The sequence below is a fragment of the Sciurus carolinensis genome, chromosome 4, assembly GCF_902686445.1.
Source record: "Sciurus carolinensis chromosome 4, mSciCar1.2, whole genome shotgun sequence".
NCBI classification, from domain to species: Eukaryota; Metazoa; Chordata; class Mammalia; order Rodentia; family Sciuridae; genus Sciurus; species Sciurus carolinensis.
In genome coordinates, this window is record NC_062216.1 from 20579285 (window position 1) to 20782260 (window position 202976).

At 37.4% G+C, this 202976-nt stretch overlaps 2 protein-coding genes and 1 long non-coding RNA gene across 7 annotated transcripts; 2 read left to right on the plus strand and 1 right to left on the minus strand.

Annotated features, from left to right (window-relative positions):
• Positions 1-24367: 24367 nt before the first annotated feature.
• On the minus strand, positions 24368-59757 carry LOC124982198 (uncharacterized). Of its 2 annotated transcripts, XR_007108213.1 has the most exons (5): positions 58808-59757; positions 57916-58068; positions 33016-33051; positions 32060-32135; positions 24368-25058 (listed from the first exon to the last, which is right to left on the minus strand). It is a non-coding gene; the product is annotated as an uncharacterized LOC124982198 (long non-coding RNA). The 2 variants fall into 2 exon arrangements; XR_007108214.1 differs by lacking the exon at positions 32060-32135.
• Positions 59601-156149, plus strand: Klhl2 (kelch like family member 2). Of its 3 annotated transcripts, none has more exons than XM_047548441.1 (15): positions 59601-59760; positions 71263-71388; positions 82319-82425; positions 95721-95842; positions 118147-118309; positions 134443-134552; positions 137848-137964; positions 139132-139293; positions 144330-144447; positions 145547-145744; positions 146181-146282; positions 147635-147763; positions 148588-148728; positions 153558-153701; positions 155027-156149. In XM_047548441.1, exons 1-15 carry the CDS (start codon positions 59735-59737, stop codon positions 155053-155055), a joined length of 1794 nt encoding a protein of 597 aa, XP_047404397.1. In that variant the 5' UTR covers positions 59601-59734; the 3' UTR covers positions 155056-156149. The 3 variants fall into 3 exon arrangements, with proteins under 3 accessions (XP_047404397.1, XP_047404398.1, XP_047404399.1); XM_047548442.1 differs by having other exon boundaries at positions 139132-139281; XM_047548443.1 differs by lacking the exons at positions 59601-59760; positions 71263-71388; positions 95721-95842 and having other exon boundaries at positions 82336-82425; positions 139132-139281.
• Positions 156150-161432: 5283 nt separating this feature from the next.
• On the plus strand, positions 161433-175633 carry Msmo1 (methylsterol monooxygenase 1). Of its 2 annotated transcripts, none has more exons than XM_047551491.1 (6): positions 161433-161505; positions 165873-166158; positions 169853-170001; positions 171425-171551; positions 173447-173601; positions 174615-175633. In XM_047551491.1, the coding sequence occupies exons 2-6, from the start codon at positions 165904-165906 to the stop codon at positions 174805-174807; spliced, it is 879 nt and encodes a 292-aa protein (XP_047407447.1). In that variant the 5' UTR covers positions 161433-161505; positions 165873-165903; the 3' UTR covers positions 174808-175633. The 2 variants fall into 2 exon arrangements, with proteins under 2 accessions (XP_047407447.1, XP_047407446.1); XM_047551490.1 differs by lacking the exon at positions 161433-161505 and adding an exon at positions 164241-164323.
• The last annotated feature ends 27343 nt before the right edge of the window (positions 175634-202976 follow it).

Sequence of the window (202976 nt, forward strand, 5' to 3'; positions counted from 1 at the left end):
ATGTTTTCTCTGATCAGCAAATGCTGATTCATAATGGGTGGAAAGGGTAGGGAAGAATGAAGGAACTTTGTATTGTACAGAGGGGAATGAGGGGAGGGAAGAGGGTGTGGGGATGAGAAGGACAGTGGAATGAGACGGACATTATGACCCTACATACATGTATGATTACACTACTGGTGTGACCCTGCACCATGTACAGGCAGAAGAAAGAGAAGTTGTGCTTCGTTGGTGTACAATGGGTCAAAGTGCACTCTATTGTCCTGTGTAACTAATTGGAACAAATTAAAAAATAAAAAAGTTTTCACGACAGTGACTTTGAGTTCTAATCCAAGTAAGACTCTTTTGTTTATTTATTTTCTAAATAAGATTCTTACTGTTTGAAATTATAGTTCCCTGCTGTTACTACCACCAGCCAGGAAGAAAGAAATGTACCAGTTGCCTTGTTTGAAAATTAGTGCCATTTGACACTTCTCATGTCCAATGTATTCTTTTAAATTTGACGAAAGTGATCGAGCTTACTTACTGCTGGGAGAAAAATATATAATACATGGTCCGGCCACCCTAGCCTTTGGATGAATCTTGATGAAGAATGACTAGGTGATAGCACTCTGGAGAAGATAGCAAAGTCTCTGTTACAGCACCTTAGATATCTACTCAGGGTTTCCATCCCACCATTTAAATAATGAAGAACTATCCAGAGTTGTAGCCAAATGCTTCCATCACCCAGATATAAGCCTCAAAGGAAACAGAACCAAGCATTCTCTTGTAGAAAGCATTATTTCTCGGGTTCTGGTAATGGTACTCAAAAATAGGCTTCTATGTTTTTCATATTTTGTCCTAAGATTTCTATGAAAAACAAATGGCAAGAAATTAAAAGTGTATATCCTCATTAATAATCAAATAAATAAAAAATAAAGCAAAATCCATTGGCATAATCAGCAATTTGGCAACAGTTGAAGAAATTGATCATTATTCATTAAAGATGCAGAAGTGTTGAAATGGGCACTTGGGCTGTGCTGATGGGGGTGAAAATTGGCACAAACTTTCTAGAGATAAGAGGCAAATCAGATGGCTATTCATGTGAAGTGGCATTTTTTAAAAGGAATTTATCCCAGTAAAGCACATACATACAAATATATATGAGGATGTTTATTACAACATTGTTTTAACAAGAGTCAAAGAGAAAGAAAAAAAACATAAAAATGTGAAACATGAGATGATTAAATGGCTGAGTAAAAAAGTCTTAGCAACACAATAGAATGCTATCAAATGTTTTAAATCATGCAAATATTAATATCACTCCAGTATTTGTATTAGGGAAAATTGAAAACACTCAAATATTTAACAGTAAAGGATTTGATATGTAAAGCATGGTGTATCCATGTGATGAAATATGGAGAAAAACTATGATGTAATGTGAAATGATTTTTTTTTTTTTTTTTTTGCAGTGCTGGGGATCGAACCCAGGGCCTTGTGCTTACAAGGCAAGCACTCTACCAACTGAGCTATCTTCCCAGTCCAACTATGATGTAATGTTGAAAGAAAAAAAAAAAAAAAAAACCCACGAAAGTGGTCAAGTACACCCCTGTAATCCCAGCTACTCAGGAGGCTGAGGCAAGAGAATTGCAAGTTCAAGGCCAGTCTCAGTAACTTAAGACCCTATTTTAAAAGGGGACTAGGGATATAACTGGGTGGTCAAGTGCTTGCCTAGCATTTGTGAAGCACTGGATTCCATCCCTTGTATTGAAAAAACAAAACAAAACAAAAAAGTAGGATTCATTTTGTTACTCCCATACACAGATGTATGTACAAAATAAAACTAGGGAATCACCCCTCAATTTTAACAGTGGTTCTCTCTCCCATCTGGAACTGCATAAATGTTTTAGTTCATTCTTTATATTTTCTGTGTTAGTCAGCTTTTTATCTCTGTGACCAAAATACTGACAAGAACAACTTAGAGGAGGAAATATTTATTTTGGCTCCTAGTTTCAGAGGAGTCAGCCCATGGTCTGCTGACTCCAAGGTAGAAACATCATGGCGGAAGGGCAAGGTGGAGGAAACCTGTTAGTCCATGACAGTCAGGAAGTGGAGAGGTAGACAGGAAGCGGGCTGGAGAAGAATAAATCCTTCCAGGACCCCCAGTGACCCATGTCCTCCAACTCGGTCCCACTGCCAAATAGTCCATTCAGTTTTGGATGGATAATTCCTTAAATGGATTTATCTACTGATGAGGTCAGAGCCCTCATGACGCAATCATTACCTAAAAACCCCAACTCTGAACCTTGATGCATTGGGGACCATGCTTTCAACACATGAGTTTTTGGGGGACGTTCCAGATCCAAACCATAATGTGGATCACATATATTCATTTTGTAATAAACATGGTATAAAATTGAAATGATATTCAGTAGCTAAGGACAGAATTATCCTCATTGATAGGACTGTTGATTGTGTCTTCTAGAAGTATGGAAGTTTATTTCTTCAACCCTCTTCTGACTGAATGTTGAGTTCTGAGGTTTCTGCATTCTTGCTAACCATATCCTATTCCATCAGCACTATGGTGTCTTGGTGGCATGAAGTGATCCATGACCCCACATCAAGGTCCTGCCCTTATAAATTTTATTTTAACAATATTGGCAGCAATGTTCTGAGGTAGTATTCTTGAGATGAGATTGGATTATGACATCACTGATCTTTTCAATGGGTTGATCCATGGATGAGTTTATAAGTGAATGGACTATTGGGAAGTGTTGGAAACTGTAGGAGGTGGGCACAGCTGGGTCCTTAGGGATCTGACTAAACAATGGAGCCAGCTGATCATGGACTGAAAACCTCTGAAACCATGAGTCCCAGTCAATCATTCTCCTCTTAGTTGAACTTCTCAGGCATTTTGTTACAGCACTGGAAAGCTGACTAACACAGAAAGATACTATGAGATGACTATCTGTAGAAGGTGAAACTGAGCTCCAAAATGTTAAGTACCTTTTCCAACATTACGCAACTAGAGAATGTCAGGACCAAATTTCAAATCCATATCTGTATTTGAAATGGAAAAGAACCAAAGTAACACTATTTTTTTTTTGACCTGACTCCACTGTATGCTTGCTTAGCATATTTTTTTTTCAGTCTCCTGACAGTTGTATCTTGGTTGACATTACAGTGGGATCTTCCCACATTCTTGGCTATGGCCCTAAAGTATAACAAAATGACTTTGACATGTATAATCAAAACAATTGTCTTAGGCTGGGGCTATAGCCCAATTGGTAGAGTGCTCGCCTCGCATGCACAAGGCCCTGGGTTCAATCCCAGCACCACACACAACAAACAAACAACAAACAAAACAATTCTCTCATGTAATCAAAATAGCTGGCTGGGCATGGTGGTGCACACCCACAATCCCAGCAGCTCGGGAGGCTGAGACAGGAGGATCATGAGTTCAAAGCCAGTCTCAGCAAGAGTGAGGTGCTAAGCAACTCAGTGAGACCTTGTCTCTAAATAAAATACAAATTAGGGCTGGGGATGTGGCTCAGTGGTCAAGTGCCCCTGAGTTCAACCCCCTGTAAACTGCCCCCCCCCCCACACACAAAAATGTGTCTCAACGGGGTCTTTCTGACCTACATGTGCCTTAATTGTTCTTTTGGTTTTTGTGGCTTTTGCCTTTATCAACTCTGCACTTCCAAAATTCAGGTGCTGGGAGTTCTTTGAGGCCTTAGCCTGCTCCCACCCACAGCTTTCCTGACTTGCTCATTAAAGGACCTTTTTTCCCTTTCAATTTGGCTCAGTATGTGTGGTGGTTTGTGATTCTCGCACACTCGGTAACATATTGTCTTCAAAACCTGCGTGCCACTCTAATTGACCTGATGCTCCTAACATTGGACCACTTCTATTCTGCAGACCCCAAATGATCCCTCTTCCTCTTCACACTGCGTTTACCTTTAATTTGACCAGAGTTGCGAATTTTATACCTGACTAGTAATTAGCAGCCCTTTCAGGAATACACTTCTACCCTGAACTTCTGTCTGCTCCCACTCCTCATTTACACCCCAGCTTGCCCTCACCTTGCCTCTAGCATACCTAAGCAGCTAGCTGACAGTTTTTTCACCACTTCTGGGCTCATTCTATCAGATTGGTGGGGCTCACCTTGTTTATGCCATCTTCTCTACCCTTTCCCACTTTCTTTTATTTCTTTTTTCTTCCATTTTTTTTTTTTTTTTCCTTTGCTTCCAGTACCGAGGATTGAACCCAGGGCCTCACACAGGCTGGGCAGAGTGCTCTACCACTGAACTACATCCCCAGTCCTCTTTATTTATTTATTTTAATTTTGAGACAGAGTCTGGTTAAGTTGCCCAGGCTGACCTTGAACTTGTGATCCTCCTGACTCGGCCTCCTGAGGAGCTGGGATTACAGACATGTTCCAGGATGCTCAGCGACCACCATTTTCTTACCAGGGTTTCACTTGATTATTGATGCCTGAAATTTTACATATTAGTAATTGGTTCCGTCATCTTTTTTTTTTTTTTTTTTTTTTTTTTTTACAGTTTAAAATACATAATCTTAAGAAGATTATGTACTTTTGGTGGGGGTACAATTTTTCATTTCTATGGTTGTACACAATGTAGATTCATACCACTCATGTAATCATACATATATATAGGGTAATACCATCTGTTTCATTCTACTATCTTTCTGTCCCCTACCTCTCCCACCCCATCTCCTTCTACATCATCCAAATTTCCTTCATTCTTCTCTTCTCCACACCATCCCCCACTGTTATATATTGTCATGCACTTATCAGAGAAAACATTCGACTTTGGTTTTTTGGGCTTGGCCTATTTCACTTGGCATGATATTTTCCAGCTTCATCCATCTACCAGCAAATGCCATAATTTTATTCTTCTTTATGGCTGAGTAATATTCCATTGTGTATATATACCACAGTTTCTTTATCCATTTGTCAATTGAAGGGTATCTAGGTTTGTTCCACAATCTAGCTATTGTGAATTGAGCAGCTATGAACATTGATGTGGCTGCATCTCTGTAGTATGCTGATTTTAAGTCCTTTGGATATAAACTGAGGAGTGGGATAGCTGGGTCAAATGGTGGGTTCACTCCAAGTTTTCTGAGGAATCTCCATACTGCTTTCCAGAGTGGCTGCACCAATTTGCAACTCCACCAGTAATGTATGAGTGTGCCTTTTCCCCCCAACATTCACATCAACATTTTATTGTTCGTGTTCTCGATAATAGCCATTCTAATTGGAGTTAGATGAAATCTTAGGGTGGTTTTAATTTGCATTTCTCTAATTACTAGGGATGATGAGCACTTTTTCATGTATTTGTTGATCACCTGTATATCTTCTGTGAAGTGTCTGCCCATTTCCTTAACCCATTTATTGATTGGGTTCTTTGTATTTTGGGTGTAAAGTTTTGTAAGTTCTTTATAAACTTTGGAGATGAGTGCTCTGTCTGAAGTGTGTGTGGAAAAGATTTTCTCCCACTCTGTAGACTCTTTCACATTATTGATTGTTTCCTGTGCTGAGAAAAAACTTTTTAGTTTGAATCAATACCATTAATTGATTCTTGCTTTTATTTCTTGCGCTATGGGGGTCTTGTTAAGGAAGTCTGGTCCAAAGCCAACATGATGGAGATTTGGGCCTACTTTTTCTTCTATTTGGTGAAGGGTGTCAGGTCTAATTCCTAGATCCTTGATCCATTTTGAGTTGAGTTTTGTGCAGGGTGAGAGATAGGGGTTTAGTTTCATTTTACTGCATATGGATTTCCAGTTTTTCCAGCACAATTTGTTGAAGGGGCTATCTTTTCTCCATTGTGAGTTTTTGGCACCTTCGTCTAGTATGAGGTTACTGTACTTATGTAGTATGTCTCCATGTCTTCAATCCTGTACCATTGGTCTACCTATTGTGGTGCCAATACAATGCCATTTGTGTTACTATTGCCTTATAGTAAAGTTTAAAGTCTGCTATAGTGATACCTCCTGCATCACTCTCCTTGCCCAGGATTGCATTGGCTATTCTGGGTCTTTTGTTCTTCCAGATGAATTTCATGATTGCTTTTTCTATTTCTATGAGAAATGTTGTAGGGATTTTAATTGGAATTGCATTAAATCTATATAGCACCTTTGGAATTATGGCCATTTTGATAATATTAATTCTGCCTATCGAAGAATATGGGAGATCTTTCCATCTTTTAAGGTCTTCTTCATTTTCTTTCTTTAATGTTCTGTAGTTTTCATTGTAGAGATCTTTCACCTCTAGATTGATTCCCAAGTTTTTTTTTTTTTTCTTTTGAGGCTATTGTGAATGAAGTTGTTTTCCTCATTTCCCTTTCAGATGTTTCATCGCTTATATATAAAAATGCTTTAGATTTATGCATGTTGATTTTATAGCCTGCTATTTTGCTGAATTCATTGATGAGGTCTAGAAGTTTTCTGGTGGAGTTTTTGGCTCCTCTAAATATAGAATCATGTCATCAGCAAATAGTGACAGCTTGAGTTCCTCTTTTCCTGTTCTTATCCCTTTAATTTCTTTGGTCTGTCTAATTGCTCTGGGTAGAGTTTCAAGGACAATGTTGAATAGAAGTGGTGAAAGAGGGCATCCCTGTCTTGTTCCATTTTTTAAAGGGAATGCTTTCAGTTTTTCACCATTAAGAATGATATTGACTGTGGGCTTAGCCTTTACAATGTTGAGGTATGTTCCTACTATCCCTATTTTTTCTAGTGTTTTGAGCATGAAGGGGTGTTGTATCTTGTCAAACACTTTTTCTGCATCAATTGAAATAACCATATGATTCTTAACCTTAAGTCTGTTGATGTGATGAATTACTTTATTGATTCATGGTTGAACCAACCTTGCATTCCCAGGATGAACCCCACTTGATCGTAGTACACTATCTTGTTAATATGTTTTCGGATGCAGTTTGCCAGGATTTTGTTATAGATTTTTGCATCTATATTCATCAAGGATATTGGTCTAAAATTTTCTTTCCTTCATGTGTCTTTGCCTGGTTTGGGTATAAGGGTGATATTAGCTTCATAGAATGAGTTTGGTGGGGTTCCCTCCTTTTCTATTTCCTGGAATACTTTGAGAAGTATTGGAATGAGTTCTAATTTGAAGGTCTTGTAGAACTCGGCTGAGAATCTGTCTGGTCCTGGGCTTTTCTTGGATGGTAGGCTTTTGATGGCTTCTTCTATTTCATTGCTTGATATTGATCTGTTTAAATTGTGTATGTCCTCCTGGTTTAATATGGGAGGATCATATGTCTCTAGAAATTTGTCAATGTCTTCGGTATTTGCTATTTTGTTGGAATATAGATTTTTAAAGTAGCTTCTCCTTATATTATGATTTCAGTGGTGTCTGTCGTGATATTTCCTTTTTCATTACAAAATTTCGTAATTTGAGTTTTCTCTTTCCTTCTCTTTGTTAGTGTGGCTAAGGGTTTGTCTATTTTGTTTACTTTTTCAAAGAACCAACTATTTGTTTTGTCAATTTTTTGAATTGTTTCTTTTGTTTCAATTTCATTGATTTCAGCACTATTTTTAATTATTTCCTATCTTCTACTACTTTTGGTGTTGTTCTATTCTTCTATTTGTGTAGGGCTTTGAGCTGTAATGTTAAGTCACGTAGTTGTTGACTCTTTATTCTTTTCTTGAATGTGCTCCATGCAATGAGTTTTCCTCTTACTACTGCTTTTATAGTGTCCCAGAGGTTTTGATATGCTGTATTGTTATTCTCACTTACCTCTAAGAATTTTTCTATCTCCTCCCTGATGTTTTCTGTTATCCACGCTTCTTTCAATAGTATATATTATTTAGTCTCCAGGTGTTGGAGTGATTTCTGTTTTTTATTTTGTCATCGATTTCTAATTTCATTCCATTATGATCTGATAGAACACAAGGTAGTATCTCTATTTTTTTGCATTTCCTAAGGGTTGATTTGTGGCATAACATATAGTCTATTTTTGAGAGGTTCCATGTGCTGAGAAGAAACTGTATTCACTCCTTGATGGATGGAATATTCTATATATGTCTGTTAAATCTAGGTTATTGATTGTGTTATTGAGTTCTATGTTTTCTTTGTTTAGTTTTTGTTTGGAAGATCTATCCACTGGTGACAGTGGTGTGTTAAAGTCACCCAGAATTAATGTGTTGTGGTCTATTTGATTCCTGGAATTGAGAAGGATTTGTTTGATGTACATGGATGCACTGTTGTTTGGGGCATAAATATTTATGATCGTTATGTCTTCCCAATTTATGGCTCCCTTAAGCAATATGAAATGTCCTCCTTTATCCCTTCTGACTAACTTTGACTTGAAGTCCATTTTATCTGAAATAACAATGGAAACCCCTGCTTTTTAACTGAGTCCGTGTGTGTGGTAGGTTTTTTCCCATCTTTTCACCTTTAGTCTGTGGATGTCCTTATCTATGATATGAGCCTCTTGAAGGCAGCATATTGTTGGGTCTTTCTTTTCAATCCATTCTGCCAGTCTATGTCTTTTGATTGATGAGTTTAGGCCATTAACATTCAGGGTTATTATTGAGATATGATTTGTATTCCCAGTCATTTGGGCTTATTTTTGGTTTTTAACTTGGCTTGGTTTCTCTTTTGAATGGATTTTTCTTTAAGGTAGTTCCTTCCTTTGCTGACCTAAATTATTATTTTTCATTTCCTCCTCGTGGAATATTTTGTTGAGAATATTCTGTAGTGCAGGTTTTCTATTTGTAAATTCTTTTAACTTTTGTTTATCATGGAAGGATTTTATTTCATCTTCAAATCTGAAGATTAGTTTTGCTAGGTATAGGATTCTTGGTTGGCAACCATGTTCTTTCAGAGCTTGAAATACGTTGTTCCAGGCCCTTCTAGCTTTTAGAGTCTGGGTTGAGAAGTCGGCTGCTATCCATATTGGTCTCCCCCTATATGTAATCTGATGCTTGTCTTTCGCGGCCTTCAAAATCCTATCTTTATTTTGATTGTTAGGCATTTTCATTATAATGTGCCTTGGTGTGGAACTGTTGTGATTTTGTGCATTTGGTGTTCTGTAAGCCTCTTGTATTTGAGTTTCCATTTCACTCTTCAGGTTTGGGAAATTTTCTGATATTATTTCATTGAATAGGTTGTTCATTCCTTTGGTTTGTATCTCTGTGCCTTCCTCAATCCCAATAATTCTTAAATTTGGTCTTTTCATGATGTTCCCTAGTTCCTGGAGGTTCTGTTCATGATTTCTTACCATCTTCTCTGTTTGGGGAACTTTATTTTCAAGATTAAATATTTTGTCTTCATTGTCTGAGGTTCTGTCTTCCAAGTGGTCTAATCTGTTGGTGATGCTTTCCATTGAGTTTTTTGTTTGGTTTATTGTTTCCTTCATTTCAAGGATTTCCATTTGGGTTTTTTTTTTTTTTTTTTTTTTTTTTTTTTTTTTTTTGAGAATCTCTATTTCTTTGTTGAAATGATCTTTTGCTTCCTGCAGTTGTTCTTTCAACTGCTTATTGGTATGATCATTCATTGCCTGCATGTGCTCTCTTAACTCATCCTTTGCTTCACGAATCATCTTAATCATGTAAAATCTGAATTCCTTTTCTGACATTTCTTCTAACATACTGTCACTGGATTCTATTAATATAGAATCTAGATTTGTTTGGATCATTTTCTTCCCTCATTTTTTCATGTTGTTTGTGTATGTTCCCCTTTAGCAGTGCAGATCTGGGGTATTGCAGTTTCTCCCCTATAGGCTTATTTTGACCCTATAGATTTCCAATACTTTTTCTTTTAGGGGGAGATCAATATTAGCAGTGCCCAGTACAGACAATATGCAACCCTAAACCAAATAGCCCCTATTTTGAAGACATTAAAATATTGTCATAATAAACAGTATAACAAATAGATTTGCAATAAGGTCTACAGTTTCTAATGGAGGACAAAGAGGATGGGGAGGGGTGTAGGATGTAGCCATTAATGGGATAAGAAAAGAGTATATAGAAGTTCTAGATCACAGAAAGAGTGAAAGTGTAATAAAAAGAAGTTGGTTATTAGCATGAGAAAAGGGAGAGAGACAGTCTGAGGAAATAGGTAAACTAAAGGAAAATAGAGCAAAAAAGTAAAGACATAAAAACTTAAAAATTTGCAAAAAAGAGGGGGGAAAAAAGAAAAGAAAAAAAATCTGCACTACAATCGTCTTATACTATTCAAACCTCCCAGTCTTCAGTAGCCTGATGTATGAAAGGTACCCGGAAATGAGCCTCCAGTCTCCAGCAGGAGTCTCAGGATATGATTTGTCCTACCTAAAGATGGGAGCTCTTTCTTCCAGAATAATCTAAGATGGCCCGTCTGGCTTCCAAATGTGTTGGCAAATGGTGAGCTGCAGCTTGGGGTGTGGGCGTGGTGGGGTGGAAGTCCTGGGGTGGGGTGTGTTTGGTGAGGCCGGGGTTCTGGAGGTGGCGTGTATTTGGTCTGGTTGAGGGATCCTGGAGATGGGTCTCGGTCAGTCTGGCCAGGGGTCCTACAGGTCCTGGTTGTTGTCTCAAAATGGCGGCAACCACGTGTAACCAAACCTGCAAGTACTGTGACAGTGAACTTCCAGGCACCAGCAGAGAGCTGGTGATCCACTGGTGGTTTGTGGTCGGTCTGCTGGCTGCCGTCAACAATTGGCAAGTGAACCTCAGGCGGTGGGTGATGGGTAGATTAAAGGCAGGCGATGGACAGGCAAGAGGTAGGCAAATGGTGGATGATAGGCGCCTGACAGTGAGCAATCTGCACTCAAAAAATGCATCGATATGCTGGCAGATTGCAGGTGATTGCAGTAGACAAATGGGGTAAACAGCAGGGGATCGATAAGTTGCAAAAACTTCCTCACCAAAAAACAGATATCCTCTGCTTGAAACCTGAGTTATGGAGCGACAGGAATGCAGTCTCCCTCTAGTCCGCCATCTTGGATCTCCTGGTTGGGTCATCTTTACCGACCCTGTCATTATTTCCATTAGTTACCAGCCTCTCTCAGTTTGTTGTGTTTGATATAAAGCCTTGCCTATATCCCTTGCTTCATTCTTCATTGACATTGTTTATTCTGAATGGTTCTTCTCCCTCTGCTTTATAGATCCAATCTCATCATTGGATGTATGGCTCTAGTCTCCTTGTTTGTAATACACCATTTTTGTATTTCTTCTTATGCCGAATTCTTCAAATAATTTCCCAGTTTTCATCATGGCATTTCCCTTTTCAGAGTTCTACAGTGGCATTTGGTATGCCTAATCATAACAGATACAAAACCCTCTGATTAAATCAAGACTGCTCATTCACTTTCTCCTTTACTTGCTTCCCCAAGCTTATTTTTACATTACTTTCTATCCCAGGTCTTCTGCTGCATCCCAAACTACTTGCTTTCTCTTGCACTAATACACACATACTGTTCAGGGAAAGATCAAATACATTACCTGTCACTGCCTGGGCAATCATTATAGCAGAGAACACAGGAGTCAGCAGACATACCACCCACCGTCGAGTCTTGTGGTACTACTCATCTGGCTCAGTCTCTTCTCTCATAAAAGAAGATCAATAGCACCGGGCTTAGGTTTGTTGTGAGAACCACCTGAGGTAATGTGTGAGAGAGTGTTTTATAAACTGCTAAGCAACATACAAGAATAAGAGAGCTCAGTGAAATGGACAGTTAGACATCCAGAACGCTGCTGAGTATGATCTGGTTTTGTCTAGAAGAGCATGTATTCCCCACAACCCCCTCCAAATTTTTTTTAAATTTAAAACTATAATTTTTTTTTTAAAGTAGACTCAAATAAAAACATCTGACTTGCAGATATCACTCTGCTAGGTCCCTGCCTTTCTCTTGAGAATTGGTTCTCTGCTCAGGATCTTGGTTCATCATGACAAGTAAATCCTGGCTCCTTAAAAGTTGGCAAGCAAAACTCTCGTCTCTGAGGATATTTAAATCTTTCTTGGCTCATGATTGTTTCCTCTTGGGTGTTAAAATGAAAACGATGCCTTCCAGCCTTTCTGAAATAGAGCTGGAAGAAAGATTCGTGACGCTCCGATTTTGACAAAATGATCTTCATAAATCACAGATGTAATGGACTGTGCTCACAGTTACAGCTCCTCAAGGTCTCTGCGATCTCCTACTTTTGTTTTAGATTCTAATTATTTAAATGGTTTTTCTACCTCGCTCTTGCTTTTCTTTCTTAGTTTTAATTAACCGAGGAGATTGACCTGATATATTTTTTTTCCTCTGTTATTTTCCCAGTGCTTGCATTTTCTCCCCCCTGGTAGTTCTGACAGACCATCTGTCAAAATTTTGCTGGTTTCACAGCAATTCCATGCTATTTTTTTCCCCTTGCTCTGTTTTTAAAAACGACACAAATGATACACAAATAAATGATCATTGCAAATGGTTGAAACGATACAAAAATGTATGGTGGGGTGGGTTCACCTCACTCCCATTCCTAATTCCCTCCCCAGAGGGGACCACCACGGGGACAGTTTGATTCATACCTTTCATTTCTTTTTCCACGTGCTTCTGTCATGGGCTTGTACATCTGTCACCCAATGGCTCTGTGATATGTGTGTGTGTGTGTGTGTGTGTGTGTGTGTGTGTGTTTAAATTAATTCATCTTAAGCAACTTATGTCAAAACAACACATGGGCTGCCCTCATTCCTTCAGGGGCTGCACAGTCTTCTACATACAAATATGGCAACGTTCTTTCCTCACTCACCTGTTGTTGGAAGGTCTTCAGCACATGAAACAGCTCTATTAATACTTCTGTGCCTGCGTGCATTTAAGCATGTCCCTGTAGAGCAAATCCCTTGAAGCAGAAGTGCTGAGTTGGATGCATTAGAATGAAGACAGGATTTTAACAAAATGTTATGCTTACCCAAGACCTTGTCTAAATTAGGGCCTGGCACATGAGAAACACTCAAAAAATATTTGTTGAATTGCATAAAATAGCACTGACCTTTTAAATATAATAATATCCGTAATATTAAGAGATTAAGAAATAAATGATGAAAAGCATTTGGTAAAGTATAACACTTTCTTTCTTTCTTTCTTTCTCTCTTTCTTTTTTTTTTCTTTTTTGTTTGGTACTGGGAATTAAACCCAGGGGTGCTTTACCACTGGCTACATCCACAGTCCTTTTTATGTCTTAATTTTGAGACAGGGTCTTGCTGAGGTTCTTAGGGCCTCAATAAGTTGCTGACACTGGCCTCAAATTTATGACTCTCCTGTCTCAGACTCCTGAGTTGCTGATATTACAGGCACGTGCCACAATGCCTGGCCACATTTCTGATTTCAAAACCAAAATTAAAACAAAACCTTAATATCCTGAAAATCGAAGAAAGCTTCTCTGTTTAATAAAAATAACATAGCAGAAGACCATAGCTAATGGGATATTTAATGGTGAAATGGTAAAGCGTTCTAGGTCCAAAATGAACCTGAGAAATCACTATTTCTGTTCAATATTTTACTGGATGTTCTAGACAAGAAGAATAAGTGAAGCTGAATTATCAGAAAAGGAAACACCTCATCACCAATTCCCAGGTAATATGATTATTTCCCTGGACAATCCAAAATAAATCAACTTTAAAATAATCAGCACCAATTAGATGCAATAAAGTCATCAGATACAAGATATAAAAATAAATGTTGTTCCTACATGTCATTAATAACATTGAAAATATAAGGCTAAAAAGGATCTGAGGCAGGTTTAACGAGTTTTCCCCTCTACTAGATCTCTGGCAACCACTTCTCAGGGTCACAACCAGGATATCAAAATATCCAAAAATATTTCCACTTCTGAAATTTTGTTTTCAATATTCATTTTTCTAATCACTGCTTTGTATTCTTTTAGCTTAGTCCTGCCTGAGTAACCCTGCCTCCTCAGCCTCCTGGGGCATCCAATCTCTTGACCATGCCACAGTCTCAGATTCTCTCTCTCTCTCTCTCTCTCTCTCTCTCTCTCTCTCTCTCTCTCTCTCTCTCTCTCCAGTGCTGGGCATTGAATCCAGGTCCTCAAGCCTGTGAGGCAAATGCTCTACTACTGGGCATCCCCGACCCTGGTCCCTCTTGTCTTACTTCCCTCCTTGCTGATTTGGATTCCATGAGCTAGCATTTTAACAGCTCCCTTGTGGATAATCTCACCTCCTTTCTTTCCCTCTTCCTCTCCCTATATACTCATAAAAAGGGGTGAGGAAAGGGATGCCGAGGGAACAATAGTGATTTTCTTTTACCATCTGAGCAGCTGGACATTTTCTGGACCAGACATCTCCGGTAAACACTTTCACTTTAAATTCATGGCCACAGACTTCTTGCATTTTGTGCTGCCTCTCAGGCCTGCTGTGTTTCCGGTCGGCCAGTTTTAGTCCATACCTCCCACTCTCCCTGCAAAGTCCCGTCCCTCTCCTATGCTCTCATTTTCTAGATGAGGCTCTAACCTCATAATTCATTGAGAAAACAGAAACCATCAGACTGCACCTTCCTACACAAAACTCCACACCTGCCTCTAGAAACCCTCACTTTTTCTTTCTTCCATCTGGTGACGATAGAGCAAACCTCCCTCCATCATTTCAAAAAGATGACTGACATCCATGATAACAATAAAACTGGAGAAGTTAAGATTTCTTAACTGAGAGAGTTCCCTACTTGAGCTTCTAATTGAAATGGAAACCATCCTTTTCTTTCTTCGTTTGTTCTTTTTCCTTAAAAAAGTATTTTAGAATAATTGGCTCTTATTTTGTGGGGAAGTCTGCGTTTTTATATCTGTGGTGACTGGACAATTATCATAGACTTCAGCATTGGGGTATAGTGATGGGGTGTTTCAATCCATCAAGAATCTTGATATGACCCAGGTGTGGTGGCTCAAGCCTGTAGTCTTAGCCTCTCAGGAGGCTGAGGCAGGAGGATTGCTTGAGGCCCAGAAGACTGGGAAACAATGGGGGTGGGGGAATCTGGATATGCCTCACTAAAATCTTCTGTAGCTATAATTTGTTGAGTTTAAAAAAAAAAAAACCTTGGATGAAAAAAAAAAAACCCAATTAATAAATGGGCAAAGGAACTGAACAGACATTTCACAGAAGAAAAAAATTTGATCAACAAATATATGAAAAATTGTTCAACATCTCTAGCAATTAGAGAAATGTGAATTAAAATTACAAAACTATACTGGTATTTCATCTCATTGCAGTCAAAATGGAAATTATCAAGAATACAAGTAACAATAAATGTTGTTGAGGATGTGAGGAAAAAGGCACACTCATACATTGCTGGTGGGACTGCAAATTGGTGCAACCATTATGGAAAGCAGTATGGAGATTTCTCAGAAAACTTGGAATGGAACCACAATTCAACCCAGTTATCCCACTCCTCAGTTTATACCCAAAGAACTTAAAATCAGTGTACTATAGTGATGTGGCCACATCAATGTTTATAGTAGCTCAATTCACAATAGCTAAACTACGGAACTAACCTAGGTGCCCTTCAACAGATGAATGGATAAAGAAAATGTGGTACATATACACAATGGAATATTACTCAGCCTTAAAGAAGAATGAAATTATGGCATTTGCAGGTAAATGGATGGAACTGGAGACCATCATGCTGAGTGAAATAAGCCAGTTCCAAAAAATCAAAGGCTGAATGTTCCCTATGATATGCAGATACTAACCTACAATAAGGCGAAGTGGAGGAAAGAACAGAAGTTCATTGGATCAGACAAAGGGGAATGAAGAGAAGGGAGGGAGGATAGGAATAGGAAAGACTGTAGAAGGAATCAGACATAATTTTCCTACTTTCATATGTAGATACATGGCTAATGTAACTCCACATCATGCATAACCAAAAGAATGGGAAGTTATACTCCATGTATGTATGAAATGTCAAAATACATTCTACTGTCACGTATAATTAAAAAGAACAAATTTTGAAAATTGAAAAAAGTATCAAATTGTATTTTTTTTTTTGTAAATTGTGCCCCAATAAAATTGTTGCTAAACATTAAAAACAAACAAACAAAAAGCCCTTGGATGAGAAGTCTCTGTAGAGGGGGCCATCGTGTCTAAGAATCACATGTGCTGTTGTTAGGGAATCTCTAAAAGTAATTTGAATATGGAAATAAGATAATTCACTTGAGCTTTTTATTTTATACAATGGTTCTAGGGAATACAGCAGAAGCAATAAATAACAGAGGTTGTTCAAAATTGGCTTTCTAAGAAAAGAATCCTCTAGCTATTCTATTTAATATAGTTTTCTAATGATTCTGGTTATAACTTAGTTTTTTTTTTTTTTTTTTACAAGTATAATTTAGTTTTATTTTCAGATTATGTTTGTCTTGTTTGGGTAATTGGGGTTGTGCAACACTGAGATAATAATTCTGTATCCAAGGACTTCTGAAATTAGAATTCAGTTCCAGGACAGTCTCAAAATAAATGAATATGCAAACAAGCACACATATTGATTGTTTGGCACAAACAAGGAGAAATACATGAAGCAAAAATCAGCTCAGAAGAAGGCTTGAGAAGAAGGATTTTAAGTGCTTTGGGTATTATAAACACTAACTAGGAGAACCAATAATTTGCCCATTGGATATCACTCTTGTCCATGAAGAATTCAGCCATGCTCTTGACCAGGCTGGGTTGCCTTTGTGGTTGTATTCCTGAAAGGGGATGGGCTTTGTCTTTTTAAGATAGTTGGAGTTACTGGTGGTGCTGACGAGGGGGCAGGGAGAACTCTCCGGACTTGGATATGTTGGAGGCCATTGCAGAATACCTAGACCGAGGACAAGAAGGAGAAGAAGAAAAAGAAATTCTAAGAATTTGAAGTTTTAGGCAACAACACAAAAATCGAGAGACATAGTTGACATTGACAAATGAATGGAAAGTAGAAGAATTCCTTGAACCAGAATGGAAAAATAACAGAACTCTTAGCAGAACGAGAGGGAAAGAACTTAAGGAAAGGTAAACTGAAAACATTGACATGGATTCCTTGTTCTTTTCGGGGACTATTGCCGTGGTCACAGTCATTTGTGATGTCGTTTTGCCTCTTTCTAAACAGTCAAGTGAAACAATCTCATCATCTCCAGTGCCTAGTTTTGTTTTGTTTTGTTTTGTTTTCTCTGGTATTATTCTCAAGTTAAAAAGTATGAGGGCTTTTCAAAATATGGGATCCTAAATCTTGGGGCAGGAAGATTCAGATGAGCCTGGAACCCCACTACCTGGCCCCCTTGAGCCAAGATACTTTCAGAGCCACCTGGTTTGGATTGGGTAAAGAGGCCAGCCCGAAGACAGGACTCCTAACGAGGACTTGAGGAAAGATGAGGGAAGCAATTGCTACCATCAGTCAGTACACTCTTAATCCCCATGGTTTCCCTTAAGATTTCGAATTCTTATAATTCCTTTAATTTATTATTAGTAGCATTGTTTTTTGATCTTCAGCCAAGGCATTCTGGAATATCTTCCAACATATGCAGGTCCAGATGATGCCCCCTAAGGAACAAAACTACAAATCCAACATGGGTAGCCAGCATAAGTGGTATTAATATATAATTAAAGATGCTAATATCAGATAAGCAAATTCTCAATTTCTTTTTTGAAAACTGATTTTTTTCTTTATACTTTTCTTTATATTTGTACCATCGATTTTGTGTGTGTGCATTTATTTTATTTTACAGAAGTTTTGGAGCTGAATTTCAGTTGTGTTCCATAAACCGAATTTGGTAGAACCTTAGTCTGTTAGTAGTTAAAAAAATTAAGGTAACACAAACTACACTAAAAGATCATTGTAATACAGTCTTATTGCCTACAAAAAATTTCAGGGTTGAGCTAACCAAATTATGTCAATTATTTTTTTTAAAAAACCTCTATGTTAAAACTTCAAATGTGAGTTTCTTCTCCCAAGAGCATACCAATGTATAAAACATACATGAAAAGTGAGAATATTGTATTTATTGTATTATTTTTTGACAGGTGATATAATTTTTATATACTTTCATTTTATTTATCTATTTGTATGTGGTGCTGAGGATCAAACCCAGTGCCCCACACATGATAGGTAAGTGTGATACTGGGGATTGGACTTTGTGCATGGTAGGCATGCGCTCTGCCACTGAATTATAGTCCAAGAACATTCTGTATAGGATGAAGGATGATGTTGAATGAATGAATGAACTGAAAACTGTAGCTAGGATGCTTCTGAACTGAGAAAAATATATTGGTGAACAGGAAAGCCACAGATGGACCCCAGTACTGAGAACTCTAAGGAAAGCTAACATTGTAACTGTTAGAGTTAAAAACTGAAGAAAGAGAGATAATTTCTAGTCTTGTCAAGGACGTGGGGGAAATTATCTCCATTCTAGTTTAACCCACCAAGGCTGCATCTGTGTGAATAGGACAGAAATCAGAAACACAGAAAGGTTTACTTTTCAAGTTTGTTTGATTGACATCTCCGTACTACTTAGTAGCGATATGAAACAGTGATCGAACCTGCTGCTAAATACCTCTGCAATGATCGCACAAATAGTAAGACCCAGTTTGATTGGATTCAGACTTCTATGTGGTTATAGTCATTGTTTTCATTTCTATAACCAGTAGCACACACACATTAACCCATGATAATACCTAAGAGAAGTGCTGAACAATTGTTCACCTATTAAATAAAATGCATGTTTAAAATCAACCAGTGTAAATCAGTCATCATAATGTATTTTAGAAAATGTGCTTTCCCCTCCGCATTATTTTGGAGGCTTGGTTTACCAGAACAATGCCCAAATGCCTCCATTCTGCCTATATAGAGGGCCTGAGGCAGGTTATTGAAAGCACAGGTGCGGATAAGGCATCAAGTGAGGGGCAAACTTCACTGCAATCAGGAGGATCTGTTCCATGCGAAAGAATGGAAGCCAAGTGCAATTGCTTTGATTCATTGGTCTCTGGCTGGATTTCTTGCTTAAAAAATAATAACAGAAGGCAATTAACCACATGAACAGACTGAGTAAAAACTATAGTGCATTAACCCTGAAAGAGAACACACACCTAAATTGCCTTTTTAAAATGTTTACAATATTTTAAAAAAAAAGTTCACAATATTTCATGACCTCTCTGCTTTCAAAAGGTGTTGCAGATGTGTCCACAGGAAAAATGGTTTAATTTCATAAATATATTTAGATAATATATATGCAAATGTACATATATATGATATACCTATATATTTATAAATACATCATAATATATATGTATAGCAACAAGGCATTAAGCCATTGAAGTGCCATTTCACCCTTCTCCTCCTGATTAGGATAGTTTTCCTTTTGGATTATTCTTCGTTGCTCCATTGAGTAGACTCAATGGAGATCTTATTGTTTTTAATTGTTGTTACATAAACAATTCTTGTGACTTTTAAAAACTGGGGAATCAGGGGTTATGGATCTGAGTCACATGGTTATGCATGTTGTAATGATGAAATACCTGAATTCTAGTTTGTCGTAAGTTAAGAGACTCTGGAGGGACAGAAACCCTAAGTTTCAGTATGGTTGGATAACTGGGTAGAAGCCAGCCAGGACTATGCTTGCCAAATGTATCCACAAGCCTACTTCGGGGTACCTCACCCTTGTTAGCTCTATGCACATGGATTTTGAGACCCACCTAGACTCTCTTTAAACTTATCTCTCTTAAAGTATATGCTTGGTGACTAAATTTCTTACTTTTCCTCTATATCTCTAAAATGGAGCTAAAGGTAAATGTAATGAAAGCAATCTATTTCCAATCTTCCAACTCTTATAATGAAGGTTGACAAATAACTGTATAATGTACACTTCAATTTAAAACAATATACACAGGACCAGGTTGTGGCTCAGTGGTAGAATGCTTGCCTAGCACACATGAGGCATTGGGTTCGGTCCCCAGCACCACATTGAAAAAAAAAAAAAAAGAACTAAATAAACAAAACAAAGGTATTATGTCCATCTACAACTAAAAGTACTTAAAAATGTTATACACAGTCAAATCTATTATTTCAATCTTTAAATTTTTAACTTTTGTATTAATGGGGATTGAATGCAGGGTCTCTCTCAAACATGAAAGGCAAATGCTCTACCACTGAGCTACAGCCTTGGCTTTTTTTTTTTGAAATTTTATTTTAAGACAGGATCTCACAAAGTTGCTCAGGCTGGCCTTGAACTTGTGATCCTTCTGCCTCAGCCTCCCAAGTAGCTGGGATTACAGGCATGCACCACAGTTCCTGGTTTATTGTTTAAATTTTAATACAAACTAAAATGTACTTGCCCACTACTGGTATACTTTATTTAGGCTTCTTTTTATAAATCTTTTTGGTGAACTGGTAAATAGTGTCAACATACCAGTGAAGATCATAAAACATGTTTTACTGGGATCATTTGCAGAGTAGCCGTGTGCTTCAATGTGACTAAGAAGACCGAAGTAAATCTAGCCTTAAGAGACAAGAGTATCATCAGTATGTTTTTGTTTCTTTTTACAGTATATTCTACTTCTAGACAACATATAGAGAAACCAAGAGGCAATGATAATAAGCGGATAACGAGGTATTCACCATTTGGAAATTTTTTTCCCCCTTTTAAAATAGGAATGTTTTGTCCCAGTGGCTTGGGAGGCTGAGGCAGAGGATCATGAGTTAGAAGCCAGCCTCAGGAGCTTAGCAAATCCCTAAGCACCTCAGCGAGACTCTGTCTCTAAATAAAATATAAAACAGGACTGGGGATGTGGCTCAGTGGTTAAGTGCCCCTGGGTTCAATCCCTGATACCAAAAAAATTTTAAAAATAAAATAGTACTTTCTGGAAGTGTGTACTGTCTCAGAGAGACACAAAAATCACCTGATATTTCAACAGTTGCTATGAATAGATTATCCAGAGATACTTCATTTGCCAAGCTGGTGTGATTTGATTTCATTTTTTCCTGTGAGCTAGTTTCATCCCAGTTCTTTACTGTTTCTTATTTTCTTTTTGTGACTGGATCTCACTATGTTGTCCTGGCTGATCTTGGACTCCTGGGCTCAAGTGATCCTCCCACCTGTGCCTCCCAAGTACCTGGGTTGCCCTCCCTACCTCCACTTTATGGTTCCTTTATGGATAACAACAGATTTTCTTTAGGCACCAAACCACTCGGATTGTTATGTTGAATTATCAAAGATTTTGTTTATAGGAAATAATGCAGATTTTCTTTTTAAAAATTTATGCTGGGGAAATGTTTTGGGTTTTTTTGTTCGTTTGTTTTGAGGTACTAGGGATTGAATCCAGGGATGCTCTACCACTAGGCCACATCTCTAGCCCTTTTCATTTTTTGATAGGTTCTCCATAAATTGCTGAGACTGGTCTTGAACTTGAATTTGGGATCCTCCTGCTCCAGCCTCTCAAACCTCTGGGATTACAGGGATTATAGGCATGTACCACTAACCCCAGCAAATGGGGATCGTTTTGATGCAAGATTATTGCCCAAACATATAATAAAAAAACAGATATATTTTCTTTTCTTTTTTTTAAAATTAATCACATTTTTATTAGCTTTTTAAATTTGTTCTAATTGGTTATACATGACAGTAGAATACATTTTGACACATTGTGTGCAGAGCACAACTTCTCATTCCTCTGGCTGTACCTGGTGCTGAGTCACACCAGTGAGAGTAATCATACATGTATACAGGGTAATAATGTCTGTCTCATTCTACCGTCCTTCCCATCTGCACTGCTCCACCCCTCCCCTCACTCCCCTCTGCACAATCTAAAGTTCTTCCCTACCCCGACCCCCATTATGGTCTGCTTATCAAAGGAAACATTTGGCCTTTGGTTTTTTGGGATTGTCTTATTTCACTTAGCATAATATTTTCTAGTTCCATCCATTTACCTGCAGATGTCATAATTTCATTCTTCTTTAAGTCTGAGTAATATTCCATTGTGTATATGTACCACATTTTCTTTATCCATTCATCTGTTGAAGAACACCTACATTGGTTCCACAGTTTGACACATATTCTTTTTTTTATTTAAATTTATTTTTATTGTAAACAAATGAGATACATGTTGTTTCTGTTTGTACATGGAGTAACAGCATACCATTTGCATAATCATACATTTACATAGGGTAATGATGTTTGATTCATTCTGTTATTTTTTCCTTCCCCCTCCCCTCCCACCCCTCTTTCCCCTCTATACAGTTCTTCCTTCCTCCATTCTTACCCACCTCTCACCCCCATTATGTGTTATCATCCACTTATCAGTGAGATCATTCGTCCTTTGGTTTTTTGAGATTGGTTTATCTCACTTAGCATGATATTCTCCAATTTCATCCATTTGCCTGAAAATGCCATAATTTTATTATTCTTTACAGCTGAGTAATATTCCATTGTATATATATATATATATATATATATATATATATATATATATATATACCACAGTTTCTTTATCCATTCATCAATTGAAGGACATCTAGGTTGGTTCCATAGTCTGGCTATTGTGAATTGAGCAGCTATGAACATTGATGTGGCTGTATCTCTGTAGTATGCTGATTTTAAGTCCTTTGGATATAGGCAGAGGAGTGGGATAGCTGGGTCAAATGGTGGTTCCATTCCAACTTTCTAAGGAATCTCCACACTGCTTTCCAGAGTGGCTACACTAATTTGCAACCCCACCAGCAATGTATGAGTGTACCTTTTTCCCCACATCCTCTCCAACACCTATTGTTGCTTGTATTCTTGATAATCGCCATTCTAATTGGGGTGAGATGGAATCTTAGTGTGGTTTTGATTTGTATTTCTCTTACTACTAAAGATGGTGAACATTTTTTCATATGTTTGTTGATTGCTTGTAGATCTTCTTCTGTGAAGCGTCTGTTCATATCCTTAGCCCATTTGTTGATTGGGTTATTTATATTCTTGGTGTAGAGTTTTTTGAGTTCTTTATATATTCTGGAAATTAGTGCTCTATCTGAAGTATGATTGGCAAAGATATTCTCCCACTCTATAGGCTCTCTCTTCTCATTGCTGATAGTTTCCTTTGCTGAGAGAAAGCTATTTAGTTTGAATCTATCCCAGTTATTGATTCTTGCTTTTATTTCTTGTGCTATGGGAGTCCTGTTAATGAAGTCTGATCCTAAGCCAACAAGTTGAAGATTTGAACCTACTTTTTCTTCTATAAGATGCAGGATCTCTGGTCTAATTTCAAGGTCCTTGATCCATTGTGAGTTGATTTTTGTGCAGGGTGAGAGATAGGGGTTTAGTTTCATTCTATTGCATATGGATTTCCAGTTTTCGCAGCACCATTTGTTGAACAGGTTGTCTTTTCTCCATTGCATATTTTTGGCACCTTTGACTAGTATGAGAAAATTGTATTTATTTGGGTTTGTGTCCATGTCCTCTATTCTGTACCATTGATCTACCTGTCTATTTTGGTGCCAATACCATGCCATTTTTGTTACTATTGCTTTGTAGTATAGTTGAAGTTCTGGTATTGTGATACCCACTGTTTCCTGCTAAGGATTGCTTTAGCTATTCTGGGTTTCTTATTCTTCCAGATGAATTTCATGATTGCTTGCTCTATTCTGTAAGGTACATCATTGGGATTTTAATGCATTGAATCTGTATAGCACTTTTGGTAGTATGGCCATTTTGACAATATTAATTCTGCCTATCCAAGAACATGGGAGATCTTCCTCAATTTCTTTCTTCAATGTTTTGTAGTTTTCATTGTAGAGATCTTTTACCTCTTTGGTTAGATTGATTCCCAAGTTTTTTTTTTGTTTTTTTTTTTTTTTTGAGACTATTGCAAATGGAGTTGCTTCCCTCATTTCCCTTTCAGCTGTTTCATTGGCACATATTTTCAATGTGCAAATATATATATTTTTTTAATGATGAGAAAACGACATTTTCACTCCCTGAATTCTGAACAAGTAAAAGCATTCAGAGAGTACCTAAATTTAAACATTTGTAGCTAGTAATGTTAACACATTAATGGTAACCTTCACTCCATTTACAAAGATCAGGATTTACCAATGATTTACATCACAATGCAAACCGATGAGCTTTAGTTATCAGATCAAGACAGACTTGGAACCAATGGAACATCTAATTTGATGAATCTAAGATTCTTAAAAAAGTAGTAGATTCCATTTTTCTAAGAAGTCTAAACCAGGTGTTTTGGTTTTCTTAATGACTTTTTTTTTGTAGAGTATTACAGTTACACACGGTATTTGAGTTCATCCTGAAAAAAATCATACATGCATGGAATTTGATTTTAGTTCATGCTCCCCCTGCTTTTTCCCTTCCCTCCCTCCCTCCCTCCCTCCCTGCTCCTTCCTTCACTGTACTAATCTTCCTGTCACTCATTTATTTATTTTTGATTGGTTCTTTCTACTCATACATAAAATTCCTTGTGGTATATTTACATATGCATATAAGCACATACGCACATTTCCTCTCCTCTTAATGACCTTTATTAAAAAAGTTTTTTCATTAGTTGTTGATGAACCTTTATGTATTTATTTATTTATTTGTGGTGCTGAGAATCAAACCCAGTGCCTCCCACATGCTAGGCAAGCGCTCTGCCACTGAGCCACAACCCCAGCCCTCTCCTAATGAACTTTTGATCATTAAACACATACTTTTTTGTTTTTTAACTATGACATATTTTAGAGCTATTTTTAAATGTGGATGTAATTTTTTTGAGGATTTAAAATTAGATAAACTACCTCCGACTCCTTTAACACCACTACTTTCTCCCTTTTTCCCCAAGATCACCACCAATGTCACATTTCATATTTACTGAACATTTACTATATGCCAAGAGCAATAGCAAAGACAAAATTTCTTCACTTAACATAGCAATTTAAAGTATCCTATTGTTTTTATTTCATTGTGGGTGGTTGGGGAGCATTTTCCTCTCCCATATGTATGTCTGTGTATTATCAGTTAACGCAGGAGTGAGTATCTTTCTGAGAATGGGATATTCTCACATCCTCGACGGGTCAGTTGTGAGAGGAGTGGTGAGCAGGTCTGTTCTTCCCAGTGTCTGCATTGCTGGACTTGCAGTTGTTCAGATGCTGGCAAAAATGGGATCAGGAGAGGTGGCAGAACCACGGAAGAAAGAGGAAAAGGACAGTGAGAAAGAGTAAAGCAATCCTGCACAGATGGGAGCTGACCTGTACCAACAACTGGGCCTCAGGGTCGATGGCATTAAGGGTAGTTCATAACATTCTCCTGCTGAACATAAATAATCTTAGAGCACCAGTGTTGAATAAGGTCACTCTGTGTCCATGATGAAGTGAGACAGAACCAAAACCACTCTATAACTGTGTCTGAGCTCAACGAAAAGCTTTATGGCCACTGGAAAACCATAAAAATGATCAAATGTTCTCTCTCCCAGCAGAGTAACTGCTGGTTCTTTACCAACTGCATGCAACTTTGATTTCTCCCACCTTCTAGATAAAAATTATTAAAGATACTCAATCATAGAATGGTCTGCTTCTTACAGTACTCAATCAGTGCCAAACGCCTCTTTTCTGGAAGCCTCCCCCAAAATGCCTAAAACAAGCTAAATTCCTTGAGAATTTTTCTTCCATCTCTTATAAATGAGATTTCCCCATAGTGCTCCATGGTGTGTGGTCTCCCTAGTTGCAATGAACTGAGTCAATAAACCCAGATCTGTTTGACTATTGATGTGTCTTCAACTGGAGTGTATTAACCAAACAGCAGAATTTCCATATATTTCTAAATTTCTATTTCTTTTCAAATTTGCATCAGAATTACCTGAGTTTGCTTTTTTAAAATGAAGATTACTTAGCTCAACCCTAGATCACCTGAACCTGAACTTCCACTGAGGCACAGGACCTGCATTGTAGCAAGGTCCCCAAGGAATTTTTATACCCATAGAATGTGAAATACTGTTTAATATATTTTTCCATATACATCCAAGCAAAGCCAGAATAATACTACACACCTTACCCAAATGTGTGACCGTCTTGTTGGAAAATCACTTCCAAACCCTGCCAAGTTTAAAGTATAATGTAGTAAGTATAGAGTAGATTTTCATTAGTCACAGTTTCCATATTTGTGAATTTACCTACTTGTTAAAATTTATTTGTAACCCCAAAATTAACCTCTCTAGGTCTCAGTTTTCTTATCTGTAAAGGAAAATGCATTAGGTTGAGTCCTCTAAAAACCAGGCACTAAGATGATTTTAAACACACAAAGGTTTGTTGGGAGAGCACCTGTAAGGGGAAAAGTGAATCACTTGCATTACCTATTGCGGCATAATAAATTATCCTGGAATTTAGTGACAGCACAATATACATTCATTATCTCAGAATCCTGTGTTATGAAAATGGGATTGACTTAGCTGGGTTCCTCTCTTCGAGTTTTCTCAGAAGGCTGCAATTAGTATGTCACCCAGGGCTGTGGTCTCATCTGAAGGCTTGACTTTGGGATCCAATTTTGCTTACAATATTGCTGTCAGAACTCAGTACCACATGGACTGTTGACTGAGGAGGGCCTTGGCCATTACTGGCTGTTGTCCTTCCTCAGTTCCTTTCCACATGGTTCTCTTCAAAGAGCAATTTGCAACATGGCAGCTGCCTTTCTTCACAGCAAAGGAGAAAGGTGAAGTGTTCAAGATGGAAGTTGTAGTTTTTTGCAATTTATTCACAGAAGTAAAATCCCACCTCTTTGTCACTTTGTTGTATTCTATTCAATAGAAGCAGGTCCCTAGACATACACAAGGATATGGGCACACAAGGATATGGGTACCAGGAAATGAGGGATCCTTAGAGGTCATCTTAGAGGCTGTCAACCACAGAGCTAGAAGACTGGGGAAGAGATGAGTGTGGAGTTGTTCTGACTCTCTGAAGCAAGAGAGGAGGAGGAAGAGTTGGAGAGTCATGGTCTCAGACTGCAGCAGTTTTAAGGATGTTTTAGCTAGGCAAAATCACCCACATGGGTCATCCCCATATCATAGGAGAGTCTGCCTTAGGTCCCTGTCACATTCATACACAGGCTGAGAACAGCATGTGGGAAGTGTGACTTCAGAGTAAATGAGATGCTGGATTCTGAGCACAGCAGCTGGGGTGATCAGTCAACCTCATACCCAGCAGCAGATATGAGTGGTATATTCTCATATTTGCTACAGGGAATAAAAATAGTGCCTTCCTCAGAGAGTGGGCGAATTAATGAATGACCTTATGAAGGGCATGCAGAATAATTCCTTCTACATAATGAGCCCCAGACAAACTCTAATTATTATTATTACCTCAAAAATACAGCATTCCTTTACTTCTAAAATTTACACATTTATGATATATTATTATTAGTAATGTCCTGCAACTCACTTTTATAATTCAGCATTATGTTTCACAGATCTAAGATTGACTTCTCTTCATATTGTTTTTTTGGAGAACAGAAGTTCTTAATTTTAACAAAGTCCAGCTTATGGATGATTTCTTTCATGTACTGTGCCTTTGGTTTTTTATCTAAAGCACTAATGCCATCATCTGTTTTCTCCTAGACATCTTCTAAGAGTTTTATAATTTTGCATTTTGCATTTGGATCTGTGGCCCATTTCGAATTAACTTTTGTGAAGGGTGTCAGGTCTGTGTCTAGATTCCTTTTTCTGCATGTAGATGTCCAGTTGCTGAAGTGCCATCTGTAGAAAAGACTTACCCTAACTCCATCATATCGCCTCTGCTCCCTTATGAAGGATCAGTTGACTATATTTATATGGGTCTATTTTTGAGCTTTCTATTCTGTTTCTGTTCCAATTCATTTATTAAGCTGCTAAAGCATATTGCATAATATGAATAGGCAAGTCTACTTTCCTCCATACCAATCGGATATCCAGTGATTTAATTCCATTCTGACTTCACCTGGAATTCTCATCAGGGTTCACAATTTCAAGGTCTCAGTAATACAAGGCTCCCTCATTTTAGATACCACTAGCAAGATCTGGCTCACTTATATTTCTGACTAACCAGAATGAGGGAGTCCCACAACACCCTCATCAGGTTTGATGATGTGCTAGAATAGCTCACAGAGCTCAGAGCAGCACTTCACTGAGGTCTACTGGCTTGTCATAAAGAATACAGCCAGGATCAACCAAATGGAAGGGATGCACAGGGTAATGTATGTGAAGGAGGGGTGAGGAGTGTCATCTCAGGACCCACTACACTCCCAGCACTTTAATATGTCCACGAACCTGGAAACTCTCCAAATCTCCTTATTAAAGAATCTTTATAGAATTTATTCTCTAGCATCCCCTCCCCTCCCAGGAAAAATCAGTGGGTGGGACTGAAAGAAAGTTCCAGGTTTCTAATCAATTGTTCTTTCTGGTGAGCAGCCTACCTAGGGTTCCCACTCTCCTCTCATCATTAGCATGAACTCAAGTGCAATATAAAGGGATTTGTTATTAACAAATTCAAATGGCGCTTTAAATATTTGTTAGTCTCTTGGGTTTCCTTTTTTTTTTGGATGGTGTTGGGGATTGAACCCAGGGCCTTGTGCTTGCAAGGCACTACCAACTGAGCTATATCCCCAGGCCTCAAGTTTTTGTCCATGATTCTACTAGGATTTCTTGCTCCCCTCTGTTGTTAGAGTCAGGGTCTGGCTATGCTGCCCATGCTGACCTTGAACTCCTGGGTTCAAGCCATCATCAGTTTCCCAAGTGGCTGGGGCTATGCAGGTGCACCATGCCTCCGGGGATTTCTTCATCCACCTGTTCATTTGCAGGTGCTCCTTGAAGACTCTAGCCTAATTCCTTGTTGGATTTAGCACTGCAGTTGTCTTCTCATCTGTTATGTGTCTGTTAATGGTCTCCACTGTGTTCTTTTTAAAGTAGAAATTCTTATTTTGTAATCAAATTTATCAATACTTTGCCTCATTAGTGCTTTTAAAGTCTGAATACGTCTTTTCCCACTTTTATACAGGTTTTCTTCTACTAACCTTATGGTTCTTATCCTTCCCATTCAGGTCTCCTGTCCACCTGGGGTCCACATTTGCCTGTGATGCTAGCATCAGTTTTATATTTCTCCATCTGGGGTAGCATTTCTCCACTATTTTTAAGCAGTCTCTCTCCTCCCTTAATTTTAAAAACTACCATAGCTCTGTGTGATGCCTTGTCCGCTGGTATGGAAAAATGGCTTTTTTTATTCTCTTTTATCAAAATTAAAACATAACTTAAAAAATGGATTTATTAGAAAATTGCAAAAAAATAACATTGTGTTTTAAGATATACAATGCAGAACAAAAATACAGTTTCAAAAATTGTGATAAAGAAAACAATTGTATATATTATTGGTACTCCTGCATTCTTTTCCAAATATAACCTCCTCTCAGCCCCGCAAAGGGCCAAGGTCATTAGTTTTCTTTGGTTTGGTTTGGTAGCGGAAATTGAACCTGTCCACTGTACCACTGAGCTATAACCCAGGTCCTTTTCATTTTTTATTTTGAGACGGGATCTTGCTAAGTTATTGAGTTTGGCTTCAAACTTGCAATTGTTCTGCCTCATACTCCCAAATGGCTGGGACTACAGGTATGTGCCACCATGCTTAGCTTCAGTGTCATAGCTTAAGGGTGATAATATCTTTGCTTTTCTTTGTAATTTTTTTACTTGTGTATGGATTTCTAATTCATAAACTTCATATAGACAGAATTATACCATCATATGAATGTACTCAACTTTACTTATTTATTGGTTTGTTTATTCATTTTTGTGGTGCTAGGGATCAAACCCAGGATCTCACACATGCCAGGTAGGAGCTTTACCACTGAGCTACGGCCCCAGCTCAACATTTTATTTTTGAAGTGATCCATTTTGTTTTAGTATCTGTAATTTTTCATTGCCGGGTTAGTCAGTTTTTCCTCTCTGTGACGAAAATACTTGACAAGAATAACTAAGTGGAGGAGAGTTTAATTTTGGGCTCGGAGTTTCAGAGGTTCAGTTCATAGTCCGGGGATTGCACTGCTCTGGGTTGGTAGTGAGGCAGAATATCGTGGCAGAGGAGAACCAGGGAGGAAAGCTGCCCGGCCCACGGCTGCAAGTGAGGAGCCAGGGATAAAATATAATCCTCAAGGGCATGGCCCTACAGCCATGCCTTGCCTGCCTAGAGTGAACACCCAGTAATACACTCAAACCATTAATCCATCCGTGGCATCATCAGATTCTCTCTCTTAGTCTAATCTTTTAACTCTGAACATTCCTGCATTGTCTATTGCATGAGAGTTTTTGGAGGACATCTCATATCCAAACCATAATAACTATAGTACGGTATTCCATTGTTTATTGGATATTTATGCTTTCATGTGAACATTAGCATAAACTTACTAAATTTCTTAAAAAATTCAACTGTTACTTTAGTTGAAGTTGTCTTAAACATAGGCTTATTTAGGGGAATTTTTCATTTATTTAAAAAACTACATTGTCCCATGGGGCTGTAGTTATAGCTCAGTGGTAGAGCACTTGCCTAGCATGTATGAGGCATTGGATTCAATCCTCAGCATCACATAAAAATAAATAAATACAATAAAGATATTGTGTCCATCTACAACAAAAAAAATTTTATCCAAGCACATAGAATTTATCTTCTTTTATTCCAATTATCCTCTGTCCCCAATATTAGAGTCTAAAAGTATGCTACATGGAAGACTTGTGTGTTCTTTGTTAAATTAATTCTCAAACACCTTATGTATTTGTTGTAGTTGCAAATAATATCTGAGATTTTGTAGTATTTTCCGATTATTTTTTGATGTGGAGAAATAATTTTGATTTTTAAAATTAATCACACAACCAGTAACCATGCTAAATCAATTTTACTCATTCTAATAATTTTTCTATTGATTTTATTATTTTTTTCTAAGTAGAAATTCACACTATCTGCAATAATGACAGTTTTGTTTCTTCCAATTCTTATACATCTTTCTCTCTTTTGTTTCTGTTTGCTTTGTCAAGGCCTGCCAGGATGATGTTAAATGGAAACAGGTATTCTTTTCTAGTACTTGAGCTTACAGGAAATGCATCCTTCAGATGTTGCTGGAGGCAGGTATATGACCTTTAAGGCAGTTGTCAGTTCTTTTCTTCCTTTTTTTTTTTTTTTCTTTAATGGTACTGCGGACTGAACCCAACGCCTCACACATGTTAGGCAAATACTCTACCACTAAGCTACATCCCCAGCCTGTCAACCATTCTTAGTTACTAATTATTTAAATCATAAATGGATGTCAAACATTATCAAATGCATTTTTGTGCATTGATTTGGATAATTGTATAATTTTTCTCCTTCAATCTACTAATGTGGCAAATTGCTCTATTTTTTTTTCTGATGTTAAATTATTCCTGCAGAGACAAGATAACTCCAACTTGATCATGACATATTAATTATTAAGTACACACTTGGATTTAGATAGCTTATATTTTATTTAGGTTCATAAGTAAAATGGTCTATAATTTTTCCCCCCTTGACTCAGCATTATCTGGTTTTGGAATCAAGACTAACTTAGCTCCATAAAATGAGCCCATGTATCTTCCTCTCTTCATGGCAGTCAATTGCCTGTTCACTTTCAGCTTTATTTCTTCTGTTCTGTGTGCATTGTGTGCTTGGTCATAGAAAGGACCTCATAACTATTTTGTGTTTAAACAGGAATACCACCAAGGCATCAAAATAGGTCAGACTTGAGGTGGTCTAGACAGTTGGCCCTCATTTCACTGACACCTCTTTTCACCCTTGTCTATCACCTGTCATGGTGTCTTCAGGTCACCATCAAGAAAGGAAATGCAGAGTTTCTGGGTCTTCCCTTTTTGTTTCCTCAAAGATCAAAAGTTTTAAGTCTAATTTAAATTTGTTTCTTTAATCGTTAGTTGTTTGCATGTACTCTAAGAAACCCTTACCTAATCCAAGATCACAAAGGTATTCGCCTCTATTTTTTTTTTCCAAAAGTTTTAGTTTTTATATTAAGCTAAAATTTGTTTATGAGGTATATGGTTGTGTTAGTCAGTTTTTGTTCACTATAAAAGTGCCCCAGATAATCAACTTATAAAAATAAAGGATTTATTTTGGCTTACAGTTTTAGAGGTTTCCATCGTGATCGGTTGGCCCTGTTGCCTTGGGCCTTTGGTGGGAGTCTGTGGGAGGAACATGCTGTGGAACAAAACCATTCACCTCATAATCAGGATGTGGAAAGAGGGAGGGAAAGGGGCTGGGGTTCCACTGTTCTCTTCAAGTCCATGCCCCTCAGTGTTTGCAAGTTTCCACTGCCTCTTAGTAATGCCTTGCTTGGGACAAGCCTTCAATACGTGGGACTTTGGGGGACTTTTAAGATCCAAACCACAGCAATAGTTCATTTTTTCCCCTATGGAAATCCAACTACTCTAGTACCATTTGTTTAAAAAGATCATCATTCTTCAATTAAATGATCTTGGTATCTTGATAATTATTCAATCCTACATATGTATATATATGAATCGATTTTTATGCTTTCTATTATTTCATTAGTCTATTCCTCATTAATATCACTACTTTTTATTACTCTAGCATTTTACTGAGTCTTAAAATCAAGTAATGTGAAATATTTCACTTTGTTTTTCAAACTATCAAGATTTCATAAATACAATCTGATATCAGGACATTCATGAAATAAGCTCCTTTACTTTCATATATGCCTCAAAACATCTCTATTCTCCCTATCACTGAACTTCACGGAGTTTGAGGCTAGGAAAGCGTGAGAGAAGGGATGGTGGAGCCAATCTTGCTGGGTGGCTGACCCAACCCAAAACATAACCCTGACCTTCGTAGTCAATATCCTCCATGTACAGGAGCCCGGGTGACCCACTTCTGGTTAATGAGAGATAAATTTCAGATATCTCATCTGTCACACAAGTATTTCCCTGATGAGAAAATCTTGGCAAGACAGTGATATAGGTCAGCACAAATTTATCACCAATATAGGAAAGCATCTTAAAATTTATGTCTATTAATAGTGAATAGGGCTGGAGGTGTAGTTTGGTGGTACAGCGCTTACCTAGCATGAGTGAAACTCTGGGTTGGATCTCCAGTCCTGCACAACAAAATATAAATATATCAATAAAAATATAAATAAAAACAAATAAGGGAATAAATAATGACATCTTTATTCTTGAAAACACATTTCATAACATTTTTCCCCTCTCTGATACTTGTCATCATAATAAAGGATCCAGCTATCTTTATTTGATGGATGACTAGAAACCCCAAGCCTCTTTTATGTGTTAATAATAGAGTTCAAAAATACTGTACAAGAATGTTTCTAACCCTATGTAATTATGATTCTAACTACCACTCTAAAGAGTTGTAGTGGAAGTAGTGATCGTCCTATGCTGTACTATTTATAAAACAATTATATGTGTTAATTGTTTATTAAAGAAGACCTCTAAAGCAGATACCCTGCCATAACAACTCTCAGACAAGAAATCCCCTTAAAATGATATTTCAAAAATCCAGGTTTCTCAAAGACACATAACTGCCTACCCAGTGATTGCAGGTGAGGATAATTGCAGTGGTAGAATTTTTCCTGTGTGAGAATTGAAATCAGTGCTACTGCACCCTACAGTACTGTAATTTCCAAATTAGTCAGTGTTCGTTAACATACCCTACTGAATTGGGAATTAAGTATTAAACTCAGACTTGATTACTTTTTCCTAAAAGATCCCTAGACTAGACTCTGACTGCCCTGAGCAACTTGATCTTTTGACAATAACAGCAGCCATATGATCACTTGGGTTTTGATTGATGACTTACATGAGTTGACGTGGTCTTTTAGAGATTGTGGTGAAGACTGACTATCTCAGGATGGTGCTAGGGTCTGACAAGAGAAGTTGTAGCCTTCCCAAAAAGAGTATAAAACCTGGAGAGAATTTCATGTATTAGAGTATACTTCTCTGACGCACGTCACTGTCCCTTTTGCCCTTTATGGGTCTTTCCCACCCATCCGTCCCTTAACTTTTAGGGCAAGAACCAAAGTCACATAATCAACTGGATTTGAGAAAATGTGTTTTAAGTTTATGTTTTATAAAATGTAAAGCCTTTCGTTGGTAAAGCTTTACAGACAAGAATTACCCTCTTTCTCTGCTGCTGATCCATGCATAGTATTGGAGAAATACATACATTTCTCTGTCTGCATTAGTCAAGAGATTTAGACTTTTAAAAATTCTTCTTGCAGCAAAACTTTAGTTTTCAACAGAGGGTTTCACAGTTCCTAGGTTAGCCTTTGGAAATTGGGACCAAAAAGAGTAAATAATTATTTCCCATCTGTGACTCAATACGGACATAATTATGTAATTGTTCTAAAATAACAATTTTTTACTGAAATGTAACTTACATATAATAAAATTCATTTTTTTTCAGTGCTGGGGATAGGATCCAGGGTCTTGAACATGCTAGGTAAGCTCTTTACCACCATACTACATCCCCAACCTGAAAATTTTTTTTTAAAGTATGTATTTCAATGACATTAAATATAGCCAGAGTTGTGCAACCATTAGCAGAACATTATCTAACTTCAGAACATTTTTTGTCTTTATACCCATTAGTAGTCACTTCTCACTACCCACTGCCCCTTTGACCCCAGCAACCACTAATTACTTTTTGTCTCTATGGATTTGCCTATTGTGGACTGTTATGGCTTGGGTCTGGAGTGACCCCCCAAAACCTCTTTTGTTGAGGACTTGTTTCCAATGCAGCAATGTCCAGAGGTGGGCCTTCTGGGAAGTGATCATATCATGAGTGCTCTAACCTCATCAGTGGATTAATCCCTTTGATGGATTAATCCATTTGATGGATTAATAATTCGAATGGACTACTGGAAGGAGGTTTGTAAACTGTAGGAAGGTGGGGCATGGTTGAAAGAAGTAGGTCACTGGGAACATACTCTTGGGGAATATATCTTATCCCTGGCCTCTTTCTTTCTCGCGCTGTCCTTCCCAGCTGTCATGAGCTAAGCAGCTTTTCTCTGCTACCCTTCCACTATGATGTTCTGTTTCAGCTCATTGGAGCTGACAATGGATGGAAACCTCTGAAACTGTGAGCCAAAATAAAGCTTTCTTCCTTTAAGTTGTTCATGTCAGGTATTTTGATCACAGCAATGAAAACCTGACTAATGCATGAACATTTCATATAAATGAAATCATACAATATATTCCCCTTTGTTGCTGTCTTCACTCATTTAGTAGAATGTTTTCAATATTTTTATGCATGTTGTAGCGTGTACCAGGACTTCATTCCTTTTTATTTCTGAATAATATTATGTTGTATGGCTATACCATATTTTGTTTACCTAATTATCAACTGATGAATATTTGGGTTGTTTCTAGTTTGGGGTTATTATGGGCAATGCTATTAACATTTGTGTATACATTTTCACATGAACATGTGTTTTCAATTCTCTATGGTATATACATAAAACTTCAAAGTTTTAAGATGACTAAATTATTGTTTAAGCAAATTTATGTAGACAGTTTCACTATCTAGGGTTGAATTTACATGTGATAGTAGTTCCATTTTATAACACATATAATATTTGCATATATATACATATACATATATATAACCCCCACTATATATATATAATTTATTTTCTGGTGGTGCTGGGGATTGAATCCAGGGCCTCAAGTATACTAGGAAAGTATTCTACCATTCAACTATACCCTTAACACCCATACATTTTTTAAGTGATTCTGAATTTATTACTTGAAGTAAAAAAAATGATAGGACTAAAAAATTTAATGTTAAGATATACATTGTTTACAATCAAATTATAAGTGCAAAGTAGTATTTAATGTCTTGAACAAAATCCAGAAGCACATTAAAAGACAAATACTGTATGACCAAGTGGGATTTATTCCAGAAATACAAATGTGGCTTACAGTTTTATAAACTATTAACAAAATTCACTATATAAATAAGTCAAAGAGAATAGCCAGATGATCATCTTGATAAATGCCATAAATGCATTTAATAAAATTTATCATCCATTTCTAATGAAAACACTCAGGAAAGTAGAATTAGATGAATGTTTTCTTAACCCATTAAAATCAGAAATAAAATAAAGGTGCCCCTAATATATTAATCTAAGGAATCAAGAGAGCTGGAGGGGAGGTTAAAAAATGATCATTTTTGGGCTGGGGATATAACTCAGTTGTAGAGTGCTTACCTCACAAGCACAAGGCCTGGGGTTCAGAAAAAAGATTTGCAGGTTATTTTAAACTATATACTCAAAAATAAATATTCTGATTATATGTTTCTAAAAGTACTTACCTAGTTAGAGAACAGATCAAAAGAAAACATTGATTTCAGTAGTAAAAACTTAACAAGAAGGGCCATAGGAAGAGAATAATAGAATTTTATTGAGGTTTGCCTGACTCCAAATAAAATGCTTTGATCACTATGCTGGATATATTCATGTGATCATTTATATGATAGAGGTTGCATTAAAATAAGTAGTAAACAACTATGATCATTCAGTAAGGATTCCGGACAAAAGGTGTTGTCTGAAAAAAAAAAAAATTAAGATTTCAACTTCTAAGCATGATGGGAGTTGGAAGCAGGACCTGGGAATTGGAGAAATGTTAAATCAAAGGATCCAGAATTTCAACTAGACAGGAGAAAGAAGTTCAAGAGTTCTATTGTTGAGATGGTTGTGATGGCTGACACCTGTAATACCAGTGGCTTGGGAGGTTGAGGCAGGAAGATCTCAAGTTCAAAGCCAGACTCAGCAACTTAGCAAGATCCTGTCTCAACATATAAAAATTAAAAGGGAAGAGGATGTGACTCAGTGGTTAAGCGCCCCAGGATTCAATCCCTGGTACCTTAAAAAGAGAGAGAGAGAGAGAGAGAGAGAGAGAGAGAGAGAGAGAGAGAGAGAGAGAGAGAGAGAGAAAGAGCTCTCTTATGCCATGTGGTGACTATGGATATTAACAAAGTATTATATACTTCAAAATTGCCAAATTTTAAATGTTATTACCACAAAAATGGTAAGTATGTGAGATAATGCATATTAATCAGCTTGATTTAGCCATTATACAATGTATACATATTTCAAAACATGTTGTGCACCATAAATATATAAAATTTTTTTGTCAACTTAAGAAAAAGACATCAACTCTTACACAAAAAGCACACCTATAATCCCAGCAGTTTGGGAAGCTGAGGCAGGAGAATTGTGAGTTCAAAACCAACCTCAGCAAAATCAATGTGCTAAGCAACTTGGTGAGACCCTGTCTCTAAATAAAATACAAAAAAGGGCTGGAGATGTGGGCTCAGTGGTTAAGTGCCCTTGAGTTCAATCCCCAGTACAAAGAAAAAAAAAATTCTAGATGGATAACAGATGTGTGACAGATAAAAGATGGATGTGCTATAAGATGGATGTGCCTTCAGAGTATGGCAGGCCTTTTAAAACTGTGTCACAAAAATTTGGAAATCAAAAGGATAAGATCAATAACTTTGACTCTTTAAACTTCAGTGCTATAAACAAAAAAGAAGCAAACCCCAACTCACACTATGAAAAAGAAGGACATGGAAAATTGAGAAAATGTTTTGCAACGTGTTACAAAACAAAGGGCTAAAATATTTTACACATGGGGTAAAAACAAAATAAAGATGACAAAAGAGAATAAATAGGAAGTTTACAAAAAGATGTTATCCAAATGATGCATAAGCATATGAGATATTCAACCTAATTAGTAATTAAAGACTAGTCAAATAGTATTAAAAATATCATTGAAATGTTATTTTTTTGTCAAATTGACAAATACTAAAAAGGTTAATAACATTCAGAGTTGGAGATGGTTTCAGGAAATGGATACTTTAATACCCTACTGGTGGAAACATAAATTGGTACAATGTTCCTAGAGGATTTGTTGGCAGTACACATAAAAATGATTTTTTAAAAAATTCCACATATAGGAATAATCCAAAGGAAATAACTGAATAAGTGAGGACAGATTGAAACTGTAATAATACTCATTGTGACCTTTTTCTTTTTTCTTTTCTTTTTTTCATTGTGATTTTGAGAACCACTGATAGAAATTCATAAACAGCCTGGATAATTAATTAAAGAGTGATGCATGCTTTCAGTAGGTACTGCAGCCTATAAAACATCAAAGTAGCTCTATATTGATGGGGATGGAAAGGTGTACAAACAAATGGTTGATGGATAAGAAGCACATTTCAGAAGAGTATGAGTTCATTTATGTAAAAAATTTTTTTTTCATATAAGAGAGTTTATTAAGCAAAGAGAGTGTCTCCCTGCAGGGTAAGAGAGAAAATGAGAGGAAAAGAGAAAAGAAAGAGAAAGGGTGCACGCTAGAGAGAGTGGAAAGCAAGGAGGAGAAAGAAAGTGAGTCGGGGGAGAGAAAGGCAAGCTGTAAAATTTTTTTGTTAACAAATGTGTATAGAAATATCTGGAAGAAATTCACCACACTGATATTAGAAGTTTTCCTTATGGTGATGGGATTGTAGTATGTGTTTTTACTTTCTTCTTTGTTTACCCAAGAGCATACACCGGATTTTAAGAACAGTGAGCTAGTTTTAATAAACTGACCCACATGTGTCTCCTTTCAGTGCAGGACAGCACATTTCAGAAGTCTGGCGTGGACACAAGAGCAAAGATCAAATCAAGGGAACATTTCTGCAAAGCACACTCAGTTCTAAATAAATACACAAAAGCTCAGTAGCCAAAGCAGTATTGGGAAGTACTGAGTGCACTTGAAATAAGGTGGTTCAGACAGTCACGTATCTCCGTACCCCAAAGTGCCACCCTAAAGAGTTCACGTATCCTTTAAAACATTCTACCGCCAAAATATCACATTTATATTCAAAAGAGATAGTGTTCAGAAAGGTAAATATTTTGACTTTGCACATATTCTCATGGTGAAAAACAGTTTTGAAGTGACATATCAAAGGGCCAGGAAAACGTTATTGTAAAGCATCATTGACTTCCATGGAGGAGACTTCAATTTGCACTCAGAGGCCAAAAAAATAGCATCATCCAAGGCCTAGTACATTACCCATCATTGCCAGAAATATATTTCTGGCAAAGAAACAAGGATTTGTAATTGAAATATCAAGTATATTTCAAGAGGGTATTATATTCCAGAGGGAATGGAATAGTTTTAGAAACAGATTTAATCTTTCTTTCCCTGACCTAAAGCAATTCTGCACACCAGCAACTATTAGGCAGAATCTCCATAATATTGAAAGCAATGAATATAAGCTTTATAGTTCTTAAATTTTCACATATACTTACTTAGGAGTTATTTTTTTCTGTCTAATAATGCCAACAGGCATTCCCTAAATTAAGTTTTGTCTTAAATTTCCTGGAAATGACATATATTCAGTCAAATTTTATATATTTCTTCAACGTAATTGATAAATGTTAGAACCTGCTATAATTTTATTTACAACTGTGGCAGTATTACATTGTTTGTACAGACTTTTTATTTTTAGATTTGGTCAGCCCAAGTAAGAGAGAGAGAGAGAGAGAGAGAGAGAGAGAGAGAGAGAGAGGTGGTGATAAACATGACCATATTACATGGTGGGGGGGCAGTTAGAGTTCATGAGATAATACTGGTAATCCTATTTTTTAGCAAAAAGGAAAAATGCTATGGATGTGCTTATTGCATATTGATAATGTAAAGGCAAAATATAGTCCCACAAATAAAAACCATGCATAAACCAATATTTTCAATGTTTTACATTCATAGACACATACCTTGCCAAAGAGGTTAAAAAAAAGAAAATCTTCAGTTTTAGAAAGGCCCAAGTTCCCAAGGTCAGAGCAATGCTAGCAGAGGCAAGTTTTCCACATTGTTCCAATTTGTTCAGCCTTATCCATTAGTCAATCACTAACTTCTGGATCTCATTTTTTTTCAGGGATGTGCACAAGCCAATTTTGTATAGAAACTACAATATAGAACTACATGTTTTTGAAAAGGAATTGCAGATAGAAAATTGGTTTAGACAACTCAAACAGCTCTCTAAAGTCTCTTTAGCACAGTTGGAAGCACAAGGGCTATCGTGGGCCACTAGTTTTTATTAGTTGCAAAATCCAAAGTCATTCTTGTAAGTTTCAGTACCAACTATAGAACATTTGAAGCTTGAACATTTTCCCCAGGGACTAGTTAAGTCCCTGTTTACAGCCCAAACTCATAGTTTAGTGTAATTTGGAATATCTGCAACAAAAAATGGCATGCTCTGTAGAATTTTTTTTTTGGGGGGGGTAGATTTACTGACAGGTAGTACAGTTGGACCAGTTAGTGATTCTCGAAGAGGTCTGTGTAGGAGACTGGAAAATCAAACCTTGTCCTTTTTACTCCTCACTGAATCATGGATGAGAATCTCTAAGTATGTGCCAGCAAAAGAATTCAATGTTATAATTGTATATTGGTGGAAACATTTTGATTTTTGTAACAAATCTACAGAAAGTAAAGTTTTTGGAAAAAAAAAAACTAGGTGTATAGGATAAAACAGATTTGAAAGGCACTAAAATATAGTGAAAATTACTCTAAAAGAAGGAGAGTTAAAAAAAAAAAAGAGAGAGAAAAAAAATAAAAAAAAAAAAGGAGAGTTAAAAAGAACTGGTCATTTAACTGAGAGCTTAAGACAGTTTTCTTGGTTAAAGAGGTGACAGAGGGACGAGGAGGATCTTGCAGTACCCAGAGTGTTCCGTTCCAGTTTCCTCCCCCTTCCCATACTTGTCTGGTTCATGAGCAAGCTGTGAATTTGGATGGCTTAATCTGTGACTTGATTAACTTGACTAAAGGCCGAGCTAAGTTGAAATATTTGGCACTGCCTTTCAGAATTGAAACAGATAAACATCATCCTTGCCAAGTGGCAATTGCAAAAGTTTAAGGGTTTTGATGGGGACTAGTGGCAACTGTGAAAGTGACAGAATGAGGATTTGGTAATAATGAACAAAGAGGAGAGAAAGACAGAGAGAGGAGCAGAAGGAGGAGGAAGAAAAAAAGAAGGGAGGGAGGGAGAGAAAAAGAACAAGTAAACACTTGTGGGAGAGAGAGACAATTCAGAAAATTTACTTAATTTTAAAGTTTATAGAGAAACAAAGAACTGGGCATGGTAGCAGCTGCCTGCAATTCCAGCTAGTCACGAGTTTGCAACGGGAGGATCACAGGGTCAAGGACAGCCTGGACAATTTAGTGAGACCCTGACTCAAAATAAAATAAAATTACCAATAATAATAATAATAATAATATGGCTGGGGATATAGCTCAGTGGCAGAGCACTGACCTAGCATCTGTGTGCAATCGCTAGTACCTAAAAAAAAAAAAAAGGAAAAGGAAAAGAAAGAAAGAAACATAGGCTCACAAACAGTAAATCATCATAAAGTTAAATATATGGCAATAAGTAAAGACTGCTGCTCACTACAATGCACAGGGAATCAACACTGCGGGGTAACAAGTCCACGGCTGCCAGAACCTGGAGTTACAAAATGGTGATCAAAGGCACGTACTACTTGGCAGAGCAAGCACACACGTTTTCACAGTCACAAGCATTTGCTTCCCAAGAATTACACTGAACTGTCAGAGAAGAACTATGTTCCAGAATAATGAACAGGAACATTATTCCACCTATATTCCATAGAAGATATGGATATAATTATATATTAAGATATAAGTAAAGCCACTCTGGAAGGCTAATTCTTTTTCTTGTTTTTCTTTTTTGGTATTGGGAACTGAATCTGAAGCCCTCACACATGAGTTACATCCCCAGACCTTTTAAAAAAACTTTATTTATTATTATTATTTTTTGAACAGGGTCTTGCTAAATTACCAAGGCTGACCTTGAATTTGTGATCCTCTTGCCTCAACCTCCTGAGTAGTTGGGATCATGGGGTCCTCCATAATCCTCCTAGCTTTGTGTTTTTCAAAACCCTTCTTTTCAGGCAGGGTGGTTCAGTTGGGTATCATCATATGTAACCAAATTTGTCTGGGTTGACTTATCTGGGTTAAAATATCCAAGTAATTCTCTATTTGTTATCCTTCTTAAAGCGCTTTGTTAAAGGTCGTCAGTAGGTGGGTAAAATTGCTTAACGTGGTGAAAACTTTAATTCAGAATAATTATCTGAGAGACTCCAGTGAATTAAAGTTTGACTTATGAAGTTCTTTTTAAGATCTAGGGGTTTGTATTTTAAAGCTCTCCTGGAATATGAGCTGATTCTCATGAATTTTCCAAGGAGAGTTCCTTTTGAACCTGTTTTAACAAACAGATAAAGATCATTTTTAATTACTTCATCACTCATATGCAAATAAATGCTGTTATGGAATTTCAAGAGTGCTTGAAAGTGCTTCCCAAGGAAGGTAATATTTCCCTCTGGATTTAATTTTTTCATTAACAATTTATTTAGCAAACATTTTCTTCCAGAAAAGTACAGAGGTCGTGATCTTGCCATGCTAGAATTAGCCCAACTTTTTAGATACTAAATTTATTCAATGAGATATTACTAGAATCCTTATCATGACTTTTATCACACAAGAATGGTAACTATGTCATGTATTTAAACCTTGTGGAAAGAAGTCCAGAGGGCAGTTCCTTATGGTTTGATTTTAGCTACTTCTAGGACATTCATTTTAACATTAAACAGAATTTTGGAAAATGTGGGTTTTGTGTTGATTTATATAATGATTATTTATCTGTATCTTCTTCCTCATACGCAACATGTTGGGAGAAGGTGTAGACAAAGGTAAGAATCCACAACATTATGTAAAAGTGATAACAAGAACAAACTGTAGCCAACGAATAAAGATTGGAGGAGGAAGTGAAGCCACCCAGCACAGGCTAGGCTGGATTAGTTACCCAGAAGTCTGTGCATGTGAGAAGGAATGTGGTAAGCCACTAACCCAGAGAGTGGTTGATACACAGCTGAACCTTGGCAGTGGCTGATGCATACATTTAAACAAGCTGTAGTAGCTTCCTTATTAACTTACAGAGGATAAATGAGAGCAAGCAGAGAAAGACAAAAAAGGAGTGGCCTAAAGATAAGAAGGGTGGGAAATATCTTGGTCAAAATCCAGGCAAATATTTGCTAAAGTTCAACTAAAGTCCACATCCCATGTTAGCTAGAAGGGGGATGTGTGTGTGGGTTGGGGGAGGTCAGGCCATGAGAACCTTCTAGATCCTCAAATCCTCCTTTCATAGAAGGAGATATTGAATCTCAGGGAGATGGAGTTCCAAGTCGTGAAGAAGCAGGTCATTGTCCCTCCATCCATCTCTGTGCGGTGGACATCCTAGTCATCCTTTGAGGCTCAAGTCAAAAGCCACCTTCTCTGTTACCCCTGCCTGCCCTGCTTTTCCTAACCTAAAGGGATCTCTTTCACCTCAAATTTCAAGAACTCACACAACTTTCTACTTACGTTTTGGTCATTTGTATATATTTTAGCTCTCAGTCTTCAGTCTAACAGGGTGCAGTGTACGTGACACTAATAATCTTTCGAAAAAAAGAATGATTTCAAGACCACTTTTTAAAAAATGGACATTTTCCTTAACCTTGTCCCAATTTAAAAGAGAAACAACTTTGGTTTGCTTTTCCTGGTTGACCAGCCTTTCCCTGGTCTAAGCAGCTGCTCAGCAAATCCCTGCTAGAGCTGGAGAAGGAGAAGTCCAGCCTGGAGGGCAGAGCTGAGGAACTCAGAGGGGGCAAGGGTGTCCTCCTGCTGGAGGGAAAAGAACAAGAAAGAGGGAGAAATAATGGAAAGAAGGAAGGAAGGTAGGAAGGAAAAAAAGGAGGGAGGGAGGAAGGTAGCCAGACCTCATTCCTTGTTTCTTCCTTTCAATAAATGACTTTTATAAATTCTACCTGTTTTATTTCTCTCTGTTCCTATGAATCCAGGAGATAGTTTATTCAGTCTTCCCTCAGAGCATCCCATTATCCCCAAGCTATGATTGGAAAAGAAAAAAAAATATTTTAGGGACTTTTAGTATACTAGAGGTCAGAGGAACTCAGTTTCTCCTTTGAGTGACAGTTAGTCAGCTAGTAATGGATGCAACTCAAACCTGATTCAAGTTATTACTTGTTGTCACAGAGCCAGACAAATGAGTCATATGTAGAGTACCTATAATCATTTCAAAGTAAAAAATAATGGATTTGAAACTTTTGCGAGTGTTATTACGTTAAAAGAGGCATCATTATGAAGTTATGTTAAAGGAGGGAAGATGGTTTATACCTAGAGAGAAGGACTTTACAACTCACAGGAATAAATATTTTATTTTTCCATACTTTTATTTGTACCTCATAGTTGTACATAATGATGAGATTTGTTGTTACATATTCATATGTGCGCAGGAAAGATGTTTTCTCCTGTCAGTGAGCTCTTGTGAATTTAGAAACCCCGAGGACTGAGTCACTGATAATTTCCCAACAGATAACATATTGCTAATCTGTTGTTTCTTCTCCTGGGAAATCAGGTGTCAGGGGCTAGAAGTGAAAAATAGAGTCTACCACTCATCAGATATCTGCAGAAACTTGTGGCCTAACAATGATGGAACCAAAACAAAATGAAACAAATCAACCGATATAATTCCAAGAAATAGGAGAGTGTGCTTTAATTGCCACAAAGCCCTGGAAAGCAAAGCAGAGGGTCAAAGTGTTTGCCTCCTGAGGGCTGAAGCTGTTTTATTTTCCGTGAATTCTGTGCACCCCTCAGCAGCATGAAGTAGGCACTCAGAAAGTGTTTGCTGTATTAAAATCGAGGCATACGTGTGTGGAAAAGGCAACCATGTGCCTATGTTGTCTTTCAGATTGAGCATTTCTGAGTCTCTGCCAATCTCTTCTGTTCTTTGCACTGCACAAATTGGTGACAGAAAAAGCAGATGCCCTTATTCTTTTGTACTATCTGTTCTAAGCCTGGATTTCACAGTAACTTTCTTCCTTTTTTTCCCTCCAAGTGAAGAACTGATGATGTTTCTGGTAAACAATGCACATGTCTATTGCCTCTAGTGAGGACAAATCAAGTTCTGTGCAGTGGCACACACCTATAATCCCAGCAACTCAGGAGGCTGAGGCAGGAGGACCACAAACCCGAGGCCAGCCTCAACAATTTAGAGAGGGCTCGTCTCAAATAAAAATAAATAAATAAATAAAAAGAGCTGGAGATGTAGCTCAGTGGTAGAGTGCTTGAGTATAATGATTTCATTCTCAAATCTTTGGAATGTGAGGATCTGGGGGAGTCCCCCTCTGAATGAGATACCTGTCCCTCCAATTCTCTAGATCCCCACTTAGTCTTGTTTGTTTCATCTTAAAGCCATACAACTCTGTATAGAGAGCTTATTACTCTTTTATAAAATAAAATTTTCTTGATGGGTGCATGGGCATGCACCTATAATCCTAGTAACTCAGGAGCCTGAAACAGGAGGATCACAAGTTCAAGGCCAGCCTCAGCAGCTTAGCAAGGCCCTAAGCAACTTAGCAAGACTTGGTCTCAAAATAAAAAATAAGAAGGACTGGGAGAGTAGCCAAGTGGTTAAGTGGCCCTAGGTCCAATCTGTGGTTCCAAAAATAAATAAATAAACTTTTTTGAACCGTGCAGTTATATATTTTTGTTTGTTTGCGTTTTTGGTACCAGAATTGAATTCAGGGACATTTATCCACTAAGGCAGATCCTCAGTCCTTTTTTGTATTTTACTTAGAGACAGGGTCTTGCTGGGTTGCTTAGGGCCTCTCAGTAGGTTGCTGAGGCTGGTTCTGAGGCTTGCTATCCTCCTGCCTCAGCCTCCCAAGATGCTGGGATTACAGGCATGCACCATGGCACCTGGCCAACCTATATGTTTTATTGCAACAAGGGTGGTACTGGAGATCTGTATGGGGTGAAAAGGAAGAGTTCCAACCCATTGCTATCCTGTCATCAATTTATTCTCCGGGGGTCCCAGCTCAGCTGATACGATCTTGACCTTGAAAGACTGAGACAGATTACCTCAGAGCCAATGGTTGAAAAAAGAAAAAAAAAAAAAAAGCTTACATTTGAAATAATTCTGCCTATGTGCCTTCCAATAACTCACTTTACAGTTTTTCTACAACACTGGTCAGGTACCAAAAAGGATTTTAAAAGTGATTACACCCAGCACATCCTGTGTGCCGCACAGACTGCCAAACGTACACCTTGTATTATTCTTCATACATCCTGGATTCCTGGGGAGAGGGTGTATGATGTGGGTGTATTTCGTGTACTTGATGTCTATAAATACACTCAGAGGCTGCTCAAAGCTGCTCACTGTTATTTCAGCACATTCACTCTTCCCGGTTTTTACATACACCCGCACCCTCACAAAAAAGGAGTAAAACTGGATTTTATTTCTGCTGTGATGACCACGATTCCAGATAAGCTGTGACAAAACTAGGTATCATTCTTTAGGTGCACCTCTGTCCGGGGATGTGACCTTGCCCTCTGGCCTTTGAGCAGCCGTGGGTAGGAGAGCGGTGGTCGCTCCATTCTGTGGGGCTGGCTTCCAAGATGCCGACTTCTATTTTTGCCTGCATCTGCCTTCTGCAGTTTGATTCAGGGTTCCTTTCCCCTGCCCATGACTCTGATTCCACTTCTTGGCTGAATTGCTTCTCTTTTCTTTTTCTAGGAATCCCTACCCACAAGCCCTCCACTTACTGCTGGCCCACCCTGCGCTTGCAGGGCAGGACCTTGGCCTTGTTGGAGGCCCCTCACATGGAGGGTCGTTCCATGGCCCTCCCATGGCTTTTCCTCAGTATAGTACTTAAGAACACACTCTCTGCAGCCAGGGTCAGGGTCCAAATCTTGACTATGACTCTTATCAGTTATGGGTTCCTTAACATTCTGTTGGGTTTCTATTTCTCATTGAAAAAATGGGGACAATCCCCCCACCTCAACCTGGAGATGGCATCTCACTATGTTGCCCAGGCTGGTCTCAATCTCCTGGACTCAAGTGATGCTCTCACCTCAGCCTCCTGAGTAGCCAGGCCTGCAGGCACGCACCCCCAGGCCTGGTCGAAAGTGGGGATGTTAGTAGAGCCTACCTCACAGGGTTTTCATAAAGATTGTGGTGGATTGCTGCAATAATGGCAGACTTTTGAACGAAGTCTCCCTGAACCCATTCTCTTGTGAAATTCCATTCCATGTTGGTTTGGGGCTCCGCCATGTGTCCTGCTTTGGCCAATGGCACAAACAGAGATTTGATATGAACATTGCACATTGACTTATGTACTCACTGCATTTTGGGACCCAGCTGTCACCTAGAGAAATCTGGGTTAGCCTGCTGGATTTAGAGACACCTGTTCTAGTTGGCCCTATATCGTCAACCAACTGCTAGTTGTGCAAATTAGACATTTGGTACTGGTCAGCCCCAGCTGACTGGCAAGTGATTATAAATATACCGGTGATCCCAGAAAACACTATGTGGAGCAGAGACAGATTGCTCCAGCCCAAATTGCCAACCCACAGAATCTTGAGCAAATAAGTTGTGTTCAAGTTGTTTCATTTGTGTTTGGCTTGTTACGTAGTAATAGTTAACTGATATACAAACAAAATAGATTTTAAGTTGGACATGGTAGTGCACACCTGTAATCCAAGTGACTCTGGAGGGTTGCAGGTTTGAGATCAATCTGATCAACTGTCTCAAAATAAAAAATAAAAAGGGCTGGAGTTATATAGCTCAGCACCCCTGGGTTCAATCCCTAGTACCACAAAATTTAAAGTTTTTACCTGGTGCACGAAAGGTATTTAGAGAAGGGTCTACAGGCTTCCACCTGAATAAGTCTGTCTTCAAAACACCTTCAGCATCACCATCACAGGTCAACTGGATTATGACAATACCTCACAGATTTCCCTGCTTTTGCTTTTACCTCACTCATCTCCACCCTATAGCTTGTTCTCAACAGAGGAGTTCTTTTCAAATGAAAGGAAAACGCAAGTCAGATTACATCACCATTTGAGTAGAAAGCACAGCAGTGGTTTTCCCATTCACTCAAAGTAAAATCTAGAAAGTCCTTACAAAGGTCCACAAATCCTACAAAGACTGAGCCCTCTGCTCCTGACTCTATCTCTGCTGAAATCTCATTTCTCAATGAAGCCTAAGCTGAATATCCTACTTACCACTGCGTCTCTGCTCACACTAACCTCCTATTTTCTATTTATCCCTTTAGCTTTCTTCTACATATTTTCTCTGTTCTGCTGTGACCCCTTGGGAAAAATAAAAGGAAGGATATATTACAATTAAGTTTACATATTTAAAGAACTCTTACAAAAGAGGTAATGATGAGTTAGTTGACATCTTCCTCTCCAGAAATAGTCTTTCAATTTAGCAGTATGCAAACCTTCATTTTACCAGTATTTATTAAGCATCAGGTGTGTTGAGACATTGCATAAAGTACTGAGTCCATAGAGATAGAAGTCAAAATTACTGTCTTCAACTCACTTATAATCTAGTGTAGAATAATCTAGTATAGCCTTTATGCATTATTAGTTCAACTCCCATATTGTTGACCTATGTGGTGCTTAATATTGAATATCAGTTGTTAACACGGAAAATTAGGAAATTTTTCAATAAAAATCAGAATCTCTGTTTCTCTTGAAAGATCAGACCTCGCAGCATAGTCTGTATTTGAACATGGCACAGGTCACTCAGATTGGAGGACTTGTTGCTGCTTTTCACGGGGTGAAAGTTCTCTACCTCCAATTCACTATATTCACTACTACTATGTATTGTCTCTCAAATATTCAGGTTGGATAACTGTTGCTATTTATCATCTTATGTCTAGCCTGATTTAAATCATTTAGGTTACCTCCCCAGCTTCCAGCAGGCATTTGATTGTTGGATCCCTAGTTTAGTGAATTATATTTGATAATATTCTACTCAAACAAAATTCCGCTTCTAGTCTATAATTTGATGTTCACAATAAGTTTAAGATGTAGGTAGGTCAAGTAATATTAGCTCCATTTTTCACAGAAGGTAATGAAAAATTGCAGTGGATAATTTAGTGATCCTAGGGTAGAGGTGGTTCTAGAATTCAAATTTCCTTTTTAAACATCCTAAGTCTGAAATGTATCTGCAGAAGGAACTGGCCACTTTCACCCCTTTCCCCAGTGTTAGATTTTAGACTTAACATGGGTTCAAGATTGGGGGGAGTAAGGAAAAATTAACACAAAATTAAGTTTGCAATTTTGGTTATTACTTAAGACTGAATTGTGGCATTTTAGAACTATAATTAACTGGAGAACTTTTTATTATCTGAGAGTCATGAACTTGTTCAACATTTCGTCTTAGGGTAAGAAAAGATTATACCAATAAGCAAATGGGTAAAGGGAAAATAGACAAAATTGCATTTTCTATGCAATCAAAATGTGCTATCTTTATTCAATTTACCAGTTACACACAGAAATGCATACCAACGCATACATACAATTTTTCTTTTACATACATAGGATCACACTATACAGTATTTTGTAACTTGCTTTTCCCTTTCATCAGTGTTTCATTTTTTCATGATATTAAGTATTCTTACACTAAAACCACTAAGTAGTGGTATTATAATAATATTTGGCCAGTCACCTATTGGTCTATTTGGGTTTCCAATTTGTTATTATATAAATATGCTGCACTAAATATTCTGGTAGCTGACTCATGTGCAACTATAATTACTTCTTTAGGATAAATTCCTAGAAGTGGAATCACTGTCATAGGGAACATCTATTTTTTAAAATGTTTGATGCACATGTAATGACTCGTAAATCAATGTTCTTCCCTTAAAATCTCTCAAATCCCAACTTGGTCTGCCCACTTCAGCCAGATCAATCTTAGTATAGTAATGTTTGAATATCTTACTCCCTTATTAAAATGCCTTAGTGTTTTTAGCTTATTCAATCAATTTCAAACCACCCCTGCTCAACTTTTGGAGGACCCCTGGGAAAATATCTTGCCTTAGCTGCCCAGTCACCTTTTTTTGGTGGTGCTAGGGATTGAACCCAGAGCCTTGTACATGCTAGGCAAGCACTCTACCAACTGAGCTATATCCCCAGGCCCTCTGACCTACTACCTTTAAGTCCAGGTAGAGTAGATGCATCATTTCTGTTTAGTCTGTCATTTGTTTTTTTCTTTTTCTACATAAGAATCCTATCCTCCACTTTTTTTTTTCCTACTAATCTGAATCCTATATATCCCCTGAAGTCCAGATCAAATTATGCCTCCTACAAAAAGTGCTGCTGGGATAATCCCACCCCCAAATTATCTTTTCATACATGAATCATATTCCTCTGTAATTTTAGATGTATACCTAAAATTTCCCTGGGGTGGGCAAGCTGTTCCTGGCAGGTTATTTTTTTAAATATGACTCCTACAGCAAACACAGTGCTAAGTACTGAACCTTGAAAAGGATTGTAAAATTGTGCAATATGTTCCTGGAGAAAGTTCTGGAATATTCCTTGAATGTGTTTAAAATCAGTCATAGTCCCCTTTGAAATTAGGTGAATGGACTAGGTGAGTTTGAAAAGTGGTGTCAGCCTTACTTTTCTAAGAGTATGATCATAATTGTCATGGGTGAAATGTAAGTAATTTTTTGCTGATTCTATGTAAAACACCTCTACTTACATAGTAGGGAATTCCATAAAAGATAAAAATCTCTCAAAGATGACTGAATCACCACAATGACCAAAATATTTAGTGGTGATCATATGATAAGGATTTAGAAAATCACATTGTATAAAGATATTTTTGTTCACGACTTATAAAACAAAACCAATGAAATTTAAAATTATCCTAGACACTGAACATTAAAGAAAATTTAGTTCATATAAAAATAACAAATTATTTTCATCCCACCCCCCTAAAGTATGGTACTTCACTGTTCCCAAAATACCACACATTCAAATAAACTGTAATTAGGAACACACATAACTTCCCACAGTTAGAACTTTAAAAATGGATTTTAAAAAAATGCACGTTGTGCAATATTTAAACACGCTTTAAAGTAAATCATATTGCCAGTGCAGTGGTACATGCCCCTAATCTCAGCTACTCAGGAGGATGAGGCAGGAGGAATGCAAGTTCCAGGACTTAGTGAGCCCTTATCTCAAAACAAAAAATATAAAGGGCTGGAAATATGGCTCAGTGGTAGAGTGCCCTGGGTTCAATCCCCAGCACTGGGAAAAAAAAAAAAAAGTAAATCATTATTTTAGGTAAGCATGTAATTACTATGGCTTTAGGAAGGTTTAAATGGGAATGAAAACATAAAAAGAATAAAATTTTTGCACTTTTTGACCAATATTCATTAAATAGATAGATCACAACTCAGGTCTCCTAACCCTCATTCAATACTGTCTTAGACTAGGTTACTGGTATGAAAAATTATGGAAAGAATAAGTACAGACTACAAGAGAAAATATGAAAAAATAGAGAATCTAGAAATAACTAAGGTTTTTGGCAATGTAGAATCAAATTTCAAAAACAAAAATTATCTTTACTGGGAAAGTGGTGGCTTTGAATCTTATTCCCTATGGTTTAGAGTAAATATTTGATTTCTAAAAGAGTGGGTATGTTTTGGTGAGAGTGGCAGAAGTTGTCTAAAGAATCAAGATGCAATGGAGTATCCACCTGGCAGTGTACTAGTTAACTGAGGCATTCCTCAAACTTCTTATGTTCATAATTTCCCCTGAAATTTGTATTCATTTAAATCCTGGATGCACTGGTACCTGGCAACTGAGCTCTACTTGCCTGGGTTCCCTACAGCTATGGGCAATTGGCAGTAAGGCTTCCTTAGCTGCTGCTAATGGCTGAAGGTACCATCCAGCATGAGCCCACCCACCTGAAACAAACACAAATCCATCTATTCCTTTGTGTACCACTTATATATGCAACTGCATAGAGAAATGTTTGAAAGACCACACATAAAGTGGTTAACATGTTACCTCTGGTGAGAAGATTGGGAGAGAGGTCAATGGAAGTTTTCATGTCATGGTTTGAATGTTTACTATAAGAATGTAAACATGTATCATTTGCTTAATTTTAAAAAAATTAACAATCAAGAAAGCAACAGGGATGCCAACCTATACAGAGAAATGTGAAGAACAGGAAGGAAGGTTTTCATTTAGTAACAAGGTAGCTCACCACAGAAAGTCACATTACCACTTTCTCCAGGGGCCACTGACTTTATGAGGGTGATTACATCTTTGTACTAGATGTCCTTGTCCTGGCTTTTGTACACCTTCCTGTTGGGTATTTCACTGGAATACCTTCCTGCAACTGCAAACCCTCCTGCCCTATTGCCCCCCACACCATCATTGATCCCACAGGACTTTCTGATTTTTATCAATTTTATTAATTTTTCATGCTTAATATGTTGGGATATTTGACCACTTTATCTTCCCTGTCCCATCTTTCAGGTTCTTCCATCGGTCATTAATTTTTTATACCCATGCTAGATTAAGTCTTATGGTAGAATTTATTTTACTACCTGGGCAAACGCACACACATGCACACACAGAAAAACACATATTCCCCACTTTAACTACCTACTGACTTCATATAAAGTCTAAAATCCATCAAGGATCCCTGGGATCTAACCTTAACATTTCAGTTTTATTTGTTAGTATTTATTCTTGGAATAATTTGTTCAAAATCCCTTTACTCTCCACTGAACATATTCTTTTTCCACTACATAACTTTCTTAAGTGCACAATTAGGCATTTATTTTGTGAAGAGTTTGTATTTTTAAAATTATTTTCATTTAATATGTTGGGTTTATTTTGTGTGTGTGTCTGCTGTTGATTACCACATTTTCAAGGAAGAATTCTTGCTTTAAGTTTTCTATAATTCCTAACTCCAAACTTCATCCCACCAACTCAACTATCACAATGTATTCATCAAAGAAGGCATTCAATAAATGTTGGATGATTGACTGAAATAAAACTCCTCTGTGCCTTCCTTATTTCTGGGCAACATTTATAAAGAAGTTTATATGCTTCCAAAAGTTAAAACAAGTAAAAGTTAATATATAGATAATAGTTAAAATGCACATTGTATGACTTTGAGTTGGAATATGTATTATGGGAAGTAGATGTTTGTGCCAGTTCATTCATTCAACAGCATTCGTTGAGTGCATAATGTGCCAGGTACTTTCTTAGGCTATCATAGTGACCAGACAGACTAAAATCCACATTTTCATGGAGCTTATATTCCAAAGGAGACAACAGACAGCAAGTGAAATAAATGAAACATATAGTTTGTCAATTAATAAATCAAAATGGGCATTTAGGGGGCATAGGTAGTGTGTTTGTGTGTGGGGTTAGTAATTGCAATTTAAACTAATGATTGATGGTCAGTATTTTCCCTATTTGGTATAGAAAAGAGTTGATATATCTAAGTATAAAACAATTAAGATTGGCTTGAATCAGTTTGCCTCAGAAAATATGACTAGAAATATTTTTCTCATGATTTAATTTTAGTTGGTTTTTAACAAAGACTTCAAAATGGCAGCTCAGGTTCATTTTTAGTTCAATGAAGAATAGCTCTCATACATATGCAGCCTCGAGTCAATTCTATTTCTTGGGTTGGATTATTACCAAGATCTTAACAAGGAAAAGGAAGAATTATGGATGCCTCAGGAATTGACTAACCACTTACATCCTGCATTAAACACGCTGCTCTGAATCCAGAAGCTCACTAGTACCAGATTAAGAACTAGAAAGGATTTCTTGGCAAAGGATCCTTACTTGCAAAAATAATTCCAAGATTTGGGCTGAGCTCAAATTTTAGGATTTATGTGAAAATTCAAGACTTATCTTTTTATATTACCATGTGAACAATTTGAACAAGTAATATAAACTCCTGGAAGTTTGGGCTCAAAAGGTCTGGAATTTAAGATGAATATTTTTTTCACCTCTTAGTATTGTTCTTTTGCAAAGTAAAGGACACCTTTCACAATGTTATACAGTAATACCATTAGTAAGGAAAATAACATTTGAACATCAAAATTCATCTTTAGCAATTTCATGATTAAAATAGTAGAGAAGGCATTGGAATGCATTCTAGTGGTAAAGAGATTAGGTAATGGAGTATAATATTATTTGGCTAAAATAATATCAATATGAAGTTACCTTATGTCTAAAAGCCATTTATATTGAAGCATAATCTACTAATTGTTTTGTTAACTGATAACAGATAATTTATAAGTTTTAGTAGGGATGGAATGAGGACACTGAGACCTGTAGCCTATGAGCGTTAGAGGTGAGAGATATATTGATGCTAACAGAAAAAAAGGAGAAAATCAGAATGCCAAACAAGCTTACTTCACAATTTTGCTTAGGGTTGGTGCTATTAGCAGTCTGCTGTGATGAACAATTGGAAGCTATGGGTAGAAGTGTGTGTGTGTATGTGTGTGTGTGTGTGTGTGTGTGTGTGTGTGGTGTGTATGCATAATTTGATATGAATGACAAGCTAATAATGCTTCTCATAATTTATTCAGAATTTTTTCTTGCTCTTTGTCTTCTCACCCTCCAAGTATTGTTGACTGGGTAGAAAGATGTTTAGTCCTCAATAATTCTATAATGAGGTATTACATCACCACACTGCATAAACAGATGCCATATAACTATGTAAAAGTAAAAATAGATTAAGTGAATTTCCTTTTCTTAAAAAAGCACAGAGAAACTGTTTACCTGATATACATTAGTGTGAAACCTATTTTTGTATACTTCCTGTACCAATTCAAATTGATTTTTCAATTAAACTTTTCAGCAAACAATTTGCTTTCATTTCTCTGAGGACTTCAGGATAATGGGCAGGTGTGTTGTGCTGGAAATAAAGCTGACATCTTAAAGACTACAAAAACAAGAAGGCAAGCCTCTATAGGGTAACCTGAGCTCATGGATACAAAGGACCCCTTCAGCTAAAGATTTTCTATTGGTCTGGAGCAGGACTCATATTGCCCCATTTAACACCACAAAGCTTGTAATAAATCCCTTAATGTATTGACAAATCCATTTGCAAAGTCTCACAAAAATATTTAGAAATGCTTCATAATACATTATGTAAGTAAGATGCTTTCAAATCAAAAGTATAAAAGCAAAAACCCCTATTTAAAGTTAGTAAGGCAACTGAAGTAACACATTTTAGGCTTACTCAGTAGCATAGAAAATAGTTTTTCTTTACTTTCTATCTCCATAATTTTTTTTTTTCTTTACAGATGGGGTCTTGCTATGTCACCCAAGCTAGCCTTGAGTTCCTGGGCTCAACAAGATCTTCCAACCTCAGCTTCCCAAATAGCTGGGACTATAGGTTATGCCATCTTACCTGGCTTATCTATTTTTTTTTTTTTTTTTTTTTTTTTTTGGTACTGGGGATTGAACTCAGGGGCACTCAACCACTGAGCCACATCCCCAGCCCTATTTTGTATTTTATGTAGAGAAAAGGTATCACTGAGTTGCTTAGTGCCTCGTTTTTTTTGCTGACGCTGGCTTTGAACTCTCGATCCTCCTGCTTCAGCCTCCAAAGCCATTGGGATTATAGGTGTGCACCACTGCAACCTGCTGGTTTATCTATTTTTGAATGAGTAATTTTTTCAAATTTGCCATCTTTACACTGGAAGGATTTTCAAATGCAGAATCTAACAGATATATATTACTTAGTGAGGCAAAATCTTGTCTTTATAGGAGCAATTCTCAGTCCCCAGATTCTTACCACAGGATGTATTTGTGCCTGCTACATCATGTATGAGTTCTGGTATAACATTTGATTTCAACTAAGTCCAGGTAATTTTTGCCAACAGCTACTGTCATGGATTTATTCACTAGTGTGGTCTCATCTTCTTTACAAGTGATATATTCTGTTCATTTAAATTAGCTTTAGATTACAGGTACATAATATGTCTGAGGAATTGTTCTATTTCAACAGTATAACAAATGGATGTACTTTTATAAGATCTCATTCCTTTGCTAGGGGTGAAAGATTCATCTAAAGACAGCCAAGGGCTGAAGGTGTTTTTCAGTGTTAGAGAGCTTGTGCAGCATGCACGAGGTCCTGGGTTCAATCCCCAGCACAACAAAAACACCAAAATAAAAAACAAAACAAAACAGAACAACAAATAAAACTCTAAGAGGTAGGTACATGGAGCTAAAAACTTGAGTAGGGAGAGGTCAAACACCTTTGAATATCCAGTCAGTTCTTACGCCAAAGAAAACAGAAATGAGAATTTCTTAGTGGTCCTGAGTAGCTACTCCTCAGGATATGGTAAAACAAGGCATAAAACAGGATAAGGTAAATCAAGGAAAGGAGAGTTACAGACTCCCCTCCCCCCACATTCTACCCTCAGTACTGCTGGATTTGTTAATCTTGTCAAGTATTTTTTGTTTACTTTTTCTTGTGAATGGTGTGGAGGCTGCAACTGGCCAAGGGCCAGTTTTGTGAAGTTACTTGGCCCACATAAAGATGAAAATGGAAACTTTGGCCTCATAAATTGCTACTGCTCTTAGGTAGGTCTGTTTATGCCTGAAAAGCCAAGGCTTCAGTCACTGTCTTCAGAAAACAACAAAAGTTAACATTTTCAAATTGTTTCAAGATCCTTAGATGAGATATTTGATTAAATCCAATCTGATGGAGATTCCAGGATCTAAATTGAGAGTTCAAGCTCTTCTCTAGTCTGGAGGAAATGGAGTCTGGAGTGGAGATACAGAATAAGAATGTGTATTGTCTTCAAATCTACCTGGTATGACACACTAGAATACTAGAGCTTATAGGCTGACACTTAACCCAAAGTAAGATTGAACTGCATGTGACAGACAAAACCAACCCAGAGGAGGAAGAGGCGAAAGGGGGTATGGTTTGAGGATATGCATTCTTTGTCAGATCGAAGCATCTTTTTAAAAAAAATTTTAGTAGCTATTGTACATATAACATTATTTCAAGTAAAAGATACAAAAGCAGTAGAAGATCCTCCCACCCCCATCCCCATAAAAAAGAGCTCTTGAAATGATCACCCAGCCCTGCCCACTCAGTTTGCATGCTGAAGGAAGTCAGGCCAAAGGCCTGGCATAATTAAGTTAGTGTTATGTTCTGCTCTACCACTTAACTCCAGTTTCTAGTGGAATCAGGTATAACTGATGGCACAGAAATGTGTAGAAATAATAATAGCAACTAACATTTATTAAATGTCTCTACTGTGCACTTAAAATAATAGTAACTAACATTTGTTAAATGTTTCTACTGTGCATGTAAAGCTTTATATGGATTATTTCATTTAATTTTACAACTTTATAAAGTAGGAAGTTTTATTTCTGTCCTGAACAAAGCTATCATTAACACTAGAGAAACTACCCACACACATGGTAGATCAATAATGCCACCAGGATACAGAGGTTAGCTCACACTAAGGCATATCAAAGTAGTGGCCTTTTCCTGGAACATTTCACTAGGCTACCAGGACACTTCCCGAGACCTCTTCCTACCCCTTGGCTGTTCTTCTTTCATTTCCTTTGCTGGATTTTCCTCATTTTCTTAATGTTGGAGTTTTCCCAGGGTTCACTTCTGGTTCCTTTGCTCTGGCTACATTATCCAGTTGATTTCAAACAGTTCTGTGACTTTACATACCAACTACATACCACAACCTCCAAATTTATGTTTACCCCAGACATGCATTTTAACTCTCTACACCTGTCTTCATTTGAATGTTGAACAGATCTCAAGTTTACCATATCTAAATCAGAGTTCAAATACTCCTCCCCACAATTTGTTGTTTCCCAATCTTTCCACCCTCAGTAAACAGCAACTCTATTCTCCCTAGAGCTCAAATCAAAACCCTTAGATCAGGGAAGGTTCAATCCTCAGCACCAAAACCAACCAACCAACCAAACCAAACAAACTAACCCCAAACTCGTAGGATCATGTTTGACTCCATTCTTTCTCTTATGCTCATATGGAATCTTACCAGAGGTTCCTGGTGCTTTATCCAATAAATAGGTCAGAATGTAACGACTTCTTTTAATCTGACTCTAGCCCAGACCCTCCTTGTGTTCCTCCCATCAGGTTAATCTTGCTGGCTCTCTTGCATCCTTTTGCATATTGCCCATACAGCAGTCATCTTTAAAACAAAAACAAAAACTTTTGAACATTTTAAAACATATACATAACTACACATAAATGATGATCATCTCCACACACCCATCACCTAGCCCCCCAAATTAACATTTTGTCAATCTTCTTTCATTTATGCACTTAAAAATTTTTTTTTGGTGGAGTATTTTGAAACAAATCTCAGTAAGGTCATCCTTTTAATGATCTGATCAAGCTGCTGACAACTTTCCAAGTGCTTCTCATCTTAGCAAGCCACATCGTTTCATCATGGCTTACAAAGCCTCTGTGGTCCATGACTACTCTGTCCGACCCCACGCCCACTCCTATCTTGTTTCCTGCCCTCGCTCTGCCTCAGTTGTATACTCAAGGGCCTTATCTAAGCACAGTTTGCTGGACCCCACCTCTAGGAGTCCTGATTCTGCAGACTTTAAGTGGGAATTGAGAATTCCCATTTATAACAGGTTCCCAGGTGTTCTGCTTCCAGCGGGCATATTCGAACAACCAGTCATAACGTTCTCCTTCCCATTTAACAAGGCAGGCAGGATCTTGCTTAGGAGTCTCTGCATTGCTCTTCCCTCGGCCCTGGGGCATTCTTTGCATAACTGAAGATTTATGTTATTCCATCTGTTTAATTGACACCTTTGGAGAGGCCTTCCCTTACCACTCCTTCTAAAACAGCACCTCCTCTCCTCACTCGGATTTATTTTTCTTCATAGTAGGCACAGTTCGTTCATGGTTTCTCTTACCACGTCTAGATGGACAGCTCCACAAGCGCAGAGACTTGGTTTGGCTCTCTACCACGTTCCCAGTACCCGAACCTTGCCTGGTAGGTGCTCACTTCACTCATCCAAGGCATAAATGGTATACTGAGGAGGAAGACCTAGCTTCTTGCTTGGGACCTACTGGACAGGCATATTCATTTCTTCTTGCCTCGGTTTCACCGTTTGGAAAGGCTGGGGATGGTTATGCCTACTCTTTCCATGTTCCTGGGTAGACGCTCAAATTAAAAGAATGAATGTGAACATGCCCGAGAAGCAGAGCAGCAAGTGAATACCAAGCGTCATTAGGCGGTGCTTTCTGTCGCCTTTTTCCTGCACACACACCCCTCCCCCCATTTTTCAGCTCCCCCGTCCGGGTGACCCACAGGCGCGCTGCGGGCGGCAGCCGCCCGCGCTCCGGCCCCGCGTCTGGGCCCGCCCGCCCCGCTCCGGCTCGCGCCCGCCCGCCCGCCTCCAGAAGCAGCACAGCAGAAGCCGCCTGGGCGGCAGCAGCAGCGACAGCAGCACAACAGGAGGAAGGGGAGGCGCCGAGGGAGGGGTCCCCGGCCGCCGCGGGAGGCCGCATCGCCGTCCCGTCACGGCGTCAGCGCCAGCCGGGGCCGAACCCGGAAGTGGCCGAGCCCGCGCGCCCGCCCGTCCCGCCGCCGCCGCCGCTGCCGCCCCGCAGTCGGGCGAGCGCGGGAGCCGCGCAGGCACACGGAGCGCGCCCGGCCGAGCGGGCCATGGCCGCGGGGGCCGCCGCCGCAGGTGGTGGCGCGCGGTGAGGCGAGCGCGGCGCCCCCTCCGGGGCGGATGGAACGCGGCTCGGCGGGCGGGCAGTGCCGGCGTCCGCGGCTGGAATGGTGCTGGCGGCGGCGGTCGGTGCCTGCGTTCTGAAGCCCGAGAGGAGCCACAATGGAGACGCCGCCGCTGCCTCCCGCGTGAGTGAGCGGGCGGGCGGGTGGCGGGCGGGCTGCGCCGCTGCGGATAAGCGCGCCAGCGCTGCGGCGCGTGTCGCCGGCCACGGAGCTGCTCGCGGCGGCCGCCTGGTGCCGGCCGGCGGAGGAGCCCCGAGGCGCCGGGGGCGGCGGGGTGGGAGGTGGGAGATGCGGGGCGTGACGAGGCGCCCTGCCCGCAGTCCCGAGCCCAAGGCGGCGGAACTCAGCCTGGCCGGGCAGCGACTTGTGTCCAGGGTGTCCAGGGCGGTCTTCCCAGTCCCAGGCGAATAGAAGATTCGGGATGGGGCTGGGCATGGGGGACTCTGCCCATTCCGTGTGTTCCTCCCTGGAAGGCAGAGGCGGCCGGTGCCCTGCTTGCCCACCCTTCCTCCTAGGTACGGACAGGATGCCCGGACTCCGGCGAAAAAAGGCAGCTGGAAAGTACCCGACTCCCGGCGTCTAAATGAATTGATCTCAGGTTGCTTGTTTCCCCTAATTTCTAACAAAATTAATATCGGAGGAGCTTTTACATCACTCTAAATGAGCTGCGGCCGTTCAGGGCATGTGACCTCCTACCTGGCACTGCAGACAATTTTATCCAGAAATCAAGAGCATCTTCTGTTTCCTTGTTACCTGGGGCAAATTAATCGTCTATCGACCTGCCAAGGCACAGGTGTCTTTTTCCCGGGTGTCCAAGCACATTCAAAATCACCTGCAACCAAATTACTTTGTAGGAATTTAAAAAAGCTGAGAAATTACGTGGAAGATGTTGAATTATTCAGTACGAGATTTTCTTTTTAATTTTAAAATATGGTCAAAGCGGAAGGTAAATCCCCACGAGTTTTGAAAATTTCAGTTTTGATCTGCTTCCCTTATGTTAAGGCTTTATGAAGGAACAAGAGTCCTTTGAATTTGACTTTTCAAAGCGCAGACAAACCTCCTTGTGAAGAATGGTGTACCTTTTCGTGAGAGCTTATTCGTGGAGTCTTACATTTTTTAGTTAGATTTGGCTAGCCTCACTCCATGGCAGTTGTACCACACCAGCCTCTGGTGGCTATTTGGTAGAATTCCAGCCAAAATATGGATAAATTGTGCTGAAAAAAATTTTTTTTTGATGTTGAGTCCTTTTAGGAGAACGAATGAGATTCTCAAAGTACATTACAGAATTTTTAGCTTGAGTGGAACAGGTCATGGGGATCTAAGGGACAGATGATAAAACTCTTGAATTGACCCTCCTGGGCTGATAGAAAAATGAGGAGCTCAGCTGCTTCTTGATTGCTGTGGCTTTGAGGCTCTGTGGTCTGATCCTGTTCTCCAGCAGGTTGGGGAAAGGCTCCTGAACCCCCAGAAAACATGATGGTGGATTGTTAGATTCAGCAGCAAAAACATAGCAGAAGCATATGAGGTTTCTGCTCAGGTTCAGAAGCACTTATGGTTGACATATATATATATATGTCTCTATATAGACAGTACATCATATATAATATGTAGTATGTAGGATTGTTATCTGTAGTAAACCTGCCCCCTTTTTTTATCAGTCGTCTGCAGTCCCTTTTACTTTTGAAACAGTGAACTAAAGCAAGAACAAGGGAATCTTAAAATGCAGGTAAAAAGAAGGGTGTGGAAAATCAGGCTCTGGAGGGAGGAAGTAGAGGAAGAAAGTGACTTAGATTGAAGTAAAAAATGAGATGTGTGCATGCTAATATTGATAAACTGAATTAGGGCAGATTAGCTAATTGTAATTTTGATATTCAGCACTGAGACTCCATCAGTAGTGCTGAAAATCAGGTGTGGTGGTGGATGTCAGTAATTCCAGGCACTTGGGAGATTGAGGCAGGAGGATTGCAGGTTCAAGGCCAACCTTACTTAATGAGACCCTGTCTCAAAAAAAGATGGGGATGTAGCTCAGTGGTAAATGATCTCTGGGTTCTATTCTCACTACTAGGAAAAAAAAATGCAGAAACAATGTGAGGCTGAGATATAAGGGAGAACCTGGAAGGCCAGCATGGATGAAAGAGTTATTGAACTCCTTTGAATCTTGGGTGGCTAAAGTTGCTGAGACTTTTTTTTAAAATTGTTTCCATCCATTTGATTAAAATACAAATAGGTTTTATTTTCATTTGGCGTATCCAGAATTAAGCCTAATTCCAGAACCTGTTATCATATTACTTACCTTTGTGTACCTCAGAACTAGTTTTTTGTTTTTTTTTTTTTTTTTTTTTTACTTCTCATGCTCTGGCCTGTTGCCTCTACTCCCATTAACTTCTTTCCATCTGGGATGAAGGGTGCCAGATTTTTGAAATGCAGGTAGGGTCTTTGGGAAGGTACTTCACTGCTAGAACTGGGATAGGACAGAGACCTGTGGAAGTTATGGGGATCACTTGGCTTTTCATGGGTTAGATTTTTAGCCTGAGCTTTAAGGCAAAGAAAGATGTTCTCCCTGGACTTAAAAAGTGCTACGGATGATGTGGTTGGAAGCAGAGATTCAGAATTCACTTTGTGTGAGTTTCTGTTTATTATTTCATTCCACCTGCAAATATTTAAATGCCTGTCTCTGCCTGGCACTGTATGTGGTGCTTTTTGCTTGTGCTTTTATAACAGCCAAGTTTACGTTGTTCTCCAGTACACCTTGCTCCCCTTTGGCCTGTTAACACATTGTCTTTGGGTGGCAGGCATCTTTGCCTAGATTCCTGTTCCCTTCTGGATGATCTCTTTGACCTTTTGATCTCTTGTGCTTATTCTTTGCCTCTAAGTTGTCTTAATCCTATTATGATTCTCATATTGTCAGTGGACTTTGTATTTCTGCTTATTATTTTCTGCAGCCTTGTGTATATGTGGCATTTAGATTTTGTTGCATTTTGAGGTCTGGATATACCAAGACCATGTGACATTTGCTTGTGGTCAAACCTGAAAGGTGTGCAGCTATACCCTAAATGTAGATTAATAAGGGAATTTCAGGTAGTAAACTGCCATGTGCAGAAGGAAATGATTATCCCTGTCCTCAGGATTGTTTTATACCTTCTAATTCTTATAGTTATTTGTATAAAGGGTTTTCATAGTTGTTAAGTTGCAGGAATACCGTGAGGTATAGGACTGAGTGCATTCCTTTTATCTCCTCTCTCTCAACAGTTTTCTTGACCTTTGTTTTCTTACTGGCTTCTTTATCTCAAGTCAGGTTACTTTTTATTTTATTTTTTACAGTGCTGGAGAGTGAAGCCAGGGGTGCTGTACTTTGAGTAAAAAGAGCTGAATAGCCCCAGCCCTTTAAAATTTTTTATTTTGAGTCAGTGTCTCACTAAGTTAGTGAGGCTGACTTCTAATTTACAGTCCTCCTGTCTCAGCCTCCCAAGTTGCCACTGCGTCTGGCCCAAGTCAGCTCACTATAGGCTTTGCTTTTTTGCCTTTCCTTAACCAAACCAAGCAGATGTGCCTCGGATAGAATAGTATATTTTTCAGTGGATGATTCTACATCACTTGTGACTCTTATCATCAGAGGTGTTCAAAAAGGCAAACAACTTGTTGACCATGCTCTAAGGAATTTGGGCAGCAAAAGATTGGTTGGATTAGTGCAGAGGTTCTCAGAGTTTTGGATTTCTTTCAGCTGCTTTAAAAAAAGTGAAGTCCAACATATAACTGCTATTTCTTGTTTTGACAAATAAAATAACTATTGACAGAACAATAATTACCAACTATTGCCACTTTTTTTTTTTTTTATGAAAGAAAGGGCATTTTACTATCACTCCTCAAATATAAGGAAGGGTGTAATCTCTGAATAAAAAGATGGTCCTTAAGTTGAATACATTTAGTTTTTTGAAGACTTATTGTATTGTCCTCATTTTGTCATAGATAAGTAAAAAATTTAATTGAAACCTGGCATTTGTAATCCATTGAATCAGATGACTTTAACGTTCTGAGTCAGTTACTGTGCATTGGGAACCTTGTTATGGCTTACCCCAATATTCATTTGTTCGTCTTTTATAAAGTGTTTTAGAGTGTATTCTTGTTTTTTAAAAATTAGTCCTGAGTGTATATTGAGCATTCATAGGTGAATCTCCCCAGTAATAGGCAAAGATATTTCAGATAGTTTGGAACAGTAGTGGCTCACAGGATAATAGTGAAAGACTTATAGATCAACATGGGTTAAAGGAATCATTCTCTGTTGGACATGCATTTGGAGATGTTTGGGAACTTAAAGAGTGAATTCTCTTTTTTTTTTTTTTTTTAAAACTGAGGCTTGAACCAGGGTGGCTGTATCACTGAGTCACATCCCCAGCCCTTTTTATTTTGAGATAGGCCCTCTAAGTTGTCACGACTGACCTTGAACTTCAGATCTTCCCACCTCAGCCTCCCAGGTTGCCAGCAACAGGTGTGTGCCACTGCACCTGGCTGAAATTCTGAGCTTCTGATGGATTATCTACTCTTGGCTCAGACTTAAGACTCAATGTCTCTAAAATTGAGTTCATAACATTGAAACTGGTTCTTAAACCAGTTTCCCTTTGTACCTTTCCACTCACCAGTGGGGCAGCCATTCTTCTGTTTCTTAATATACAAAACATTGGAATAGCCTTGGACTTCCCTCTGTTCATCTTCCACCTTGTATCAGTCCACAGGAACTGTAGAGTCTTGGTTTCAAGTGTCTGTTCTGACTGGCTGCCATTCTCATGAGTGGATTTTATCCCTTGATACCTGCATTTTGTTAGTGGTCTCCTTGTGAACTTTCTGTATTCTCTCTTTTCAGTCCACCTACAGTTTTAACTTCCAACATTCTAGAGTTGTGTAAAATGATTTATCAAAACCAGATAGAGTCATAGCTTTCCATCATTTCTACCTTGTCTTATCCATTATGTACTTTAACCTCCTAGACTAAACTCTGCCTTATCATAAATCAGAACTCTCTATCCTCTTCCTGTTGTTCTCCATTCTCCTGTTCCCAGTAAAAACGACTTGGAGTTCCTTCAAGGCCCATTTGGAGACCACGCTTTCACAAAGTTTTTCCTGTTTACTCCAGCTCTTTCCAGCTCATAGTTGCATTCCTATAACATTTCTAATCAGTAGCCCATAATCTTGAAACTGTATACTGATGGGGGCCGTTCCTTGGTTTTTCGGATATGCCTATCCAGATAGATGGAAACTTGAGAAGGATCCTGATTCAACTTCCCTTAAATCCCTCACCCTGCTTGGTACAAGTTATGTAGCAGGTGCCTACTTAACATTTGATTTATTAATAGTACTGGTCATTTCGAGTATTACTATTGACTTTGATTGAATGTTGCAATTAAATTTGAGGAAGGCCAAAAAACAACAAAAGTATATCTTCATATTCAGTTTAGCTTCTAACTTTAACATTTTTCCCCAGAACTTTATGTTTACATCCATATGGTGTTTAATCCTTATACAGCTTCCTGAGATAAGTAGGTAAGGTATTGGTATCTTTGACTTTCATATTACATTCCACATTAGATATATTTGTGGGGTAAGTTTTTAAAAGTAAACAGTCTTAAGCTCAAAGGGGCTAAGTGACTATCCAGGGTCATTTGTTTAGTATTTGGCATAGGCAAGACTATAATTTAGGTCTTTCACCTGTTTCCAGTCCTCTTCTTCATTCAATTGCTAGAAATTTAGCCCATCAACTAATTGCCAGGTCATCTTGCTGCCCCTTCTTACCAGCCAACTGAAGGCAATACTAGGTAAAGTGGCAAAAGAGAGGTAAAAAATATGAGTGATAAAAGACATGGACATGTTTGAAATAGAGCATCAATCTCCCTTTCCCTATTTTAGCATTTCACAAATATCCTACTCAGCCAGTGCTTTGTTAATTGTTTATAAAATATTCTTTAAAAGATTGACCTTGCATAAGACATGCTTCTCTCCTCGTCTCCTTCCTGGTTAATAGTCACTGTCAGGGACAAAAAGTGCCTGATTGTGCTCCGTTTGTCATATAGGTGGGAGGGAGAGAGGGAGAGAGCTGAGTTGAACTGAAGCAGAGCTTTTTACAGCACTATTGTTCTACTATCAGAGAGCAATTATACTCCAACTTCCATCAACCTCTCCACCTCAAGACATCCCAGCCTCCTCCTCCTGCCAGTGCTTCCCCACACTTAACATGAAGCCATACTGCTAAATCCAAGAGGGAGAAGAGGGAGGGTGCTTCCCCTCTGTCCTCCAGGAGGCTCAGGGCTGTGTTTTTGTTTCTTTTTTTTTTTTTTTTTAACTGCTAATCCATTTTAATAAAATGAGGCATTTCCAGCTTTTCTAGATTTTTTTTTTCTAGCTGTGGAAAATCAGAAATATAACCTTTAACAATATATGTATTACATCTAATGTATTCGGTGACATTGTTATGATATTGATGGAGAATAGGGCGTTTTTCTTATGTTTCGTATTCAGTTCAGAGGGTTAAAATCCAAGTTTTTTTTTTTTTTTTTTTTTTTTTCCCCTCTTTTTGCTGTGCTGGGAATTGAACTCAGGGTCTCATGCATGCATGCTAAGTATGTGCTCTATCTCTAAGCTCTATCCCCAGCCTAATCTAAGTTCTGTGTCTATGGGGCAGACAATAACAATTTTTGGAAACCATATTTATTTGGTAATATTTTCTTTAAGTTTGCAGATTATAGTTTGTCTGCTAACTTTGTGCCTAATAAAAAAAGTTTAAGTTTCATATGCTTCAAAAAGTTTTGCAGAATGTCTCTTTGACTTTAGGTGATTGCAAAAACTGAAGCCACAACCCTAGCATAAACCAAAGCATGGTCTTTCTAATGAAGAAAGCCCTGTACTTTCATAGCCTCCAAATAATGTGTGGTTATTTGGTTGAGGAGAAGGATGTGAGAGCATTTTGTTGGGAAACTGTAGAATGACATAGCAAATACTAGTTATGATATTAGTTGTGGTTGAATCTCTTCAGATAGCCTGAACTTGTGTATGGGAACAGTGCTAATAAGATACCAGTTTCTTAATGCAAGTTGATCTGGGAAGACAACAGAGAAAACAGGGGAAATATTACAAAGTAATTGGGAAACTTCAAAGCAGTACAGCATGCATGGTGACTTTGAAAACAACAGCTGCTGACGTGAGCTTGGCAGAAATTTGTGAGTAATGGTGGGTGACTCATGACAAGCAGGGGAGTCTTGCAGCTTTTGAGGTGAACAGGCAGAGGGGAGAGCAGAGATGGTGGCTACCCAGGGGCCAAGTATTTATGTCCTGACTGTGAAAATGTCTTTGGTCCCTTGTTAAATTTTATAGCTGTGTCATTTTTATGAATCGTAGCATTGTTTCCACCAGAAAACCCTAAACAACATAAACAGCCCATATTTTCTAAAGTGCTGCTTCTCAATCTGGGATGATTGTCCTGGGGTGGGAGGGAAGTGGGTGGTAGAGCATATTACATCACCTAGTTTTTGGGGAGTGTTATTTTAAAAATAATACATAGCTGCCTTTTGCTCCTACCCCTGGAGATGCCATCATTCTGATACTCAGTCCTAAAAAGGACTCACCTGACCCTTTTTGTGAGGGTTGTGTGTAGTTTGAAAAAATTGCTTGGGCTAGTCTCATCTTTCTATTCTCCATTGAAAATCACTGTTCCAAAGCAAATAAGAAATATGTGAAGTCTTTGAAGGTGTCGTCAAAATTGTTTCAGTAGGTTTAAACCTTTGCCTGGTTATGAAATCTTGACTATTTGAGGAAGACAAGCCTGCTAGAGTGTTTTCTTCCTCTCTGAGAATTTAGTTATTGCCAGTAGTGTTCTTAGGCAGTGACCAACTGATCATCTGAGAAGCCATCCTTGCCTGAAGCTGAGAATTTGTGGAAGTTAGTCATTTAAAAAGGGTTTTAGGATTATCTCTTAAGAGCATAGCAGTATGATGAAATCCAAATCCTTGGAAACCTCAACTTTTTAAGAATGTTTTGATAATAACAGGCTGTTAGATAATTGCAAGACTAGCTGTGGAGTGCAGAGTTGTGTGAAAGAAACTTGAAAAAGTATCTTTTGTTGATATTTTTAAAGAGGGTGATTCTCAGAATGAGAAGCTTTTCTGGAAGGTAAAGCTCATTCCTTTTTTTTTTTTTTTTCCCCCAGAAGGGAAGAAAGAGAAGGTGTAACTCTGGGCTTGCGTGGTATCACTTAAAGGGTAAACCTTTATCTCCCACTTAGCTCGTGTTCCCAGTATATGTACATTTTTCACATCTATAGTTTTAGACTTGATGTGTCATTTTCTGTTACTCAGTTTTGCTTCTGAATGAGAGACCATCTAACACACAGCCACATAGGAAATGGAAAATTATGGAAAGGGCATCGATGTTGAAAATAGACCTGTGCGGTAAAGGTGCTGTGTTTGTAAGTGGCTCTTAATACAGAGAACACTTAAAAAAGAAAATTCAGTGTTATTTCTTACTTGTTCTTTTAAGCTTTTGAATAAAGTCTTTTGCAGAGTTTCTTGGAGCACATCAAAAAAAGTGGGAGCTGAGAATAGCTTTTAAGGTAGTACTAATATGGGTATTGATTGTTATATGTCAGCTGCTTTGAAAGTTAATTCTGTAATGCCAGGAGTTTAAATTTCTAATTTCTTAAGCAAATATAAACACTCTTGACTTTTAAATAACAATTTTTTTTTTTTGGTAGGGAAGAATTGTTTTTGCTACTACTCTGAGCATTGAAAACTCCTCTTATAGTTTTTGCTAACTTTCAATATATTTTTCTTCTGTTGCAAGCTTTTGATTATTAAACTAGAAGCAGATATAATTATCTTATTATAAGTGCAGGCATTCAGTGCTAATGGTCAGAAAGTTTGCATGGGTTTCATATATCTACACAAATTTCCCTTTTACCTGGTTTTCTAATGTTTTCTTTATAGTGAGAATGAGAATATGCCTAACATACTATAAAGTATCTCCGCAGTCTCTTCCTTGAAATGTGAATGTTCTTTTACCTTTTGGCTTCTAAAGAAGACTTAACATTGCTTCCCCTTTCTAAGACTTTTCTTTTTTTTTTTTGCGGTGCTGGGGATTGAACCCAGGGCCTGTGCTTATAAGGCAAGCACTCTACCAACTGAGCTATCTCCCCAGCCCTAAGACCTTTTCTTAACCTTCTCCCCGACTCTCAGAGGCCATAGTTGGTAGAGCACACCTCCTCATTCTCCCATTCCAGCTGTGAACATTGCTTCCGAGGTGGTCACCTGTACCAGTTGATTTGTTAAGATTCCTTTAAAAACTCTTAAGTGGTGAGGAAGTAGAATTGATGTCTACTTTTAGTAGGCGAGCCCTCAAAGAATCAAGTGTGCCTCAACTAGTGCTAATTCTGGGGTATGGGGGAATGAGCAAGGATAATTAGTATGCTTAATTTTAGAGGTCACCTTAATGTTGAATGCTTCGTTTTCTTGGTTTCATACACCATCCATGTAATCAGTGATTCCCAAATTGCTATCTCCAGCAAGATTTTTCTCTCCAACTCTAGACTCCAGTCTTTATCTGATGGCTTGTTATCTTCACTTGGATGTTGGATGTCTTAATACCAGCATTGTATAAAAACTGAGCTGTTCTGTCTTCCTACCCCAAACTTGCAGCCCTCCCCATCTCAATTAATGGAAACTCAATTCTTCCACTTGCTCAGGCCAAAAAAATTGGGGTCATTCTTTGGCATACATATCCATTCTGTCAACAAATCTTATTGGCTATATCTTCAAAATATCCAGAACCTAGCTACTTCTCATCACCTATTGCTGTTGCCCTGCTCCGAGCCACTGTTGTCTCTTATGCATCACTGCAGCAAGCTCCTAGATACTTGCCCCCTTTTCATCTTTGACCCATTAGACTATCCTCAACCAGAGGTCAAGTGATTTTGTGAAAGCATAAGTTGAATTGTGTCATTCTTTTGCAGAGCCTCCCTGTTCCACTCAAGGTAAAAGCGGAAGTACTTAAAATGTCCCTCAAGGCCCTACACGGCTGCATCTGCCTTTCTGCAGCCCCAGCCCTTTGCTCCGGCCACCCAGGCATCAGAGTTCCTGGAGTATGCTGGACACATCCTAACCTTTGCTCTAACTATTCCTTCCATCTGGACTTTCTTTCACCTCCTCATCTCTTGTTATGTCAGTTCTCATTTTGGCCTCATCTGATCACTGTATTTCATACTGAAAGTTACACCCTACACTACATCACAGCATGCTTGTTACTCTTTACCTTGCCCTACTTTTCCCCATAGCACTAATTTTCTAACATGCCTTCTGCTTTACTGATTTGCATGTTTGTTGTCTTCCCCATCCCCCCAATTAGTCGGCAGGCACAGCGAGGACAAGGGTCTTTGTGTTATTCATTGATGCATTTCAAGTGCCTTAAAAATAGTGCTTGGTAGATGGTTGGCACTAACAAAATTTGAATGAATTAATGAACAATACGGTATTTAAAAAAAGGAATTGTTCTTTTATAAAAAGGGTTAGGAAAGCAAGCAGAGCACAGCCATAAATGAGAATAGTGCAGCTATTTATGTTTGATTGTTATTCTTTGTGTGATTTATATATAAGTATGGTCTTTTTTTCAGACTTGATTTGGTATCCTGATTTTTATTGAGTAATAATTTATATACCATAAAATCTACCCATTATAATTGTGCAATTCAATGAATTTTAGTAAATTTATAGTTACATAACTATCACTTCAAAACTTTTCCATTAGTTTGTAGTTAATTCTCCACACCACCCTGTCTTCTTATTTTGTCAAATTTTGGCCCCAGCTCTGGAAAGAATAATTCATAAAATGATACTAGCATAGCCTAGTGCCCTTAAAAGTTGTAAGTTTAAATATGAAATTAAATAACCTTTGTTGAATGTTAGAGTGATGTAGATTGGGGGTACTCTTATCCAGGTCTATCATTTACCAAATGAACCCAGCTTTTTTTGCCTCAATCTCTTCATTTGTTAAATGGGCATAATAACAGTAATTAGCTTACAGAGTTGTGAGGATTATAATGAAAGTAAGCACAATGGATGCCATATAGTAAGTACTTGATAAATATTATTTAACATGATTAATCTCTTTTTTGCGTAGCTCCAAAATATATGGGGTAACCATCCTTGTGGGTGGAGAGCAAACTTTAAATTGAATTGTAATTTTTGAAGTTTGTGTAAATCTGCTACTGTCTTGGTTCATAAACAACATGTAACTATAACGGATTCTAAAAGCAAGTCAGTTTCCAAATAAGAAGATGATTTTTCAGCATTTTTATTGGTGATATCTCTAAGCCACTTTTGCTGATTTTTCTGTGTTTATCTTTGACAGAACTTTGACACCAGGGAGGTAATTAGCCAGTTGTTTTTTTTTTTTTTTTTTTTAATGTCAAAAGCATAGTTACTATCAGAGAGAGTTCTTAATTTTGTCTTAATCTTACATTGGGATGTCCTATCAGTGAGACTTCTAAATGAGTAGGGGAGGGAAGCATTCATTTTATTTTTTAATAAGCTACAACCAAATTATCTTTAATAAGATCTTTTTCTGTTTTTTGTTCTTTTCTTTTGTGTACAGATGCACAAAGCAAGGTCATCCGAAGCCTCTCGATTCAAAAGATGATAATACTGAAAAACACTGCCCTGTGACAGTGAATCCTTGGCACATGAAGAAAGCTTTTAAAGTCATGAATGAATTAAGAAGGTATTGCATTAATGTACTTTACTGTCAGTCTTTTCCCTTTACTTTTGAGTTTGTTTCTTTGTTTGATACAGGGAACATCAAAAGGTTTTTTGCAAATTTTCTGAAGGAAAAAAGCTTAAGATTTATTAGAATTATAGCATTTAGGACAACTCTGTCTAAAGTAGCCACTAGTCACTGTGGCTAGTCTGAATTAAGATGTTCTGTAGGTGGAAAATACACAATGACTAAGACTGAGTGCAAAAAAGAGTGCAAAATATTTTTTTAACAATTCTTTAAAATGTCAATTACATAGTAAAATGATAATATTGGATATTTTGGGTTAAATAGAATAAAATGTAATTCTTTTTTTTAGTGATGGTGGTACTAGCAATGTTTTTAGGAGTAGTACATTGTTTTCATCATTCTCAGGTATGTTTCATTGCCACTGCAGTGAAAAGTGTCACTAAGAGCTGATTGAATAATTAAAAGGCTAATGTATTTATTAACAGTCTTGGTTTTTCTTCTTAGCACTTTAGGAAGGATTTATTTTTCCTAATTTTGCTTTTGTGAACGTACTTTGTATCAACCTGAAATGTTGAAAGCTTGTCTAAGAAGGGAGTGGCTTAAATTGTTAGGTTTTCCTAAAGGGCCACTCTTTACACCCATTATTTGATTGTGTCTTCTTTAAGTAAATTATTGATTCAATAAACATATATTTTCCAGATACTAGAGATATAATGATGGGCAAAACCAGATATGATTGCTGTGCCTGTGGGCTTAGGTTTGACTGTAGGAAGTAGACATTAAGAAAAAAATCAAAATTTTTGTATTGTAAATTGTCATGGCAATAAGGAGAGGGCCATTTTGTGCTATAAGGGTGGACGACACTGGTTAGGAAAGGATTCCCTGAGACGACAGGAATGACTGACCCTGAGAAGATGGGATGACTCACTAAACTATAGGATGGTAATACCTTGTGTTCTGAGGCGAGTGACCTGAGTTTGGGACAGGCTTTTTGGCCTTAGACCAATTGTTTCACTTCTTCGAGGCTTGATTGTAAAATGTGGGGAGTAGACTGGATGGTGTGTAAGGTTCCTTGCTGCTCTGACATTCTTTGAACCTAGAAGATCTCTTCTTGCTTACCTTCAGGTCTTGTGGTGTCCTTTCCTTCATACTCCTATTTGCCCTGTTTTGGGTATGAATTATATGGCTGTGAAGTAGTACCTTCTTCTTGTTCATTGTTTTACACCATTTCAAAACAAAGAACAATCTTTGAATAGTCCCAGCTTTTGCTGTCAGGTCTATAACCAGGTTGTTTTGAAGTCACTAATCAACAGTGTTTTAAGAAATGAACTGTCTTTGGGGTTCATCAGAACATTTTTTTTTTCTCCTGATGTCACGTTCTTCTTTTCTTACACTTTATAGCCAATTTGAACAATTCTTAAAAAAAAAAAAAAGGAAGAAAATCTCTGAAGAGGCCTGTTCCTTGTGCAGCTGAAAGTCACTAATATTTCCTGTCCTTACTTTAACTTCCTGTTGCCAGGAAAGGGTAGCTGAGAGTGATTTCCTGACTTCTGGGTAGGGAGAACTTCCTTGTTCTCATCATTCTGCTCTTGGGCCTTCCCCTCAACAGTGGTAGAATAGTAGCTGTGTGCTAGAGAATGCTTTTGGGAACTTTTGGCTTGTGGAAGCACAGTTTGAGGAAGAAAAGTCACTTTCACTTACAGTGGTGTGTATTGTTTGGTTGTGGGAATAGGAGTTTTATAAGATTTAAGTTATAATTAAAATTGTTTTAAAGAAAAAAAAATAACATTTTCTTTATTTCTTTCTCAAATTAATTTTTTTAAAGATAGGAGGTCCAGAGGCCTAGCTTTATAATTCAGTCTATGAACTTGAATAACTTAAAATTATTAGGTTTAAAAGCCCTGCAGTCCCTTTTGAACAATATATCATCAAGCGTCTGAGTTCCTGGTTCTCCTTTGAAATTAGCTCACATGCCCAAAAGGCTATATGGGATCCAAAAACAGTATCAGACTTTCCCCATCCCTTTTGGGTATCTGGCGAGTTGTGGAGACAACAAGAGGGTGGTGGGGTAGTAGAAGACTACAAAATGTGGATGCCAAAAATGATTTTCACAGGAGCATCCACAATGGTCCACAGAAGTAGGCTTCAGCTAGGGCCTGTTGGGCATGCAGTTGGATTCATATAGGAACAAGAAGAACTTTCTCGATGTGATAAGCTGCATGAGCTGGGGAAGGGATAAACCTAACCTGTTGGATCACATGAGTCAAGCATTAGTGCTGGGGAGTCTACAGAAAAGATAGAAAAGCAAGAAGGCAGAATTCAGGCAGGCTTGAATAATGTGGTGAATTTGGATTTAATCCTCTGGACAGTGGATAAAGGTTTTTGTAAAAGAGTAGCATGGTAAGATTAGGGATGTCAAAGGAGAGCTGTTTCCTCTCATGAGGAAACCCATGAGAGCTGTGAAAGAATGTTCAGCAACACATCTCTGGTGGGAATTCAGTTTGTAACTTCACATTTCCCAAGCATGGAAGGAGACAAGTTTTTCAAAAACACCTGTGTTTTCAAAATCAAACCAGTAGACCCTTGAAGATTGCTTATTCTGTGTTCCACAGTGTATTGGCTCTTTGGAGGGGCCAAAGAAGTAGGCTATATTCCATATGTATTTTATTGAGAAAATTAGATGGCCGGCTTTTTATTTTTTATTTTTTATTTTTATCTTTTAATTGGAGGCAGGGTACTGGGGATTCAACTCAGGGACACTTGACCACTGAGCCACATCCCTAGCCCTGTTTGTATTGTATTTAGAGATAAAGCCTCTCTTCTGCTGAGATTGGCTTTGAACTCGAAGTCTTCCTGCCTCAGCCTCCTGAGGTGCTGGAGTTATAGGTGTGTGCCACTGCACCCGGCTTAGATTGCTGGCTTTTCAAGATGACCAAAAGGCAACTGTCAAAAAGTAGTATTTTGTCTATAAAATAAATTTAAAAATTCAAAAACATTTCTAGGGTGTGAAATAAGATTCTGTTTGAGTAGAGGGAAGCTTGTCAATTAGTTTTACTTAGAAGAAATGTAATTTTGACTCTGGGACTTGAAAATGTTCAGTAAGCATAAATCATGTTTTCTTATATGCAAATGTTTACCTGAATGTCCTGCATAATCCCTAAAATTTAATTTTTTTAAAAAAATTATAATAACAGTGCTTACATTTTAGATGATTAAACAGAAGAACCTGAAGCTCTCCTAAAGAGGTGGTTAGACAACCCTATTGGGACCCCTCTTGCCATGGGTGAGCTGTGTCTTTTTTTGTCTCACTTGAATAAATCCTACTGTTTTACAATAAAAAGTAAAAAAAAAAAAAAAAAAAAAAGTGATCATTGTATTTTTCTCCAGGATTTATACATCATGGACCTAGATCATTACTAAGGTTATATTATCTGTTTATCTATGAAAAATTTAAATTGTGACTCTTCTTTGGGATCCTTTTTTTTGTGGTGCTGGGGATTGAACCCATGGCCTTTTGTATGTGAGGCAAGCACTCTACTAGCTGAGCTATATCTCCAGCCCTGTGGCTCTTCTTTGGTCGTTCGTACTTTGCTACTTATATGGCAAAGGAATTGAACAGTGAACTTGAGTCTGCCTTTCTCTGCATGGCTTTATAACCCTTTTTAAAAATTTTATTTTTGTTTTTTATTATTACTACTACTACTACTGCTACTACTACTACTACTGCTACTGGGGATTAAACTCTGGGGTGCTTAACCACTGAACTGCATCTCCAGTACTTTTTATTTTTTTCTTTGAGACAGTATTTTGCTAAATGGCCAAGGCTGGCCTTGAATTTGTGATCCTCCTATGTTAGCCTCCCTAGTCACTGAATTATGTGTGAGGTACCTTGTCCAACTATAACACTGTTTTTAAAAGGAATTTTTGGAAATTACTTAGGATGTGAATTTTTTTATTCAAGTATGTATTTTTTTTTATAGTAGAACATTATCAAATTCTTTTGTTTGCATATTGTTCTAAAGGAATATAAGACATTCTTTGGAGGATAGGGCAGTTGGGAAGATCCTTCAAATCAAGCGTACTCATTTATTTAAGAAAGCGTAAGAGACGTTTTGAAGCCTAGAGTTTCAACTTAACTGGTAATATTCTACAGTGTTTCCTAAGCACTCATGATTGATTTCTTTTTAAATGGTGTTTATTGAGCATGGAGAGGATCATTAAACACTTCGTAGAATATGAAGAATGGACAGTAGTAAATGAATTTACTAAATCAACCTCCTTTCCTTCCTCTCTTTCTGTTTCTGAATATTGACTACACACAAAAGACAGCTGCCTCAGTTTGCCTTCAGTATCCCCTCTTAATCAGAAAGTCAGAAGCTCTTACTATGGCTGTTTCCTTGGAGATTATTATAGTTAAGAGTATCTACTTGTGATTTAGTTCACCAAGTTCATTTTTTTTTTGCACTGAGGATTGAACCCAGGAGTGCTTTACCACTGAACCACATCCCCAGTCCTTTTTATGTTTTATTTTGAGACAAGGCCTTGCTAAGTTGCTTAGGGCCTTGCTAAGTTGCAATCCTCCTGCCTCAACCTTCGGAATCCCTGGGATCATAGTCATGAGCCACTGCACCCGACTTACTTCACCAAGTTTTAAGAACAAACTTTGTTTAGATTCTACCTCTTGTACCCTGTAGCCACACTTTCCACCCACATGCTTGGATGCTCAACCCTTCCTGACCGGTTCCCTTCTGAAAGCCGGTATCTTTTTCATCTCTCTACTCTGCCCTCTCGCTACCATCTTTCTCCTGTCCCTAATATCTCCTTTAATTTTTTTTCTAAATAATCATCTTCTCCCTCTCTCAGCTGTAACCCAGTTCTTGCAAGTCCCTGAATCTTGAGATGTCCCTTCCCTTCAGATAATTCACTGACATGCTTTCCCCAATGTCTTCTTGTGCTCCACTTTGTCATTTTTCAGTCTCATTCTGCTATTTTGATTCTATCTGGAAAGAATGATAGATTCTCTGTTCTGTGATTTTTTACTAATTTAAAGCAGTTTCTGAATCTTTGACTCTGTTTGGTTTTCCTATGACTTTCCAAGTTGACCATCACCTCTTCCTGCTTTGTGTTTGAAAATCTCATCAGGTATAAATCTCTTGCGGGGATGGGGGTAGTACTGGTTTTCAGGACTCTTACTGTGGCAGGAACCTACTACACCTAACACCCAGGTTTTCCCTGTGTTTAACTGCTCCAAGAATTCACAGATGCCACCTACCATCATGGTTTTAAGGCGGGGGGGGGGGGGGGATAAAAAAAGAAGAAGAAAGAGGAGGAGGAGGAAGATAATTGTGATATGTATTATGGAACTTGGTTGCTCGTTGAGGTTATTGACATTTTAGCCAGCATGCATCTGCTTTGCCTATTTAAATGACATTGTCAGCCATAGGAGATTTGGTTAAACATGACTGATTAAATCACCAAGCAGGGATCTTATCGTTTGACCCCACCTCCCTAGTACTCCATAACCAGCACTGGATCTTGAGGCCATGTCCCAAACAGTGGCTCCACATTTGCTCACCCTCTGCTTCCTAACTAGTTTTTAATTTCTTTGGCTTCTAGTCTCATGCCTTTTTTTAAATTTTTTTAAATTTTTTTTATTTTTATTTTTTATTTTTCTGTCTTGTTTCTTTATCCTAGCACCTGATGCTGTTTCTCTGGTGCTGACTCTGGTGTGTGTGTGCTTCGTGGACTCTGCCTGACCACTCAGCTCATCAGGTGCTAGTGGTACCTCAGGTGCCATTCTGATTCTTCTCATGGCAAGAAACGCCTCCAAGTTTTCACTGGCACCTGAGAAAGAAAGGGGGACAGATGCCATGTAATTTCCTCACCGCCCCCACTTCCAGTTGAAAGTAAATTCTTGCTTCATATGACAACTAATTAATTTTGATATCTCAAAGTCTGCTGTCACATTTTAAGAAGATATGCACTGTGTATTTTAAAAGCAGTGATAGGTTTTTCTAGTCTTAGGAATTCATTCCTTTTATATCAGAAAACCAAAGGAAGTCTTGATATATTTTCATTCATTTTCAAATGTTTTTTTTCCCTGAGAAGGACCAATTTTTATGATATTGTTTCATTTAGGAGATGAAGTGCCTTTCTTTTTATAAGTGCCATTTGATAATTTTACATAAGGCTGTTTAATTTCTGTTCTCTTTTAAGATTTGAAAGTGGAAAGTACTTCCATTCTGAAGCTTTCCCTTAAGTTTGGGCTCAGTGTCTCCTGTGTGTTCCCAGACACTCCACACTTAACCATTGTGTCATCATGGGTTCATTTTATAATTACCTGTTTCCTTATGTGTCTCCCCACTTAGTTGTAAACTTGCTGTTACAGACATTATCTTGTTTGTTGTGGTAAGTTGACAACAGTGCCTGGCACCCAGGAAGCACTCTCTGGATATGAACAAATGAAAAAATACAAATTTTGTTAAATAACAATTTAATTTACTTTATTATTTTGAAAGTCTTTTCTTTCTACAGTCCATCCTTTGATTAGATTCGAAGTAATAGGAACAGAAACTTGGAAATTCATCTTGGTAGACTCTGGGTGTGGGCTGCTAAAACAAATCTCTTGTTTTAGTGTCAGAATTTAACATTCATAGTCCACTACTCCTCACGTAAAAGTCATTCAGCTTTTTGTGAGAATGCACATTGGAAAGAGGTATGGGCCAGACTTGTACACATTGGTTTATACTTGCTGTTACACTTAGTGGTGCCCACTGATAAGATCTCTGTCATCTTTGAGTACTGGATCTTGAGGCCATGTCCCAAACAGTGACTCCACATCTGCTCACCCTCTGCTTCCTAACTAGTTTTTAATTTTTTTGCCTTCTAGCCTCGTGCCTCCTTTCTTTTTTATTTTCTGTCTTGTTTCTTTATCCTAGCACCTGACGCTGTTCCTCTGGTACTGACTTTGGGCACACTTCTAGGTTCTGGTGTGTGTGTGCTTCATGGACTCTGCCTGACAACTCATCTCATCAGGTGCTAGAGGGAAACAGGAAGGTGAAGAGAGAACCCACAGAATGGGAGAAAATCTTTGCTAGCTGCTCTTCTGACAAAGGATTAATATCTAGAATATATGAAGAACTCAAAAAACTTTACACCAAAAACTCAACCCAATTAATAAATGAGCAAATTAAACAGGCACTTCTCAAAAGAAGAAATATAAAATATATGAAAAAATGTTCATTATCATTAGCATTAGGGAAATGCAAATCAAAACTATACTATGATTTCATCTTACATCAGTCAGAATGGCAATCATCAGGAATATAAACAATAAATGCTGGAGAGGATGTGGAGAAAAAGGAACATTTACACTGTCAGTGGGATTATAAATTAATACAACCACTATGGAAATCAGTGTGGAGGTTCCTCAAAAGACTAGGCATGAAACCATATGACCTAGCATGCCATTTGGTATTTATGCTGAAGAATTAAAGTCATCATATTTTGGTGATACATTCATACCCATGTTTATAGCAGCGTAATTCACTATAGCCAAACTATGGAATCAGCCTTGGTGTTCATCAGTGGATGAAAGGATAAAGAAAATGTGGTGTGTGTGTGTGTATATATATATATATATATATATATATATATATACATACATACCATGGAGTTTTACTGAACCATAAAGAAAAATGAAATTATGTCATTTGAACAAAATAAGTCAAACTCAGGTCATGGGTCATATGTTTTCTCTCACATGTGGAAATAGGAGAAAAAAAAAGAAAGTTGGGGGTGGATTTTATGAAAATCAAAGGGAAATCAGTAGAGGAAAGATACTAAGGGAAGAAGGGGAGGGAAGGGGGAAGTGCTGGGGAGTGACATTGGCCAAGTTATATTGTGTGCATGTATGCATGTGTAACAACAAATCCCATCATTGTGTATAACCATAATGCACCAATTTAAAAAAAAAAAAGTGGAAAAAAATAAAGTATGGAAAAAAAAGAAATCCGAGGGGGAGAAAATAAAATATGTTATTGCTGGAAATAAAAAGGTGGCAAACTGAACGCTGTATGTCCTTGATTTGTAATGTGACCCTTAAGACTCTTTGGGACCTAAGCCAGGGTGTGGCTGGATATTATTTTCGTGATGTCTTAGCCTTATTAGTTAACTAGTATCAACTAATAAGCCAGTAAGGCCAGGCTAATTATGTAAGTGACAGCCAGCAGGTGTTTTGCTGAAAGGATTAGATCATTGAGTAATGTAATCGAAGCTCAGTAATTAATTGTGTGATTTTTGAGGTATTCAACTATAATTCCACTTTAAGTTCCATCCTGAAAGGAGAGCAGTAAAGGATTATCCGTAAAAGTAATGTATGCATAAAGATGTACTTGACTCATGTTTGAGTTTGTTCAGATCCCCTGGTCACAACAGAAAAACCCGGATGGCCCCATTTTAGAGACACCGTGTGTAGCTCTGCAGACCCTGCCTGCCTTTCCTTCTGTCTTTCTCTCCCACCTTTTCTCTCCCTACTCTTCTTGGTCTACAGTTCCCCTGCTGTCTTTGCTGCTTCTGGTCTTAACAGCACTTAACTGTTCTCTTTTTATATGTTTGGGATCTCTTGCTCCTTGATCCAGCTAACTTGTTTTTAGAACTTAGCTTAAATAGTAGCTATTAGAAGCTTTTCTAACCCCTACTCTGATTTAGTTGCTTTCTTTTTCCCATGGCATCTTTATTGTATTGTTTTCACTTTAGCCAGTATTATCAGTCCTTTTTGTTAGTTTTCTTAGGGGCAGAAATAGTTTGAAGGTGCTTTGTTGATTTAATATATAAATATTTGATTTTTCTAAATATTCTGTAGAGGTAGTGCTAAAAGTCAACTAAATAGAGCCTTTTATCAGCTATATAGAGAACTTAAAAAATAGTTTCTAATATATATAGCATGTAAAAAAACAAATTGTGGTTACTTTTAATTTATTATTTCTGTTCCCCATTTTATTCAAGCTTTAATAAGTCTTAAAACCACCCAACTTCAGGAAGAGACTCTGGAATGGTTTCTCTGGATTTGAATCCTAATATTGATACCTGTAGGGACATTTTAGGCAGGTTATTCATCTTTTGTTTTGTTCTATGGTGTTATGGATTGAACTCAGGGCCTTGTACATGTTAGGCAAGTGCTCTACCATTGAGCTACATCCTTAGCCTTAAGTTATTCTTCTTTAACCTTGGTTTCCCCAGCTACATATTTTGGGGGTCAAAATAATAATATCTACCTCATAGCATTGTGGAGGAAAGAACTGAAAAACACACAAGCAGAGGAAGGTTTTGCATAGTCCCCTCCTGTTAACACTGCTGACATTCTCATTCTCATTATTTGTGAACTTGTGGAATTCATAGAATGTAGAGTGGTTTTTATTCTCTGAGCTGATGGTAGACTTTGTCAGTTCTCCTTTTGATCTGGAGGAATTCCAGGTTAAAGTCATTGTGCCTCCTTTTTTGACTTTGATATGGGAGCTGCTTGATATCTCAGATACCATCGTGAGCCATTAAATCAGTACCACCCGTGAACCATACTTCAGTCCAAATGGCAAAGCAGGCTTATAGATGATGAGGCTCTGGAATGCAGTCGTCACTGGTGCTATGGTACTCCTTTTTTCCCCAGTTTCTCCTGGACTAGAAAGAGAATAGAGTTTAGTTGTCTCTCCAAAAAGTTTCAGCGTGAGCCCGATGGTAACAAATTTGTGAGCAATATGGTCAAGTGAAAAAATCAAGGACTTGGTTCATGTGAAAATGTTGCTGCAAGGTACTGGGGAGTTACTGAAGGAAACTTGCAAGAAATAGGCAGGATTATTGAAGAGGGGGGCCCATTGTGATCTGTATACTGTATACATCTACAGAGAAGTTCAGTGCTCGGATATTTGTGGTGTGGAAAAGATGTTCACATCCACCACTCCTGTTTCATTCATGACATGCTACTAGCAAGGCAGGTTTTAGGCTTTGGAACTTTCTTGTTCTAGAATAAGTGTTAGCAGCATTTTTTGCTAAAAAATGTTCTGTGGCGTTAGTTACTTGGTGAGTCCCTAGCACCACATATTGCATGTACAGAGTGCTCACCGTGAGTTTTTAAGGGAATTAAAGTAGATGTTTTAAAAATTGTAGGTATAATTTAGTGGTAGAATAATGGTTTGTTTCGAGGTAACAAAATACTTTTTAATTTTGTATGTGGTAGTTTATTTTGGTCTTGAGGAATGAGATATTTAGCATTGGTGAAATGTTCTAAGTTAAGCTTCAAATGCCCAAATGCCTTTTAAGCAGCATATGTAATTGAATGTAATTTTACCTTTGTTTGATGGCCCAGGGTCATTTCAAATATCTTTTTTATTTTTTGGAGGCAGAGTTGTTTCAATTTAGTTTTTAACCATTTTATTTAATTTAAAATAATTACATAGCATTTGAATAAGTATTGAACTTGTTTTGGAGAACATTCTAATTATGGAGAATTTTCAAATAAAATAAACAGACAATAGTATAACAAACTCAGAAATCTCATCATCTAGACCAGTGACCATCAATAACAGTTAGCCCTAATGTCAGACTGACATCTCCCACTTAAGCTGGTAGTCTATTTAAACTACCTCTCCTTTTATAGTTCATTGGTGGTTCGCTGCCAGAATTTCCTTTAGTTTAGAAATAGGTAATCAACTCTGGAAAGATTTTGGGTTAAACAAAGGCAAGATTTTGAGTAAGGGCCCAAGGCTTTTTGGGCCTTTATCACACTTATTTTTTGTATCCCTCATGTTTAGGGATCCTGTTCTAAAGGATGGTTAAGTTCCAAAAGTGAGTTTTAGTCTAATAGTTTTTCGTAGGATGTTTAATACATATTATTAGATGCATTTAAATTTTTTTCTCTCTGCTTTGTGTACAGTCAAAATTTGCTGTGTGATGTCACAATCGTGGCAGAAGACATGGAAATCTCTGCTCACAGAGTGGTGCTGGCCGCCTGTAGTCCTTATTTTCATGCCATGTTTACAGGTATGACATTTTCGTTATGGATTTTCTTAATGTATGCAGTCTGAGCTTTTCTTTCTGTTTTGCTAACAGCATTTTACTTTTATGAAGTGAATTGAATTCAGTTGGAAAAAAAATACACTTCATTCCAAATTCCTGCTTATTTTTGTTTTTCATTGTTGTGATCAGTAAACATGTGTATACATATAAGCATGCATTACATATACAGGTCTATGCTCGGCTTTATATTTGCACACATTTGTTCACTTTGCTTTCCTACCACTTGTGATAGCTTTTTGCACTTTGTAATTCGGGCAAAACAAACATTTTTACTGTTTTACATTTTTTCAGATGATTTCATGTTTGCTCCATTCATTAAAATGTTTAATGTCTTTTGTTTGGAAATATAAAAAAATAGAATGGTTTATCTATACGTTTACATTTTAATTTGGCAACTACAAAAATATGTGGCACTAATACTTTTGGAAAAGAAGTGATTTATGCCTCTCATAACTGAACTAGCTACATCCCCAGTCTTTTATTTTTCATTTTGAGACAGGATCTCCTTAAATTGCTAGGGGTCTTGCTAAGTTACTGAGCCTGGCCTCAAACTTGTGATCTTCCTGTGTCAGCTTCCTGATTCACTAGGATTACAGTCATGTGCTATTGTGCCTGGTTCATAAATTCATTTTTTAAAAAACAAATTTAATTATATGGTCTTTTCTTATTCATGTGGGATATCATCCAAGATCCCCAGTGGATCCCTAAAATTGTGGATAATTCCAAACCTTACATATACTTTGTTTTTTTCCTATACATACATGTATACCTATAAAGTTTAACTTATAAATTAGACATGGTGAGAGATTAACAACAGTAATATTGTTAACAGAACAATTGTATTAACATAGAACGGTTATAATAATAGACTATAATGAAATTACCAGCTTCACTACCTTCACAGTTCAGGGCCATTATTATGTAAAATAAGGGTTACTTAAATATAAGCACTGAGATACCATGACAATTAATTTGGTAATCTAGACTACTACTAGTGACTAACTGATGGGTAGCATATACACATGAATATGTTGGATAAAAAGATGATTCATTTCCCAGGTGGGAACAGAGCAGTACAGCCCAGGATTTCAACATGGTACTCAGAATGGTATACAATATAAAACTCATGAATTCTTTATTTCTGAAATTCTTCATTTAATATTTCCAGTTTGTGGTTGACTGTGGATAACTGAAACCACAAAAAGTAAAATCTGAAATGCTGTATAAAGCAGTGAAGTTATCTCTTCCTTCAATGAATTTATAATTTATTGTATTGGTATGACAAACAGAAAATACAAATTTAAATAAAGTGATACCAAAAGGCAAAAATAAAAAGATACTTATACTTTAGAGACTGTTACATATTTCTTGTGCCTAACATATTACTAGGTACTTCAAGGAATACAAAAACAATATGAATGTGCTTCCTGTCCCAGTAGTAGTTGGGGAGATGAGATGTGTGCACTTGAAACAGGTAACAGTGTGCACAGACTTGTGTTCCCACACCAGTGGCCCTTGTGGTAAGGACTGTGTTGGGCAGCATTGAGAGAAGGGTTCTGATGTTTCACTTACACAGATGAAGGTGAGTGCAGAAGATTGTTAGTCAGATTTTTGTTGTTGTGACCAAAACATCTAACAAGAACAATTTAAAGGAGGAATAGTTTATTTTGGCTCATGGTTTCAGAATTCTCAGTCCTTGGACCTGAGGTGAGTCAGAACATGGTGGTGGAAGGGAGTGATGGAGGAAGGCTGCTTAGCTCATGGCAGCTAAGGAAGTAGAGGGGAGAGTGAAAGGGGCCAGGGGCAGCTATAGTTCTTAAGACCACACCCCCAGTTTCCTGCTTCCTCCAGCCCTGCCCTACCTGCCTACAGTTACCATGTAGTAGTCTATTCAAATTGTTAATCCATCAAATGGATTAATCCACCAATGAGGTAACATCCCTCATAATTCAGGCATTTCACTTCAGAACATTTGCTGCACTGCCTTGCACATGAGGTTTTGAGGAGACATTCTAGATCCAAACCGTAAGAAAGGCCATGTGGAGAGAGTGGACTTGGCGAAAACTTTCCAAGTGTCTTGGAAGAAGAGAGGAGGGAGGAGTCCCCCTCACTTTTCAGTCTTATGCAGTTTTGCTGTTCTTGAACAGAATTAAGAAATCAGGAATGGATGAAAGAGCAGAAGGGCTGTGAACCAAGTTAAGGAAGGAATTTGAAAGGACCCCTTCAGCTGAGCCTGATCTGAAAAGTCCCTGCTAATGAATTGAGACTAGGCACTTTTATGTTCCCTGGTTCACTTCAGTCTCTGGGTTTATATCTCATAAACTTTTCTAGAGAGAGTTTTCTAGAGAGAGTTTCTAGGTTTGTAAGAAGAGGATCCAATCTAGAATGTGTTGGCCTAATTTAGGAATTTCCTAGTGAAGTGCCATCCTCTCTGTGTGACCTTCCTTGTGGTTAAACTGCTGTTGCTACTTGCTTGTTGGAAGTGAATCGAGTATCTCAATTGTGTTTTTTTCCCCAACTTTATTGAGGCATAGTTTACATATAATAAAAATTTACCCATTTTGAGTGTATAGTTCAATAATCATTTTTAGAACATTTTTCCCACATAGCATTTTTCTTCTTTTTTTATTAGAGCATCACTATACATAGTAATTGGGTTCATTTTGACAAAATCATATATGTGAGTAACTTTATTTTGAGCCCCATCCCCCCGTTTCCTTTCTTCCTCCCTCCTCTATTCTATTAAACTTTCTTCTACATATACTCAAGAGTGAAATTCCCTTTGGTATCTTTATACAAGAATATAACATGACTGTTAAATTCATTCCATTTATCTTTCCCTTTTCCTTCCTACTTCCCTCTCATTCTCCTACACCTAGTCTACTCCATTGATAGTCCCTGTATCTTTACTATCTGATCCCTTCCCCTACAGCCTTCTTTCTCTTATTTCTAGCTCCCACTTATGAGAGAAAACATTGACCTTTGATTTTGCTTATTTCACTTAGCATGATTTTCTCCAGTGTCATCCATTTACTGGCAAATGTCATTATTTCTTCTTTACTGCTGAGTAAAACCCATTGTGTAGTGTACCACATTTCCCTGATCCATTCATCTGTTGATGGCCATCTGGGTTGATTCCATAATTTGACTATTGTGAATTGTGCTGCTGTATATCTGTTGGGGGCTGTGCCAGCCAGAACAGCGCCTGATCACATCGGCAGTGAGGAGGTTAATTAGCATAAGCACACTCAGGTGATTTATCACTGGCTGTATTCAGTTAAGTCCACCTACACAACATGTGGACAGGTGTGCCTGCTTGGGCCTGCTCGTTTTGACCCTTGCCATGATAGGGCATCTGACTCCTCGCCTGATCGCAACTGGCGTGGCCCTGCCCTCCGCCTCCTGGAGGGAATGGGGCGGGGCAGTAAGAGCAGCAGCTAGCAGAAAGAAGAGAAGAGAAGCCATTAGCAGAAAGAAAGAAGAAGAAGCGGCAAGCAGATAGAAGCAGCGAGTAGGGGCAGCAGCGGAAGGCAGATCGCAGAGCGGAGAACTGAGAACACATTACTAAAGCACCTCAGATAGACGCACCCTTAGTTCACAGGATGCAGGACGCACCTTTAAGAAGAAGCAGTAGAACTAAGAAGATAAGATCTCTTAAAGTGTAGTCTCTCTCTCTTAAGCAAAGTCTCTCTCTCTCTCTCTCTCTCTCTCTCTCTCTCTCTCTCTCTAAGAAAAGCCTTTCTTCCTCAACAGCCCAGGGAACAAGCGAATGAGTGAGAAAGCAGCCCACTAAAAGAAAGATAGAAGTAGCTCAGTTTCCAGTCCACCACCCATAAAGACCCGCGCAAATTGTTGCTGCAGGTAGTGGCGAATACCTGCGGATTTGGTACTGCAAAGAGCCAGTGACATATATCTATGGTATGCTGACTTTAGATCTTTTGGATAAACACTAAGGAATGGGATAGTTGAGTTATAGGGTGATTCCATTACTAGTTTTTTGAGGAATCTTCACAATGCTTTCCAGAGTGGTTGTACTAATTTGCAGTCCACTAACAGTGCAAAAGTGTACCTTTTTTCCCACATCCTCCTCAGCATTTATTATTATTTGTGTTCTTGATAATTGCCATTCTGACTGGAGTGAGATGGAATCTTAGTGTAGTTTTGATTTGCATTTCCCTAATTGCTAGAGATGCTGAACATTTTTTCGTGTATATCTTGGCCATTAGTGTTTCTTCTTTTGAGAAGTTTCTGTTTAGTTCTTTTGCCCATTTGATTTTTTGGCATTGAGTTTTTTGAGTTCTTTATATATTCTGGATAATAATCCCTTGTCAGAGGAAGAGCTAGCAAAGATTTTCTCCTATCTCTCTTCACTCTCTTGTTTCCTTTGCTGTGCAGAAGCTTTTTAATTGATGGCATCTCACTATTGAGTTTTGGCTTTATTTTTTGAGCTGTAGGGGTCTTGTAGCAGAAGTTGGTGCCTATACCTATATGGGCTGTTGATCCTATGTTTTCTTCTAGCACTTGGAAGGTTTCTGGTCTAATTTCTAAGTCTGTGATCTATTTTGATATAACTTTTTTGCAGAGTGAAAGATGAAGGTCTGATTTCATTCTTCTACATAAGAACATCCAATTTTCCTTGCACCATTTATTTAAAAAATCTGTCTTTTCTCCAGTTTATATTTTTGGCACCTTTGTCAAGTATAAGATTGCTGTATAAATTTGGGTTTGTCTCTGTCTTCTATTCTATTACATTGATCTTCATGTCTATGTTGATGCCAGTATCATGCTGGTTTTGCTACTATAGCTCTGTAGTATAATTTGAGATCAGGTATTGTGATGCCTCCTGCATCACTGTTCTTGCTCAGTATCCACATAGCAATTTTGAGGTTCATCCGTGTTTCAAAGGAAAGTTTTTTCCTTTTTATTGGTAAGTAGTATTCCACTTTATGGATGTATCACATTTTGACTGTTCATTCATTAGTTGATAGACTTTTGTGTTATTTCAATCTTTGTCTATTAGGAATAATGCTGCTGTGAACATTTATGTGCAGTTCCTTATGTGGACATAGCTTTTCATACTTCTTGGGAGCACATACCTAGAAGTAGAGTTTCCGATTTATGTGGTAAATTTATATTTAGTGTTTTGAAAAACTGATAAACTGCTGGGCGTGGTATTGTACACCTGTAATCCAAGCAACTGGGGAGGCTGAGGCAGGAGAATTGCAAGTTCAAAGCCAGCCTCAGCAAATTAGTGAAGCCCTAAGCAACTTAGTGAGACCCTGTCTCAAAATAAAAAAATAAAAAAGATCTGGGAATGTGGCTTAGTGGTAAAGTGTCCTGGGTTTAATCCCTTCTATCAAAACAAAGCAAAACCCTGATGAGCTGTTTTTCAAAGTAGCTCTCCCATTTTACATTGTTATCAGCAATGGAAGAAGTTTCCTGTTTGTTTTGCCTTCTTGTCAACACACTTGTTATTGTCTTTTTTATATTTTATTCTAGTGGATCATTCTAGTGGGTATGAAATGGCATCTTATTGTAGTTTTAATTTGCATTTTCCTAATGACGTTGAACATCTTTTTATGTGCATATTATTTAGGCTAAACTTATGGCTCTTTAGTAGTAGGTGCTATTAACCTTTTTGACAATTTTCATACTTTTTTCCTTCTATTTTAGAATTCACTATATAGTCAACCTTTTGCAGAGATTAGGTTAAAACAATACAGAGAGTTGGTCTAGGTAGTTTGGAGTACATATGTTCATTTAAATATTTGCCAGAATATTTAAAGAATATGAATCCATTCTTTTTTTTTTTTTTTCTGTACAGGGGATTGAACCCAGGGACACTTAAACACTGAACCACATCCCCATTCTTTTTATTTTTTATTTTGAGACTGGGTCTCACTTGCTCAAGGCCTTACTAAGTTGCTGACCCTGGTGTTGAACTTGTGATCCTCCTGCCTCAGCCTCCCAAATCACTGGGATTACAGGCGTATAACTCTGTGCCTAACCCATTATTTCTTTATCTGTTGTTCTTGGTTTGAGCCCTGTTAAACTTTATTGTAAAAAATATAGTAAGGCTAACAAGTAGACCTTTGGATGTTTCCAACCTATCAAAGTTCATATATATTTATATTCTCTTCGTGACAGGGTTGTTTTCCAATGACTAGCCTATTTGGAAATGAGGAATGTACAGTTGTTCTTTGTTGACCCCTATTTACCATGCACCATAGGTGAAATTTTCATTCAAATTAAATACCTAAAAAAGTATTCTGTTACTCATTGTAGTTCCAAGTATTTGAGTGGAGAAGGGAAGTGAAAAATAATTCCATGATGTAGTCACAGGGTTTTACCTTGTGAAGTGTGAGCCTTTTTAGAGCAATGCCAGGTTTAACCTTTACTTGAGAAAGAACATATAATATTGGGTTCTTGTGTTTTTAGATTATTTGTCTGTTATAAATGTGGCATTTAAGGCTATTTAGTGCCACAGGGCTAAAATTTCTGAAATATAGTGGGAAATATCAGAAGTTTTATATCTATCATTTTTGTATGTGCTTTTTTTTGGGGGGGGGTTACTGAGGATTGAACTCAGGGGCACTCGACCACTGAGCCACATTCCCAGTCCTGTTTTGTATTTTATTTAGAGACAGTTGCACTGAGTTGCTTAGAGCCTTGCTAAGTTACTTGGGCTGGCTTTGAACTCATGATCCTCCTGCCTCAGCCTCCTGAGCTGCTGGGATTGCAGGCGTGCTCCACAGATCCTGACTTGTATGTGTGTGTGTGTGTATTTGCTTTAATACTTTTATTTGTTCTAATTAGTAATACATGACAGTAGAATGCATTTATGCATTTTGATAAACATATATAAATGGAATATAATTTTTCATTTTTCTAACATGTACATATTGTAGGATCACATCAGTCATGCAGTCATATATGTACATGATATAATAATGTCTGTTTCATTCTACGATCCTTCCTGCCTCCATATCCCTTTCCCTCTCTTCACGCCCCTCTGCCTAATCTAAAGTAACTATTCTTCCCTAGTGCTGCCCGCCTCCTTATTGTGAATTATCATCCGTATATCAGAGAAAACATTCAGCCTTTGGTTTTTTGGATTTGGCTTATTTTTCTTAGCATACTATTCTCCAACCCCATCCATTTACCAGCAAATGCCATAATTTCATTCTTCTTTAAAGCTGAGTAATGTTCCATTGTATACATATACCACATTTTCTTTATCCATTCATCTGTTGAAAGACACGTAGGTTGGTTCCATAGTTTAGCTATTGTGAGTTGAGCTGCTGTAAACATTGATGTGACTGCGTCACTGTAGTATGCTGATTTTAAGTCCTTTGGGTATAAATTGAGGAGTGGGATAACTGGGTCAAATGATGATTCCATTCCAAGTTTTCTGAGGAATCTCCATACTGCTTTCCATAATTGTTGCACCAATATGCAGTCCCACCAACAATGTATAAGTGTACCTTTTCTCCCACATCCTCATCAACATTTATTGTTACTTGTATTCTTGATAATTGCCATTGTGATTCAAGTGAGATGAAATCTTAAGAGTAGTTTTGATTTGCATTTCTCTAATTGCTAGAGATGTTGAACATTTTTTCATATATTTGTTGATCAATTGTGTATCTTCTTCTGTGAAGTGTCTGTTCAGTTTCTTAACCCATTTATTGATTTGGTTATTGTTATTTTTTTGGTGTTAAGTTTTTTGACTTCCTTATATATCTTAGAGATTAGTGCTTTATCTGGGGTGCATGTGGTATTTTCTTTCAACCTGTAGGCTCTCTCTTCACATTATTGTCTGTTTCTTTTTCTGAAAGAAGCTTTTTTGTTTGAATCCATTCTGTTTATTGATTCTTGATTTAACTTCTTGCACTTTAGGGGTCTTGTTAAGGAAGTCAGATCCTAGGTTGACATGGTGAATTTTGATGACTATTGTTGCAGTGAACATGATTCAGTAAGGTAAATTAGAATAGTACATTTGAATAAGTAAGAAATGCAGTTTTTAAAAGTTGTATGTGTAGTTATGTTTATCTAATGTTCCTACTTACATTCATCAAGAAGTATTTATTGAGCCTGTTCCATGTGCTGGACATTTTCCTAGGCTTTGGGGACCGTAGAGATTAACAAAGCAGACAAATCCCTATTCTCATGATTCTAACCAGGAAGAGGAGAAAGGCTAGAAAGCCAGTAAACTTGTACAGAAAAGATAACTTCTGATAGCGATGATTGCTGTGAAAATTATTCAATGGCATTGTGCATAAAGAGCATAGGTCAGAATGCTTCAGGCTGCAATAGAAAATTCCACTCAAACAGGTTTAGTAAGAAGATCGCTAGGCACCAGGCCTGACCTGAACTGCAGCTTGAGAATTTCCTTAGGAACCTGCTTCCTTCTCTCTACCCTCCTGCCCTCAAGAAAAATATTATCCTAAGGTTGATTCTCCTTCTGAGTGTAAGATGCCTACAAAAGTGAAAAACCAGTATCTTGAGGAAAGAGGAGGACTGTTTTTTCCCTCTCTTTTGGGGAGCTAGGAAATCTTTCCAGAAACTGTCCAAACTAAACAGAACTGACTGGGGTACATGGTTATCATGTTGGCCTAAATCATTTGTAGAGCTTAGAGGTTACGTAGCATGACCACCATAGAAAGTGGTGAGGTCTTCTGGGCCTCCTTGCCAGACCGAAATTGCCTGTGTGCCAGTAGCTTCTTTGTAACCCCAGACCTTAAAGAACATCAAGGACAATAATGGTTATATGACAATAGATGACAAATGGAAATTGAAAAATATTGAAAGAAAATTTATTTATGAAGTATAGTTACCAATTTGTCTTTAATTTCTTAGGTATTCAGAATAGTCAAAGCTTCTATATTTGTGGTTTTTTCCCCAGTACTTTTTACTGGTAAACAATAATAAAAATTAGAATCACAGACTTTTTTATTTTTTTATTTTTTTAGTAGAGCTTAGTGTTTGTCCTCTCAAACCTATTCACTTTCCATTTATCCTATTCAGAATGGATAAATGAAATCACCAGTTTGTTCAGGGTTTCAGGAGTCTTGAATAAATATCATATATATTATATAGATTACATATTAATACAATATACATCATCTTTTTATTATATATTATTGCATATCTTTTTATCTTTATAGTAAATATATTACATATAGTATCTTTGTGTTACACAAATATAATGTCTTTAAGCTTTCACAATTCAGACAACTTCATTTCTTTTTTTTTTAATATATTCTTTTTAAATTGTCAGTGGAGCTTTATTTAATTTATTTATTTATATGTGGTGCTAAGAATCGAATCCAGTAACTCTCACATGTGAGGCAAGTGCTCTACCACTGAGCTATAACCTCAACCCTGACAACTTCATTTCTTATGTAGAGATGATATAGTATTTGCTTGTGGAAGTGCTTAGTTCAGCTTGAAATGTAGAGTGAATTTTCAATAAATATTTGTTCACTGAAATCCTTCATAACTGGAGTACCCATGTTCAAGACTATACTAAGGCATTAATAATTATGTTAAGTAACTCTGCTGCCTCCCCTCCCCCACCCACTCAGTGGTACTGGGGACGAAACCCAGGGTTTTACATATGCTCTACCACTGAGTTACATCCCCAGAAAGATGCTGCTTTTCAAATTGGCTTATTTTACTTTTCATTTATCCATTTACTTATTCATTCAACTAATATTTATTTGTTTACTGTATATCAAGCATTGTGGGGGCTTCCTGCTCACAGGAAGCTCAGGAACTGAGGTATGGAGAAGTAGGTAAAGAGTTAATTATGACAGTGGATTTACATGAGAAACCCAACAGTATCTAGGATAAAAGCCTAACCTAGCCTTGGGCCACCAGCAAATAAAGCTGCCTGAAGAGGTTCTAGCTGAATCTTGAAGAATGTGTGGAGTTTAACCTGGGGAAGGGGAGGTGGGAGACCAAGAGGAAAAAGCTCAACAAAGGTGAGAAATTGCTTGGTGTGTGTAGAACACTGTGAACAGTTCCTTATTAGTGTATTTTAAGTCTAAAGGGGGAGAGAGAGAGACGAGATTAGAGGCTGGATAAGGAGGGGATTGTATGCTTGGATTGGGGAAAGTCGCAGGACTTTGAGCACTGTGATCAGATTTGTGGAGTTAGCATGAGAGGTAGAAAAAGAAATGGGAGTGATAATGTTGCAAGAGGTGATAGGACCCCAGTGGCACAGTGGCAGAAGGGATGGAGAGAGGGTGGGAGAATTGGTTTGATACCATCTGAGGCTAATTCTGCAGGTTTTGGTAATGATGGGACTGGTAGGTAAGGAAGAGGGGAAGAGTCAAGGATGACTACTCTCACGCAGGTTTTTAGTATAAGTGTCCCTGTGGATATCCCAGTATAACTTTAGAGTTATCTAATAATGGGTTTGGAGGTATATAACCAAAACATGTAAGCAGACTAATGTGTTGGGAGATTGTGAGAAGCTACAAATGGTACTGGAAAAACTGTACATTAGCTTTTAAAAAATGTGTTATCAAATATAAATCTTACAAAGACATACTGTTTAAAGATTTCCCCCATAAAATTAGCAAAGGGCAGTAATTAACATACTATGTAACAGTGAGAATTAGATATAAGTAGTTTTTACGGTTCTCTTAGTATATGCTTTGATTCATAAATATCGTTAGAATTTTTAATTTATGAATACAGTTGGCAGCAAGCTTTTTGTTTTTGTTACTGTTTTTTTAAATTAATGTGAAATAATAAAGATTAAGAAACTTTAAAAGCACTATGTAATTGAGATTGTATTGGAAGCAGATAAATTTTCAGGGGAACTAATTTTTAAAATGACACATAAGGAAATATGCAAACTAATAAAGTATGTAGTATAACTATACCTTAAAGTTCATAATATTAAACTGTACGTGGTGGTGCCTCCTTGTAATCCCAGTGACTTGGGAAGCTGAGGGTGCAGGATGGCCAGTTCAAGGGCAGCTTCAACAACTTAGTGAGACCTCGTGTCAAAAAATAAAAGTGACTGGGGATGTGGCTCAGTGGTAGAGCCCCTCTGGGTTCAATCTCCAGTACTCGCTTCCCCCCAAATCCATAATATTAAAAACTGCTTGGCAGGAGACTTTCGGTTATATATGTAAATTAAAGTCTGCTTTCGTTCTGTCTAAACTAAGTCATGCCTGAGAACTAGGTACTTGGCTTTATGCTCAGATGGCCCCTGGCCCTGCAGGGCTTTGCAAGTCACAGGGGCCCTGTAGATGAGTTAGTTAGATATGGCCTACTGTGTAAAGTCAAGTGGGGATCACCATAGTGTCCTAACTTCAGATTATGCAAGCCACATCTGTCCACAAAATATGGGATACAGGAAGGTGCCATATATGCAGATGAATCATTTTTACATATTCTTCCATTCTCTTCTTTCTTTAAAGAGAAAAAAAAATTGCTGTAGCAACGTATAACTCGGTTCCTTTTTTCCCTGTTGTGTAGGCCATGTGCTTCCTTCTCATTAACGGTCTCCTTCTCTTGTAGTACTGATGGATGTTTTCCCCCTGGGCAGTAGTGGGGTAGTTTTTGAGATATTTTAGCTCTAAGAAGAACAGTTTCTTTCTGAGATCTTGTCACATCATCTCCAGGGAAGTATGTAGTTAAATGTACATCACTATTATTATTTCTTTCCTCCCAGGGTTTGTGTTTGCAAAGACATGTTGTGTAATCATGGAACCCCATAGGCTTTTCTAATAGTTTGTGGTCACTAATAGCATACCATTTGTGAAAAAGAAATGAACTTTCAAGAAATCTTGAGGTCACTATAATTTTTTAAAAATATTTTTTAGTTGTCATTGTACACAATATTTTTATTTACTTATTTATCTTTATGTGGTGCTGAGGATCGAACCCAGTGCCTCACATGTGCAAGGCAAGCACTCTACCACTGAGCCACAACCCCAGCCCTGAGGTCACTGTAATTTTTTAAGGGGAGAAAATAGATTAAGGTGAAGGTGATGGGTGGTGGCATTATTTTTACGCCTTTTCTTTAACTTTATGTATTTATTCATTCATTCATTCATACATACATACATACATACTAGGGGTTGAATCCAGGGGCACTTAACCACTGAGCCACATCCCCAACCCATTTTATTCTTTGAGATAGGGTCTCACTAAGTTGTCTAGGACCTTGCTAAATTGCTGGGGCTGGCTTTGAACTTGTGATCCTCCTAGTATTATAGGCATGCACCATTACACCTGGATTCTTTAGCTTTAAAACCTAGTGAATTCTAGAAGTAAATCTTTTTGCTGGGAGTGTCTCATGGCACTCAGCATTGTTCTTGGATTGCCCTTTTATTTTGTAATTGAGATTTTCTTCCTCACCCCATTCAGTTTTTTGTGTCTTCTTATATCTTAGGCGATTTTATGTTATACACCTAGGCCCTCACACCTACTTCCTGTTCTCCTCAAGTCCCCTTGGTTTAGGGCTCATCCATTCTCATTTCTGCCTCTTATTCTAATTCCCCATTTCTTTCCACAGTGAGTTTTAGGAGGAGGTCTTGAACCACTTTTTATCAGGCAGTGTTGCAAAAGGGTACCTGACTGTAGTAACAAGTACTGGTATGGAAATGACCTCAGGATGAGGTTCCTGCAAATGACAAACAGGAACTGAATGTGGGCTAGAAGATCTCTGTAATAAGCTTTTGCCATTGACTAATCTCAGCATCTTATGTAATTTGTTTTCTCCTTGTTTCCTGCATGAGGCTTCTGATCTCCCACTGAGGGTTGAGTCTCTGTGTCTGGCACAGGCTTCACAGGCTCCTGGCAGGCATCTATGTGCTGAATGAAAGAACTAACCAAGTGGGTCCTTTTCAGCAAGTGCTTGTAGCCATTAGCCAGAGGTAGTGACGTTCTTCTTCTAGTAGTGACTAGAAATTCATAAATAAAATACACTGTTCAGAAGCATGAGTAGCATCAGTTACTGATCATACAGCAAACAGGTGTTGTAGTTCATGCAGCTGGACACATGGCATGTTTGTTGCTGTGATGTAATTTTTCAGGTACAAGTAGGTAGCAGAAGTACATTTTGTGATTTGCTCAGGTAAGCTTTTGGGAGAGTTAGGGGAGTGTTTTAGGGTAGCAAAATTGACTGATCATATTGCCTCACATATAGTGTGTGGCAAGAAGGTCAGTCTGTCTTGGCACTGATCCATTTCCAGAGTAGAGTCTTGCTAACATCACTTTACTTATTTGTGTTTTAGGTGAGATGAGTGAGAGCCGAGCAAAGAGAGTTCGGATAAAAGAGGTGGACGGCTGGACCCTGAGGATGCTCATTGATTACGTTTACACTGCGGAAATTCAGGTTACAGAAGAAAATGTGCAGGTAAGAGCAAATACTTGAAATCACTTAGTTCTGTATACATGACAATTTTTAATAAAAAAAAAACATAACCCACACAGTATACATTTTATACCAAAGTAATAGAATTCGTTGTTTAAATTATAATTTTCTATGGGACATTTTGAATGATTACATCTTTTTAATAATGTTTGTGATTTCACTATCTTTTGTATTCCTAAAGATCTGAGATACAAATCCTTTAGTTTTTTGAGTGTTGCTTATTCTTTCATGAAACCACTGTCATTCATTTAGAACTACTGATTGATACTGCCCACAATTTTTCTTTATTTCTTTGAAGGGTAAAGTCTAGAAAGGATGTTTTTGACTGCCAGCATGTCTTTTTTACTCTGTTTTGCTATTCTCTTTAAGTAATTCTGGAATTTAGCTAAAAATTGATGTATTTTTCTTTCTTAAAAAAGGTTTTATATATATGTGTGTGTGTGTGTGTATGTATATATATATACATATATATATGTAGTTCAAATAATATAGATGGATGTGGAATAAAAAGTGAAAGTGCCTTCTCAGATTTGCCCTCTTTTTTGACCTATCCCAACCTACACGTTGATCCACTCTTCTTCCCCAGAGTATAACTTCTGTTATCTGTTGCGATGAATCCTTTCAGACCATTTCCCATGCATTCATTCAGAGGTGTGCGTGAGTGTGTGTGTGTACACACACACACACACACACACAAACACACAATTTTCTTTACTTGATAGTCATGTTCTGTACTTGTTCTATGGCTTGCTTTTCTCACTGAACAAAGTATCTTGGTTGTTAACATTACACAACCTGTAGGTTTGGCTTATTCTTTTGTGTGGTAGCCCATATGGTAGTAACATGTATAAATTTGTACCTTTATAAAAATGCTGTAGTGGATGGATTTTTTTATATTTGTATCCAAAAATTTCATAGACTAGATTCCTTAAAATGAAATTAGTTGATCAAAACATGCATGCATATTTTAATTTTAAATAGTGATACCAAATTGCCTTCAAAATATTTATATTCTTTCAATTGGAACGCTGTGTTTTGAAGGCAACAAAAGAACTTAGAAGTAAATTCTTAAATAATTTCTAAATTATTCTGCTTGTACAAATAGGACAGTAGGGTTTAATCTTTATCCCTTCTAGCTAATTCAAATATACTACAAAATATTTTTTGTGCTTATGTGTAATTTGTGTTTGAACTTGCTAAGATATGCTATGGTTTTTTAAATGTGAAATATGGGCAGGGATAAGGCCTCCTAGTGATTGTCTCTAGCTTGTCTCATTAGCCGTTTCTTGGAAATCTTGTTTATGAGGTAAAACATTTGAAGAATCTTGATCAATATTGGGGTGGTATATAAAGGTATATTAATCATATAACATATAACAGACGAATGTTGGTTAGCATGGAAGAAATTGTCGGGATATGTCCTGACATCATAATATTCATGCCAGCACATTCTGGATTTTTCTATAGAGTTAAACTATTTGCTGGATTCTGGGGCATTGTTTTCAACAAGAACTTATCTTGGTTTCTTTTTGCTGCTGCTCTTTTGATTTTAGTGCATGGGTCTCATTGTGTCCTAGATCTACCTTCATCAAAAGAATTATTGAGTTCTTTGATTCACATAATGGGCCACACGGAAGAAAATTGCTCAAGATGATTTAGGCCCAAGAGACTAATCTATGAGTTCAGCCCTGAATGCTATTTGTAGTAGTTATCACAATGGGGACATTGGCCTATTAGGAATTAGAAATTTCTCATGCTTCTTTTAATAACTATCACATTCTAATTCTGAAATATTAGTCATAGCCTTTAAGAAAACCTCTTGCCATGCTAATTTGCCTTTTGTTTACATTGCTCATTTCTTACAGAAATATATTCTAAGAGTTGCATTTGGCAGACTTGTGAAAAATTCTTAACATTTGTATAGTTTATTTTTTTAGAGAGGGAGGAATGTCTCTTAGCATAGGGACATCTGTATGTAAAGCCCTATTTTATAGTCCTTTGAAAAGCACTTGTTTTGGAAAAGTCAGTTTCGAAATAAAATTGCTTAAAAATAAGCTGCCTGTTCCATAACAAGTGTTTTCCAATGAACTAAAAAATGAGACTTTGCATATCAAGATACATCAAACTGTTTTTGCCTCTGTTTTTTTAATCTGTCTATACTTCGTTAAATATTTCTTGTAAAGTGCTGAACACGTTAAGTAAAGGAGCAGCATGGTAGAGGTATCTAATGTTATTAAAATGTTAAGCTGAAGTTTTAAATGACTAAGCCTTACGTTGGTACTGCTCTGAGTGTGTATTTCCTTAGAGTGCTTAGAGTGGGGACAGAACTTTCTGTAATTCAAATATTTATTATTGTTGGTATATTTTCTCATTAGACCTAGAATCAAATCTTTTGCTAGGTGACCTCCCTTTTGTAAGTTTCTATTTTAGTAATGAAGTGCAGTGAATAAGGAAGCAAGTGTCTTTGGGATTGCATGTTTCTGAATAGAACTCATAGCACCACAGAATGCTGAGTTCCAGCTGCCCTGGAGTCTGCACAGCACCATAACCTAGTTTTCCTGATTTCTGGTTTGGTTCCCGTCTGTGGTTCCATACAGTCTCCTTATTACACGGATTGAAAACAACATGATAGCTGTTTGAAGTGAAGGTTTTTGATTTTTGACTCAGAATGAGGGAATGAGTAATTTCAAAAATTAACTCCAAAGAAGGAATGATCATTACTCTGTTATCTAAACAATAAAGCTACTTCAGGTTTCTCTGATTTGTGTGTGTGTGTGTGTGTGTGTGTGTGTGTGCGTGTTACTGATTTTTTTTTTTTTTTTTTTTTTTTTGGCTAGGCTTTTAAAGTTTGGGTATTTGATTTTATTTATGGCAAAATTGGATGATAATTTGAACTCGATGAATTTATAGTAATTTATTTTTTCTAAAGAGAAGAAAAACATTTTTTACCATGACTATGCTTTTAATTCAACTTCCTTGTTGCTGCTGAGTAAAAAAAAAATTAACTTAAGTTTCCAAGCAAACTTTTTAAAATTTATAAATCTGGGGAATAGAGAAAATAAAACTAAAGTCTGCCATAAAATGGGCTTTTAAGCTCTTGGGAGTCATGGATGCTTTGGGACTGATGAAAAACTGTCGACCCTTTCCTAAGGAAAGGGCACATAAGCCTGTGTACACTAAGCTTTGCATATTTTCAGAGAATTCATGTACCTTTGTTGCTCCTTCTTCATTGTTAGAACACCTGACTTTGGCTTGGAGTGATGGTGCACACCTGTAATCCCAACTTTTTGGGAGGCTGAGGGAGGAGGATCACAAGTTCAAGGCCAACCTGGACAACTTAGTGAGACCCTGACTTAAAATAAAAAAATAAAAATAAAAAGGACTGGGGATGCAGTTCAGTGGTTTGTACCCCTGAGTACTACAAGCAAACAAATAAAAAAAGACCAGTACTACAATCCATCAATCCCAGTACCACAAACAAATAAACAAACACAAACCAGAAGCAAAAACTTGCCTTTATATATATATAAAAAAATGTAAATGTATGTGTATATATGAATATGTATTAAACAGATTTTTCAAATGTGTATATCTTTATCTATGTACTTGTCATTATGTGTGTGCAAGTGTATCTCATTTGATGTTTTTACGCCATGTTATTAACCCAGTTTTAAATCGAAGAAATAGGCCTAAAAAAGGTTAAATAATTTTTTTCAACATCATAGCAGCTATTAAGTTGTTAACTAATATTGCTTGCGAATTTAAGAGATTTTGTGAATTGAAAAATATAAATACGTTTGTAACAGAAGAAATTTTGTTCATTATTCAAAATGTTGAGCATTTTTTGGAGTATCTTTAGATCTTGAATTTTTTAAAGCATTTACTTCATTGCTAAATTTGTAGTTTTGTTACATACATTTTCACTTCTCAGCTTTTGCATATTTGTTGTGGCTTGCTAAAAATAGATAAGAGTTTTTCACTTGATGTTAGTGTGAAAAACAAAGATGAGGATTTTAATAAACAGTGGCGATATAAGAAGTGCTCTGATTTCCAAATTAATATTATTAAGTGTTCAGTAGGTATTGTCAGTATTAGAACTTTTATCTTCTCAGAAGAATTTAAGAAACATCAGATAATTTTGAATGGATGGCTTTTAAACAGTTCATGAGGCTTCTGTGTTGCATAAATAAGAATTATTTGAGGCAGAAATATCTCTTTTTCTTAGAAACAGAACAGAATTCAAATGAGTGTTTTAAGAGACATTTAAAATCAGTTTTTGGTAATTCATTCACTGAATGTTTAACAGAATCTCAGTACAGTGGAAAATCCAGCATAGATTGTCCATTCTATTGGTGTAAAACAGGTTGTTTTTGAAGTGCTAGAGGTGATGTTGTATAGTGTTTTATCCATGTAGTGTTCCTAAAAAAAGTGTATCTCGTGGAGGGATTTACCTAATACCAGACCCACTGGTGTAGTTGAAAAAAATTTAATTAAGCTAACTTAATAAATAAAAGACTATTAAAGTGGAAAAATCATTGAAAAAGAATACGTGCATACCCTAGATATTTTATTTTAACCTAGAACCTATAAACATACAACTGTATATCAATTCTTTGTTCTAAAACTAAGCATGGTCAACTGAGTGGAGACATACATGTTCTTTCTTACACAAAACAAACCATAATTTTGCATGAACTATAATTTTCCAGCTTTTGAAAAAAATACAGCAAGAACTGAGACACTTGAAATCTCAGTGCAGTGTCTTCTTTAAATTATATACTTTCTCTTTCATTCCTCCTACACCTAATTTGAAACAAAAATTATTTTTGTGCAGTCACAAGTCACTCTAAGGCAATCAACTTAGTTTTCATAGAAATAACTCTTTCTCCATTCCCATTTTATTGGATTACATAGTACTTATTTAAATAGTGTAATTTTAATAACAAATTCAATTGTCATAAACAGATGTGGGAGCAAATCCAACGTGTGTGTTGGTAAAATGCAGCTTACCTGGTGAAGCAAATGTGTGCAAGTGTATTACAGGGTACACTTTTCTGAGGTCATTGGAAGAGTTGGTTAATCAGGCACATGGGTTAAAGGGAGGTTGGCCAGAGTGCTTTTGCTGTGTGTATTTCTGTATTATGTAGATGAACATTGAAATGAAATTCTTACTAGATTTTGGAGGGGGGATTGAACTTGGGGCACTCAACCACTAAGGCTCATCCCCATCCCTGTCTTGTGTTTTGGTTAAGACACAGGGTCTCACTGAGTTGCTTAGCGCCTTGTTTTTGCTGAGACTGGCTTTGAACTTGTGATCCTCCTGCTTTAACCTCCTGAACCACTAGGATTACAAGCCTGTGCCACCGTGCCTGACCCCCATTAGATTTTTTAAAATCAGGTTTTTAAGATGCCCTATCAGTTAATCAGATGTTGGTGGAGTATCTGCTAAGTAACCAGTCCTGGTGCTACAAAAAAAGAGCAGGGAACAAAGCATAATAAATAAATACTTGACTCAGTTTGGATTTTAGCTCTGGTATTTATATGCCATACCTGCCCAAATTGGTTAACCTCTCTGAGCTTCATTCTTGTCTATAAAAAAAGGATAATGCTGTTTTTCCTTACATAAGAACTTGGGGAACATAATTATGAGATAACTGGTTTATGGAGAAGTGAGATATGAACCTCACCAAAAACATGGTTGAGATTAGAATTGGAGCCAAAAAGGAATACTGACCTGAGGGAACAAGCACTTTCTAACCAGTTTTAAAGCTGAGGGTAATATATAATCCAAATTAAATATTCAAGAGTGAGTGATAAATTCAGATCCAAATGAAGTACTGCAGGGGGCATGCAGTGGGAGCGTTCTGGTGGCGTTGGTGTTGGTGGAACCTGCCGTTAGACTGTTCATGGTGTCTTTGGTCCAGGAAGAGCTGCCCTGGGTAATTACTGACTCAAGCCTACAACTCCTATGTTCTGACTTATCTGCAGTGAGACTTGGTAGGGACTAGACAGTTATCATGACCTGAGTCAACTAAATTTAGGATTGTGGAGAGTCTTCCCATAGGCAAATGGACAGCAAGCCTAGGATCTGGGACTTGTCGTTTGGAGCTTTGGGGCTAATGTTTTGGCTTGGTAAGCATGAATGTACTTAGGGGAGCATATTATGTTTAGGACAGCAAGATTAATGCCAGGCCATAAACACTGATTCGGTGCCAAATAAACTTGGTGGTCTTGGATAGGACTGTTTTAGGACTAAATTGGACTGAACTTGAAGATCTAAGGTTTATTAGATCTGTACCTAGACCAAGCTAGATCAGGTAAGAATTGATAGCTATTTTTCTGCTTTTTATACATGGCTTGCCTTTTTCCTTTCCTGCTTCTAAGCTATTGAGTTTGCATGTTTTCTTCTACTACTGGTATTGATTCTGATGAATTTCAGTTTTTAATCAATAGTTTATTAAACATTTATAGGACATCTGTTATATGCCAGGCAGTGTTTTAGCTACTGACAAATGCAGAGTCAAACAGGGTCGACAAGATCACTGTCTTGAAAACCTTTATACTGTGGGAGAGAGGTAGGGACAAGACAAATAATAAACCCACAGATAAACAGGATAAATTTACATGGTCATTCTCTGGGGAGGAGCCATTTGAGTGGAGCTGAACTAAAGGAAGTAGAGAGTGAGGCAGAGATCAAGGCAGAGAACATTCCACCCAGAAGGAGCATCAAGTACAAAGGACCTGAGAATGAGTTTGACATATTTAAGAGTCAGAAAAAAAGTGTTATTATTTAAGGAAAGTAGATTATGGAGAGAGTTGAAAAAAGATGAAACAGAATCAGATCAGAAAAAGTGGGATTTGTAAACTATGGTAAGGAGGTTGGATTTTATTTTGTTTGGTGGGCTTTAGAAGAGGATTCATGCTTTACACAGATTGCTTGTCTGGTCCAGCTGCTGTGTGGAGGATGAACGTAGGAGGTAGTAATAAAAGTTGGGAGTTCCTGTAGATACCTGTTGGAGTAACCTAAGTGAGAGAATGTGTGGGTTGGGTCTGGGTTTTGGGTATGAGATGGTGAACAATGGTCAGATTTTTTAGATATTTGGAGGTAGAGCCAGTGAAATTTATTCATGGACTCCCTATCCCCACCCCGCCCCCAGGACTGGGTATTGAACCCAGGGGTGTTCAACTACTGAGCTATACACCCAACTGTTTTTATTTTTATTTTGAGACAGGAGCTTGCTAAGTTGCCCAGGGTTGCCTTGAATTTTTGATCCTTATTTACTCAGAAATATTCTAGGGTGGATGGTGAATTATAGTGTCTCACTTGTCTTTAATGACCTTGAAAAAACTATTCAGATGTGATAGTGAAAATGAAAACTGGATTGGACTGTGCTGAGAGGAAGTAGACTGAAGAGAGCACAGAGAATCCCTTCAAAACACTTTGCTATGAACGTGGATAGCAGCGTGCTGGCTGAAGGGGTCACTGGGTCTAAGGGTAGGATTTTGTGTGTGTGTGTGTGTGTGTGTGTGTGTGTGTGTGTGTGTGTGAGTATGTTAAAGCACATTCATATATCAGCTAGAATGACCCAGCAGGAAAGCAGATAATGATGAGAGAAAGGATGTAATTGGGAAGTCCTTACAAAAGTGAGAAAGGTTGAGATCTAAAACAAATAGAGGGTTTGCCTTGGGTAGGAGCTGGAAGATGTGCTGCATCTTTAACCAGAGAAGAGATAGACCTTGTTTACAGGTGTAAGCAGGGTAGTGGCTTGGCTGGTGGAAAGATTAGGTAACTTCAGCTTGCATCTCTTTTTAAAGGCTGTGGCAAGTCATCAGCCAAGAGGAAGATGAAGAAAAGGGATGTTGAAGATTTGAAAGGAGACTAAAGATGTTAAATCATAGTCTTGGAAAGGATGCAAGTGAATTTACTAGTGGAGTGTAGGAGAATTATCAGGCCATATCGAGAGCTCATCTGAGATTCATAAGTCATAAAGATTAGCTAGAGTGGTCATATGATATTCTTAAGCTATATTTAGCCACTTCTACATAGTGTTATGGAGATGACGAATATATTGGTTAGCTATTGCCATAAAAATGCTGTGAAACAAACTACCAAAGTTCCATGGCTTAATAAAAAATCCATTTATTCTTAGGTATTTACACAGTGGCTGAGGATTGACTAGCCAGACTAAGCTTGGCTTGGTGATTGGCTGTGATCCACATTTGCTTCCTCTTTCTGGTATAACAGAGTCTAGAACAAAACTGCATGAGTGGTAGTTGAGAAGGGGTGGAGAAAGAGATAGTTGGAATTCAGAAACTGAGGTGGTCTCTCTGTTGGATGTTTATGTTATCAAGAATTGTCAAATTGTGGTAGAGAAGAGAACGGTGATTTAGGTTTGAAAATGTGATCAGTAAATGAGTGGGAATGACTGAGATATTGCTAGATAATTCCAGTAAGGGGGTGAGAGGACTTCAGAGAAACTGGGTTTCAGGAGAAAGGAGGCAGCTGTGGGGAACAACATTTCTGGCACTGAAGAAGCATGTTTTTTTAGGTGTGGTTGGTAATCAGTGGACCAAGAAATAAATTTAGTAGGTTATTATAAGCAGTTGAAGATATTAGAGTAAGAAATTCTATTCAAGTCTGTTCAAGATTCCAGAGTCTGAGTATATAAATGATGGAATTTGTAATCAGAGAATAATTTGGTGAGCACAGAATCACAGGGAGGGTGTTTTAGTTCAAAAGGGATAAGAGAGAGAGAGAGCCCTTCTGAACTACCATCCCATCCTGGAACCTGTGTTTTAATTGGCGTGTATCATGAAATTCAGTATCTCTCTATCTTGCATAGTAATTGCTCTTCAGCTAATCCCTTTATGACTTTTTTGCAATCTAGTAGTTGACTTGAGGATGCGAGAAATTCTCCCAGCCACAGTGATGACTTTCAACTAGAGAGCAGGGTCCCTAGTATTTTGGATTTTTATGTGTCTCCTTGTGGAGATTTAATAATGCAGACCATTTTAAACCGTATATTAAAATTAATTTCTTCTGACAGAGACTATAACCATACACTTGATTGTGTTTTAAGTTTAGTTACAGCCACATTCCAGATCTGCTCCACATTGCCCTTCAGTCATCTTGATTGGATGACCATTCTTCATTCTCATTTAGAAGTTGCCCAAATACTAAAGGAGTTAAAGAAGTTCAGTACAAGACTCATCTTCAAGGAGAACAAAAACATCTACTGAGCAGTTTCGTAAGTATTTTCAGTGGCCTCCTAGGATAAAATTATTTAAGTTAATGTATGATGCTGCATATTTAGATTAAATTGAACAACTCAGAAAATAATAAAACCGTGGAATGGTTCTGTGCTAGAAAACTTCATGGGCCAGTGGACTCTGGCTAATTATCATATTAGAATTCAGAGCTCAACTCTTAAATTTACCATTTACTACAAGAATGGCCATTAACCTTTCTGTCTGTTTCTCAGCAATTAAATGAGACTAATAATGCTTTGCTGCATCATAGGAATGCTATAAAATGTACTAGTTAAAGCTTGCGAAAATATTAAAATGCCTGGCAAATATTAAGTAGAAATAAAAATGGGCAGCAATAAAAAGACTTGAGGCCATGAAGAAGAAGAACTAGTTAAGATTGTTTGGGATCACTGGGTAGAAAATGGCTCATCTGACCTTTTCCTCACTCTTTAGGTTCTGAATCAGGATGTATAAAAATATTCTTAATTTGCCATGGAGTTCTCTTTACTCGCTGGGTCTTGTTTGTGTGAGTTAGTGTGCAGACAACACTCTGTAGTACCATGTGCTGTCTTTGATTTATTACAACCCATTCCATTGGTTTGATGGATGTTGCCTAAGAAGGAAAGTGGTATTTTTCCCAGCAGAGTCTGTGGAGGAGGGCTTATTGCTTTTCCATTTGTGTTCTTCCCTTCTGAGATTGAGTAAGTCTTTTGTGAGCAAAAGGTTTGGCAGATGGTGTACTTGTAAAACACAGGTTAAAACAAAAATATACATAAAAATTCCTGAGTCAAACCTTCAGGATTAGTGTGGTTTATGGTATATCAATGGGAAATCCTGTCACTGAAGTACATTTATCTGATTGATACTCTAAAACCCAGAAATCTTTTAATACTTCATTAGGATAGTGATAAGTTTCTTATTATTCAGAGGTATAAAATTTTAAATTATTTACAACTAAGTTTTGATGTTGTGTCATGTTTTAAATCTGAATTTGGTAATCATAATTTTGATAAAAATATTTGACCATCTAGAACATCTGTTTTCCAGTCATTCTAATTCAATTATGTTTCATTCCATTTTACTCCATGTAAGTTAAGAGTACAGAACAAATGAAAAGCTTATTATTTAAAATTTAGTATGGAAAGACTTTGGAGTCAGCTAGTTTGAGAAAACTTAGAAACCTTATCATAAGAACATTTCATAAAACAAGTATCATATTTGAAGTATTTAAAGTTCTTGTTTGGGACAAAGGTAGGTACTTAAGCATTAGTAAGTAAGTTACTTGTTGTGGCTTTGTATCATTAAAATATATAGTCTTTGAAGATGTCTATACAGTTGAGTCATTTTGAGATTCATGTTTTATAACTAACTTTGTGTGGTATGTAAAAAGCATTTTTCTTGATAAATCAAAAATGACTTCATCCTGATTGTGACTTTGCACCTTATAATAGCATTGTGGTAATTTGAATAGTAATGAGAAAATACAAGTAAATGTTTTTATTGGGTGGACTTTTTTTATTCATCTTTGATACTTGCTTTATGTTGTTTAGGCATGGAACCATGTGTGCGGGATAGCAAGATTGGATCAGTCTGGTTGCCATTGTTCAGGCAGGGTATGTCTCTAAATCAGTCTAGATGATGAGAGTCTAGATTTACATTGTCTGTGGTTCTGGCATGTTTGGCTGGAGACAGCCAAAAGCATAAACTCTAGGATTTTTTTAAAAATTTGTTTTTATTGTAAACAAATGGGATACATCTTGTTTCTTTGTACATGAAGTAGAGGCATACCATTTGTGTAATCATACATTTAAATAGGGTAATAGTTTTTGATTCATTCTGTTATTTTTTCCTTCCCCCCACCCCTCCCACCCCTCTTTTCCCTCTATACAGTCCCTCCTTCCTCCATTCTTGTCCCCCTCCCACCCAACTCTAGGATTTTTTTTAAATTCATTTTTATTGTAAACAAATGGGATACAACTCTAGGATTTTTGACATATAATTTTTGAAAATGTAATTACCTTTTGAACTTTGATATCCTAACCTCATTGTTAGGTTAGTAAATTCACTGTGCTTTTGATAATCTGGTTTAAGTGTACTTATGCCTTTCCTTAGAATATACAGTTTATTAACACTGTATTTCTTGTGAAAATAGCTTGTAGCTCTATCACTAACTTGTATTTATAAAGTTAGTGAACCCTGTTTTAAGTTTATGAATACTAGTATAGAAATTTGGTCAAGAAATTAATTTCATTATTATTTCTTATTTTTGATTTTATTAGGTAGGATTATTATCTTCCATTGTAAAACTGTTTTGTGGTTTATGAGTGCCATCCATTGATGGTTCATTTCTTAGTGTGGTGTGTGTGTGTGTGTGTGTGTGTGTGTGTGTGTGTGTGAGTGCATTTGTTTCTGGTTGTTGATCCAAGGGTCTCCTGCATGCTAGGCAAGGGCTATACCACTGAACTGCATCTGCAGCCCTTAGCATTGGTTTTAAGTACCTTAGGTGTAATTTACACACCATAAATCATAATTGACAATTTTTTTTATAAAGGTATACCCTCAGAATGATGCAAATCAGTTTAGAAAGATTATGGAAAAGGTGTAGTCATAGAGGAAAGGTAAGAAGGAAAGAGAAAAAAGAGGAAAGAACAGAAATAAAGAAGAGAGTAGTAGGGAGTTGTATGTAATATAGTAATTCAGTGCCTCAGGGAGATGTTTGGATTATTTCCTCTGATCTAGGGCATGACTGCCACAAAAAGAAGGTAATGAAGATAAATTATTTTGACAATTCTATTTGGCATGTAATTTGGCAGTTATCTTCCACAGTTGTTATAAAGATAGCCATGCACCACCTTTGAAAAGCAAGAGATATCTCTTATATTAAGAGTCTCTTGCCAGGCTCGATGGTGCATTCCTGTAATCCCAGCAGCTCGGGAGGCTGAGGCAGGAGGATCATGAGTTCAAAGCTAGCCTCAGCAAAAGCAAGATGCTAAGCAACTCAGTGAGACCCTGTCTCTAAATAAGATACAAAATAGAGCTGGGGATGTGCTCAGTGGTTGAGTGCCCCTGAGTTCAATTCCTGGTAACCCCCCACCCCCAGAAAAAAAAAAGTCTCATATCTTAACTTTAGTTCTTTGAGTTAACTGAAAATTTTGGTCTCCTAAACTTGCTTTCTTATATTTTATAATATATATATATAATATATATATATATATATTTTGGTACCAGGGTTTGAACCCGGGTTAGTCACTGAACCATATCCCCAGTCTTTTTTAAAAAAAATTTGCATCAGAGTCTCACTAAGTTGCTGAGGCTGGCTTTGAACTTGTAACCCTCCTGCCTCAGCCTCTCAAGCTGCTGGAATTGTAGGCATGTACTACCATGCCTGGCTATATTTTAATTTTTTAAAAGCGAGTTTTGAGGCCTACAGAAGGTACTTTTTGGTCTTTTATTTTTTTCTTTAGACAGTGGTTTGGTGCCTTATATTACCATTGTTTTTTTCTTTAGACAGTGGGTTGGTAATTTAAATTACCATTGTAATTTAAATAGTTTAAATTATGGTTTTGGAAGGTAGATGTGAACTCATATTAGTCTGTTCTTTAGTTATTCAAGGAATTCTGAGTGGAAAGAAGGAATTCTGAAGGATCCAGTGGAGATACAGAAGGAGATTTTGATGATTAGGAGCAAAACACATTTGTTGAGAGACTAGAAGTGATTTTAAAAAATTTCTAGTGATTTTAAAGAGAAGGGACTAAAGGAGAGGTGATTGAAGTAGATTAATTATTACAAGTGATAATAGAAATAGTACACATTATTCATTTGGGAGGAAGGGACTGCCCACCATGTGTTTCATTCACTTTGCCAACTACTGACCTCTTAGTTTTTATAACATCCTGGAGAAGGAAGTGTTTTTAGAGAGGATTGTAGCTCAGAGGGGCTGAGTGATTTTCTAGGATCACACAGCTAGTGTGGAACTATCTAGATTCAAGCCCAGAACTCCCTGATTAAAGCCTGTGGTATGGTTTCTGCATTCTTTTCATATTAACTGTTCTGCACCAAGATTTTATAGGAACTCAGTGACAGATTAGGATTAATATCTATAGCTCCTACCTCTTCCAGCTTTTATTCCTACCATACCTGCATCTGGATACAAAGAGCACTTTGAAGGGCAGGAGCGTTGGGATGAGGGAAACTGGATATGCCCCCACTAAATGGAAGCACTGCCTGTTAGAATCCGAGCTCTTAGGTGGTTGGTATATTTGCATGTTTTGTTGACTCCCATGTCTCTGGAACGTAGATAGAAATTGGTACACATTTTGGTGCCTGGTAAATATTTGTTAAATGAATAGTGAGTGTATGAGTGCTCATTAGGATAGACGGGGCCTGTGGTGAGTGAAGGCTGAACCACACAGAGGTCCTGGCTGGAATGAGACAAAAGGAGAATCTGAGAGCAGGCTCTCCATATGCTCTGAACAAGGAACAAGGGATTTCAGGTTCTGGGAGAACCGGTCAGTGCCCAGCAAGGCAGGGCAGGGAACTGATGCCTAATAGAACAAAGGCAGGGAAGGGCAGGTTGGCTGCAGTTGGGACTGGGGAGCAGTGTGTCCTAGTGCCCAAGGTCACGTAAGCATTGACATAAAGCCAACTGGGTTGAGCTGTTTAATTATACTGGGATATTCTCTCTGACTAGAGACAATTGCATCAAGATCTAGTGCTACCAGCTCTAGAACTTCAGGATGTAAGGGCAGGAATTGTCATTTGACTATAGGTCACTTTCTTTACTTAGGTCCACTGTGTGTTAGGAGAAATAAATTGTGTTTATTCTTTTGTGTTACTTGATGTCCATTAAGTTTTTCTAATATGGTTATATGTTAAAATTGTATCTCATTTAATTTTATAATATGGTTGTATGTTATAGCAAATATTTTGTAAATGTTATTTTACAGTTAATTTATAGTTTTCATTATTACTGATCATAACATTTTATCATCTGTATTTGCTGCAATTTACTCAATTGTTGCCATATTGTTAGCTCATTAGTTGTTTCTGTTTAAAGTAAAGTTCTTTGGTTCATACAGCATGTTCTGTTTTTTGGAACTATTTTCTCTGGGTGAATTTACAGAAGCCTATTTCTAAGATTGATGCTTTAAGCTTTTATGGTGTTTTGGGTAACCCTTAATGAATGGCTTATTTCCTTTGTAGAAGAGTTGACTAGTTTACAGTGACAGCAAAAGTGTGCTAGGGGCCAAGGCTTACTATACCCTGACTTGAATGTATGTTTTTAAAAAATTTATATCAGTAGTCATAAACTGCTTTCTCTTTGTTTTAATTTATATTTACTTTCTTGTTTTTACATACTCTGTTACTTTGGCAAATTTTATAAAATTATGATTTTATCTTTTGTGTTTGGAATATTTGATCAAAAAAGCAAGTCACCTATTATGAGTGATCTGGGATTGAACATCATCTTGTGAGGGAGGGAGTAAAGGCTCATCTCATGTTCCATTGTGAGTGCCCAGTCAAGTCCGAGGGAAAAGAGTCCTGAATTAGAGCTACGTGATCACGTAACGAATGCTGTTCAATGGCTGAGCAAATTATTTAATTTTTTCAACGACTCTGCAAGGTAGGTGCTCTGTCTCCATTATCCATTTGAGCCACTGTCAAGGAAGTTGGAGTTTTAAGAGAAACCTTGGGTTAAAAGTGATGGAAGTAACAGCTGTAAAATGGATAATGTAGGAGAGATGACTTGCAGACTGCCTGCAGGCCACATTACCCTCAAATACCTTCTTTCCATAATCTCTTTGCCTTCCTACCTCACTGATTATACTATTGGAAATTCTATCAGTTGCAGGTATGTTCTGCTTCAGAGTCAACCTTTCTTAAAACTTTAAATACTTCTTGAAGGAATTTTTTCTGGAAGGCCGTGCATTATTAACCATAAGTGAGCCAATAAGAGATTTGTTTGTTTGTTTTTTGAACTCAACTGACAGCAGCTATCCCAGGGTCTGGAGCTCAGGGAAGGGTATGTTGGGAGGAGAGAGTCCAGTTAGGTGTATTTAGAGGATGAAATACTTAGCATTCACAAAAGGCAGGTCAGATCTGGGTAGAGAGTCATACTTGGGTGCAGAGAGCAGAGGACTGGTTCCTGGTAGGGCGGCTTAGTTTTAAGAGGCGGAAGAGTGAATTAGGAGATGGTAGGATGCCAAGATGGTAGGATGTCACTTCCTAGTTGTGGCTTTTAGCCATTTATTACACTGTTTCTGTAAGTAACTGAGCTATGAGTGGCAAACAGCCAGTTGAGGAAATAAACTTGTGGTGCTTGACTTATTTGTAAATGGGGTACTGAATGCAGATTTTAGGAGGTATGTACTAATCAAAGTTACGATATCTTCCCTTTGCTCATGCCCTTTGGACAATTGTTTCCTTGTTTGTTTTTAGGTCATTTTTGGCACTTTAAATAAACAGGTGCTTTGATAATAGATGTAAAATGACTGACAAAATAATGAAAATTACCTTTTAGCAATATGCTTACAACGAAGTTAACAGAGACTGAGCTGTGAGTTTGATGTTTCATGCATCCTTAGCATCTGCAAGCCTTATCTGTGGAGCAGTCAGCCACTTGGTAGTCTTTTCTTAATAAACAGATGGCTCATGTTTCAGGATTTAAGTCTTACTACATAACTTATTTCCCCCTATGGAGTAAATGCCCAAGCTGAAAATAAACTACAGCTCCTAATAGCCAAGCAGAAGGAATGTACTTGTCTAAGCGAAACATCTTATGTGTAATTTGGCTTGTCAAACAATGTGAAGGAGGATGAAAGCATCTTACTTTAAAACGTGCAGCTGGTTTGTGTATGAGTGTCACACGAATGCTCATTGTGTGGCTTGGGCATTGTCCTTGTCTAGTGTTCTAGTCATCTTCCCTAGTCAGTGATGGCTGTTTTACCCCATTTATTTGTTTATTACTAGAAGCATTTCCTGAATATAAAATGTATAGTTTTTAACTTGTCTCTATGTTTTGGAAATCAACATATCTAATGAAAAATTTTTTCCCTGTTTTACTCAATGATTTTAGCACTGTTAGTTTTATTTAGTTCACTGCCATGTTCTTCTGCTTCATATTTATGTAAGCATTTAAAGATAACTGCTCTCACAAGAACAAGAATAATGCTATGGAGAGCCTACTTAATGTCCTGCAAAACATTGTAGGACAACTTAATCTAAGACCTGTGAGATTCTTGGTATTCAGAGGATGGGCCAGGGTTCGGGGTAACTGGGGAGCTGCATTTCTTAAACAGCTCTCCTTACCCACTGTTACCTTTACTAGAATTCTACAGATGTAGAAGGGCATTCCTTTCTTCTTCCTGACTTTCTTTTGAAAGATATGACTATCATTCATGGTATATATCCATTATAGAACACTTAGAAAATTTTAAAAATAAATATGAAATAAATAGAAGTAAGTAAATAGAAAACCTCCATATTATCACTAACCAGAGATAATAACATACAAACAATGGTAGTTATATCCCTTGGTATTATCTTTGTGTTTATGTATTGTGTGTTTTACCAAAAAAAAAAAAAATGAATATTCTTTTTAGAAACTAGCTTTTTATGCTAATTAGTGCCATGCATTGCTTAACGATGGGAGTATAATCCTGAGAAATTTGTCATTAGATAATTTCATCAATGTGCAAACATAGTGTACTTACACAAATCTGAATGAAATAGCTACTGCACACCTAGTTGTGTGGTACAGCTAACATCATATAGGCAGCTTATTGTTGACTGACATGTTGTTTTGTGGTACATAATTGTATGTTAGGAGTGTTTTCCAAGTTATCAAATGCTTGTCTACCAACCCTTTTTAAGTTTTTTTGTGGTATTAGGATTAACCCAGGGGTGCTCTACCTCTGAGCGACATCCTCAACTCTATTTTGAGACAGGGTCTTACACAGTTACCGAGGCTGGTCTTGAACGTGGAGTTCTTATGACTCAACTTCCTGAGTAGCTGGGATTCTGTATGTGCCTGGCCCAAATGTTTTTTAATAGCTGCAAAGTGTTCAGATTTATTGACATTATAGAATTTGCTGAGGACTGAACCCAGAAACTCATGTGTGAGGTGCTCTACCATTGAGCTACATCCCCGTCTGTCTTTTAAAAATGCACATACCACTGAAGTAACAAATGAGTTTACGTTCAAGTTGGTTAATTTATGAAGGATATTTTCCAAATCATTAAATATTTGCCCACAAAATCTACATATTGCTCTAGACCTGGGAATATCGCAAGGGATAAAACATGTGACCCTTGTGGGAAATGAACAGTGAACATGGGAACAAATACACAAGATCAGTTCGTTCCAGTTGTGTTAGAGGTGCGAAGCGAATGAATGAAGCAAAGCTATTAGTAGCCACTTGAAAGGGGGCTGAGCCTATGGTGAGAACACCAGGGTCTGAGTGGAGAATCTCGGAGAGTCACCTACTTTATGTTCCTCCTGGAGCTCCGAAGAGAGGTGTTTGGGCTTTGGGAATGTGGCTTTCCCTCTATAAATGTGCTGGAGGATTTAATCAACTCTGAGATTCTCAGACTATCATTAACATTCAAATATATAGAAAATTATAATGTTTTTTATTACATGTTTTAGAATATACTTCCTTGTCTTAGAGTGCTTTAGGGTTATGTTTGTTAATCTCCAGTTTATATTAGTGAAGCATAAATAAATGGAAATTTTCTATTGTGCATTTACTGTAATTATAATTCTACTTCATGTAAGAAGTATCACTGTTCAGCTGCTCCTTTACCCTAGAGAACTCAGAAAAATAAAATACATATATGTACATATAGTTATTTCTAGTTGTCAATGGACCTTTATTTTTTTAAATTTATTCATATGTAGTACTAAGAATCGAACCCGGTGCCTCACACATGGTAGGCAAGCACTGTACCACTGAGCTACAACCCTAGCCCAAAAAAATAAGTTTTTAAGATGTAAATTTATTTGTTGAATCTTGAAGTGACAATGCCCAAGATACTTTTGTGACCCGGAGGAAATTCAGAAATCACCTCTTTGCTAGGTGTTTTCCACTTTGTTATTAATAGTATAATTTACCCACTTTGGTAGAAAATAAGTCATGGGGTTAGAATACACCAGGTTAAAGCATGTTTTTATTTTTCACTTATATATGAATCATAGGGATCAGCATGATACCAGATATGAAAGATTTAAATGTTAAATCTCATCTCCTAAATCAGTGTTTTCCAAATTTCAGTCACTTACGTGTATCCTCTAGAATTTTGCTATATTCTGTACCATGAATACTATTAAATATTTAATGTTTTTCTCTACTTTGGCCTCATTTTTATTTAAATAAATTTACTTATGAAAGAATGTTTGTATTATTGAAATAAATGAAAGGTAACTTTTAAAATATAATTCCTGTTATATTCCCAACCATGAACATAAGAGGTCTGTGTGCCTTCTGAAGTAGTTATATCTGTCTTGGTGAATAAATGCTCACGTAGCAGGCTTGACCTGTCCCATTCAAAGTATATGACCTTAGGCAAGTTGACTAACTTTTCCAAGCCTCCCTACGAGTGTTTAGCTCCATGCTTTTTACAGTAATTGCTCAGTAAATGGAAGCAACTAAGAATGCATTATCGAAGTAGTTGTTTGTCTTTATTACTATGATGAAAAGAATCTGAGATATTTAGAAATTTACATAAGTGCCTTCCTTCTGCACCTAAATATGGGGTGGAAGTTATTATAGCAGACCAAAGAGTTGGCCAATCTGATTGTATCCCTAGGTTTCAATGGCCAACTATTTGACTTGTACAAACTGTTTAGCCCCACGTGGGGGTTAAACAGATAAATTAGGAGACTTGATTTAATTCCAAGGTCTAGCTTGCAGATTGCCAGCTGTCCAAGTGATTTTGATCATGGAATATGTTTCATCTGAAGTCTGAGCATCCTTTATTTTGTTTTGTTTTAACTGCTGCTCAACGAATACACAAAATAAACTAGGTCATTGGCAAGGCCTTAACTGCTTTTCTGTTTTCATTATGACTGATTGTTGGTCATGAAATGTCATGTTTGGCAAGTTGGGCCAATTAGTGATTGTTTTTGAAATTGTATGTAACCAATTATATAAGCGAAACAGTTTAGTACTAGTAAAATTACATCATAAAACAGACTCATTTTGAAAGAATTGACAAAAGAAAAATATGAATAAGCACTTTTTATACATTTGACTAAGTTTATGTTTAATGTATGTTTGCCAAGCATGGAACCATTTGATTCATTACTGCCATCAATAAAAATTATGTTTCTAGTTGCCTGGCCCACTGTTGAAATAACTTTTATATTGGAGTTATATCAGTCCCTTCTGGAGCTGAAATTCTATAATTTTATGAGTTTGATCTCCTGATAAGGTAGATCTGGACTTTATAGTGAAAAAGTTAAAATCAGTAAAGGAGATAAAAATTTAAAAACCTGTTCTAGCTGCTTTAGATGGTGTATATGTAAGTGTGAATATGTACCATGTGTAGCATAATATGTACTAATCACTTATTAAGAACATATTGTATCTTAAGAACATACTGTTTTACTTAAGAACATATTGTATCATGATCCTAGAGACTTGGGACCCTGAGACAGGAGGATTGCAAGTTGGAGACTAGCCTCAGCAAGTTAGCAAGGCTCTAAGCAACTTAGTGAGACCCTGTCTATAAATAAAAAGGGAGGGTGTGACTCAGTGGGTAAACGCCTTGAGTTAAATCTCTGGTTCCAAAAAAAAAAAAAAAAAGAATATACCTTATGAACTATCCCATTTGCATAATTTCTTCTTTTGAGTAACTCCCCAAGTATTCCATTGAATGGATGATTGTAATTATTTAACCAGTCTCTTTATGATTCAGGCTTTTCCCTAACTTCTGTGTTACCCACAGTAATGCTGTAATGAAAATGTCTTGTATATAGGAAATTTTGCACATTAATGTATCTCTGGGTTAAATTGCTGAATCAAAGGTTATGTTAATTTGTAATTTGATTGAAGTAAACAAATTGTTCTTCATGGAAGTTGACCCAAGATATACTCCCACCAGCAATGTGTAAGCAGGCCTGTTTCTGCTCAACCACTTTTTCCTCCCTGTGTTTCTGCATTACCAAACAATTTGAATACTACCGAACTGCACTATTTTGTCCTTGGGAAAATGTAGATTAGATGAGTGATCTTTACCATTTGTGTAAATTTCAGCTGAAGACCACTTTCTAAACTATATGTATTTGCTGAATTAAATGGCTGTGCTGTTAAGCATCTTGTAATGTGCTTTATGTTGCTTTAGAGTACCATTATGCCAGCATAGAAAAACCTCCAATTTGAAAATTATCAACAAATTAAAACCTTCCGTGGAGATTCATTCTCATAACATAATGAACCACACTCCATATTGTGCAAAAGGTTTGACTATAACCATGTTATTTATATTTTATTTTTCTTTGAAGGAAAAGGCAGTCTCTAGGTATCATTTTCCTCTTTTCAGAGAAAACTATTAGTAGTTGATAGAGTTGGACTAAAATAGAAAATATCACCCTCTTGGTCTTTAGTTCTATTCATTACTCTTTGGTTATGTTTGGCACACACACTCAGGACCTCTAGATCCCAGAGTGAGTGCCCATGTGCTTCATTTAAGAAAATACAGGTAATGTGTGATACAGAAAGACACGAGTACTATCATTTTTCCAAATTTATGTCTCATTATATAAATTTAGGAAAATCGTAAAAGGTATTCATCAGCTATTGTTTTCTCTAATTATTTTCTTTGGACTACAGTGTGGTATATATTAAAGTAATTCCTTAAGGAACTTAGAAGGTTTTTTTTTATGCTAATATAATCTTTTCTAAAATTGATCATTGTTCAGTAGTTGATTTTGGGGGGAGTGGCCTTTATAAAAGAACAGTAGATATGCAGTAACTTTCCTTTTTTGTACTGGGGATTGAACCCAGAGGTTGCTTAACCACTGATCTACATTCCTAGTCCATTTTTATATTTGAGACAGGATCTTGCTAAGTTGCTTAAAACCTTGCAAAAATGCTGAGCCACTGTATCTGACATTCAATAACTTTTTAAATGATTTTTCCTCAATTTCATTTTCAAATCTGGTCCTTAAAATAGTGCTCTCCTCATTCACTTATATGAAAAAATGGCTCCATTATTGACCTATTTGAAAAGGAGTTGTAATGTTAGTTGTAATATTTTTGGTGAGGATAGTGCTTAAATCCTACAGAACAACAGATAATTAATATAAAATTGCTTGGAGTTATTGGAATACAAATATAAATTTAAAGGTTATTAGGCAATTACCTTTTATGCTTTATATTTTAGTACATATATTACATTCTAGAGAAATTGCTTGTAGCTAGAGACTCTTGTTGAATTTAAAATTGCTCTATCCTTGATCATTATGATCACAGTATGCTGTATACATGTTATGGATATGCCTCAGTGAAACACATTTTCTGTATAATTAAAATGCACTATTAAAAATGGTTAAAATAAAAAGTTGTTCTACCTCCTAAGAAAAGCAGTTTGTTGTATTATTCAGACAGTGGAATAGCAGGCCTTCTGAAAAATGTGGCTTTGTTGTGTACTGTATTATTCTGGGCTCACCCTTTCCTCATAAAACTCTGAAGCTCAGGATTGTTTAGTAAGCAAACAAAACCATTTTTATTGAACGATAGCACCCCCTAGCATCCTCATAATGGGTGTTTTTTAAAAAAATTCAAAGGAACATTTTGTTTAAGTTTATTAAACAAATCATGAATTCAATATGGTCTGATATATTCTTGCAGCTGTGGGGGAGAACTTTGAAAGATTCCTTGGAAATCACAGAAAATGATGAGTCATCACCATAATTTGCAAATAATTGTTACATTTGTTTTTATGGAATATTTGGGTGTGAATGACTGGACCTCTTGTGCCCTTTGGAGAAGCAGTAAATAGCAGTGTCCTAAGCACTTGTCCCTTGTGTGTTGCAGGTCCTTCTCCCAGCAGCTGGTCTATTACAGTTACAGGATGTGAAGAAGACATGCTGTGAATTCTTGGAATCCCAGCTTCACCCTGTTAACTGCTTAGGAATCCGGGCTTTTGCTGATATGCACGCATGCACAGATCTCTTGAACAAAGCCAACACCTATGCAGGCAAGTGGAGTGGACCTCAGCTGAGTTTGAGACCAAGAGGAATGTGGAACTCTTGAGTTCTGATGTGCTTCTGCAGTGGTCTCTGTAAAGCCATGTCATGTTTCTGAATATGAGTTTTAGAAAAAAATACATTTAAAATCTTAAAATGGTAGTGTAGCACTGTATAATGGAAACATAAAATTCTCAACTTTAAAGTGACTATAAATTGGTACTGGGACTAAATAATAGAATAGTTAGTTTTATGTAAGTATCGATCCCTATGTATTTTTCTTTCAAATTGTCAAAAAAATAGGCATATGAGAAAATGTATTCATGTGAAATTAAGTTATTTTGTCTTTGTGATTTTTTTTATGTCTTTTTCTTGCATCCTTAAAAACAATTTTGTGGCTTAAAAATGTCAAGGCAGTGAAATCGGATGTGTTTGGGGTAGAGTGGAAAAGTAGATCCCAAGTGTAGGCAGCCCTCTCCTGAGATAGCAGTTGCCAAGACCTTCTGGCCTCTGACCTGGCAGAGGGATGCCTGTGGATCCTGTCAGGGAGCCACCACTTCAGCTACATGCGGCCCCTCTGACCCCCATCGCTATAGTTGGGGAGGAGAGAATGATGTTAGATCTTTGGATATAACCTATGCTTTATTTTTCTTTGAGTTTATAAACACTTAAAAATACATAAGTAGAAGTGATTATTAGGAAGTTATTAAACTTTTTTTTTTCCCCACATAAGGGAGTTTATTAAGCAAACAGAGTGTCTCCCTGCAGGGTAAGAGAGAAAATAGTTATTAAGCTTTTTATAAAAACCTTCTTTACATCTGGGCATGGTGGTGCTCACTTGTAATTCCAGCAGCTCGGAAGGCAGAGGCAGGAGGATGGAAAGTTCAAAGCTATCTTAAGGAGCTTAGTGAGACTTTAAGCAACTTAGTGACACCCTGTCTCTAAATAAAATATTAAAAAGATGGGGGTCCTGGGGATGTCACTCAGTGGCTAAGTACCCCTGGGTTCAGTACCTGGTACAAAAAAACCCAAACCAAATCCAAAACCAAAAAAAACCAACCATCTTTCTAGAAGACAACTGGTAGAAGTTGTAATATACCATTTGCTTGCAAGACTTTTGTCTGACATCTTCAGGATTCAGTAGAAACCATACCTACAGAAGTTTATAATGTTCATTGCCTCTTTTTAAATTTTTTTTTTTTTTTTTTAGTTTTCAATGGACCTTTATTTTTATTTATTTATTTTCATGCAGTACTAAGAATCAAACTCGGTACCTCTTACATGCTGGGCGAGGGCTCCACCACTGGGCCACAGCCTCAGCCCTCATTGCCTCTTAATAAGCTCTAGCATACTACTTCTCCCAGCCTTCAGATGCAAAATCCTTTTTTCCAAGCCCTGCTTCCTTTAGTGTGCTTACTCTAATGAGAAAAGGAACTTTGGTTTATAGATGTGGGTAAGAGGGTGTGTGTGTTTTCACATGCACAGAGCAATGGAGAGACATTCCTAGAATCCCTGTTATATTAACCAAGTAATGATTGTGAGTGGTTAGGTGAAGGCAGGGAACACCCCCAGTATTTCAGTAAAGCACAATAGGTTCAATGAATTTTCGCTTTACAGATTTCTTAAAGATGGCCTCACTACTCTGTAAAATTGTTTACAGTGGGAAAATGTAATCTGAGTTCCATGAAGCAACATTTCTGTAAGTTGAGGAATGCCTGCATTATAATATAAGGTGTAAACCTTTTGCATGAGATAAGGCATTTTAAGAAAAAACAGGTATTTTAATTCATTGGTACATTCTAATGCAACCTATTATGTTCTTCAGCTAAGTAGAAAATATTCCTTCTAAATCCAGTCTCCATAAACTGCTGGACATAATACACCTGTTATAAGTGACTTATGGGAAATCCCAGGAGGCTTATACGTTTGGGGTAATTTTTCTCTGCATGCAGCAATTGCTATTTATATCTTTTTCAGAATGCTAATTGACCCTGTAGTTCTTGGTAAATATAATTGACTCTTAATGGGGGAGAGGTCTCTGGGGAGAGAATGAATAAAGTAGGATTCATGCAAAAGATACCTAAATGCAATTCTTAGGATGTACTAGTACTCTTAGTTTTGCTTATATTAGAACCAACTTATTTGCTGTGTTATTAGAAGTTAGGTTTGATTATTTCCTTCTCTGATTTAAAATCTTACATTTATTGTATTTTACTACAGAATAAGAAGAAATTTCTCCCAGAGTTAGAACATCTCTGTATCTTAGTTTGTAGAATCCTTCTACAAAAATTCTTTTTTGAAAAATAGTTGCCACTTTTAGCAAAATTACACAGAATCATTGATTCCTCATTTTTAGTGCACTATATTTTAAATCACAATCTACTTTTAAAGGACGCGCTGCTTTTATGCCACGAGTCTGAATTTTTTATTTGCTTGAGTTTCTTAGGGTTATAAGTACAATTTTAAAACATCTTTTAATATGAAAATTTACAAATGTACAAAAATAAAATAGTACTCATAATCCAGCTTCAAGAGTTGTTAACTTATGGGTAATCTTGTTTTAGTTATAACCCTTTTTACTTCCCCTTCTGTTACTTTTTGATGAAATCTAAGATACATATAGAAAAGTACACAAATCACTAGTCTATATATAGCTGGACAAACTTTTTGCATCCTCTTACATTATTTTGAAGCAATTGTCACATTTCATCTATATACTTTCACCACTATATTTTTATTAGTACAAATATAATTATGAAATCTAACTACATATAATGAAGCCTTTTCTATATCTTTGATGTATCGATACCTGTGGCAACAAACGTTCTAAAATAATCCAGAATAATGCTAAAAAACAGTTCTTAGTAGTTAAGGTATATGTTTTTCAAGTAATAGGAGATGGGGAGGTAAGGACCCCACCTAGGAAGTTGTCCATAGCTCTCTTTTTCTGCCGAAGAGTTGGTTTTTAGTTTATCTTCAAGTATTTTATGTATCCAGAAAATCTACCCAAACTCCTAAATTACTTCCAACTCAAATCATATACCATGTGAAAAGATCTGACAAAGTGAAGGGGGGCAATGGCAATAGAAAAAGTCAACATATTTTTCTTTTCTTTATCATAAACTGAGAGCTGAGCAGAGCCTGCCATAAGCTTATCTGAGTAAGAAAGTAGAAAAGGAAAGAAAGAAAATAGCAATTGAAGTATCAGTAGTTGCATACATACATAAATACATAGAAGAAGGGAGGGGAGAGAGGATCTGAGGGAGAGAAAGGATAGGTAGGGAAAGAAAGCCTTCATACCTTTGGGTTGCTTTCTGATCCAAGATGATCCTGCTCAGTATGGTCTAGAGCCTAGAGTATGCCTACTCCTTAAAAACCCACCAGAGAGGCTGGACTAAGATTTGCCTCCTTTCTTTCGCATGGAGATTAGAAATAAGCTTTCCAGTGTTCACAATATCAGAGCTCTTCAGAGAAGGTAAGTAGGTTGGAAAGCCAGTGGGGAGGGTGTGGAGTCCACACTGAGGGGCTGCCACTCACAGCCTGTCTCACTGGCCACTGTGCTTCTCTAAGGCAAGCGGTAAACCGCTTCAATCCAGTGATATCAGAAGTGATTAGACCAGCCAGGTCCAGTGACCTGCCCTTGAGGCATGGTGTGCTGAACTAAAGTCAGCCTTTGTTAGGCTCTTCAACAGTTAATTTCATACTAAGATTTTTTTTTTAAATGAAAATTTTAGTAAACTCCAAGTGTTGTACTGACTTATTAGGAGACTGCTTGTTTGTGAATTCTTTTTTCTCACAGAGAAGTTTTCCTGGTGGTGTCCATATTTTAATGATTTCTCAAATCATGAAAAGCTTTGCTTTTGGCATTTTGGGTAACCCAGAACTATAAAGGAGATGAAAATTGAACTTACAGTTTAGATGTATTTTAATAGTTCCAGCAAAAGACTCTTTTTTTTGGAAACTAGATTTTAATTATAAATTACAATATGAATTTTATTTAGACTTTCTTGTTGATCACCAAGAATTGCCAGACGTTGAATTTCAAGAATTTCAAGCTTATTTAAGGGAAAAATAGTTGTAATTTCTTAGTCATCCTGTACCTCATCACTTCCATACTGAAAGTCAGAGAAACTCCGTAATTCCAGTTTTAATACGTTTAGGAAAATTCACATTATCATTTTGGGCTAGTGCTCTAGCTAGAATTCTGGGTTGGTGAGCACTGCATTTCTCAGCAACAGGACTACCTGGGGAGAAGCGCTCTTCTCCAGACACTTTCCGTTTGTTTCCTGTTTGCTTCTTGCTCTTCACCCTGTTCTGTTAATACTTCCCTGGCCCCCAAGGTAATACCTTATACTGCACCCACGCCACTTCTCACGTTTCCACTGGACCTGTCAAAAGATCCAGCTGTTTTAGCTGCCTGGTTATTTTCATGTGCATTCCCTTTCTCTTCCTCTTAAATGAAGTTTTCCTCCTCTCACCTCAACTTCATATTGGAGGGGAATGTCTTTGAAGCCACAGCCTGGACTCCCTGGAACATGAGTAGAAGGTTACTACTTCCAGACTGATGTTCTCTTGCTGTCATGTCTTTTTTTCTGCATGGACAGTTATGGTTTGCAGCATTCTCTCTAGCCCATGTTCTTTCTTGACTTCTAGGCATACTTTGTCCTTAACATCCAGATTATCTTTTCACTCTATACTTTGTTTCTCCTGCTGCCAGCAGCTTCAAAATCTACTCTTGGCTCCCTTGAGGCCCCTGTTCATATTTCCTTGTGGCCATCATCTTTCTTCCATAAATTCACTTGTTATCTCAGACCATAATTCCAGAGCATATTGAACTGTCATATTTGGAACTCCATGGTTTCAACCTTTGTGCTGACTATATTTCTTCCTTCTTGTTCTCTTGTATTTCTTCATAAATCTGTACTCCCTGAGTAAGTTTCTTCCAGACAATACTTGATTATATGACTTGGACCCAGTGGTCAGTCATTTCAAAGCTACTCTCTTTATTGTCCAAACTGCTGTGTGTGATAGATAACAGGCTCAATAACAGGCTTTAGCCTTTGTTTATAAGAAGTTTATATTCCAATTATAATAAACCCACACCCAAATTCACTATGTTTGGATTATGACTTACTCTCTATGTAAGCAATTCTTAGAACATTTTCTTGTGCAGATTTTTTTTTAAATTATTTGTTTATCTCTCTATAGTTCAGGCTAGCAATCACTGCTTAGGGTAAACATCTGTTAGAATAAGCCCATGATTTGAATGCTGCCCTATTGAAAGAAACTTGTGCTGATTGAGTGATTTTAATAATATTACAAGCCTTGACTATGTGATATGCATACTAAAGAATTCATGCTGATTGTCTTGTCTATTACAATGTTAATTTTCTGATGCAGAAGGTTTTTCCTTTGGATAACTGTGAAAGCACTTGATGTACAGTGCTTCTTAACTAAATTCATGCTAACTTAAATGACATGTCTTTAAAAAATTCATCATTTTTATATTGTACTTATTGTGGTCCTTATTTATGCCCTAGTAAACTAAATACAATCTTTGCTCTGCTTTTTTTGGTCAGTGTTTCTACTGTAATGAGCTATTTTTTGGTTTCTCCAGAACTGTCTGCATTAATGAAATTGGTGGAGATACTTATGAATTATTTTCCCTTAGATATTAACAATGTTGAGAATCCAAGAACATAGAGTGTCAGTACTTGTCAGAACCTTAGCAGCTATCTAACCTAACACTTTAATTTATTAATTAGGAAAATGAAGATCAGGTATATTTTTACAAAAACACTTTTGTCTATCAAGAATAAGAAGTTTATGGATTGAGATACTATCGATAGTCATGCACTTGCCATGACTTTTTTGGGGATTCTGCCTTAGGTGGAGTGTAGAGGAATTACAGAGACCCCTCATGGTGTTCAGTTGTGAAGAAAAAGGTCTTTGGTCTTTAGAAATCAAATACAAGTGGTACTTTACACATTATTACAGGATACAAATGGAACAAGGAGGATTTTTTTTTAACATATATTGTAGATTTCACTGTACTTAACTTGGGATGAGAGCCCTGACCTGATGAGCTCTATTGACCTGGTGTGACAAATCCTAGGGATTGTCCTTTATTTATTAATAATCTTAATTTATTTGTTGTAGATAAGCAAACAGGAAAGTTAAACTGCTTTAGAGTTTGTGCTGACTGTATTTCTTCCTTCTCATTCTCTCCTATTTCTTCATAAATCTGTATTCCCTGAGTCAGTTTCTTCTAGACAATACTTGACTATTTGACTTAGACTCACTGGTCAGTCTTACTGCTTTAGAGTTTAACTCTCTCTCTGGAAGAATGCATATGTATGTTGCACCTGTGCAGTGTGTGTATTTAATGTCTATTGTGTATTGATGGCATAGTCTTTATGCTATATTGCTGTTAAAGTATTTGTTAGGGAAAAAAACTGATTTTTTTTTAGATGTTGATAGATATTTATTTTATTCACTTATTTATATGTGGTGCTGAGAATCAAATCCAGTGCCTCACACACATGCTAGGCAAACACTACCATTGAGCCACAACCCCAGCCCAAGAAACTGGTTTTTAAATGCCAGCATAATGAAGTTGAATTTTATTCAGCAGCCATCAGTAAACTACTGAAGATAAATTAATGTCACAGTGAAGTTGCATGTTACAAGCAGGATGATCTGCTAATATTGGGTGAAAGGATTAGAAGCAATAGTTGAGGTAGGTAACTAGGTGAGAAGTAGGGTAAAGAAAATAGAGAGGAGTTGAATGAAGCGAGATTATAAATATAGGAAGTAACTATAGCTATGAGTAGAAGAGACAGACTACTCCTGAGATGACCTGCTCTTTGGCCTCATATTTTAGGTAAATGCTTTGTTATGTATGTTTTTATTAGTTGCTTTTATATCTTCTCAATGTACAGTGTATTATTTCTCTTCTTTCTTATATAACGAATTGCTAACATGTTATATTTACTGGTCTATGCTTTGTGTTTACTTAGTTGGCAATGTTTTATAAAGCTTTTGTAACATGACTTCCTTATTTTTTTAAATAGATGCAGAACTTTCTATTGTATGGATATATTATTATATTTTTAACCGGTTCCTGCTGATTAGCTCTCTTATGTAATTATAAAAGACAGTGCTCCTAGCATATACAAAACTCTGGGTTTGATTCTAAGCACTGCAAAACTGGGGGGGGGACCCAAAAAACAGTGTAGGAGAGAATAACATAATGACATAAGTGTCATTTTATAAGTGGCCAAGTATAATTTGTAGGATTTCAAAAATGCTTTCTGTAGAACTTGTGCTAATTTATTCTCTTACCAGCAGTTTGAAGTAGCACAGTGTTTCATGGTAGGGTTTTTTGTTTTTCAGTTTTAAAAATCTCTTGCCTTATTTTTGTGGCTTGAGAGTAGGCAAGAAATGTTCAGTCATATCATTTTTATTAGTAGTAATCATAATATAAGAGCATTTAATGTCATGATGGATGATGATGGATCAAGAACATAAAATAACACATGGGCAGCACTACCTTCTTGCCTTCTTCCCACAGAGTTCCTGTGACCCAGTTTCTATCTGAACATGTTTTCCGTTGCTTTTTGAACCTAAAAATTTAAATATGTAAATTTAAAATTTTTTGGAAACTATACCCAAGGCCTTATTTTTGGTAGGCAGCTGTGCTTTTTTGTGTACGTATTTGGGAAGTGATGTGCCTTATGTATGTGTCTCACATAAATGGACTAAATCTGTGGTCTTATCTCACCCACAGGTCTGAGATGACCAAGAGATTCCCTTTAGAGATGTATTTTGATTTTTATTTTGCCATAACAATTTTGTACAGCATCTTTTGCCCCTAAATTTTTGACATCAGCTGCTTTTTTTTTCAGCAAATAGAGGTAATCTTTTACCCACCAAAATGATAAGATCATTTCATTAGTTGCAAAGAATTAGATATAGGTGCTTTCACAACAAGCACTTTCCATTCTTCTCCTCAGAGAAGCCTAAACATAAATTGCCTAAGACATGGCAGACAGATTCATGTAACTGTGCGTGTCTCTGTGTGGGTGTGTGATTGTACTCAACTGTATGATGATTCTTCTTGATAGTGAGTTTTATTCATTTTGTAGAACACCTGTCTGGTTTTCTCACAGTAGTTTCATTCTAACCCAGACTCAAAAAGCGGGATACTTTGATGGCAAAAATGGAAAGGTCACGTTCAACATTAAGTTTGAGAATCACCATTGTGGAGGTGGTAAAGTACATCCAGGTCTCATTCAAAGAGAGGTTGTTAGTATATTATTTAGATATGCTTTAATTAGTATATTATTCAGATATGTCACTCATTAGAAATGGTTCATTAGCTGAGTAATAATGAATTCCCCCCCCCTTTTTTTTTGTTACTTGGGGTTGAACTTGAGGGGCACTCGACCACTGAGCCACATCCCCAGCCCTATTTTGTATTTCATTTAGAGACAAGGTCTCACTGAATTTCTTAGCACCTCATTTTTGCTAAGGCTGGCTTTGATCTTGTGATCCTCCTGCCTCAGCCTCCCGAGCCGCTGGATTACGGGCATGCACTCCTGTGCCTGGCTTCAGTTCACTTTTTTATTTCCAGTTGTCAGTAGTGCTTGTCGGAAGCTTAAATCAACAAACTTTTTTTTTCATGAAATTTTTTAATTTTGTTATGATATAAGGGTTATAAAAAAGAAAGGAACGATGATACATGCTTTTGAAAATACTGTAATTAGTTTGGATATGATTTTTAATGTTTTCAGTTTGATGCTAAGTGAATGGTAAGTTTTAGGATTGATAGGGTCATGCAGAGCAATCATGGATCACTAAGAAGGAAGAAACAGGAAAACTGCAACTTAGGCAGCAGACATGTGCTTGGCGCTATCTGAGCATACCGCCATGGTGAAGACAAAGAGGCCTGGGCCAGTGACGGCCATCCTAGAATGTTCAGAGGTTTGCTGGCTTGTGAACAGACTCATGCCATATAAATTGTGTGAATTGTTATAGGTGTGTAGAACCTTGTTTTAGTGGGAAAGATTAATAAATACTCCAATTAGATTATTCAGAGGGCAAACTTGAATAGCCAGAGTTTAAAATATCAACAGTGCATTTCTAAACATATGACTCAAAGTGACTCAGCTAATCATCTGGGGCTTCCTGTTTGCCTAGGTTGCTGGGTCCTGGGTCCTGGATGCTGGGGAAGTATGTTAAAGGCAACAATCCTGTTAAATTGCCTACCAGTTAATGCAGCAGAACATTTGAAGAAATACGTAGTTAATCTAAATAGAGGAAAAGAAGGCCCTACAGTACTAAAGTAAACTGATTTCCACCAGATATTGCCAAATAATGTCCTCCATATTTAGGGATGCATCACATATTTACCACACTCTTTCCAAGAAAATTTAATATGGGAGTGTAAACATCAGATATCAATACAGAAAGATTTTTCTAAGGAGGAGAGATTGTTTCCATAGAAAGTTGGCAGGAGTAGAAATAACACATAAATTAATAATAATAACATTTATAATAAACAATTTAAAAATATGTGTATGTCTACAAAGTTACTTTGAACTTGAACATTTCTTGTTTCTTCATTTTTCCATTAATTTGTCTAGTTTGTGAAGGACAGTGTTCATTTGTTTGAGTAGCAGTTGTGTTACAGTTTCATCAATGCAGTATAGTTGACTATTGACTGTGCCCTCTTGACCTCCTTTTATATACTAGTAAAGAATACACAATGAATTTAGATCCCACAGTTGATTTTGGATAGGGTATACTCATGTCCTAACTTTTAAATGTATGCCCTTGCTAATATTTAAACAAATTACCCACTTTGAAAACTATATCTAACTTTTCTGAACCATGGGCTTTGGGAAAGACATTTGTGAATGACAGATTAGGGTAACAATCTCTAATTAATTGGTTCATAGTAAGGCTGCCATCATGCTACTAAGTACTATTAAATAATTACAGAAAAAAATCTCCCAAGTTTGTTTTTATCATGTTAGGTTAAAACAATTTATGTAAATTTGTATATAATTCATATATATTACTCTGTTAATTCAATTTTATTTTTCTTTTATTCTTTTCATATTTTCAAATTGTTGCATTATAGTTGTATGTAATGAAGGGATTTGTTGTTACTTATTCATGTATGCACACAATATAACAATATCAGTTGACCAGTATCACTCCTCAAGTTTGTTTTTTAACAAGTCCATTTTTTTCTGATCCTTGAAGCAGAGACTAAGGTAACATATATAGTCACAGTACAGAGAAGTTGTGTTTTCTCTTCTGTTCATCATTCCTGGAGAATTTCTTCCCACATGAAAATTATAAGGAGGCCAACAATCCCTTACTTTGCTTCAGATTTATAATTTATAGAAGAAACTTAGTCCAAAACCATTATAGACATATATTTGGAGGTGAAATATTGTTAGTAGGACGAAAGAGATTTATGTTAGCATTTCTTTTATTCAGTATGTTCTGTGTATTTTCTGAGTAACCAAATTATTATATATATTTAAAAATTATATGCTATTTTAAATGACCTTAAAATGGGTTTATTTCTCAGTATTTTAGAACTTTTAGTCTAAAGGATCTTGCTATATGCTTTTCTTAAATTCACTCTTCAGTAAACAGATTCAACTATTGAAGAGTTTTCTCTTTTGTTTTTGTTAGCGTACCAAAACACTTTTGAAATGATTTTATGCATGAACTTCTGGTAAGGTCAGGAAATAGGATGTTTTTAGATGTAGAAGAACCTGTGCAATTAATTGTGATGACTTTTTAAAATCTGTAACCCTGTTAAAATTCTTTTGTACTAGTTGTTGAATTACTATTATACTATAAAGATTAGATCTCTTAAAAGTAGATGTTTACATTTATTCCTGTTTTTATTATTGACTTTTTTGCAGTTTGACTTTTGATCATGTTCAGGTTTAATCACAAATTTATCACAATGTTGTTCTCTTTTAGTGCCTTCTTTTTTAACAAGTATACTATATTTTTAGAGCAGTTTTAGATTTATGGAAAATTTGAGAGGAAAGTACTGTTTTCATATTCTCTCTCAGTCTCCCCACTCCACCAGTTATCCCTGTTACTAACATCTTGCATAATGTAGTACATTTGTAGTACATTGATGAGCCAGGATTGATGTATTGTTATTAACTACATTCTGAGTTTATAATAGGGCTTACTTACTCTTTGTGCAGTATATACTGTAGGTTTTGATAAATGTTTAATGACATGCATTCATTAGAGAATAGTTTTCACTGCCCTAAAACATCCCCTATTAATCTCTCTTCCTTCCTTTGACATAGGCTGGCAACCACTGATCTTTCTATCATCTGTACTTTTGCCTTTTTCATAATGTCTTATTGTTGGAATTGTACAGTTTTGTAGCCTTTTCAGATTGACTTCTTTCACTTAGCAATATGTGTTTAGAAGATTTCTCCATATTTTTTCATGGCCTGATAACTTATTTCTTTTTACAGATGAATAATATTCTATTGTATGGTTTTACCACAGTTTATTTATCCTCATCTATTGAAGAACATCTTGGTTGCTTCAAAGCTTTGGCAGTTATAAATAAAACTGTGTCAACAAGAAATAATATTTTTAGAGAAAGATGGATGTCCAAGCCAAGGGTCTGTTTGGGGATATGCAAAGAATACAGTTGCAATTCAGGACATACATATAGATCAGGGTAGCCTCTAGTATGTCTGCAAAATTAAAAAAAAAAAAAAAGGAAAATGTTGGAATTTTTGGGGGAAAGAGAATGTTATATAAATTGTTTTTTAAAAAGAGAGTTCCTTGGTGCTAGCAGTGTCCTGACTGGCAAGTGACCGTAACTGCTAGGTAAGACTTGTAATATTGGAGTTAGGCCCTTAGAGGCTTGGGCTTGCAAGACAGTTTTGAAACAGGTATATGTATGTTTCTGTTGAGTCCATTTTAGTTGACTATGATGTCACTGACCCTATTTTGTATACTTAACTTTCATAGATGCTTTAAACATTGATGTACAGGTTTTTGTTTGACTGTGGATTTTCAGCTTATTCCAGTAAATGACAAGGGTTGAAATTGCTGGATTATATAGTAATGTATATAGTATGTTTATTTTTGGGAAGAATCTGCCAAATTCTTTTTACCAGCAATGAAGGAGAATTTCTGTTGCTCCACATCTTTATCAATAGTTGCTGTTGTCTGTTTTGAACTTTAGTAGTTCAGTAAATATATAAATCTTATCAAAGTTTTAATGTGTAACCCTATGAGAACATAAAATGCTGAACATCTTTTAATATACTTATTTGCCATCTTTGTATCTTCTTTGATGAAATGTCTATTCAGATCTGTTGCCCATTTTAAAATTAGGTTGTTCATTTTCTTTGAACAAGAACACTTGTTCTTAATATATTTTGAATAACAGTCCTTTATCAGATATGTGGGATTTTTTATCTTTCATTTACTGAATACTAATTTATTACTGAGTCAAAATGGAAAATATGTTGGTAGCAATTAGACATTTTATGAGGCTCTAAAAAAACTATCTTTTCTCAAGTTATGACTGATTTACAAGCAAATGTAATGGTCCTTTTTGTTTGGGGGATACTGGGGATTGAACTCAGAGGCACATGGCCATTGAGCCACATCCCAGCCCTGTTTTGTATTTTATTTGGAGATAGGATCTCACTGAGTTGTTTGGTACCTCATTTTTTCCTGAGGCTGATTTTGAACTCCTGATCATCCTGCCTCAGCCTTCCGAGCTGCTGGGATTACAGGCATGTGCCACCATCCCCAGCATAATGGTCCTTTTAACCAAAGTAAATAAGTAAATCAAATGTTTGTTTGTTTCTAATTCAAGCCCCTTAAAAATATAGACTTCAAAGACTAACCTGTCCTCAAATTACTATAACTCCAACTTGTTTCAGTTGTTGCAAAACTGCAAACCATATGCCCTAAAATGAAAATAAAGATACACTCAAGTTACAACTTCAGGGACAATAAAGTATGATATAGGTGCAAAAAAAGCACAATGCAGTCTTTTATGAAATAGAAGCACAACAGTTAAATAATAAATTATGTGATTAGAGTTGTTTTCTGGGCACCATTGTTTTGTTTTGTTTTTGTTGGGAGAATTTAATGGATATTATATGAAACGGAGTGTAACTTTCCTGAATAACTTTACATCTACTTACAGGTCTTTGAGATTCCAGTTGGTTCCTCATCACCCAATCAATGTGCTTGATCTTTCTAGTCTCTTACTCATTTTTAAAATTTGTTCTAATTAGTTATACTTGACAGTAGAATGCACTTCTATATATCATACATAGGTGGAGTATAATTTCTCATTCTTCTGGTTGTACATGATGTAGATTTCCACTGGTTGTAGTTATATATGTACCTGGGATATTAACCTCTGATTCATTCTACTATCCTTTCTACTCCATACCCCCTCCCTTCTCTTCACTCCCCTCTATCTAAAGTAACTCTGTTCTTCCCTAGCTGCCTCCCTTATTGTGAATTAGCATTCGCATATCAGAGCAAACATTAGACCTTTGGGTTGTTTGAGTTTGACTTACTTTGTTTAGCATGATATTCTCCAGCTCCATCCAATTACCAGCAAACGCCATAATTTCTTCTTTAAGTCTGAGTAATATTCCATCATGTGTGTGTGTGTGTGTGTGTGTGTGTGTGTGTGTATGTGTGTACCACATTTTTTTTTTTTTTACCCCTTCATCTGTTGAAGTGCAGCGAGGTTGGTTCCATAGTTTAACTATTGTGAGTTGAGCTGCTATAAACATTGATGTGGCTATGTCATTGTAATATGCTGATTTTAAGTCCTTTGGGTATAAACCATGAAGTAGAATAGCTGGGTACCTTAAATGTACCTTAAACTGTACTACAGAGCCATAGTAACAAAAATGGCATGGTATTGGCACCAAAACAGACAAGTAGACCAGTGGTACAGAATAGAAGACACAGGGACAAACCCACATAAATACAGTTATCTCATTCTAGACAAAGGTGCCAAAAACATTCACTGGAGAAAAGATAGCCTATTCAACAAATGGTGCTGGGAAAACTGGAAATCTGTATGTAACAAAATAAAATTAGACCTCTGTCTCTCACCCTGCACCAAAATCAACTCAAAGTGGATCAAAGACTTAGGTACTAAAACAGAGACTCTGCCTAATAGAAGAAAAACTAGGCCCAAATCTTCACCATGTTGGCCTAGAATCTGACTTCCTTAACAAGACTCCTAAAGTGCAAGAAGTAAAATCAAGAATCAGTAAATGGGATGGATTCAAACTAAAAAGCTTCTTCTCAGCAAGGGAAATATTCAGTAACATGAAGAGAGCCTACAGAATGGAAGAAAATATGTAGACCACATACACCTCAGATACAGCATTAATCACGAGGATATATATAAAGAACTTAAAAACCTTAACACCAAAAAAGCAAATAACACAATCGATAGGCTAAGGAACTGAACAGACACTTCACAGAAGAAGAAATACAATTGATCAACAAATACATGGAAAAATGTGCAACATCTTTAGCAGTTAGAAAAATGCAAATCAAAACTAAGATTTCATCTCACCCCAGTCAGAATGGTGGTTATCAAGAATACAAATAACAATAAATGTTGGTGAGGATGTGGGGGAAAAGGTACATTCATACATTGCTGGTGGGACTGAAAATTGGTGCAACCACTCTGGAGAGCAGTATGGAGATTCCTCAGAAAACTTGGAATGGAACCACCATTTGACCCAGATATGTGTTTCGCAGAGATTTTCCTCCCAGGCTGTGGCTTATCTTTTTATTTCTTTAGTATCTTTTAGGGAACAGAAGTTTATAATTTTAATGAAGTTCAGCTTATTAAATTTTTTTTCATGAATCATGCTTTCAGTGTTGTATCTAAAAAAGTCATCACCAGACAGATCCAAGGTCTGTTAGGTTTTCTATTCTGTTAACTTATAGGAGTTTTAAAGTTTGTGTTTTTATGTTCAGGTTTATGGACAATTTCAAGGGTATTTTTGTGAAAAATATAAGATCTTTATCATTGTCTTTATTCATTGTTTTGCATGTGGATGAGTAGTTGTTGGGATATTATTAAAAGGAATACCCTTTCTGTGTTGAATTACTTTTGCTTGTCAAAGATCAGTTTATGTGGTGCTATTTCTGGACTGTCTATTCTGTTCTATTGATTTATTTGTTGTTTTTTGTGATTTTTCATATTTATTTTAGTGTGATACCTTGCATAACCAAGACTTCGAATTTCAAAAAAATTTGTGTCTCTTGGATTTTTGTAAATCCAATCATTTTGTAATGACTCCAGAGCTGCTTATTATATTTAAAGTCATCTTGTGATGAAACTTTATATAAAAGTGAATAGTTACTCATGAGGTTTTTTAAAACACAGATTTTTTTTCAAATGTTCTAAAGGGGAAGCCACCTAGTCCTTCTTATGGTATTTTATGGTGTTTGTGTTTATTTCATATTTGAAGTGAATCTTTTATTTCATCCTTGAAAAATATTTTTAAAAGTACTATTAGAATGTACTTAATTGTGAAGATCTAGAAGATAAACTGGGTTTTTAAAGCAAGTTTTTACTTTAGAACTTAGGGATAACAATACTAATAAGGACTATTTTTTTTAAATTGTTGATGGACACAGTACCTTTATTTTATTTATTTATTTTTATGTGATTCTGAGGATCAAATCCAGTGTCTCACACGTGGTAGGCCTTAAAACCTTATTTTCTATCAGATACAACTCTGATATCAAAAGGTTTTACAAATTTAAATACTGATTGGGTCATCACCATGTAAGGAATAGATGTTTAACTCTAAAGTGTACTTTATAGAAGAGAACCGATAGAGCTAAGTGCCTGCCCATTACGGCAGCCTTCCACATGTGCTGTTACTTTGCTGTATCATGAACACATCCCCCTAGAAACTTCTCCCAAGATCTCTGAGTTTGCTGAAGGTAGTTCTTGCCTGGAGGAAATGCAGTTGTTTATCTCATTTGTAGTTTAGCCTAAGTCAAGAAACTGTGATAATGGGATATTGGTGTAAATGCATTAATTTTTATTTTAATTTCCAAACAGAGCAACATTTTGCAGATGTCGTACTTAGTGAAGAATTTCTCAACCTGGGCATTGAACAAGTGTGCAGCTTAATCTCAAGTGACAAACTTACCATTTCTTCAGAAGAGAAGGTACGTATTTTTTTCTTTTCTCAGTTTTTAACAAATTTTGATGGATTATGTTTCCTTCCTTTTAATTTGTTTCATAAGTTTGTGATCCTGTTTGTAGTGACAGCCAGTCATATTTGATCTAGAGATTAAGAAACTCAACTGGTTGACATGCTAATAATCTCTGTATATTCACTTCTTGGAAGGTTTCCCAAATCGTTAGACATTAGAATTTTATACATGACCCCCAGCAAGAGCTTACACACTGAAACAAGTACCCTTTGGGAAATAGGTGTCTTTCTGCAGTTAGATTCCTATAAGAATTATGATCTAAATACCAGTATTTCTCACTAAATTAACTCCACCATCTTGTGCGTTGAACAGTTTCTCAGGGAGGCAAAGTTTTGCTAGTTACAATCTGAACATCCTTGATTTTAATCTTCTTTAGATTGGTTCCTGTGACTTATGCTTCACCTCCTCTACTGTGTGCCTGTCCTTCTTCTCTCCTACCTCCCCTCTACTTTTTCTCCCTCCCTTCTTCCTTCCTTCTTTCCTTTCCTCCTGCTGTGCAGCTGCTGCTTCTGGACTTGGCCTTCTGTCTCCACATTCTGGGTTGCCTTTATCACCCTTCTGTATCTTTCATATAGCCTAGAGAAACTTCTCTTAGTTGGCTGGGATTTTTGTTGTTGTTTTATTTTACTTTTTTGGGGGTGGTCTTTGTAGCACATGAATATTAGGGCACAAAACAGTTTGCTTAGAGGAAATGGAGTTTCTCTTTTGTGTGGTTTGCATATAAAGTCATATATAACTATCCTATTTCTCAAGACATTCGTACCTGGGGATGAAAAGACACATGACTCTAATATTCATCATATGAGAAAATATGGAAAATTGTATGTGAGATGCATAATCTTAGCATTTTAGAAATACATAAGAGAAGCCTGGTACAGTGTGAACCCCTATAATCACAGCTACTCTGGAGGCTAAGGCATGAGGATCATGAGTTTGAGGCTGACCTGCGTAACTTAGTGAGACATTGTCTCAAAATTAAAAAGAAATTAAAAATAAGAAATATGAAGAAAAAGAAAAATAAGAAATCAGAGAAGGATGACATTGCTGTTTACATTTAATAGGTGTGTACTGAGGGCTTGCTACATACCAGGCATTGTCTTCAGGCCCTAAATATGTTAAGATTAATAGAATGGACTTCTTTACTTTTGACTAGTGGGACAACCAGTGGAGTAAATAAATGATTATTAAATGCATAAAAGGCATCAGAGGAACATTTAATTTTTGGAGGGGATGGCATGGGGATGGATGGTATGTTTGGTCCAAATGTATGATTTGTCTTTAAAAATGAGTTTGAGTTTGCCAGAAGAATAAGAAGGGGTGAGAATGGGAAGAGTATCCCAGGGATGGGGAACAGAATATGCAAACATGAAGAAATATGAAAGAATAATTGCATCCAATTTGTTTAAGTATGATTGGAGTTTAGAATGGGTTTGGGACAGTGGTAAGAGATGAAATGGGAAGATGACATCATAAAATAACTTCTCAGTGTGTTAAAGAAAATTAACTTCATTATAGTGATGATGAGCCTTTCACAGGTTTCAAGCAAGAAGATACCATGATAATATGTGCATTAGAGAAATAACATGAGGGCTGTTCTGTTTTTTTGCTGCTTCCTAATAAGATACCCCAGAATGTAGTAGCACAAGCAATAACCATTTTATCATGTCCAAAATTTTATGGTCAGAATTCCTGAGGCTTCAGTTAAGGTGGCCCAAATGGTTGAAGATATCTGGCATGGTTACATCTGAGCCAGAGATCTGTGGCTTCCGTTCTGCACAGGGCATCTTATGGTTCTGGAATGTCCAAGGTGGCTCCTTCATTGACTCTGACTCCTGGGCTGAGACTGTTTTCTGTTTTTCTCTATGTCCTTATTTGTAACTTCCCTTCCTTCTCTCTATCTTGATTTGGTTTCTCATAGCAAGGTGGTTTCAAGTAATCAGACTTCTCATATGACATCTGACTTACCCAAACGAACATTGCAAGACACCAGGTAAAAAGCCACAAGGCTTCTGGTGACCTTCAGAAATCATACAGTTCTGCTTCTGCCACTCTCTGTTGGTTGCACAGGGCATCTTGCATTTTGTGTGGGAGGTTACTACCTGAAGATGTGGGTTCTGGGAGCCATGATTATTTTAGGGGACCAGCTTTGCAGACTGGCTTTCTTGGTGATGGTAAGCAGAGGAGCCAAGGTGAGGGTCAGAGAGGAGAATGTTGAAGTCATGCTGGTGAGCAGTAGGGTCTGACATAGGATGGTGGAAACAGGAGAGAAGACAGAACTGAGAAATAATAGACAGAATTGACAGACTGCAGACTGTCTTGTTCACTTATTTATCTCTAACACCTGGCACACAGAAGTACTTAATAAGTATTTGTTGACAGAATGAATTAAAGAGGGAAGTTAATTATAATGTACACTATTTTTAGTTTCTCTATTTCTGTATTTAAAAAAACATTTTTGCCTCCAGTAATTCATTTGTGTGTTTTTTTTTCATTTTTCATAACCTTTTAAAGATTAACAGGTATTATATTCATCACTCTGGGAGGAAATTATGTAGAAAAACACTGTCTTCATACTAGTTTATCAGCTTTCTCATAGAAATATGTTTTAAGTGGTAATGCCCTTCTTATTTAAGTTGTAAAAAAGTTCACACCATTATTACATTTTAATATCCTACTATTATGAGAGTGTAGAACTAACCTATTGTGCAGATCCTCAGTTTTTAAGTGTATGGTCCAACATTTGTTTGTAAACCTAGAGAAAAAACTGAAAATGAGTTTTGTATAAGTCTACATGGTTTTCATTCCAAATATCACTTTACTTTATTATTTGAGTGCTTTATTCCAAAGGAACTTGAGATTTAAATCTGTGTAAGTAGAACAAAATTCAATTTGGAAAGTTATCAATAGCGAAATAGATCATGTATCATCATATTATCACAGCTGCCATTCAAGTTCAGTGAGCCTAGATAATGTACTTGGTAAAATGCTTGGTAAATACCAAATGAAAAGTACTTATTAAGTACACAGTATTTATTAAAGTACTTACTAAATTCCATGTTTAAAAAAACAAAGAAATGAGTGAATGACTTTGTAAATATGTTGCAAATCAGGATTTTGATAAAATTTAAGCCATGGATTAAACTTGAGTGTCTTAGCAAGGGTTGTGTATAACATGTAGTATATTTTGTCCAGATGCTTGGGTATATAATTCATTACTTATTTTTTCTTTCTCCATATTTTCTGCAAGGTATTTGAAGCAGTAATAGCATGGGTGAACCATGACAAGGATGTGAGGCAAGAGTTTATGGCTCGACTAATGGAACACGTACGGTTACCTTTGCTTCCTCGGGAGTATTTGGTTCAGGTAAAAACATGCAAAACTTAGGAATATGCATAATGCCCTGTCACTGACCTGACAGTGTGTAGATCCCAGTCACACGCTGATAAGATCTGCAGGATACAGGAAGGAGGGCCAGTTAGGGCACCTGCAGTCTTGGGAACTGTTCTCTTTTTAACATTCCCCATTCTTTAGAAATTTGTTTCAGCCCCCTTTTCCGATTTGGGTAAGTAGGTAATACAGCTTTAAGAGGTAGTATTTGTGGTCATTTAAGTACATATGATAAATGGGCCATGACTTTGTGTTACTGTTCTACATCTTCTTTGCTTTGTTCTTTTGATTCCCCAGCAGGAATGGAATTTTAAGATCTGACCCAAATACTGTTAAATTCTACTTAATAGAATAATTTCACAGTGAGATGTGTTTAGTTTTTTTTTTTTTTTTTTTAATTTCTAAGCTGAAGAAAAAAAGGTTATTTGAAATAAAATAGGAATAATGATTCCTTATTAATCCCTTAACAGTTTTAAATTTACTTTTTATTGGCACTCTTATAGGAATGTTTCAGCATTATTTTCATAATTGAAACCATCTAAAGAAACATCTCTTTATTAAAAGGTTAGAGCTGAATCTTTTAGAATTACTAGAAAATGCATTATTGAAATTAATCTGTGTAACTATTGGTCCTCTGGTGTTAAAGAAATGAACTTTAAAAACCTGTCTTGCATTTGAGGTCAGGCATAGTCAGGACAAGATTTATTTATGATGTAGGCACAATATTTTAAGTATTTTGAGTCTTTTCCAGATATTTTATTTGCCCCCTTGGGTTTAAAAAAAGTACTGTTAACTTATTAGTTTTGCCTTTCCCATTTGAAGGACTCATTATCTAAATTTTGTTTCTTGGATTTTTATTTTACTTCTTTTTTTTTTACTATGTGACTTGATGTTTAAAGGTAAGAAACAGGTCAATATAGTATCATCTAGAGTTCATATTATCTAGCTGACCTTGATGTTTATAATTTTCATTGCAGTTCTTCTCCTTTATTTATACATGTTTTTCTCTGCAAGTCATACATGAGCAAAAGTAAAGAGTGATACAGAGAAGATGGTTACTGCTGTTTCCTCTTCTTTACTTTTGTTTCTTTAGTAGTTATATCATGAAATAGTTGTTTGCTTATGGGGTTTATCTCCTTACAGAGGGTTGAAGAGGAGGCATTGGTCAAGAATAGCAGTGCTTGCAAAGATTACCTCATTGAAGCTATGAAGTATCATTTGCTGCCAACAGAGCAGCGGATATTAATGAAGAGTGTCCGTACCCGACTGAGGACACCCATGAACCTTCCCAAAGTAGGATCTATTGTTCGTACTTGTTTTTACTTCATCCTAAGCCCTATAGTAAGCTGTTAATGTTTTTGATCATCTGAATTCCCATGCTTATTTTAGTTATCTTGCAAAATGCAGTAATCTTAAGAATGCATTGTAGAGTATATGATTTAATCTCCTTGTTAATTTTATATGTTGAGGGTGGGGTTTGTATGCTTCATTTATTCTTAATAAACTGCATGATATTACTCCTCTGGAATGGAGGGCAGCTGGGTCTTGTCCCTTTGAGTTTCACTAGCTCTTCTTATAGTAGGAAACACTAGCTGTGGTCAAAAGAAGAAAATCAGACTAAGCAGGAATATTTCTGTGTAAGAAATTATAGGATATATAACTAAAAACCTGGTAGTTTCATGGAATTATATATTAGAACTAAGGATAATAAAATAGCTTATTCAATTTTTCTTCATATTCTTTATTGTATACTGTTTGAGAGTTTCCCATACTTCATATGTAGCCATTTCAACTTAGATTTCCTGTGTATCTTCCCATATCACCAGTGTCCATATTTTCCTATGTACAAATTTATATTTGTACCTTTAGTTTTTTAGTTGTGGCCACTCATGATTTACTGCTTTGATTTTTCTTTCAGAATGATCTCTCATTTCTTTCTCTGTTTGCGATTCTTTCTGGTCTGTTTGCCTCTTTACAGTACTACAAGACCAACACTTTAAGCCCCATTTTGTGTATGGTCTAATCAGAATGATCCATAGTATAACATTTTATTTATCTATTTGTGTTTACCTCTTAAGAAATAAGAATTAACCTGTTTTTCCACATCTGTAGTTATTACTTCTATCCTTTCCATTGAATTACGTCTTTAAAATTCTTCCACTTTAATGCTTTTACTGTTTTTCCAAGTTTTATTTCTGTAATCTACATTTTTTAATTGATTCATATCTTAATTGGTGTTTTTTGTTTTGCTCAATGTTAACATCAGTCCCAATTTAGAGGTCACTGCAGATTTTGCCATTATACCATTGTAGTTAATTTTCTAGATCATTAGTAAATGCATTAATTTAAAGTGGACCTCAGCACTTGCCCTGGTAACACCTCATTAGAAATACCCACCCACTGACAATCCATTTGTAGAGAATTTCAGTCCATATGATTACGTTTATTATCTAAACCAAAAATGAGAATTTGGCATATAATATTTGGTAAGATTGAGAATCAAAAGGATTTAAATTTGGTATTTTCTTTTTCTGCATTCGTCTGCATGTTACTCATCATTTTATTCTCTAGAAGTTTGAATACTTTTCTCAAAATATTCTAAATTTTTACTGAGAATTATTACTACTTTAAAAAAATATTTGCAAGGCATTCACTCCTACCCTGTTTTGGAAGTTTGGTATTTGCCTTTTTTAAATTTTCTGATCTCTCCTCAGTTCTCCAAGATTTTTCAAAAATAATTGTAAGTGGCTCAGTAAGTACACTAGTTAGTTCCCTAACACTTCAGTATGCATGCCATCTGGGTCTGCTGATTCTATGAGTGTTTATATTTTCCAAAACCCCTTTACCTGCTTTAATAAGTAGCCATCTTTATAATTCTCTGTTACTTCGTATTTGTTCATATTATTTGATGTTTTTAGTCTTATAAAAAACAATTTTTATAAAAAGTGTTCAGAATCTTGGCCATAAATTTAGAATTACTTTTTTTTTTAATGCTAGTCTTTGTAACTTTTTTCTAGTTTAATAGTTTTTAAGCATTTCTTATTTATAAAAAAACTGTCTTCTTAACTTATATATTTCCTCTTCTGGCATCTTCAGCTTTGTTATCTTTAACTATACTGCAGAGAAAATTTGAGTGAAAGCGAATTTACAATTTCTGGGATTAACATGTCACTTTTGTAAACCTCCTAAAGAATTCTTGGTAAAATTCTGTCTAGCATTTTATTTTCTCTTTAATGAAGTTTGTGCCATCTATTCAGTTTAGTTTTCCTGGACTTTACTGGTATGACTTTGCCCTTCCAACTGTGTTACACTTCTTGACTTGGCAATTCTGTTGCTTTTATTTTGTGGTGGGTAGACAGATTCATGGAGGTTCTCTTACCTGCTGCTTCGTCAGTGTGCTAGCAAGGTGTGCAACAGACGTGGATAATAGTGAGCAGCACTGTTGTTTCAACTTTGCATGTCTCACCTAAGTGATCCCTTCTCACTGTTTGTTTATTCATGCATATTTTTGAAAAGGTGCTTGTGTAGGAAGCTTTTCAGCAGCACTGTTGGCCCTTCTAAGGTGACTGTATTCAGGACTAATTCTAAGCAAGCAAGAATGAAGCAAAGATTAATTGCTTATGCATCTGTATTTCATAGTAATGATACATTTTATCATCAAACAGATGAGTCAAAGGAAACAAGATGGGGTGGTAGTGCTGAGGAAATTATTGTGAGATTTGGATAATTTTTCTACCACAGTGACTTAGTCCTTTTTATATTAGGATCTCATTTTATGAACTCATACTAATTGCATGTTTGGGTCTTTTTGTATGTTAAACATTAGTTTTGCATTCTCAGTAAACAGTGTTAGGATTGTGTAAGGCATCCTTGTATCTGAGCCTCAATGAGAAAACTTGTTTTGTAGTGTACTTTGTTAGCTCCTTTTTCTCTTTAGAATCTGTACTTTTACAAATACTGTCTTATTTTTAGGTATATATTTTTTACTCAGTGAGTCTACTAAAATTTCCAATGAAAAAAATTATAAAACTTGATTTTTCAGGAAACATTTAAAACAAATATTTAATAGGTAGAGAAAACAAACAAAAAGAACAAAATTTAATTGACCCACATTTCAGGATGATCACTTGAATTTGCTTAACTTCATAGCTCTTACCCTCCTCAAATGTTACATGTAACTTTTTGCTATGTAAGATTTTCCCTGTTTCCATGTTTTTTTATAGCATAATTAGTGTACTGCTTCTCAAATGGGGTCAGGTGTGTTTTACAGATAAGTGGGGTGTCAGCATTATGAACAACTCTTGTGGTTAGCACGTTTATCTAGCCCAGTTCCTTGATCTCTGTCCCAGCTCTCTTGTCTTCCCATTGTACCTTCTCCCTTCTCTGATTGCTGGACTCCCAGTCCCCACCTCTTTGTGCCTCTCTTGGTTCAGTGAAGGACACGTTACTACTGTTCTCTGTAGTAACACATTTTCCCTTCCATCCTCGTTTTGAAGTGTAAAACAACTATTGTTTAGAAATTATGAGATTCAGAATTTGAGAATCATGAAATCTACAAATCAGTGTTGTTTTAGGATGTAAAATAAATATTCTGAGTTTTTTAAATTGATCTTTATCAGATAACCATATTTAAGATTTTTATATAAACCATCAGGCAGTTTTGAACACAGATCCCTAAATACAAGGTTGATCTTGATGTCATTATAATTCTGTGATTTAATAACCTTGTCCCCTCCTTTTTTTCTTTTGGTGGTAAAGGGGAGGGCATTATGGGTTTCCTTTGCTAATTCTTCCTTCTGCTTATTTGAATTCAGCACTAGAAGAATGATAGACTTGAAATAAATTGTGTGGTTGATCTTTGTTCAACCTTATTTTAAGATCTTTAGAGATTCTTTCTATCCTCCAGCTATTAAATAACTAACATAGGCTCCTTTTTGGAAACTTGGGATTTTCTCTGATTCAAGAATCATATTTTCTAAGTGTCTATTTTTCTATAGTTCTAAGAATAGTTACGCCATTATTCAAAGTCACAGATCTCCCCAATTTGTATGTATGAGTTATTCCATCATTCTGTTTTGATTTTTTTGTTTTGTTTTGTTTTTTAATATTTTTAGTTGTAGACGGACACAATACCTTTTTTTTATGTACGTATGTGGTGCTGAGGATCAAACTCAGCACCTCACACATGCTAGGCAAGCACTTTACTTCTGAGCCACAACCCCAGCCCTTGTTTTGTTTTTAACATCTGTTTTTCGTATAATCATCTCATCACATTTTTCTCAAAGTGCTGGTCATTCTTTACAGTTTTCCATATAAGACATCATTAACTGTGACACCTCCCTGATTTGACAGCTGTATTTTCATTGGTGCCAGGAAGTGCCTGGGTATACTCAGTAAAAGTTTCTAAATCCCATCTATCTCTCAAGGCCCTGGTTCCCCTCCCTGACTGAAGATTTTGCTGGATCATGGCAGCTTTTCATTTTCTGATTAGCAGAAACCAATTACTAATTGATCTGTACTAATCATATACTTTTTGATCACATATAATTGTATTTTGTTCTTTAATTATTTCATGGGTCCTTTTTCTTTAGTGAAATCTCTCAGCTCTTGACTGGCAGAGACCATGTCTTACATTTCTCATATATAATACCTAGCACAGTTCTGGACAGATACAAATGATAGGCAGTTAATAAATATTTGTTGAATTGAATTGAGGACATTTATTATAGACCTCATTATTCTCAGCAGGAGAGTATTGTGTATTCGTTTGTTATGGTTTGTAGCATCTCCATTATTTGTCCTATTGGTCATTTTATTTGAGGGACATCAGGGAGATCTCTTTCCTTGGAATCTAGGAATCTATTGTCAATCACTCCTTTTGGATATTTTTCCGTCTTTCTTTTAATACCTTACTGTCCTCTTCACCTCGCCTACCCAGTGACATATATTTATTTCTCTCTGTCCTTGATTGTGGAAATCTAATCCCTGGTCATTGCAAAACCAGGATCAGGTTTATAGCAAGCCCTGTGATCTACTGCAGCCTTGCCAGTGCTGACTGCCTGCTGTTTTTTGGCTTAAAATACCGCTTTTGCTTCAAGGATCAGAAACTTATTTTAGTTTCTGAAATCCTTATTTTTGACTAAATGTGCTAAATAATGGAATTGTAGTTCTAACATGTTCCCTGTGGTTGATGTTTACTACATGTTGTTAGGGGGTTGTTTTCCCTCCGCTCACCCTGCCATCTCATTCTAACACTCCCTACACCAGTCTTTGTACGACATATTAAATCTTAGAACATGTAAGAATCATTTGTTCAAGTGCTTATATTTCTGCCCTTCCAGTTGATGGTGGTGGTTGGGGGCCAAGCACCAAAGGCTATTCGAAGTGTGGAATGCTATGACTTTAAGGAAGAACGATGGCACCAAGTGGCAGAATTGCCTTCCAGGAGATGCCGGGCAGGTAGGCATGATGCATTATGCACAGCTCTCCATTATTGGGTCTTTGAGAGCTTCTCTCTCAGGTCTTATTTTATTAATTAGAAGACAGACTATTAGAAAAGGTTTGATTCAAGCCACTCTGTGGTTAAGTAGGGATTCAGGCCTCATACAATTCATCTGAGACATTGATAGGGATAGCTGCTGTGCCTTCATTTTTAGATATCTTTATGGTTCTCTAGAATAAACTGGAGGAGCTGGCAATTTGCTGGGTATTTTTCTAATTACCTTTACAGAAATGTTGAGAAGGTAATTCTTTAGCTTGGGATCCTTAGTTCTAGGAGATGTCTGACTCTGCTGTAAACCACAGTTGCTTTCATACAGGCATCTGTTTCATGAACATTTATTGAAATATATCTTATTTAGCCAAAAATGTGATCAGAAGAGGCATTTGCAAATGTTGGGAATCTTTCCCAGGACTTAATCTGATCCATAATTCCTATCTCCCTTAGCAAAATGAGTTTTAAATGCAGTGGAACATTTCTGTGTTGGTTGTACTTCAACAGTATATATTGGAGATCATTACATATGAGTATATCTAGAGTTACTTCATTCTTTTAAGATTTGTCTTGGACTGGGGTCTAACTCAGTGGCATAGTGCTTACCTAGCATGTGTGAGACCCTGGGTTTGATCCTTAGCACTACAAAGAAAAGAAAGAATAAAGTACTTTATTTTGGTCTAGATATGGTATAAGTTTATTAGGTTTTGTTTTTGTTTTTCTGTGCTGGGGATCTAACCCATGGCCTTACACATGTTGTGTAAGTGCTTTACTGCTTAGCTATACATGCCCCAGCCCATTCATTTTTAATTAAATATTAAAACTTTTTAATCTATGTTACTATGTTACTATAAGCAGTGCTACAATGAATTCCTTATACATACATCATTGTGCACTTGTGGTTATGTATTCTTACAAACGAATAGTGTTTTTTAGGACTTAGTCAGGTTCTACCTATGAGTAGCATGGTCTAACAATCACTGTAGACTTACTGGAAAGCAGTCTTCCAATAGTGGTAGTAATTGGGTCACATATTCATCATCAAATGCTGCATTCTTTTTGCAGGGATGGTCTACATGGCTGGACTTGTTTTTGCCGTTGGTGGCTTTAATGGCTCATTAAGAGTTCGCACTGTAGATTCCTATGACCCCGTGAAGGACCAGTGGACCAGTGTTGCTAACATGCGAGACCGGAGAAGCACTTTGGGAGCAGCTGTGTTAAATGGATTGTTATATGCAGTGGGAGGCTTTGACGGGAGCACAGGTAATTTCCATCTCATCTTTTCTACATTGCTGTTACAGTTAACATAGTGATCATATTTATGGAGCAAATTATAGCACATTTGAGTGTCCACATAATGGGCATTATATTTAAAATGTTTTAAAATTGCATCAAGAATTTCTTTGAATGACGTATGTCAGAGTGCTGAGTATATAAATTTCCTTTATCATGCATCAGTATCAGTTATCTTACCATGTTTAAAAAGCTTGTAAATGACAGTAGTTTGAATAGGAAGGAGTTCCTCAAAAAGAAGCTGTTCCTATTTATCACATAATTAACATGATTCTATTCTACCATTTCCCCTTTTTAATTTTAGCCCAATGTAAAAGGCCTGAAATATTTTTCCCTAATAATATCTATAGAGAGAACAACTAAATTTTTGAGAGGAGGAAATTAAGAGTATTGTACTTTATTATAGGTTTATCATCTGTGGAAGCATATAACATAAAGTCTAATGAATGGTTTCATGTAGCGCCAATGAACACGAGGAGGAGCAGTGTTGGTGTGGGTGTTGTTGGAGGTAGGTTCTGGCAGTTTTCTCAGGTGAACACTTCAGGTACATATTGTTTCTTGATTCTGGAGAGTTCTAGTAATCTAACCACTCATCTTATAAATGGGCAAATTATCACTTAAAAAGAAAAAATAGTAAGTACTATAAAATTATAATTATTTAAAATTAGCTTGTCTGTATAAACTAACCTGTATAAGGCCCTTTCTCTATTCTCCCCCTCCTCTCTCTGTGTTTGTGAGTGCATGTGTATGTACTCTATATAAGACTGTTGACTAATCTTAATACTTTTGTTTGGGAAAAAAATCAGGTGATATATATATACAAAATTGTATAGCTGGAGAAGGGCTGTTTAACATTTTAGGGATGGATTGCCATAGTTACTTATATATATAAACCCTACCTTGTTCTCCAGTAGAATTTAAGGAAGCCTACAAATACTAAGCTGTGGTGTGGCTTTTTTTTTCTTTAAAAAATACTGGCTTATGCAAATTTGTGACTTCTCATTTCCTCTTTACTGCAGGTATAATTCTCTGCACTTAAAAATAATTTTACTAAAATATAATTCAAATACCATACAGTTTGTTCATACTATGGATACAGTTCTGTGTACATCTATCACAGCACTTCATTTTAGCACATTTTTATTACCTCAAAGGCAATCCTGCTTCCCTTAGCTGTTATCCTTGACCTCTTTGGCCCTCAACAGTCACTAATCTACCTCCTGCCACTATGTAGATTTGTCTCTTCTGGACATTTAATAAATGAAATCTTATGGTATGTGGTGCATCGTGACTTGCTTCTCTCACTTAGCATGTTTTCAGTGTCATTTGTATCACACATTTATTAGTACTTCCTGGGTTTCTTGTTGTTGTTTCCCCATTTTGCAGTGCTGGGTATTAAACTCAGGACCTTACATATGCTAGGCAAGTGCTCTACCTCTGAGCTATATCCCAGCCCACACATTTCTTTCTTTTTTTTTTTAATTTGCTAAGTATTTCATGGTATTCTGGTATTAACTCGTAATTTAGCTTTTTTCCAATTTATTAAGATAACTTTATTTAATTGTCTTCCAGGATGTTGCCTCTTTTAACTAGTGTTATCTAAGGATAAATGAGTGTAATTTCTGTTCTGTTAAGTTACTGATGAAAATTTAAAATTAGCATCATCATATACACTCTGCAGATCTTCATAACATAATTTGATCATTTACTACCATTAAGAGAAGGCCTTAATATATTTTATAAAAATAGTATCACTCTAAAAAGAAACTCTGCTACCATGGGAGAAAATATGTAAATATTATATGACTTGAAAAAATAGCATTTTTGTAAATTTGGCTTTCTTTGTGATTCGATGTTTAGGTTTGCTCTATGCCGTAGGGGGTTATGATGGAGCTTCACGTCAGTGTCTTAGCACAGTAGAATGCTATAATGCTACAACAAATGAGTGGACCTATATAGCAGAAATGAGCACCAGACGGAGTGGCGCAGGTAAATTGAATTCCATATAGCAATGAAAGCACAAAATGATGGAAAATAATTAAACAGACACAGTGATTCATTGATATCTCTTTATGTTATCTGCAAATATATGCTGATTTTAATGGTACTACAAATTGTCTTTTGAATTATGCAAGTAGTGGTAGGTAGTACTTTTGTGCACTTTTACAAAGTAAAATTTAGTATCTAATTGCTTTATTAAAAGGTTCCTTTGCTGAGTACAGTGGTTCACACCTAATCCCAGCTTCTCAGTTGGCTGAAACAGAATGATTGCAAGTTCAAGGCCAACCTGGGCAACTTGGCAAGACCCTGTCTCAAAATAAAAATAAAAAGGAATGAGGACGTAGCTCAATAATAGAGCACTCCCTAGTACTGCCAAAAAAAGCCTTCTTTGTTTCATTTATATAATGTTTGTTATTCCTTTGATTTTTTTTTTTTTTTAAGTATTTGGGAACTTCCTAAATAATAAGCTCTTACATATCCATTTCTTAGAAATTGGGTGCTTTAATATTACACTGAGTTACTTTTATTATGGAAGTTTTCAAGAGGATTCTATTAAAGGACTTTTGCCCTGTATTTCACCTATATGTTATTTTTATTCTCTTTGACATGCATCTTTTTTCAGAGTGATAGTTCCTATTGAGATCCTAGTTTATTCAGTTCTATTCATTTCCATTTCTTAAATTGTATGCTTTAATGTTGCTTTCTATTATGAATTATAATTTCAAAAATGTTAATTATAAGACATTTACATAAACTGGTACATATTTCTTGTCACTTTTTCTCTACTATAGTTGGTTGGTTGTGTTTTATAGGTGTTGGTGTGTTAAACAACTTATTATATGCTGTAGGAGGTCATGATGGCCCTTTAGTACGAAAAAGTGTTGAAGTATATGACCCCACCACAAATGCCTGGAGACAGGTTGCAGATATGAACATGTGCAGAAGAAATGCAGGTATTGTCTAGCTTAAGTTACAGAAATTTTAGAATTTTTACTAGTATTGCTGTATATTTCCATTTTTCTTTTTCTTTTCTTTCCTTTCCTTTTTTTGTTTTGTTTTGTTTAAATACACTCTGTTCCACTTTTCTTTTTCTGATCTGTGTTCTCTGATAGACTTTGAATTCTTTAAAGGCAGAAGCTTATATCATAATCCTATAAAAGTGAATGCCTGCTATCATATCTGGAATATAACATGTTGCCATCACACTTCAGTTAACTTATAATTTCTGCTAGCAAATAACTTTGGTGGTGAATGTGGATACTAATTTGTTACGGGTATAGAATTCTCTTTATTTGATATTTGAGTTCATCCATACTTACCACAAGGCATTTTTGAGTGCCTACCATGTATCACATACTGGAGATCCCAGTTCTCAGGTCATTTGTGTAGTTGATTAAATATTTATTCCAGGTTAAAAAGCTAGTTGATTTTCTGAATCTGAAGGAGAAACTTGAGGAGATAATCCTAATTTATACAGTTCAGGATCTCCTGAAAATAGAAAAAACTAAAGCAATAACAATGTGTTAGTTAGCCTTTTTTCATTGTGACAAAATACCTGAGAAAATCAACTTAATGGAAGACAGATTTATTTTGGTTCACGGTTTCAGAGGTTTCAGTCCATGGTCATGCCCAGCTTCTGGGCCTGTGGTGAGGCAGTACATTATGGTGGAAGGTGTGACAGAGGAAAGCTGCTTACCTCATGGCAGCCAGGAAGCAGAGAAAGAAGAAGGGGCTTGGGACAAGAAATAACCATTCCAGTGCATGCCCCCAGTGACCTGCTTTCTCCAGCCAGGTTCCACCTCATGCAGTTTCCACCACCTCCTAATAATGTCATCAGTTATGTAACCCCAATGATGATCCATTACGTTAGAGTCAGAGTGCTCCTGATTCAGTCACTTCCCAAGAGCCCCACCTCTGAACTTTGCTGCATTGGAGACCACACCTTTAACACACGAGCCTGTAGGATACATGGCAGGTCCAAACCATAGCAAATAACAGAATATAATTTTGAGAACAGAAAAATCTTCAAGATTAGAAAAGTAACTATAGTCACCTTTCACTTAATGACAGAGATACATTTTGAGAAATGCTCATTAAATGATTTTCTCATTGTGCAAACATCATAGAGGATGAGGGTTTTCTCATTACACAAACCTAGAATATTATATAGCGGTCAGTTACTTCACATATCCTCATATTGGTGCCATCAGGAGCCACAGTAAACACAAGATGTTTGAGGCTGCTCTAACCTAACATGACATACTGACACTAACCTGTTTTATATAAGTAGATGGAATACATTCTGCAATCACTAAAGTGCAGTAAATATATAAGCCAGTAACTCGGTGTTTACTGTATTATATTGTACTTAATTGTGCTATTTTTTATACATTGGCTGTGCAGTGGGTTTTTTTTTTTTTTTTTTTTTTTTTTTTTTTTTTTTTTTTTTGGTAATACACCAATATTACCATAGACTCATGGATAATGAGTTGAACTATGGCAGTAGGACAGATGCACCAAGGTACAGCATCACTAGGTAATAGGAATTTTTTTGAACTCCATTATAATTTTATGAGACCACCACTATATATGTGGTCCATGATTGACCAAAATAGTTAATGTGGCACATGATTATCAATAAAGATCCAAGGAAATGACATACAAATAGAAAAATAGATAAAAGATAGCTGGATGACTGTTTGGGAAATGCTAGTCTTCAAAATGCACTTACCTTCATGGCATTTCTCATAGTCTGAATAAATTCCCTGTGATTCTCAAACTCATCTTACACGACTGGGTTAGGTTTCACAATGCACCCCACCTCCAAATGCTCTGGTTAATTTCTCCTTACTTTAAATGTGATTACTAAGGAAGACTAATAAGTACATGAGACTGAAAAACTGTCAGCAACAGGGCAGACTTTATTTAACTCTATTTGAACTTGCACTTTATCTACTTAGTTGTATTTGGTGAGGTGCTTAAAAAAAAAAAAAAACCTCAGTAAGATAGAATCTAGTACCCCACAGTAAGATGCACAGTTCTGGGCTCTTAGTAGAATGAGTGCTTGACTCCAGTACATATGGAATTAGAAAAACTATGGTGATATGTGCACATGCCTTTCTGGCTTAGGAAACTATAATTTGTAATTTGAACTTTTATTATTTTCTTAAAGATTTAAATAGTATTTTCTGTATACATGTTTATTGTTTTTAAATCAAAATTAGCCAGAAGAACAAAAAAGATAATTTCTACAGAGAGAGCTGTTGTTAACCCGCTTTTTAAATTTTTTTAATATAAAATTTTTTAATTTAAAAAAGGGAAGTGTGGGATTTAGGAAAAAAGACTTGTTCTAAGTCTGTTAAAAAGTTTCATACTTTGATTTGAAGAGCAGGTAATCAAACTTTATTTGGTAATTCTCAGAAAGAGAGGGAAATATAGAAACTTAGTCTTTATTTTCTTTCTCAGTCAACTAAACCTATTATTCTCTGTGCAAACAGTGGAATTTGAATAATTTACTTCTGCCATTTGAAAAATACAATATGATTTTACTATAAACATTTTTTAATTTTTCACATAAGCTCATAAGAGAATGTTTTTAAAAAAGTAACCCCTATTCCCTATTTCTGATCTAAAACAAATTTCTGGTAAGACCTAACCAGCCCTTCCTTTCTAATATCCTAAGATAAGGATCTCATCCAGCCACCTAAATTGGGACAAAAGGGTTGGGCTGGTAAGGAGAGCAGGACATGAGTTCAGTTTTAAATAAGAAAGATGAGAACATCATATAAATTTGAATTAGCAAGCAACATACAAATCAGATTTCTTAAGTTTTCATATGTATGGTGAATTGGGGACATCAAGAATGGAGGAAAAGTAAGATGAATAACCTGTGACCACTTAGCACACCTGTAATAGGTTCTCAGTACATGTTTGATTGTGACAAAGTATACCAAATAGACTGGAACTATTGAAGACTGCAGGAAAGCTCATCCTTTGGCAGAGTGATTTGGCTTCCATCTGCCTAAAAGATTCTGGGGTTGTGAATTAGTGGATTAGTAGAATGACATCTTCTGAATATACAGCTTGTGTATTCAAATGTGTGTAGAAACGGAGTTCCTCTTCTGTGGTGGAATGTTCTTTCATCTGTCAGCTCCTTGTAGATGTAATGGGGAAAGCTCATCTGTCACAGCTGAGGCATTCTGGAGGCCATTTTGTCTTTCCATAGTTATGTGTCATCTGTCAGTGAACTACAATACAGATTTGCATACAAATACAACAACTTTGGGGCACTTGTGTGGCAGCAGTATTTGGCGCTTGGCTTTCAAGTATTTGAACTACTGCAAAATGGTGTGCGTTTAGCCAGGTGCTATGGTAATGTAATCCCAGCTGCTTGGGAGACTGAGGCTGGGGGTTCAAGGTCACCTGGGTAACTTAGCAAGACCCTGTCTCAAAATGAAATATAAAAAGTGCTGGGGATATAGCTAAGTGGTAGAGTGCTTGCCTCAGGTGCAAGGACCTTGGTTTAATTGCCAGTACCTAAGGGGGTACAGGAATGAAAAGGTAGGAATTTGCTTCCTTTGACATTAGTAACACAGTTGAATAGAACAGAGACAGTCCCCTCCATTCAAGTACACTTTTAAATGCTGTGTAGTAATGTGGGCTTGTTTTTTTAATGTTAAAAATCTGTAAACATGTATTAACTAGGTTAGCAAAACCATCTTTAAACCTACAGAGACCAGTGGTAGAACACCATTCTTCTGGATTCTTTGACACCCTCTAGTACCAGTTCATAATATTTCCAAATATTTATTAAGATAGACAAAATTAAAATTGAAATAAAGAGCTTTTAAAAGACATTTTCTTTTCATTCAGCAGTTTTCTTTCTTAGAATTTATATTAAAAAAGAATTGCAAAAAAAAAGAATTGCACATGTATTCAAAAAACTATGCAGAGGGATCCTTATTCATTGCAATACTGTTGACAAGAGCAAAAAAATACACTAAATATCTATCAATAGAGGAGGAGTAAATAAATTATGGTATTGTATATGTGGAATATTATACAGCCATTGAAATTGAGTGGATAAGTATTTATTAACTTGGGGAAATATCCAAGGTTTATTGTTTGTCAGGGTGAGTATTAAGCAGCATATATAGTATCAGCTACTTTAGGGTTAAAAAAGGAAGTGTCTTGGTGTATTTATATATGTATATATGGGGCACAGATAAAAGTCAGCCAGAGTTGAAATAAAAATTTTAATGATTATTCTAGAAATTTTTGAATTTTTGCAGAAACGAGTTATTCTAGTAATCAGATACTACTGTTCCTTGCTTTTAAAGGAAATAAGATAGCTAATCATTCCGTATAATAATAAAATTAAGAATAATTTTTACCCTCTATTAATACATATTTTGTCCTTAGGAGTCCCAAAAAAGCTGATTTTATGAGAGTTACAACTTTGACCTCTAATTTTATATTATATTTAAAAAATAAAGGGAGGATTAAAACAGTTTCTAATGTACAACATAGGTTGTCATGAAGATTATATGAAATAATGCATATGTGAAGCAACTGCTTCATAAATGACATGCAGTAAGAGCTTAGCAGTGGAATTAGACTCTCAGAGACAAAAGGAATTCTTTACATGTTCATTCATTTTCTCTTCCTGGCTCCTTTCAAGGAAGAAGTTTCTCTTTATCACCTCACCAAACATGTACAGGGTTGTTCCTGATTATCCAAAGACTTTAAATAATTGTTTTCTCTCTGCATAATTTTTTTAAAGGAGTTTGTGCAGTTAATGGTCTGTTATATGTTGTTGGAGGGGATGATGGTTCCTGTAACTTGGCATCGGTAGAATATTATAACCCAACAACAGATAAATGGACAGTTGTGTCATCTTGTATGAGCACAGGGAGAAGTTATGCAGGTAATAATTGTCTCATTTTCTTAGTCTTCTATTATAAAAAGATGACATTTTTAACAGGTTTTTCTTTAATAAGAAGAAAGACTTTTCTCAACTTATATGTTATATCTTATTCTCAAAATAATTTATATTGGGTATGTATATTCTGAATTAAAGCACCAGTATTGATTTGTCATTCTATATCTATAGTCGTTTAGTTAAAATCCCATCTTTGCAATACAGAGCATACAATAAGTTTTAATAACTAGAATCTGCATGCAGTGGTGAGGAATACATTTATGTGGCTAGGCTTTAATTCCTCAGATAGCCAAGAAGTATGATCCCACAGGCACAGTGGTGCACACCTGTAATCCCAGCTGCTTGGCAGACTGACGCAGAAGGATCTCAAGTTCAAGGCCAGCCTGGGCAACTTAGACCCTGTCTCAAAATAAACAATAAAAAGGGCTGGGGATGGAGCTCAGTGGTAAGAATGCACCTGGGTATGATTTCTGGTAACCCTTCCCACCCAAAGATGTGATCCCTACAACATCTTCCCATGACCAGGCTCCAAGAGATAGTATAGCGAAGCCGTGGAGTAATTTTTCTTTCTTAGGCATATCATTGGTTGAATTAGAAAATATAATTTTCCATTCTCTTAGTAAGAGAAATGAATATATATATATATATATGTATGTATATATATATATTTGAAGTCTTAAAACTGTATGTTGTATTTTTATTATTCTGATGACAGTGTTTAAATATTTGTATGTTTCTAGAATGCTTTTTAAACAAAATCAATCCAATAGTGGGGAAAAAAAGAAGTCTGTTATACTAATTAATCATCACTGTTGTTTATACATCGTCCAAGAACTATTACAGTAGGCTCCCAAAGTAACATGACTCAATAGGTGAATTTTTCAACAGTTTGAGATATAACTGACATACAATAATGTATATTTAAATATACAGTTTGATTACTTTCAACATATGTATACACCCATGAAACTATCACCGTAATCAAGATAATGAATGTGTCCATCATCCCCTATTTTCTTTCTGCCTTATTGAGTAGTAGGTGAATTTTGGTATTTTCTAAATAAAGTTATTTTCCCCAAATTGTATGTATAAATTCTAGTTCTGGATTAAGTAGTCGGATGTAGTCCCAGTTTGTAACTAGAATTCACTGTCATTTAGATTGAAATGATAGTACCATTAAACTGTAAAGAGATTCTGAACATCATGTTTGTTCATTCCCTGTGGCTTTGGCATTATAAAATTCAGTATTTTTGTAGAGTTACAGAATGCTGCCTGTGATGTCTGTTTTATTTCTTCATTTCTTTGCTCAGGGGTCACAGTTATTGATAAACCATTATGAGCCTGGAGGACATTTTCGGCATATTTACACATGAGAAACAGGCTTCCACAAGTATTTCTGAAGTGACTGAGAATCTAGCACTTCTCCACTTGTAGCTGCACTTTAAGGCTCAGCAGAAGATAAGATCGTCTGCCTTTATAGGCCTCGGATACTGAAGATTATTTTTGGTAGAAGCACCGTGTAGGCTTTTTCTGCAATGAGCAGCAGCTGACCGAATTTTAATAAGAAACCTGGACTGCAGTACTTATTCTGTAGTCTTTAGCTAACAGTTGCTTTCATAAAGACTAGTTCTCATCAGCCTGGAATGACTATGGATTATTTTGTGAAGGAGGATAAAGTTAATGTGTGTTCTTGTAAAATTAAATTTTATCTTTATTCCTTCTCCTGAAAATCTGTATACCCAGGAACTGAAAATCTTTGAACAGGTATTAAAATCTGCGTAAGTATACAAAGTGATTGAGGGATAAAACTATTTGCTTTTATAAATATCTTTGATTACATGAATATAATAAATTGTGTGCATATAAATGTGTGTCTATATGCTTTCCTTTAAATGTTTGAAAAGATGTTTGAAACTTGATTATACTATTTATAATTGGCACAGTACTTTGAATTATGCCAGTACTACATTGTAAAACAGAGTTGTATTTTTTGATATTTAACAATGCTTAACACTTTAAAATGCCACTTCTGAGGAATGAACATGGTGTAACACACTTGAATATGTGTGATGCCAAACTTTTTAAAATAAAGTATAAATTATGCTTATTTATTATTTTCTTTAGTTTAATCTTGGTCATGTTTTGGTGTGTATTTTTATTTTATTTTTTTCCTAAAGTAACACTTTGGCATGAACATACTGCAGGTTTTTGATGAATATAATGAATGTATGGAATTCAACTGAATTTGCATGGTCTTAAGAACTTTTTCTGTGTGTATAAATTTAGCTGCTATTAACAGAAGAGAGAGCTTTCTGTGAGTAGCCATGTGCGTTGATCAGATACAGTTTTTCTGAGATCTTCAATTAATCTTACTTTAAAGATGACCAAAACATGTCTTTCTTGAATTATCTTTGAATAAAAGTTTGTATATTATTTGTTTTACAATGTCTTTGATTTTTATCTATTTAGTTTGATACTCAGAAAGTTGCCTGTTGACATTTTCTGTTCTTTTGTAAAATTTGTATTTTGTGACTTCACAAATCTGTTTTTAAAAAATTCTTGCCAAATTAGCCTATAAGGTAATGCCGTGAAATCAGTAATTGATGGCAGTGACAGTGATTTATTAAGAACATGTAACCATCAAGGAAGATCTCTGAAGGATCGATGAAACTTAAGCTTCATATACTTCTCTGTCCCTCACAATAAGCAGGATGCCAGAAAAAGATAAAGCGAGTAGCACTGGATGAAAAGATCAAGGACAAAATAACTTATCCAAAGCAACTAAGAAGCATACAAAAAGAATTATGGAAATGGGAGTAGGATCTTGGGGTAGACAGCTACAGGGCTGGACAGAGTAAGAAGGACAGGGGAGGAAAGGAGGCGGTGAGACAAGACTGGACATTTCTCAGGAGAGCCATTTAAAAGTTTAATATGAATAAAGCATCATAAATCAATAATTAGAAGAAGGACCAGTAGAACAAAGGAAGGAGGGGAATATGGGGGAGAGAGGAGGGAAGAGAAAGAGGAGGCACCAGGGCCTGAAATGCAGCAAATGAAATTCCATGCATGTATGATTATGTCAAAATGAACCCATCTGTTATACATAACTAAAATGCACTATTAAAAGCATTAAAAATGAATTTTATATAACTATAATGCACTAATAAAAGCTTTTTAAAAAAGTATGAGCTGTTGCCCAAACAGTTGGTAATCATGAGAAAAGAGGATGGATACCATTTCTATTTAGTTTTAATATAGATTCTTTCAAATCTAAACAGACCCACATTAAATACTTGGTTGTGCCTTCTATTATAAATGAAAATATAAAGAATTTAGCCAGAAAAAACCTGTGTTCACTTTGAAAACACTAATTTCTGCATTAGTATGGCCTCCTGGCAGGTCTATTGTCAATCACTGCTACAGGTCTAATGAATTTGGAGTTCTGTTAGATGTTTCTGACAGCAGAACCAAGAAAAGTATAAGGGCATTATCCTTCCTAATCATTTCTTGTAAAAATGTAGAAAAAAAAAAAAACAGTTTCTCCTACTGTACTCTCACAATGCAGAACACTTCTGTGACCAGGTGAATGTGGAGTTTTCCCCATACGAACTGATTCTCCAGTGGACACCCTAAAAATCACTTCTAACAGCATCTCCCTGGAGACCTACCTGGAGATAGTGTCAGATCCCACAGGTTGAGGCTGCAGCCCTAGGAGACTGCCCCAACTTCAGATGCTCACTGCAGGTCTGAGCCACTAGTACTTAAAGACCAACTGGCTACAAATTGGGATTCCCACGACCTCCTCCTTGGTTAGATTAATTTGCAAAAATAGCTCATAGAACTCGGGAAAACACATTTACTGGGTCAAAGGTTTTATAAAGGATACAGATTAAGAGAAAAGGCGAGATGGGGGTGGGGGAGGGGGAAGGGCCGAGCTTTCATGTTCTCCTGGGGCCTGCTGCCCTCTCAGCACCTCTGTGTTCACAACCAGAAGTTCATCAAACCTTGTTCCTGAGTTTTAGCAGAGCTTGCTCTCCAACCCAGACCCCTTCCCAGAGGTTGGTGGGTGGGGCTGAAAGTTTCAGTCCTCTGATTCTCTAATCAACTGTTTTTTCTGGTGACTGGTACCATTCTGAGGATATCTAGGGATCCTACCCTAAGTCATCTCATTAGCATAAACTTAGGTGTGATCATTATACTATTTATTCATTATTCATGATTATTATTCATAATTATTAATATACATAATGAATAAACAGCAAGACATTATCACTCAGGAAATCCCAAGGACTTTAGGGGTGCTGTGACAGTAACAGGACAAAGACCAAGCATATTTCATGTTATATCACACTTCTAATGTTCCTTGAAACTATGGGTCTGAATTAAAGATTTATTTAAAAATTTCAAAAGCTTTTCTTAAAATATAATCTATTAGGGTAACAAAAGTCTTAGCTACTTATGTCAAACACCTCTTTGTCTTGATTTTCTCTGAAGTTTATTAGTTTGCAGAAGTTTATCAGTAGCAGGATTCATAACAAGGATTTCAAAGGCCTTCAATGGTAGTTTCCTCCCCCAGGCCAATCTTTGTCTTTCTAGTTTGAAACATCTTGTGTTTTTGTTTTGTTTTGTTTTGTTTTATTCCTCTAACACAGAGAAGCCTCCCAACTTGTTCTATTATATGAAAAAAGAGGTCAGAAGTTAATTCAGAGAGGTATCTTAGAAACCTCACCAAGAAAGCAGCCCCAGCTGTGTGCCGCATTCAAGGCTGGCTCAGAGTTCCTAGCCCCAGCTTTGAGCAGAGTTCAAGGCTGGATTAGTGTGCCTGCGCTGTGAAGTAGCTCTGCCACCTACTTTGCTTGGTCTGCTTTGTTGGCTGTTGTGATGGCTAGGGTTAAGAAGGATGGTACGAAAGTTGCCGGAAGACTCAGCTCTCTCCCTGTTCCTTGAAGACTGATATATGATTTCTAGTACTTATTACCTCCTTCCTGTCCCTTTTAGCATGAGAACCCTAGTATTTGTGATCTCAGCCACTGATGATAGGTGCATACAGTAGCATAACATTACATGGCCATGTGCTAAGGCTGCCTTATTTCTGTTTGGTCTTGAACAAATTGTCTTGTACTGACTTAAATGGCTGCCAGTGCCTCATTTTATAGAGGAAGCTGTGTGGGAGAGTGAAACCATACTTTTGAGTCAAGATTTTGGGATTCTAATTCTGGGCTTCACCACTTTTAAGGAAAAATGGAGTGTGATGTATTGACAAGCCCATGGGCAAGCTCTGGGTTTGTGTTCCCTTGTGTCAGTTGCTGACTGTAACTTTCAGTACATTCTTAACCTCTGATCCTTATTTTTATCACTGCTGAAATGACAACAGTAGTATTATGTCACAAAGTTATTGTGGAATTTGATAAAAATATGCATATTATTGTTTTTTCAAACAGGGCCCTCAGTAATTTGCAACTAATGTTACTGTTCTCTGAGCTTATCTTTTCTTCAATATAGGGAAATAAGTGAGTTAAGCTACCATATGTACATTTCTTTTCAGCTTTAAATCTTTAATGTTTAAAGTATTTAACTCCTCTACACATACATCTCTGCTCTGATTTAGAAAACATCTTCTGTGGCAGAATTCTAAGTCAGAACTAATAACCAGCATTTACTGAGCACATTTTTGGGGGGGGGGGGGGACCAGGTTCTGAGTAGGGACTGAACCTTACCTGTGCATGCTATGCAAGTATTCTACCATTAAGCTATACTCCTGATCCCTTGAATGAGATACTGAGCACTTTCTGTATACCAGATACTGCACTCACTAATAAATGACAAGCTAGGTAAGTCTGACCCCATGGTGTATGTTGTTATTGCTATTTGATAGGGCAGCAGGTTTGGGCAGAGGGGAAAAACTGGGCTACAGTGCAGTTACACAAACTTGGCCAATAAGTGTGGAGTTCTAAAGCTGGAATGTTCAAGTAAAGCAGTCCTAAACTGGGGTGAAGGATTGGACTTAACATGCTTCCGCATCAATCAGCACTGTACTCAGGCAGCTCACTATGTGCTCCGGCAGAGGTGGTCGGGTGGGGCAGGGAGTGGCTCTTCAGTGCTGAAGAAAGGTCCTGGTTGGGGCACCACAGCATGCACATGATTCACCTTCTGTGGGAATCCTAAAGACAGGGTTTTTGTCTTTGACCAACCAAGGGACAGATCTCATTTCTTTCCCTTTGGTATGATCCCTGCCCTGATAATTTACAAAGAATGTGTGTGCCAAATACATGGAATAGTTAGATGAGTGGGTCCAGGTCACACTGAACCTCTGAAAGACACCTTTCAAGAGGAAACTTCATCAAGAAGATGGTACCTCAGTTGATAGGGAAGGGAAAGGATGGCTGATTATTCCAGGAAGAAGGGCTGGTCTGTTGAAAAGCAAGGAGAGGAACAATAGCATCCTGTCTTAAGAAACTATAGAAAGGGCCTTTACACGATATGCATGTATATTAAAACATTGCATGCTCTACATATTTACAATTTTCATGTCAATTATACCCTAGATGTGGGGGAAAAAAGGGAATTTCACTGGCTCAAATGGTGCCCTTATGCAATTTATTTTTGTGTATTTTTAAATGCACCTTTTCCTTACCTAAAAGCTTAGGTTCTATATTATATGTATCATCACATCTACACACAGGCTTATTACACCACAGTACACAGTGGGAAGAAATGGTATGAAATATGCCTAGAGCTGAAGACAAAGTATGTCAAGCCCCAGCCCACGTCCTCCAGCCATCATTGTCCTGGGAAGGAATCGCAATGCCCATTGCAATGCCCACGAAGGGCGTTCCCAGCTCACTTTCTGGGTTAGTTCAAGGCTTTAACGATCCCATAATTGCCATCTCCCTTGACTTAGAATTATTTTCTAAGCCTTTCAGAGCCTCTGTTTTCTTATGTGCAAAATAGGGATAATGGTCACTACCTCTGGGTTTTGCAGAATTTACATTGCATTTGAAATTTTCTTCCGGTACAGGGATTTATTAAGGGATACCTGGGGCTGGGAAAAAGGTGGAAAAACCAAATCTAGTCACTAGCTGTGACGTACATTATCTAACCACTGATCCTTATTTTGTCATCACTAAAATAACAGTCGTGCTATGTCACCAAGTTATTGTGGGATTTTAAGAAAGGATACATGTTACTTCCTCCAAACAGACGGCGCTCAATAAAATAACAGCTATTGTTGCTGGTCGCCGAGGAAGGCGACACCATCTGTAAACAGAACAGTCAAAACAGTTCAGAAACTCATTTGTACCATTCTTCCCGGGTTTTAAGAACGTAGCCTTCCCGGGACAGTGGCCTGGTACTCTGTTCCCGGCAGCGCTCGCGCAGGATGGGGACCCTCCGGGGCCCCAGTTGCCAAGGCGACGCCAGGCGGCGAGCGGGGCGGAGTTCGTCCCGCCCCCTCACGCTGTCAGGCGCGTCTGCGTTTCCCCGCCTCCAGGCGCACTGCGGCACCAACCACTGGCTGGACGCCCGGGTCTCACTATCCTCACTCCATCCGTGGAGCCAATGGCTGGAACCGCCAGGGATTCGTTGGCTCGAGTCACACGCTGCCGGCAACGGTACTGACCAATCACCGCGCGGAGAAGGCGGGGCTAGAACCCTTGCAGACCAATAACGGCAGGAGGGACCGGCCTCGCTCTCTAGGCTCCACCCCCATCCAGGAGCGTTAGGTTCCCAGGCCGCAGCACCTGGCCGAGTGCGGGTGACGGTGGCCCGCAGTCTACTCGCGAACGTCCAGGTAAGGGGGCCGGGAGAGCGGCTCGTGCGCGAGGACGTGGGAGCCGCCGGGTTCCGACCCGGTGATCGGCGGGATGGAGAGGAGCGGGGTCAGGTCGTGGATTCGCGCGCAGGGCGGGAAGCCGCGCCGGTACCGGTCACCGGTCCCCACCGGAGCAGAGTGCTATGTAATCGCTGTGAACGATTCTCCAGTGAAAGGGGAAGCGGGTGGGTGCTGTTTGATTGGAAAGGAGCAGGTGAACAACAGTGAGATTCCCGAGGGATGGAACAGGGCGGGGACGTGCGTCTTGGCGTTTTGAAGTTTGTAGCCATCGGGAGACCGGGCACGTTAGAAGGTGGTTACAGCACTGAGTTATGAGTGTTGAAACTCACAAAAACACAACTCAGGGGAAATAAGATGTGTTATTTCTGCTTTGTGGCCAGTGGGACTGGGAAGGGCGTCTGAGAGGTTACCGACGGATGCATAGGAGTTGGTCAGGAGGACCTTAGGTCAAGGGAATGCTGTTGCTCTGGGTATAGACCGAAGAAGCTCAGAAATCTGTAGTGCTCAGATATTAGGTGAAGTGTAGGATCGTGAGAACGGGAGAAATGAAGAACGGAGAGGTCCGACCGGGCCTCTTGTGCTTCTCAAAGGGGCTTAGTGTTTATCTGTGGGGAAGCTGCCCCCTTGAACCTTGAGTGTTTTAGCCCTGCTGTTTAGATAGATCCTGGCATTTATCTTAGAGTTTAAAAAGGCCAAAACTGGAGGCAAGGCATCTCCAAAACATAAGGGCATTGGTACAGTCAGGGCTTCATTACGGTAAAGTGCCAAAGGACAGACACTGACTGACAGCTGAACTTGAAGGTTTCTCAGAGAATCAACAATAACTAAATCTCTTTTTTTTCTGAGAAACTAATCAGTCAAGCAGGTTGCCCAAGGATGAGAAGACAGAAAAGTCATTCTTGTAAAATCTTGTTTCCCGTCTCCTCTTTAATTCCTGTTTTTTGCCTTTGTTAGTTGACAGCAAGATATCCCTCTCTTGTTTCCCTCCCTTGTTTTTGGAGGGTAAACTCCAGCATGTTAATTGAACCAAGTGTCTCAACATTGGTAAGAGCTGGAAGACAGTCCAGGCAGCCCAGGTGGGAGAGATTTAGAACTTTCTTTGAGATGATTTAGTAGGTGAAGGTGTGATTCACCCAGTTAGTCATTAAAGGAAGTAGAATATTGGGGAGGAGTTGTGAAGCAGTTACTGAACTTGTGACTGTTGAGTTTGACAGTACCTCTGAACTGTCTTAGGTGGAGATGGCCAGTAGTCTTTTGATAATCAGAACCTGGAGTTGTGGGGAGAGGGTTAGAGTAGAGATGGCAGATAATCAGTATATCTTTTTAAACAGTAAATAGTTTGCCCATGGTAAGCTTGCAATTATTGGGAGTAAGGAAGGTATCACTTGGAAACTTCCAGCTTCAATTCTCAAGACTTTCTTCCTCAAAAACTATACCATACTCATACGAAATCAGGAAGCACTCAACTTCCATTAAGTCTTTTGATCTGTTGCTCCCTCTGCTCAAAACATCTCCTTTATTCCTCACCCCTCCCCGCTTTACTCCTTCTCATGGTCCATATCTCATTTTCGACAGCACCTTTCTTTAGAAACTTACTTGTTCCTCAGTGTCTTTATAGCACTCTGTATTCTCCCCTGTATTGTTGTTATCACATCATTTTAGGATGGTTTGGTTACTTCCTTGCATTTCTGACTAGATTTTATGTTTTGGGAAGTCCAGGATGAGGACAGCAACTAGCTCAGGGACTGCACATAGTAAACACAAATTGAGTATTTGTTAGGGTGAATCCCAAGAACTAGGGAGAATTAAAGAATAGAAATATCACATCTTCCAGTTTGGTTAAGTACAATAAACTGCAAAGAATGCTTGTTAGATTGGCAGTTAGGAGATCCTAATGATTTTAGTTAGAATAAATTCAGTGTAGTAAAGAGAATAGAAACTAACTGGGCAAGGTGGGGCACACCTGTAATCCCAGCTACTCAGGAGGTTAAGGCACGAGGATCCTGAGTTTGACTAAGTTGATATTATTAAGTTGATAATATTATTTTATTTTTGCAGATGATAAAAATTGGCGCTCAGAGAGGTTATGTAACTTTTTCAAGGTCACACTGGTAGTTAAGTGGTGTTGGTTCAGCATTGTTGAGTTTGGCAGTAATTTCAAGAATAATGAAGATTGTAATGATTGTCTTATTTTGCAACTTCAGAGGTCACTGAAGACATTCTTAGTGTAGGTGGATTGCTGAGTGCCAGTGTGTACAGCTCTCCTCTTAGAAAGAGGCCATGAGTTCAAAGAGAGAAATGCAGCAGTGGCCTGGGAGAGGTGATAGAGGTTAGGAAAGCTCTTCTCAAGAAAGTAAGAGTTGGACATGTTTTTAGATTTGAGAGAATGGGCTCAGTGAAGAGGAAGTACAAAGATGAGAATGAGGATGGAAAGTGAATTCAGAGACCTGAAGAAGTTAGCTATGCTTTTTCATATATCCTATGTGGAATGGGATAAGAGGTCAGAGTTCAAAGCATTTGAAGCACTATTAGGAACTTTTCCATGCCTTTAAAAATATATTTTTCTTCTTATTATTTATGTTACTATTTATTATTATTTTTGGACTGGGGATCAAATCCAGGGTGCTTTACCACTGAGTTACAATCCTGGCTCATTTTTCAAATTTTTTATTTTGAGGCAGGGTCTCACTGAGTTGCTGAGAGTCTTGCTATTGCTGAGACTGGCCTCAAACTTGGGATCCTCCTGCCTCAGCCTCCCAAGTCCTTGGGATTTCAGGTGAGTGCCAATGCACTGCCAAAATATTTATTCTTTGAGTGGGTTGTCACAGTTCATAAATTGGGTGCAGCACTGAACATTTTCAGGAGAGTGACATTCTTAATAAGGTTTGTTGTATGTGTTTGTGGTTCTGGGGATTAAATCTAAGGACCTTGCGACAGCTACAGCGTTTTTGTTTTTGTTTTTGTTGTTGTTGTTGTTGTTTTTTTGAGATGATCTAATTTGCCCAGGCTGGCCTTAAATTTGGTCCTCCTGGCTGTAGTCTCCAGGGTAACTGGATTTACATGTGTGTCACAATATCTGGCTGATTCTTTTTCATTGGTAACTTATGAAACTAATATTTGTTATGTACAGTAAGTACAATATGACTGTACAGAAGATACAAAATGGAAAGTGAGATTTTCTTTTTCCATAACACTCCATCCCCTACAGACACACACACACACACACACATTCTTTCTCTTCATGTAATCTTTTTTCATAGATTACCACTCCAAATTGTTCCCCTTGTGCCTTTCTGTACATTTTTTGTTTGAACGTGTACCTCTGTGCACAAACATGAGAGTGCATAGATAAAATGCCCTTTTCACAAAAGCCTAAGTGGAGCTCTTGGCTGTACATATTCTGCAACTTGCTATTGGGGTGAATGTCTTACTTAACTCATCTCTCACTGTTTGACATGTCTTTTTTCCTCTTTGTTCTTTTTATTGGAAGCAATGTTTCCTTCCATCTTAGCATATATGTCTTTTACATTTGAGTGAGCAAATTGCTGAGTCAAAGGATATAGTCATTTTTGGATTGTGATAGATATTGCTGAGTTTTCCTCAGATGATAAACTGGTTTACACCCGCCCCCCATTCTCCCCACACCTTTGTGTGATGATGCCTGCTTCCTCACACCCTTACCAGCTGTGGGTGATGGGCACTGGACACTATTAAGCTTTTAAAGATTGTTACTCAGTCAAAATGTATCTTTATTTGGGGATCCCTGTCTCATTTGAGTCAAGTCAAGTTAAGCTGCTTCTTGTATGTTTAGTGACCATTTGCCTTTATTTTTCTCCTGTGAAAGACCTTTGTCACTTTCTATTTGGTTTTTAGTCTTTGGTTTTTTTTCCCATAATGCTGGGGAGATTTTTAGTCTTGTTCTAAAGTACACTTTGTAACCCTTTGGCATGTATTGGAAATAGTTTTCTAAGTTTGTCATTTGATCTCAGATTTTGGTTATGAGTGTCTTTTTATTCCCCAATCAGAAATATTTAATTTTTATGTAATCATATTTGCCAGGTGTGTGCTTGTGCTAACCCCCCTCCTTCCATCTTATTTGAGACAGGGTCCTGCTAAGTTGCCCAAGCCCGCCTTGAACTTGCAATCCTACTGCCTTAGCCTCCTGAGTAGCTAGGAGCTCAATGCAATAGATTTTTTTTTTTTTTTTAATCACGTTTAGAATTTGAAAAATTGGTATTTGTTTAATAATTATCATTTATATAACAGTGCATTTTACAAATTTTTTTAGAATTTCATTGTTCAGCTTATTTGTTTACTTATTTCAGGATTATAAGGCTGTGTGCAGAGATTTGAAAAATGGCAACAAATGAAAGTGTCGGCATCTTTAGTTCAGCATCACTGGCTGTGGAGTATGTAGATTCACTTTTACCTGAGAATCCTCTGCAAGAACCATTTAAAAATGCTTGGAACTACATGTTGAATAATTATACAAAGTTCCAGATTGCAACGTGGGGATCCCTTATAGTTCATGAAGCCCTTTATTTCTTGTTCTGCTTACCTGGATTTTTATTTCAATTTATACCTTACATGAGAAAGTACAAAATTCAGAAGGTAAGTATGATGGACTAGAATATTACAATTAGTATTGCTGAATATTATTAAGATAAATATAGTTTTGTTTTGAAAAGCTCTAAATCAATACTATCCAGTAGAAATATAGTGAAACCACATATGTAATTAAAATTTTTAATCCATTAAATCTAAATTATCATCTCACCAAGCAATCAAAATAAAAACACGCTTAATGAGATATGTTCCTGTTTCATAAGTCTGAAATTTAGCATGTACTTGCACTTATTTTAGCCCATCTCAATTTGAAGCGTTCAGTAGTCACATTGTTAGTTGATACTGTATTGGGTATCACCGTCTTAGCTCATTATTGATAATATTTCAGGAATTGCTTGTTAAATTGGGCTTTAAGTAGATGGGATATTTATCTAATTTGGGCTTATAACTTTTCCTTTTTAAGCTGGCTGGACAACTAGGAGTGTAGCTCAGTGGTAAAATGTGTACTTAGTATGTGTAAAGCCCTGGGTTTAATTTCCAGAGTTTCTGCGCGTGCACACACACAGCTAGCTAGGAAAGAAGAGTTTGGGAATTTGTTGCTACTATCTTGTAGTTCACCCCAACCTCTGATGTCCCAACAAATCTTAAGTATATATTAATATGCAAAAACCTTGATCAGGGCTATTGGAAGTTTTGTTTCACTCCCTAAATAATCAGATTATGTCAGGTAAGGAGGTGATCCCAGGTGGTAGTGTTCGCTTCAGGGCACTCAATGTCTCTAGGAGCACACCGTGTAGATGGCAAGGTAGCGGGATGTACACAGTGCCTCTTCTCAATTCTAGGCAAAAAGAATAGAGTAAGTTCCACTAATACATGGGTGGTGAAGAATTTGCACAAGTGTAGAGAATGAAAGGATTATCAGTGTTTGGTAAGGCAATGATAGTTTTTAATGCCACTTTCACTGTTCTAAAAGTCACACCTAACTAAAACTCCAGGGCACGTAGTCTTGGTATAAAGTAGACACATGAGAGTGTTCATCATATTAGCTGAGTGCACGCATTTTGTCTCTCTGTTGCTTTATCACCTCTCCTAGTGAATCACTTTTAGCAAGTACTAACATTGGTCCTCTCAGGATACTGCAAGGGGCCCAGGTAAAAGATGAAGGAATTGAAAAGGATGTGACCAAAAGGACCCTAGTAGCCTCTTTGAAGATCACAGAAATTCCAAGGTACTTTTAATAAAAGTGCTTGCTTTGAGAGGCAGAATTTAGTATATATGTCTTAAGGTCTGACGAGTGTGAGGTGATTTTGGCTGCTGGCATGTCATCCATGCATTTATTTGTAGGGCTGATTTGCCACATGGCTGGCCAGCAGAAGCATCCTTTTCCTTCCTTATTGGCCTCTGCAGCTGACTCATTGATTAGAGGAGATAATTTTCCCAAAGTAAAACTTTTTCAGTCCTGGGTATGAGAAGGGCATTAAAATGATATGTGGCAGAAGAAAGAGCAAGCAGTAATCTAGTTGGTTACCACTAGTTCTTTATAGAGACTGGGTAGTCTGGCAGCAAGCCTGTACTCAGCATACCCTCCTTTAATGTTTTTTCATTACTAAAATAGTAATGTCAAATCAGTACAAGTTTTCACAAGATGAAGGGATCTAAAAAGAAACCAAGGGCTATTGCAGTGGTAGGTTATTTGCCTAGCATGTGAAAGACCCTGGGTTCTAACTCTTATACTGCAAAACAACAAAATACATCCCAAAAAGTCAGTGTAGGTTTACACTTTCCTCCCCCTGCCCCCATATAGGTTATTGAACCCAGAGGTACCCACCAAGCTACATTGCCATCCCTCATTATTTATTTTTTGAAACAGGGTCTTGCTCAATTGCTAAGGCTGACCTCAAACTTGTGATCCTCCTGCCTTAGCCTCCTGAGTAGCTGGGATTATAGTGGGTGCCACTGCACCCGGCAGTTTTTACATATTGAAGGCAAGTATTCTGATTAGCATTGAAGTTAGAAGAAGATTGCTAAGTGCTCTATAAATTCTAAGATAGAATATTTAAAAATTATATTATTTAACACATAAAATAAACATTTTTCTTTTTAAAATTGCCCTATCCCCCCAAAATAGAAACTGCTAGTTGGTAATGAAATATTACAAAGGAATAGAGAACTTGACCATTAACACACGTGTTTACTAGTTAGAAGAAATATGGGAATGAAAAAGTGAAGTAGGCCTTGTAGGATCTCTTTCTTTCAAAAAATCATACATTTTAATAATTCTTCAAAAACTTTCCTCAAAGATAAATGTGAAGTCTGTAGTCCTAAAGAAGATATTCTTCCTTGTTAGGGTACAGTTAAGAGATAATCTTCTTGACAAAAATAGAAAAAGTAAGACATTTAAAAATATTGTAAAGTAAAATATAATAAGCTTTGATATTGCACTAGGCATGAATTTTTTGTTAACCATTTTTCTAATTAATATAAACTGAAGAGTATAGCATTATGGGTTTATTTGCTATAATTGATTAAACTTTAGTTTTTATGCCTACTTGGCTTCTCCCCAGTAAATTAGAAACTTCGTTGCCACTCCAAGCCTGAATCTTCAGTTAATTTTGTACTTAATCACAGACAGAAGTTTTGGAGCAATGGGGCCAAATAATACTCAGAGCAAAAATACAATTGTAAAATTACTTTGTGTAATCCCCTCATCTTATTGTTGAGGAAGCAAGCAAACCCAGGTAGTTAATTGGTTAGTGGCAGTCTGGTGTTAGAACACAAGTCTCTGGATTAAATCTTAGATAAAGATTTTTCCTGTTTTTGTCAGGAAGATATCTCTTAAGAATTTCAAAACAACTGGATCAAGAGACCTAGATTTCTGTTAATCCAAATGCTGCTAATAACTCTATAATCTATAGTCCTGCACAAGATGGCTGACCTCTTTGAGACTCTGATGATGAGCAATACTTCCCATATTTTGAATATTGTGGTTCAGTTAAGAGTTTTTCATTGGCACGTTTCTTAATTTTTAAGTATGAATGTTTAAAGCAAAGTGACAACTAATACTTGTTATCATCATCTTTTTATAAAACCAGAAGTACTTTTTCTTATCTACAAGCAGAACTTTAAATTCATAAATTTAGTGTTTTTGATAATGACTTGCTAGTCTTATGAGTTTTTCTCATATTGATCTCACTTTTCTCATCTTTACTTAAATCTGTGAACTTCATCTTTGGGGCACATCTCTGAAGTTCTTCCAACTCAGAGTTGAATATAATTCTGACATTGTATGTGAAGAAAATGTACTTATTTCATTGCATGAATGCTGGCAGATGCTGGGTGCATCAGTTTGCTTCTGATGCTGTGTGTACAGATGCATCAGTTGGGGTCACCTAGGTACAACCCTAGCATAACTTATTTCTTTGAGACTTTTGGCAAAATAAGTGCATGATCTCTTGACAGCAAAGCCTGGAGAATTAATTCCCTCTGCAGTACTTCTTTGGTTTGTTTCAGATCAGTATGACTATTAACAATTTCTTTACCTATTTAAAGTAGTGACAGAAATTGTTAAGAATTTAGAAGGAAGGATCTTGTGATTCCAGAGCCTTAGCTACTATAACATAAAATTCACATAACTAAAATAGAACTAAAGTCTGTCATAAACATTAGGAATTTTCTTCTATTTGTCAAGCTAAGCTAGTGATAACAGACTAATATTAAATATTGTGATTTTTCTCCTTAGGATAAACCAGAAACTTGGGAAAACCAATGGAAATGCTTTAAAGTACTTCTTTTTAATCACTTTTGTATTCAACTGCCTTTGATTTGTGGAACCTATTATTTTACAGAGTATTTCAATATTCCTTATGATTGGGAAAGAATGCCAAGATGGTATGTTCATAAAAATTTGATATTTGTACTCAGTTCTGACTTGCTTTCCAATTAAATTATGCTTACTATTTATCTTTAATTAATGTTTCTTCTAAGTATTGGAAGTAAATAAGTATTAGAAAAGTAAACTGTTGCAGAAGTAAAGTGTTCCCATGTTTTCTATATTTTAGTGTAATATTTTATTGAAAGATAAGTTTTGGACATCACAAGTTTCTGTAACATCCTTTATTTAATTGTGTATTGGTATACATACTTATTTGTGTATAGATACATATGCTTGTCCTAAGAAATAGCACATACATGTTAAGTATGAAAATGAGAGATGGGAGAATAGTTTGTGGTTATAAAATCGTGTCCATAGTCCACATAGCCACTCACACATATATAATCTAAGTTTATATGTGCTCAGATAATATTTAAATTCATCTGTCTGTACCTGACATAACTGAGTACAGGTATACCAATATATATACAGTCACCCCTCCATACCCAGGGGTTCCTCATTCCTGTTCTCAGCCAGCTGCAGATGCAAAATATATTTTTAAAGAATAATATTACATCTTTACTGAATATGTACATTTTTTCTTGTCATTATTCACTGAACAATATAGCATAACAATTATTTACATTGTATTAGTATTGTAAGCAATCCAGAGACAATTTAAATACCAGAGGATATGCATATACATATACTACATACAAATACTGTATCATTTTATATAACTGGATTGAGTATCTGTGGATTTTGGTATCTATGGAGTATACTGGACCCAGTCCCCTGAAGATACTGAGGGATGATTGTATACTTTTTATACATTAATGGATACTCAGCATATAAAAGAAATCCTAAGTATTATGTATGTGTATTATAAATTATTTTTTGCCATTTCATTTAAATTATGTTCTCTGGTAGAAAAGGTAGCTTACTATTATTAATCTGAGTTTTTAGTTTTTTTTTTTTTGAAATGGAGTCTTAAACTCAGAATCATCCTTCCTCAGCCTCAGAAGTTACTGGGATTGCAGGTGCACACCATCCAGGGACGCTTTACTACTGAACTACATCCCCAGCCCTTTTAATTTCTTATTTTGAAACAGGGTCTAAATTTCACAGGGTCTTGTTAAGCTGCTGAGGCTGGCTTTGTACTTGGGATCCTCCTACCTCAGCCTCTCAAGTTATTAGGATTACAGGTGTGCACCACTGTGCCTGACTAGTGGCCTTTCTCTTGAACTTTATTTCAGTTTATATCATACAGCCATATCTAGCAGTTTTGAGAATTTGTAGATTAATATGTATACAATTATTGCAAACTGGTAGCTGGGTATTTTGTTTTTTTAATAATGTCTCAAGTAGTGATTCCAAGTAAAAGTCTGGGTTGTTTGAATTGTTTCATATTCATAATATTACAATATTTTCATTCCAAAGGTGTATGCTTTTGGCACGATGCTTTGGCTGTGCAGTCATCGAGGATACCTGGCACTATTTCCTGCATAGACTCTTACACCATAAAAGAATATATAAATATATTCATAAAATTCATCATGAATTTCAGGTATGTTAGAATCATATTTAATGCTTTTTAAAGGCAAAATGGCTACTTTTATTGCCTGAGCATTTAAAAAACTTGTCATTGATGTTTTATTTCTTTTTCTTTTGGCTTGATTAGTAAGAACATAGCTCATACACACAAGTATTTTTAAAAATTTGTTTTCAGTTTCTTAATTTCGTGATAAATTGAGAGCTTAAGGAAAAATGTTATGTGAAAAAGTTTGGATTTTCATCTCAGTCCCAGGATGCTGTATTGACACAAATAGATACCTAGTTGTTTGATAATGGCTATAGTAATATTAGGGTCATTTACATGAGACCCCCCAAACAATAAACCTTTAGTGTTTAAACTTCTAAACAATTATTGACTTAGTTTTCATATAATTTTATCGCATAGCTGATTCCAACAGAAACAATAAAAAAAAAAATCCGAACTGCTTTGCAATAACTTTGTTTATTTAGATTAAAGTGGTCTCTCCTCATCCATAGGGTGCATTCCAGGAGCCCCAGTGGATACCGCAGATGGGATACTATACTAAGTACTGAAATAGTTACTAAGTGACTAATCTTCAGGATATGCACACATAGACAAATGTATGGGATGCATGGGACAAAGGGATGATTCAAGTCCCAGAAGGGATGAACCAACATTTTGTTATGCTATACTACTCAGAATGGTGCACAATTGAAGAACTTTTGAATTGTTCATTTCTGAAATTTTTCATTTCATGTTTTTGAAAGTGGTTGACCTGGGACAACTGAAACCTTGGAAAACCATGGTTAAGGAGGGACTCTTGTACGTGGTGTACTAAATCAGGCATCTTTTTCTTGGCAAAACAAATACAAATTCATAAATAAAAACTTAGAGGCCAGTTGGATTGGTACACACCTGTAATCCCACCTACTTGAAGGCTGAGGTAGGAGGATCACAATTTTGAGGCCAGTTTCAGCAACTCAGCAAGTCCCTGTTTCAAAAAATAAAAAGGGTTGGGGTGTAGTTCTGTGGTAGAATACCACTGGGTTCAATCCCTACTATGAAAACAAAAACAAGTCAGTTGTTCAATGCTATTATCTTAAACCATTAAAGACAGTTTTAAAGATTTTTATGTCGTAGACCTTTCCATAGGTAGGAACAAAAATATACTTATTGTTGAGAACTACCATTATTTATATTTGTTGACTAGATGTCATTATTATACATAGAAACAGTGTAATTTTATAAAACTATGAATAAATAGAATAAATGTGTTTATTTGGGTTTGCTAAGGGACTGAAGTCAATTATACACACACACACACACACACATGCATGCAGAGAGATTTATTTTAAGGAATTGGCTCATGGGATTTTTGGTCCCTGGCAAGTCTGAAATCTTGGCAGGGCAGGCTGGAAGGCTGGAAATTAAGGTAAGAATTGATGTTGTTGGGCTGGGGTTGTAGCTCAGTGGTAGAGCGCTTGCCTAATGTGTGTGAGTCACTGGGTTTGATTCTCAGCACCATGTATAAATAAGTAAAATAAAGGTCCATTAACAACTTAAAAAAAAAAAAAAAAAAGATGTTGCAATTTTGGGTTCAAATTCCACAGAGCAACAAGCTGGAAACACAAACAGGGTTTCTGTATTGCTCGCCTGAGAATTCCTTCTTCCCCAGGAAACCTCAGCCTTAGCTCCTGAGGCTTTCAGCTGATTGGTTGAAGCCTGTCTTCATTATAGAGAATAATCTTTACTTAAAGTCTATTGATTTTAATATTAACTACATATAAAAAATACCTTCATAGCAAAATCTTCACAGCAAAAATTAAGTAGCGTTGGACCACACATTAAGCATTCTAGCCTAGGTAAGTTGACATGTGAAATTGTCCATCACAATATCTTAATGAATTCTTGCACTGTTTGTTTAGGCTCCATTTGGAATGGAAGCTGAATATGCACATCCTTTGGAAACCATAATTCTTGGAACTGGATTTTTTATTGGAATCATGCTTTTGTGTGATCATGTGATTCTTCTTTGGGCTTGGGTGACCATTCGCTTGATAGAAACTATTGATGTCCATAGGTGAGTTGTGGTTTCTTTGGGCAGAAGATGTTATTAAATTTATTTATTTTCACAGTAATGAAGATGGCGGACTAGAGGGTGATAAGATTATCACAGTGATAAGATTATCTGTATTTCTGAGTAGACTAATAGGAGTTGATCTGTTGCATGTTACTAATTTTAAGAAAATAAGAACATATCATTGGATAAAAGTTAAAGTAATATGTTTTTGTATCCCAGTTTGTTAACCATTTTTATAGTGTTAGTGTGTTATTTGGGCAAATCAATATTCCACACCATCAATTTCTATATCCTTCTGTAATAAACCTAAATCTAACTCTTGATTTGAATAAGTATATTGAGACCTTTACCTTTCACTGAATAAAGCTATTTCTAGCCTCTGCTCCCCAGCACTTGTAAAAGCACAAGATGACAGTCCTGCTTGTAGTATGGACATATTTAGATGCTTCCTTTCTGAGGATTGGAAGGCATGTTGTGGTAAATTTTTCATGTAGAATGTCATTTTAAATGCTTAATATCCTAATTTTTCATTATTTCAAAATAGTGTTCATTGCATTTTGACGTGGGACTTCCAGTTATAACTGGGGAATGCAGAATATCAAATTCTGAGAATTGTTTTTGAATGACTTAGTGGCAAAAATAAGACCTAGGCAGAGAATATCTTTCAGCTGAAAAATTATTACTGATGTCCCTTTCATTCCACAGTCATTCCTGTCTCCTTTTTTTAAATGGTGCTGAGGATAGAAGCCAAAGGCCTTGTACATGCTAGAAAGTACATACCAATGAACAACATCCCCAGCCCTGAAGCTTTTTGCTTTTTTAATTTTTTCAAATTTCCTTAAGTGGTTTCTAAACCATGCATCTTTTTTCTGTTCATTTTTTGCCTTTGCAAACATGTCACAAATTAAGTGACTTAGGCAAAGTGGAATGTTACTTGACATTCATGACTCGATGAAAATGTCAGTTCTTTGAGGTGTATTTTTTCATTAACAGTCTTTATCATTTTATTTCAGTGGTTATGACATTCCTCTGAACCCTTTAAACCTCATCCCTTTCTATGCTGGTTCTCGGCATCATGATTTCCACCACATGAACTTCGTTGGAAATTATGCTTCAACATTTACATGGTGGGATAGGATTTTTGGAACAGACTCTCAATTTCATGCCTACTATGAAAAGAAAAAGATGGGGAAAAAGACTGAATAAATATCTCTTGTACACATCCCTGAAGATTCACCTTTTCCTGAATTGAAACTGGTAGCTAACATTGCTTCTGGGGAGCAGAAATAAGCAAGTGTCTTGGCTGCTAAATGATAAAACAACATTAACAACCTTTAATTATCTTCCTGGTGGGAACTTTTTGTATTTTACATACAACTTCTGTATATGTAGGAATAAATAATTATATATTTAAGAACCATTTTCATGAGGAAGTTTTAAGGGCCATGTTGTTAACCCTACAAAAAGTTTTTAAGTAAAGGAAGAAATATTACTCTATGTCTTTTTCCCTGATAATACCAGAGGCCTGAAGTTGACATGGGTCTTTAGGTCTTTTAGGTATATACTTATCAAATTAGAAAATTTTTGATAATGGTCCTGGCCTTATATTTGACTTAAAACATTTATTATAGATTTTTGCCTAAAATTGAAATATCATGAATTGAACCACATCAACTGATAACAGTGAGTGACTGAGTCTGCCAAATCAGAAATAGCCAACATCAGGATCATCTACTTTTATCTGGAACTGGCCAGTTTGGGATGTTTCCTTCTTTGAAGAGTCTTTATTGATTGTATTTCGGTATTATTAGCATCTATAAATAGTGTTTCAGACTTCAGATATTAGTGGAATATTTTGGTCTAAAGTTTTTACAAAACTTGAATTTTTAAAAAATATTGAGCTTTATTTCTCCTATTTACCCTTTCATTTTTGTTTATCAAGTTTTCTTTAAGAATGTGTCTTGAAATTTTGTGAACTGACTGCTGTATTTGCACTTTGAGCTATTGAAAATAAATGTGATTTTTGTCTGATTGTCTGGTTTCCAGTTTTGAACCTTAACTGTCAACTTATTATTATAAGGGAAAGTACAGAAGTCATTAAATTATTGTTTTATAATAAAAGGAATAGTTCTATTTTCTGAAGTGCTTCACTTACTGTTTCCTGCCAGTTTCAATGTGTGTTTATCAGGATTATCTATTGTGGGAAATTCCATTGACCTAGTAAAGTAGCAGATAATGAAGTCTGCTCTGCTTAGAAAATGCATGTTGTTTTGTGCAGGTGAACAAATAAAGCTAGACTTTCTAGGACTGATAGAATCTAGAATCTTAGATTCCAGATTCTCATGTATCAAATGAAGAGTTGTTAATTCTTAGTATATGACGGCAGTTATCGTTAGTATTTTTTGAACTATGTAGTCATTTTCTAGGCCATGCGATATAATTTGTACATGGTTCACATACCCCTCTACCTGTGTGTGCGTGCACGCAAATTTGTGAACTCTTGATTCTCAAATAGCAGTTTTGGAGCTGCATTTAAATTGGTGCTGTTTTAAGATTTTTAAAACCTGCCTCCCCCCACCCCCCAATTATAAATGCAGCACACAGATGTCTGAATTAGCTAGCAATAAGCGGTGACTCCTTTTCAGGATTCGGGGAGAGAGTGACCCCTACTGCTAGAAATGATGCTTAACATTTTTTAACAACTTGGTGCTCTCCAATTCACATTTTCTTTGTTGCTGGGGATTGAACGCAAGCCGTGTGCCGGCCAAGCAAGCACACTACCACTGAGCTCCATCCCCAGCCCATTCTTCATAGTAGTTAGTGCTTCTCAAGCACTTCTATATACCCTGAATTGTTGTATGGGCTTTTAATGCATGTTCTCATTTAATCTCTTAGGTGCCATTTTCTCTAAGAGATAAGAGAATTGACTGAGAATTCATAGGTCTTCATAGACCATAGAAACTGCACTTGTGGCTACTATGTTCACTGCAGAGTTGTCTGAAAATATCAGGATACTTTTTAAGAAGAGTGTTATTCCAAAAAAGGAAGAAAGTTACTGGCAGTAGCCAGTCAGGAAGTGCTAAGACTCATATTCAAGCATGCTATTGCAAAAATAGACTTCGAGATAATTGAATAGCCAAACCTTTTGAAATTACCTTAAGTAAGTCTCTGGTACTTCACAATGGGACAAAATATAAACATGAAGATTAGAAGGCAAAAACGCGTTAGCATTGATTCTACTCTAAAAAATGAGATAAATTTGTTGCTCGGATTATCTTAGACTTTATTAAAGTAACAGTTTTTAATTTTACAGTTAATATTGTGATTAAAAACAAGTAGTAGGCCAGGCACAGTGACGCATGTCTGTAATCCCAGCGGCTCTGGAGACTGAGGCAGGAGGATTGCAAGTTCAAAGTCAATCACAGCAATTCCAAAGCATTAAGCAACTCAGTAAGACCCTGTCTCTAAATAAAATACAAAATAGGGCTGAGGATGTGGCTCAGTGGTCAAGTGGCCCTGAATTCAATCGCCGGTACCCCACCCCAAAAAACAAATAGTAGGTTATGTTCATGTATATGTAGAAGAGTAAAATACTAGCTAATTATTTAGACCTTTGGACAAGACAAGGCCTGTGATAATAAGAGTCTGTTAGCTCAACTCCCAAATGATTGGGAGCTGGCCTGGAACTTGGGATCCTCCTCTCTCAGTGGGATATAGGCTAAAACCTCTTGTTAATATCACAGGCTGGAGGAACCTAGGACTTTTAAATGCCATATTCACATTCTCAAACTCGACAGCTGGGTAAGATAGCACCTGTGTTCTTCATGAAGAATGATCCCCTCTCGTCTCTGAAGGTTTAGTTTCTGATTTGTTCTTCCAAAAGAGGATTTTCAGCTAATATTCAGAAAAATGACATGCCCTTGGGCTAATGAATGCTCTCTGGCAGGTGACTGTCAAATGCTGTCATTCTTAGGTCGAATCCCTAGAGGGCCTTCCAGTGTCTAGGGTGTATGCTTAGAGCACTGTTGAGATCTGAAAGTTGGATGGAAGAGTGTGAGAGGCTACGAGCTGATATATGAAATAGCACCTTCTAACCCTTAAGAAAATAAGCAGTTTGTCTCATGGGGCCACACGATAACCATGCCTGTGCTTGCAGCAGACTGCAACCTACACTGTAGGGACAATGCCAGGAGACGAGGCTGCTCATGCTGTGACAGCAGGCCTTGCTCCTCTGTTGCTGATAATAGATCCACTTCCCAAAGCCCTTCCCCTCTACCCCAACCTGTCTCCTCATCTGTGGAATGAGACTAGCACTCTCCAGGGAGGTTGAGAAATAAGGAAGACGCTTCACATGAGTGTGTGATGTAATAAATGATAGCTGTTACTTTAAATCTTTAAATTCCCTTTAAGGAGCTGGCGAAAGGCTCACCCCACCACCACAGCCTTTTTTTTTTTTTTTTTCTTATTGAGGTCTTATTTCTACTTCAGATGACTGAAATCTCCCACTCGAGTTCCGAGTTCCTTGATACTCGCCTCCACTGCTCCTGGGCACGCACCACCTTGTATTGTTACCTTTAGCCAAAGATTTCTCTTCTGCACTTTGTACTTTCATCCTTGGGTACCTTTGCTCAGGCTTATTCCTCACTAGCTAATGAGGTTATTAACGTGGCCAAAGGTAGTAAGTGGCAAAGCTGGGATTTCCCACTCAGAGTCATCTCCCTTCTGCCCTCTGTACACCTGGCATAGTGCTTTGTGCATGCAAGGTAGGCGTTCAATAAATGTCTGTGATCAAAACTAAGAGAACATCATAATAGCTAACTTATTGTCAGGGTGGCATTTAAGCTGCCAGATTAATAATTAATTCAGAAAGTTTTAAGTGGTAACAGAAGATAAGGGAGGGAGGGAAAGGGTTCCCTTTCTCTCCCTCCCTCCCTCTCTTCCTTCCCTTTCTTTCTTCCTTTCTTTCTTCCTCCCTTCCTTTCTTCCTCCCTTTCTTCCTCCCTCCCTTTCTTCCTTCCTCCCTCCCTCCCTCCTTTTCTTCCTTCCTTCCTTCCTCCCTCCCTCTCTCTCTCTTTCTTTCTTTCTTTTCTTTCTTTCTCTTTTCTCTCTTTCTTTCTTTCTTCTTCTCAGTACTTGAGTACCAGAGATTGAACCCAGGGGCACTCTACTCCTGAGTTATGTACCCAGCCCTTTTTAACTTGGGATCCTCCTGCCTCAGCCTCCCAAGTCACTGGGATTAAAAGCATGGGTCACCATTCCCTGCAACAAGGGGATTCCTGAAGTACATGCCAACCTAGAGCCAGGCCTGAATGCTACCTGACTCGGTTATAAGTCTGGCTCATTCTAGGGCTTTGGCATCTTAAAGTTTGATTTCATTGGTTCAGGTCCTTATGAAATATGCAGTTTGATATGTTCTTTGAGGAAACAAATTATATATTAGAAAGCCCTTGTGTCCATTTAGCATAACAAAAGACTCTGTCTACTCAATGAAGAAAATTTATAACTGTTGAGTCTTTTGGAAGGTTTGGATCAGTGTTGTATTCCATGAAGTTTCTCTGAGCTTTCTTTTGCTATGAAATAATCCATCTGGTAATACGAAGTACCATGATGGCATAAAGGAAGGAATTAATATCTACTCAGGAGTAGATGATACACTGTTCGTATATCAGAGCGGGATCTGAACTACTTGGTTATTACTCTACCTCAGGAAAACAATCTTCAAATTGGAAAAGGAAACAAGTGGCTCTGTGAGGAGGGAACTGAATTCCCATATGGAGGAGGAAATGTTTAACAAAGTGCCCAAGGCCTTTAAGTGAGCTTTGAAGTCTCTGGGTTCAGAAGAATTACAATTTTGACGAGGAAAAGAATTAGCAAATGTGACTGTGAAACCATTTTAGGTGACCAGACAGCCTCTACAGGGTCGGAGAAGGGAACTGGGACCTAAGGTTTTGTAAGAGTATTGAGCAGAGATTGGGAATGCTGGTATTCAGTATTTCACAATAACATGGTATTGGATTTTTATCTGAAGTACATCACACAAACAGAAGAAAATCACACAGCTCCATGGTGATCACATCTGTTTCATCTCTACTCTGATCAGGGTTTGACTACCTCCTTTATCACTTTTCTACTTTTGGCCAGAAGTATATTTAAGATTCTTAGCTTGCTGGACAACTGAATCCAAATTCTCTTGACCAGAGAGGGTGTCTGGTGTTTTGACTTGAAGGTTTCCCTGTAGTCTTGTCCTGTTAGACATGTTGCTGACTTGGATAAGGCCACTTCTGGCACACTTGTCAAATTGGTGACTGAGGTGGAGGGGAAGGAAGCTAGCCCTTCCTTTTGCCTGACAGAATATAGACCCTCAGTAACCATTTGCCTCGACTTGAAGTTCAGCTGCACAGATGGGGGAAGTTATGGACCAGGATCAATAGCAATATAAACCTGAAAGCCTTGTGATTTTAGCAGACTGCGAGTTAGCTCCATGCTCACCCCAACATTTTAAGATGATCTTAAACTGAATTGCTAGAAGGAAGTCTAAATTACAGAGAAGCAACGCTCTTTTTACTCTGCTTCGATTGACCCTATGTGGACATGGATGAACATCTCATGTTCAGTGCATTCTATCTTGACTAACATTCAAAAGAAGAAAAGTCAAAGATAGTTGATGGTTTAGCAATAATGCCACAAAAGAACTGAAGGAAACAGAAGGAAGTCTACAGCAGCTGTCTCAAGTACAGTACTCATTAATCCAGTAATTATTAACCCTGGTGGTCACTGGCATATCTGACAGCCACATTAGGGAACATTCCCATTATTGCAGAAAGTTACATCACACAGAACTGGATAGAGAAAACAGGCCTAATTAGAAATATCTAAAGTGCCTTTATTACAGTTTGAATGTGAGGTGTCCCCCAAAAGTTCACATGTGAGACAATGCAAGAACATTCACAGGTGAAATGATTGGGTTATGAGATCCTTAACCGAATCAGTGAATTAATCCTCTCATGGGGATTAAGTGAGCCGTAACTAAAGGCGGGTAGGGTGTGGTTGGAGGAGGTGGGTCCCTGGGGAGGTGTGGCTTTGGGGTATATATTTTGTATCTGGCTGAGTGTAGTCTCTCTCTCTCTGCTTTCTGATCATCACGTGAGCTACTTTCCTCCACTATTTTCTTCTGGCATGATGTTCTGCCTCATTCAAGCCCGGAGTAATGGAGCTGGCTGTCTATGGACTGAGTCCTCTGAAACTGTGAGCCTCCAAATAAACTTTTCCTCTTCTATGTTGTTCTTGTCAGGTCTTCTAGTCAGCAGCGAAAAGCTGACTAAAATAGCCTTCAAATATCTGAATGGTGTGTAAAAGAGGTGAGGTGGGTATCCTTTCTTCCTTCCTTCCTTCCTTTCTTCCTTCCTTCCTTCCTTCCTTCCTTCCTTCCTTCCTTCCTTCCTTCCTTCCTTTCTTTCTTTTTTCATCCCCCCCTTTCAATGCCAGGGTCTCACCCATGCTGGGAAACATCTACCACCAAGCTATATGTACCCCCAGCCCCATGGTGGACATTCTTTATTATCACAGAAGAAAGAATCTCACCAGAAAATACAGTTATAGAAGTGTGTGCCAACTATTCGAAAAACTTTCTTACAACTAGAGCTGATTATCTGCTCCTTCATTGATGGTTTAGGCAGCATCTATAGGATCTTAATCAGTATATAAAGAAAGAAGCCCCTGAAAAAGAATGAGTTTGAACTGGGTTATGTCAAATGATACTTTCAGCTCTATGGTTCTGATGTAGATAGTTTAGTTTTAATTAAATATATATTATTGCTAAGATGATGATACTTCCCAAATTTATCTACATATTCAGTGTAATCCCCATCAAAATCCCAGCTACCTTTTTATAGAAACTGACAAGTTGATCTGAAAATTTATACTGAAGTGTAGGAGACAGAGCAGTCAACACGATTTTGACAAGAACAAAGTTGAAGGACTCACATTTTTCAGTTTTAAAACTTACTATGAAATTATAGAGTATCAAGACACTGAATTACAGACCTAAGGAGAGCTACATGGATAAAGGAAATAGGATTGAAATTCAGCTGGAAACCCTCATGGTGATGGTCGACCCATTTTGGTAAAGGTACCAAGAGAATTCAAGGTGTAAAGAATAACCTTCAACAAAGGGTGTTGGGGCACCCAGATGTCCACAAGCAAAGAATGACAGTAGACCCCTACCCCTCTCCATGCACAAAATTATCTAAAAATAGATCATAGCAAGGTAAAACCAAAGTGATAAAATTCTTAGGAGAAAATTTAAGAATTGGTCTTGAGCTAAGCAGTGATTCATAGTAGTTATGACTCCAAAAGTGCAGGCAACAAAATTTTAAAAAAACTGGATAAATTAGTCCCATTTCTGAACAATGAATCAAAATGCAGCTGTAAAAATTTTTTAAAAATTTTTTAAAAGACTAAAAAATTTGTGCTGCAAATAATACTGTCCAGAAAATGAAGACAATCCACAGAATGGGCACATTTTATATTTGCTAAAGGTCTAGTATCCAATTGTATGAAGAACTTAGATTCAATATTAATAATAAAAAGAACAACAGATAATCTGGACAAAACTGGACAAAAGATTTGATAATCCGGACAAAACAGGGCAAAAGATTTGAACAGACATTTTCTCAAAGAAGATAAACAAATAGTCAGTAAATATAAAGAGATGCTCGACATTATTCATTAGAAAAATGGAAACCTAACCACAGTAAAGTGTTTCTTCATAGTCACAGGATGGCTACAATAAAGACAGACAGTGGCAAGTGTCGGAAAGGATGTGCAGACAATGGAATCCCCTAGACTGCTGGTGACAATGTCAGATTGTGCAACTGCTTTGAAAAGAGTTTGTTCGTTCCTCAAAATATTACACACAGAGTTAGCATGTGACCCAGCAATTCCATTCCTAGTATGTACTCGAGAAATGAAAGTGGATGTGGATGCAAAAATTCATACATGAATGTACATAGCAACATTGTTCATAGTAGACCGAAAGAGGAAATGACCCCAAAGTGTACTAACTGATGAATGGACAAAAAAATATGGACTGTCCATGCAATGGGATACTTTCAGCCATAAACACGAATCCAGCACTGACTCAGGTGAAAGCATGGATGACCCTTGAGCATGTTCTGCTGAGCAAAAGAAGACAGTCACAAAAGTCCACATAGTGTATGATGCCATTTATATGAAATATCCCAAAGAGGCACATTAATAGAGAGAGAAAGTGAATTGGTGACTGCTTAGGGTGAGGGTGAGGAGTTAGCTGTAGAAACAGGGATTGCCTGCCGGAGGCTCTGGAGTTTCCATTAGAAAAGATGAAAATGCTCCAAAATTATGTCATGATGGCGGCATGACTTTATGGATATGCTGAAAGACAGTGGATTGTTTACTTTAAAAGAGTGAGTTGTACAGGTGTGTTAATTATATCTCAATAAAGCTATTTTGTTGTTGTTTGAATCAGTTAACAGTATATTATCTTGCCAGGGTTCCATAACAAAGCACCACAAACCAGGTAGCTTCAAAGAGAGAAATGTGTTCCCTCGCAGTTCTGGAGATTTCTCCTCCAAGATGAGAGTAGTTGGCAGGTCTGGCTCCTTCCCAGTTCTCAGAGAGAAAAATCTGTTCTTGCTTCTTTCCTCATTGCTAAGAGTTTGCTCACAATCTGTAGGGGTGCCAAGCTAGCTCAGGTACAGGTAAGAGCCGACGGAGTCATAACCCAGACCCTGGGAGTTGGGTAAAAGCAGGCTTGTGGCGAGCAACCTGCAAACTCGTTTATTGCAGGAGAAACCATACATTTTATAGACTTTTAACCCAATCACAATGTGCCACGGAGGATCAGACCACCAGGCCCCTATACAGGTTCCCTTGGTAACACTAGGTAAATTTGGGGAGAGTTGTTTACTTTCCTAAGTGACCAGAGCGGAATGCTCCTCTCCATAGGTATTCCTGACGGGCATGAATGTGTGAAGCTTTCCCTTATACACTTGAGACATTCACAGCTGCTAGCCAAGACTCAGGATTTCTCCCAACATTTCCCCCATTTTTATTAATTTGGACAAGGGATTCCTTCAGGAGGACCTGATTGACCTGAACCCTCACGAGTCTCTCGTTGAAAATGGACCACAAACATTTAAGAACTGCAAGAATGATAAGGAAGAGTATACAGACTAGTCCTAACATTATCAGATTTGTAGGATTCAGCATGTTTTTTAGCTTTGACCATACTTGTTGTATTGTAGTTGTATCAAATTGATTAACCCTGATTTTTGTCATGTTTGTGATTTCCTGTTCAATGAGGCACGTTACATTGAGAAATTTTTGTGACCATTCAGCCTTCAGTTGTTGCCCAAGTAAATCTCTGGCATGTGTAAGGTTACGAACAGTAACATCTGTTATACAAACAGATGAAGGCTGAACGATAATGGCACACCGAAAACCTTTTGTTACCATTAAATATTCTATTTGCTGTTGTCGTATGTCTATTTGGGCTTGTAAATTGTGTATGCCATCAAAGGTAAGTGTGGCTAATGATGTAAGGCCATAGAACAAATCTGAGGAGGTGTGTATAGTTTGTTGAAGGGCAGTAGCTGTGGATCCAGACTGGATTAAGGCAGCAGTGGAGGCAGCTGTAGCAGCAATGGAGGCAATCAGGGCAGCAGCTAGCAGCAGAGATTCCCAAGCCTCGTCGTAGGTGGGAACCAGTTGATGGTCGTGACGAGAGTGATTCTGTTAACATGATAGGGAACATTAGATCCGTGTCAGTAACCATGGTATACAGAAATGAGGGGGTATGAACCATGATATGAAGTGGGATCTTAATATCCAGATGGTTAGCAAGAGCACAGCTTACTTGTGCACAGTTAATCATGCTACCTGCGAGGGTGGTGGAATTGAAGTTTGAAACTTGAATAACATAAAATGGAGAATGTACAAACACTTTATCTTGCAGGTGGTAATGGCCTTTATCTCCATATACAGTGGCATTCAGGAATTTCATAGGAGAAACGTCTGTGCGAGCGTATTTGTTGCACAGGTTTTTTATGCCAAAGGGGTTGCTAGCACTACCAGCCTCGAAGTGAAATACCGTGGCTGCAGATGAATCATGGAATGACAGATCAGTGAGGACCACAGGAATGGCTGAATCGTGATAAGTCAGTGTTCCACTAATTCCAGTCACGTAGGGTCCATGGCATAGAACACGAGGTGGAGGGTAATTAAATGTGTTAGATTTGGAGCAATCAGGAAGGGTACATTGGGGATTGGGGGGCTTCACTGTGTCATTGGGGGCATCTGGATAGAGATCTGTCTCCTCGATGTTGTCTAGTGGTCCCTGAAAGTAAATGGGATTAGCCAATGTAGGACCACGAAGGCCTGATTTGTTGGCCTTTTGGTGACTTAAGTCACACACCTTGCATCTTTCTAGGGATTCTAGGTCATTCAGGAGACAAAAGATGTTATTAGTCCAACAATACTGTAGAAAGTCGCCTCCATTACTTGGATAATTGAATTGGATGTGATCATCAGTATGAAGTGATGTATTTGTAAAAGTTGTGTTTATAAGCAAGAAACTTAGAGAATTCTTTATATCAATGCTGATGTTAATGGGCCACTTTGTTGGGGCATTTGGCACAGTGGAAAACCTAGGAAATGAAGGAGCCCGATTATGGACAATCTGAAGTATGGGGGGTTGATGAACAAGTGTCCAAAGGTGGGGGGAGAACTTACCTGCGTGGTACTTACCTGAGAGTTAGCAGTTATAATAGCACACATGAGTAAGAATAGAGTGCCTGGGCTACGGTCCCCGGATGGTGAATCTCCATGGCTTGGGTGGCTAATGCCTTTATGTCACCCCGTGTTATCTTGTAGGCTCTCTGACGCGGGGGCTGTCGGCATCGTTTCTTGTCCCATAGGCTTAATCTTTGGAATTTGGCTGGTGGTGGCTGACTTGACATTTCTGGCTGGTATCCAAATGGGGTAAGGAGTGGACTCTGGGAAAACACAAGCAAACCCTCATCCCTGGGTGATAAGAGGGTGTGGTCCTTGCCATGCAACTGAGAGGGTCTTTCCAGTGTACCAGGGGTAAGGGGGTTAGAGAAGAAAGGAGCCCCAATGTTTGTATGCGGGGCTCACTCCATTGTGTAAATAGAACGTGTGTGAGTGTGAGGTTAGGGTCCAGGCGTATATGAATGTCCTTCTGTTTTTGCAACGTTTCCTTTAATGTGCGATTGGTCCTTTCAATTATTCCTTGCCCTTGTGGGTTATATGGAATGCCAGCTGTGTGGGAGATACCCCGTGATGTTAAGAACTGCTGGAAGCTGGAAGAGGTGTAGGTAGGCCCATTATCAGTTTTTATGGTCCAAGGAACTCCCATCATTAACATAGCCATTTTTATAGCATTTATTACATTTGAGGTTTTTTCTCCAGACTGTGCAATAGCAAAAGTGAGCTTGGAATAGGTGTCACAATGACATGTACACATTTTAATTTGCCAAATGAAGGAATATGGGTAACATCCACCTGCCAGAGCTTGTTAGGGGATAGGCCTCTAGAATTAACTCCTTGAGGTTGTAAGGGACCAAGTGGTGCCATAGGGGCACAATGTTTACAAGCTTGCACCATGTGTTTACATTGTGCCAAAGTGAGTTCAGGAAACAAAACCTTCAAATTGCTAGCTGACATGTGAAACTTAGTATGTAGTATGCGTGCTTGCTCTAAGGCACTCAATGAAATGGAGTAACATGAGATAAGTTTGTCTTTTTTATCATTATCCTGAGCAATGATCCCTGGCAGATTTGTGTGGGATCGTACATGGGTAATATATCATGAAAACTGTCTGCTTTCAGGAAGTTCCTTTAAGGTGTGGAGGGCTTGATCAATGGGTTTATTGGTCAGTCTGAACACAGAAAAGGGGAGTGTTTTTGTCACTTGTATAGTGTATTTGCTGTCAGAAAATATATTAATGGGGGTTTCTGGGCATAGAAGAAATACTTGAATTACAGCCCTCAATTCACTTAGTTGAACAGACCCTGTATGGTTTTCTAGATGTGTGATGTCTGGTTCATTTACTATTTTTATAAGTACCCCAAACTTTTGCTTATTGGCATCGGTAAATGAACATGGGGCATTGGGTATGGGTGGTGAGGAAGGGAAGGCATTTTTTGGAGGAGAAATATCTAGGGATTGTAGTGTCTGAAGTACCTTGTTAGGAGGAAGGTGATTATCTAATTGTCCTGGAAAGTCAGAGATTAAGGTTTGGAATTAAGTGTTATTCTGTATGAGGTGTAAGATTTCAATTTGTGTTAATGGAAGTACCAGAGTATCTGGCTCAGCATTGAAGACCTTATTACAATAATATCTTATCTTAAGTACTGTAAGAATAATGCTTTCCAGTTTGCTGGTGATTTTGTGACAGTGACCCACGCAAGATGTATCCAGAACAGAGGGCCATCCTGCTGCCAAATGACACCAAGGGGTGCCCCTGGGGACAATAAGACAATCCCTAGCAGGGGATGGCTTTCATCATAACATTGTGTTTGGAGGTCAGCAAGATAGTTATTGATGTGATTAACTGTTAGCAGGGCTTGTGGAGTTAGGGTAATTTTCTTTGAAGGGCAGGAGTCTTGCCTGAGCAAGTCAAACAAGGGGGTCAAGTCCTTTGGAGGGATGGGCAGAAAGGGTTTGAGCCAATTAACATGTTCACAAAGCTGTTGTAATTCATTTATGGTATATTTAGGTTTTATAAGTATAGTTGGTCTGAGGGGCCTAATTTTTGATGAAATTTTATATCCTAAAAACTCAAAGGGTGGTTGGTGCTAAACCTTGTCAGTTGCCACATGTAACCCCAATGTAGTGAGGTTGGCCAAGAGTTTCTTAAGACAAGTTAATAATGTGGCACTATCTCTGTGGGCAAGTAAGAACAATTGTTGGCTTTGCTTGCCCTGTAAATGTATCGCTCCAATCTCTGTGAACATGAATGTTCAGGTGACATTTTCTGTGTGTGCGTGTGTGTGTGTGTGTGTGTGTGTGTGTGTGTCTAAATTTCCCCTTTTGTAAGAACACCAGTCAAATGGTATTGGGTTACGGCCCACCCTAGTGACCTTATCTCACTTTGAACATTTGCCAGGATCCTCTCTCTATATATGGTCATGTTCGCAGGTAGTGGGAGTTAAGGCTTCAACATTCTTTTGGGGGACAAAATTTAATCTGCAACAAACAATGGAGGGACATTATTTTCTTAATTCTGAGTAGAAGATTAGAAATTGATGCTAGAATAGAGCTTACTTAAACAGCTCATCACAATCCCTTTTTAAGACTGTAACTCAGAGGGAAGCTATTTTTCTACCTCTTCTTTGCTTGAACACTCACCTGGAAGAAAGTGAGAGTCTCTGGAATTGATGAAAACATTTCACCGATGGTGTCTCAATGGTTGTAAAAGTCATCCGGTTTAGTCACCTACACAGGGTCTGAATCTCCTTGCTGTGACAGAAATGACCAGGGGCTGCCAGTTGAGATCAATGGAAAGTAACTTCACCATTGGACAGTATTTGCCTGCCCTCTGGTGACAGCTTTTTACCTGAAGCTGTGGATCTCAAGGAAGCGCCCAAGAACTGCACAGACCTCGATTTGGAATCAGACGCTGCCATTTGTTGTCTGAATTGCCTGCGTCACTTTAGGCAAGATGCTTGACTGAGTTTGTTTCCTTGTATGTCAAGTGAAAATAATCATGTATACCTTGCAAAATCTGAAGAAGTAAATAGTTAACTATATCAAAAAAAAAAAAATCAGCAATGTACCCAACTCATGATAAAAACAATGAAAGCAACAAAAGACAAATTAAAGAGAGCAACTGAGGTTTGAGTTTATAAATTACTTCACTAGTATTTTTCAAATGAGCTGCCAATCTATTAGATTCAAGGAATAGGAAAACTGAAGAACCAATGCCGATCCTTTTCCTTGCATACTATTACTTTGCCATGGACATACCTACAAACATTTATAACTTTTGTAAATTGCTTCATGGAACATGTGATGGATAGACATATTCAATGCATTAAAATAATTTGATGTCATTACCAAGTACACATTTCAACTTAAGACCTATTAAGTCCACAGTTTATAACTTCGTAGTTTTAATAACAACAAATACTTGTTTATCTTGTTTTCAACTTTATTAGAAATTTTCTATTCAAGTGATGTTCCTGATCCTATTTAGTCTTCTCACTTAAGTCCAAATGAATCATGTCTTACTTTGTAACATTCCTTCTTTCTCACTCTTTCTCTGTAACAACTCTTTTAACACCTCCAAAATGAAAGTGATGTTCCTACTGTGAGGAGTGCTGTGCAGGAGAAAGAGTCAAATAACTCTGGACTAGATAGCCCAGTGAATATTCCCTACTACGATTCGGTTTATCCAGATGAATAATCTTTTTCAAGTTAAAAAAATTCTCTATTTGTTGATTTTTATCATTTAAAATAGTTTTCTCCAGCTATCCCTTGATTACTGCACTAAGTTCATACATTAGAAAGCGTTCCTTAGATAAGATTATGAGGATTGACAAAGAACTGTTCTCCAAAGCATTAATCTGGTGCTGTGAGGACAGGTTACAGGGCAGCAGCAGTATTCAGAAACCTCACTATTAAGATGTATTCTCTTTTAATATGGCAGTGTGCCTGCTTTACAGCGTTAATTGTTTACAGCCTGAAGAGTTGCAGACTGGAAACTTGGCAGCGATGAACGTCTATTCCAGGCCAAGGGATATTAGGAGACACTCTCTTCCAGAAATAAGAGCATTTTAGAAATAAGTCACAAAGCATTTCTTGGTCTTTACAGAGAGAGTGAGTCAGTCTTCCTCCTTCTCTTCCTTTCTTTTTCCTTCCTTCCTTCCTATTTACTTAGTTTATTTGAATTCAGTTTATTTTGATGCAACAAAGCAAGTCCTGACTAGTTCACCCACTTAGGACTTTGAAGTCAGGAAAGCTGTGGTTACTCCTTGGTTACAACATGTATTTCCATGTGAACTGGCAGAAGTGGGTGGTATGCTGGGCTCTTCATCAAGTTCAGAACAATACCTTTCTCAGATCTGCATATAACCACAGCCATCAGCTGTTTCTGCTATTATGGAAAAGGTTGCAGCTTGACGAATGTAGATTTTTGGGCAAATTATTTTTGAATTGTGGAAACTCCACTTAAATGGTAGAGTATCAGAGCACCATGGTTTGATTGCTTCAAGAATTTATTCGTTTGGTCAATAAATATTTATCTTATTTCTATCATGTGTTCTACTAAACACTAGGGTACACTAGGGGATGATTCCTGCCCTCACGACGTAGGGTATTAAGGAGATTGTAGATAATTAAATAAGTGTTTATTTAAAACCTCTGAAAGTGGAGAGAGGCATGGAAGTTTTGGAATTCTGTAGCTGCAGGATATTTGCTACTTGGTGGAGATTGTCAGAGAAGGTTCCCATGGAAAGTATTGTGTACTGGATAATGTGAAACCTGAATGACAACTAAAAGTTACCTAGAAATGGAGGTAGGCAGAAGGGCAAAGGACGTCCAAGTAAAGAGAACAATGTGCTAAGATCTGGCAGTAAGAGAGAGGGTGGAATAGTCTAGATAATGAAAGAAGGTCAGTACGATTGGAGGGGCTGGGGGGAGAGTGGGAACAAACCTAGGTCATGATGTTCTTTGGCGTTCCATTCTGAAGTGTTTGGAGCTGAGGCCACGCACAGAGGCAAGCCCAGGTGGAGGGACGCCCTCAGCCTTGGTGGCTTGTCTTCCACCAGAGTGCCTGTGACTCAGCCTCCTTGCTGGCTCTGTTTCCTCTTCTTCATAATCTGATCAGTCCGAAGCTCCAACTGAGCCTTCCTTTCCCTGGTGCTGTTGTCCCGGCACCTTGTTGGCTGCCCAGCCAGCCATGCATGGTTTTGTCATGTGTGCCTAGAGCAGGAAGATTAAAGCGACTAATCGAATCATGGAGGTTTGGGGAAGCAGCCTGAAGAAGATGAGATGATAAAAAGTTAGTTCTTAGGAAAGAGTAAAACTAGATTGAAGAAGAAACAGTCATTAGGTTGTTAGGGTTTCTGTACATATTTGATAAAATATAATATAGCTATTTTAGTCAGTTTCATGTCACCGTGACCAAGAAAAATTGGTCAAGCAAGAACAATTTAGAAAGGGAAAGTTTATTTGGACTCACAGTTTCAGAGGTTCAGTTCCTGGTTGGCCAGCTCCATGGGTCTGGGCCTCAGATGAGGCAGAAGATCACCTGGTCTGTGGAAGGGCTTGACGGAGGAAAGCAGCTCAGGACATTGCTACCAGGAAGCCAAGAGAACCTCCAAAGAGAGCCTCCAGTGACCTACTTCCTCTAGCCGCACCCCACCTACCTACAGTTCCCACCCAGTGAACCCACATCAGTGGATCAACCCACCGATTAGGTTAAAGATCTTATAATACAATCATTTCCCCTCTGAAAAATCTTGCGTTGTCTGACACAAGAGCCTTTAAGGGACATTTCATATCTAAACCATAACAATAGTCAGGGAGTTAAAATATTAATTTGCTGAGGCAAGGTACTAGAAAAAACAAATAAAAAATTGAAGCTTAGAAGAATCCTCAATGAAATGATTTTTAAACGTGTTTTTACTTTGAATTCACACATAGTGTTGTCCATATTTATGGGATACAGTGTGACATTTTGGTACCCATATACAATGTGTAATCAGGATTAATTGGCATATTTGTCACTTCAAACACGTAAATCTTTGTGTTGGGAACACAGAAAATCCTCTACTAGCTATTTTGAAATATCCAGCTTATTGCTGTCAAGCATAGCTATCCAACTGTGCTACGTAAGCTTGTAAGTTATTTCTCCTGTCCTTGTACATGTTATCCATCCTCCATCCCCACTCCCTCCCAGTGGCTCTGGTAGCACTACTCTACTCTCTACTTATATGAGATCAACTTCTTAACTTCCACATATAAGTGAGAATATGTGGTCTTTGTCTTTCTGTGCCTGACTTATTTCACTTAAACTAATATCCTCCAACTCTACCCATGTTGCGGCAAATGATGGAATTCCATCCTTTTATATGAGTGAATAATATTCCATTGTGTGTGTGTGTGTGTGTGTGTGTGTGTATACACATTTCTTTTATGCATTTGACTTTTGACACGCATCTTGTGATTTTTCAGTCCTTTCAGTAATGCCCATTCAAATTGCAGTGCAATGATACCTCAATGTGGCTTTGGTCTGCATGTTCCTGATGACTAGTGATTGAATATTTTTTCTTAAACCTGTTGGACATTTGTGTGTGTCTATTCAGGTCATTTGCCCATTTCAAATTGGATTATTTAGTTTTTGCTGTTTTTTGAGATCCTTATATATTTTGGATATCAATTCCTTGTCAGATAAACAGTTTGGTAAGATTTTCTTTCATTCTGCTGTTTCCTTTGCACTGCAGAAAGTTTTAGTTTGACATAGTCTCACTTGCCTAATTTTTCTTTTGTTGTTTGTCCTTTTGGTGTCATATCCAAGAAATCACTGCTCACTCTAATATCATGAAGCTTTTTCCTCTAGGGTTTCTTTTAGGAATTCTAGTTCTAGGTCTTACACTTAAGTCTGTAGTCCACTTTTACTGATATTTTGGTCTATGGCATGCAATAAGGGTCTGATTTCATCCTTTTGCATATATATTGATTTTACCCAACATTGTTTGTTGAAGAGACTATCTTTCCCCACTATGTACTCTTGACCTCCGTAATGAAGATCAGTTGGCTGTATACATGTGGATTTGTTTCTGGGCTCTTTGGTCTGTCCCATTGGTCTATGTGTCTATCTTTATGCCAATTCCATACACTCTAGTTATTGTAGCTTTGCAGTGTGTGATACCTCAAGCTTTGTTCTTCCTGCTCAGGTCTGTTTGACTATTTGAGGTCTTTGTGGTTCCTTATGAATTACAAGAATTTGTTTCTATTTCGGTTTTTTATTTATTTATTTTTTTTTGGATTTTTTTTTGATTATTGTAAACAAATGGGATACATGTTGTTTCTCTGTTTGTACATGGAGTAAAGGCATACCATTTGTGTAATCATAAATTTACATAGGGTAATGTTGTTTGATTCATTGTTATTTTTTTCCCTTCCCCCCACCCCTCCCACCCCTCTTTTCCCTCTATACAGTCCTTCCTTCCTCCATTCTTGCCCCCCTCCCTAACCCTAACTCTAACCCTAACACTAACCCCTCCCACCCCCCATTATGTGTCATCATTCACTTATTAGCGATATCATTCGTCCTTTGGTTTTTTGAGATTGGCTTATCTCACTTAGCATGATATTCTCCAGTTTCATCCATTTGCCTGCAAATGCCATAATTTTATCATTCTTTATGGCCGAGTAATATTCCATTGTATATATATACCACAGTTTCTTTATCCATTCATCAATTGAAGGACATCTAGGTTGGTTCCACAATCTGGCTATTGTGAACTGAGCAGCTATGAACATTGATGTGGCTGTATCTCTGTAATATGCTGATTTTAAGTCCTTTGGGTATAGGCCAAGGAGTGGGATAGCTGGGTCAAATGGTGGTTCCATTCCAAGTTTTCTAAGGAGTCTCCACACTGCTTTCCAGAGTGGCTGCACTAATTTGCAGCCCCACCAGCAATGTAAGAGTGTACCTTTCTCCCCACATCCTCGCCAACACCTGTTGTTGCTTATATTCTTGATAATCGCCATTCTAATTGGGGTGAGATGGAATCTTAGGGTGGTTTTGATTTGCATTTCTCTTATTCCTAGAGATGTTGAACATTTTTACATATGTTTGTTGATTGCTTGTAGATCTTCTTCTGTGAAGTGTCTATTCATTTCCTTAGCCCATTTGTCGACTGGATTATTTGCATTCTTGGTGTAGAGTTTTTTGAGTTCTTTATAGATTCTGGAGATTAGTGCTCTATCTGAAGTATGATTGGTAAAGATTTTCTCCCACTCTGTAGGCTCTTTCTTCGCATTGCTGATAGTTTCCTTTGCTGAGAGAAAGCTTTTTAGTTTGAATCTATCCCAGTTATTAATTCTTGCTTTTATTTCTTGTGCTATGGGAGTCCTGTTGAGGAAGTCTGGTCCTAAGCCGACATGTTGAAGCTCTGGACCTACTTTTTCTTCTATAAGATGCAAGGTCTCTGGTCTGATTCCGAGGTCCTTAATCCATTTTGAGTTTAGTTTCGTGCATGGTGAGAGATATGGGTTAGTTTCATTCTGTTGCATATGGATTTCCAATTCTCCCAGCACCATTTGTTGAAGAGACTATCTTTTCTCCATTGCATATTTTTGGCCCCTTTGTCTAGTATGAGAAAATTGTATTTACTTGGGTTTGTGTCCGTGTCCTCTATTCTGTACCATTGATCCACCTTTCTATTTTGGTACGAATACCATGCCGTTTTTGTTACTATTGCTTTGTAGTATAGTTGCAGGTCTGGTATTGTGATACCCCCTGCTTCACTCTTTCTGCCAAGGATTGCTTTAGCTATTCTGGGTTTTTTATTCTTCCAGATGAATTTCATAATTTCTTGCTCTATTTCTGTAAGGTACATCATTGGGATTTTAATTGGAATTGCATTGAACCTGTATAGCACTTTTGGTAGTATGGTCATTTTGACAATATTAATTCTTCCTATCCAAGAACATGGGAGATCTTTCCATCTTCTAAGGTTTTCTTTAATTTCTTTCTTTAGTATTCTGTAGTTCTCATTGTAGAGGTCTTTCACCTCTTTTGTGAGATTGATTCCCAAGTATTTTATTTTTTTCGAAGCTATTGTGAATGGGGTAGTTTTCCTAATTTCTCTTTCAGAAGATTCATCGCTTATGTATAAAAATGCCTTAGATTTATGTGCATTGATCTTATATCCCACTACTTTACTGAATTCACTAATAAGATCTAAAAGTTTTCTGGTGGAATTTACTGGTTCCTCTAAGTATACAATCATATCATCAGCAAATAGGGATAGTTTGAGTTCTTCTTTTCCTGTTCGTATCCCTTTAATTTCATTGGTCTGTCTAATTGCTCTGGCTAGAGTTTCAAGGATGATATTGAAAAGAAGTGGTGAAAGAGGGCATCTCTGCCTTGTTCCAGTTTTTAGGGGGAATGCTTTCAGTTTTTCACCATTTAGAATGATATTAGCCATGGGCTTAGCATAGATGGCCTTTACAATGTTAAGGAATGTTCCCACTATCCCTATTTTTTCTAGTGTTTTGAGCATAAAGGGGTGCTGTATTTTATCAAATGCTTTCTCTGCATCTATTGAAATAATCATGTGATTCTTGACTTTAAGTCTATTGATATGGTGAATTACGTTTATTGATTTCCTGATGTTGAACCAACCTTGCATCCCTGGGATGAAACCCACTTGATCATGGTGCACTATCTTTTTAATATGTTTTTGTGTGTGATTTGCTAAAATTTTGTTGAGAATTTTTGCGTCGATGTTCATTAAGGATATTGGTCTGAAATTTTCTTTCCTCGATGTGTCTCTGTCTGGTTTAGTATCAGGGTAATATTGGCTTCATAGAATGAGTTTGGAAGGGTTCCCTCCTCTTCTATTTTCTGGAATACTTTGAGAAGTATTGGAATGAGCTCTTCTTTAAAGGTTTTGTAGAACTTGGCTGAGAACCCATCTGGTCCTGGACTTTTCTTTGTTGGTAGGCTTTTGATGACTTCTTCTATTTCATTACTTGAAATTGTTCTATTTAAATTGTGTATGTCCTCCTCATTCAGTTTAGGCAATTCATATGTCTCTAGAAACCTGTTGATGTCTTCGAAATTTTCTATTTTGTTGGAGTATAGATTTTCAAAATAGCTTCTAATTATGTTTTGTATTTCAGTCGTGTCTGTTGTGATATTTCCTTGTTCATTCCGAATTTTAGTGATCTGGGTTTTCTCTCGTCTTCTCTGTGTTAGTGTGGCTAAAGGTTTATCAATTTTGTTTATTTTTTCAAAGAATCAACTATTTATTTTGTCAATTTTTTGTATTGTTTCTTTTGTTTCAATTTCGTTGATTTCAGCTCTGAGTTTGACTATTTCCTGTCTTCTACTACTTTTGGTGTTGGTCTGTTCTTTTTCTAGGGCTTTGAGCTGTAGTGTTAGGTCGTTTATTTTTTGAGTTTTACTTCTTTTATTAAATGCGCTCCATGAAATAAATCTTCTTCTAAGTACTGCTTTCATAGTGTCCCAGAGATTTTGATATGATGTTTCTTTGTTCTCATTTACCTCTAAGAATTTTTTAATTTCCTTCCTAATATCTTCTATTCATCATATAATAGCATATTGTTTAAATTCCAGGTGTTGGAGTAGTTTCTGTTTTTTACTCTTTCATTTATTTCTAACTTCAATCCATTATGATCTGATAGAATACAAGGTAGTGTCTCTATCTTCTTGTATTTACTGACATTAGCTTTGTGGCATAATATATGGTCTATTTTAGAGAAGGATCCATGTGCTGCTGAGAAGAAAGTGTATTCGCTCTTGGTTGGATGGTATATTCTATAAATGTCTGTTAAGTCTAAATTATTGATTGTGTTATTGAGATCTATGGTTTCTTTGTTCAATTTTTGTTTGGAAGATCTGTCCAGTGGTGAGAGAGGCGTGTTAAAATCACCTAGTATTATTGTGTTATGGTCTATTTGGTTTCTAAAATTGAGAAGGATTTGTTTAACATACATGGATGAGCCACTGTTTGGGGCATAGATGTTTATGATTGTTATATCTTCCTGATTTATGCTTCCCTTAAGCAGTATGAAATGTCCTTCTTTATCCCTTCTGACTAACATTGGCTTGAAGTCCACATTATCTGAAATGAGGATGGATACTCCAGCTTTTTTGCTGAGTCCATGTGCATGGTATGTTTTCCCCCATCCTTTCACCTTTAGTCTATGGGTATCTCTTTCTATGAGGTGAGTCTCTTGCAGGCAACATATTGTTGGATCTTTCTTTTTAATCCAATCTGCCAGTCTATGTCTTTTGATTGATGAATTCAGGCCATTAACATTCAGGGTTATTATTGAGATATGATTTGTATTCCTGGTCATTTGGTTCATATTTAAAATTTTATTTATTTATTTATTTCTTTTTTGACACATCTTGGTTCCTCTTTTATTTGACAGTTCCTTTAGGATAATTCCTCCCTTTGCTGATTTGCTTCTTTGTTTTTTATCTCTTCCTCATGAAATATTTTGCTGAGAATGTTCTGTAATGCTGGCTTTCTTTTTGTAAATTCTTTTAGCTTTTGTTTATCATGGAATGATTTTATTTCATCATCAAATTTGAAGGTAAGTTTTGCTGGGTATAAGATTCTTGGTTGGCATCCATTTTCTTTCAGAGCTTGAAAAATGTTGTTCCAGGCCCTTCTAGCTTTTAGGGTCTGTATTGAAAAATCTGCTGAAATCCGTATTGGTTTCCCCCTGAATGTAATTTGGTTCTTTTCTCTCACAGCCTTTAAAATTCTGTCTTTATTTTGTATGTTAGGTATTTTCATTATAATGTGCCTTGGTGTGGGTCTGTTGTAATTTTGTGTATTTGGAGTCCTATAAGCCTCTTGGACTTGATTTTCCATTTCATTCTTCAGATTTGGGAAATTTTCTGATATTATTTCATTGAATAGATTGTTCATTCCTTTGGTTTGTTTCTCTAAGCCTTCCTCAATCCCAATAATTCTCAAATTTGGCCTTTTCATGATATCCTATAGTTCTTGCAGATTCTGTTCATGATTTCTTACCATCTTCTCTGTTTGTTCAACTTTGTTTTCGAGGTTAAATATTTTGTCTTCAATATCTGAAGTTCTGTCTTCCAGGTGTTCTATCCTATTGGTTATGCTTTCTATGGAGTTCTTAATTTGGTTTATTGTTTCCTTCATTTCAAGGATTTCTGTTTGGTTTTTTTTCAATATCTCTAACTCTTTATTGAAATGATCTTTTGCTTCCTGAATTTGCTCTGTTAACTGTCGATTGGTGCGATCATTCAATGCCTGCATTTGCTCTTTCATCTCATCATTTGCTTCCTTAATCATTTTAATTATGTACATTCTTAACTCCCTTTCTGTCATTTCTTCTGCCATGCTGTCATTGGATTTTATTGATGTAACATCTAGATTTGTTTGGGGCATTTTCTTTTCTTGTTTTCTCATATTGTTCAGGAATCAGTGGGTCATTAAGATATTGCAGATTTCCTCTATGGACTTATAATGTTCCTGAAGATTGCTAGTATATCCCCTCTTATCCTTCAGTAGCCTGAAGTCTTGGAGGAAGTTGATAATGCGGAGCTCCATGAAGAAGCTGCCTCTCTAGGGATGGTGACCCTCAGGTGGGGTATATTCCCTGATAGTGGGCAGAGGTGCCTCCACTTGTTGACCAATGGTCATCCAACGGGGAACTAGGCTGCGGGCTGAGGCAAGGCCTGTTTGTGCCTGTGTCTCTGGTTTTACTGTCCCTGTGGGAAAACCTCACCCGGCAGGGAAGACTCACCCGGTGGGGACGTCTCGCTGGTCAGTTCTCCTCCTAGAGGTTCCCCTCAATCTACAACTACCGCCTGGGCTGGGCTGCCCTCCTCTGCAACGTTCCCAGGGTCCTGGACCTACCTCCTGGGCCTGGGAGCCTCACCCTTCGCAGGCGAGTCTCCTTAGGCTGCCTCTCCCAGAGAATCTGCCCGCAGTCCTGGAAACTTCGCTCCGCCCCTAGGCGTGTCTCTGTGTGGCTCTTCCAGCCAGAAGCCACCTAGCTCCTGGGACCCTGCTCTGCACCTAATCGTCTGGCTATGTGGCCCCTCCTCTGAACCGCCACCTGGAGCCCCGTACAATAGCTCCGATACCCAGAGACCCGCCACACACCTCCTCCTCCGGACAGCCGCCCAGTTTCCGACGCAGTCACTAGGAGTCCAAGCAACTCACTTCGCATCTCCTCCTCCCGCCAACCGCCCGTAGCCCTAGGCAGTCACTCCAAGTCCAAGTGACCCGCCCTGTTCCTCCTCCTCCTCCTCGGGGTAGCCCCCCGGGTCTTCAGGAACAGTGGCTCCGAGACCAAGTGACCCATCGCGCTCCTCCTCCAGGCAGGCCACCAGTGTTCAGGAGCGGTCGCTTTTAGTCCATCAACTCACCACTCGCCTCCTCCTCTGGCAACCGCCTGTGGCTCTGATGCAGTCACTCCTAGACCAAGCGACCCGCTGCGCTCCTCCTCCGGGCAACCCCCCTGGTGTTCAGAAGTGGTCGTTCGGAGTCTAAACAGCTCGCTACGCAGCTCCTCCTCTGGCAACTCCCTGTAGCTCTGATGCAGTCACTCCTAGACCAAGCGACCCGCCATGGTCCTCCTCCAGGCAGGCCACCGGTGTTCTGGAGCGGTCGTTCTGAGTTCAAACAGCTCGCCACACAGCTCCTCCTCTGGCAACCGCCTGTGGCTCTGATGCAGTCACTCCTAGGTCAAGTGACCTGCCGCGCTCCTCCTCTTCCTCCGGGCAACCGCCCAGTGTTCAGAAGCGGTCGTTCTGGGTCTACACAGCTCGCCACTCAGCTCCTCCTCAGGCCGGAGCCCCAGTGGTTGCTCCGAGTCCAAGCGCTGTGCTGAGCCGCCTCCTCTACGATGATCCCAGTTGTCCGTGTTTACCGCTCCAGTGGGGGGAGGGGCGTCTCGCCGAGCAACTCTCCTTCACAAAGTTCCCTGCGTTCCGGGGCTACCGCCCCATCCGGGAGCTTCCCCAATGGGAGAGACTCACCCGGCGGCTTTGAGCTGGTCCCAAGTCTCTCACTATCTCCTCTTTTGAATCCTGCGTCCTGGAGCAACGTGAAATGCAGCCGCCCTCTAGGCCGCCATCTTGAAAAACTCCTCGGTTTTTTTCTGTGTGTGTGTGTGTGTGTGTTGTGCTGGGGATTGATCTCAGGGTCTCATACAGGCTAGGCAAGCAAGCACTCTGCCAACTGAGCTAAATCCCTAGTCCTAGTTCTAACACTTATTATGTTGAATATTTAAGGTCTTCCATGTATAAGAGCAGAGGTCTGCAAACAGGCCATCTGACTTCTGTTCCTACCTGGACGCCTTTTGTTTCTTTCTCTTGCCCAGTTGCTCTGATAGGACTTCCAGGGCTATGGTAAGTAGAATTGGTAGAGCGAGCATCTTAATCTTGTTTCAGATCTTAGAGGAAAGACTTCCAATTTTTTATTGTTGAATATAATAAGTTAGCTATGTCTTTTCTTATAGGTTTTTATTGTGTAAATTCTTTCTATATGTACTTTGTTAAGATTTTTTTTTTTATGAAAAGGTATTGACTTTTGTTGAAAGCCTTTTCTGCGTCTCTTGGGATGATCATGGGATTTTTGCCTTCAGTCTGTTAATGTGGCAGATCACATCCATAGATTTGCATGTACTGAAACATTCTTGCATCCCAAATATAAGTCCCACTTGACTGTGGTGACTGAGTCTTTTAATGTGCTGTCAAATTTGGCTTGCTAGTATTTTATTGAGAATTTTTCTATACATGTTCATTGAGATAACCGTCTGTAGTTTTCCTTTTTTGTGTTGTCTTTGTCTGGCTTTGGTATCAGAGCAAGGCCAGTCTCATAAAATGAGGTTCAAAGTCTCTCTTGTTCAATTTTTGGGAAGAGTTTCAGAAAAATTTACGTTAATTCTTCAATGTTTGGTTGAATTCACTGGTGAAACCATCTGGTCATGGATTTTTCTTGGTTGGGAGGTTTTTAGCTGTTGATTCAATCACCTTGGTTGCTATTGAGCTGTTGGTGTTTTCTATTTCTTCTTGATTCAGTCTTGTTAGGATGTATGTTTCTAAGAATCATCCACTTTGAGATTATCTAACTTGCTGGACATAGTTCTTTGTAATAATCGCATAGTATTTTTTAAAAATCTTTGTGCAACAGCTTTCCATTTATAATTTGAGTTGGCTATCCTTTTTCTTAGTTATTCTATCTACAGTTTTTGTTGGTTTTGTTTTTTTTTTTAATCTCTTTGTTTTGTTGATTTTTTTCTTGTTTTTTTTTTTTTTTGTTCTGTATTTCATTTATTTCTGCTCTAATCTTTATCATTCCCTGCCTTCTGCTAGTTTTGGACTTGGTTGTTCTTTCTCTAGTTTTGAAGGTGTAATGTTAGTTCATTTATTTGAGATCTTTCTTCTTTTTCAATGTAGGTAATTATCACTAGAATGCCCTTCTTAGTACTACTTCTTCCCATTCCCCCAACTCCCCGGGACATCTACAGCAAGTCACTGAAGCAAGATAGAAGCTGGTCCCTTGGGTGGTGTACCAAAATACTCCCTCCTCCCCACCTCCACCCCAGCAGGCAATAGTAATCTATCCGGGTGTTGAGTTGTGTCCGTTTGGGGAAGGGACTGATACAGGTAAAGTGAAATAGTTCTTATCTGTTTCAGGTGACCAACCTTGATTTTGAGCTTGTCTGGGGTACTGCCAACTTCCTAACTTGATTTTATAGACTTCTCACAAAGGAGTTTGGTTACTTTTTCCATCATTACATCTGTATTTCTGTGGGAGAATGAGGGATGCGTCTTTCTACTCTGTCATCTTGCTGATAACACTCTATCCTCTGCTTGAGGATGTCCCTTGAGGAGGGACTTGCCTTGCTCTGATACCTAAGAAATTACCCTGATCTCGTGGTTAAAAACAGCTCACATTTTTTTTTTATCTAACAGTTTCTATGGGTTATGGAATTGGAAGCTGCATAGCTGAGTGGTTCTGTCTGCAGGTCTTTAAGGAGGTTATAGTAACCTCGAACTATTAGATGTCAGAGATGGAGTCTTCTCAAGGTGCAGCTGGGACTGAGGATCTGCATCCAAGTCTGCTCACATGGTTGGTGGCTGACAAGGCTCAGCTCTTCACTGACTTGACTAAGGATGTCAGTTTTTCTCAGGTTGTTTTCTAGGGGTCTCATTTCCTTGCTATGTGGGCCTCTCCAAAACAGGCAGCCAACCTCCCTAGGACAAGTGATGATGGGGGCCGGGAGAGCAATTAAGCATGCAAGAGCAATTAAGAGAGAAGCTGCCATTTTTTTAATAACATAATTTTAGAAGATACGTCCCACGATTTCTGCTGTATTATGTTCATTACAGTGAACTAAGTCCTGTCTGTATACATATACAAAGGAAGTAAGTTCCAACTCTTGAGATGGAGGAGTATAAAGAATTTGTTGCCATCGCTACACTACGTCATTCTATGCTACTGCAGATCTCTTCCTAATGCAGTGTTCACTAATGCCACCCTGGTAAATTTGAAACTGGCCATGGTGGGAATATTGATACTATGTGAATCAGCAAACCCTCTAAGTCAAGCTTTTTCCTCCCCCCACCGGAGAGCTGACAGTTTAATATTTACCAACACACGACTGGATGGAGGTAGAGTTATGTGTTCACAGAATTTTTGCGGAGTAGAAAGAACTGAATAAAAGATTATGGATATAAGAAGAGATCATTTCTGGATTTGATGACAGAGTGAAGCTGACAGTGGAGGCTTGGGAATTTAAATATACCTACACAGAGGTCTAGACGTGACATGAAAAAAAAGGAACTCTGTCTCTTTCTTTTTCTTCTATGTGCATGTCTACACACAATTTAAGATGGGAATTGCACACTGGATTTAACTGTGGAATACAAACACATTAAAGATTTGGCATGCAAGATTTTTTTTAATCCAGCAATCAAGATGGGCAACTGCATAATTATCTATGAAACCACAGGCAAATAATATATACTCTAGTAAAGTTGGTACAGCTGACCTTCACCAAAAATAGCCCAGAAATCCAAACACCAAGTTTTAGTGTCTTTGAACTGATGCCTTGATGCATGTGGTATGCCCTACAATGCCATTCATCAGGTTTGTAGAAATTTATTTCAAAAGGAAAAATTCCAGCATCATAGCATTTTCAATTTGAAAGAGACCTTACATAACATATAGGTCATTATTTATCAAAATATGTTTACCAATCAAATACCAAAATCAGAAATGACTTTTTTTTTTTTTTTTTGCTAACATGTAGAATCTTGTTAAAAACTGAAACTCACCTTAGACTCAGTGAATTGTTGGGGATTGAGAATCTGTACATTTTTATAAATTATCTAGATGTTTCTGTTGCACTTAAACATTAGATGATTAATAATCTGATTCAAACCTCTCATTTTATAGACTAGGGAAATAAACATCTAAAAATGTAAGGAAATCTCAAGTGAGGCTCTATAATTTGACCTATTAAAAAAAAGTAAAAACCAACCAAACAAAAAACTCATAACCCCTAAAATTGACATTTTGGAGAAAATAGAAAAATACCCTTTGTTTAAAGAG

Excerpts from the sequence above, each read along its gene's own strand:
- Klhl2 (XM_047548441.1), top strand. The coding sequence starts at position 59,735 with ATGGAGACGCCGCCGCTGCCTCCCGC. Across the intron at positions 139,294-144,329 it reads TTCCCAAAGTAGGATCTATT|TTGATGGTGGTGGTTGGGGG; the intron begins GTTCGTACTTGT and ends CTGCCCTTCCAG. Across the intron at positions 153,702-155,026 it reads CACAGGGAGAAGTTATGCAG|GGGTCACAGTTATTGATAAA; the intron begins GTAATAATTGTC and ends TTCTTTGCTCAG.
- Msmo1 (XM_047551491.1), top strand. The coding sequence starts at position 165,904 with ATGGCAACAAATGAAAGTGTCGGCATCTTTAGTTCAGCATCACTGGCT. Across the intron at positions 171,552-173,446 it reads AAATTCATCATGAATTTCAG|GCTCCATTTGGAATGGAAGC; the intron begins GTATGTTAGAAT and ends CTGTTTGTTTAG. Across the intron at positions 173,602-174,614 it reads GAAACTATTGATGTCCATAG|TGGTTATGACATTCCTCTGA; the intron begins GTGAGTTGTGGT and ends ATTTTATTTCAG.